The sequence below is a fragment of the Catharus ustulatus genome, chromosome W (genome assembly GCF_009819885.2).
Source record: "Catharus ustulatus isolate bCatUst1 chromosome W, bCatUst1.pri.v2, whole genome shotgun sequence".
NCBI lineage: Eukaryota > Metazoa > Chordata > Aves > Passeriformes > Turdidae > Catharus > Catharus ustulatus.
In genome coordinates this window covers 6,949,260-7,237,617 of record NC_046261.2, presented here as the reverse complement: position 1 = coordinate 7,237,617, position 288,358 = coordinate 6,949,260, and the positions used below count along the sequence as shown (strand labels likewise).

The window sequence follows — 288,358 nt, the reverse complement described above, 5'->3', positions numbered from 1 at the left end:
TTGTCACAAGATGGCAGTCTTGCTCTAAAAATGCACAATGACCAAGGTGAGGAGGGGATCATTTAAACCCGAACACCAAGCGTTACAGGGAATACCATCCCCCGCAACCAGGAAGTCCCCATACACAACTTGAATCCCAAAGTTAAAATCACTGAGGGGAAGGGTATCTCTTTATTAAGGGATGAAGTATTCACTTCTTTTCAACACAGCACACAGTATGCAGCAATTTTAAACTATCACCCCAATCGCTTTGCCTTTCTCTGGCCGTAGTTCTGGTCATAGTTCAAGCTCCCAACCTGGTTCTGGCTGGTTTCAGGGCCCAGGTGCAGTTACAGTTTTTTCACTTTTGCAATATCCCAACCGCCCATCTCAATACAACAAAACCAAGTAAGTGATTTATTGTCTTAGCTCTACTGGCTTAATTACTTTCTACATTGCTTCAACTATAACCATTATATGTATAGCTTCTATTCCTCAGCTAAGCTCTTAACCCTTTGATTTTTGCTTCAGAGATACTTCAGGACTCATTCCAATAGGTCTACAACCTTCTTATGTTGTGGACCTGTCTTGGCTTGCAATGCAGGATGTAACCAAAAGTATGTATTCTATCACCATCTGTTAAAACCAGGTGGAGCAGTGATCTTTATCTTTTCCACAACCTATCCTTCCTCCAGGAAGATATCTTCCATTGATGGGCCATTGAGTCCCACTGCATGTCTGATAAAATTACATCATCCCATTGTGAGATACTCCACTCAGGGGGAGGAGCCAAGCATTTCCTACTTACATAAAAACTGAGATTTGGAACATCAGAGCAGCCTTTTTCCACCGGATTCCCAGAGGACAACCAGACAATTCTACATCATCACTGGACCTTTGGAGGAAAACTGCACCCTTCTACATGATCATTGCTTCAACAAAACCACATCTGTCACTCCAGGAGGGCTGCAGCCACCATTTAATGGGACTGCTACCAATACCCTGACTGACGGGGTGTCAGGTTGTATTCTGACTTTGTCAGTGTTTTGGTTTTCTGCATTACTGTATTTTTATTTTAATTTTCCTAGTAAATAACTGTTATTCCTATTCCCATATCTTTGCCTGGGAGCTCCTTAATTTCAAAATTATAATAATTTGGAGGCAGGGGGTTTACATTTTCCATTTCAAGAGAGGGTCCTGCCATCCTTAGTAGACACCTGTCCTTCAAACCAAGACAGGACCTCAGAGGTGGATGCAGCACTCCAGGTGGGATCTCACCAGACAAGAGTAGAGGGGGAGTATCATCTCCCTCATCCTGCTGGTCACACTTCTTTTGCTACAGCCCAGGATGCAGTTGGCTTTCTGGACCTCAAACACACATTGCCAGGTCATGTTGAGCTTCTTGTCCACAAACACACACAAGTCCTTGTCCTTGGGGCTTCTCTCAACCTATTCTCTGCCCACCCTGTACTTGTGCTTGGGATTGCCTGGACCCAGGTGCAGGACCTTGCACTTGACCTTATTGAACTTCATGAATTTTGCACAGACCTGTCCAAGTCCCTCTGGATGGCATACCATCCTCCAGTGTGTCAACTGCATGACATGGTGTAGTGGGAAAACTTGCTAAGGGCTCCCGCAATCCCACTATCCAAGTTGCTGACAAAGATGTTAAATAACACCAGACCCAATAATGATCCCTGAGAAATGCCACTCATCACTGTTCTCCAGTGGTGGAGTATAAGGATTTGGGTTTTTTTTTATTAGTTTCCTTTAGGACTTTCTGGTTCATCTCTTCAAAGCCCTTTTCAAACATTTTCTAGAAGTGGGTTTTTTTTTGTTTTACCATAATTTCATTTTCTTGTACTGAAGACTGTCTTCCTTATTGTGAAAGGGTTTCTGAAAATGATTACTATTTATCCTAAGTATGTGGGATGAACCAGGTTTTGTCCAATGGTTAAAAGCCATCCTGTGTGGTGGTCTCCCTAACATGCAGTGCCTAACAGAAGTGTTATAGGTGGGTGATGTGATGGTTGGCCACCACAATTAAGAGATGAATATTATGTGTATCTTAAGAGAAGATTTTTTTAGATTTATAGTTATGTTATTATAATATGTCTTTCCATAGTCCTCTTTCCCCTACCCCTTGTATATCCTTAGTAATCGGGGCATTTGGGGAAGGGCTGGTTTGTTACTAGGAGGTGCGGTATAATGACTCCTGACCTCCAATCAAGATATAAGAAAGTAATATCCACCAATGGACGGCAGAGAAAGAGTTGTCTGACAGAACTTTGGGAGGAGCTAAGAGTATAAAAGGCAGAGCATGCATTTTGCAAATGAGCGCATGACTGCCAGTCATGGGGGATCCCAACGCTGCCCTTTTTCCTTATTCTGTCTTTTACTGTATTTTTTGTTAAGGTTTAATAAACCTTTGAAATTCTAAAAGTTAGGGTCGTTTGTGACAGAAGTTGAATTGTATCTAGGGGTTAAAACCTAAGTATGAACTCTATGAGAGTTTTATCTTCTCATGAAAGTTTTATTAGTCATTTCACATTGTCTAGCTAATCTTGAATTAATACTTGAAATCCTAGGAGTAGACAATATTTTCCCAAATGCAAAAAGAGAATAAATCTTTCTGAAAACAAATAAAAGGATTTTTAGTCAGTGAGATGCTTTCTTTTACTATCATTTTTGCCTATGGTGATTTCATAGAAACATAGAATATGCTGAATTGGAAGGGACACATCAGGATTATCGAGTCAAACTCTTGGCCATGCACAGGACATGCCAACAATCCCATCCTCTGCCAAATGCTCCTTGAACTCAGGCAGGCTCAGTGATGTGACCACTTCCCTGAGGAGCCTGTTGCAGTGTTAACCACCCTCTGGGTGAAAATCCTTTTCTTGATATCCAACCTAAACCTCCTCCGACTGAAGCTTCATGCCATTTTCTCAAGTCCTGTCACTGGTCATGAGAGTGAAAAGGTCGGTACCTACCCCTTCTGCTTTCTCCCATGAAGATGTTGAAGATCGGAATTAGGTCTCCCCTCAGTGTCCTCCTCTTAAGACTGAACAAACGAAGTGAGCTTAGCTGCTCCTGTGAGGACTTAAGAGAATGCAGTGAGATGTCTCAAAACACTGTCAAAGAAACAAGTCCCCATAAGATAAGCCACCACAACAGGAACTTTAGATAAGCACAGATGGCAAAAAAGAAGGCACTAATTCCAGGCCTAAACAGAGATGAAAGTTTGGAATTAGCACACAAAATTCCACTGTGCAGACTGTGGGAAAGGAAACCACTGCTTACACCCATGCTAGCCCAAATTGTGAGAAAATCTGTGACCATCCCTTGGATACTCAGAACTTGGACTTTATAGAGGTGGTACCTCCAAAAGAATGACTCTGGGACCCCCATCAGAAAGGAGACAAGGGTGAAGAAGGACTAGCAGGATGCCGCAGGAATCCACATGGTGATATCTTCTCCTTAATCTGTCTCTCTCATTCTCTTTCTCTTCCCATCCCTTCTCTCTTCCTTTCTATCTATCTCATATTGTCAGCAAACTTACAGTAATTTCACGATTATAAACCGCACCTGATTATAAGCCACACTTCCGAGTGTCGGCAACTTTTGGTTCTTTGACCATATATAAACCGCACTGGATTATAAACCACACTTTCATTTGCAGCAAGGACCCGCGTGCAACAAAGTAACGAATTGGTAACAATTGCGCGATCACGGAGTTTACTGGCAGGTGCTCAATTTGCCAACATTTTTCATGGATCGGGGTAGCTTTTAAACGCAGCCTAAAAACTAAAAAAAATACAGAGAAAAATCACTCAATTTTATTAAACCTGACAGCTCCACTCTCGCCCAGGTGAGGGGAGGGTGCAACCGAGGGGGGCGAAGGCAGCGGGGCTGTGCGGGCTGGGGACCTACTGCCCTGGGCTGTCAGAGGTGGCGGGGGCCACAGGCGGGAAAGTGCCAGGGTGGCTCCGGCGCCGGGTGGACCCTGCTGCTCACCGGTCAGGCTGGTGCCCTGCCCTGGGCACTGCGTGGCAGCGGGTGGGAGCGCGGAGCCCAAACCCGCCGGTGTCGGGGGCTGCGAGCCTGGCGGAGCCACTTGGAGGGGGTCTGCGGGGGAAGGTGCCACTGCCCAACCACTGCCCCACACGCTGCTCAACCGTGTCCAGGCCCACCAATGTCCGCAGCTGTGCCGTGTACATGGGGTGAGCACGGCACCACACCAGGGGCTGCGAGCCTGGCGGAGCTGCAGCAGGCAGAGCCGCAGGGCCTCTGCGTACCTCCAGCGCCACACAACCCCAGGCACAGACCGGGTGGGAATGCGGTGGGTGGTGTGAGGGATGACGGCGTCAGTGGGGTTCCGCAGCTGCCAGGGCTCTGCAACTCTTGCGGCTCACACTTCCGGGTTGGGAAATTTCCGAACTTTGTTCATATATTGTCCGCTCCTGAGTGTAAGCCACATTTCCGGATTCGGACCAAAATTTTAGTCAAAAGATTGCGGCTTATATTCATGAAATTACTGTACTTAGGACCAGTACTCTTCAGCATCTTCATTAATGACTGGGACACAGAACTCAAGGGGTTACTATGATGGAACCCTGAGGAACCCCACTATTGACTAGTCACCAGCCTGATGTCACCCCATTCACCATAACCCTTTGTGCCTGACCCATGAACCAGTTGCTCACCCATAGTATGATGTGTTTATCTAGCTAGGGGCTGAACAGATTGTCCAGAAGAATCCTGGGAAAGACAGTATCGAAAGCTTTGCTCAAATCAAAAAGATTATATCAACTGGCTGCCCTTGATCAACCAGGTGGGTTATCTTGTGATAGAAGGAAATCAGGTTTGATAAGCAGAACTTTCCCCTCATGAAGCCATGTTATCTGTGCCCGATGATTGCATTGTCTTTCAGGTGTTTTTCAATACCTCCCAGAATAATCTTTTCCATTATTTTACCTGCCACTGAAGTGAGACTGACAGGTCTATTTCCAGGGTCCTCCTTCTTGAAAATTGGGACAATGTCCACCAACTTCCAGTCAGTTGGGACCTCTCCAGATTCCCAAGTGTGTGAATCAACACATACAAGTAACCCAGGGCAACAACCCAACCACAGCTGACATGCAAAGAGCAGATTTCATTACCATGCTAAAAACGCTGGGTGGCAGAGACACATGGGGGCACAGGTTTCATTAGTCTCAGTTCATCCTAGCAGACAGAGGGTTCTACTGCCAGTCCCAAAATACCAAAGGGTTTCACTCAGACACAGTTTATCACAAGGCTATGCTTTTATGATCTCTGTCTCCCAGCAGGAAGCTCAAGAATGTCTGTGAGAGTGTTATCTCTCCATAGGAATTTTGCTTCTCAAAACAGGCAGAGGATAAACAACACTAGGCATAATAAATGGACATTTCCCACAGACATTCTTAGCATTGCCAGCTGCAAGGTCACTTTGCTATTCCCTTCTCACCATCATTTACCAAAATATGAGTATTGGTCTAATACCTATACTCAACTATGACTGACAAAAAGACTAACAATTTAAAGTTAGAAAGGGTATGTTTATTCAGCGCTGGGCAGCAGTGTGAGGTAACTCTCCAATATGCACTGCGAAATTACAAGTGATCACAGAGTCTATATATTGACAAAAGCTTCAAACAGTTACATATTCATAATGCCAGCCCCTCCCATCCCTGCTTCCTATGATAATTACAGTAAATTCACAAATACAAGCCGCACTGAGTATAAACCGCATCTCTGGGTGTTGGCAAATATTTCGTTCTTTGTCCATAAATAAACCGCACCTGAATATAAACCGCTCTGTCGTTCGCAGCGAGGACCCGCTTGCAACAAAGTTGCCAAATAGTAACAGAACCGCGGCATGGCGGGGGGATTTACTGGCTCAACTAAGGCTGTGTAGGCTCGGCCCGCTAGGGGCTGCTGACGTGGCCAGGTGGCCCAGCTCGACGTTGCCACTCGGGGCTGGTCGCGTCCTCTGGGCTCACTCGCCCCGGCCCCGCTCCCGCCGCGGCGCCGGCCGGGCACGGAGAGCGCGCCCCGCTCACTCTGCGACGCGGACCGAGCGCAGAGCACCCCCTGCTCCCGCCACGGCGGAGGAGGGCGGGGACGGAGCCCCCCCCCTCCTCCCTGAGCCGCAGCAATGGCGGCGCGGGGCCCCCGCCGGCTCCTCGAGCCGCGGCAATGGCGGCGCGGGCCCCCCCCCTCCTCCCCGAGCCGCAGTGGTGGTGGTGCAGGGCTCCCCCCCGTCTCTCCCCTAGGTTGCGGCAGAGGAGAGAAGGAGAGAGCTCTCCTGCCTCTCTTCCCGCCCCCCGTGCTGCCTGCAGGGAGCCAGGCTCCACCCGCGGTGCAAGAGAGTAACAATTTGTAACAATCACCAAATGTCAGCTTTTACTGGCAGGTGCTTGGCTCAGCACCCTGGCTGGCACGTCTGGGGTTGTAAATGTCAGAAAATTATTCACATATTAGCCACCCCCGAGTATTAGCCGCACTTCCGGGTTTCCACCAAAATTTTTGTCAAATTGCTGCGGCTTGTATTCGTGAAATTACTGTAGCTTGAATGGCTATTAAGCACCTGTGGTTGGTTTCTTGAATTAAGACTGGGGTCATTTTTGTGGGAATGGGTCTTAAAAAGAGGAAGTAAGGTGAGTCTTCCTGGCCCTGAATTCTTGACCTTTTCTATTGATGACAATACAAATGGCTTCTGGGACAAATCCTTTTTTTTTTTTTTTACTTTTTTTGTGACTTTGAATTAGTTTCTGGTTGCAATTGTTCGTTTTTCTTTGGATCTACTTACTAATTTCATCTTTTCCCATTGCAACCACAAGTGAGTAAACATTAAATGACGGGCAATTAATTATTTAAGTTTCAGATAATTATTTCAAGCCTAGTTTCTTCTAACTACTGACTTAACTAGAAACCTAATTTCTCTAAGATTAGTGTATCAACCAAATCTTCTGGTATTAACTCTTTCCTCTCAACACCAAGTCGGCTCAAAAATCGAAAGACATTTTGTGATGGCATCAGTAGCTCTTTGAGGATTCTTGGATTAATCCCATCAAGCCCCATCAATTTGTAGGGCTCCAGGTGAAACAGCAGATCCTGCACAAGTTCAGGGTAAATTGGGTGTTTATCTTTGTTGCAGTCATGGTCCTCCAGCTCAGGGCATTGGGACCCCCTTGGTCAGGCATCACTGATTTGAACACAACTATAACAAATTTCTTCAAACAGAGATTTGAAATAGGATATTGCCTACAAATCCCATTTTAATAAACTTCTGTTTTGAGGATAGTTAATGGGAGTAATGAACCTTAAGTATTCTTTCCTCTACGTTCTGAGCAGTTAATATTCCATATTAAAATGATGGGTTTGGTAGGTGTCAGTGGCGTCTCAGGAGCTCGAGAAGACCACCTGGTATGTTCAAAAGTCTCTGTTACCCAGCCCGAGAATTGAAGAAAAAGTCTGGAGTCTTCGCTTGTAGTTTCTGAGGTTGTTTATTTTATCTTGTATAAGAAGTTCTGTCCCTGACCAGCTGAGGTCCGTTCAGCAGGTCAGTCCAAGGCACACTGCCCACCTTCACGACAGTATTATCTTTATATACTACAAACTACGTGAACATTATTTACAGTTCTTTTCCAATACCTATCACCTATGTTGTATAGTCCAGTTCAACTCTAAACCAATCCAAAGGTGCCAACATCACCCAGAAGATGGATGCCAAGAAGAAGGAGAAAGAAGAACACACCCAAATTCCTCCATCTTGACCCCAAAACCCCATTCTAAAAAATCTTAAAAATCTTACTTTTTCACCCTGTGATAAACTAACTTATATACTACTTATATTTTGTGACTTGTACCTCTTCATACAAAGGTGGTAATTTTTCCCATGGGTTAAAATCAAAGGCACAGAGGTCCTGGACTCTGTGCCAAGGTATCTGAGCCCCCTGCCAGGGTCTTAAGCCATCCAGGGCAGTGCCCTAGTTTGGAGGACAGGTGTCTGCCAAGAAAGGCAGAAGCCACTCTTTGAAATGGAGAATGTAAAACTCCTCCCTCCAAATTATTATAATTTTGAAATCAAGCGGCTCTCAGGCAAAGATAAGGGAATTAGGAACAACAGTTCTTTACTAGGGAAATTAAAAGAGAAATACAGTACTACAAAGAAACAAAACCCAAGCCCTGACAAAGAGTACAACCTGACACCCTGTCAGGCAGGGTGTTGGTAGCAGTATGACTAAATGGTGGCTGTAGTCCTCTTGCAGTGACAGATGTGATTCAGTTGAAGCAGTGCTCCTGTAGAAGGTGCAGTTTCCCTCCAGAGGTCCAGCAGTGATGTGGAGGAGACTCATTTCCCTCTGGTGTCCAGTAGAAAAAAAAAGGGCTACCTTAGTGTCCCAAAACCTCTGCTTTATCTTGGTAAGAAATGTTGGGCTCTTCCCCCTGGTTGGAGCAATTTCCAATGGGATGAAGTAATTTTATCAGTCACACAGTGGGACTCAATGGGCCATTGGCAAAAAATGACTACCTGGAGGAAGGATGGGTTGTGAAAAGATAAAGAACAATGCCCCACCTGGTTTCAATGGATGGCCCATTATCAGAATATCTCCCACGGAGATAAGGATCACTGCCCCCACCCTCAACAGATGGTGATAGAATAGATACCTTTTATCACATCCTGTATTGTAACCCCAGACATTATCTACCCCTTATTCCATTGCCATCTGCATAATGACACCTTACACACCGTTCTCACTTAAGATTAGGTTTCCCTGCGGTACACAATGGGTTTCTCCCTCTTTCTGCATTACCTACCAAGTGTAACCATGTCCTTGAGCAAAAACAATTCCACGGATGGGTTTGTCCTTTCCCATGCTGGGACTAATCCAAACAGTCTTTCCTAAAATACCTTTTATTCATACTACAGGGACTTTATCTCCATCCACTATATGCAAGGGTTCAGACTGGGCAGGACCAGCTCGATTGATAGACTCTCGGGTGTTGACTATCCAGGTGGCCTTTGCTAAGTTCGTTTCCCAATTCTTGAAGATTTCCAAGCCAAGTGCTTACAGCGAGGTCTTAAGTAGCCCAATGCACCATTCAGCTTACCCGGCAGCTGCTGGATGGTAAGGGATATGATATATCTATTCAATGCCATGTTCTCTGGCCCAGGTGTTGATAAGGCCATTTTTAAAATGAGTCCCATTGTCTGACTCAATTCTCTCAGGGGTACCATGCTTCTAAAGGATCTGTTTCTCAAGGCCCAGGATGGTGTTTTGGGCAGTGGCGAGAGGCACAGGGTAGGTCTCCAACCATCCAGTGGTGGTTTCTACCGTGGTTACCACACAGCGCTTGGCTTGATGGGTTTGAGGCAGTGTGATGTAGTCAATCTGCCAGGCCTCTCCGTACTTATATTTAGACCAAGGTCCACCATACCAGAGGGGCTTTACCCACTTGGCTTGCTTGATGGCAACACACGTTTCAGAGTCATGGATAACTTGAGAAATACTGTCCATGGTTAGATCCACCCCCTGGTCTCGTGTCCACTTATAGGTGGCGTCTCTGCCCTGATGACGTGAGGTATCATGGGCCCATCGAGACAGGAACAATTCTCCCTTGTGTTGCCAATCTAAGTCTATTTTTGACACCTCTATCTCTGAGGCCTGATCTACCTGCTCGTTGTGTCGGTGCTCCTCATTAGCCCGACTCTTGGGGACATGGGCATTCACATGACAAACTTTCACAGGGAGCTTCCCTACCCAGGTGGCAATGTCTTTCCACTGATCAGAAGCCCAGATTGGTTTTCCTGTACATTGCCAGGTTGTCGTTTTCCACCTTTCCAGCCAACCCCACAGATCATTGGCTACCATCCACGAGTCAGTATAAAGGTACAGCTTTGGCCCCTTCTCTCTTTCAGCAATGTCCAGGGCCAGTTGTGCAGGTTTGAGTTCAGCAAGTTGACTTGATCCACCTTCTCATTCGGTAGCTTGTGCAACCTGTCGTGTGGGGCTCCATTCAACTGCTTTCCACTTCCGATTCATCCCCACGATGCGGCAGGAACCGTCAGTGAAAAGAGCATAGCGTGTTTCATATGCTGGCAGTTGGTTATACGGTGGGGCTTCCTCAGCCCGGGTCACTTGTTCCTGCTCCTCTTCATCAGTGAGACCAAAATTTTTACCTTCTGGCCAGTTTGTAACTATCTCCAAAATGTCAGAGCGATTCGGGTTTCCAAAAAGGGCACGTTGTGTGATGAGGGCAATCCACTTACTCTGTGTGGCATCGATGGCGTGGTGGGTAGAGGGAAACTTTCCTTTGAACATTCACCTCAGCACTGGTAGTTGGGGTGCAAGGAGGAGTTGTGCTTCCATGCCAATCACTTCTGAGGCAGCTTGGACTCCTTCATAGGCAGCCAAGATCTCCTTCTCTGTGGGACTGTAGTTGGTTTTGGACCCTCTATAGCTTCGGTTCCAGAATCCCAGAGGTCGGCCTCGAGTCTCCCCAGGCACCTTCTGCCAAAGGCTCTAGGACAGACCATGGTTGCCGGCTGCAGTGTAAAGCACATTCTTCACCTCTGGTCCCGTCCTGAATGGGCCAAGGGCTACCGCATGAGCGATCTCCTGCTTGATCTGGGCAAAGGCTTGCTGCTGCTCAGCACCCCAGTGGAAATCATTCTTTTTGCAGGTGACCCGGTAGAGAGGGCTCACAATCTGACTGTACTCAGGAATGTGCATTCTCCAAAAGCCTATGGCACCTAGGAAAGCTTGTGTTTCCTTCTTGTTGTTGGTGGAGAAACCACCTGGTTTCAATAGATGGCCCATTAGCAGAATATCTCCCACAGAGATAAGGATCACTGCCCCCACCCTCAACAGATAGTGATAAAATAGATGCCTTTTATCACATCCTGTTTTGTAACCCAAGACAGGCAGCCAAAGGGATGTCCTGGGTTCCCACATCTCCCCTCCTGTTTGAACCAAAAACACCTCCTTTGCGGCCCTGTTCATGGCCTGCTGCATGCATTGAAAAATGCATGGCAGAATGAGTAGAATTACAAGCCCTACTAATACATAAAACCCTATATTCAAAAGTTCCTTCCACAATGGTGAAAGGTTTAAAAAGTCATACACACCATCCATCCACAGGAATCGACATGACCTGCGAAACCTTTGGAGGGATGTCCTTTGGAATTGGCCAATCTTTCACTGGCAAGCCCACCAAACATGTTGAGAATAGTTTTTTCGGTCTTGAGTGTGTCAGACTATAGGTGTGCAAACCTGCTGCATTGGCTAAGCTTTCCCAAAGGTTCTCCTTTGGTTGAATCATTGGTAAATCTGCCCCATTGCCTAAGACAATTGATAAAAGAATGGAACACAAAACCATCTGAGTGAATCCCAGATGGAACCTTGGGCTCATGATTTCCCCCATGTAAGAATCTTTTGCAATGCAATGACACCCAAGTCCTGAAAGAAACCCCAAGTCCTTGAATTCCTTATGTGTTGATCGAGGAGGTTTTCACGATCTCGGCTTCTGGTTCCGTCTGTGTGCTCGCCTCTTCGCTTCCAGGGTCTGTGTCTGCTTGCGTCTGGGTCCGATATGGCTTCATCTGTCTCCCTGACACCCACTTCAGTCCTCGTTCTGTGGAGACACAAGCAAAACCCTTCCCCCAAGTAATTAATTTAAAAGGTCCTTCAATCCATCCTGTCTCTGGATTTTGGATCAAAACTAAAGGATCCTCCCTTAACTTTGCCCGTGTGCTGTTCGAAAAGTGTCTTATGATCGGTGGAGTGGGCTCTGAAAAAGAACCGTTCAAAAAATTCAATACATCCAAAGCTTTGTTCAACCGCATGTGAGGCGTTGCCTCTGCCTCCCCCCTTTTTTGTTTATCCGAGAGGGTTTTCAGGGTATGATGTGTTCTCTCAGTGATTGCCTGACCTGTGGGAGAGTGGGGAATGTCAAAGGTATGTTTGACACCCCACTTTTTCAGAAATTTGTCAAGCACCTTGCAGATATATGTTGGACCATTGTCTGTTTTAATTTCTTGAGGCACTCCTAATGATGCAAATGCTTGCAAAAAATGTCAACAGGCATGCTGTGCGGTTTCCCCTATATGTCATGATGCAAAGATTGCTCCTGAGAAAGTGTCTACTGAAACATGAATGTTCTTGAGCTTTCCAAAAGATGGATATTTTGTGATGTCAGTTTGCCACAGCTGAAGACTCTGCAATCCTCTCGGGTTAACTGCTCGTGTGGATGCAGGTGGTTGCACAAGCTGATAGTCTGGACAAGCCTGGATAATTTCCTTTGCTTAACTTTTTGAAATGTGAAAAGATTCCATCAATGCCTGTGCATTTTGATGGAAAAAATGCATGGCTCAGTTTTGCCTGTTCCAAGATGTCTGGCAAGGTTTGCAAAATGGACATAGTTAATTCGTCTGCCTGAGCATTCCCTTCTGCTAGAAGGCCTGGGAGAGATGAATGTGCCCTGATGTGAGTGATAAAATATTTATGTGTTCTCTTTTCCAGCAGTGTTTTCATACATAATAAGTATGAATATAGAGGCTCATTGTTTGTCTCTCTCAGAAGTGATCCTTCCAATCTTTTGACCACATTAGCAACATATGCTGAATCTGTGATCAAATTGAGAGGCTGCTGGAATAATTCAAAAACTCTGACCACTACTGCTAATTCCACAATTTGTGGTGAACCTTGTACTATTTTTATGTCTTATTCTCATTCTCCCATAACTAAATTTTGCCATGTGATTACTGATTTATGGGTCTTTCTTGAACCATTGGTGGATACTGTGATCCCATCCAATGGTTCCTCACTTATTTTTGGTTTTTCCCTAAAACTTAATTTTGCTTTCAACAACCTGTGACTTGGATAGTGAATTGTACAAACACCTGGATAGTCTAACAATGTGATTGCTAAGTCTTGTGATTTCTGATTTGCCCAATCAAAATATTGTTTTTTTAAGAGTAGATAAATTATTGAAAAATCTTTGCCTGCCATTGTCAGCAACCTTGTCCTTGTTTTCATTATGATCTGAGCTGTCATCTCCAGGTTTGTGAGGATTGTTTTCAGGGACCTGTAAGATAAAAAAATCCACTCTATGATTAAAAAAGGGTCTCTTTGAGACTCATCCCACTGAAAAATCAGACCATACAACTGTGTCTTTTCTCCCAACACTGCTAAACAAAAGGGCAGGGAAGCCACATAACAATGTGCCTGTCTCTGCTGGATGATCTCTGCAATCCTTCCTAGCATTTTTTGTGCTTCTGGTGTGAGAGTTCTGGGAGATTTGATGTTGTTGTCTCCTCTCAAAAGATTGAATAGAGATGAGAGATCATCATTTGTGACTCCCAAGATTGGTCTCATCCAGTTGATTTCTCATAGAAGTTGTTGTAGATCTTGCAGATTGTTAATTCTCAAGCTGATCTCTATTTTTTGAGGTTTTATTGTTTGCTCTGTGATTTTCCATCCCAGATATTTCCATGGTGCCATCTCTTGAATCTTCGAAGTGCACTGATTTCCAGTCCTGCCTTTTGCACTTCTGAAATCACACAGTCACGATCTTTTTGTAGCTCCTGTTGTGTTGATGCTGCAATGAGCAAATCATCCATGTAATGAATGATTTCTGCTTCCGGATATTTTTCCCTTGCTGGAGCCAAAGCTCGAGCCATGTACCATTGGCAAATAGTCGGCGAGTTTTTGAGGCCTTGTGGTAAAACCACCCAATGGTACCTTTCCAGAGGTTCTTCCCTGTAGAGAGTTGCAACAGAGAACGCCAGTTGATGAGCATCATCTGGATGAAGTGAAATGCTATAAAAACAGTCCTTGAGATCGATGATCACAAGTGGTCAATCTCTCGGAATCATTGTGAGAGAAGGAAGTCCCAGTTGAAGTGATCCCATGTCCTCGATGACCTCGTTGAGTCTTCTGAGATCATGAAGCAATCTCCATGAACCTGAAGCCTTCTTTTGAATGACAAACACTGGAGAATTCCAGGGACTATTTGTTGGTTTAATGTGTCCCTTTTGCAGTTGTTCCTTGACCAAACTCTTTAGAGCACTCAATTTCTTTCGCTCCAGGGGCCACTGATCCACCCAAAGAGGTTTGTCCGTCTTCCAGGTTAGTTTCGGAGTGGTGAGTGCCACAGTGATCCCCACTAAAAATCCAGTTCCAGTCTCAGGCCCCGTTGTGCCAAAAGGTCCCTCCCCCATACTGTGATGGACTGTTGCACAATGAAAGGATGAATGACCGCTGCTTTTTCCCCTGGTCCTGAGAAAACAATTGCATTTTCACTTTGCAGACATACAGAGTTTCCTCCTATGCCTGTGATTGAACCCAAGGGTGCTGCTAAAATCCATTCCCGTGGCCAAAAGATGTATGAAATAACTGTGACGTCTGCCCCCGTGTCGAACATCCCTTTGATGGTGATTGTCTTGTCACCACATGTCAGTTGACAGGAAATGATGGGTCAATCCCGACCTATATGTTTCACCCAAGAGACGTGAATGTCCAAATGGTCGTTGAATGAAGGATCCTGTTGATCAAACACCAGCATGACTTGTTCCATTGGATGAGGTGGTAAGGCAATAGCTTTGGTTATTGGAGTGTTTTCTGGAACAGTTAATGGTGGCCAAAGAGCTCTGGCTAAAACTGTCAGCTCTTCATTGCGATCTGCTGAGATGATTGAAGGATAAATGATCAGTCCAAAGATGTTGCTTCTATCTTTGCCTAGTATTAAAAAATCCTGCCTTTTCCAGGAGGCTCCAGTGCCACCTGTGGGTATCACTGCGTGATTTTCATTCAGGAAGCATATCAATTTGGAAGCTGCCAGGATGCACTGTGCTCCAGGCAGCAGTAATTCTGAGTCACTGGGGATGCCAGTGATTGTCCTGCTGAGGGAGTCTGATTGACGTTCCCTGATAAGTGCCCTGTCTGCGATGTTTCTCCCTGCGCCATCACCATCACTTGTGTCGTCGCGCGTTAACGATTTGTGCTCTTTTTTGAGTTTCCCAGAAGAGGTAGAGGTCTTCCGTCTACATCTGTCTGAGAATGGCACTCACTTGCAAGGTGCATCTTTCATCTTGGACAAACATCCGGTGGCTTTCCAGTCTTTGTGAGTTGAGGACATTTCCTCTTGAAATGCCCAAACCCCCTACATTTGTAACATTGTCTTCCAGGGGAGTTGTTATGTTTTTGAAAGTTTGCGAAAACCCTGTCAAGGTTTTCACTCTGTGCCTGGAGCATTTTCTCCACTCATTCCTTCACGATGGATGCAACATGTTGAGGTGTCTCCACCTTACTGCATACTTCCACCATCTCCGCCAGAGAGGGTTGACCTGGGATTGTGCTGATGACTCGTTTGCATTCCTGGTTGGCATTGGCAAATGCGAGGCTTTTGAGTAGATGTGGTTTTGCTGCCTCATCAGTCACCTGCCTGTCCACCACTTGTGTGAGCCAGTCTGTGAATGAAGAAAAAGGTTCAGAGGCACCTTGTCTGATATCTGTGTAGATGGTTTCTTGAATGCCTGTTGGTGCAACTTGTAGAATTGCCTTCTGTGCGGTTTCTTTGATGTCGCTCAACACCTCTCTTGGAAGTCTCGCTTGTTGCACTGGATTGTCCTCAGGAGGATCACCTGCTAATTGTGCCATGGTGAGAGCTGCATTGGGCACACCTTGATATCTGGTCCTCAGCTCTCCAAGGACTCTTCTCCATCTGCTGTCCCACATGAGCGCTTGCGTGTCTGTGAGAATCAGCGACACAAGAGATCTGAGATCATAATGAGTTAAATCATATATATTGAAAGTACCTTTTAGAAGTTGTTTGAAATATGAAGATCCCAGTCCATTGTCTCTGATGGCCTTGATTAAATCTTTAACTACCTCATGATCTAATCATTCCCATCTTGGATTTTGGCCCTGATTATCATAATTGACAGGCATTGCAATGTCTCCTGTACCAATCACAGGATACCTTTTATCTTTTGCTAAATTCATCCTGATGCTTGGCCAATCTATCAATGTCTGCGTTTCCATGGGCATTGGCCTGTTGAGGGGAGTTATCTGTTGTGCCTGTTGCCATGCTGTAGCTTCCCCTATTTTGGAACTCACCGGCATCAGTGGCACCGACACACTTTGTTGAGCTGTTCCTGGTTCTGGTTGGGGAGCAGGGATCTGCGACTCTTGAGTTGTTTGAAAAATCTGTGGAAGTTGAGCCCACAACTCTAGAAAAGATTCCAAAGTTGTTCCAATACAATGTAAGAAAATTTTGACAATACCTTTTGGTATCATGACTGATTGTCCTTGGTTGGATGAGCCGGCATCAGTTTAAACCGCCAAGGCTGGAACACCCTGTGAAGCTGTAATGCATACTGTATCATCCTGTTGTTCCGCTTCAGCAGGAATGTCCTGCGCCCTTTTCTTTAAACTGGATTTCTTTTTGTAAGAAATTGGAAAAAAATCTTGCAATGTTACTGTTCCGCCACTAGGTGGCGTTGTCATCCGCCCTGCCGGGGTCGACTTAACTTTTTATTTTGCCTTTGATATATTTTTGCTACCAATTCTTACTTGTGACTCTGAGAGGGTTTTGAGCGTTTCACACAACTCTTGCAACTTTTGTGAGAAAACCTCAGCGTCAGATTTCTATTGAAACTGTACTGCCTGCCGTGGATGGTCGCGCGCCTGTTGCCATGAGAACTGCGATGCGATTGACGCGGTGGTGTCTAGAGAAACGCCTCCACCCTGACCACGCCCCGTCTCAGCTTGCGTCACCCCAGGGGCGCGGCCGCCTTTGCCCTGACCACGCCTCCTCTCTACCTGGTCCAGCGCAGCCGCGCTCTCGGAAACGCCCCCTTTCTCATCGCGACCACCCTCATCCCCGCTGTTTCCATCCCCCTCCGAGCCCGATGTCCCCGCCTCGCTCCCATCGGAGCCGGCCTCTTGTGGCTCTGTGCCAGCACTCGCCCCCGGTGTCGGTCGGTCCCGCCCCGCTCGCGCTTCAGGGTTTTGCGTCCCCCGTGCACGCCTGCTGCGTCCCGCCGCCACCGCGCATGTGCCCATCGCCGCCGCGACCACTGCCACCGGCGCCGCCGACACACGCCCCGTTCCGCCTGGCCCGCTCACTCCTATCGCTGCCGCTGCCAAGCGTGTCGCAGAAGGCTGCTGCTCGCCCGCTCTCACGATCGCACACGCCGTTCCCGCAGCATCTCCCGTGGTCCCCGCAGCGCCTCCCACTGTCCCCGCACCCCCCCGTCTACCTCCGGAACCTCGCCAACCGCCTGTGCCGCTCCCCCACGCCACAGTATCATGGTATCGTCTTCCGTGGGGATTTGTGCCGATTTTGCCGCATCTGGGAGACAAGCCTTAAAAAAGCAGAAATCTAAGTCCTCTAATTCACTTGGGAAGATTTCTAGCTTAAGTTTTCCCGGAATTGGATGGGATGGATCTGGTGACCCAGGGGAAACAGGGGTTCCAGGGGATTCCGGAGATTCTGGGGTCTCTGGGGATTCGCTCCGAGCCGTTTCAGGCTCTCCCTGATTAGCAATTGTCGTCTGCTGCTGGCAAGACGTAAACTCTCCCGTTTGCTGCTGGGAGGACGGGAACTCTCCCCCAGCCTCTGGGGGACTTTGTGCTGCCCGCTGGTAGCTGGCAGGACTCGCGCTTCCGCGAGAGATGACTTCAAGCATTATCCTTGCTGGGGATAAGAGCTTCAAGGCTTCTTTATCTTTTTCAGTTGCCAAATCATAAAGACGTCTGTTTATCTCTTGCCAAAAACCTGGCTCAAACAACAGATTTGTCTCTGCATGGGGAAACTGTAACCGAACCCACAACAATAAATTTTTGAGTTCTTTTTCTGGAATTGCCACTGGATGAGTGGCAGCCACCCCTTTTAAGGTGGACAGAAGACTTAGCTGATCCTGGGAGTATGTCCCCCCCATATTCTGAATTCTGACCTGTCTTACCAAAAGTACATTGTCTTCAAAGTCGATTTAGATAGTTTTTTCCTGGTCACTGGCCGGCAGGTCACAGGTGAGGATTCCCGGGCTTCCTCCCGTCCGAGTCGAGCTTGGAGCAACCTGTCTCTCAGCAGAGGTCAAAATTTCTTCCCTGGACTTTTCTCCGATGGTGTGCCTCTTCTCGGGCTGTAATTTAGGCTGGTAGCCCACCCTGGTGCCCACTCTGGAGCCCACCCAGGGACGCGAATATGTCGGTGGTGTCTCAGGAGCTCGAGACGACCAACTGTGTAGTTTAAAAGTCTCTGTTGCCCAGCCCAAGAACCGAAGAAGGAGTCAGGAGTTGTCTTCTGTAGTTCCCAGAGTTATTTATTTTATCTTATCTAAGAAGTTCTTTCCCTGACCAGCTGAGGTCCGTTCAGCAGGTCAGTCCAAGGCACACTGCCCACCTTCAGGACGGTATTATCTTTTTATACTACAAACTACGTGAACATTATTTACAGTTCTTTTCCAATACCTATCACCTATGTTGTACAGTCCAGTTCTACTCTAAACCAATCGAAACGTGCCAACATCACCCAGAAGATGGATGCAAAGAAGAAGGAGAAAGAAGGACAGAACACACCCAAATTCCTCCATCTTGACCCCAAACCCCTATTCTAAAAAAATCTTAAAAATCTTACTTTTTCACCCTGTGATTAACTTATACTCTACTTATTTTTTGTGACTTGCAACTCTTCATACAAAAGTGGTAATTTTTCCCATGGGTTAAAATCAAAGGCACAAAGGTCCTGGGCTCTGTGCCAAGGCTTCTGAGCCCCCTGCCAGGGTCTCAAGCCATCCAGGGCAGCCAGAGGGATGTCCTGGGTTCCAATAGGTAGGGGTTTTTTTTAGCTTTTTTAGTTAAAAAAGTATCATTTTTTAGATTTGTGAGTTTTTAAAAATTTTGATTTTTAATAAACTTTATAATTTTCTCTTTTTTTTTTTTAGAAGGCAAATGTAACCAAAGAGCTTATATATGCACACGAGAATAAACAAGCACACATTTTAAACAGATGGATATTAAATATCATTTCAGTATCTTGATAGAAATATTATTTGTACTTTTAAGAAAAGTCAAGAATAGAATTTTTTTGTAGAAATGACACATATCCAAATTCTGGAATGAGATGTTTAGAGAGCAAACACTCTAAACTTGCTTTTCTCTGCTGTCTTCAGTAGTTTATTCAGCATGTGTAATCTACATTTCCATTCCTCTTCCAAGATACTCAGACACTGCACAAGATAGTGAAAATTCAAAAACAAAGTATAGCTGATGCATTATAGGAAAAAACTAATTTATTTTTTTTTTAACTTCAGTAGTATTTTATATTGTCGTGACAGCTCAAAAACTGGTGGATATAATTATGATGTTAATTTGGGGGATTTGGTTGGAATGGATGCCTCCCTAGAAGCTTTTCAAAAGATCCAGCCTTGTGTATGATAGGCATTAAAAATTCTTTTTTTTCATTTAACGTAAGACAGTACCTGTTCTAGACTCCAAATAGAATGCACAAAACCCTTGTAAAATAGTGTGCTAGTTTGGAGGACAGGTGTCGGCTAAGAAAGGCAGGAGCCTTTCTTTGAAATGGAGAATGTAAACTCCCTCTCTCCAAATTATTATAATTTTGAAATCAAGCGGCTCTCAGGCAAAGATATGGGAATTAGGAACAACAGTTCTTTACTAGGGAAATTAAAATAGAAATACAGTACTACAAAGAAACAAAACCCAAACCCTGACAAAGTCAGGGTACAACTTGACACCGCGTCAGGCAGGGTGTTGGTAGCAGCCCGATTAAATGATGGCTGCAGTCCTCTTGCAGTGACCGATGTGGTTCAGTTGAAGTAGTGGTCCTGCAGAAGGTGCAGTTTCCCTCCGGAGGTCAAGTGGTGATGTGGAGGAGTCTCATTTCCCTCTGGAGTCCAGTAGAAAAAAAAAAAGATACCTTAGAGTCCCAAAACCTCTGTTTTATCTTGGTAAGAAATGTTGGGCTCTTCCCCCTGGCTGGAGCAATTTCCAATGGGATGAAGTAATTTTATCAGTCACACAGTGGGACTCAATGGGCCATTGGCAGAAGATACCTCCCTGGAGGAAGGATGAGTTGTGAAAAGATAAAGAACAATGCCCCACCTGGTTTCAATGGATGGCCCATTATCAGAACATCTCCCACGGAGATAAGGATCACTGCCCCCACCCTCAACAGATGGTGATATAACAGATACCTTTTATCACATCCTGTATTGTAACCTCAGATATTATCCACCCCTTATTCTATTACCATCTACATAATGACACCTTACACACTGTTCTCACTTAAGATTAGGTTTCCCTGCGATACACAATGGGTTTCTACATCTTTCTGCATTACCTACCAAGTGTAACCATGTCCTTGAGCAAAAACAATTCCACGGATGGGTTTGTCCTTTCCCATGCTGGGACTAATCCAAACAGTATTTCCTAAAATACCTTTCATGCGTACTACAGGGACTTTACATCTATCCACTGTGTGCAAGAGTTCAGACTGGGCAGGACCAGCTCTATTGATGGACCCTCAAGTGTTGACCATCCAGGTGGCTTTTGCTACGTTCCTTTCCCAGTTCTTGAAGGTTCCCCTGCCAAGTGCATTTAGTGTGGTCTAAAGCAGCCTGTTGCACCATTCAACTTACCCAACAGCTGGTGAATGGTAAGGGATATGACATATTTATTCAATGCCGTGTTCTCTGGCCTAGGTGTTGATAAGGCCGTTTTTGAAATGAGTCCCGTTATCTGACTCAATTCTCTCAGGGGTACCATGCTTCTAAAGGATCTGTTTCTCAAGGCCTAGGATGGTGTTTTGGGCAGTGGCGAGAGGCACAGGGTAGGTTTTCAGTCATCCGGTGGTGGCTTCTACCGTGGTCAGCACATAGCGCTTGGCTTGGCGGGTTTGAGGCAGTGTGATGTAGTCAATCTGCCAGGCCTCCCCGTACTTATATTTAGACCAAGACCCACCATACCAGAGGGGCTTTACCCGCTTGGCATGCTTGATGGCAGCGCACGTCTCACAGTCATAGATAACTTGAGAAATACTGTCCATGGTTAGATCCACCCCCTGGTCTCGTGCCAACTTATACTTGGCGTGTCTGCCCTGATGACTTGAGGCATCATGGGCCCATCGAGTCAGGAGCAATTCTCCGTTCTCTTGCCAATCTATGACAATCTGCGACACCTCTATCTTTGAGGCCTGATCTACTTGCTCGTTGTGTCGGTGGTCCTCATTAGCCCGACTCTTGGGGACATGGGCATTCACATGACAAACTTTCACATGTAGCTTCTCTACCCGGGTGGCAATGTCTTTCTACTCATCAGCAGCCCAGATTGGTTTTCCCGTACATTGCCAGGTTGTCGTTTTCCACCTTTCCAGCCAACCCCACAGATCATTGGCTACCATCCACGAGTCAGTATAAAGGTACAGCTTTGGCCCCTTCTCTCTTTCAGCAATGTCCAGGGCCAGTTGTGCAGGTTTGAGTTCAGCAAGTTGACTTGATCCACCTTCTCATTCGGTAGCTTGTGCAACCTGTCGTGTGGGGCTCCATTCAACTGCTTTCCACTTCCGATTCATCCCCACGATGCGGCAGGAACCGTCAGTGAAAAGAGCATAGCGTGTTTCATATGCTGGCAGTTGGTTATACGGTGGGGCTTCCTCAGCCCGGGTCACTTGTTCCTGCTCCTCTTCATCAGTGAGACCAAAATTTTTACCTTCTGGCCAGTTTGTAACTATCTCCAAAATGTCAGAGCGATTCGGGTTTCCAAAAAGGGCACGTTGTGTGATGAGGGCAATCCACTTACTCTGTGTGGCATCGATGGCGTGGTGGGTAGAGGGAAACTTTCCTTTGAACATCCACCCCAGCACTTGTATTCGGGGTGGCAGGAGGAGTTGTGCTTCCATGCCAATTACCTCTGAGGTAGCTTGGACTCCTTCACAGTTAACCAAGATCTCCTTCTCTGTGGGAGTGTAATTGGCTTCAGACCCTCTGTAGCTTCGGCTCCAGAATCCCAGAGGTCGGCCTTGAGTCTCCCCAGGGACCTTCTGCCAAAGGCTCCAGGACAGGCCATGGTTGCAGGCTGCAGTGTAAAGCACATTTTTCACCTCTGGTCCTGTCCTGACTGGGCCAAGGGCTACCTCATGAGCGATCTGCTTGATCTGGGCAAAGGCTTGCTGCTGCTCAGCACCCTAGTGGAATTCGTTCTTTTTGCGGATGACCAGGTAGAGAGGGCTCACAATCTGACTGTACTCAGGAATGTGCATTCTCCAAAAGCCTATGGCACCTAGGAAAGCTTGTGTTTCCTTCTTGTTGTTTGGTGGAGACATTGAGGTGATCTTATTGATGACCTCAGTGGGGATCTGGTGCTGTCCATTTTGCCACTTTACTCCCAGGAACTGGATCTCTTGGGCAGGTCCTTTGACTTTGCTCTTTTTAATGGCAAAGCCGGCTCTCAGCAGAATCTGGATGATTTTCTCTCCTTTCTCAAATACCTCCACTGCCGTGTTCCCCCACAAAGTGATTTCATCAATGTATTGGAGATGTTTTGGAGCTTCACCCTTTTCCAGTGCAACCTGGATCAGTCCATGGGAGATGGTGGGGCTGTGTTTCCACCCCTGGGGCAGATGATTCCAGGTGTAGTGCACGCTCCTCCAGGTGAAAGCAAACTTAGACCTGCACTCTGCTGCTAGAGGAATGGAGAAAAATTCGTTGGCAATGTCAGTGGTGGCGTATCACCTTGCTACCTTGGACTCCAACTCATACTGGAGTTCCAGCATGTCCAGCATGGCAACTCTCAGCGGTGGAGTCACTTCATACAGTGTATGATAGTCCACAGTCAATCTCCATTCTCCATCAGACTTGCGCATGGGCTGGATGGGGCTGTTGAAGGGTGAGTGGGTTTTGCTGACCACCTCTTGGCTCTCCAGCTCACGGATCATCTTGTGGATGGGGATCACAGCATCTCGATTCGTCCGTGTCCTAGTTTAGGGCAAATTAAAAAAAAAAACAAACAAACCAACCCCCCAAGACTCCTCCCCCAGCACCAGGGTTCGGGAAGAACTTCCTCAGAGGAATAAAAGTGGAAAAAACTGTTTATTAATTAAACAAAACTCTCCCAACACAAGAGAGGAAAATTAACAACCCCTGATGACAAAAAAACTTTTTCACCGGTGTAGGAGGGTGACAAACTCAGGAAAGTCTCTTCTGTAGGTAGCGTTAGTCTCCAGGCAGGATGACTGCTGCAGTTCTCAGCTTTACAGGGTTCTCGGTGTCCCTCGGTGATCCAAGTCCGGTTCAAACAGGTTTAAAGAGTATACAGAAAAGGAAAGGGGAAGAGAACAAAGAACAGTCCACAGAAAGAGATTGGACTGCCTAACTAATAAGCAAAAACAAACTAAAGCTAGCAGAAGCAAGCAGAAGCGGCTGGCATGCGACAGCAGCAAAGCAGCAAAGCAGCAAGCAGCAAGCAGCAAAGCCTGAGCCAGCAGAGCTAGCCTCCCAAGCACAGACACGGGGGAGGGGAACCAACTGATAAGTAGACTAAACAAACTTTCGCTTAAACAGGACACACGATTGGGGATACAGACCACCATAATGTCACCCCAGGACATTCCACCCCTTATCTCCATATCGTGAGTCCACTACTAAACACCATGTAAAACTTCATCAATTAAATACTTCCATCTCATGCCTGTGTGATCTAGTATTTGTCTCACCTCACAACCAGATCTCCCTGAGGTACACACCGTGTTATTCCATCTCTCTGCATTACCCACCACGTACAACCTGGTCCTTGAGCAAAAACAATCCCACGAATGGGTTTGTCTGTACTCGAGGCAGAATTTATCCATGCTGTCTTTCCTAACAAACCTCTGACATGGGCCACTGGGACTTTATCTCCCTCTATTATATGAAGGGACTCAGACTGGGCAGGACCTGCTCGGTTAGTGGAGCCTCGAGTGTTAACTAACCAGGTGGCCTTTGCTAAATGTTGCTCCCAGTTTTTAAAAGAGCCCCCACACAATGCTTTTAAAGTAGTTTTTAACAATCCATTGTACCTTTCCACTTTACCTGCAGCTGGTGCATGGTAGGGGATGTGGTACACCCACTCAATGCCGTGTTCCCTAGCCCAGCTGTTTATGAGGCTGTTCTTGAAATGAGTCCCATTGTCTGATTCAATCCTCCCAGGGGTACCATGCCTCCAAAGGACCTGTTTCTCAAGGCCCAAGATGGTGTTACGGGCTGTAGCATGAGACACAGGGTAGGTTTCTAACCATCCCGTGGTGGCTTCCACAATGGTCAGTACATAGCGCTTGCCTTGGCGGGTTTGAGGCAGTGTGATGTAGTCAATTTACCAGGCCTCCCCATACTTGTACTTGGACCAACGCCCCCCATACCAGAGGGACTTCACCCGCTTGGCCTGTTTGATGGCAGCGCACGTCTCACAGTCATGGATAACCTGAGAGATACTGTCCATGGTTAGATCCACCCCTCGGTCTCGTGCCCACTTATAGGTGGTATCTCTACCCTGGTGGCCTGAGGCATCATGAGCCCATTGTGCCAGAAACAATTCTCCCTTGTGGTCCCAATTGAGGTCTATCTTCGACACCCCTATCTTTGCAGCCTGATCTACCTTCTGATTGTTTTACTGCTCTTCATTAGCTCTACTTCTGGGGACATGGGCATCTACATGGCAAACCTTCACAGGTAGTTTCTCTAACCGGGTAGTGATGTCTTTCCATTCTTCAGCAGCTCAAATTGGTTTTCCTCTATGCTGCCAGTTCGCCTCTTTCCATCTCTCCAGCCATCCCCACAAAGCATTGGCTACCATCCAGGAATCAGTGTACAGATAAAGATTTGGCCACTTCTCTCTTTCTGCAATGTCTAGGGCAAGCTGAATGGCTTTGAGTTCAGCAAATTGGCTTGATCCACCCTCTCCTTCAGTGGCCTCTGCAACCCGTCGTGTGGGGCTCCATACAGCTGCTTTCCACCTCCGATTCATCCCTACGATGCGACAGGAACCGTCGGTGAATAAAGCGTAACGGGTTTCCTCTGCTGGCAGTTGGTTGTATGGCAGAGCTTCTTCAGCCCGTGTCACTGGTTCTTGTTCCTCATCTGTGACACCAAAACTTTCACCTTCGGGCCAATTTGTAATTACTTCCAAAATCCCAGGGCGATTCAGTTTTCCAATCCAGGCGCGCTGTGTGATAAGGGCAATCCACTTGCTCCATGTAGCACTGGTGGCATGGTGGGTGGAGGGAACCTTTCCTCTGAACATCCACCCCAGCACTGGTAGTCGGGGTGCCAGGAGGAGTTGTGTTTCTGTGCCGATCACCTCTGAGGCAGCTTGGACTCCTTCATAGGCGGCCAAGATTTCCTTCTCTGTTGGGATGTAGTTACCTTCCGACCCCCTGTAGCTCCGACTCCAGAATCCCAGAGGTCGACCTCGAGTCTCATCAGGCGCCTTCTGCCACAGACTCCAGGACAAACCACGGCTCCCAGCTGCAGAGTAGAGCACATTCTTTACATCTGATCCTGTCCTGACTGGGCCAAGGGCTACGGCATGAGCAATTTCTTGCTTTATCTGGACAGAAACTTGTTGCTGTTCAGGGCCCCAATGGAAATCATTCTTCTTGCGGGTAACCATGTAAAGAGGGCGCACAATCTGACTGTACTCAGGAATGTGCATCCTCCAAAAACCTATAGCACCTAGGAAGGTTTGTATCTCCTTCTTGTTGGTTGGTGGGGACATAGCTGTGATTTTGTCGATGACATCAGTAGGAATCTGACGCCGCCCATCTTGCCACTTCACTCCCAGGAACTGGATCTCCCGAGCAGGTCCCTTAACTTTACTCTTCTTGATGGCAAAGCCGGCTTCCAGGAGGATTCGGATGATTTTCTCTCCTTTCTCAAACACTTCTGCTGCTGTGCTCCCCCACACAATGATGTCATCAATATATTGTAGATGTTCTGGAACCTCACCCTTCTCTAGTGCAGCCTGGATCAGTCCATGGCAGATGGTAGGACTGTGCTTCCACCCCTGGGGCAGTCGGTTCCAGGTGTACTGCACACCCCTCCATGTAAAGGCAAACTGACACCTGCATTCTGCTGCCAGGGGAATGGAGAAAAATGCATTTGCGATATCAATAGTGGCGTACCACTTTGCTGCCTTGGATTCCAGCTCGTACTGCAGTTCCAGCATGTCCGGCACAGCAGCACTAAATGGTGGACTCACTTCATTCAACGCTCGATAATCTACTGTCAATCTCCATTCCCCTTCAGATTTACGCACAGGCCAGATGGGGCTATTGAAGGGTGAGTGGGATCTGCTAACCACCCCTTGGCTCTCCAGCTCTCGGATCATCTTATGGATGGGAACTACAGCATCTCGAGTTGTTCTATATTGTCGGCGATGCACTGTTGAAGTGGCAATTGGTACCTTTTGCTCTTCTCCCTTCAGAAGTCCTACTGTAGTTGGGTTCTCAGACAGTCCAGGTAAGGTGTTCAATTGCTGGATGCCCTCTGTCACCACAGTTGCTATCCCAAATGCCCACCTGAATCCTTTTGGGTCTTTAAAATACCCCCTTCGGAGGTAATCTATGCCTAAAATGCATGGGGTCTCTGGGCCAGTCACAATAGGGTGTTTTTTCCATTCCTTTCCAGTCAGACTCACTTCAACTTCAACCAAGGTAAAGTCCTGTGATCCACCTGTCACGCTAGCAATAGAAACAGATTCTGCCCCCACATATCTTGATGGGACTAATGTACATTGTGCACCAGTATCAACCAAAGCTTTATACTTTTGTTGTTCCGATGTGCCAGGCCAACGAATCCACACAGTCCAGAAAACACGATTTTCCCTCGCCTCACCCTGGCTAGAGGCAGGACCCCTCTAAGCCTGTTTATCCTTCTTCCCTTGGGCACATGTTTTGGAGGTTCCTTCAAGGGGATCGGACATGTCATCATCATCATTATACTTGGCAATTTGGCTACGGGCAACCGGAGCTGCTCTCCTTTTGGTGGAATTTCCTCTTTGAGTCTTGCCTTCCTTCAATTCACGCACCTGTTGTGCCAGAGCAGCAGTAGATTTTCCATCCCATCTCCTCATGTTTTCTCCACAATCACACAGGAAGAACCACAGCTCAGCTCGTGGGGTGTACCTTCTCTCCCCATCAGGGGAACGTCTGTGTTGGATACCAGGACCTCTAATTGGTGCAGCCGAGATTTGGAGAAGGTCCTCCTTAATCTCATCCCTGAGTCTCTTATGATTCTCCTCTATCTTGTGTTCTAATTTCTGCAGACATGTTTCCACTGTTGCGATTCTGGAATGTGTTGGACCATGTACAGCATCTGCATATGCTCGGAGCTTCTTTGCCATATCGAGCACGGTCACATCCCTCTCATCTTGCTTCATTATTGCCAAAGCAGAAGCATATTCATGTGGCCCAAGTCGCACAAGTTTTCGCCACATCACCGATGTACACGGTACCAAATCTGGATTCCCAGTTGTTATGTCATCTGAGAAGATAATCTCTGCCACTGCCATTTCTCTCAGGCGTTGGATCCCTTGTTCTATAGTCTTCCACTGTGTCTACTGCATATAGAGATCGTCTGCACACAGGTATCTTTGTGCTACACTGTCCAGGACCCGTGCCCAGAGGCTGTGAGGGTTAGTCCCTCTCATCATTCCTTGGTCGATGACAGGATCATGTGACAGGGATCCCAAATGCCTCGCTTCAGTGCCGTCCAGAATTGTAACCTCACCTGCAGCATCCCAAAGACGGACCAACCAACTAATTATAGACTCATCAGGTCGTCGAGTGTAATCCTTTCTTAGACCACGGAGGTCCTTTAGGGAAAAGGACTCAATATTGGCCTCTGATCTTGTACCAGTTGCTTTGACTCCTGGTTTTATGTCAGGGGCCACTGAGGGTCCTCCTCCTGCATCCTCATCATCATCATCATCATCTACTGGTCGATTGGTCTTGTCTGTGGATATACCACTTCTCGTGCTAGTAGCAACAGCCATTGGTTGAGGCTTACTGTCTGGTTTGGCTGCTGGCCTCGAGCCTGGGGTGTTGGCTGCAGCCTGAGTGACTGGGATAGTGGCTGATTTATCTCCCTGTCCCCTTTCCTCTGCCTGCTGCCCTACAGTATCTAGCAGAGTGCGATAAGCATATGCCAGGGACCAGCTCACTGCAATGATCTTTTCCTCCTTGGAGTTAGCATGGCATTTCTCTTTAAGGTATTTTGCCACCTCATCTGGGTTCTGAATTTGTTCAGGGAGAAAGTCCCAGACTATAGGATCAGAAAATTCCTTTAAGATTTGGCCTGTATGTTCCCATTTCCCACACCACTCAGGATTCCTCACACTTTGCTCTAGTCCTAAATCAGGAGTCCCATCAGCCCCTCTAGAAATCTCAGCTCTTATCCTATAGAAGCTGCAGACTGTATCAAGCAAGGTTACTAGATTGAACAGCAGAAAGATGGTCTCTTTAGCAGTCAGGGGAAACTGAACATACTCTAATAGGGATGTAAAAAATTCAGGGGAGAGGAAGGAAAACAAAGGCTGAAAAGCCTCATCCCCTGCTTCTCCTCTAACAAACTGGGCACATAACCATAACCATGAACCATACATTCCTGGAACAGACTCCAGCATCTTTATAAACCTCCTACAAGCCATTACAACTAAGCCCAGCCCGATGGATATTCTGGTCATTGCCCCCCTGCTGCAGAAACTGCGTATTAGAGAAAACACCGCAGCTATTTCTGGGTGAGAAAATAAACCCAAGGGCCATAGAGGTATTAAGACCTCAAAAAACCCTAAAGAGCAAAAATACATGCAGGCCTCCACCCTCAGAGACATTATAAATTCAAACAACATTATTAGAACGAAGTTTTTTCCACTTTCTCTTGCCCCACGGTGGACACCAAAAATTTGTCCTAGTTTAGGGCAAATTTAAAAAAAAACAAACAAACCAACCCCCCAAGACTCCTCCCCCAGAACCAGGGTTCGGGAAGAATTTCCTCAGAGGAATAAAAGTGGAAAAAACCTGTTTATTAATTAAACAAAACACTCCCAACACAAGAGAGGAAAATTAACAACCCCTGATGACAAAAAACTTTTTCACCGGTGTAGGAGAGTGACAAACTCAGGAAAGTCTCTTCTGTAGGTAGCGTTAGTCTCCGGGCAGGATGACTGCTGCAGTTCTCAGCTTTACAGGGTTCTCGGTGTCCCTCGGTGATCCAAGTCCGGTTCAAACAGGTTTAAAGAGTATACAGAAAAGGAAAGGGGAAGAGAACAAAGAACAGTCCACAGAAAGAGATTGGACTGCCTAACTAATAAGCAAAAACAAACTAAAGCTAGCAGAAGCAAGCAGAAGTGGCTGGCATGCGACAGCAGCAAAGCAGCAAAGCAGCAAGCAGCAAGCAGCAAAGCCTGAGCCAGCAGAGCTAGCCTCCCAAGCACAGACACAGGGGAGGGGAACCAACTGATAAGTAGACTAAACAAACTTTCGCTTAAACAGGACACACGATTGGGGATACAGGCCACCATAACGTCACCCCAGGACAGTCCGGTACTGCCGGCATGCATTGTCAAGGTGGCAATTGGCACTTGTTGCTCTTCCACCTTCAGGAGTCCCACTGCAGATGGGTTTTCTGACAGTCCAGGCAAGGTGTTCAACTGATTAATGGCCTCTACCGCTATAGCAGCTATTCCAAAAGCCCACCTGAATTCCTTTGTGTCTTTGTAATACCCACTCTGGGGAAAGTCTATGCCTAGAATAGACAGAGCCTCTGGGCCAGTTACAATCGGATGTTTCTGCCACCCCTTTCCAGCCAGGCTCACCTCAGACTCCAGCAAAGTCAATTGCTGTGATCCCCCCGTCACCCCAACAATGGAAACAGGTTCTTTCCCTACATGTCCTGATAGTATCAGGCTACACTGTGACTTGCACTGGTGCTGCACTGATTTTCCTTATCTTCTCTCTTATCCCTCTCATCTCCTCCTTAAACTCCTCTTTGAGTTTTTTAACCACCACAGAGACATGAGCCTGCACTGGGTCACTGATCATGTTCTCAAAATTTCTGAGTTTGTTAGCAACAGAACCCACAGTTTCTTGGTTATCGTTGGCATTAATCCTTGCAATGAAGGCGGTGTATTGAGATGGCCCCAGGTTTGCCAGATTCCACAGCATCTGCCCTGTGCACCTGACCTTGTCAGGGTCATTGTCGTGCTGTCCACCCCTCCCAAAAAGTACCTCCAGTACTGCCACTTCCCTCAGCTGTTGGATCCCTTCCTCAAGGGTCTTCCAGCGTATTCTATGGTGGTGGTCCTGCATTCTTTCCCTGTGGATGAACCTCTCTCTCACACTCATTAAAAACTGCTCCCAGAGGGAAAGGGGGCCTGTCTCTCTTACGAATACCTGATCTACACCTGAGTCCTGGGTCAAAGGTCCCAAATTCCTTGCCTCGGTACCTTCCAGTTGCACACCTGTGCCCATAAGGTCCCAGACCCAAAGTAACCAAGTTGTAAAAGCCTCCCGGCCCCGCTGTACAATGTCTTTTTGCAGATTACAGAGACTTTCATACGACAGGGACTCAGTGACAATCTCAACCTCTGGTTCCCCTCCTGGTTGTGAGGGCCCTCCTTTATTATCCTTATTGTCTAGGTGCTTGTTTTTGTCTTAGACTTTCTAGTTTCCACAGGGGCGACTGCTGCTGGCTGTGAGTGCCCCTGTAGTTTAGTTGGAAGCTGGACAGACGTAACGTTAGTAGGTTCCACTGCAGCATCATTGGATTCTCCCTTTTTAGATCAGGGGGAGGGCCTCTCACCAGCTGGGGAAAGGTACTCCTTTAGCATCTGGCCCATTTCACGTATCTCCTTCACTAGAACCCCCACCCACTCCGGGTGGTTCCTTTCTGAAGTGGACTGTGGGACAGGGTCAGGCTCTGGGGCAGCATCTCTAGTTTCTGGGGCAGGGTCAATGTCTGCAGCACCATCCCCATTTCCTGGAGTAGGTATCAGGGTTGCTATCCAGTTCAATCCCCCCTTATCTCTAAATGTTAAATAGGACATACCTATCAGTAACACCAACCACTGTATAATATCATTAGCATTTAGAGGAGATTTGAACCCTTCCAGAACTGGTGGGATAGACCCAAAAATCTGGGTGAAGGGTTGGGAGAAAATTTCCCCTGGTGTCATTCCCTCACAGTAGGTACCATTATTAACGTAACCCCAAAAACAGTTAGTGTGTAATAGCCCTGAATCCATGTACCCGCCTTCCAAAGAAGTTAAAAATCCATGAATTCCTCACCTTGTTAACCCATAAAGCAAACTGGATAACAGCAACAGTAACCTTAGTTATAGGGTCCATGTTGAGATAAGGGCCTGCAAATGGGAGAAATACAGCCACAACCACGTGCCACCCAAAGCAGGGTAAACTAGACAACATATTGCCACCTAACGAGGTTTCTGTATCAGCACAAAAAATTAGGTGACACAAGAACTGTTATTCCTTTTATCTCTCGATGCCCTCAAGCCCCACGTTGGGCGCCAAAATCTGTCCTAGTTTGGAGGACAGGTGTCTGTTGAGAAAGGCAGGAACCTCTCTTTTAAATGGAGAATGTAAACTCCCTCCCTCCAAATTATTATAATTTTGAAATCAAGCGGCTCTCAAGCAAAGATATGGGAATTAGGAATAACAGTTCTTTACTAGGTAAATTAAAATAGAAAACAGTACTACAAAGAAACAAACCCCAAGCCCTGACAAAGCCAGAGTACAACCTGACACCGTGTCAGGCAGGATGTTGTTAGCAGTCCGATTAAATGGTGGTTGCAGCCCTCTTGCAGTGACAGATGTGATTCAGTTAAAGTAGTTTTCCTGTAGAAGGTGCAGTTTCCTTCCAAAGGTCCAGTGGTGATGTGGAGAAATCCGGTTTCCCTCTGGAACCCAGTGGAGAAAAGGCTACCTTAGTGTCCCAAAACCTCTGCTTTATCTTGTTAAGAAATGTTGGGCTCTTCCCTCTGGCTGGAGCAACTTTTAATGGGATGCAGTAATTTTATCAGTCACACAGTGGGACTCAATGGGCCATTGGCAGAAGATACCTCCCTGGAGGAAGGATGAGTTGTGAAAAGATAAAGAACAAAGTCCTGCCTGGTTTCAATGGATGGTCCATTAGCAGAACATCTCCCAAAGAGATAAGGATCACTGCCCCCACCCTCAACAGATGGTGATAGAATAGATACCTTTTATCACATCCTGTGTTGTAACCCCAGGCACTAATCAAAACTGGTGGATGTTGAGACAACTTGAACTGTTTACCACTGTTAAAATGACGAACCACAGGAGGATTCATGCTTTCAAATGAACAGATCAGAAAATTGATAGTGAACAGGACTTTACAGAGCTTCTGCTGTGGAGACATCCACACAGTTGAACTGCTCTGTCTAGCCAGAACCTGCTTGAGCATCTGGTGGGCACGCTCAATCACAGCTTGGCCTGTGGGGGGGTGGGGGATGCTGTGACAGGCGGCGACCTCTTTTATGGTCAGAGATCACTCACCTGCACATTAAAGGGTGGTTTGAGAGTTCTTATTTTGCAGTCAGGGCGCAGCAGGGCACAAAAGAAGACTTGAGAGCTGATGTTCTGAGGTTTCCAAGGTTGTTTATTCTTTCTTATCTAAGGAATTTTCTGTCTACCTTACAGTGGTCCACTCTGCAACTCATCCACGGCTGTTCTCCTGCCCTCCAGGGCAGGACTTATCTTTTATACCCTAATTTACGTCTACTTTATTTACAATTAATCACCAATACTTTATACCCACTTTACACCGAGCAGTTTTCCCTTCACCAATCCCGAGTTGGCATCCTGACCCAGAAGATGGATGCCATGAAGAAGAAGAAGAATTTCTTACTAGGCCACAAATCCTCCATCTTGTGTCCAAAACCCCCTAATATAAACAATCTTTAAAACCTTACTTTTCTACCTTTTAACACACCAATTTACACTCTACTTATTTCTGTGACTCTGTAATTCTGTATATAAAGATGGTAATTTCTCCCAGGGACTTAGATCGAACTCACAGGGACTTTTGGCACCTTGCCAAGGCTTCTGAGCCCCCCTGTACAGGCTCCAGGGAAGCCAGGGGAATATCCTGGGTTCCCACAGGATGCCAGTCTTATGTTCCACTCCCCACTGCTGGAAAAATTCCAGGAACTCCTTGGATACGTATGCTGGGCCATTATCTGTTTTGATTTCCTTAGGGATCCCCAATACTGAAAAGGCTTGCACTAAGTGTTTTTTGGCATGCACAGCTCTTTCTCCTGCATGGGCAGAGGCATAAACTGCACCTGAATATGTGTCAATGCTTACATGAACATATTTGAGGCGACTGAAACTGGGAATGTGTGTGATGTCTGTCTGCCATTCCTCACAGCTGCCAAGGCCTCGGGGGTTAACCCCTGCACCTAGTGATGGCATGGCCTGGTGCTGGCAGCTGGGACACGTGACCACAATGGCTCGAGCCTGACTCCATGTTAGTGAGAACTGATGGATCAGATCTGGCACATTCTGATGGTATTGCTGGTGGCTCAGCTTTGCCTGTTGGAAGATGTCTGGGAGGCATGCTTGTTCAGCTGGGGTGGCAAGGGATTCTGCCTGATGATTCCCTTCTGCGATGTCACCTGGCAAATCGGTGTGTGACCTCACATGTATCACATAGAATGGATGTTCTCTATGAGAAATTAGATAGATTAGTTTTGACAGCAACCTGAAAAACTGCTCATTGTTGACCTCTTTGAGCACTGCCTGCTCTGCCCTGGACACTACCTGCGCTACATAAGCTGAATCGGTTACCAAGTTGATTGGCTCTGAGAACTTCTCAAAAGCTCTTACCACTGCAGCCAGTTCAGCTACCTGAGGCAATCCCTCCACAAACTCAACATCAGTTTCCCAATGCTGAGTCTGAGGATTTCTCCAAGTCATCACTGACTTGTGGGAAGCCCCAGAAGCATCTGTGAACACTGAGAACTTTGAATGGCACCCGACTCCTCACAGGGAATGAGGTGGAATTCCTCATTGAACAGCTTGTGAGACGGGGCATGGACTGATATTTGTCCACTGTAGCCATTCAGAGACAATTGGAGACTGGCATTGCTCTGGAGCAAGCGCTCGAACATCTCCTTTGTCAGTCTCTCAGGAGAGTTCCTTCCCTCCTCAGAGAGTTTGACTGGAAGGTGAATACATGTAAAGTCACAACCAACCAACTCATACAGTCTCATCCTTGCCTTCTAAATCAACTGAGCTAAGAGTTCTCATGGCTTTGTGATGGTCTTGGATCTTTGGTGGGAGAGGAAGACCCACTCTATGATTAAGAGTGAATCTCTCTGCCCCCTGATCCATTGGAATATCAAACCCTGTAAGCGTGGTAGTTTTCCCAGAATTATGAATTTGAAAGGCAATTCAGGCTTGTAGCAATGAGCCTGCCTCTCTGCTAGAGCTTTCTGTACCTTTTCGATTGTAGCTTTTGCCTCTGGGGTCAGTTCCCTGGGAGAAACAAGCTCTCTCTCCCCCTTCAATAAATTGAAAAGAGTTTCTATGTTCTCATTAGTGCGGCCTAGCCAGGGCCTAACTCAATTCAAAGACCCACACAACGAATGGAGATCTACTAAGGTCTTTGGATTACAATTAATGTCCAATTTCTGAGGCACAATAGTCCTTGCAGTGATTTCCAAGCCCAGGTACTTCCAAGGTGGCATCCTTTGGACTTTATCCTCCTGCAATTGAAATCCAGCAGAGGTTAAAACCTTAACCACTAGGTCAAGTGTGTGTTGGAGTATAGAGTCATCGGGGGCACACACAAGCAAATCATCCATATAATGCAAGATGATAGCTTCCTTTCTCTGAGCACGCACTGGGGACAGCAATGAGGCCACATACCACTAGCATATGAAAGGACTACACTTCATCCCTTGCGGGAGTACCTTCCAGTGGTAGCGCTTCATTGGGGTTTCTCTGTTGATAGTAGGAACAGAGAAGGAAAACCGTGGAGCATCTGCTGGGCGTAAAGGCATTTGAAAGAAACAGTCCTTAATATCTAAAACAGCCAATTTCCAATTTTGAGGAAGCATCGTTGGGGAGGGCATCCCTGGTTGAAGTGATCCCATGTCTGCTATGATTTTGTCTATTTCCCGGAGATCATGTAACAACATCCATTTATCCTTCCCTGGTTTCTTAATTACAAACACCGGGGAATTCCAAGGGCTTGTAGTTTCTTCTATGTGACCTTTTGCCAATTGTTTTACTACAAGCTCCTCCAGTGCCTTGAGTTTTTCTTTACTCATCGACCACTGAGCTGTCCATCTTGGAGAATCATCCAGTCATGTCAATTTGTGGGCAGGGCGCTCGTCAGTGGCCTCCTTTAAAAATCCTGGGGAGTTTTGGGGATTACTATTCTCATTCCCCACTGGGACATGGTATCTCTTCCCCACAGGGGGCACTTATAGTCTGTAACAAATGGACGGACACTAGCCAATTTTCCTTCCGGCCCCTCAATTTGCAGGATGCTTTTTGATATCTTTGCCAATTTGACTCCTCCTAAACCTTGGATTTTGCCTACCACGGGTTGCAATTCCCAATGTGACGGCCATATCCTCTCGGGTATGATCGTCACATCTGTCCCTGTGTCCAGCACCCCCTCCACATGGAGATGGTCTGAACCATGGGTCAGATTGCATGCCAGAGAGGGTTTGTTCTCACCCACCGCTTTGTCCCAATAGACTTCAGGTGATTTTCCATCTGCTGTTATTTCCTTTGGAATGGGAATGGCCTGGGCGAGGATTTGCCCCTTGACCAGGGCGAGGATTTGCCCCTTGACCAGGGAAAATGGTGGTTGAGAGCAGCGTGCTGAGAATGAGGCAGGAGATGCTTCCCTTCAAGGATATGGGAAGTAACTCCATCTCCAAGGGTGTGTGTGCTGTGTGCCCAGTAACAAAATACTCACAGTGCAGTTCCAAATGCAGCAACATCAGATCCAGTGAAGTGTTAGACAGGTCCACTGTAATAATTGTCCACTCTGTTGACCTAAAATAAAAACCTTTTGTAGTCATAAGGTTGAAACGACCAAGAGGCTTCCTAGCCTTGTTAATTGAACATTTGACATTTATGTTATCTTGAATCCCCACACCATTTGTCCCATCCTCCCCCTTTGTTTTGAAGAGAGAGGCTTTCACCAGTGTGGAACCCGCTATATTTATATCTTTGCGCGTTATTGTATTTATGGCGGGCATGCGCTGTACACCTAGTTTTTTTGTTTGTTGGTCTTCTTCTCTTTCTGTTTGTTTGGACAATCTCTAACATAGTGTCCTGTCTTCGTGCACTGGAAGCAGGTGGTATGCTGCAGCTACTGTGGTGGCACCGGTTACTTCCTTGGTCCTGGTGTTACAGCTACTGTAGACTTTGGTTGTGTTGGTCCTGGGTTCCTCTCTGGTGCAGGCTTCTATCATCTGTGCTAGACTAGGTGCTGGCTCAAGGGGAAGGCTAAGTATGACCCTGTGACAGGCTTCATTAGCATTCCTCTGAGCCATTTCCTTGATTAACTCAGCTTGCACCACTGGGCCTAGTACCTGTCTTTTCACCTGCACTCGAAGACAGTCCAGAAACTGCAAGAAATTTTCTGAAGGAAACTGTTTAATATTAACATAACTACCTTTAACTTCAACAGTAAGTAATTGATTGAAGGCTTTTTCTGCTACCAGGCAGATCTTATCCAAAACAAACTTGGTTAATACCCGTGTTTGTTTTTCAGCACAATGCCATTCCCCTTCCCCACACAGATGTTCTTGTGTAATATCATTATTATCCTCATCTTTTGCACTATTTGGGTTTTGTTGAAGTTCCTGCAAAAGCACTCTTAAAGATCTTTTCCACATGCTTTCCCACAGATCGTACTCTCAGGGAGTTAACAGACACCTGAACAAATCCTTAATATCATTGGATACCATCTCATTTGAACTAAATGTAGCTTTTAAAAACCCTTTAAATATTTCACTGTTTCTGCCAAACTCTCTTTGAAGCTTACAGATTTCTTTTTTATCTTGATAGGATAATGGTTGATAGGTTCTCTTTCCATTTCTCCTACCAAGATAAACCACCGGAGTCACAGATGGTATATCAGTTCTCTCCAGGTTTAGAGTTTCACAGCTGGGTATTACCCCCCCTTTGGGCTCTGTGATTTGTTTATCTTTTCCCTCTGCAGAGGCATTGTCCCGAAGGGGCTGTGAGCTCAGTCCTGGTCCACAGGAAGGTTCTGCAGGGAGCCCTCCCTTCCCCCCCCCGCCATCCTGATAACCTGGGGGAAAGGAATGAGTAACCTGAGCCGGGGAGGGATAACCATGGAAACCAAGCGTACATGATGTAGGCAGGAATGGATTTAGGGGTGGACCCAGAGGGAAAAAGGGATTATGGGATGAAGGAATGAGGGCCATGTGACTGCTATTATCTGCAGAACCTCGGGCACTAGCCTTGTGGACAGAGACATCTTGGATCTTGCCCCCAGACCTCTCACAATCAGCCATGTGGCAGGTGCCCTGAGGAGGAGGGGGGTCGGAACTCGGCTCTGAAGGAAACACAGTAGGGAGAGAGGGGTATAGGGAAGAACTGTTGACCATTTTTGAAATATCATCACATCCTGGATACTGGGGAGGACTCTGGGACCCCCTGAGTTTCCTCCAGCCCCAGGTCAGTGGATTTTAAAGAAAAGGAAAAAGAATCTGAGGTGCTTTGCTGTTACTGTCTGTTGTTTTCTGTTTGAAGTAAAAGTTTCCTAATTTGCAAAAATATTGGGAGGAATACAGAGGTTTTTTCATCTCCTTTTTCCACTTTTAATGTTAATAAATCTCCAATTTCATTTCAAAATAGAACCGAATTCATATCTTCCAAATTAAGATCTGATTTTTCCACAGACAGCCAATTTGCAAAATGTACTAATCTTTTGTTAGAGATTATACTATCTCCAGAATTCAGGATTTCCCTAATCTGTGAAGCCACATTTTTTTTTTAAGCTAGATTGCTGCGTACCCATTTTTATTTTATCCCAAAGCAATCTACTCTAATATCTACCCCTAATCCACAGTTAGAACACAGAAAAATGCAGTTGCTCTTTGTATTTCCTGCACGTTGCAAGGAGGAGGAAGAGAGCTGCCGGCATGGTTTTCCTCCCCCACCTCATGGAGACCCCGCTGACTGCAGGGCAGTGCCGCCGCTTCTGAGACCGATGCTGAACCTCCCGCAAGGCAGATCGGCCCCGGGTCTTCCACACGCATCCCCCCTTCCCCCCCTGCCCCCCGTGTGTCTCCCGAGTTCTGCACAGGTCCGTGTCCCGGGCTGACCACTGTGTAATTCGAGCTCCACCTCGGCACCCCGCTGTTACACAAACATCCGTACCCTCCCCCACAGACAGAGCTGCTTGGAGGTACTTAGGGTTTTCGAGTGAGTGCCGGGGCTATGGAACTGTGAATTACGATCCCTGTTCTGAAACCGTTCCCCCTGGGCTAAGGTGAATTCCCGGTTTCGTCCCTGTAAGCTGAAACTACTGTAAAAGCATTTTTTTGCCTTCAGGGTAATTGACTTGTTTGTGGACTTACTGAATCTTTGTAGGACTCCAGTCACTCCTGTGGGCTCTCTAATAAAAAGCCACACGTTGGGTGCCAACTGAGAATTCACCCGATGCTACTTCTGCACCCTCATAACTTTGCAGAGCCAGCCTGAGATGATATCATGTAGAACAGTATAAGATATATATAGAGGTTCTTTTTCCCAGGGTTTTCCTCAGTTTATTTCTTCATGGCTTCCAGGGGACAAAGAGGAAGTTCCTCAAAGTCTGAGGTCTTTTTTAGGGTCAGGAAAATGGGAGGGGAAACTTTGACTTCTTGCCAATAGGCTAGCAGAGGATCAGTCCATAGGTTTTACAGGGGTTACAGGGACATACCATTCTTAAAGCATCTTGGGTACTGGGTTAAAACAAAATCCTATGTCCACCTGCCTGGTAGGAGTTCCTTTGAAGGCTGGAGAATATTCAGCCAGTTTTAAAATACAGATGCAGAATGAACTTCCCCAGTCACACACAATGTCATTATACAAACCTCGTTGGTAGCAAGCAGCAATGAGTAAAAATCCTATAGAGGAACTGCTGCCACGTTTGCCCAAAGCAGCTCAGGAACCCCACGAATTAGAGTTCTTGGGTTCATATCCAACACAATACTGTATTCATTTTATAATCTTTCCAAAACCTTCTGACACCAAAGAATTCCACAATATAAGGCAATACAGGCAGGAATTCATGACCAAAAGGTGGTATAATATTCTGAGTCATATTGCAGCAGACACCCCATCTCTAACAAGTCCCAAGAGCCTCCCTAAGGGATTGTTCTTGATTTGTGGAGATCAGGCATGGGCAGGAATTCCTTCTCGGCTTTTAGGAGGGCCATGCACCTTCGAGCGGTTGTCCCTGTTGGCACCCAACGAAACCTTAATTAGTGATTGGACTAATAAAAATAAATCTGTTGATAAAATGAAGAAAAGAAGTGCAGACAATTTGGATAGAGATTGTGACTCTGAAATTTTTCATTGGGTCAAGTCAAAAAGAATTGCTCTATCCCTGTTCCTTCCATGGGTTGCAGCAGCCAAATATCTGGGTGAATTAGGCTACCTAGAGTGTTGAGTAGTCAAACAGGAAAATTTGACATCCACTGCCATCAACTCCCTCCTAGAAGATGAGGAAGTTACCAGGCAGTCCATACTCCAAAACCGTGCTGCCATAGATTTTCTCCTGCTGCTGCATGGACATGAGTGCCAGGAATTTGAAGGACTTTGCTGCATGAACCTGGCTTCAAAAGCTCCTAACGTCCACGCTGCCCTCCGAAATATGAACAGCTTGATCGGACAAGTGAAGCAGGAATCTGAAGATTGGTTCAATGAACACTTCAAAGGCTGGGGACTCACAGGGTTTTGGACTTGTATAGTTAAAACAATTTTGTTATTTTTTGTTATTCTTTTCCTTGTAATAATAGCATTCGGGATCCTTCGTCACTTACAGTAAATTCACGAATACAAGCCGCACTGAGTATAAACCGCATCTCTCGGTGTTGGCAAATATTTCGTTCTTTGTCTATAAATAAGCCGCACCTGAATATAAGCCGCTCTGTCGTTCGCAACGAGGACCCGCGTGCAACAAAGTTGCCAAATACTAACAGAACCGCGGCATGGCAGGGGGTTTACTGGCTCAACTAACGCTGTGCAGGCTGGGCCCGCTAGGGGCTGCTGACGGGGCCAGGTGGCCCAGCTCGGTGGTGCCGCTCGGGGCTGGCCGCCGCCTCTGGGTTCGCTCGCCCCGGCCTCGCTCCTGCCACGGCACCGGTCGTGCTCGGAGAGCACGCCCCGCTCAAGCCGCGGCGCCGGTCGGGCACGGAGTACCCCCTGTTCCCGCCACGGCGGCGGAGGGCAGGGGCAGAGCCCCCCCCTCCTCCCCGAGCCACGGCAATGGCAGCGTGGGCCCCCGCCGCCTCCCTGAGTCGTGGCAATGATGGTGCGGGCCCCCCCCTTCCTCTCCGAACTGTGGCAATGGCGGCGCGGGGTCCCCCCGTCTGTCCCCTGGGCTGCGGCAGAGGAGGGAAGAAGAGAGTTCTCCTGCCTCTCTCCCCGCCCCCCGTGCTGCCTGCAGGGAGCCAGGGCAACAGAGTAACAATTTGTAACAATCGCAAAATGCCGGCTTTTACTGGCAGGTGCTTGGCTCGGCGCCCTGGCTGGCACGTCTGGGGTTGTAAATGTCAGAAAATTATTCACATATTAACCGCCCCCGAGTATTAACCGCACTTCCGGGTTTCCACCAAAATTTTTGTCAAATTGCTGCGGCTTGTATTCGTGAAATTACTGTAGTTTTCGAGGCCATTAATGGTCTCATTCCTTCCACCTCAGTAGTCAATCACATAGAGATGAAACACCTAAAACAATCTAACTCTCCCGCTAACTGTAAGTTGTGGGAAAGATCATAATTTGAATCAAGAGGAACCTAATATCTTTCCTTCTACTTTATTAAACAAAAAAATGGGGCGATGTTGTAATTCACTGTCCTAGATGTATTGAAAATGGTAGATTCCTTGACCCCTGTAAATGTCCCTTGGTCTGACCCCTTTCCCTTCTGGCCATACTTAGCTGGCAGGGAACCAATTTTCCCCCGCCCCCTCCTTGACACTAGAAAAGACTCCTGTCCTCTGACCTTGCTCTCTTTCCCCCTGGAATCTCTCCAGAAATAAACCTTGGAATTTCTTCAGGAGAAGAGAGCCTCTTTTATATCTTTTACCCTTGTTCATGCTTGGATCTCAGGCTTTCCCTTGCTACTGAGCTAGCTGGGGAGCGGGGGAAGCCTCAGATAGACGTGGCACTCAAAGACATCGAGAACGAGCATCTCTTCAGGTTGCTTTCAAACTTAATTTATTTAGTTTCATATTGAGAGCATCCGTTCTATGTTATGCACGTGTGGTCACATACCGATTTGCTAGGTAAAATCGCAGAAGGGAATCACCAACCAGAGTCCCTTGCTGCCCCAGTTGAAAAAGCATGCCTCCCAGACATCTTCCAACAGGCAAAGTTGAGCCACCAGCAATACCATCAGAATGTGCCAGGTCTGATCCATCAGTTCCGGCTAACATGGAGTCAGACTGGAGTCATTCTGGCCACCTCTCCTAGCTGCCAGCTCCAGGTCATTCCATCACTAGGTATGGGGGTTAACCCTCGAGGCCTTGGCAGTTGTGAGGTGTGGCAGACAGACATCACACACATTCCCAGTTTTCGTCGCCTCAAATATGTTCATGTAAACATTGACACATATTCAGGTGCGATTTATGCCTCTGCCCACACAGGAGAAAGAGCTGTGCATGCCAAACAACACCTAGTGCAAGGTTTTTCAGTGCTGGGGATCCCTAGGGAAATTAAGACCAACAACGGCCCAGAGTATGCATTGAAGGAGTTCCTAGACTTTGTCCAGCAGTGAGGAGTGGAACATAAAACTGGCATTCCCCACTCCCCCACAGGCCAAGTTGTGATTCAGCGTGCCCACCAGACGCTCAAGTAGATCCTGGCTAGACAGAGCAGTTCAACTGTGTCGATGTCTCTACAGCAGAAGCTCTGTAAAGCCATGTTTACTATCAATTTTCTGAATTTTTCATTTGAAAATAGGAGTCCTCCTGTGGTACGTCACTTTAACAGTGGTAATCAATTCAAATTGTCCCAGTGTCCACCAGTCTTGATTAGGAACCCAGAAACCTTGGATACCAAAGGCCCGTATGAGCTCGTTACCTGGGGGCATGGCTATACATGAGTATCCACTCCCTCAGGCCCTCAGTGGATTCCCCAGAAGGGGGTGAAACCGTTTGTCCCCAAACATCCAGCTCCAGCAGAAGGGGACGAGAAGTAAGTGGCTATTGCTTCAAAAAGAAGACACCTCCGGAAAGAGGAGAAAAAAATCTTCCTAAGATGTAGCTACATTCCAGCAGACACAGAGACTTTTAACATGCTTTAAAAAATGTTTGTTTTTCCTTTTAGAGAAAACCTGCCTCCCACTCAACCTTGAGAACCCAACGCCTTTCTTTTAGTTTTGTTAAACAAATAATGGGGAGATGTGTCAATTCACTGTTTTGGTTTGTATTTTGCACTGAAATGGTTTCTCCTGTGGTTCCTCCATGGTCTGTTATACGATTAAACCCTCCCCCCTCCCCTTTTCCAACTGGCCGGACCTGATTGGTTGTTACCCGGAGTTCCTCTGCCCCTTACCAAGGTTTGAAATGTCCCTGCTTTTCCCATGCTCCCTCTCTCTTTCCCTGGAACCCTTCAGGAATAAAGCTTGGATTATCCTGGGAAGAAGAACCTCTTTTGGTCTTTTGTCTTGTTTCTGCTGGATTCTAAGCCTCCTCCTGGTACTGAGCTAGCCTAGAAGCCAGAGAGGAGGCTCAGGTATTCTCAGCATGTATTAGGATAAAGCAGTCAGTAGCCATGTGATTTGAATTCCTAATGTCTGTCAGGGTTAAGGCCTTCATATGTCTCTGGTTCCTATGCTTTTTTGAGGTTGTAATAACTTTATGGTTCCTAGGTTTATTTTCTTATTCAGAAATAGCTCCAATATAATCCCTAATACGTAGTTTTTACAGTAGAAGGGCACAGATTAGAATAGCTATTGTGCTGGACTTGGTAATAATGATTTATAGAAAGTTTATAAAGGTACTAGAGTCTGTTCCAGGTATGCATGGTTCATGGTTATGGTTATTCACCCAGTTTGTTAGAGGAGGAGCAGGGTATGAGGCTTTTCAGCCTTTCCTTTCCTTCTTCTCCTTTGAATCTGTTAAATCACTTTTGAAGAATGTTCAGTTTCCCCTGTATGTTGAATAGACCACCTTCCTGGTATTTAATCTGGTAAGCTTCCTCTATACAGTCTTCAGCTTCTCTAGAATGAGGGGTGAAATTTCTAGAGGGGCTGATGAAACCCCTGACCCAGGAGTAAACCCAGGCATGAGAAATCCTGAGTCGTGTGGAGAATGGGAAGATATGGGCCAAATCCTAAAGTCTGGGACTTTCCATGTAATAAAATTCAGAACCCAGCTAAAGTAGGAAAATACCTGAAAGAGAAGTGTCATGATAACTCTAAAAAGAAAATGTCATTGTAGTAAACTGGGCCCTGGCATATGCTTATCACAGGCTGCTAAATACTATAAGGCAGCAGAGAGAGGCAGGGGGGCAAAGAGATAAATCAGCAACTACCCCAGTCACTCAGGCTGCAGCCAACATCCCACATACTCAGGTTGTAACTAAATCAGACAGTAAGCCTAAACCACTGGTAGTTGCTGCGAGAAGTAAGCACACCAGCAAAACCAATAAACCAATAAAATGATAATAATCCAGGGAAAGGACCCTAAAAACAAGCTCCTAATACAAAATCAAAAGTCAAAGTAACTAACACAAAATCAAAAGTCCTTTCCCCTGAAAGGACTATTAAATCCTTATCCCTGAAAGACCTTTGTGGCCTAAAAAAGATTACACCCAATGACCTGATAAATTTATAATTAGTTAGTTAGTCCATCTTTAAGACACTGCAAGCGAAGCTACATTTCTGAATAGTACTGAAACGAGGCATTTAGAATCCTTGTCATATAATCCCATTATTGATCAAAGAATGATGAAGAGGGCTAACCCTCACAGTCTCTGGGCACGGGTCCTGGGAAGTGTGACAGAAAGATATCTATATGCAAATAATCTCTATATACAGCAAACCCAATGGAAGACCATAGAACAAGGGATTCAAACTTGAAAAAAATTGCAGTGAAAGAGATCATCTTCTCAAATTACAGTAATTTCACTATTAAAAGCTGCACCATTTTGACTAAAATTTTGGTCCGAACCTGGAAGTGCAGCTTATAATCAGGTGCGGCTTAGATATGGACAAACAATGAAAAGTTGCTGTTTTAGTTTGGAGGACAGGTCTCTGTTGAGAAAGGCAGGAGCTTCTCTTTGAAATGGAGAATGTAAACTCCCTCCCTCCAAATTATTATAATTTTGAAATCAAGCGGCTCTCAGGCGAAGATATGGGAATTAGGAATAACAGTTCTTTACTAGGTAAATTAAAATAGAAATACAGTACTACAAAGAAACAAACTCCAAACCCTGACAAAGTCAGAGTACAACCTGACACCCTGTCAGGCAGGGTGTTGGTAGCAGTTCCATTAAATGGTGGTTGCAGCCCTCTTGCAGTGACAGATGTGATTCAGTTGAAGCAGTGCTCCTGTAGAAGGTGCAGTTTCCCTCTAGAGGTCCTGTGGTGATGTGAAGAAATTCATTTTTCCTCTGGAGTCCAGTGGAGAAAGGGGCTACCTTAGTGTCCCAAAACTTCTGTTTTAATCTTGGTAAGGAATGTTGGGCTCTTCCCCCTGGCTGGAGCAATTTCCAATGGGATGAAGTACAGTAATTTCACGAATACAAGCCGCACCAATTTGACCAAAATTTTGGTGGAAACCCGGAAGTGCGGCTAATATTCCGGGGCGGCTAATCTATTAACAAAATTCTAAAAGCTGCCAACACGGAAGTGAGAGCCCGCGGCAGCCCCAAGCCAAGCTGGAGCCCGGCCGGCCTCGGCAGAGGTGGGAAAGCCTGGCAGAGGCGGGGCCAGCAGTGTCGGGGGCGGGCGGCAGAGCCTGAGCCAGCAGGGCGGGGGAGCCCGGGAGAACTGGGGCTAGCAGCGCAGGGGAGCATGGCAGAAGCAGGAAGGCCGGCGGGTGGGGCTGCCTGGCAGCGGGGGAAGCCCAGCATAATCGGGGCCAGCAGCGTGGGGGAGCCCGGCGGTGCGGGGGCCTGCAGTGCCGGCCAGGGCGAGGAAACGCGGCGGCGGTGCAGACGGGAGGGGGCGGCCGGCGAGCCTGGTGGCGGCGGCGGCAGCCCTGCCGGCGGGGCGAGCGAAAGCGGCGCTCGCGAAAGCGCCGCCGCGAGCCGCGAGCCGCGAGCCGCGAGCCGCGAGCCGCGAGCCGCGAGCCGCGAACGCGCCGCCGCGAGCCGCGAGCCGCGAGCCGCGAGCCGCGAGCCGCGAGCCGCGAACCGCGAGCCGCGAGCCGCGAACCGCGAGCCGCGAGCCGCGAACCGCGAGCCGCGAAAGCGCCGCCGCGAGCCGCGAAAGCGCCGCGGGGCGGGCGCGGCGCTCGCGAGGCGCGGCGCGGGGCGAGCGAAAGCGGCAGTGGGGCGAGCGAAAGCGGCAGCGGGGCGAGCGAAAGCGGCAGCGGGGCGAGCGAAAGCGGCAGCGGGGCGGACGGCGAGCCCGGCGGCGGCAGCCCTGCCAGCCGGGCGAGCGAACGCGGCAGCGGGGCGGTGCTGACGGGAGAGGGGGGCCAGCGAGCCCGGCGGCGGCGGCAGCACCACCCGGCCAGCCCCGCCGAGCCGTGGCGCTGAGCTGGGCCACCCGGCCCCGTCGGCAACCATGAGCGGGCCGAGCCTGCCTGGCCCCGCCCCGAGCCAGTAAAGCCCGCTATGCCGCGATCCTGTTACTAATTGGCCAATTTGTGAAAGCTGCGCACGGATTCTCGCGACGAACGAAAGTGCGGCTAATATTCGGGGTGCGGCTTATCTATTGACAAAGACAGCAACATTGTCGAGGCACCGGGGGTGCGGCTTATAATCCGTGCGGCTTGTATTCGTGAAACTACTGTAATTTTATCAGTCACACAGTGGGACTCAATGGACCATTAGAAGAAGATACCTCCCTGGAGGAAGGATGGGTTGTGAAAAGATAAAGAACAATGCCCCATCTGATTTCAATGGATGGCCCATTAGCAGAACATCTCCTGCGGAGATAAGGATCACTGCCCCCACCCTCAACAGATGGTGATGGAGTAGATACCTTTTATCACACTCTGTATTGTAACACAAGACAGTTGCTGACACCCGGAAGTGCGGTTTATAATCATGAAATTACTGTACCTAACAACAAAGAATTCAGACTTCGCACCATGTACATCCATGATGTGGTGTAAATTTGTATGACTTAAGCCACAAGAATGCACTTCTGCCTTAGCAATAGTAAAGCGGAATAACAGGGAGGAGACCGTGCTTGATATAGTGAAGAAGCTCCAACCATATGCAGATGCTGTGCATGGCCCAACACATGCCAAAATTGCAGCTGTGAAAACATGTCTACAAAAATTAGAAGATAAGATAGAGGAGAATCCCAAAAAAACTCAAGAAAGAAATTGAAGAAAACCTTGTCCAAATCACAGCAGTACAAATCAAAGCTTCTGATACCCAATGCAAATGTTCCCCAGATAAGGAGAGAAAATACACCCCATGAGCTGAGCTGTGTTTTTTCCTGTGTGATTGCAGAGAAAACATGAGGAGATGGGATGGAAAATCTACTGCTGCTGTGGCACAACGGGTCTGTGAATTGAAGGAAGGCAAGACTCAGAGAGGAAGTTCCACCAAAAGGGAAGCAGTTCCAGTTGCCCATAGCTAAACTGCCAGGTATGATGGTGATGATGACATGTCCGATTCCCTGGAAGGAACCTCCAAAACATATGCTCAAGGAAAGAAGAATAGCCAGGCCTAGAGGGGCCCTGCATCTAGCCAGGTAAAGGCTAAGGAAAACCATGTTTTCTGGACTGGGTGGATTCATTGGCCTGGCACATCTAAATCACAAAAATATGAGGCCTTAGTCGACAATGGTGTGCACTGCACATTAATCCCTTTGAAATATGTGGGGGCAGAATCTTTTTCTATCACTAACGTGACAAATAGATCACAAGATTTTACTTTAGTGGAAGTTGAGATAAGCCTAACTAGAAATGAATAAAAAAAACCACCCTATTGCAACTGGCCCTGAGGCCCCACGCATTTTAGGCATAAACTTCCTCCAAAGTAGGTATTTCAAAAAACCCAAAAGATCTCAAGTAGGCATTTAAGATAGCAGCTGCAGAAACAAAAGGCGTCAAACAATTGAACACATTGCCTAAACTGTCAAAAAACTCATCTACAGTAGGACTTCTGAAGGGGAAAGGACAACAAGTACCAATTGCCACTTCAACAATACACCGCCGACAATACACCGCTGACAATACAAAACAACTCGAAATTCCCATCCATAAAATATTCCATGAGCTGGAGACCCAAGGAGTGGTCAACAAAACCTACATTAATTTCACGATTATAAGCCGCACCATTTTGACTAAAGTTTTGGTCTGAACCCAGAGTGCGGCTTGTAATCCGGAACGGCTAATATGTGATTAAAAATTCTGAAATTTGCCAATCGGAAATGCGAACCGGCAGTAACCCTGAGCCGAGTCGAGCCCACCTGGCCCCGGCAGGGCAGCACCGGGCCAGGGGGAGCGAACACAGCAGGGGCCGGGCGGAGCGAACGCGGTGGTGGCGGGACCGGCAGCGCCAGGCCCCGGGTTGGGGGAAACAAACGCAGCGGGTGCCAGGTGGGCAGCCCCGGGCTGGGGGGAGCGAACATGCCGGGCCCCGGGTCGAGGGGAGAGAACACAGAGCAGCAGCCGGCCCGGCAGCGCCAGACCAGGGCCAGCCCAGGACCGGCCCGCCCGATGCCGGCAGTGCAGGCGGGGGCATGTGAGCCCGGCAGTGGTGGCCAGCCCTGAGCGGCCCCGCCGAGCGGCAGCACTGAGTTGGCTCACTCGGCCCCATCAGCAGCCCCAAGCAGGCCGAGCCCGCATGGTCCCGAGCTGAGCCAGTAAACCCCGCGATCCTGCGATTCTGCTACTAATTGGCAACTTTGGGAAAGTTGTACACGGATCCTCTCTGCAAATGAAACTGCGGCTAATAATCCAGTGCGGCTTATTTATGGACAAAAAACGAAATGTTGCTGACACCCGGACATGCGGTTTATAATCAGTGTGGCTTGTAATCGTGAAATTACTGTACTCACCCTTCAACAGCCCCATTTGGCCTGTGTGTAAATCCAAAGGAGAATAAAGATTGACTGTAAACTACCATGCATTAAATGAAGTGACTCCACCACTAAGTGCTGCCATGCCGGACATGTTGGAGCTCCAATACAAGCTAAAATCCAAGGCAGCAAAGCAGTATGTCACTATTGACATTGCCAATGCATTTTTCTCCATTCCTCTGGCAGTAGAATGCAGGCCTCAGTTTGCCTTCATGTAGAGGGGAATGCAGTATACCTGGAACTAACTGCCCCAGGGGTGGAAGCACAGTCCTACCATCTGCCATGGACTGATCCAAGCTACACTAAAAAAATAATAAGGCTCAAAAACATCTGCAATACATCAATGAGCTCATTGTGAAAAGAAACACAGCAGCAGCAATGTTTAAAAAAAGAGAGAAAATAATCCAAATTCTCCTAGAAGCTCGTTTTCCATCAAGAAGAATAAAGTTAAGAAACCAACTGGTGAAATCCATTTCCTGAGAGTAAAGTAGCAAAATAGACGACGTCAAATTCCCACCGATGTCATCAACAAAATCACAACGTCTCCACCAACCAACAAAAAGAAAACACAAACTTTCCTAAGTACCACAGGTTTTTTGAAAATGCATATTCCTAAGTACAGTCAAATCATAAGCCCTCTTTACCAGGTCACTGGCAAGAAAAACGATTTCCACTGAGACCCTAAGCAGTAACAACCCTTCGCCCAAATCAAGCAGGAGATCCCTCATGTGGTAACCTTTAGCCCAGTCAGGACAGGACCAGATGTAAAGAATGTGCTCTACTCTGCATCTGGGAGCCATGATCTGTCCTGAAGTCTTTGGCAAAAGTACCTAGTGAAACTAAAGGCCAAACACTAAGATTTTGAAATCAAAGCTACAAAAGGTCTGAATCCAACTACATGCCAACAGAAAATTTTAACATCCTACAAAAAAATCCAAGATGCCTTGAAAGTGATTAGAATGAAAACACAACTCCTCCTAGCACCCCAACTACTAATACTAAAGTGAATATTCAAAGCAAAGATTCCCTCTATCCACCATGCCACCAATGCCACATGAAGCAAGTAGATTGCTCTTATCACACAAGTCCATATTAATAAACTTAATCACACTGATATTTTAGACGTAATTACAAATTAGCCCAAAAGTAAAAATTTTGGTCTCACAAATGAAGAAAAACAAGAGCAAGTGGCACATGCTAAAAAAGCCCCACCATGCAACCAACTGCCAATAGAAGAAACACACTATGCTCTTATAACTGATGATTCTTGCCACATTATAGAAATAAACTGGAAATGGAAAGCAACCATATAGAATCCAACACGTCAAGTCTCAGAGGCCACTAAAGAAGAAAGTAAATCAAACCAACTTATGAAACTCAAAGCCATTCAACTAGCCCTGAACATTGCCAAAAGCAAAAAGTAACCTGAAACACTAATCTTAAAGAAATTAGGATTTTAGTTAGAAGAAACTGGGCTTGAGATAGTTACCTGAAACTTAAATGATTGATTGCCTGTCAATTTATGTTTGCTTAGCTGTGCTTGCAATGGAAAAGGATAAAACTAGTAGTTAGGTCCAAGAATACAAACAATTGCAACCAGAAACTCATTCTTTGCAAAACTGGAGTTGCCCCAAAAGCCATTTGTATTGTCAATAATAGAAAAGGTCAGGGCAAGGAAGACTTGCCTTACTTCCTCCTTTTAAGACCCCTCCCCACGAAAACGACCCCAGACTTAATTCAAGAAACCAACCACGCATGCTTAATAGCTATTCAAGCTAATTACCATAAGAAGCAGGAGATGAAAAGGGTTGGTATTATGAATATGTATTTGTTTAAACCTTTTGTCAATTAATAGACTCTGTGACCACCTGTAATTTTGCAGTGTGTATTAGGGGGCGACCCCAAGCTGCTGCCCAGTGCTGAATAAACATACCCTTTCTAACTTTAAATTGTTAGAGAGTCTTTTGTCTGTCACAGTTGAGTATCAGTCTTAGACCAATACTCATATTTTGATAAATCATAACCAAAACTCTACACTGATTCATGAATGGTAACCAATGCTCTGTAAGAATGGCTAAAAAATTTAAAAAAAAAAAGCTAGTTGGTAGCGTAAAAGAAAAGCAATTTATACTGCTGAAGAGTGGAAAAACATCACTACCAGGGTAGGGAGACTACCTCCAAAAGTCTGCCATGTAAATGCTCATATCCTCAAAATTAAAGCTAATAAAAAACACCAAAATAATAAACAAGTAAATCAGACGGCAAAAATAGAGGTGTGAAAAATAGATTTAAATTGGCAACACAAAGGAAAATTTTTCCTAGCTCAATAGGCCCATAATACCTCAGGTCATCAAGGTAGAGATGGCACCTATAAGAAGGCACAAAACCAAAGAGTAAATTTAACCATAGACAGTATTTCTCAAGTTATCCATCACTGTGAGACGTGTGCTGCAATCAAGCAGGCCAAGCAGGTGAAACCCTTATGGTATAGTAGGCAGTAGTCCAAATATAAGTATGGGGAAACCTGGCAAATTAAATACATCACACTACCACAAATATGCCAAAGGAAGCGCTATATACTCATAGCAGTAAAAACCACCAGTGGATAGTTAAAAACCTACCCTGTGCCTCACAACACTGCCTGAAACACCATCCTAAACATGAAAAAACAAATATTTTAGAAGCATTATACCCCTGAAAAGATTAAGTCTGTGATATATGTTGTAAAGTAATTTGTGTTAATGCATGATTTATGTAAGATAAATCGTGTTCGTATAAATAAATTAATAAAGAAACTTTAGAGCATTAACCACAGTGAGGAGGAAGGATTTCCTCACAGAATTCCAACGCTGCAACTGCTGACAAAACTGGGATTAGCAAGTTAATAGAATTGGCTCCAAATGGAGGTGGTTTGTTACTGAGGCAGTCCAGGAAACACTCAAGCGATGAGCACTCGATAAGTATCGTGAAACAAGATAACCAGGGTCTTCAAGAAAACTACATCTCAATATCTAGTTCCCGTAAACCAAAATCGGCACGCATCAAAATTCATCGCTGCCCAGAAATGGATTTGTCCAGTCCACTGCAGAGAAAGGAAGCTACATGAATATGTGAAACCACAACAGGAAAGGAGAACCTTTGCTCCAAGATAGAAAAACTGTATAAAACCAGGACTGACCAAGACAGCATTCATGAACACAAGGGGATCTGAAGCGATAGAGCTCGGATCAGTGTGTGTGTTTACCCAGCGCCGACCCCGGGCTCGGTGCTGTCCTTTTTGATTGTGGTTATCAAGGACCGTATTTCGGTCACGAAATAAAAATTGTTTCTTTAATCATTCTTAATTCGGCTTGATTCGTTTCTTACCTATAACAATCTTGGTGAGCCCGATGTGATCCTGATTTGGGGATCCAGGAAGGCCCCTCCCTCCTCTCAGGAGGCACCTCGCTGATTTCAGTGGCCTGACAAAATTGGGGAATTTCTGGGAACCAATCAGGATCTCGAGCTGAAAGCCGGAGCCACAATCAAAAAGGGGATAAGACAGGCCCAGAGCTCTCAGATAATTGCAGCGAAAATTTTTTCGCTCATAAAACTCTACGTGCATGGAGAACCCACCCAGGAAAAGGAACTATAAGTATCGCGTAGTTGAGTGAGGGGTGATCGAGTGCGTGTGTGAGACGTGATCTGATCACGGAGCGAGTGTGGACCCCAAGAATCACAGTTCCACTATCCCACGAGGGATGTGGTCGGTCACAGGGGAACTGAACGTAATGTGGTAGAACTCTTTCTCGCATGTAAAGCCTAAAACTCGGGAAGTTTTGGGGGTCGGTCACAGGGAGGATCAAAAGGGAGGGTACGTTCCCTGGCAATTGGGAACTGGTAAACCTTTTGGATCCAGGACTGGGTAAGTCCAGGGAAGGGAAAAGAGAGCTCATTACCTTTCAAAAAACCCACGGACTGGTTCACTGTGAGGTGAGTAGACTGGTAAATTCGAAGAAAAATTAGACTCAAGTACGGTATCGCTCAGACTTAGAAAAGATCTGTTGGAGGATCCCGGCCTAAAATCATGGTAAGGAAATATACAAGAGTGGCTTGTTGTACTTTAAAAAGATAAATAATAAAAAGATGGGACAGAGGAAGAGTAAAATTTGGGGGAAAGCCCCGGAGAAGCCCGTAAAGGCACGAGGGGGCAATTTGCCTGAAATCCCAAGAAACAGCCCGTTGGGATGGGTGTTAGAACATTGGGAGGAATGTCCTGACAAGAGAAGGTGGTCCAAGGAGAAAATAATTCACTATCGCATAGAAGTATGGGGACATAAGGAAATAAGGGAACATCTAGTTTGGGCCATCTTTGGTACAGAAGGATAGCAGGAGAAAAAGTTACAGGACTTGCTTAGAGAAGCACAGCAAGTTTATATGAGGAGAGAAGAGCAGCAGAAAGCACAGGCAAAAGTGTTGGTAGCAGCTGTGAGGGAAGCACAAAGGCAGGAGCAGGTCCAAGATAATGTGAAACCCATGCCAAACCATCAACCTCAGATTCACCCAGAGGTAACTATGGAAATGATGGTAAAATACTCTTATTTTGTGTGGCCAAAGTATAAGTTGGCAAAGGGGCTTATATGGTCATGTTATGGAACAGATAAAATTTGTTTGTGCCGAATTCTGTGGAGGTATTTAGAGAAGAATTGGAAAGGATGGATTGAGAGGAAGGTGGATTAATATGAGTTAGACATGCAACAGGAGAAATCTATGTGAGGAAGAGGAAAATGGTAAAGACTGGGATGTTTTTCAGCACCTTCCCCCACCTTGTCCTCCAGTGTTGCCAGCTGACCCAGGGCCAGCTGCAGGTCCCCTGTATCCTCCACTTCCAGGGCAAAGGGAGCAATAAGGACAGTCGAGAAGGGGTCTCGACAACAGAAGGTGGACCGATAGTGTTTGTGTGTTGAAACAGAATTGGTTAAAAGGGAGTGTGCAGAGATATGAGTGAGGCAGTGAGCAGCAGGACTGGGCACAGAGGTGCGGGTCCAGGAGCATGGTCTGGGGGTCTGTGGGGGCTGCGGGGACTCAGCACCGGGCAGTGCCTGACCCTGCCACCCCCAAGCAGGGGCGGCAGTGGCCACTGGTCCCTGTGAGGCTGCGGGATGCCCTGGTTGGCTGCCTGTGATGCTGCCGGCCGTGCCCGCTGAGAGCACCAGTGGGGGAGAAGCTACATTTAGACTGTGACAAGACAGGGACTGGCTCTGGTATACAGTATGTGATAAAGAGAGGGAGAACAAGGATAAAGGAATATCCGGGAAATGCAGATTGTACTTGAAAAGATTAGGATTCTGTTTTAAAAATTTTGTGAGTTTTGCTAGAAAATAAAAGTAATATGAGGAAGGCCATGAGAGTTTGCTGAATGTGTGAGATGGGGTGAAAAGCATGGGTTTCTGATTTCTCATTGTGATTGTAATTTACTGGGAAAATATTTGATGGCTACTATGAGAATGCAAATTAATATAGTAACAAAAGAAATAATAACACGGAGTCCAAAACTGTGATATCTTTGTGTAAAATGTCTGAGAAGGCTTAAGCTGAAATAAATCCGGAAGTGTTGACAGTACTCCCTCAGGGATATACTGAGTCACTGGTTTTGTTTAGGCAAGCTTTGCAGAAAATACTAAGAGAGTTTACTCCACCCTCAGGAGTCAAGTTGTTCCAATATGTGGATGATCTACTGGCAGCAGTTCAAAAGGAAGAGGACGTAAGAGCCAGTTCCATAGAATTACTGAATTTCTTGGGAGACAAAAGATTAAAGGTTTCCAAATCAGAACTACAGTTTACTGAACCTGAGGTTAAATATTTGGGACATTGGTTAATAAAGGGGAAAAAGAAATTAGACCCTGAAAGGGTAGCAGGGATTGTTACTCTACTCTCCCCACGAACAAAAAGGGAAATAAGGCAGCTACTAGGACTTTTGGGTTATTGCAGACAGTGAATTGAAGGGTATGGTGAAAAGGTAAAGTTCCTATATAAAAAACTCACTACTGATAGATTAAAATGGACAGAACAAGATGAGAAAGGATTCAAAGAAATAAAGGAAACACTTGTGACCGCTCCTGTATTGAATCTTCCAGATGTAAAAAGGTCATTCCAGTTATTCGTAGATGTTAGTAGCCACAGTGCCCATGGAGTTTTAACACAAGATTGGGCCAGAACTAATAAACTAGTGGGGTACATACCAAATTTTTTGGACCCCGTAAGCAGGGGATGGTCAACTTGCCTACAAGCAATTGTAGCAGTAGCATTATTGGTAGAAGAAGCAAAGAAAATAAGGTTTGGGGCATCACTGGTAGTATATACCCCTCATAACGTGAGGAGCATATTACAACAAAAAGCAGACAAATAGCTCACAGATGCAAGGCTTTTGAAGTACGAGGCCATACTAATACACTCACATGATTTGGAACTGCGAACAACCACTGCACTAAATCCAGCTCAATTTCTGTATGGGAAAGCATCAGAGGGACCTACTCATGAGTGTACTGAGGTAATGGAATTGCAAACAAAAATAAGAACGAACTTGGAAGAAGAGGAATTAGAGAGAGGAGAAAAATGGTTTGCAGATGGGTCAGCGAGAGTGATAAAAGAAAAAAGGAAGTCAGGATATGCAATTGTAGATGGCAAGACGGGGGAAGTAGTGGAATCAGGACCCCTAAGTGCGAGTTGGTCAGCTCAGGCATGTGAATTGTATGCAGTATTGCGAGCATTAAAGAGATTAAAAGGAAAAAAAAGAACGATCTTTACAGATTCAAAGTATGCATTTAGGGTAGTCCATATTGTTGGGAAAATTTGGGAAGAGAGAGGATTAGTTAATACGCAAGGACAAGGACTAGTTCATGGAGAAATAATAAAGCAAATCTTAGAAGCTATCAAGGAGCCGGAAGCGATTTCAATCGTACATGTGAAAGGACACTAAGAAAGAATACAGTTCCGGACTCGAAGAAACAATTTAGGAGACAAAGAAGCTAAAAGTGCAGCACTGTTAAAGGTAAGTACCCTGGAATTCGAAGAAGGCAAGACTCAGGGATATCCCCCGTGTCCTTCCCAAAAAGAAATTAAAGAATACAAAAAGATAGGGGGAAGACTGAAAGAAAGTACAGTAAATTCACGAATACAAGCCGCACGGAGTATAAGCCGCATATCTGGTGTGTTGGCAACATTGATGTCTTTGTCAATAAATAAGCCGCACTCGGAATATTAGCCGCACTTTAGTTCGCCGCGAACTTTCACAAAGTCGTCATTTAGTAACACAATCGCGGGATCGCTGGGGCTTACTGGCTTACTGCCGACCTCGGAAACATTGTTTCCAAGTGAAAAAAGACACACCCTTTATTTACAAGCCGAAAAAGACAGGAACAATAGTGTGGTCATTTTGCGAGCATTCCCAATGGATCCGCGTTGCCTTTAAACAGTCGCTCAGCCGCGCGGGCAGGCAGCTGAGCTCCGAGCGGAGCCACATCTCCGTGCTGGCACAGGAGCGGCCGCTGTAGCCCTCGCGGCCCCGCGGGGCGAGCGGTCGATGTAGCCCTCTCCCTGCGGGCTGAGCGGCTCCCCCAGCCCTCTCCCTGCGAGCTGATCACCCGCTTCATCCCTCTCCCTGCGGGGCAAGAGGCTCCCCCAGCCCTCTCCCTGCGAGCCCAGCCAGCCCCGCAGCCGCACAAGACTGAAAACACTTTAAAAAGTACAGAGAAATATCACACACTTTTATCAAACTGCCGAGGTAACTCGCCGAGGTAACTCACCCCGATAACAACCCCCGCCCCTCAGTAACGCCGCCATCCACAGGCAGGTAATAAGCTGTTCTCTGATTGGTTCATCGTCGGAACAACGGGAAGTCATGGATTTCAAACTGTTTCGGCTCGGGACTGGACTGGTATGATACTAGGTAAGGGCAGATATCACATTTTTGTTCATAAATTAGCCGCACCCAAATATTAGCCGCACTTCTGGGTTTCCACCAAAATTTTTGTCTAATTACTGCGGCTTGTATTCGTGAAATTACTGTAAGTAGAAATTACCAGACGGGAGGGAGCTAATATCTAAGGACTATACAAAAAAAATTCTAAGGAGACTACACCTGCAAACTCACTGGGGAGCCCAAGCCCTGGTAGAACTATTTCTGAAATTTTTTGGGTGTAAAGGGATTTATGAACTGGTTAAACAAAAGGTACAAGGATGCCTGGTCTGCAAAAAGGTTAATATGGCCAGAACATGACAGACAGTCTGGGAAAGTCGCCCTATAGCATACCTTCCATTTGAAAGGATCCAAGTGGACTTTACCGAATTACCAAAGGTTAGAAGATATAAATTTTTGTTGGTACTGGTAGACAAATTGACCCATTGGGTAGAGGCTTTTCTGAGCTCTAGGACTACAGTCCAGACAGTATCAAAATTTCTTCTGGAAGAAATTATTCCCTGATATGGAATAATCAATTATGTAGACTCAGATCAAGGAACGCACTTCACCTCAAAAATTATTAAACAATTAACAGAAGCCTTAGGAATTCGATGGGAATATCATATCCCGCGCCATCCCCAAAGGTCAGAACAAGTTGAAAGAATGAATCAGACATTAAAGGTTCAATTATCAAAGTTAATGATAAAAACAAAAATGTCCTGGTCAAAATGCCTCCCCTTAACGTTATTAGACATCAGAACCATGCCTCACTCTGAGACGGGGTTATCACCTTTTGAGATGCTATATGAAATGCTTGTGTGCCAACGAATTAGTGTGTACCCAAGGAATTCCACAAACCCTGTGAAACAGAACCTCAGTGATGAGTGCAAGGAATGCTCACGAATTGTCCCGGGGAAAACGAATGTCCCAGCATATCCTGCCCCAGTTGACTGCACCAATGGGGAAGAAAACGGGTATTGTACTTTTAATGGCACTCAGTATGCAAGGTGTAAATTAAATGGGAAAATAATATGCTATGACCTCAAGGTGAGATATGGGAACAGGCAGTCAGAGATACTCGTTCACAATATACAAAAGAGAGATGCAAACCAAGTGCCGATTCCCACATGCAAGCAATGTAACCACACGGTGTGGGTAGGGGGGAAAAAGAAATCAGTGTTTGTGGCTTACTTTCAAGTAAATCGACTGTGTTATGACCACACTCAGTTAAAAATGTGTGTCATGGGGGGAAGACGTACTGGGTAAGCGAGAATCTACCTTTAAGGCTGAATTTGAGAGTGAAGGGGGAGGGGGGGGAAAGGACAAGCGGTAGAATGTCTGAGGAAGTTGTTTTCAAAACATAGATAGGAGTTTCATCACTTCGTCTCCTGAACTGTGTCACTGTGGTGGACAGCGGGAGAAAGTGCTCCTTTGCTTTTAGTTTTTGACTAACTGAAGCAGAAAAGTTCCCTGGACAGTTTCTTTTTCTTTTTTTCCTAAAATTATTTAAACCTGCTCTAGACTGGGGACCCAGGGGAGCACCAGGAGCTTGCACATGCGGCCCACCGGGGCCTGGCCTGGGCAGCGGCATTTTCCAGCGCCAGAGGGGCTGATAACAGACTGAACCGAGTTGCCACCCACAAGAAAAACTTTCTAAATTTGTCATCTCTTCAGAGCGGCGAGTTTTGTTGTTTGGCATTGTTCATTTTTTTTGTGCTGGGCAGTGCTTTGCCTGTTAAATAAACAGGTTTTTTCCACTTCTCTCTGAGGAGATTTCTTCCCAAACTGATTAGGAGAGGGGCTGCTTGGGTTTGCTTCTGGGGGAGGGCCCTTTGGAAGTTTTCTCGCAAATTTGCCCTAAACCAACACCAGTATTTTTCCTTTTGCCAGGACAAGATGGGGATGAACTAGGACTACCAATTTATGAAGACTTCAACAGAAATAAAAGGGAATTGATCAGAGGATTTCAAAAATGGGGAGAAGAAGAATGGTCCCCTGAATGCATACTGGAAGTATATGGGTCAACCATATGGGCACAAGATGGGAGTTAGGGATACTGAACCCAAATTTACACGCTAAATCATAAGACTGCAAGCAGTTGTAGAAATAATAACTAACAAAATTACCATGGCACTGGAATTAATAGCAAATCAACAAGGACAAACAGGAGCTGCAGTGTGTCAAAATAGGTTGGCTTTAGACTACTTATTAGCCAAAGAAGGAGGTGTCTGTGGTGTCGCCTTCTCAAGGCGTGGCGACCTGGTTCAGGCCCGGCACGGTGACCCTAACCCCGGACCACTCGGTCCATAAGCTCCTGACACCAACGTGGTGGACAGCAAATGGCGTTTATTGAGGGGTCACAAGGGTTTTTATAGCTTGGGCAGTCAGTGTCACTTCCTTCTGCTTACGTCTGGCTAGGTGCAGCCAGGTACGGGGCAAAGGTCTGACTGCAGGGGGAGGGTGTCCTGACTGACCGTACAGCCCGATATCTTCTGCACGTATATCCCTAACTCTCCACATTTCTCCCCTCCCTCATGATTAGTAAAAATTGTATAAAATTATAAAATGTAGACGTTACAAAATTTCATAGGTTAGTAAAATTAGTATATAAAATTGTAAGTGTGTTAGTAACAGGAACGCCTCAAAGTAGTTGTCGGCGTTCGACAAACATAATGTTAACCGCTTCTAAACGCTTTTTAATGAATAGCACCAATTTGTTTAATATGCAAGGCCCGAAGGTTAGTGTTAGTAAGATTATGGTGAGTGGGCCTATTAGGGAAGAAATTAGGGTGGTGAGCCATGGGGACCAGTTGAACCCTGACTCAAACCGTCCCGGTTGAGCTTCTTTTCTCTTCGGGTTCACTGGCATCTTGGGCGGTGCCAGGCTGCTTGATGGTTTCTCCCTCTCTTCAGGTAGTGGGGTGCGTGGGTTGCAGGGGCATCTGATGATCTGGTCCTGCAAATAGAATCTCACAACTCTCGTTAGTTTTACTTTGAGGGTCTGGTTTGATGGATTTGAGTGACCACTGCATACCCTCGCCCCGTGAGCACTAGTCTCTGACCTTGTTCTCATTCTCTTAGTTCATTTTTGCTTTGAATTACCTTAGCTTGGCGAAAATTATAATTGTTGATATTTTACAATTCAATTTTAGTGTTTAATATTGTTCAAGAATTTTCCTTTTACATGATAACTTAGGAGAATCTTTTCCGGATAAGATTCTTCATGTTTATCTCAAAGGAAAAGGTTTTAGCTTTTGCAAGGCTAAATCAACCAGTCCAAATTACTTGATTTCAATTTTAACTCAGAAATATTTGAATGTTACAATTTTCTCCCTTTGTCAGTCAATTCCAACCTGGTCACAATTGAAATAGACTGAGAGGGTTTTGATAGTAAACATTCTTTTGCTTAGCTAATATTCCAACCTGGCCAGGGCTGAAACATTAGACTAGGCAAAATATTTTTCTATTATATTTTTAGATTAAACTTTTACTCAATTTTAATAAGTGGTAGAAAACTATGCAAGTTTAATTTGACCGTGAAATATTTTTCACTAAACCAATTTGCATAATTTCTATTCACTAAACTTATAATGTTAAAGAAAGTAATATCTTAAAGTTTTTCTGGATGGTTAATAACATATAATGCTAGTGCAATGTATACAAACAACAGTAACAAACATTGTGGTGCCAACTTCAACATACACTTGAAAGACATTAACATGTATTTGCTGCATTGCTAAAACATGTTTTTTGCAACTGCAAGAGAACGAGTTAACAAGACAAATATTAACTTAGTAAGGTTTGCAAAATATATAGGCTTTGACAAATTTAGTTTTGAGATGGGTAAAGTAGCTGTCGAACTTTCTTGAGGGCAAACATCGCTTGGATTAATGTCTTTAATTTTTCTGGTTTTTATTTTAACTGGGTGGATGTTTATTAAGGGTTTTTTCTGCATTCTAATTTGTGTAGGTGTTTGAGTCTCACATCTTGCTTGAGATGGTGGTTTTTCGTGTGATTGGGTTTATTCCCCGGGGAGAAATTTTCCTGTCTCCGTGGACGCTGAGTCAGATAGAGCTGGAGTTACTTTTGGCTACGTAGTATTGAAATAGAGAAATTCAGATTTAAGAATTAAATATTTAGAAAGATTTTGATTGAAAAGGGGACTGACGAAACTATAGCGTCAGCTATAATTTATGGTGCTTGCAAAACAGGAAGAGTAGCCAAGCTGCAGGATGAAGTTGGCAGATTAAAATAGAAGAACAAAGACCCACAGGATGAGGGGGTCCCTGGGAAGAGAAAACTGATACTGAAGTCCGGAAATTGACCAAAGGACTAAGAAGAGAGCATGCGCAGGAATACAAGGTGAAAAGTTCAAACTGGGAGGAAGACTCCTTACTTCATCTAAGACCCTCGAAGACCACCAGAGCGACCCAAAAAGGAACAATGCGCAGTCGCAAAGAGGCGTGAAACTAATTTCCATATGAAGCGGGGATAGGCAATGAATATGTATTAGGCGAATTGTATATTCCTAGTTTGTAGAGAATAAAAGGCGAGGCGCAGGTCGCCAAAGGTGTGCATGCTTTTGGAGGAGCGATCCCCCATGCACCTAGCGCTGAATAAATACATACCTACTCTTATAACTTATTTCTGTGAGTTATAGAGTGCTTTCCGCGCATCAGTATCAGCAGCTTAGTTTGTGTTCTTGGATGCTTTGAACGTCCTTCTGTGCTGTTGCCTTCTGAAATCGGACGTTTGGCTTTTGACACAAAGAAACAATTGCCGTAGAGTCGTAGCTAGGAGTTCTCGGAGCTCCGAGATTCTCACTTCCTGGTTCCGGTGGCTTCCCAAGGTGCTTCTGGGCGCTTTCACAGCGGCGTCTTCGTGGCTGTCCCTCTCCAGGCGGCTGTGGGCGGCTGTGGGCAGCCGTGGGCAGAGGCTTCCATGGCGGTCTGGGGCAGAAAGACGCCTTCTTTCTCTGCCGACAGTACGCTCGGCAGAGGCTGTGCTGAGGTCGGGAGCGCCGTCCGGCTGGAGCTCGACTCGGAGCCGGAAGTTGACTGGCTGGGTGTTTCCGGGCTTCAGAGCCTTTTCCTCGGCCCCCCCCCCCCGCCCCTCTTCCTCTTAGGATTGTACCACTCCTTCCCCCTGGGCACGCCCCGCCTGCTGCCGGGGGAGGTTCTTGTCTTATAAGGACATGATTTAAACTGAGCACTTTGAATGGTTTTAAGTCTCTTTCCGGGAGTTTCCCCGCCTCCCTGCTTGCCCGCGCCTGCATTGTTTGGCGAGCCTCCTGCATTTCCGCCCTCTACATCACAGCCATGCGGTCCGGCGCCATTTTCGAACATGTGCGGCCGCCGCAGTTTTGCAGCCGCTTCGGGCTGTGATATTATAGCAGCATTCCGCGCTTCTTTCGCGAGCCCCTGCCAAAATGTCCGCGCGTGTTCCCCCCCCTCCGATAGTGGTGAGTCCTGTCCCGGGGGTGGCGAAGGGGGTCCTGGAGTCCGCGCGTCCCCGCGCCCGACCGGGTCTAAGTCCTCCGCGGTTTGCGTCGCGGCCCCGATCCCCAACTGCAGCGTGGCTAATAAACAAGTCCGCGCGGCTTTCCAGGTCTCCTGCTCCTGCCGAGTTTTTTGCAGAGCCTGGATAACTCTGCCCCACGATTTCAGGGCCTTCCCTGAGCCTGAGGACATGGTTTCCTCAGCCAGAGCCCTCGTGCATTTATCCCATATCTCCGGATGGAGAATGTCTACCGGGCTTTCTATAGCTCCCAGCTTAATCAATCTCGGCACTGCGAGAATAAAATCTTTAAGCTGACACCGAATACCATACTGTGTATGAATTTGACTTACGACCTTTGCGATAGCGTCCATGCTCTTCGTTGGTGCAGGGACGTCTCCCCCGCCGCAGTAGGACCAGCTGTGCGGCCGCCGGCTCCTCGTCCAGGCGAACCCTGAATCCCGGGCGTAATTTCTCCCGGGTTTCGGCACCAGATGTCGCCTTCTCAAGGCGTGGCGACCTGGTTCAGGCCCGGCATGGTGACCCTAACCCCGGGCCACTCGGTCCATAAGCTCCTGACACCAACGTGGTGGACAGTAAATGGCGTTTATTGAGGGGTCACAAGGGTTTTTATAGCTTGGGCAGTCAGTGTCACTTCTGCGGCCAGGTACGGGGCAAAGGTCTGACTGCAGGGGGGGAGTGTCCTGACTGACCGTACAGCCCGATATCTTCCGCACGCATATCCCTAACTCTCCACACTGTGGAAACTTTAATACAGCTGATTGTTGTTTGAAAATAGGTGATAATGGGGATATAGTCAAGGATATCAGAAAAATAGCCCATGTACCAATCCAAAAATGAGAATCAATGCTAAAAACTAACTGGTGGGATAATTTATTGGGAATAAAATGGTGGGAAAAGCTAGGTTTCTTCCTTTTATGTGCAAAAGTTAGTTTACTATTTGTTTCTTGCCTGATTCCCTGTTGTATTTGGCTAATCACTAGTGTAGTCCAAGGTATGCAAGTAATAGTGATGCCTATGGACACAAAATTGGCTAGATCTGGAACTGCACAAAAGATAATGGTGTTAAAGAAACTAAACAATATGGAAGACTTCTTTGAAAAGGCAAAATTGATTTATGAAAAAAATGAGCAAATAGTGAAAATAAATAACCAAGAATTATTGCTCAAACCATATGGTTTATGAAAAAGGAGGGATTGTGATAAACATAGTTTTGCTTCCGCAAATATTAAAATGGATGCTATGTGTTGTACATTATAATATAATGCTAACTTTTTCAGAAGTAGCTATAACTGTGAAATAATAACTACAGTAATTTCACGACCATAAGGCGCACCAGACTATAAGGCGCACCCCCCGGGAGCCGGCACATTTCGCAATTTTGTAGATCAGATAAGGCGCACCAGACTATAAGGCGCACCTTTTTTTTTGCCGCGAAGATCCGTGCTGCACGCAACAAAGTAACGGAAACCTGCAATCGTGGAGTTTAATGGCAGGGGCTCAATTTGGAAACATTTTTCACAGATCGGCGTAGGCTTTCAAAGGCAGCCCCAGGCGCCCTCCCTGTGCAGTGGGCCCTGGCACTCCCGCCCCCCCCCGGTGCCGGTTGGCGTGGTTTGGCGCAGCCGAGGGGCCGCCTCCCCCTTGCGGCTCCATGCTGCTGCGGTGGAGTTCCCCCTCGCGGCTCCGCGGAGCTGCCGTGCCGTTCCCTCGCTCGGTTCGGTGCTCCTGCCATGTCGCCTGTCCCTCACTGGGCTCGGTGCCACCGCCATGCTGCCTGTCCCTCGCTCGGCTCAGCGCTCCTGCCGTGTCGCCCATCCCTTGCTCGACTCGGCAGCGCGGCTGCCCTGCCGCCCTGCCGCCCGTCCCTCGCTCGGATCAGGGGTCCTGCCGTGCCGTTCCACCTCGCGGCTCCATTGTGGCACCATGCTGTTCCCCCTTGCGGCTCCGCGGAGCAGCCCTGCCTCCAACCCCTCGCTCGGCTCGGCGGAGCACCCGCCCTGCCGCCCTTCCCTCGCTCGGCTCGGCGGCACCACTGCCCTGCCTCCCGTCCCTCGCTCGGCTCGGCAGCCCAGTCACCCTGCCTCCCGTCCCTCGCTCGGCTCGGCGCACCGCTGCCCCGCCTGCCCCTATCAGGTGTGACCCTGCTGCCCTCAGCACTGTGGCCTTGCCAGTCCCTATCGGGCTGTGGCGCCGCTGCCCCCAGCACTGCGGCCCCGCCAGCCTCTATCAGCTGTGGCCCCGCTGGCCATGGCACCGCGGCGCCGCCGGCCCCTATCAGCTGTGGTCCCTCGGCTCAGGTCGCCGCGCACAACAAAGTAACGAAGTAGTAACGCCTCCCTGCCCGCGCTGCTCCCGGTGCCTGGGGTTGCCTGGGGTTCCCCCCTGTCTTCCTGCCCACGCTGCTCCCGGTGCCTGGGGCTGCCTGGGGCCGCTCCCTGCCTTCCTGCCCGCGCTGCTCCCTGTGCCTGGGGCTGCCCGCGGCTGCCCCCCCATCGCTACTCGGTGCTCCCGCGGCACCGCCCCCCCTCGCGGCTATCACTTCCAGAGTGGCAAATGTCTCAACTTTGTAGATCATATAAGGCGCACCGGACTATAAGGCGCACTTCCGGGTTTGGGGAAAAATTTTAGTCAAAAGGGTGCGACTTATAGTCGTGAAATTACTGTAATGTTTTTATTTTTGTAGTTAACTGGCAATAATTTAAATAACTCAGACATATTTGTAAAGTAGCTGATGTTGATTTAGAGTACTTGTGGTTAACTTACAACGACTGAAATACCTTTACCATCTGCATGGTCGGATAACATTTGAGGAATGGGTGTGATGAGGACTCCTGCTACTGACACTTTGACTATCAACAACTGTCACCTGCAGAAACCACGGAACAGGGGGTTGTTGTGAGGAGGTGACACATGACCCTGAAAACCACATCCAACATTACTGCACATGCTCTAAAAAGGTGGGTCAGAGGAAGGGCCATTCTAAAAAGTTCCTGGAACATGCAAATTAGTTTGAAGAAATGTTTGAATATGTATTATCATTTATGAATTGTGGGAACCCAGGACATTCCCCTGGCTTCCCTGGAGTCTGTACAGGGGCTCAGAAGCCTTGGCAAGGTGCCCAGAATCCCTGTGAGTTCGATCTAAGTCCCTGGGAGAAATTACCATCTTTATATACAGAATTACAGAGTCACAAAAATAAGTAGAGTGTAAATTGGTGTATTAAAAGGTAGGAAAGTAAGGTTTTAAAGATTGTTTATATTAGGGGGTCTGAACACAAGATGGAGGATTTGTGGCGTAGTAAGAAATTCTTTCTTCTTCTTCATGGCATCCATCTTCTGGGTCAGGATGTCAACTTGGGATTGGTGAAGGGAAAACTGCCCAGTGTAAAGTGGGTATAAACTATTGGTGAATAATTGTAAATAAAGTATACGTAATTTAAGGTATAAAAGATAAGTCCTGCCCAGGAGGGCAGGAGAAGAGCCTTGAACGAGTTGCAGAGTGGACCGCTGTAAGGTCAAAAGAAAATTCCTTAGATAAGAAAGAATAAACAACCTTGGAAACCTCAGAACATCAGCTTTCGAGTCTTCTTTCATGCCCTGCTGCACCCTGACTGCAAGACAAGAACTCTCAGACCACCTTTAATGTGCTGGTGAGTGATCTCTGACCATAAAAGAGGTCGCCGCCCGTCACAATGAATATGCATTTGATTGATGCAATAGAAAAGGTATATAAGAAGAGTTGCTATGGTTAGCCAGTGTACCTCTGGCTACAGCTATGCACCCAGTGTTGTTACTTTCGCTTTATTGATTTTTGTCCCCTATTGTCATTTATTAAATTTTTAAAAATTCAGCTGAGGAGTGGGCTTCATTCTCACATCAAATAATCACAAATGGTGATGATTCTAAATTTTTTTTTTGTTAAAATTTTTAGTTTTCTCATCTACTTCCAAGTTGGTTGGATCTAAGAATTTTATAAAATGTGTAACTATCCCTATGTGCATTTTTATTTCCAAACAGTACCTTTGGACAGTGTGGCAGGATCTTTCACCCCCTGATACAGCAAGACCTTATCTCCCCACCACATATGGCTAAAATCAGACTGGAATGGTTTGTCATGTGATGAATTATCTTGGCTGAGAACCTCCTTATCCAGCAATACACATCCTGACTTGAATGGTGAGAAAGAAAAAACTAAAATTAGTGACTGCAGAACACAAGCACTTTTACAACTATAAAAGATCACTGTGATTTTCATGAAATCAGAAATCTCATACACTCTCTGAGTGTGTAGAGAGTTCTCGTTGATGATGAACATGTTCACATCAAGTTACTTCCCCAGGGGATTGAGAGAAATTAAGGAGATTCTCTGCACACCTCTATCATTCAGTGACATTGACTTCTAATCTATACTATTTCTTCACTAGCTGTAACATAACGTACCTCTGTTGGGGGTTGGGGGAGTTTTTTACTCTTTCCCTCAGTAGAGAAAATTTTTCCCATTAGCATGTCAAAGTAACCTGACCGGGCTTCTAATTGCTCAAGACAAAAGAGGAGGTAGGGATGAATAGCTGTAAGTTGCTTTGTCCTTTCGAAGAGCCACTCATGCTCAATGGCTGAACGAAGAGGAGAGAACTTCTTTTTTTCTCCGTAGTGGGAGCAGGCCCTGCACTCCGACACTACTACAGCTTCCTGCTTCTGAGAACAGCACTGAGAACCAGGACGCAAATGGTGAGCGGAGGTTTCTTTTCCTTCACCCTTCTCCCACCTGGGACCCCCCTGCTGCTGCCGCCTGCCTGCTCCTGCAGTTCCCGCAACTGAGAAAAAAAGCCACTCCGCCCCTGCTCCACCAAGATCGTGTAGAAGAAAAGAGCGCCTGACTGGACAAAAGAACTGAGACTAAGTTTCATTCTGTTTTGTCACGAATCTTTTCATAGTTGATGTTGTTCTTGTTCATCTTGTAGATATGTCAGTAAAGAACTGTTATTCCTAAACCCATACCTTTTGCCTAAAAGTTCCTTAATTTCCAAATTATAGTAAACTGGGAAGGAAGGAATTTTTCACACTCCATTTTGAGAAAAAAAAAACTCTCGCCTTTTTCTTTTCTGGCAATACTGTCCCCTAAACCAGGACAACCTCTAAAATCGTGCACTGTATCTACTAGTAGTTCTTTTTGTGTTATCCTGTGTAGTAAGTCTCTCTAAGTCTTATGTCTGTTTCCCTTGGTCTATTCAATAAATAATTCATGTTGTAATAGGTCTGATGGGTCATTATTAAGAACTTGTGAGTGAGAGTGGTTTTGGGGTGCTGGCCACCTCAATAAAGCTGCTGTCTACTGCCAGAGGCATGGGCAGAGGCAGGGACTTCTCCAGGTTCTCTCCTCTCCCTTTGTAACAGACAGCAAATAAAAAAACCAGATGAGTCATCCAAAACATGGAGAATTTAGTATTACATGAATCTGACCTGTTGTTTTCTGTGTAGATGAAGTGGTTACTGTTCAGAACTGCAGGGATGCATCAGATGGGAGATGTTCAAGGCTGATGTTGAATTTGAAAATCCATCTCCACATAGAACTCTTCAGAATAAAAAAAATTCTCATGAATATGAAACAAATGGATTTTCTCAAGGAATTGCACTTTCTTTGCCTGTGCTCAAAGAGCACATTTAATCTAAGCAGGAAGAACAAATCCATTGAATTTCTTCTCTACATGTGTATTTCTGGTTTTTAGCCATTTAAGTGCAATTCAGGTTCTGTATTATTTCTGTACTAGCAGAAATCCTTACAAGAGAAATAAACATGTAAAAGAGAGAGAAGGCTGTTGTCGAAATAGTGGATAATTCTTCAGTCTGTACTTCTGTACTTATGAAGTCAAAATAAGAAACAGATGATTCCCTGTATGGTTTCTCAAAACTATCTGTAGTCACAGACTTGGGTTATTTCCAACAATTTTTGTAGTCCTCTAAAATTGGGTAGAATACTGTAAATAAGGGAAAGGTAAAAAAAATGCAGAAGATATTTTGGGGGAAGGATAAAAAGCAAGTGCTTTGAAAATGAACTGACAAAAAAAAAAAAAGCGGGGGAGGGGGTTTACATCCAAACCTGGAAGTCAAAGCCATGTGAAATGGTTTGGTGCTCATAACTACAGCTTCCAAGAGACAGGTTACCTTAATAACACAGAAGTAGGATTCTGTTTAATAGTCAGTTCCATGAGGAGGTGGAAATCAGTTAAATCCCTGTTCTAGCTTTTAGGAACTAGGATATTTTTTTTTCAAAACAAAAGTATGAGACCCAACACAGCTTCACTAAGTATAGTTATGGAGAAAAACTTTTGAAGTCAAAACAATTTTTTAAGATAGTCACTGAAATAAAAACTTACCATTCTGTTTTTGGATTTGTGATGTTGATAATTCAGACATGTTTTCATTATTGCTAAACAGCACTTACACAGACCCAAGGCCTTTTCTGCTCCTTGTACAGCCACACTGGGGAAGAGACTAGGAGTGCAAGGGAGGTTGGGAGGGGAAATAGCTGGGACAGGTGACCCCAACTAACCAAAGGAATATTGCAGACTGTGACATCATGCTTAGTGTATAAAGTAGGGGGAAGAAGGAGAAAGGGGGAGACATTTGGAGTGATGGTGTTTGAGAGTGAGTGAGGATCCATTTGGTGCTTACAGTAGTTTCACGAATACAAGCCGCACGGATTATAAGCCGCACTTCCGGTGCCTCGACAATGTTGCTGTCTTTGTCAATAGATAAGCCGCACCCCGAATATTAGCCGCACTTTCGTTCGTCGCGAGAATCCGTGCGCAGCTTTCACAAATTGACCAATTAGTAACAGGATCGCGGCATAGCGGGGTTTACTGGCTCGGGGTGGGGCCAGGAAGGCTCGGCCCGCTCATGGTTGCCGACGGGGCCGGGTAGCCCAGCTCAGCGCCACGGCTCGGCGGGGCTGGCCAGGTGGTGCTGCCGCCGCCGGGCTCGCTGGCCCCCCTCTCCCGTCAGCACCGCCCCGCTGCCGCGTTCCCTAGCCCTGCCGGCGGGCTGCCGCCGCCGCCGCCCGGCTCGCCAGCCGCGCCGCGCCGCGTTCCCTAGCCCTGCCCGCCGCCGCCCGGCTCGCCGGCCGCGCCGCGTCGCGTTCCCTAGCCCTGCCGGCGGGCTGCCGCCGCCCGGCTCGCCGGCCGCGCCGCACCGTGTTCCCTAGCCCTGCCCGCCGCTGCCCGGCTCGCCGGCCGCGCCGCGCCACGTTCCCTAGCCCTGCCGGTTGGCTGCCGCCGCCGCCGCCGGGCTCGCCGGCCGCCCCCTCCCGTCTGCACCGCCGCCGCGTTTCCTCGCCCAGGTCGGCACTGCAGGCCCCCGCACCGCCGGGCTCCCCCATGCTGCTGGCCCCGATTCTGCTGGGCTTCCCCTGCTGCCAGGCAGCCCCACCCGCCGGCCTTCCTGCTTCTGCCATGCTCCCCTGCACTGCTAGCCCCAGTTCTCCCAGGTTCCCCCGCCCTACTGACCCGGCTCTGCCGCCCCCCTGCCCCGCCCTGCTGGCTCAGGCTCTGCCGCCCGCCCCCCACACTGCTGGCCCCGCCTCTGCCAGGCTTTCCCACCTCTGCCGGGGCCGGCCGGGCTCCAGCTTGGCTTGGGGCTGCCGCGGGCTCTCACTTCCGTGTTGGCAGCTTTTAGAATTTTGTTAATGTATTAGCCGCCCCGGAATATTAGCCGCACTTCCGGGTTTCCACCAAAATTTTGGTCAAATTGGTGCGGCTTGTATTCGTGAAATTACTGTAGTTAAACCATGACAGTGTGGCTCTTCACTGAGTGGAAGACAATTTCTGCCTTGGGTTCTTGCTATTTCTATCTATCACATGAGACTTCGGAGTGCTGGGCACATAACAAGAGCATTAGGCGTTTGAGTTCATTAATATCTGTCTGTGGTTCAGAGTTAAAATGTTTTATCTTTACAGTAAGGATCTATTGAACGGATCCATTCATTACAGTAGAGCTTTAACACCTGCATTTAGGCAGAACATCCTTCTGTTTAGCACCAGATGAGTCAGACCCAATCACAATTTCTTTTTTGCCATGAGCCACAAATACATTTAAGAACTATTTCAGTCTTAAAAGGTACTTTGTGTTAGAGCTAATGTTTAGCCCAATCCAATTATTTCAGTGACAATATTCTCACTGGTGACACACCAGCAAAACAAAGGCTCCAGTTTGATTTAAATTTTAAATATCTTTTTAATGGCCACACCTCACAAAAATATTTATGCGAAATATTGTCCATGTCTACCTTTATACATGTTGGGAGCTGTTAATATAAGCAATAGAGAACTTAAAAAAAATACAGAAGGGCATAATGAATCATTTAGAAAAATACTTATTTGTAATTAAAGTTTTGTCATTTAAAAATGTGATTTTTTTATAGCTGCAGATAATGAAAATAATAATTATTCTGAAATTTTACAGAACTGAAGTGGAAGATTTAAGGTAATTGTTATTTATTTAGATTGTGGAATTTTCTGTCTTTTCTTAAAGAGTACAATATGGTTAGCATTAATTCTAAAAGCTTGAAAATATCCCTTTGTTAAGTAAACTATTGCAACAAGTTTCCATGTGCAGAACTTGTACTCAAAGACAAAAAACCCAATAATCATTATAGTTATGTATGTAAAAATCTATAGCCATACAGTGATAAAAATATTATAAGGTTAGGTAACACAAAGGGGTAAAATGTTGTTGTGTCATTTACTGCAATGCAGTACTTTTTTAAAAAACTTTTTTTTAACGTTAAAAAACCCCTAATCTTGGTATGTGCTGTTGTCAATAGAGGGTTCATGTTGGTAAAACCCATGACTGCTACTCAGAGACTCAGCACTGCATAAATTACAGCTGCAGCCTTGGGCTATTTCAAATCTCTGAAAATAATCAGCTCATGTTATTCATAGTTAACAGGAATTTGTTTCTCAAAAATGAACTCTGCTACTTTTTTTTTTTCCCCAGCAAGTAATCTGAATGCTTGTGATAGGCAAAACAAAGCTAGATATTACTCTGGGTAGTAGAGAAGGGGAAAATTCAACTCTTAACTAGTGAAAATCTTATTAAATAGTCTATAATTAATTTTATAAGTTTATGTTATTTAGTATAGCTAACAGATACTATCAAGGAGCATGTATGCCCTTTGACATGTTACACAATATAGTAATGGTCCAAATCCTCTCAACTGACAGCTTTAGGCTTCAGGTTTCTATTGTTTATATTATAATTTATTTCTGATAATTTTATCCTAATAATACCAAAATATTTGAAATAAAAAGCCACTCTTTGCTATTGGGAAAGTCACATGACCAGGAAACAAATTGTTTATGAACAAGGAAACATTTGTATTATCTTTTAAAAATAAGATTCTGTAATATAAATAGCATCAGAAATGTCTAACATACTAGTGACAACTTCATTTTAGACTGCATCTGTTTGAAATTCTTTTTCTTAATAATTCAGTAGTTTCCTTGTGAAGTATTTTGAACTCTTTCTACTAGTAATGTGACATATCAGACAACATATTCTCAAAGTATGAAACTCTCACTATAAAAGCTGCTCCTGGCCCTGAGAAATACAGTATTTCATCATTTGATACAAAAATGTCCTTCTGCTTTTTCTGCTTCTCCCTACTTTAACAACACCCATCTTAGCATAAGATGTGGTTTTTTGCACGGTGAAGAAAACACCATTAACTGTGAAAACAAAAAGGTGAGAAAATATTTCTGTTCAGAAAAATTGCAGTGGTGAAACAGTAAAAAGGCATTTCCCATGGGAACAATTACTAACTAGATTCTGAGGAGTTATTAATCAATTCTGTTTAATGCTTTTTTTTGTACATGAGAATATTTTGGAATACTGATACTATTCCTCACAAATTGAATAGTGTATTAGAATTCCACAAGCTAGTTTCATAAAAACAGCCTCCTACTGCAAATTAAATTCATAACAGAAAATAAACATGAGAGATTTACTTAATAAGGAACAACTGTTTTAGATAAACATGTTTGAAAACACAGCAGGATTTATATGTCCCTAAAAAGTCCAGTAGTTTTAGACTTTTTTCTGTTTGCAAATCTGCTGGTTTTGCTACTCTCTGGAAAGGCAAACTGCTTTTGAAAGGCTTGTGGCAACATAGTCAAAACAAATGCTTCTGAAAGCTTTCAATAGTACTTTTTCAATTTACAAAATGTGAAAACATCTTTCAATTAGTAAAAAAAATAAGCTAATATACAAACACGTTTAAAAAAAATTAATTTGTGAAGGAATGTAGCATAATTGCCCAGACTCATACACCCATTCACTCCTCAGATACTGGTAGCGAGCTCCTCTTGACACAAGCCTCTCTATAGTAACCTAGAGAAATGCGTACATGGCCAGTTAGCCCAAGGAAAATAGTCATTCAGCTTTCCCCAAATTTAAACTATCATAAATTACCATTTGGACAGCATTAGAAAGAAATTGAAGCATACAAAGAATAAACTGTATTTTCTTTTTATATCAAAATGTAGACTTGAAAATGTGTTTGGCACAGTGCTAAATCATATAGTCGATACTAAATACTGCAGGATACAATAAACCCCTGGAGTTGTGTTTACACCCTTTAAGGGATAAAAATAAAAAGATATCAGTTATTCGGAAAGCCTATAAAACTGTATAAACAATATTTTATGTCTTGTTTTGAAAACCGCTAATATAGTAAATTTTACAAAAAAGAATGCAAAAGAATATAAATGGATTTAAACAGATCTTTACAATAAGAAATTCAAATGGAAACAGACAAGTAACAAAGAGAAGTAAAAAAATTTATTGCAGTATTCATTCCACCAGATTTGCTGGGGATCCCTTTTCTTGTATTATTTCAGGGTGACCTAATACATCAAAATCTACATTTACAAAAACTCCTCCTGCAGATAGGTCATAGATACTGCATGTGTTTTTGGGTTTTTTTTTTTTTTCCAACAGAAAAAATTATATAGCCGGGAGATTCTGCCACTTTACAGCCTGTAAAAAAAATGCTTCCCTGGAAACTGGGCTACGCTAAAGAAAGCCATCCGCTGCTAGGTTAAACTCCAAGAACACTTTATTAAGAACATTAACATACTAATTTCCAACATTCACTTGTTTATTTTTTTTAACAGAAAGATTTTTTTCAAGGTATAAACAATTTTTTTAACTATAATACAGTGGGAGTAAAAATGAACTGAGAAGTTTCTGCTGCACAACAGCGAAGGAAGCTCCCACATAAATGTTTACCAAATATTTCCTTCTTTTTCCTGCGTCCCAGGTTCCATTCTTACTCTTCATTTAACTGTTTTTTTTGTTTTTTTTGTTTTTTTGCCAGAAAGTTGATATCTCAAGTTTTTCTATTATTTCACTTCCTGTAAATTTGGCTGTGTGTACAAATTCATTAGCTGGAAGTTCCATCCTTGGCAGCATACAGCGATCGTAAATTTTGAACAACTTTATTAGTCAGCTTATTAGCACTCGTTAGAGCAATTTTTTTGTAAATAATGTCTGACTCTTTAATAGTGTCTACCCAAGGCACCAGTTTGCGACCATCACGGCGCTTAGCCTCAGTCCAGGAGCCACTGTAGGAGCCTGCCATCCACTGAACACTGAAGCCATTGCTGGTTTTCTGTACTACTCTTGCAATTTGTGGTCGGTCTTTGTACTTTGGACAGCAAATAGCGATGACATCCATGACATCAACACTTTCATTCATCTGTGCTGCCAACTCTGTAGAGTCTGAATTTCGTTTTGACCTTCTCAATGACTAAAACATTGGGGGGAAAAAAGACCAAGTGTTACACAAAAGAACTTTAGTGAAATTATTGCTTTTATTGTTTTTAATCCCTTGACGCCGGGAGTTGGGATTCCCCGGCACACATTCCATTGCCGGCAATGAGACGCACCGCGACCGCCAGCGCCAAGGGGTTAACATATCCTTGTAAAACCACATACTCTTAATTTGTACCCGTGTCTTTATCTCTTATTGATATATAAAATTATATATACACACGAATCATAAAGCTACATAAAAACTTGGCAACAATAAAAAGGATAACACACAGTACATTCCAAAGGAAAATTAATAAATTTTTATATGGGATAAATCTCATTTTCTAGTTTGTGTTTTTTTATTGTCTTTTCTGTTAAACTTTCTACAAAAGTTGTATAAATGGTTAAGTAGAGAATCTCTATCTACAAAATGCTTTCTTTCATGTTGATTACATTACTTGGTGTACATTTAATATAATAGACTAACATTTATAATCACATAAAAATAATTTTACGTAATACGCTGTGAAATACGTTGACTCCTCCTCCGCCTCACCCCTGAAGTGCCTCCTCCTCTATCCTCCCCATCACTTTCATCGTCCTCTGTCTCAGCTGCATTGTTTTTAGGGCTGCCTCCTCCAAGAAGTGAGGTAATTGCTTTGTTCCGAGCATTTGTGCTAGCTGACACCTCTCCATCTTCTTCCTCTTCATCAGGATCCAAATGTTCCATAAGGAGCTTGAACTAATAAATAAACCCCCCAAAAACCAGATCAGTTTACATTCAAACTTTAACAACAGACATTCATATCATTCTACTTAAAATAAAAAAAACAAATGAAAAGGTAAGGAAACAGTATAAAACAAATGGCAGAAAACTTCAAACTTCAACAGTTTGTGTTTTATTCTACAAACATTTAACTTTTATTTTCTAGTAGATATGTAAAAGCTTTCTTCCTGTGTTTCCAAAATTGCAAGTTTACTCTAGTTAATATTTTAAAGAATTGGAAAAGAATAAAAGAAAAAAAAGGGTAAATACATGAGACCTAGTCTCTGTTCCTATGACAGAAATATTCAGGGATAAAGCGAACAAGTTATATAGTAGAGTTATACAAGATGGATACCAGAAATTAGAAAATACTCTGCAAAGATGAATATCCTTCAGTTGAAAATAATTTTTATTGTGTTTAAATTTATTAGAATACTTTGAAAGTTAATACTCCTAAACATCCTGAAAGGAAATTGAATTATAATATATCAATCACAAAAGATTACCAGAAACAACATTCTGAAATGTTCATCCGATACATCAGTATCTACTTTAAAGTTTACACTGTTACCTAGTTTGAAAGGATTTCAGATTTTCTGCAAAGCAACGTTACTTACATCTAAGTACTGTTTTACTATACTCCTCTTCACTTCTTCAGTGATCTTAGAATTAGCCATATCACTCCGCAGAAAATCCAGAGTTTGTTTTGGATGGAAATGCACTCCTGTCTTCCTGTTTATAGCTTTATCATACACTTTTGCAGATTCAGATGGAGAATATTTCTGAATTTTACTGTTTAAAGAGAACAAAAGGGAAGAAAGAGCTTTTAAGGAAAGTCCAAAACAATTTCAAGGAAAAGCTTTCAAAAATATTCAATATAAGTAGTTATATTTTAACCATTCTGTATATAATAGACATCCTGGTAAGAAATGAAATCATTACTTTTTCTAAGCCAGTTTCATTACATTCAACCTATTCTATTTATGTTTTTCTCTTATACAAATCTATTGAAATTATTAACAATCAACTAAACACCCCCCTCCAACTTCTTCGAAACTTACAGTAATTTCACGAATACAAGCCGCAGCAATTTGACAAAAATTTTGGTGGAAACCCGGAAGTGCGGCTAATACTCGGGGGCGGTTAATATGTGAATAATTTTCTGACATTTACAACCTCAGAAGTGCCAGTCAGGGCGCCGAGTCAAGCACCTGCCAGTAAAAGCCGGCACTCCGCGATTGTTACAGTGTTACTCTGTTGCCCTGGCTCCCTGCAGGCAGCACGGGGGGCGGGGAGAGAGGCGGGAGAGCTCTCTTTCCTCCTCTGCCGCAGCCCAGGGGAGAGACAGGGGGGCCCCGCGCCGCCATTGGCGCGGCCCGGGGAGGGGGGGGGAAGCCCACGCCGCCATTGCCGTGGCCCGGGGAGGGGGGGGGAGCCCGTGCAGCCATTGCCGCAGCCCGGGGAGGGGGGGGGAAGCCCGCGCCGCCATTGCTGTGGCCCGGGTAGGGGGGGGGAAGCGCGCGCCGCCATTGCCGCGGCTCGGAGAGGAGGTGGGGTGCTTTGTCCCCGCCCGCCGCCGCCACAGCAGGAGCGGGGAAACTCTGTCCCTGCCCGCCGCCGGCGCCACGGGCGCGGGAAAGCTGCGTCCCCGCCCGCCGCCGCTGCCGTAGGAGCGGGGGAAGCTCCGTCCCTGCCTGCCACCGTGGGGCAGCGTCAACCCGGGGTGACCGAGCCCAGTGGCAGCGGCGGCCGGCGTCGAGCAGCAGCGTCGGGCTGGGCCACCTGGTCCCGTCAGCAGCCCCTAGCGGGCCGAGCCTGCACAGCCTTAGCTCAGCCAGTAAACCCCGCCCTCCCGCGGTTCTGTTACTAATTGCACGCGGGTCCTCGCTGCGAATGACAGAGCGGCTTATATTTGGGTGCGGTTTATTTATGGACAAAAACCGAAATGTTTGCCAACACCCAGAGATGCGGTTTTTACTCAGTGCGGTTTGTATTTGTGAATTTACTGTAATCCTTACAAAGAACTCACTAGATAACAAGATGGTCTATTGTCTAAATATCCTTACCTATCAGAGAATCCACAGAGGTTCTTTAAATGCTGTTTCAGCATCAAAAGTAGTAATATGCCTTGGGAGACATTTGCAAATTCAATTAAAGGAGCTGAATTTTCTGGTAAACATTTCATCACGGCATTTATATCATTTTCTTCATCAGAATCTGAATCAGAGTTTACTCGTTTCCGTAACCTCCGAGGCTTAGAAGCTTCCTCCTCACTTTTGCTCTCACTACCACTGTTACTGTCATTCTCAGTCTCCTCGTCTGATGAAGGCTTTCTTCCCTTTTTTTTGTCTTTCACCATAGACTGTGAGACAGAGAAGTTAACACACATTCCAAAATTAGGGTAAGTAGCATCATGTACATTTCTAAATCTTTAAAAAAATCATTATTGACTTAAATCAGGAAAAATTCCCTGAACAATATTATTAATTCATAACTTGATATTCATAACTTTATATTCAAAGATTAAAATTATTTATGACAAAAGAGATGCTGAATTATAACTCTAGGTCCCTGAAAAATTGATCCAAAGTCCACTTTTTTTGCAAGGTGGTTACAGAAAGAACTGAAGCAAGAAGTACTCCACTGGCATGTTATTCTTAGAAAGACTGCTCAAGTTTGTTGTTGGAGACAGTAAAATGAAGTAAAAGCCAAAGACAATAAATCAGGAAGAAAATTTCATTTTTCTTTCACCTGAGTATAATTTTTGCATGTTACATATATTTCCATATGGACCTTGGTACAAACTAGTCCAAGCTGGTTTTAATTCTTGCCTCTGTTAAAATCCTATGACACTAATTACACTGCTGACCAGAGAGTCCCTCAAATCAGCATATACAGTGTTAATAATCAGTTCCACTACTTGTAGAGCTAGAAAATTTTATACCTGCATTATTACTGCACATAGTATGCTTTTTCATTACACAGAACTTAAGATGTTCCAAGCAGGATCTCATCCTCTACATTCTGGTCCCCCACCTAAAGAATGTGCTGTCTCTTTCTAGCAGATTTAAAATTGACTTTGGTAGGGTGAGAATTCAAAGCAGTGTAATTTCCAGGTATCAACTCTGACTTGTACTTACTAGTTAGATTAGAAATTCTAGAAATGGGTTTGTTTTCTGACAGTTTGGACCTTCTACTGTTAAAGTTGTCCATGAAATGAAGACACTGAAGTCTTTAGGAATCACAGAATGGGTCAGGTTGGAAAGGACCACAGTGGGTCATCTGGTCCCACCTCCCTGTTCCAGCAGAGTCATCCCAGAGCACATGGCACAGGGTTGTGTCCAGATGGGTCTGGAATATCTCCAGCGAGGAAGACTCCACACCCTCTCTGGGCAATCTGTTCTAGTGCTCGGTCACTGCACAGAAAATAAGTTCTTCCTCATGTCCAGGTGGAACCTCCTGGCCATCAATTCCTGCCCATTCCTCTTGTCCCATTGCTGGGCCCCACTGAGCTGAGCCTGGTCCATTCTCTGACCCCTCCCTGCAGACACTGACAGACATGGATGAGGTCCCCTCTAAGCTGTCTCCTCTCGAGGCTGAACAGCCCCAGCTCCCTCAGCCTTTCCTCATAAGAGAGGTGCTCCAGTCCCTTAATCATCCTCAGCCTCTGCTGGACCCGCTCCAGGAGCTCCATGTCTCTCCTGTCCTAAGCAGCCCAAAACTGGACATAGCACAAGAAACAAAGACCTTTTTCTCACAGGACTGTGTATTGCCATAGCAACAGATACTATACCATTATTTGGGTTCTTATATGCTACCTTAAGAAAAGACATATTACACACTCTTTTCTTGCAATAAATAATGTATTTAAAATCTCCTAGGCAATACACATGGAACTGCCATCAGCTACCTGACAACAAATGAAAAAGTAAATGGGATTTTGTTATTAAAATTATGCATGAAATTAATATTAATTCAAATTAATTCAGTAATATTAGGGAATTATATTGATTTAATATTAATATCTGAAAAATTGTCATTCTTTTTTAATAACATAAGCAGCAATATAAGGAAAGTTTTTAACTAGTGTCTACCAGATACAGGTCAGAAAAGGAAGGGTTGTTTGTTTTTTAACTACCAGTTACAAACTAACAATACTGGTCCATATCATAATAATGGTACTATATTCACTGAAAAATTGACCAAATTATATAGATGCTTATGCTGTCATCATAATAAATATACTAAAATATAAATGCACATACCTCTTTAAATGACTGTAGTAGGTTGCTACCAGAAACTGATAGTGTAATGTCTATATGATGCATTATAAATAGTGGCTCTTCCTGTGTTTGATAAGGAAAACAGGCTAGATTGTCTGCTATGTACAAGAGCATATTCACCTCTGTTTTCTGGAAGTTTAAAAAAAGTACATATAAATATACATACAAATATCTTATTATACACTTATCCTGTGTTCCTAACAGTTTAAAACAAAAAATTATCACAAATTTTATTCTACATTTCCCCCAAACACACTCCAAACAACATATATATATATGTGCAAAATTTAGTCATACCTAAAGACACATTATTCCTAAACAACCCAAACTGAGTACAGAAAGGTACTGAATGATGTAAAAGTGACTAATGCATTCTATTAGGTAAATACCTTATATTATAAAGCAAAGCAAAGTACCTTAGGGAAATAAAGCTATCAATAATTATGCCATAAAAATATATTGCAAAAGGAAAATTTAAGCCTGTAATGGTATATTTTATTTTCTTTATAAGTGAAGGAAATGTGGTGCTTACTGCAGTATCATCAAAGAGGTTGAGTAAGGAAATTAGAAATGCTCGTCTGTGTTGACGGTTCCCTCGAATCATGGAGTATAGGTGTGAACACAATGCATTGGATGATTCATCATGTCTAAAACCTCTCACAGGATCCTGTGGGCAGGTATTGATTGCCTGTTGTACCTGGTAAGACATCTTCATACCAGCCACTGCTTTCATCTGAAATGGAAAAGTACTTATTTTTATTTAAATCATTGCTTTCAAGCCGTAACACTGAAAGTGGAAATTAAACAAATGCCTGTCAACAGCAACTTCTAGTTATTTTTTCATCTTTTTTCCCTTCAAGTGCTTCCTCATCTGAAGTTTAAATTTTAAAGACACACTGCGCTGCACTACTGTCTTTTGAGTAAGCATACAGATTAAAACTGAATTTGTGGTAGAGATCAAAATGTACTGTCAACTGCTTTCAAAATAACTTCTATGTTAGAAATATATAGATGATCTGTTTACCGACTACAGCTGGGTACCCAAATTTAAATAATTTTCAAGAATCATAGATTCATAGAATATCCTGAATTGGAAGAAACTCACAAGGATCATCAAGTCCACCTCCTGGCCCTGCACAGGACACCCCAACAATCCTACACTGTGCCTGAGAGATTGTCCAAACAGTTCTTACGCTCTGGTAGCATTGGGGTCATGACCACTGCTCTGGGGAGCCTGTTCAGTTCCTGACCACCCTCTGGGTAAAGAACCTTTTCCTACTATCCAACCCAACCCTCCCCTGACACAGTTCCAGCTGAGGAGTCCTGTCACTGGTTACCACAGGGAAGAGATCCAGTGTTTGCCTCTCCTCTTCCCTTCATGTGGAATTTGTAGACTGCAATGAGGTTTCCCCTCAGTCTCCTCGAGATGAACAGACCAAGTGCATCAGCTGCTCCTCATATGGCTTCCCCTCAAGGCCCTTCACCATCCTTGTGCCCTCCTTTGGATGGTCTCTAATAGCTTTATAACCTTATATTGTGGTGACCAAAACTGCCCCCAGGACTTAAGGCTGCCTCAAGTGCAGAGTAGAGTGGGACAATCCCCTCCCTTGACCAGTTGGTGATGTTGTGCCTGATGCACCCCAAGGACATGGTTGGCCCTCCTGGCTGCCAGGGCACCGCTGACTCATATTCAACTGGCCATCAACCAGGACCCTCAGGTCCCTTCCCACAGCTGCTCTCCAGCATCTCATTCCCCAGTCTGTCTGTACATCCACGGTTGGCCTGTCCCAGGAAAAGAATCTGGCACTTGCTCTTGTTAAACTTCATATGGTTGGTGATTGCCCAGTCGTCTAATTGGTCGAGGTCTCTCTGCAGGGCCTCCCTGCCTTTGAGGGAGTCAACAGCTCCTCCCAGTTTTGTACTGTCTGCAATCTTGCTCAGTATCCCTTCCAGTCCTGTGTCCAGGTCGTTAATGAAGATGTTGAAGAACACAGGGCCAAAGATAGAGCCCTGTGGAACCCCAATAGTGACTGGACACCAGCCTGGTGTCACCCCATTCACTATAATCCTTTGTGCCTGACCCATGAGTCAGTTGCTCACCCATAGCACGATGTGTTTATCCAGTTGGGGATTGGACAGTTTGTCCAGAAGGATCCTGGGAGAGACAGTATTGAAAGTTTTGCTGAAATCCAAAAAGATTGTATCAACTGGCTGCCTTTGATCAACCAGGTGGGTTACCTTGTCATAAAAGGAAATCAGGTTTGATAAGCAGGACTTTCCCCTTATGAAGCTGTATTGGTTGTGACCGATGACTGCATTGTCTTTCAGGTACTTTTCAATACCTCCCAGAATAATCTGCTCCATAACTCTACCGGGCACTGAAGCGAGACTGACAGGTGAGACTGGAGGCCTCCTTCTTGCCCTTCTTGAATATCGGGACAACATTCCTCAGCTTCCAGTCAGCTGAGACCTCTCCAGATTCCTAAGACCACTCAAAAATCATTGAGAGAGGTTTTGTGATCACATCAGCAACACTGAGTAGCCTGGGATGAATCCCATCAGGTCCCACAGACTTATAGGGATATAGTTGGAACAGCAGAACCCACACATTTTCAGTGTTGACTGGGAGTTGATCATTCTCACAGTCATGGTCCTCCAGCTCAGGGCACTGGGACCCCCTTGGTCTGTCATTGGTGTTAAAAACGGAGGAAAAGAAAGCATTAAACATCTCTGTCTCATCCACGTCCCTGATTGTGAGGTGGCAATTCTCATCCTAGAATGGTCCAATGTAATTTTTGCACTGCCATTTACTACTGACATATTTTAAAAGGTTCTTTTTATTGTCCCCCACAATCGTGGATTAAGCCCAGCTGGAAACTAAGCGCCATGCAGCTGCTTGCTCAACCCCTCACCCTGGTGGAATGGAAAGGACAATCAGAAGGGTAAAAGCCAGAAAACTCCTGGGTTGAGAGAAAGACAGTTTAACAAGGAAAGCAAAAGCCACACACACAAACAAAGCAAAACAAAGAATTCTTTGAGCCCTTCCCAAGGACAGGCAGGTGTTCAGCCACCTCCAGGAGAACAGGGCCCCATCCTATGGAACAGTGACTTGGGAAGATGAACACCATCACTACAAATGTCCCCCCTTCCTCCTTCTTCCCCTCCCTTTACATACTGAGCATGATGCCATATAGTCTGGAATATTCCTTGGGTCAGTTGGGGTCACGTGTCCGGGCTGTGTCTCCTCCCAACCTGCCACACACCCCCTGCCCAGTGTACAAGGAGCAGAAAGGCCTTGGCTCTGTGCAAGCTCAGCAATAGCAAAAACATCTCTGTATTATCAACTCTGTGTGCAGCACAAACCCCAACGCAGCCCACTACCAGCTTCTTGGAAGAAAATTAACTCTACCTCAGCTAGAAGCAGCACAACTGTCCAGTTGAACTTTGGCCACACAGATTTTCTCCCTACAGTGGCAGCAGCATCTCTGTATTCTTCCCATACCACCTGACCTTGCTTCCACTGGGCACACACCTTCCTTTATTGCCTTTTCTCCAAGAGAAGATCCCTGTTCAGCCAAGCTGGCCTTCTGCCTTGCCTGGCTGACTTCTGACATCTGGGAATTGCTGGCTCCTGTGCTCTTAGGAGGAGATGTTTAAAAAGTGACCAGCACTGATGGACCCAGCACCTGCAAAAGTATTTTCCCAGGGGACCTTACTTGCTAATTCCCTGAGCAGCGTGAAGTCTGCTTTCCACATGACTAGAGGTGAGGTTTTGCTGGCACTTTTTCCCCTGGCAACAGAGATTTTAAACTCGATTGCTCAGTGGTCGCTGTGGCCAAGACAGCCGTCAATCACCACTTCATTCACAGAATCACAGAATATGGTGAGTTGGAAGGGACTCACAAGGATCATTGAGTCCAACTCCTGGCCATGCACAGCATCATCCCCAAGAATCACACCATGTGCCAAGAATATTGTCCAAATGCTTCTTGAACTCTGTCAGGATTGGTGCTGTGACCAGTTACCAGTGGAGTTTGTTCCAGTGCCTGACCAGCCTCTGGGTAAAGAATCTTTTCTTGATATCCAACCTAAACCTCCCCTGACACAGTTCCAGCTGTTCTCTTGAGTCTTGTCACTGGTCACAAAGAGATCAGTGTCTGCCCCTCTTCTTCCCCTCACGAGAGAGTTGTAGACTGTGATGAGGTCTGACTTCAGTTAGATATCTCTTTGGATGCCATGAACAGTGCAATGCTCAAATTTCAGTGGAATACAATTAAATTTATAAAGTCCCACAATGTAGTACACACACTGAACTAAGACTGAGGCCTTCTGAAATAAGGAAGGGGTGCTGCAACTCAGTTTCAGATCTTTAGCAGAACTATTGTCACTATGCCACAACTCCACAAGTTTTCACTTAGCCCTCAGATTTTCCTTTCAGCAAGATCCCTCAGTTCTTAAAAACTTCCTATGTTCCTTCTGCTTAGATTACAATTTATAAAGTATTGGTGTCTTAATGTTCTAATACATATATACTGACCTCTACTTTTAAAAGTACTCTCTGTTAAACAGGTAAATCATTGCTAAACATTATGAAACAGCTGTCCTTACCTCTTATCAAAAAAATGCTCTTAACATACTATTCAGTGAGGAAAACACTACTGTGGATTAGAAATTAAAGGAATTTTTAGACTGGAAGAGGTGCTTCAAATTATTAAATCCTTTCTATTTCTACAAACAGAAATCTCCAAACAGGGGAAAGAGTTGGGATCTTCTTTACAACTGCTTATAGTTATTGTTTATTTGTTATTTATATTATTTTTCTGCAGCTGAGGTTTATTCAAGTGTTGAGTCACCAGAGAATGTAACAGTATTTTGCAAAATGATAAATTAGAATTACTTACGTGAATGAACCCAGCATATTTTTTGTCTATTTCCACCAATTGCTGGTCAGCTTTGTTTCGCATAGAGGGCTCTGGATCTGTGCCCATAGCAATTAAGTACGGCACACACTTGAAAAAAAACAAATGAAATTATTATTTAGAGTTATTGTATCTCTTCTTTCTCACACTTTGCTTTTATTACAGTATTGTTTATGTTATATTCTGACTACTGCAGAAACTAGAATAGGAAGCTTTATGCAACTTACTACCTAACTACGTTTTTCAAGCAAATAGTACAAAATACACAAAACACCAGTGTTATCATAGAATGGTCTGGGTTGGAAAGGACCTTAAAGGTCATCTCATTCCAACCCCCTGCCATAGGCAGGGACACTTTCCACTAGACCAGGTTGTTCCAAGCCCTGTCCAACCTGGCCTTGAGCACTTCTAGGGATGGGGCAGCCACAGCTTCTCTGGGCAACCAGGGACTCACCATCCTCATAGGGAAGAATTTCTTCGTAATATCTAATCCAATCCTACTCCCTGTCAGTTTGAAGCCATTGCCCCTCATCCTTTCACTGCATGCTCTTGTAAAAAGTCCCTCTCCATCTTTCTTGTTGGCTCCCTTCAGGTCCTGGAAGTTCACAATTAGGTCAACCCAAAGCTTCTCTTCTCCAGGCTGAACAATCCCAAATCTCTCAGCCTTTCCTCATAGCAGAGGTGCTCAATCCCCTCTGATAATCTTGGTGCCTCCTCTGGACTTGCTCCAACAAGTTGATGTCCTTTCTCTGCTGGGGACTCCAGAGCTGGAGGCAGCACTGCAGGTGGGGTCTCACTAGAGCAGAGGGGTAGAATCCCCTCCTCCTCTGCTCCCCACACTGTGGGATCCGCCCAGCCCACAGAGGTTTCTGGGTGCCAGCGCACATGGACAGAGCATGTCCAGCCTCTCATCAACCAGCACCCCTAAGTCTCTCTCTCCAGGGTTGCTCTTGATCTGTTCATCCCTCAGCCTGGATTGATCCCAGGGATTGCCTGACCAAGATGCAGCACCAGCACTTGGTCTTGTTAAACTTCATGAGATTCCAATGGGCCACTTCTTGAGTTTGTCCAGGTCCCTCTGGTTGGCTCTGTCCTTCAGGTGAGTCACCTGCACCATTCAGCTTCATGTCATCTGCAAACCTGCTGAAGGTACTATCAATGCCTTTGTATGTGTCATTAATGAAGATATTAAATAACACTGGTCCCAATACAGACCCCTGAGGGACACCACTGTTCACTGATATCCATTGAGACTGGAAGGTATTATAAATGATAGAAGTTGTGTGAGGTTTCAGGTAGTATTTCCAGTTTTCTCAAACTCCAAAGTCAATTTACACTACAAAAAATACCATTTAAAAAAATCCAAATCACACACCACCAGTTATGACTGAACATGCACAATGGTTGTGTTATAAACAAATAATTACAAAAATATTATGTAAGCAAAGAATAATGGAGATAACTGAAGTTCTGACACTGACTCTGGAATTCCACAATGTTTGGAGGACATGGGAATTGAGGTGGAGGCAAGCTGTCACAGTTTTCAGGATAAAGAATTAAAGAAAAGAGTTTGGCATACACCTGAAATTCATAACAGAAATATGCTCCAGTGTACATTTCTACATGCACTTTAGGCACTGGTTGGGCTTTTGGATCTTGATCCAAAGACAAGAAAATACAGCACTTGGAATCTAAATTTCAAAATATGCTTTCTGTAAAGGCCCCTTGCTACAATAAGAGATTACTGTAACATAGCTTCAAGAGAAAAATTAAAAATGTATCTAGCAAGTGTAAAAAGTTCTGAAACCTGGGGACAAATAAACAACACACCATAAAAGGTTACCATACCTGAACAGGATGGATGAGACCCTGGTTTAATGTCAGTGCAATGACATTTAGAGCAAAGTGGCGTACACTGGACTGGGTATGAAAGAAAGCCTCAAGGACCTGTTTGAGATATAGTTGCATGATGGAACTACTCATCCCTGAGGAAATATCACCCATTTCTTTCAGGTCTTCCTGCTTTGCTACTTTTTTCCCTGTAAAAAGGATAAAAGCAATAGCACACTCAACACAGTATAATCATTTACTTTGCTGTTATTTGATGCATACTTACTTTCAGCTTTATAATACAAAGACATTTCAGTCATCTTAGAATGGGTTTATGATCTCATGAAACATAGAACAGTCTGATAGTAAATATACTTAAAAAATTTAAAGTCACACAAATTTAAAGTCTCATTCCTTGATAAAGGTTTTATTTTTTACAACTTCTTATTTTGTGTCTCCTAATTTACCTTAGAGAGTATTTTGATAAAAAGTATTACTACCATAATTACAGCAATTATGCATTCTGGATTGCTTTCAGGATTTATACATCCTGAAAGTAAATAATAAGCTACATGTCTCAATATACCTATGCACATAATGAATTTTTGAAAATTATTCTAAGATATCTTGTGTACAATATTACTAATTAGATAACAATCTTAAATTACTCAGTTCATGTATATAGTAATTGTATGCAAGAAAGGTAGATTTTGCCTGTCTCAGCACAGAAGAACTCAGCACTTACAGTCTCTGTCTGCCTGCTGCATACGTGTGTCTTCCTCCTGCAAGTAGGTCTGGAGGTTTTTTAACACCTGGATTTTTAAGTTTACCGAACAGTTCTTGTCTGAAAGAATGCTGTTGTACAGGGTCTTCACGTCCTGTTCAAACATTAAACTTGGGTGTTGTATAAATGCAAATCCTAAGGGTGGAAGAAAAGAGGAAATATTCCATGTTATTAACTAGAAATTGTATTTCTGCTTCTTAAGTCTTTCTTCAAAATAGAGGTATGAAATTTATCTCCTCCCAAGTGTAGTATTAACAAACAGTATTGCTTTTTCATATGGACACCATTCTAAGTTTATAAGGAGTTCTATTATATGTCTGATAGATAAAGATGAGGTCCCAACTCAGGGCAGTTGAACTAAGAGTTATATAGGTCTGGAAGCATGTCCAGTGTACCGATCTACATCTCAAAAACTAGGAGGTCTCCCAAGAGCAAGGGAGGAACATTGCTAAAAAATTACTCATTGTTTTTCTCATACATTTTGAGAAAAATATTGTGCTGAAGCTATGAAGAGTTATTCATATGGAGACAGAGAAAATGTGGAAAATTGCTAAATATCCCGAGTATTTAAACAATAAAATCTTAAAAGAAAAAATATAGTGAACACAATAAAATAAAATTTAGACCTCTCACTGTAATTATTCATATACCTATTAAGGTCGTGTCTTGAAAATTATTTGAAGCAGTCCTAAGACTACATCTGTTAGAAGATACACACTATAGAACTGCTTTTAGCTGTAGCCTTACCCTTGACAAAGAACTCAATGACAGTTCATGCATTACTGCAAGTCACTGAGATACTATACTAATGCCTTCAGACAAAGAATCTATTTAAAATTGAAATACTGCCAAAGACCCAAAATAAACTGCAATATTTAGACTATGGCATCATCTCAGTGCCTCGTGAAATTTCACAGAGTATCCCCCAGTTGGTATAAATTGCCAGAGTTCCCTCAATTCCAGTGGAATTTCTGCCCCTACACTTAAAATTCTCAAAGTTTTTCCATCATTTTTTCTAGTTATTCTCTAACCATACCTTGAAGACTGAAAAACAATATTTGGAGTTACAACATATGTGCACATGGGGAAAAAAAAACAACATCTCCATTTACTTTGGAAACTTGATGCTTTTTAAGACTTGGTCATACATCAAAAAGGCATTCACTGTCAAAAGCATCCATTCTGCTGCAGAAATATGCAACTTCCAAGTATCCCTTTGACTTCTATAGCCAGGTCTCAAATAAAACATGCAGTGAACTTTGATTTTAAACAAACTTCCCTGCCACTACACAAATAAATGCATGGATTTCTATTATAGCAGAATAATAAAAAATATTAATATTTCTTACCAAGGCCAATAATGGCTTTCGTCTGCACTTCTTCATCTGAATGCTTTGTAAAATACATCAGCAGTTCAAGCACTTTATCCTTAATGTTAACCTGAGGAAATGAAAGCACAAATAATAGCTATTTGAAGATGAAACAGATATCTTTAATCTCTTATAAAAAGCATATATATCAAAATGGAGAAACCCAATCTTACTGCATTGTCTTTGCAAAACCGTGTATTTACAACCCAAAAAACTATATCATATGCATTATGAAGAAATGCATAGCTTTGAGGGCCTAGGAATACTGTGTTCTCAAACTGGAGCATTCAATATACACAAGACGTGGAGAGTAAATACAAGTTATTTTACCTTACTGTTGCCCTTAAAATCTTCCTGATCAAAATCAAAATGCCGACACAGTGCTCCAACAGTGAAAAGCGATCTAAGAAGTGCTGGTTTATTGGCAGTAAGTACTGTACTGTTGGGGTCTTCTTGGTGTTGACTTTTTAATTTTGAAAGTGCACCTACAGTAAGATAAAAGTTTTGATCACAGTATTTAATTATGGTGTGTCCCTAAGATAAGACTTGTAGGTGAAACAAGAGTGAAAATTACATGTTGTGATTTTACTTACCATAGTATCTATTAAAACAGGCCCACACAAATTTATAGTTCTGAGTGACCTTGTTCACAACAGCCCCAAGACAGCTCACACAATGCTGAACAACCTAGGTGCAAGAAAGAACAAATGAGTTGTATATTTAGAATTTAAAACTGAGACTTTTCTGATGTTATGCAGGTAAAAGCTATGTAGAACTAAAAGTAAGGATGTAACAAATGTAACGTCCATATCCTAGACTGCTCTGAAAACATACTCAAAATTATAATTGTTAAAATATAGCAACAACACGTACAAACACAAGTAAACCGAGAACATTGATTTTTCATGGCTCAAAAGTTATCTTCATAATGAAGACAGACATTCTTTAAAACAAAACTATGTATTTCACAATGTGGAATGGAATTTACCAAATAGTAGCAATTAAAAGCTTACTGTCATGCCATATTTGATGATGAGTTTCATGAGGTCTTCCTCAATAGTGGCAAGAAATGTCTCACTTGGGTGTTCCATTAGTGGCACTACAAGTTCTAAGATTTTTGCAACATTGCAGATCACCATGAAATCATTCTGGGTCTGAAACAACAGCATTTAAAGCATTTAACATTTCTGGCTGTGTTACCCATAAGCTAAGTATTATTAATATGTATTCTGCTGTTACAGTACAAGCTGTCTTGTACTGGGCAATTAATTCGGCTATAAATAAGAGACCCAGCCCGGTTCCATGGGCTGGTCCCTGGGTGGACAATGATAGGTTATAGTCAAACCCAAATAGGGATTTCACCCAATGATGTTCCACTCTGGGTTGCACATCTTACAGGTCAGGGAGCTGGGTGGTGTTAAAGCCAGACCAATCAGCTGTCTAGACGAGGGAGTTTTGAATCTCCCATTTAAGTAGGATCTGAACACTAAAACATGTTGTCGCATGGATCTCTGAAAGCGTATGTTGTCTCTGTCTCCAACCCACGAATCCCATAACATTATGCAATACATATACAATACATATTAATATAATACAATTACATAATTGTATGATACAATTATGTATCTTATGCAAGTTATTTGGTAAAGATTTAAAAGAATATATAGTTCACATTTGTTTTTAAGTTACAGTAATTTCACGACTATAATGTGCATCCTCTTGACTAAAATTTTGGCCCGAACCCGGAAGTGCACCTTATAGTCCGGTGAGCCTTATATATGGACAAAGTTTGGAAATTTGCCAACCCGGAAGTGTGAGCCGTGAGCCTCGAGTCACGGGGGAAAGCCAGCAGGGCCGTGGTCGGTGGGTGCAGGTGGGGCCGCGGTGCCGCGGCAGCTGGGTGGAGGTGGGGTCACGGGGTCGTGGTAGCCTGGTAGAGGCGGGGCCGCGGCGTCGTGGCTGTTGGGTGGAGGCGGGCCCATGGGGCCGCGGTGCCGCGGCAGCCGGGTGAAGGTAGGGCTGCGGGGTCGCAACTGCTGGGTGGAGGCAGGGCCGCATCCAGCAACCACGTGAGTGGAGCCAGCAGCGGATCCTCGCTGCAAAAAAAAAGTGCGCCTTATAGTCCGGTGTGTCTTATATATGGGCAAGAGTTCGGAAATTTGCCGACACCCAGAAGTGCACCTTATAATCCGGTGCGCCTTGTAGTCGTGAAATTACTGTACATATTATTTTGAAAGCAAGTTCTTGTATTCTACAGAACTTTTGTAAAATAAAAAGTAAATCTGTAGAAGTAAAATTCACCTGTCATCAAGGTTGTGACAGATCTGAAAACTTTTGGTCATGAAAATTTTTTGGAGTCCTAAAACAAATTTAGGAACTCTTTCTGACACATGCAGAGTAGTGAATGCAAAACACCTGGCAACAGGTATTGGCATCAAGTAAATAATCAGATAACCTTTTCCTATACTGTTTGATCAGAAGCAGCTCTATGTCTGTTGTAGATGCCCCCCTCAGTCAAGCTCTTCCTTGAGCCATGACTGCATGATCCTGCTCTGCTCCGCTCCTGCCAGATGAGGGGTTCATCACAACCTTCACTGAGACAACTGTGCTAATCAAAGTGGCAGAAAACAATGCAATGTTTCAGAGGAGGGGGCCATTTTCCCGGACTGTGGGGATTCAGCACTGTAGCTCTATAATTTATGTGAGCTAAACTGCCTTACAGAGAAATACAAAAACACCAGAGTTAGGGTAGAGAGAGGTGAACTGCTGAAGAGGATAGAGTAGGACATTGTCCTTCTAATATTTATGCTATATGTTAAATCACTCTATCTTATGGAACCATACCTTTAGTCTTAAGAGACATATGTTAAATCTTAACTACTTTTAAGACTGTGACTATAAAAGAAAACAATTTTAAGACATTATTTCATAACAGGTGGAAAACTGTGTTTTAGTCTTTAAGGGAAAGGAGCAGCACAGGTTTCAGTTTCATCTGAGTGTAAAATGTGAAGGCAGAGGGCGAGGAACAGCATCTTGGAAGCTATAAAGATCATAAAAGGACCTAATAAATTTAGAAGATATGATCATGAATCATAGAAACATAATTTTTACTTCTCTTTTCCTACCTTTAATTTCATCAAGCATACAAGACAGCCATCAATTTCCATGCTTAATTATCGGGGAAAAAGAAAAGACTGATTTTCTAATTTTCTCTACTTACACTACATTTAGTGGTCAAGTATGGCTGCATGGTCATGGCATGTTTGACCATTAGCTGGGGCCTGATTTTGCTGAATAAGAACAAAGTGGTTATGCAAGCAACCAAGCGACCAGAATTCACACCTTTGTTGTCAGAATCTGCAAAAAAATTAGAAAATACACAAAGTAAGGGTTGAGCAATTAAAAACATATGGCCAAAACATCATATGAATATCTCTTTCATAACATATCTTTCAAGAGCAATACAGAATATTCTTATTAGAGATGAGAACATAATGTGCTAACATTTGTATGCAATCACAACATATGTAAAATAAGAAGCAAAGATGCTTCAAAAATATCACTAGTTTTTAACCTAATTACTGTACACAGAACACTGGCCTAGCCAATGATTCCTATTACAACTGTAGAATGTATTAATACAAATAGAGCTTGACACATTTGATATTAGTGATCTAAAAGTTTGAACAAGTTATTTTAAAAGTAGCTCTGTTGTGATTAACTAGAGAAAATTAGGGAAGTTTTATTATTACACAGTGCTCAAAGGTTCATAATCAAAATAAATGCAATAACTCATTACCATCAGTTTTGTAATCGGAATTCTGGAATAGTAACTTTTCACAGTAGTCATTTGAACCACCACTGTGTCAGTATCATAAAATTGAAAGAAGCTACTGGGTTCTAAACACTATTACCTGACAAGGATTCCTCATATTTAAGAATGTGCTCAACCAAATTGTCAACAAGTTGAGTACAGGCTTTCTTCACAGGTTTATATGAAGTATCCTCTTCTGACTTCAATAGCTATAGCAGATGAAACAGAAAATATTTATTATTCAGGGTGCATTCATTTACATTGGATGTGTACTGGTTTTATAACAATTACTACAGATACACAAGGATTTTTCACTACAAAAACATTTAACTTCTCCATAAAAATTACATGGTGAAGAAAAAATTAAGGGAAGTAAAAAAAAAAATCAAACCAAATTGCAAAGGAAAAAAAAATTATCTGTGACAAAAATACAGAGTTCTACTGATTTTTGCATTGGGATGAAAACTAACTTTATGCTTAATGAAATAATACAGAAAACAATAATGTAGCCATAATTGCCAGTAGTAATTAACAGGAGTTAAAAGGTTTTTAAAAACACTTAGAAAAAAAAATACAAAAGTAATGTTGTTTTTTGACACTAAAAATATCAAACTAAGGTGAAACATAGTTCTATGAACATTTTAATCAGTTAATTTGAGCCTGTACTATAGCTTTTAATTCAGTGCAGGCATTAAGAGGCACTTTGATTTACTTTGTTACCTATTTTCATGGCACTTGAGGTTACAGTAAAATCTTCAGAGACCTCTAATTCTCCCATGCATGCTGTTGTTAATTTTACAAGCTCATATGAGTTGTAGAGGAGAAATATAACACAGGCTAAGACATAAACAAATCAAGCTAATTTCTTAGAAAAATCAGAGTAAAATATAATGTGGAAGTAAGCTATGGTCTGAAGGTTCACTGCTTCTATAAACTGTGCAACAAATACATTGGATGTGAAAATACACTTATCTACCATTTAAAAAAATCTACATTACACTAGAAGTCTCATTTCACAAGTATGTATCATAGCTATGCACTTCATGTTATGTCACTCATTATTTAAGAGACTATGAAATTAAAAACAAAACAAACAAAAACCCTCCCCAAAATGAAAAGGGAAGTATTTTTAAAACTAGTATATGGAAAGAGAAAATAATGTTGGAGACAAAGAAAGTTACACCAATGTAGAATTAAAGAAAGGTCAGATGTTTAAAGGGCATGGATTGAATTTGTTTCCTATAAAGGACTGGTCCTGCAGTCTCCCTTCAATATGTTTTAGTACCAAAAGAAATTTTAAAATTCTTACAATGATTGTCCCATACATTCAGAATTCATTACTTACATTTTGAAGAAGCTGTTCAAACCAATCATAGCCTGTATCTCTACAAGCTGCAACCTAAAAGTAGTTTTGAAAATGAACTGGTTAAAAAAGGCATCTGAAGAAAAGTTACTTCAATACTTGTATTTGATATTTACATCTTGGTATAATTGATATTAAAATACCTTTTCAGTACAGCGGCTTTACAAAATACATTTTCACTACAAATATAAAAGCATTTTATTTGAATCAGATTTTTGAGATATACAATTTAATTTGCTGCTCCTAAAAAGTAGATAACATTATGCAGATACTAGTTTACCTTAGGTGAGAACATGACCTTGCATTTGTTGAAACAGCTTGATAACCTTTCAAAATAAATGTTATCAATTGAGAAAATTTTTAAGAGACAACTTCTTAGTTAGGCCTAATTATATGCTGCTAACTAGTATTTCCTGGAAAATGCTAAATATAACAAAAACTTGCGGTGTTTTAACTGACCAGGTATTTTCCACAACCTGAATATAATGTGGTCTCACTTATTACTGCCAGTAGATTAGTGAGCATTTAAAGTTTCCTATAGCCTGTTCCATCAGATTAATAATTCTAGCATCTATTCAATGTCAGGAGACATATAAAGAAAAGAATCCGATATTAAATTATTTGTGTATTTTTAAAAGACTACAGACAATATTCCAAAGATACTAAAAACATAATGAAATTTTACATGCAACTTAATTAACATTTGTTTAACATACCACATCAGTGATGTTTAGTATTTTCCTAGTCATTGCTTCTTTGTCATGATGTAGAGTTGGAGTGAACCAGAGCTTCTGGAATGTCTCATTTACTAATTTCTGAAGGCAAAAAAATAGCAGAAGTAAGTAATTTTATCTTGGCACGTAGGTACTATTACTAATACATCCATACAATAAATTTTTTGAAAATATGTGCACTTCCATAAGGAATTATTCAACCTACGTGATACTTTTGTAATGAATGTTATCTGAAATAGACCCAGATTACTATTACAGCAGTTATACTGGGTCTCTAAGCAAGCTTCACTAAAATGATAACTGGGAAGTGATGCTACAGGAAACGAAGCTACCATTTTCCTGCACTAATTTGCATTCCTCATGAAAGCATAGTACCCCTGAGAAGCTGACAACTGAACACAAGACTACAATTTCTACAGTAGAATAAGCAGCAATCATAGATTGCTTTTGCATTTTCAGAACAGTTGTGACAAGGCAAGGAAGAGAGAGAAATCATCTCTCTACCCAAACATAGGAAGTTGGTTGCCTTACAATATTTTTGTATAGAGGAAAAGATGGAACAGAATGAAAGTGAACTATGCCCAAATTACAGTAATTTCACAAATATAAGCCGCACCATTTGACTAAAATTTTGGACCCAACCCGGAAGTGCGGCTTATATTTCAGAGTGGTCAATATATGAACAAAGTTCGGAAATTTCCCAACCTGGAAGTGCAAGCCACAGGCCGAGTCGAGCTCGTGAATTGAGCACTTGCTAGTAAAACCCGTGATCGTGCGATTGTTACAAATTGGTTACTCTGTTGCGCGGCGGGGGGAGTGGGCTCCCGCCGGAACCACGGGGCAGTGCCGGGCTGGGGCAAGCCCGGCAGCGGCGGTGCAGGCAGCGGGCTGGGGTGAGCGAGTCCGGCGGCGGCAGCGGTGGCCGGTCGGGTGGCTCTGTTGAGCGGCAGCGGCGGCGCCAGGTGGCCCTGCCGAGCCACGGCAACAGCACCGCCCAGCCGGCCCCGAGCAACCCCGCCGAGCGGCAGCACCTAGTTGGGCCACCTGGGCCCATCGGCAGCCGCGAGCGGGGCTGAGCCCACCCGGTCCCAAGCCGAGCCACTAAACCCCGGGATCACGTGATTCCTTTACTATTTCGTTACTTTGTTGCGCGCAGATCCTCACTGCGAACGAAAGTGCGGCTTATAATCCGGTGCAGTTTATATATGGACGAAGAACAAAAAGTTGCCAACACCCAGAAATGTGGCTTATAATCAGGTGCGGCTTATAATCGTGAAATTACTGTACTTATAAAGCATATGCTTGTAGGAAGCATTCGTCATCCACAGAGACTTAAAAAAATACATTGCAGATGCTGCCTAATTTTTATGATGTTGTTGGAAAGGCTACTACTTCTTAATTAACAGTCTTCTCTGAAAGCCACTTGGCATTAACATATCTCAAGTGGTAAAATGATATATTGCACCTTTAAAGTTCCAGACTTCAAATCCCACTGAAAGTGCGATACAAAGTTATTACAGGTGTATTATTTACCCAACAATTTTAAAGTTATTTTTGCCAAATCAAACAAAAAACATCAGTGCCAGGTTTATGATTCAACACATAATCTTAGATTTTTGCCCTTCTGCATATATGTCACACAAAGATTAGAATATGATCACATAACTAACATTTTAGGGGGAATAACTGAGTCATTAAACATTCAGAATTAATACAAAATTTTCACAGATTAATACTTTATATATATTTTTATATGCAGAACTTATAAATCTGGCATACACTAACATCAAGTACTTAATTTTGACCTAAAGTTTATTATGCTTTCAGAAAGGAATTTTATATACTAATTTTACTTGTTAGAAAAGAGAAGTATCAGAGACAATACTTGAAAAGAGAAAAATCTCCAAAACTCTAGATAACTTTTTAAAATCCTTTGTCAGCAAGAACTTGAAGAAAGAAAACAAAGTTAGACAGCAATATAGAAAGCTATTTGCTCTTAAAAATTAAAAATTAATAAAAATAATAAAAATTACAAAGGAGCAATGAAATACTTTTTTGATCATTTTTGTGTCAAAATATAGAAACCAATGATGATAATTTAAATCCAGAAGGATATGTTTCATTCTACCTTAATGCCTTCTTCATCATTGACTCTCCGAATCATTTTTACACACATCTCAGTAATTTTAGGAAATGTTGGTTGTTCAATGCAGATATCTCTAAGTATCTTTATGACTCTTTTTCTGACACTGATACCAGTATCCTGTGAGGAGAAAAACATTATGGTCTTGAAAAGAAATCAAACATATTAATTAATGTATTATATAAATTATATTTGAAGATCACACAATCTGACCTGAAAAATGCATTCAGAAAACGCAGCTAAAATATTCTGGAGTATATTTATACCAAAGATTGGCATAACTTTATTTGCCACAATTCTAAAGGCTTAGGCTGAGTCCTCAAAACATTGAAACACTTCCTCTATTTATATCGTCTCAATTAGGAACTTATGATGTTGCAAATGTATAATGCCACTTCTTAATTCAAGATCTTACAAGCTAGATGTGATGATGCTTTAGCTACGCTTTATGAACATCCAAGACACTTTGTAAGTCTGGACTGTAATACTTTAAAAGCCTTTGAATAAAGTTTATGGATGATATGTGCAGAAAATATTTTCCATTTTCCTAGGCTTCATCTAAGGAGAAGGATGAGGAGCGTAATTTCATATTACTTAATTCAAAATATGTTTAATCTAAATGCCAGGATGAGTGCCTTTATGCATGTTCATATGAACATCTCCAAAACACTTTAAAAACATGCTTTATCATGTAACTGTAGCAAATGAGTAGTATTTGACTAAAAACCTAACACGAATGCTAAAAGGTAGTGTTATCTTACAGTTAAATTAACACTGCATTTTATCTGAACATCCAGCCAAAATCCACTTTTTATACAAAAACTCTAATAAAAAGCCTTTTAAAGCACTAAAACATACCATAAAAAACAAAATAGTTGTTTTTATTTTTCTTTTAGATTACAAATGGCAACTTTAAATTACTGTGTTGTAGACTTTTTCATCACTCAGACTACTGAATGGCCCTCAATAACCCATATACGAGACTTCAGAGATTTGGCAAAATTCCTCATTTCATCTAATCTGTGCCTCAATAAAGGAACCAAAAGGAATATAATCCTGGTTCTGTTGCAGTACAACTTTCTATGCATATTTACTTATTGATGTATATACTGGTTCTGGCTGGGGTAGATTTAATTTCCTTCCCAGTAGCTGGCCCTGGGCTGTCTTGGGGTTTGTGTTGAACACAGAGTTGCTAATAGAGATGTTTTTGCTATTGCTGAGCTTGCACAGAGCCAAGGCCTTTTCTACTCCTTGTACGCTGGGCAGGGGGTTGGGGGTGTGTGGCAGGTTGGGAGGAGACACAGCCCGGACACGTGACCCCAACTGACCCAAGGAATATTCCAAACTATATGGCATCATGCTCAGTATGTAAAGGAGGGGGAAGAAGGAGGAAGGGGGGGACATTTGGAGTGATGATGTTTGTCTTCCCATGTCACCGTTCCATAGGATGGGGCCCTGTTCTCCTGGAGGTGGCTGAACACCTGCCTGTCCTTGGAAAGGGCTCAAAGAATTCTTTGTTTTGCTTTGTTTGTGTGTGTGGTTTTTGCTTTCCTTGTTAAACTGTCTTTCTCTCAACCCAGGAGTTTTCTGGCTTTTACTCTTCCGATTCTCTCCCCAGTCCTGATGGTGGGGGTGTGAGTGAGCGGTTGTGTGGGGCTTGGCTGCTGGCTGGGGTGAAACCACGATAATGTAACAAAGCTTCACTGAAAACAAGCAATGCATTTTAGAAGGTTGGTCTTAAAAGCATGATGTTCCCCATTAAAATAATAACGTATCATTTACTCTTGGAATCATCATTCCATATTATTAAACATCTAAACTCAGTTGAAAACAAATTTTCCAATGACACATCATAAATAAGTCACCGTACCAATATTCTTTCAATCAGCATATCATAATACTGTTCAGCAAGTTGAGGACGACAGAGCACAAATCGGCCAAGAAGCTCCACAGCTGCCTCTCTTACACTAGTGGAGTTATCCATTAGCCGCCCATGAACTCCTCGTTGCATATCCAGCTAAAAAGGAACAAATAAAACACAAATCCAAAATAAGAATTAAAGATTTCTTTTAAGTGTGACAGAAGAATGCATATACATGATGGATATTTCAGATTTTTTTACCCTGGCTAGAATACTGGGGTCTACAGCAACAACCTCAGACAGACACTTCATGGCTTTTGTTCGAACAGCAATCGCATTTTCACCAAGTACACGCAGAATCTAATAACAGAACAAAAACAAAGATTCATTTGCTTTGGGAAAGTAGAAAACTGTTTAACAGGCAACAATGCAGCAGAATAACATTAAAATGAAGTAACTAAAATAAGAAGTCTTTTCATTTTAAACTACTTTTGCCATTCAGTTGTGGCATTCATCATGGTTCTTTCAATGTAAGAGGTGGATTTGGGCACTGTCATTTTAAGAATGGCTCTGTATGCAGATCACTATAAGTAACAGAACCTAAACTAAGCTAAACCAGATCAGTACCGGAGTCCAAACATGTTGCCATGACAACATGTTAGTGCTCTTCTCCCAGAAAAAGGAAAGAAAACACACTGGTTAAACAACAGCTTCCAAAGTCACAGTAACATGCACTGCAAGGAAGTAGTTAAGCTGGCTTGTATTTTCAAATTAAGATCAATTTAATGAGTTAATATCACCAGATGAGCATGCATCTGGTAGAAATGGTAAAAGAGATTTCAATATTTTGCAATAATTTTTTTGCTGTGTACATGTAAGATATTGATTTTGCCTTCTACATCCATTAACAAATAAAATAATGTATGTACAATATGACATATAAAATGTATGCAAGAAAAAGAAATATAAGCACTTATGTCAATAATACAGAAAGTACATGGTGTTATCATGGACTGTTAAATACCCATGCTCAACAATGAACAGATATGGCACACTACCACAAAAGTATTTGGAATCAGAAACCAACTGCATTTCACTGTACTGAGACTTCCAGCACAGTTTACCTGTGTCAAATAAATGTCGAAGCTCTGGGCAAATGGCCTCATAGAGGCCAAGTAGCGAACAATCAAACATGCATCTTCATAGTCCACAGTATCAGAATTCATCCTGCAACAAATTCAATGTTTTAATTTGTTTAAATTAAACATGTTTATCAAAGATGATTAAAAATGTCAAATGCATGGTTAATAAAGCAGTGGTGCTCAAACATACTTTAATGTACTGAACTGAGATGGAGCAGTTTTAATGATGCTGCGAAGAAATGTTTTGCGACTTTCCGCTCTGTGCATGATCTGCCCTGTGGTCTCAACATCTTTTGCGTGATGAGTTCCTTCAGATGAATCCTCATCCTTCTGAGATTTAATTGCTTTCTCTGTCTCCATAGTTGTATCACGGAACCACTGAGCTATATAAAACTTCCGAGAAAACTGGAGAAATACAGCAGGATACATAGAAAACAAAAACAACAGATGTAGAAGAGTGAAATTAACAGATATATGAGATTGAGTTTAATGCATCAACCATGTTTCAGAAAATACAATCCACATCATAGGTTACGGTGACAATTTACAGTAATTTCACGAATACAAGCCGCACCATTTTGACTTAGATTTTGCTCTCAAACCGGAAATGCGGCCAATATTCAGGAGCGGTTAATATGTGAATAATTTTCTGACATTTACAACCCCAGAAGTGCCAGCCAGGGTGCCGAGCCGAGTGCCTGCCAGTAAAACCCAGGATTTCACGATTGTTACAAATTGGATACTGTGTTGCGCGGCGGGTGGGGTCAGCTCAGCGCCGGCAGCGTTGGGGGAGAGAGGGAGGGAGGCAGGGGAGTTCCCTAATTCAGGCGGGGGAGAGGCAGGGGGCTCTGTGCTGACATCCCCACAGCTCGGGGAGGAGGCGGGGGGCTCCGCCCCCGCTCTCCACCGCGGCGTCGGGAGCAGGGGGCACTCCGTGTTCGCCCCCCGCCGTCGCGCCGGGACCAGGGGGCACTCCGTGCTCGCCCCCCACCGCCGCGCCGGGACCAGGCGCCCGCCGCGGGTGCGGGGCGCGCTGCCCGTGCCCGGCCGACGCCACGGCGGGTGCGGGGCGCTCTCTCCGTGCCCGGACGGGGCCGCGGCGGGAGCGGGTCACTCTCTCCGCGCCCGGCCAGGACCGCGGCGGGAGCGGGCCGCTCTCTCCGCGCCCGGACGGGGCCGCGGCGGGAGCGGGCCGCTCTCTCCGCGCCCGGGCGGGGCCGCGGCGGGAGTGGGGCTGGGGCGAGCGAACCCAGAGGCGGCGGCCATCCCCGAGCGGCACCACCGAGCTGAGCCACCTGGCCCCGTCAGCAGCCCCTAGCGGGCCGAGCCTGCACAGCCTTAGTTGAGCCAGTAAACCCCCCGCCATGCTGCGGTTCGGTTACTATTTGGTAACTTTGTTGCACACGGATCCTCGCTGCGAACGACAGAGCGGCTTATATTCAGGTGCGGCTTATTTATGGACAAAAACCGAAACATTTGCCAACACCCATAGATGCGGCTTATACTCAGTGTGGCTTGTATTCGTGCATTTACTGTAATTGAATCTCTAATATGCATGACCAAAAATCATTTTATTCACTGCATGTTACTAAAAGTATTTTTATATAAATTTGACATCAGAAAGCTGAAATTTACCACTAATGATGCATCAGTTTCTGTGTTCTCATCCAGATAATCTAGCAAAGCCTTTTGCAGTTGTTGAATTTCATCTTCTCCTCCCGAAACCTATCAGAAATAGAAAGATAGTTTTAAAATAGAATATTGCAGTGGTGATTATCATCTGAAAATCTGTATGTCCACATATAAAATAGACTGAAGTTACTGCTCTGCAATTATCAATATAGCTAACAATTTTTTAATCACTTACTTCTAAACTTTATAGTGTAAACCAAATTAGACTGTAGCTCCAAAGTCAAAAAAAGATTAACAGCAGAATAAGACTTGTTTTAAAACAGACTGACTGATTTGATTAATTTTTCATTCTATGATCTTGTATGAAGACTCTGTTTCCAAGGAAAAACAAAGTGCTGAAATCACACATAGACTGAAAAAAGATTTAAACTATAAAAGGCATCATTAGTTCTCTCAACAATATTAAACACTGAAACAATGACTTCATAGGTGAACAAGGGATAAAAGGCAAAAAAGTCAAATGAACATAAATATGAAACATAGACAACAGTAAAAACATATGGGAAATGTCAAAGAAATAAAAATAACTTATCTCTCTGCAAAATATTTGGTATAACTGTTTTCAGGTTTAAAGCATTGCTACAGAGAAAGTGCAGCAAGTATGCTCAATTCATTTAGCAAAGAATTGACAGAGGTTATTCCCAAACACCCCTGAGCTCTAGCAGTAAAGAATCATACTCTCTGAGACTCAATTAAGTTTCTATCAGGTCAAAAACCTCGAGAACAAACATACATTTTATAAAAATTCCACTTAGTGCATAAAGTCTATCTACAGAATAGGGTAATATTAATTTTCCTGTGAAGTACTTTTAAGATGCACAAAAAGGATTACATATGAAATACTATTCTGAGAACTATGCATCAGATTTGTAAATATCTAAAATGTATTAATGTTAAACCAGGATATTTTTTACAAGAGGTTATTTTATAGGAAATATGTATATCCTGATCTCTTAAATAATTTTAGCCTATGTAAATTGAACAATGATTTTGTATATGACCATCAGACAATGTACTTTTCTCCATATAGGGGTTAGAGATCCAATCAGTATCAATTAACTTGTTAATGAATCAGAAACTAACTTTCTCAACATCTACAAAACAGCATAAACCCAAAACCATAAAACACTCTTTTTCCTTAGTATTATACTGAAATGTGCAGGTCCTTGCAATTGCTGATGCTACAGCAGAAAACAGGGTTTTTCCCCCCTCAAATTAATGAGTTCAAGAATTGAAAACACATCTACAGTAGACATAATACTAATGTAGATTTATTAATTTATATTTGGCACCCTATGACATGCAAATTGTGATTTGAAAGTCTGTCCTCCAACCAATGTTAAATTCTGTGGATAAAAAGGCTGAAAAAGTTGCTTAATGAACCTTAACTGCCTGATTATTTTAAAAAGTAAAAAACCCAGAACAAACAAAAAGAAACTGTGAAACCCACAAGTCATATTCAATATTGATAATAAAAGTAGAATAATAATTTCTGGCTTAAACTTCTTCAGCTACAAAACATTTTTCTTCTTCAGCAATAAAACCTGTAACTTATAACCATCAACTTCTGTATGAACGGCATAGATTGAGAATCTTGTCAGAAATGCAGCACATAATATAGCTTGCAAACAACAGCAAGTGAAAAAAGGTACAATTACAAATCCAGAAGATCAGCATATCAAGAGATAAATTAATGAAAAGCATGCATAAGTGTTCAAGTCAACTTGACAATGTATGACAAATTTCTATGAAAAAAATCTGTTTAAAAATGTCAAAACAGAATAGATTTTCTCCTAAATCTAATTATACAGTTCATGAGTCCAAACTACAACAGAGTTATAAGCATTTATCTCTCATTGGGGATCATCCTGGTAATGATATCAGAGGGTAGAAGGAAATATCAAGTAGAGTCTAAGTATTCAATTCAGCAGGAAAGAAAAATCTGTAGAGATATAAGTTCATTTCTGAATGAAAAGAATGAGATATTTCTAATGACTAAAGCTGAATGTCTGCCAATGGATCTCATTTTCTTGCCATTTGAGTAACAAAGTGAAGCTTAGGCGTCATGTACACATTTTCAAGTAGTTATTTGTTCTTATGTTACAAATCATTTATAAACAACAGTCTGCTCTGAGTGATTGTACTGTATAGTATACACTTTTCACAATGCCATCATTTAAGTTTCCTGAATAACTGAAAAAAGCTTTTAGCGCTCAATTGCCCACAGCTATTTTATTTTCTGCGGATGCCAATGCCTAGTTACTGCCTGATCCTGTAAAAAACTCAAAACAAATAGAAAAATTCAGGTCACCACTAAGGTATGTATCTTTTTAGAATATCTGTCAATAATATATAACTTCTGGAGAAAAGGAAAAAGAAAAGGATTCTTCTAAAATATTTCCCTATGAAGTCCAATGTAGAATTGTCAAAATCACTGCAAACAGACAATTACAACCCCTTAGCACATAGAAGTATCAATTATAATAAGCCATGAACATAAAGATTTGACACTATACATAGTAAAATATTCCAGTTGACAAAAGTTATGGGAAGTATCAGCCTCATGAAGGAGTAGATGAATTTTGATTCTTTATCTGAATGCCTGTAAATTGTACGAGTTTTACCTTCAAAATAAGTCTGCAACAGTCATCATAAAATACATATAGTAGATCTGGAGCCTTTTCAGGAAAACCAACTTGATATGACTACTCAACTTTAGATCTCATCATGCTGAGAACAATTAGTAGTTCAGAAAGAAAAGTATTGCATCCATAAGAAATGTAAAAGTTCACATTTTTAAAAAGACCCATATGTAGTAATGTGTCTGAACAAGTCTGGGCCATGGTCTTTATCGTATGCACCAGCCAAACTATATTTAGCTGTTTTTCTTCATATTTTGCTGTTTCTCTACATGCCTAGTTGTTTTTCTACATATTTCTTAGTTTAAACCAATATTTATAACAGGTGCACTGGATGAGCCATTTTTAAGTTTTTCTACTGCCTATCTAACTTCTTAGAACTCTTCAAGGCTACTGAAACATAAATTGTGCTAAATTAAGAAAAAAAAAGCTAAAAAACAGAATACCAAGATTAGAAGACCCAAAATAAAGGTAAGCAGTAAAGTTCTAGACAGCGACCAATCATCACACCTAAAGAGCTCGTGCAGTGAGCGTGAACGGCATAAAAGCATCAGTCAAGAAATGGGTGATTGCATGAACAATAGTCTTAGAATATATAACTAAGGCTAAAAGTGAACAATAAATCGAATTCTGCATAATCACATTAATTTGTTGTCCAGAAGTCCTGCCTCCTGCACCCATAAGACTCTGCTTTGTTAATTGCTGCCAAACTTGCAGATTTGGAGACATTTTGATAAGGAGCATTAGCAGAAATGCAAATATGTATTCTCCAATGAAAGATATATGTAATTCCAGCAAAAAAAACCCCACAAAAATAACAACCCCCCCACAACCAATACTAGTTCCATCACATAAAAACCAATCAACCTTATAGGCCTAACAGTTTAGCTCTCAAAAGTCTCTGTATGAGTGCCATAAGTTCAATTACCATTTTGCAATAGCAAATGCACATACATGCATACACACATATATATTTTAAGGTCTCTTAAGATATAATCCAACTGATGTTCCATTATTTCATCTATATCCTCACCAGAAAATTTGTTTTACTATTTTAATTAACCACTTAAAATGATCACTAGGAAGATGGTGTGAGAAAAACACGAATTAACAAATGTGATACTTATAAATTGAGTATGTTTGATTCAGAAATCTGAACAACAATGAAAACTCATTCCCCATAATGCCAGTTTTTTATACATCTTTAAAATGTTTAGGCTTTTAAATAGATACATCTCAATGCAGCTGGCATGGGATCTTTCACACACCTGTTTGAGTATTCTGGCTATAGAACCTTGATCCATTTTGCTAGTGACTGCATCTTTCCTGAGTCTTGCAGCTACAGTTCCAAGATAGTCAAGTGATGCAACTCTTAATGCCATTTCTGTAGATTTGTTACTGAACTGGTGAACCTAAGAAAAGCAGAATAAGCTGTTATAAAAATTATTTATTTCTGCAACTGAGATTCTTCTTACAAGAGAGTTTGACCTTATTAAAAAGTCCACCTAATTTCCACGCTGCTTAGTTATGTAATTTACTATTACATCACAGATACAGTCCTTACTTTACAATAATGTTTTTTTCTTTATTGATTCTTTTCCTTTACAAATATACCTGTTATAAAAATATATATATTTTAAAAACTAAAATAAACCAGACATCTAGTAGAGCAGATATCCTTTGCAATAGCATAGGACCATAATACATCTTCCGCATTATTCACACAAGTATAAAGAAAGCTACATTTTACCAGGAACACGACCATAAAATATTTTCCAAATAAAAAGCTCAAATTACTGTATTAATTGCATTGTAATACTGCAGAAAAACTCTCAAAAAAACATTACTATGAAAATATTCGCATTCTGCAAAATGTCACAGTCCATAAGTAAATGTACTACTTACTTTAAGACCAAACTTGTAAAAGACCAAACTACTTAATTGTTTGCAAGTTCTGTGCTAAAGGAATATTCCAGAGAAGTATGGGACTGGGAGACCAAAGTCCCTCCCACTCTAAGTGAAGATCAGGCTCAAGACCACCTGAGGAACCTGAACGTCCATAAGACCTTAAAGAACCTTCCAATGCCTGAAGGGGGCCTATAAGAAAGCTGGAGAGGGACTATTTGAAAGGGCATGGAGTGATAGGACAAGGGGGAATGGCTTCCCACTGCCAGAAGGCAGGATTAGATGAGATACTGGGAAGAAATTTTTCCCTGGGAGGGTGGTGAGGCACTGGAACAGGTTGCCCAGAGAAACTGTGGCTGCCCCATCCCTGGAAGTGTTCAAGGCCAGGTTGGACAGGGCTTGGAGCAACTTGGTCTGGTGAAAGGTATCCCTGCCTGTCCACTGTAGGGGTGTGGAATGAGATGAGCTTTAAAGTCCCTTCCAACCCAAACCATTCTATGATTCTATAAATAATTATAGCTATTAGGCTGACTTTATTCCCAAAGAATATGAATGAAACTATTGGATAGCATCCAAAGGAGGGTGATGAAGATGGTGAAGGGTTTAGCGGGGAAGCTGTACAAGAAGTGGCTGAGGGCATTTGGTCTGTTCAGCCTGGAGGAGACTGAGGTCAGACCTCATTGTAGTCTACAACTTCCTTCTGAGGCACAGTGGAGGGGCAGACACCGATCTCTTCTCTGGTGACCAGTGACAGGACCTAAGGGAACGGCTGGAGCTGTGTCAGGGAGGTATAGGTTGGATATCAGGAAAAGGTTCTTCACCCAGAGGGTGATCAGGCACTGAACAGGCTCCCCAGGGAACTGGTCACAGCCCCAAGGCTGCCAGAGCTCAAGGAGCGTTTGGACAACACTCTCAGGCACAGAGTGAGATTGTTGGGGTGTCCTGTGCAGGGCCAGGAGTTGGACTCAATAATCCTTGTGGGTCCCTTTTAGCTCAGCATATTCTATGGTTCTATGAATATCTAAACTTATTAGATGCTATAGAATGGTATTTTTAATGTGGAAAATGTCATGGAGTATTAGAAGACAACATTCATGAGAAATTGTATACGTATGACCTTTACTAAGTTCCATATCAATGATCTTCTGACCTAATTTTTATTTTCTATGCATTACGTAATAGCGATACATGTAAGAATATCCTTACATGCTGCATGCGTCAACAATCAGAAAATACTCCTGCAATAGTTTGAGCTGAAATAAACAAGTTTAATTGCAATAAGAAATAATATAATAGTTAATAACAAGTATCCCTTACCAATAGCCTTCCTAATAAGCTAAGTAGCAACTCTGCAGCTGGCCATTCTGGTTTATTGACTGTGGAAAGAAGATCTTGAATAAAGTTCTCAAACAGTGGTCTGTAATCTTCTTCCCCTTGTTTACTGCCACATCTGTTTAAATCAAAATGCATGTTTGTAAGTGAATTTAAGAGCCATTTAAGTTTTTTTTCTGATGCAAAGAGAACTAATCCTATTTTTATCCAGGAAACCAGTTTTATGCATTTCGAAAAAAGAAATCCAAAATATTAGCAGAAAATTTGTTTTTCTTCCATTTACAAGCAGAATTTTTTTTTACATTTACAGACAAATAGTTTAAACAGTTATCACTCCAAGTTGTACTGCAAGTAAAGCAGTTAATCCAGGGTAGTAGAATTTTGTTCCTAAGGTTTTTTATTTATTGTTTTGAGGTAAAGTCTGCATTAACTTGGATAAACAAAGTAAGTAAAATTCTAAAGCTCAAGTTAGAGTGGGGTATTTAGAAGGTGTTGTGCCCTTAAACCTGGTCTGACTTATCTCATAGTGATAAGGCATCTCAGTATTATGTTCCAGAAAGGTTAAAATCAGAATGTAAAAAAATCAAAAGATAACATACGTGATAGTGTTTCACCTATATGTGGCATCCCTAACTTTAATTATACCAGAAGTATGCAGAGAAATGGCTAGATAGCTCATAAACTGCATTTTGGCTTAACAACAGAAATTAACATGATAAAAACCTCAGGACTTTTTCTTACAAATCCTTTGGTAATTCAGGTATGGGTTTTTTTTTCCCTGTTGAGTTATTGACATTCCCAACTTTATCTAAATGAAAGTAATTTTAGGGTTTTTATATTTTGGTCATTTTGGTGACTGAAATAATCTGGTTTCATCATTTAAATATTTACTCAGCCTTCTCTTCCATGTTTCAGATGAGTAAAAGATCTCTGATAAAAGGATCCTATATAAATTATCAGACAGATTCTTAAATGTGTTATTAAACTCTCTGCAGACTGTCTGTTCCATAATTTTTTTTTTCCAGACAGGTAGTAGCTCTCAGCGATCTATAAAATATATTGTTATAAGTAACTTAATTACTAGTCATTTAGGATTGCAAAGTGGTTTGGTTTGTCTTAAGGTGTGACATTTTATTTGGAGTTTGTTTCATCAATACACTAAAGAATACAACAGTACTTACTTCTTAAGGAAAATAGAAAGGAAGTTTTGTGCTGTTCTCATGGCTGTTTCATACGAGTTAGTCATAAGTACATCTTGATCCACCTAAAAATAACAAGATGCATTTTTCTAATATTTTAGCATGCACAGAAATCTAATTTCCAGTCCAGCATTTCTCATTCATCAAATAATTACAGCTGACATAAAATTAAATTGTTTGATTACTAGAGCACCATCATAAAATATTATACCTACAAAGTCATTCCTGTAGCAAAAAAAAAAAAAATATGGCTCTTTAAAAAAAAAACTTACTTTTTTGTTTGCTTCCTCCTCTGAATTAGAATCTTTTTCTGTTGATGGCAAATGCACCACACACTGAATAAGCTGCAGAACTAATGCTGTTACCATTTGAATATACATAGGCTCTCCATCAGTGTCACTGCTGTTCAATCTGTTAATAAGACAGCATTAGCACTAAAACTAAACAAAACAAAACAAAAAAACCAAGTTTTTTTTGTCCTAAATAACATCTTTCTAAAATAATAATCAAAGCTAGGAATCTGTGCCATACACATTTATCTTGCCATTTGCTTCTCTCTTATGCAGTGAAAGACTTTGTCTAACAAAAATGGTAAGCATTATTCTCAGGTCAAAGAGATAAACTAAAACAGGTCACAGATGAGACATCAGAGTGTCTATGAAGTTCAACAGCAGAAAAATCTTCAGAAATATTTAATAAATCAAACACATTCATGCAAAGGCACTTACTAATAGGCTTATTCTGTATAATGCCATATCCAGTTCCAACACAACATTAAAAAAATAGATCAAGCTTGCAATAAGTTATTATTTATATTTTATTTAATGTATCTGAAATGTGCAGGAATTTTAAATGAGAAATTAGTGACCATGACCTGGACTGACTTCTAGAAGAGTTACACCTATGGTAATCTGAGGTAATGCAACAGACTATAAACTTCAGCATGCTAGTGTCCTTTAAGTTGGTATGACCAGCATGAAGACACTCCACCTCACATTTCTCCCCTTCCAAGTGATTTAACCTGATAAATAGTGTGGTGTTTACTACCCATATGTACATCAACACCACTTAATGCTGTCTTTAACAATATGAAAAGGTGATAATCTCTGACATAATTCTCCCTAAATTATCAAAATAACTGGACACAAAACAGATTACACTTATTATCTTTATGAAGTTATCTCTAACTATTTGTACAGAGAGAATATTTTCCTATAAAATTTTAGGTAAACTGCACCCTTCATGACTATAGTCACAGACAGGAAATGTCCTTCAACAAGTTAGAGCTAGGACTCTAGAGATAAGCAGTGCAGTCATTATGGCCTTGAGACAGTAACTTCCTTAAAGGTCCCAATTCAAGGAAGGTATCTACTGTTTATGCTCTTATGCCTAACACCTTCCTATTTACTAGATCTCTCTGATGTCCATAAACAAAACAATAGGAAATACTATGAATAAGCACTCATGTTAACATTAGAATTGCTGAATTCAACTTCAAATTTTCAATTAATTTCTTTTCCAGGATATTTCCTGTTCATCCACCCTGGATGAGACAACCTATTTCATTTACAACTTGTCTGTCTCCAGGGAAAAGATGTATGGAAGCAAGGAACAAAATCAATACTAAAACCAAATGTTTTAGAATAATTTGCAGTGTCCAACCTCAATTTTAACTAAAATCCAGTCCAGGTCAGATTCTTTCTCTAATTTAACCTGAAACTATACTATTATTCAGAAGATGCACTGAAATCCAGCTGAAGCACTTAAAAGACAGTTAAAGCAAACTGAGTAGTTTCTAGATGACACTCATTCGAAGGAGTATTAGATTGATTTCATGGAAAGAGTGGTCTGAGCATGTCCTCAAAGACATTAATCCAGAATTTTCCTATTAAGCTTTAGCAATGACATTATATGAAATCCATATAAACAGAACCAAAGAATTTTCCAAGGAAAAAACATCTGAATTCATAACATTACAGTCATTTACATACTTAGTGAGACAGATAAGATATTGCAAATATTTTATGTTGGGGTTTAGGAGTCTTTCTTTTGTTTCTTTCTCAAAGAATTTCCCCCCATACGTGTTGCTAGGAGACAATAACAATCGTGTACTTAAGAGACAAAAAAAGTGGCTACAGATCAAGGGAGGGGGGCAGCTGGCTACTCTTTTTACCTGGGGGTTTCTCGCGGATGGGCAGAGATACCGCTAGAATTGGGCTGGGGAAAAGGGCTTAGGTGTAGGCCCTAGCTCTCTTGTGCTCTCGGCATTTGGAGGGGAGAGAGGCTACAGTCGTAGTGAGGGGAGTCCGTCACCACTGCTGAGTTCAGTCTCCTGCTGCCTTCCTTCTACCGTGAGGGGAGCTCTGCTCGTTGCACTAGGACCTCATTAACACCCTACGCTCCAAACAAAGGACCACTGACCATCTGCTCGGGCGCCTCAGGGGAAAACCCCGAGGCCCTTTCCCCTCCCAGGGAGCCTGCTGTGTTCAGAAACCGGGCTGTTGCTGCCCAGCCCCTCGCCGTTTCTTTGGCACTGCTCCGGGTTTTTTGCTATACTGTAGCTCCCGCATCCTCTGCTTGCCGAGATGTACTGCAGTTCCGGCTACAACTGCGGAGTTTCTGATACATCTTATCTACCACCCTGGGATTTTTCTCATTCCTGCCGTTCCAACTTTCTACTTCCGAGAATCCTGCTGGGGCACCGGGATGGGCTGCCTCTGGGGGGTTTGTAAAGCGAGCCTTTCTTCCATCGCTTCCCATCTCGGTCAAGCCGCCATTGACCACGTGATCTCCCAGCTCGCGCCGGAGCGCCCTCTACAGCCGCGGGAGAGTCATCGCACCTGCCCTGCCCACCTGGAGCCACTAGCGCCCCTGCCGGCTGTGACCGGAACTACACCAAAGGGGAAAAATGGCTTAAAGAGCAGGAAGAGACTGTTTATTGGGTTTTTCTGTTTTCGTTGTTGTTTGCCTTGTTATATATATATATACATATACTAGTAAAGAACTTTTATCCCTTTTCCCATATCTTTGCCTGAAAGCCCCTTAATTTCAAAGTTATAATACAGTAATTTCACGAATACAAGCCGCACCAATTTGACTAAGATTTTGCTCCTAAACCGGAAATGCGGCTAATAATCAGGAGCGGCTAATACAACCTCAGAAGTGCCTGCCAGAGTGCTGAGCCGAGCAGCTGCAAAGTCGGCATTTTGCGATTGTTACACATCGCTACTTTGTTGCACCGCAGGTGGAGCCTGGCTCCCTGTAGGCAGCACGGGGGGCGGGGAGAGAGGCGGGGAGAGCTCTCTTTCCTCCTCTGCCACAGCCCAGGGCAGAGACGGGGGGGGCCCGGCGCCGCCATTGCTGCGGCCCGGGGAGGAGAGGGGGGACCCGGGCCGCCCCTACCGCGGCCCGGGGAGGAGAGGGGGGACCCGGGCCGTCCCTACCGCGGCCCGGGGAGGGGGGGGGGAAGCCCGCGCCGCCATTGCTGCGGCCCGGGGAGGGGGGGGGAAGCCGGCGCCGCCATTGCTGCGGCCCAGGGAGGGAGGGGGAAGCTGGCGCCGCCATTGCTGCGGCCCGGGGAGGGGGGGGAAGCGCCCGCCGCCATTGCTGCGGCTCGGGGAGCCGACAGGAGCCCCGCGCAAGCCATTGCTGCGGCCCGGGGAGCCGACGGGAGCCCCGCGCAGCCATTGCCGCGGCTCGGGGAGCCGACGGGGTGCTTTGTCCCCGCCCGCCGCCGCCCCGGCAGGAGCGGGGAAACTCCGTCCCTGCCCGCCGCCGGCGCCACGGGCGCGGGAAAGCTCCCTCCCCGCCCGCCGCCGCTGCCGTAGGAGCAGGGGAAGCTCCGTCCCTGCCTGCCACCGCAGGGCAGCGCCGACCCGGGGTGACCGAGCCCAGTGGCAGCGGCGGCCGGCCCCGAGCGGCAGCACCGTGCTGGGCCACCTGGCCCCGTCAGCGGCCCCTAGCGGGCCGAGCCTGCACAGCCTTAGCTCAGCCAGTAAACCCCGCCCTCCCGCGGTTCTGTTACTAATTGCATGCGGGTCCTCGCTGCGAACGACAGAGCGGCTTATATTCGTGTGCGGCTTATCTATGGACAAAAACCAAAATATTTGCCAACACCCAGAGATGCGGCTTATAGTCAGTGCGGCTTGTATTCGTGAATTTACTGTAATTCAGAGGGAAGGGGGTCATATTCTCCATTCCAAGGGAGGTTCCCACCTTCCTTGGCAGACACCTGTCCTTCAAACCAAGACATTTTGGAAGTGAGCATAAATATGATGGCATAAGAAAGTGATTATTACAAAATACATTTGTCAGACAATTCTGCTCTCACTGTAGAGGTTTTGAAATACCAACCTCTAACAAAACATAGCTCATGGAGTCACAGATTTTTAAAGAACAAGTTAATACTGAAGCCTAAAATCCTACATCTAAAAAACAGTAAATGTTACTATCTACAAATTATCAATCTATGTCAGAATTTACCTGAAATTTCTCAAACTCCTCTTGCTGGTTGGTAGTCTCGCAAGGGAAGTGAAAATTTCTTCTAGTATTAACTGTCGATGTTTTTCATATCTGGAGAACACCTATTTAACAGTAACAGAATTGTTAAAAAACTATTTATTGCTACATAAAATATCACTTGTTAAATAATTTTTTAAAATTATATATAGAAACATACTCTTTACATGACATTTAAATAAATTATATTTAATGTATACCTTGTTTTAAATGCATTGCTTTGTTTATTCAAAGCAAGCATTTATTTATAAAATACATTAAACCTTTTTCAAATACAGTTTTTTTTAAATCTTCAAATAGCATAAGTGTGTGATAGCTCTTAAAAATACCATGTGTTTTAAATTTTTCTGCCAGTAGTATAATACACTGAAAGTCAAACAATGTAAGGCTAAGCTATCAGACTTCAGTATAGAGCAAAAGTCTATGGTAACATACATTAAACTTGAACACATATATAGTTTTAAAGCACATTTGAGAAACCTAAGCTTTGATGTTTGCCTGACATAAAGTATTAATTCAGTTTATGGGGTCAGGATTGTAGAATTTGCCTCTCCTTTTGTTCAGGCAGAATTACTTTTATAAATACTGGAGTATATAATCCTTACAAAGATGAAAAGCTTTCACTTCAACAAACACGTGTGTTGCACCGCAGTTTTCCTGAAAAAATATTTGATCTGCCCCATAAATTTTTTACATAGCCACCTCTTCTGAGGAAGAGGACTTGTTCTATTATATAGTTCTACTATATATTATATAGAGCTATCCTAATACTTCCATGGCTTATACCATTACATAAACTCTAATCTTAACAAAGGAAGTAAGAAAAACCACATTGTTAAGATTGTAGGTGTAGAAGAAATTACAGGTGACCTTGCCCCTGATAAGTCACGGTTGTATTAATTACCAAAGAATAGCCTTACCCTTAATGGGTCACAGCTGTGACTAATAAAAATAAGTGTAATAAAAGGGGTAGGTTGGTTGCTCAAGGGAACTTAGAGGTAGAGAAGCCCTAAAGAAATAGGAGCAGGACGGACGGACGGACGGACGGACGGACGGACTGACTGACTGACTGACTGAGGAATCTGCTGTGAGGTCATTCTGGGTTTTCAGTTAGACCCTGCAGTGGGTGCTTGCAGTCAGAGTTGAGCTAGGTGAAAGCTTGTGGTCAGAGGCGGCAAGGAAAATACTTGCAATCATATTCCAGTGAAAAATAACCTGCTGTCAGAGTCTGTAAAGGAAACCTACAGTGGGAATTTGCTGTAGTCAAAGTCTATGATTAGTTGGGGTCAGGAGGACTAGTCTGGAAAAAGAATAAACTGGGACCCTTTTCATGTTAGTAAATGAGAGTCTGTGTCTTGGCTCATTTCTACCCCTAATGAGAGATCTGCTGCAACAAACATTTCTTAAGAAAGAACAGGTAAGAGGAAGGAGTTTGTGTTTATACTTTAAACAGCATAACCAAAACTAAGTAAATTCCTTGGGTTAAGTAGGCTATGTCTTCCTATAGAGTACTCTGCAAATGGGAGGAGCTCAAGTAGCTTTAATATTGTTCCTAGATTATGATACCAAACTGTAAGAACATGCAAGAATAAAATTAGTTCTAAGCTCCAGTTCTCTACCAGCAAAAATACAGCCTATGTAAATGCCCTAATAACTTTCAGAAGAACATGAAACTACTGCAAATTAAAAATTACTTACTGCAGTCACTAATTTGATGGCACATAGCTGTAGTTCACTGACATTTTCTACAAAGAAAGGTGTTATTCCCATAGATGATATCTATCAACAGAAAAAAGTTATTGTAAGTATATTTGACTATTAAACTGATATTTATGCATTTTCACAAGTAGAGTATTCATTTATCAGGTAAGGTATTCAACAACATGTATTCATATGATTTACCAATAAAGTTATTAAAGGATATTTTAATACAATCATTCAACTTTTCTGAAGTGTACAATAAAAGCCATTTAAGATGTGAACATAACTGTAGAATAAACTAGTCACTGCTGTTAATAATTCAAGAGTTTGCACTGGTTTCATATTTCATGCTATTGAGACAATAACACTTTACAGTCTCTCTGGAAAAAAATCTCAGACAAAAATTTTTCTGATAAAACTTACTTGAAGAATAGTTGTATCAGTGAGAAGCTGTATCTCTAGCAACTCTGACAAACTGCTGACAATGTCACAAACTTTGTTATATAACATCACTATAACTCTTTGCTTGTGGGTGGAACATTTGGCACGTTTTGCTTTTGAACTTAAAACACCACCTAGAAAATAAAAAAAATCTTTAACTTTTTCAGTATTTCACATCAGATATTAGAAATATGATCATATTTCTCAAAAAATGTCTCCAAAACAAGTCTGCGACCGCAGCTTTGTAAACAAAATTTCTTAACAAAAAAAACCCAAAACCTATTTAGTAAAATCAGCTGGAAGGCAAGAATTTCATATTTTCATAATTGCTTTGAATTCTGGAACCAGTATTCTTAAAACTGTTCTTGAATACCCAGACCTTAAGATATGCAGATGACAACAAAATGCAAAACATTTAAGCATACTAACCACCATGAGGATCCACTCTATACACAGGATCATACTGAGGATAGAGAGTGTTTTGCAAATGAAATTTTGTGTATTGAATAACTCTTTCTATTACGTCTTCAATATATACAGCTTTAGGCATATTTGGTGATGTCATAATATTGATAGCAGTAAGACAAGCATCAGCAGATTTTGTTACTCTCTCCATAATAAGATCTCTCCATAATCTCTCCTCGTCTTCAGTGTCATTGTTCTGTAATGGGTGATAGAAAACAAGGTAGTGTGAACAAGAAGTTAATTTTTTTTTCCTTATCAAGTAAAAGATAACATATATATTTATATATATTTATATATTTACATACACACACATACAAAATGCAGTATTACCTTTATGATACAAAAAAAACTTGGTTTAGAAATCAACAAATGATTGTTTTACTAGCAAAAGGTTTGTAACCCTAAGTTACAGGTCTTTAATATCTCACTCCGTTCTTCTGGTAAAACATAAAGAAGTTTTCTGTGTATCATTGGGAAGCACTATGAAGGAAGACTGTCATTCTCTACTTAAGAATGGTATTTATTAATCAAAATCTAAACTCATTCATCTAGTGTTTTCTTCAGTGGCCTATACATACCAGTTGCTGCTTTGATCAGTCTAATTTTTGCCACGAGAGAGAATTCTTGCACAAAAAGACTGTTAAATCACACAAAACTCATGAGAATACAACTTTTTCCAGAGACCAAGTCATCTATATCACTGGGTTTAAAACACGTCTTATCAAATATGACCATATAAGGACTCAACAATCCTTGGGGGTCTCTTCCAACTCAGCATATTCTGTGATTTAGATTTAGCACAGGGTATGGAATCTCTGTATGTCTGTGTTTGCACAAGTTATAAAACATACATGAGGTTAAGTATGACCACACAGCACTACTGAAATATTGTAATAATGTTATTAGTAGCAAAACCAGGTGAAATTTTTAGTAACTTCTCTGGTGCAGAGAAAAATAATCTTTCTTCCCTGTATAAAAGTATAGGCTGTTATATTTCTTCCACTGTGGAAGGAATGTTTTATGGACCTGTAGAAAAGTAGAAAAAAAATGCCCAGTAGTGCAAGTTACACCAGTTACTGTGAATATTTCAGGATAAAACTATAATATTTAAAATTAGGTCCAAAGAAAACCTAATTGCTCTGAATACATGTTTGCTATAGTAAAACATACTAAATAATATAAACAAAAGAATTTTACTTCAAATCTTAAAATTTGGCAATCTTTTAAGCATGTACATATTAAATCAGGAATTCCTTTCACAAACAAACAGTATTTGAAACTATCGCTATATGGGACTCAAGTGAAGAAAACCCTGTTCTATACAGTGGTGTGAAATTATGTAATTTGAAAACTCACATGGTTAAGTAATGTGGAAAGCTTTGATCCATCTTGAATATTCTTCTCCAAAATATTCAAGACTTTTACTGTTTTATCTGTTGAGAGCTAAAACAAGAAACAAAACACATCAAACAACTGTAGGAACATAAAGGCTTCCAAATTGCGGAAAAAATGTCCAATCTTAGTATTGGATCTTGATTTGTCAGGTTTCTGACACAGCATGATTTAGAATGCTGATAATAGAATTAAACTAGTGAAAATATGTTCTAAGACTGCAATCAAACTTCATTTTCAACCAGAAAAATACATAGAAATGTATTTAAAATTGCATAATTCTAATGTTGTATAGTTATTGTGCTTTTACTTCTAGAAACAGAAATTTACCAAATATTAGTATCAATCCCAAATTCTAGCTGACTATATAGATCTTTATTAAGACAAAATCCATGTTCTATGGACAAGCAGAAATAAAATTCCCTGATACTTGAATTCTAATAAAAAGGAAACGTATTCTCAATAACTGTGTTAATTAAAACACTAGCACATTGAAAAAAAGTAACTCAAATTTACTTGCTGATGTTCTACAGAATTGTGATTAAATAATCCATAGAATATGCTAAACTCCAGGAGAATCAGTTTCATTCATCCAGATATTATTGGTGCTCACCTTTAGAAGCAACAAAATTCTGATTTTATGCATACATGTAAGTATGTATGCGAAAAAAACAGGTAACAGAGGTTAAGGGTGAGAACTACCAGGAAACACACTCAGTCTAATATGCTACAAAGGAAGGTAGAGAGAACAAAGAAAGAGCCATGAAGAACATCTAAATCTCAGACTGAAGAAAACCCTTCAGAGTGACTTGTATAAGTGGCTTCACAGACACTTCCTAAACATAATAAATGGTCATGAGGAGGTAGAGTAAGAATTTAATGCAAGACTTCCCAAAGCCAATAGTTCTAGGAAGATAAGGAAAGCAAGAATACTGCTTCTAAAGGTGTTATACCAACAGTTTGTGCCAACACAAAATTCCCTTGAACAAAAGTTGGGAAGAGTATGGCAAAGAAATCACAATATGCAGTCTACAAAAAATAATCTTATTATCAGCTTGAGCATTAAATCTTTTAAGTTTGAAAGGACTCTTAGGAGAGAGGAAGGTAGTGGACAACTCAGTGTGACGCTGGATGGACATCAGATATTTACATTGCACTAATGGCATATATCAGCAAGGGTGGAATTTTTGACTTTGCCAGCAGGTTCTGTTTTACTGTGGTTGCTCAACAGTAGCTGTAAGGAGAAAATTATGTGCTTTTGTGAAAGTAGATTAATTATTAGATTTTACTGCTCAGGCATGTGTTACCTATTGACATACAGTGCTTGGAGTCAGCCCTAACACAGACGACCATTTAAGAAAAATGTCTTGGCTTCAGAGACAGTAACAGTTAAGAAGTGGTAACTTTTTAAGCACTTCAGCAGAAGCACAACTGTTCACACTGTTTGTCACAGATACACCTGAAGAGGGTGGAATATTAGAGGGGGCACAAGTTTTTTGTATGTTTAACAAAATTAAATGTTAAAAAAAATTTAAATACTATGAAGATTGAAGATGTACCTTGTCCATAATGCCCATTGCCTTGATTTTTGCAGATTCACTACCCAACTCACTAAGCTGATGCTTTCCCAGTAGCAGTTCTTGTGGAATCTCATCATCATCACCTTAAAAGAAATTAATTAAAAATTAAGTCACATTTCTAATAAGACTTCAAGTCTTTTACAGTATTTTACAGTCAATATGAAAAAGCCAACTGAAGAAAAAGAACTCATTTTCCAAATAGCTAGCATATCATAGTTCCATCTAATGAAGACTGATGATGACAACTTGTGGTAGTGTTAAAATGACTACTTGTTAAATATGACTGAAAGTCATAGATTAAAAATATTTTTAATCCAAGGTTGCAGACACCATAGCTGTAGTGATTTGCTTATTATATTGCTCCCTTTGTTCTAGTTCTAAAAAATTAACGAATGATCTGTTATCCATTTCAAAATAGTCATGTTGGTCAACCTGAACTACTTCATCAGACACTTATGCTAAACTGGCTTAGTTTCTACTGAAATGGAGAAGGAGCATATAGTGATTCAGTGCTCCATCCATAAGAGAATAAGCACTCTGTGAATAATCAATCTCTGTTGGGCCAAAGGCCCCAACAGATGCAAAGTTATGTGCCTCAGAAATTACTGGTGTATTTGGTGTGTATGTCCAGGTTTTGGTAGCAGGGGGACTACAGGGGTGGCTTCTGTGAGAAGCTGCTGGAAACTTCCCCCATGTCTAACAGAAGCAACGCCAGCCAGCTCCAGGATGGACTTGCCACTGGCCAAGGCTGGATCAATCAGAGATGACAGTGATGCCTTGGGGATAATGGAGTCAAGAACAAAAAAAAGTTATTGTGCAGATGTAATTGGGGCCAGAGGAGAGTGGGGTGAGAATATGTGAGAGGAACAACTCTGCAGACACCAATGTCAGTGCAGAAGGAGGGACAGGAAGTGCTCCAGGTGCCAGAGCTGAGATTCCCCTGCAGCCTGTGTAGGAGCCCATGCTGGAGCAGGGGGATGCCTGAGAGGAGGCTGTGACTCCATGAGATGTCTGTGCTAGAGCAGGGTCCTGGCAGGGACCTGTGAACCCATGGGGAGAGGAGCCCACACTGGAGCAGGTTTCCTGGTAGGACTTGTGAATCTGAGGGACCCACACTGGAGCAGGCTGTGCCTGAAACTGACCCTGTGTAAGAGTGATATATATTGCAGCAGTTTGTGGAGAACTGTAGCCTTTGGGAAGGACCCATGTTGGAGAAGTTCATGGAGAACTGTCTCCCATGGGAGGGACTCCATGCTGGAGCAGGGGATTGACTCCAACTCCTCTCCCTGAGCAGTGGCAGGAACAATGGGCAATGAAATTGACCATAAAGCCCATTCCTGTTTCCCTGTGCCACTGGGAGGGAGGAAGCAGAGCTGAGAAAGTGGGGGGAAGGTGTTTTAAAGGTCTTGTTTTACTTCTCATTATTCTGCTCTGAGTTTGTTAGTAATAAATTCAATTAATACCTCTAATTCAAGCCTGTTTTTTCCATTATGGTATTTGATGAGTGATCTCTCCCGGTCCCTATCTCAACCCATGAACCTTTTGTTAAATTTTCTCTCCCCTGTCCAGCTGTGGAAGGGAGTGAGAGAGAGGCTTTGGTGGGTGCCTGGCATCCAGCCATCTTATGTTAGCATTCTTTGCAAAGATACATTTGACAGAAGATACCCTAATGATGTCCCAAAGAGGTATCCTTTCCACTCCAAGGGACTATTATTTGTCTCATTGTGATTTATGTCCCTTTTGGATTCTGCAGGGAGGAAGGATATTCTTCCTGTAGTAGCAAATGAAATTGGAAAGGTAAAGGCCTCCACTAAAAGTAGAAGCCATATAAATGCAGTATGCCACAGTGTGTTTCACAGGCTATTAAATCACAAAGAAGGAAGTTTGAAAATACAGAGATGCAAATTCCTTTCTTGTGTTTTTAATTGGGGGAAGCATTTTGAAAATTTTTGCCATATTACCAAAAGCTGTAAAATCCATGTCTTCTAAATTTTCCAAAATATTCTCTATTGAAGCAGCAAATCTTTTGAAAGTAGAAGAATCCATCATTTCTGGTGAAAAAGAAATGTATATATAATTATTTTATATACAAATCAGAAAGTACAAACTATACAAAATAAATATCCTAAAATTACCTTCAGGTGTTAGTTTAGGTTCATAAGCTTTCCTCTTCTTTTGTTTTTCTTTTTTCTTCATTTTTCTAGCTACTAATTAAGAGAATAAAGGATTGTTTACACTTTTTATGCTTATATTCAGTATTGCATGTAAAGATGTTTATTTTAAAATGTTTAACTTATCCTTTAAAAATGCACTAGTATTATGGAAGAAATTATTTTTTTAAAACAATCAGTTACCCTCACTGAGGCTAGGAAGAGGAGAATAATCATCCATCTCAGAGTCATTTGGACTGCGATTACGATATCGGCCACTACCAGAAGTCCTCCTTCCTTCATGACAATAACCACTTCTCTTGTGGTCACCAGAACTTCTTCTATCATGTTCTTCATACTCCCAAGCTTCATCTCTATCCTTTTTATGTCTTTTACGAGAAGCTAGAGGACAAAAATTCTACTTTTAATAGCTTAAAATTACACATTTGCAAGTTAAACACTATTTTATAGATGTTCTGTAAAACAAGCAAACACTCTAAAACTATAATATAAAAATCTGTTATAGCATTATTCCTAAAATTTCTTTTGAATTACATGAAAAAAGTACCTAAAACTGGGAAAGATGAGCAAACAGTTAAAAATGTACAGGGCATTTGTAATTTTATACAAAGTCAGGTAAGTAGAACAAATCAAAATAAGTTGCATCCTTTCATAAGAGAACACTGAGGTCGAAATTCTGACTATTATTGGGTGTCCATGTTCCAGTTCAGTGACTGCTTTGCCCATCTAACACAGTGAGTTCCAATGAGACTTGGTAACCTAGTTACTTAAAGATATTCTGTTTTTCCAAGACAATTAAAATTTTGTCTTGATATATATTGCAGGAGACTCAGTGTAAAGGAGAAAGCTGGAGTCACAATCATGGGCCAGGCAGCAATGATATACCACAGAAGGTTATTAAAATCAGTTTTCAGTCAGGACCAAAAAGCCTCGCACAGCTGAATGTTGAAAAACTGGGATAAATGTTCTATACAAAACCAGAAACTTGGTGGAAATAAAGTGTGTGTAGAGAATAGAGATTTCTTTGTTTTCAAATATAGTCCTGAAGGGCAAAGAGTGCTAAGATGTAATAGAAAAAGGATATGGAGAAAGGAGGTAATTTCATCCATGAAATCAGCCAACTCTCTCCATTATCTAACAGGAAAGCAAAGATGTCTAATGCAGACTTTGCTATGAAGATCAAAATGGCTCCAAAACATTACATTCTAGACTAGAAGAGTTTATTATTCATGTGAACTTGTATATAACAGCCCTGACATCTCTGTGTCTCTACCAAAGCCTCCTGAAGTTTAGAGAGGTATGACTGTATAGAGGGTTGTTTCTGAGCAAAATGGCTCCAAGCATTCAGACAGAACTGGAACAGAATTGACAAGTTCTTTCCACAACCCCAGTTTATTGAGAAGAATAGGAAACATACCAGGATATAGTCAATAGTCAGTCCAGGCTCAGAACTAATGAAACCAATATTGAGTGAGAGGTGATACTAATGCTCTGCACTGCATCCTAGAGGGCTTCCACTTTTGAAAACTTCTGCACAGAGGTGGTTCAAGTGTTAAAGGTAATAACTTAGTTCATGTTTTTCAGCTGTTCTGGTTATGGATCAGACTTACTTCTGGAGGCAGTACAATCATGTTCACGAGGCCTGAGCTACTAACACTCAATTTTAAAACAGTTGAGAGTTAACTGCAACTGAAGAAACAAAAACCTGTCTAGGATAACTGAAGTGAGCATATTGGAGAAGAAAAGTAGGGGGTTTATGGGAAAAGACTTTACACATTTCAACTGATTCTTTTTCCCCATGAGGCAGTATTTTGTGGAGGTAGATTAAATCTGTCTCCACAGTTTACAAAAAATCAGTATCAATTTATGCTATGTAGGACAAATTCTGACCCCAGCTATATCTCCATGAGAAAAGTAACTTCCAATATTGCTTTCCAGCAGAAATATAAACTGATCAGTTTATCAATGCTGTGCAACAAAATAGAATGCGTTCGAGTTGTGCTGGCTCTGCAAGGCAAATAACAAGAACATAGGAACAGCTATTCACAATCAGTTATTGCTCTACAAAGGTTATTTTCAAGCACATAAAAATGAATAAAATGTAAGTACTAATAATATTTCAGGAGTTACTATTAATTTTATTCATAAAGACTACTCAGAACATAAACATCCAATTTCCTTCTAAATTCTGCCAAACATTTATGCAATAACAGTTATCGCTCATTGAATGAGATTTAATAAATTTTTAATTCTCATAATTTAATTTAATGAAATGACCTTTCTCCATGAGATACTCAAAGAAATTTATCTTCTATAACTATTTCATATTTTTAAAGTTCAGTTTTAGACAACCAAAAGAATTCTGAAATACATATCTGTAACACTACAAATCGATTCAATGTACTTGTCACAGATCTTTCATTCTCTTGATCATTGTCTTGTTTTACCTGAATTCAGTTTTACAGTATCTTTTGAGAAATATTATAATTTAGTTTTAACCCAGATGTCCTCAATGAATTGTTTAGAAAGATGACCAGATCTCTTGAGTGGATGTAATGAACCTAGAATCCCTTAAAGCATATAATTACTGTGAAAGTTTTCCATAATTTATTTTACTCCACATATAAGAATTTCAACAGCCACTGGGGCTTATATGTACTACTTACATTCAAAAGCTTCTTCACTGTCATTGTCTTCATCAGAACTGATTTCAGTATATTTTGGTTTCTCATTAACTGTGCTACGTTTGCGCTTGTTCATTTTCACACGTTCACAAAGTGGCATGGTGGATTCAATTTCTGCCAGGAGATCAGGAGGTAATTCCTTTAACACTGACTGATCTATGCTACCTATTAGTGAAGAGTAAGAAGAACAAATGTGAACCTGAAGATAATAATAAAGGCTCAACACTACAGTCTTTTCTCAGGAACTGCCAAAGTATGTCCACTAATAAATATTAGCGCAATGAGATATACTTGGATGTATTTGACAGCCCTTTCTAAAGTTGCATTTACTGTTCACACTGTAACTAGAAATTAACATAATACATTGCATACACATCTCCTTCAATAAAATATTTTGTTAGGCATATAAACAAATTCAAATTGGTGAATTTCCTTTGTAAAAAGACATTCTTGCTCTATTTCCATAAAATTTAGTCTTATTTTGTTTCATTCTTGGAATTCAGCAGGTTTTCTAACAGCGTATGCAATTTAAGAATTCATTATGCCTAATTAACAGTTCAGTTTATTCTCATTCAAATTATTTAGTGCACTCAAGACAGTAATCTTCCTATTTCCAGCAGTTAGAGACAAACTGTGGCAGAATCTCTGGGGTCTTATCCCTAAATACAGACAAAATCATTGACATTTCAATCTCTGCTTCAGATTTTTTTTCTTACCTCTTATTAGTAGTTTTATAATGCAACCCAAATTTTTGTTTGATTTTGTTATAAAGCATAGATGAAATATTTTCATTTAATATAGAAAAACAGCAAGCTGAAACACATCGAGTTTCTTTTCCAGAGAGGTAAATACTTAGATATCATCACATGATTCTCAGCACATTTTGAAATTATGATTAGGCCCATATAGTCAGTATAAAGGAATTTACAGTCATAATATTTTACAAGTGACACAAGGAAACCAAATTAATTCAAAAGTATTTATTGGGGGTTTGTTTCATGTATTTATTTATCAAAGAACTTATTGCACAGATTTCAAGATTATTGGACTAAACTGTTAACCTTTTTCCAACAACAGAACAAATGCCTTTGTTATAAGTGCCTCTCTCTCCAAGAAATAGAGAGAAAATCAGAAATAGAGAGAAAATCACCTGCCAATTGCTATACACACACATCCACACAAATTCTCCAAGAAATCATCTTCTGGATGATAATTCACTTTCTTAATTACATTAACTATATCACTAACATAATTTTCTAAAATTTATTTTCATTTTTAGACAAATATTCCATCTTCTAATCCAAGTTTAGTTCCTCCCCCACTTTAAACAACTTTAAAGGGAATTAGAAGAGCCTGAATAACAGAAAATCGTTTCCAACAATAAAATGTTCACAATATTGCTTTTAAAAATGCTAGAAAACATTTCACAATGTGGTTTACCATGGTGCTTTGAAATGATTAGTCTTTGTGGACTGGGCACTAGATTGAAGGTAGGCAGAAACAAGTCAGCATGGACACATCAGTTCCTCTGTGGCCATCAGCAGCCGACTGGATGCCAGCCAGGTCTGATCTGGATGCTGCGTAGCCATGTCTGAGCAGTGGTATCCCTACATTAATACTCTTTGAATGCCTATGTGATGTCCGAAGAGAGTTAGCATACATTCAGCTTCAGACTAGAGGAAAATTTGCACATACATGTTCAAGACAATTTCTACAGGTGAAATTGCTAGTGGGCCTCAGATCCTGGGTTATTTTAGCATGGATTCTCCATGTACTGTTGGTAATTTCATTGAAATCAGAGGGACAATACACAAGAGCATAAAGCCTATAGGAAATCTGGCCAAATATACTGCAAAAACCAGCTGCAAGTAAAGGAACAAAAATTGCATTATGATTCATACAGATGCTTAAAAGCTAGATGGGCTAGATGTACTTACACTAGCAGGAGTATTTTTCTACAAATATATCTTTAAGCCTCTCCTAGTCTACAATGAAAAGTAAATTTAAAAACAGAATAATTAGTAAGACAGATTTCTTGGAAAGGAAATAAGAAAAGGAAACAAATCAGTAATGGATTGTATACCGATCTTGGCAAGAGTTCCATAACCAAATTCTAATTCAATTCAATTTCAAATTCAGTTTTAAATGTTTCATGATTTAATTTTAAGACTGTAAACATTTTGAGGAGCTGTTAGAACAGAATTAATTCTTAATTTCCTTATACTGTGCACAAAGAACATATCAGTAAGATAAAAAGTGATATATTTTAAGTAAGAAAACACAAAAAAACCACTCACCAAAACAAGTAAAAAATCACAAGCTACTACTTTAATACCTCCTAGGAATATCTATTCTTGCTTTCCTTATTGATTTTGTTCTGGACGTAGAACACTACTCAGTCTTTAAAAAGAAGTCAATTACCACAGTGTTAGCTATACATAAATGAAAAATAAAAAATGAAAGTACTGTAAATAGTTGGAAAAATAACTATTTCCTTTTCAAAAGTTCTAACTATTCTATGTTCTCCAATATAATTTCAACTAATGCTTGAACTGTACTCTCTCCCGTTACAGATATTTTAGATGACAGTATAAGCTTCCCTCTTTTTCTTTCATTAGGGAATATGAAAAGCTTTCTTGAATAAAGAAGGGAATAGCAGAAAAGAGAACAATAAATTATTGCAAAGAGGTCCATAATCTGTCTATATAGTGTTTTGTCACATTGCTCCCTGGAATGAGTCTGCTGCATGCCCAGTTTCCTTAGCTGCTGAGTATTGTAAATAACCAAATCTAAAACGTGTTTTACTTGTGCAGTACACAGGAGTTGAGCATGACTGCACATGTATGAACAATTCTGAAATACATGGAAAAGGACTCCCCATCCTTTCTGGAGAATTTCAGGGATATTATAGACTGTGAAACTTCAGTCAAGGTTTTTAAAATATTTTACTTTATTACTTATGTTATTTTGAGTCAGGGCAACCCAATCTTCACTAGAAACATCTTACTAAATTCCATTTTCATAGCTCCATATTTTATGATAAATGTACTATTTGTACAGAGTAACAGAGAAATACTTAAGATATCCAGTTCCCCATAAGAATCCAGTCACATGGCAACAAACATTAGGTTATAAACCCCATACTAATGTCTTTTCAGTTTACAGAATATTTTTCAAAAACATTTAAAAGGCAATAGAACACAAAATTATTTGAAAGCATCTACAAAAACATGTATGATCAACTTAGGTTTTTCAATTTGTTTGATAAGTTTGAGAAGAACTGGTACCTACTTTCCCATTATTCTACTTTCTGAAAAATTTTCCTTGTCAACAGAATAATGTTTTTGTAATGTGCGTGATCAGCATATATGGTATGCCTGAAATGGACTATAGGCACCAGTGTTCTTCAGACATGACTTCAGTATACTCTCAAAGCTGTTGCTACTATTAAAATAAACAAACAAACCCCACAAAGAATGCCATCGCAACCAAATATTTGTTGCACTGTAAGGAATCAAAATGCTGATAAACTCCACATTAGTGAAACTGAAGGATGAATCACAGAGTAGCTGTAGGAACAGTTCATATTAAAGAACCACATACATGAGCAACCACTTCTTCAGTGCTTTTCCAAACCTATGCAATGCTGTTCATGACTTACTAGTTGCTTGCTGAAGGAAGAACATATGCTTGGTTTTATTTGATTGCTATTATAAAAAGATTTCTTAGAGAAGATATTCTAGAATCTTCAGCTGTTAGTGAATATCCACTGACCATCAAGATGCATGTTGATCACCAAGCAATCCTTGAGAAATTATAATACAGCTAAAAACCAGACAGAGAAACTCAGCTAAAAATGAGGTCTGTAAACTTTCTCCCATATTCTGTTTTAATCTGGGAAGTTTTTCAAAGGGTTTTGCAATGTACAGTAAAATGAGTTCTGTACATGTCTAGTGGATATAGTATTTCCCTTCTTCATGTATGGCTTAAAAAAAGAATGGCAAGGCACAGATATAATTGAAAGTTCAGCATTGCTTTTTGTTCATAACTTGATGGATGGTTTCAAGTTTGTACAGTTTTTAGCTAATATTTATGTAAATCTAATCTTTAGAATGATCCAAAATCACTTTGCCTTGAAGTCAAATAGATCTTCCTGATTCAGGCAGATGTACCCATCACCAGAATGCCTTCAAGAGAGGTTGAACATTAAAAAAACCCACCAAAAAACATAACATTATTTTGGACATTTATTAGATCCATTCAATATGGAAAGCACAACTATACTTTGACACAACAATTAGTGCGTTCATATTAGATTCACCTGGCTTGTTATGGTAACTTCAAACAAGTAGCTATGGAAAAGGGGATGATGCTTAGGTCAGCTTTCCAGGATCAGAGAGGCTGTTCCTGCCATAAAATCAAAACCAAATCTTCTCAGTAATGATTCATTTTGCTTTTCAAACTATGGAAAGCAGACGTATGGTTTACATTTTGCTGTAATTTCCTATTAACTGACAAGTCCACAAGATTTGAAAATATTTATAAACCTAAACTCTGATTTGCTACTTCCATAAGAGATAGTTAGTAGAGTGGAAACAATCCATATAAGTTTGCTTATATGATTACAGTAATTTCATGATTATAAGCCACACCATTTTGACTGAAATTTTGGTCCGACCTGGAAGTGCGGCTTATAATCAGGTGCGGCTTATATATGGACAAAGAACGAAAAGATGCTGTTTTAGTTTGGAGGACAAGTGCCTGCTGAGAAAGGCAGGAGCTTCTCTTTGAAATGGAGAATGTAAACTCCCTCCCTCTAAATTACTATAATTTCAAAATCAAGGGGCTCTCAGGCAAAGATATAGGAATTAGGAATAACAGTTCTTTACTAGAGAAATTAAAATAGAAATACAGTACTGCAAAGAAACAAACCCCAAACCCTGACAAAGTCAGAGTACAACCTGACACCCCATCAGGCAGGATGTTGGTAGCAGTTCCATTAAATGGTGGTTGCAGTCCTCTTGCAGTGACAGATGTGATTCAGTTAAAGCAGTGGTCCTGCAGAAGGTGCAGTTTCCCTCCGGAGGTCCAGTGGTGATGTGGAGAAATCTGGTTTTCCTCTGGAGTCCAGTGGAGAAAGGGGCTACCTTAGTGTCCCAAAACCTCTGTTTTTATCTTGGTAAGAAATGTTGGGCTCTTCCCCCTGGCTGGAGCAATTTCCAATGGGATGAAGTAATTTTATCAGTCACACAGTGGGACTCAATGGGCCATTGGCAGAAAATGACTCGCTGGAGGAAGGATGGGTTGTGAAAAGATAAAGAACAATGCCCCGCCTGGTTTCAATGGATGGCCCGTTAGCAGAATATCTCCCGCAGAGATAAGGATCACTGCCCCCACCCTCAACAGATGGTGATAGAATAGATACCTTTTATCACACTCTGTATTGTAACCCAAGACAGTTGCCGACACCTGGACATGCGGCTTATATTCAGGTGTGGCTTATGTATGGACAAAGAACTAAAAGTTGCCGACACCTGGAAGTGTGGCTTATAATCAGGTGCGGCTTATAATCATGACATTACTGTACTTTGAAATAACCATGAGATCAAAATTTCCTGTTTGCACATACATCTATTGCAACAAATGAACACGTGCTTTAAGAAAAACTGCCCCTGAAGTTCATTTAAAAACTATTATGTTAATGAAGTATTTTGCATAAATTAACTTTCCATAAATGCTCTTTTCTATTTCTGTGTGCTAATCCTTTGTAATAAGCAAAGCTGCAGTTAATACAATTTCATATTTGTAATCTATTTATACCTCCTATTTTAAAGTGCAAATTTTTCCACATATCAAGACATTATAGAAAAGAACACACAAGGGTTTAAGAAGGAACAATGACACTTGTTTGGAGTGTGGATATGAATCTTAACTTCGTATTGTCTCAGTGTTTAGAAGTTTAAGTGTAGCCACTCCCCACATTCTGGAACTTCAACACTAATGAATTGCCACACATCTTCATTTTGGCATTAAAAACACACACACACATACACATATACAACTTACATATTTCAGCTCAATTTTGCCCTCCCCTCACTCCTTTTTAGTCACAGAAGACATTAAATATGCTTACTGGACTCTTATTATTTTGCCAATGCTTAGTATATCCAGTCTTGCTGTTCTTCTCTAGATACCAAGCTCACCTTACACGCCCTTTCTGAGCATTTGATAGAGGATGCTCCAGTGGTTTTAGGTCTACCTCCCTTATGGATGACTAGGTTACTAACTCTTTCAAGTCATTTTGGGTCATCACTATAACCACACTGATAAAACGTCCCGTGTCAGACATATATACAGGAAGGAAAGCAGTTTCTTTCTGGATTAGTTCAACCAACCTTCAAATTCTGCTAAATCAAATAAAATATACTCTTACTCCATAACAAGAATACCACCTTCTTGTTGTTGGATGGCCCTATAATTGTAACTACAACAGCACAGACTCACAGCTTAATTTTATTACAACCACTTGTGCAGATAAGGTTCTATTTTAGATTAAAAACTAAAGGAAAAAAGAGGGGATAAAAGCACTTCCCTGCTTTATAAAGATGTTTGGAAAATAAACACCCTTTAAAAATGGTAAAGTATTGTTACAGTATAGCACTCAGGCAGTACAGTGCAAAGGGCCACATGACTACACGTGATTGATGAATAGCTTACTGGTTAAAGCTGAAAATTTTCAGCTATCCCTTAGTGGGCAAATTTAATTACAGTAATTTCACAAGTATAAGCCGCACTTGATTATAAGCCGCACTTTCGTTCACAGCGAGGATGCTCGCGCAACAAAATAACCAATTTGTAACAATCACATGATCGCGGGTTTTACTGGAAGGTGCTCAATTTGCGAGCTCCGCTCCCCCTGCAGGGCCGGCGGAAGCCCCCGCCTTCCCCCGCACCGCGGCGCCAGCGGGACGAAGCCCCCACCTTCCCCCGCTGTGCAACAGAGTGACCAATTTGTAACAATCGCGCGATCGCGGGTTTTACTGGCAGGTGCTCAATTCGCGAGCTCGACTCGGCCCGTGGCTTGCACTTACGGGTTGGCAAATTTCAGAACTTGGTCAATATATTGGACGCTCCGGAGTATAAGACGCACTTCCAGGTCGGGACCAAAATTTTGGTCAAAAGGGTGCGGCTTATACTCATGAAATTACTGTACATCCTTTCCATCATGCTCTCCCTTAAAATGCTCCATTACATCTTTACATCTCAGTCCGTGGTGATCAGAGTTCCCTGCTCACTAGCATCACAATACTCCAAATAATTCTGTGCCCCAGAGAGTTTGAAGAACAGAAGGGGAAACACAGGGAAAACACTATCCTTTTATCAAAATGGAATTTAAGGCATGAGGAAAGTACATCTGCTCATAAAACAGAAGTTACACTTTTATCTCAATACCATATCATCAGCTGAAACACACCATCAAGATGAATACTGATGAAAATAATCTGAGTAGTCATGCATTTACTTTTTCCCATTCTCTGCCTTAAGGTCTGTGGAAGGTGTGGAAGGTGTGGAAGGTATGGCAGGTGCATCCCCTGGCAGGCGGGAGAGAAGTACTGTTCAGAAGTATATCCTATATCATTTCATAGAACCTGCTTGAACACATCTTTCAAAATAATTTTTCCTCATCTATCCTAATACTGGCACAAAGGAAAAGCTCTAAGGCTTGAGATAAGCAAAAGGAGAGGTTTGAGCTCTCTGGTTATATTACAGTCCTTAGCTCTGACTTTAAGAAATGGGACACAGGCAGGTTGGTGGGTCAGAGAAGAATCTGGACACAGAAATTGAATGTGTCTAAAAAAAGACTGGATGGGGCACTCAGTGCCATGGTTTAGTTGCAGTGTTAGCACATGGGTTGAACTCTATGATCTCGAAGGTCTCTTCTAACCTAGTGATTCTGTGATTCTGTAATTCCATGATGTAGATGTCATCATTATCCATAGCTAAGCAGCACAGATTCAGAAAGGATTTTTCAATTGCACAAAGTACTCTTAGAAGAAAGAAATTTTTGACAGAGGGAAGATATTTCCAAAGAGCACCCTGAAGGATCCAAAGATCAAGGAATATACCCAATACATATTCTCCAAAGATGCCAAGAAGCATAAACTCACTTTACATTGATATCAATGATTTCCTCAAGCTATCTGATTTCTGCAGCAACTATAGTCACGAGTTATTTTATTCCTTATTGCTATCCCTTTACTTCTCATCTTTATAAAAATTGATAAAAGGCTAGAGTAGTTTTGCAAGATACTTCACAAAAAATATAGCAGTACTCAGAGTAAAATGGAGCAAGATAAACAATTTAAATAAATGCAGTGCTGCACAAAGAACTTCACTTTTATGAATCTACTATTAATGCTTGTAATCTGAAATTTATGACTGATGCATTTTCCCAACCGTGTATTCTGACTAATTTAAAAACTGAGCCATGGGGCCTCACCTAAGGAAAGAGATCTTCATTAAATATAATCAAATCAAACCTCAGTTTTTCTTCTCATCAAACTCCTATATAATCAATATAATACAACCAAGGTCTTTAAAGAGAACAAGCAAAACAAATTCCATTATTTATATCTGTTTTGTGACTATAGGCACATCATCTGCTTTTACCGTGCTCTATCATGGAAAGATTCTCACACTTTATCACTGAAAATATCACATGAAGGTACTCTTGTTTTACTTCTTCAAAGTACAGTAATTTCACGATTATAAGCCGCACCATTTTGACTAAAATTTTGCTCCTAACCCAAAGTGCAGCTTACACTCAGGAGCGGCCAATATATGAACAAATTTTGGAAATTTCCCAACCCGGAAGTCCGAGTTCGCAGCAGCCCTGAGCCGGAGCCCACCCGGCCCCGGGCGGCAGGGCCAGCCGTGGCGCAGCAGCAGCGCTGCCCAGCCCTGGAGGGTGCAGCGGCACTGCCCGGCCCTGGGGAGCACCGCAGCAGTGCTCCGCGGCCCTGGGAGGTGTGGCGGTGGCGGCGCTCCCCGGCCCCAGGAAACAGGGTAGCAGCGGCGCTGCCCGGCCCCGGGAGGTGCAGCAGTGGCGGCGCTCCACGGCCCTGAAAAGCGCGGCGGCAGCAGTGGCCGGGCACGCCACACCCCTGCTTCCTGGGGGCAGTGGTCGGAGACGCCGCTCCCCCGCTTCCCGGCAGCAGCGGCCGGGTGCGCCACTCTCCTACTTCCCGGCAGCACCGGCCAGGCACACCGCTCTCCCGGTTCCTAGCGGCAGCGGCAAGCGGGGCCAGGGCTGCTCCCTGGCGGCCGGCCTGAGCGGGGCCGAGCCAGTAAACCCCGTGATCACGCAATTCTGTTACTAATTGGCAACTTTGTGAAAGTTGCACGTGGATCCTCGCTGCAAACGAAAGTGCGGCTTATAATCCTGTGCGGCTTATATATGGACAAAGACCTAAATGTTGCTGACAACCGGAGCTGCGGCTTATAATCAGGTGCAGCTTGTAATCGTGAAATTACTGTAACTTAATTACATTAACAACAAGAACAAAAAAATGCTGATATTTGAGCTTTTAATATAAAATACTACAGGAAATACTCAAAAGGTAATTAAACAATATGCATATTTAAGTAACCTTTATTTGATGCAAACAACAATTTGGTAATTTGAAGAACAAAAAAGGTCTCATCTTTTTCTTTTCCATTCATTGGTAATATTACCATGAAGCAAAAATAAATCGCAAATTTCAATTAAATAGTTTAAATATTCCTACACCGAAACAGCCACTTAAAATGGTTGAAAATGTCGAGTAACAGAAAAGTTCATTTACCAGAAGTAAATGTGAGGGTTTCCCTTATTTGTATTTTGCCAAATTTACCCTTTGTCTAGAAGAAAATCAAAAACAAAAATTTTGATCACATATCCCTGCACATATGCCAAGAAATAACATCCATATTTAGATAAACATGACATAAACAAGTCAACACTGCATATTGTAATATCAAACAAATTCCTGGCCCACATTTTTACATATTGCAATTCATTGTTGCAAAAATAAATTATGCAAAATAGCTTCAGCTTTTCCCAAAAATAAGAGGAACCTGATCAATCATTTATACCCATGAACCAAAGGCAGTTTCAGACTTTCAATAAATTGCTCTGACAAATTAGGTAATAAATTTCTATCACTTACATGCACCAAAATAATTTTTCAAAAGTGAACTAGTTAAACAATGCACTCCTAAATCTGCAAACAAATAACATTTCAGATGAACCAAAGAACAGTGAAATTATCAGATTTGGTCAAGTTTACTGTTGCTGCTAAGAAGTAGATGTGCAAGAAGTAAATTTCACTCTTAGTATCAAGAGATGACTTAAGAACAACTGTGAGCGCAAGAATCAAAACATTTACCTTAGTGGCAAAGACAAAAATAGGAAATAACTCAAGCAACTTCCAGGCAAAGCAGTGTGCCGAAAATGTCTCCTATTGTACTGGTAACAGATCAACACAAGAAAGGACTCCAGTGTGCAACTGCTGAATTCCTTCTGTCCTGTCTACCTGATATCAGTTTATCTAACATCTACTTCTGGAAAATTAACATCAAAGCCAAAGGCCCTAGAGAGAATGTACAATGCCCACACATCCTAGCACACTTTTTGGAATAGAAGAGATGCACCATACTGAAAAAAATCCCTCCAAGTAGGAACAATCCATGCTAGAAAACCAAGATCTTCCCAGACTATTGGAGTTAACTGATGTTATTTACATATATATATATATATATATATATATATATATATATTTATGCCTCAGATATTTTTCAAACCATGAACCTATTCATTCCAGAAAGGAGAAAAAAAATAGAGCTAAGTGAACAAACAGTATATTAAAATGGATCCTTTGAAAACCCAACATATCTTTAAATAGTTCTAGTGTCACGAGGAACAGCCAGTTTCTCTTCTAGCCTAGTTAAGTTGAAAAGAGGTAGTCACCAATATCTCAGAAAAGAGGAAAATCAGGAAAATTGTATAATTCTCATGAAAGTGTTTATTCTACAAATTCAGTTAAATTTTTAGTTTAAGGGAAGCTTTAAAGACTTCAGCTGTAAAACATTAAATATATCCTTTACTTTTCTGAAATGTGGCATAATTTACTAGAGAACTTCAGAGAATGTTTTAACATGCTTGATGCATGTGGTAATTTATGCACTTTCAAGATGCCTAGTGACTTATTACTCTGGCCCTCCCAAATGCAAATGCAGTTGTTACCAGGAACTCTAAGAGTGATTCCAATTTTCAGATTTGTGGAATTAGGACTTTCCCAATGGTTATCTTTACAAAAGGACAATCTGTAGTAAGCAATCTGACTTCCAGGAAATATGCTTTTATTCCAGTTATTTCCTAGTAGCACAGCTGCTTGCCCCACTGATTTCAGTAAGTACAACAGTATGCCTCTTTCAGCATCAATAGATTGTTATTTTGCAAATAAATTTGAGTTGAACTCTAAAGTTTTCTTGATGAGTTAATATCCATAGGATATTTTTCTCAAAGTTTTGTCAATTTTGTCTTTGTAAAGTCCTACACATGAAGGATTTAAGTAAATGTTTAAAATTTATTTACATGCCTTTTTTGTCTAGTTTTCAGCTGCACCAAAAGGTGTTGGTGAGTAGCTAAGCTGTGCTGTCCAGAGGACTGTGAGAAGCATCAGAAGTTTGCTCACTGAACCTTTCTTGTCACTCCTATCTAAAAGATGAGTCCTAACTGGTTACTCTGCTTCACAAGTGAGACTTTTCAGCAGTACTAGAACTCAAAGATGGACCATCACATTACACAAATACCATGGAACTTTGCAGTGCTACAGCCTGCCACTGACTACAAATTATAGGTATTATAGGCTCTGAAAAAGTAATCTAGAATTTAAAAAAAACCCAAACACACAAGTACAAAACAAAGAAATATCTTAAAGCACTGTTTCAACCCTGTGATGTAAAGATGATTAAGCAGCAGTAAATTTTTTAGCTGCACTTGAAAAAATATGAAGAGGACCTTTGAAGAAATGGTAAATCTTCACTCATATTTCAGATTCCAGCAGCAGAGAACAGAGAGACTTGTAGTGCTAAACAAATACCTGTGTTTAAAGTTCTGCTCTGTACAGAAAATTAAATCCTAGAATAACAATCAACACAAAGAAGAAGTAGCATTCAGCATTATATTCTGCAGTGAAACTATCACTTTATTATTTTTTTAACAATGAAGACTTTTTAGGTAATATTTGAAAATTCAAAAGGTGTTTCTTCTCAAGTCTTAAAAAACACACACTCATTTGTCCTAGAACTAAAATTTGCAATTGCATATGTGGTACTTATTTTAGAAAGCTAATCCTTTAAATATATTATAAGCCAACTCACACATCTCCTTACCACAGTAAAATTTTTCTCTCATTCTCTTCTTTCTCTCATTCTCTGTGGCTGTGTCTACCTGGACTTCAGTAAAGCCTTTGATGCTGTCTCCCACAGCACTGTCCTGGAAAAGCTGGCAGCCCATGGGTTGGACAGGTGCTGTCTTCACTGGGCTAGGAACTGTCTGGATGGCCAGGCCCAAAGAGTGGTGGGGAATGGAGCTGCATCCAATTGGCAGCCAGTCATCCATGGAGTTCCCCAAAGCTCAGTATTGGGGCCAGCCCTTTTTAATATCTTTATTGATGACCTGGAGAAAGGGATCAAGTGCCCCCTCAGTAAGTTTGCAGAGGGCACCAAGTTGGGTTGGAAGTGTTGATGTACTGGAGGGCAGGAAGGCTCTGCAGAGGGATCTGGATGGGTTGGAGCAATGGAACAAGGCCAACTGTATGAGGTTCAACAAGGACAAGGGCCAGGTCCTGCCCTTGGGTCACAACAACCCCATGCAGCTCCAGGCTGGGGCAGAGTGGCTGGAAAGCTGCCCACAAGGAAAAGGACCTGGGGGTGCTGAACGACAGCAGCTGAACATGAGCCAGTGTGTGTGCCTAGGTGGGCAGAAAGGCCAATGGCATCCTGGCTTGGATCAGAAATGGTGTGACCAGCAGGACCAGAGAAGTGCTTGTCCCTCTGTACTCGGCACTGGTGAGGCCACACCTCGAGTGCTGTGTCCAGTTTGGGCTCCTCACTACAAGAAAGACATTGAGGTGCTGGAGCAAATCCAGAGAAGGGCAATGGAGCTGGGTCTGGAGCACAAGAAGTGGCTGATAGAGCTGGGGGTGTTTAGCCTGGAGAAAAGGAGGCTCAGGGAGGACCTTCTCACTCTGTACAACTCCCTGAAAGAAGGGTGGAGCAAGGTGGGGGTTGGGCTCTTCTCCCAGGGAACAAGCAATAGGACAAGAAGAAATGGCCTCACGTTGTACCAGGGGAGGTTTAGATTGGATATTTGGAAAAATTTCTTCACAGAAAGTGTTATCAAACACTGGAAAAGGATGCCCAGGGCAGTGGTATAGTCATCATCCCTGGAGGGATTTGCAAGATGTGTAGATGTGGATCTTGAGGACATGGTTTAGTGGTGGACCTGGCAGTGATGGGTTAACAGTTGGACTTGATGATCTTAGAGACCTTTTCTAACCTAAATTATCTTATGAACTGTAAAGCTGGTAACATGTTTAATCTCAAGAAAGTTGATCAGTATAGCTATAAGAAGCAGAGAAGGTATTCGTTGAAGCTCTCAAACAAAAGCATAGCAAATATGACCTCTTCATTGTAGGCACAAACTCGATGGGAGAGTTTTAATGCAATCCTCAACAACTTACATTTACATTAAAACCAGGATAAATGGCATTCACAGATGTTAAAACTGGAAGCAAAAAAAAGTGCTATAATTCATTCTCACCTGCAAAAAACAGGCCGTAAAAATTCAGCATAAGACCCCTTAACAAAAATACTGTGAAAAAAACTTCTATAACTTTCCTCTGATCTAGAGTGCATCTTTCAGAAAAATGCTCAAAGATCAGGAGAGAGTAAAAAATGTTGCTTGTTTCTTGCAAATGCCAAAAGGGGTTGTTGGGATGGTTCAGTCTTAATGATCGCATACAACAGCTATTCCAGTCATATAATAGCCTAACAAACTTTCAAACTGTATATAAAATTTGCTTAAAATGCTACTTGTTTTTTTTACAGTATAATGCAAGGCTTATTCATGTGCACAATAACAGGATGACTTTAAAATTTAAATTTTACTGAAACAATGTAACAAGTTATATCGACTTTTGGTATATGTAGCATTAATTTTAGCTTTAAATAAGTCAATTTTACTGAGTTTTGTAATCAGTGGGCATTAGTCCCTTAAGACAGAATAACTATTTAAATGGCTTTTGAACTACCTGAACTAATCTTAGTTTAAACTGGATTTCAGATAAATCACAGCAATTATGTTGTATGGGACAAAGCCAGAACATATTTTCTTGGGGAAGGATGAGGAAGGAGAAACAAAGGACAAGAAATACATGGAGTTGAAAGAAGGAAAGATAAAGCAAAATATACTAAGCTACATGGAATAGGAGGGATGCAAGAAGAAAGGGAATAATGATGCAAAAAAGAATCCCTAGAAAAGATTTCCTACAAACTATTAAGAAATATATGATGACCTAAATAATGTTTATGAAAATTTCATCTTCTAGTGTAGTAAAACAGTTATAAGTAAAAATGGCATGGAGTAAAACTGGATGCCATTTCTCTCAATTGGAGTGAGGATGTTGAGGAAATGACATGAATATTTTCTATATCAGTTATTGACAAATAGACCTTGGCTTATTAAGAGATATCTTTAGGAATTATGAACCCTAAATTATGAACACTGGAATTCACCTAATTATATCCTAGAAAGTAGGTTACCAGGAAGTTGGGCAAAAAAATATAAAACTAAAAATACACATGAAAAATCTGAAGTTCAGACACTTTCTACAAAATCTGCATAGATGAACACTCAAAACTTGATTTGTAAGAGAATCATAGTTATTCTTTCCATGAAACTTATTTCTAGTATAATTGTAAGAATCTTATTCTAGATACAATAGCCAAGAGACTGATATCAGATTCAAACTTTTATTTCCCTTGGAAACTATGTCCCAAGTTATTTCAAAATATTTAAGAAATAAATGACTTCATAAAACACAAAATACACAAAAGCACTGCAGAAAAGCTATAAACCTGAATTTAAAATTAATGCATTGCTCATGTGTGACACTGCTAGTAGAGTCATGCCAACTGGATTAGAGTCAATAAAACCTTTACGCATTACTAAAATATACTGTATAAATAACCACATATAATATAGACTACAAAAAAGCTTACTTCAGAAACATTTTAGAAAGCATACATACAATGTATATAGCTCTAAGGGCTCTAAATTCACCAGTTTTCTGCACATAGAATTGTGTGATTTCAAAGTCTATCCTTAGGAACTGAATTCCGTCAGAAAGTTTTCCATATGCCTTATAATAAACATAAAACTTTCATCCAAAATCTTTAGACTAAGCTGACAGCAAAGATGTCAAAATTTTCTGTCTGACTCTAGATTCCTGTTATTGTTAGAACTGGAAACTTTGCCTGTTCTGAATATCAAAAAGGAAGCAGGGAAATGTTCATATTTTCAGAATAAAAACATTTAACAAGAAGGCTAAGATTTTACAAATAAGCAATACTCATGCTGAATTGTTAAGTCTTTAAGGGTCAATACAATCAAGTTAGTAGAGAACAGACATAGCAAAATAAATTCATCATACAGATATCAACTCAGTACACATGCACATAAACATAGCTATACATTCACAAAGATTTCTAAATCAGTTCTTATCAGATAAATTTTTTAAGAAAACATTTTATTCTCAAATTAATGAGCAATGATATACCCAGAACTGCATTCATAAATAATCCTAAATACAGTTAAAATCCTCTCCTCTGGCACTTTATCTGCCTACTTTTGAGATATGACAGCTCTATAAACATAACTACATAAGAAATCTAAATGCTAAAAAATAAAAAAGAACCCTGACCAGGTAGTAATATTGATTTCACAATGTGAAATTATCTACTTCAGTCTGAAACCAAAGAAACTAAAATTATAGCACCAAGAGGAAAAAAGCGTCAAAATTGCAGAAGAGACAATCAAATATCAAACCTATGATCTGTTATGAATGAATTCCTGTTTATATGACTAATTTGATAATGCCAGTCAACTGTTTACGTTCCCTCTTTCCACATACACTGAACCACAAAGACAACACTATCTGAATTCTCCTAAAGATAGAACTTTTTAATAATCTTATTGTCACACAGCCTAAAGTATGGAGGCTTCCCAATAGAGTTGTGTTTATAGTGTAAGAGGCAGATGAGGCTTTGTAACTGCCTTCTTATCTCATAATGTAAAAATATCCCTTAGAAAAAGCACATTTCATTTCCAAATAAAAACATAAAAGAACCTTAGGGCTTCTATACGTAGTATTTCACAACATCTCAGCTACAACAACTTAGTTACAGTAGTACCATTCCCTTATACAGACACACCTAATCATTCATATAGTTATGTTTAACTAAATAAATTACAAGATTAAACTCATGTAACTGAAGTACATTTTAAGACTATTTAAGTGTTCCCACATTAGGAACTTGCATTGGAATAAACAAATCTTTTTAGTTATCCTGTAGCAAGATTTCCAATAACCACAATCCCATAGACAAATTTCCCTTTGTTCCCCAAAATCACCATATAAGCTAGAGTATAAACTATCAAACATTTGTGTTTAATTTCTAACCATAGGAGTAGCAAATCTAAAAGAACAGGAGTATACAAATATAATGCAATTAGCAATAAAAAAAATCAACTTACCTTTATTAGATTTGGATGACTTGTTCTTGCTAGGTTTAAAACAAGAGCCCCTTGATTTATCTTCTCTATCCTTAATAAATTTCTGCACGTCATCCAGTGAAAGTTTTTGAAGGACAACTACAGGCTTGGCTCCTTTATTTAGATCTTCAACTAGCCCAATCTTCTCTACTTTGTCCTGTTCACCTTTAAATTCAGTTTTCCTTGATTCCTGAGTGACATTGACATCTTTATCACGCTTGATTTTTGGAATGACAAAATGTTTCAATGCACCAGATCTTGCCCCCAACAAATAACTGGGAAACTCTGCTTTATTGTCAGCATGTGCTTTATTACTATTTACCTTACTCTTATTACCATCTGTCCTTTGTTCATCCTTGCTGTTTTGTGATTTAAAGCCAGGTTTATCAGGTCTTGATTTACTAGAATCTCCTCTACCTTCCTGTTTAATGCGAGGGCTGTCAGGTCTTGATTTCTGATCCCCAGAAGAAAACCTTTCCCTTGATTCACTAGATTCATGTCTATGTTTCCTTGCAAATTTCTCGGGTTTTGAACCATCAGATTTAATACCATGTTTAGAATCATGTTCATTTTTGTTTGAGGATCTCAAATATTCAGGTCTTCTGATCTTGGATGGATCTCCTCTGTATCTCTCCGACTCCTCCCTGTCCTCTGATCTTTGTTTGAGGCTATCATGGTCACGCCTTGGTGTATCAGAAACTGAGCGCCCATCAGGCCTCTGTTTTGTTGGATCAGGTCTACTTTCAGATTTTATCCTTGAAGGATCAGATTTCACATCTTGTTTATGCCTAGATACTTCTATTTTCTTATCTGGTAATGGTTTACTTGAGTCCCTCCTGTTATCATGTCTATGTTTTGGCATTTCAGGCCTGCCTTCATTCTTCTGTTTCGGTATTTCAGGCCTCTGCCTTATTTCCTGTTTGCCATTATTTTGTTTTCCCTCATTTTGTTTCATCTCCATTTGCCTGCTCTGGTTTTGTTTTGATTCTGTTTGTCTGTTCTCATTTTGTTTAACTTCCATTTGTCTGCTTTCATGCTTGCTTTCACATTTAGCTTCTACCTGTTTCTTCTCATTCTGTTTACTTTCCAACTGCCTGCTCACATTTTGCTGAAATTCCATTTGTCTGTTTTCATTTTGCTGGATATCTGTGTTTTGACCCCCAAAGTTTGACATTTTCCTAAAAATCTCAGGATGGTTTTCAGGTTTAAATTTAAGAACTCCAACAGTGTCTTCTTGGGGAACACACACAAACATGTCATTATACTGCTTAATTTCTTCAGGTTTTTTAATAATGTCCAAATCCTGAGTTACTGTTGCCTGAGAGTCTGCTCTTCCTGCTTGCTGCAGATCAATACTAACCATCAGCGCTGGCCTTGCCCCATTTCCTGCAGAACTTGTCTCCTGAGAAGCTGCTTTATTTCCTCCAGTAGCACCTCCAACCTCCTGTGGTTTGTTTTCTTGTTTTCGCTTCTTCAGAGGCTTATCTACAAATTAAAAGAGAAAAATCACAAATGCTATATATTAGAAATAGGCAAATGACCAAGCAAAAATGTCCATTCCCCTCTACCCCCACCAATTAATCCTCCTCCACATGTATATGCATACAAACAACAAAACCTATTGAATTTAAAAGCAAGAATAGAATTTCTCTAATACTTTTTTAATGTGTTCATTATTAATCTACCACATGTGCCAATTAATCATTAAAAACATCTTCGAGACATATGAAATCAGTTCCTGTACAATTCCCAAGAGAACCATCTAATAAAGAAACTGCAATAATGGCCAAAAATATCATTTACAGTTGAAGCAAGTTTTGAGGAATACTACTATAAAAGATTCTCTTTTGCAGATTAAGCCTGGTTCATTATACACGAACTATGCAAGGATCTGCAATGATTAAGACAGAACTTCTCCCTACTTGATTCAGTTGGGCTTTGCATATATTGTAGCCAGGGAACACATGAACAATGAACAAAAAATTAATAAAATAAGTCCAACACTTAATTCTTCTCTTTGAAACAAGGACTATATCAAGAGTTGGAGTCTACCATATCACATATGAATAAGTGGGGGTGCCACTACACACTTAAAAGCTTCAGTATTTTCCCCTTGCAACCATAATGCTTTTCATGGATGAAATAAAAAATTCAGTGATAATTTTATGTAGTGTCAAGAGCTTGACTCTACAATAATCCTTTCAGTTTACATTTAAAAAAAATAATTAAAAGTAGAATACAGAAAAATAGAACGCAAGTCAACCACCCCCTCCTGTAATTTGGTAGAATTCATAGAAATGAGAAGCACATGAAAATATCAATTTAAAATACAACCTATTTATATTACCAACACAATACTCTAAACTAAAATTAATTTCTACCATTAAACGCAAAAGCCCTACCTGCACTAAGGCTTATATTCTCATTTTGTAGTTTGTCAATAAAAATATATATTTGCTCTGTAATCAGGGAATATGATTATAAGTCTAAGTAATGACCAAACACAGGTTGAAAATTCTATCAAAATACAATATAAGAAAAATAACTTATTTTGTGCTTAGATTTGTGGTGCCTTTTCACCTGATGCAATGAGCCAGCTCTCCTTTTGGGAGCAGGGGAAAATTAAGGAGGATACAATCAAGGAAGAAGGACTTAAACTCTTAACAAAAACACCCCAAACCTCTCAAATTGTAAACCAGAATTATAACTGACTTCTAATTTCCTCTATACTTGTAGAAGATTCGGATTCAGAAAAATTAAAATTTTTAAGGATCATCTCCAAAATTAACATTAGAACACAGTAACAAGTAGTAAGATAGTCACCTCCAGTGATGTGAACAGGTTTGTGGATTTTTTCCATCAATTCTCAAAACTATTTGTATATCTCTAACTTCCTAAAACTCCAAAATTATGTGTAACATTTAATGTCTGGAAGACAATAAAGACAAATACAATAAACTCCATGCAGAATCTAGTCAACTGCAAATAAGGAACTATTCAAAGTAGGAACACTTGCCAACTTTATGATAGATACGTAAACCAAAATAAATTTGATGAATTGAAAGTGCAGCTTTTTAGCATGGCGGTTTTTCTTTTTTCTGTCCAACAACAACAAAAACTGTTGGATTCATATGAGAGCTTATCTAGATCAACTTCTTTACACTACTTATTGAAACAAATGTGGGTTTTTTTGAAACCTTCATACAATGACAAAAAATATTTTTCTCCCTGTGACTAAGAGGGCTTTGACCTCACTGAGTTTCATATCAGGTCTTAGGAATGACCATGAAGTAGAAGCTTCCAAACGGAGAGATTTCAAATTTGATTATTTTTAAAAAACATATATACATTAATATACATACATACACACACACACACATATCACTACCTTATTTCTCAATTAAAACTGCTGAAGTTTTGAAACACAAATTGATAAACTTGTGTTCTTATGAAAAAGTCAGTCAATTTTTTCATTTTAATTTAGAAATGTCAGTCACACTGAAAAAGTCCTGTAAAGCTCTGATGGTGGATCTAGCTTTTAAGACATTACTGTTACCAGTTATCTGCCCTGTCCCTTTAACTGAGGTTATCACCTGTAGCAGAGGGGAACACACATTCACATTTCTACAAGTGCGTTTCATTGTCTAGTGCATCAGATTACAGCACTAGTGAAGACAGTTTGCATTAACCTAACCAGACTGAACAAGCTAGCTAAGAACCAAGCAAAGGTTTCCTTCTCCCACCCCTACCATAGGAGCAAGGCAAATGGTAAGATGTGATGCCTTAAAGTGGTGTAGCTAGATCAACGAAAACTCACCTTTCAGAGCCCTCATGCTCAGGACTCTAAGATTAAACAACCAAAACAATTCAAATATGACCAATTTTCTCTCTTGAACTTCCATGGGCTCAAAATGCTGCTGTTCATCAGCATCCAAAATGTCAAATTGTAAGTTGAGAACATATAAATAGATGATTGCATCATAATTTGTCACATACACCCTAAATACAGAGCTCATTTGATGCACCTTCTTTGCTTCTCTTGACAGCTCAGTACTGATGTTTAGTAAGTTATAACCACAACCTGTTGATATATCTTATCTGAGAAGAAAGGAGTGCCTTCAAAGTTTTCTTTTCCTAAATGTCAAGGTGATTGCAGATGGAGTTACAGAATATTCACAGATTTCTTGATATTTCCAGTGCATCTTGAGGGTGGTCTTCAGAACTAGACTTAATAATGACAGTTTTGCCTCTATGAGAGTTCTGGACCTAGGACAAAAAAGCTGACCCAAATATATGAAAAGAAGCAAGTTTGCCAACAATGCAAAACTAGGAGGACTTGTTGACTCCCTCAAAGGCAGAGACGCCCTGCAGAGAGACCCAGACAAATGAAGGTGCTGGGCAATCATCAACCATATGAAGTTCAACAAGGGCAACTGCTGGATTCTACACCTGGGATGGGGCAACCCTGGATGTATGGACAGACTGGGGAATGAGATGCTGGAGAGCAGCTGTGGGAAGGGACCTGAGGGTCCTGGTTGATGGCCAGTTGAATATGAGTCAGCGGTGCCCTGGCAGCCAGGAGGGCCAACCATGTCCTTGGGGTGCATCAGCTGGTCGAGGGAGGGGATTGTCCCACCCTGCTCTGCACTAGTGTGACCTCACCTTGACTACTGGGAGAAGTTTTGGGCACCACAGTATAAGGAAGACATTATGCTATTGGAGAGCATCCAAAGGAGGGCATGAGGGTGGTGAAGGGCTTGAGGGGAAGCTGTATGAGGAGCATCTGAGGTCACTTGGCTCATTCAGCCTGAAGAAGACCTTACCAGGGTCTTCAGCTTCCTCCTGAGGGGCAGCAGAGGGACAGGCATTGAGCTCTGTTCTCTGGTGACCAATGACAGGACTCGAGGGAACAGCTGGAACTGTGTCAGGGGAGGTTTAGGTTGGATATTAGGAAAAGGTTCTTCACATGGAGGGTGGTTGGGCACTGGAACAGGCTCCCCAAAGCAGTGGTCATAGCCCCAAGGCTGCCAGAGCTCAAGGTGCATTTGGACAACACTCTTAGGAACAGGGTTGGATTGCTGGAGTGTCCTGTGCAGGGCCAGAAGTTGGACTTGATTCTTGTGGGTCCCTTCCAGCTCAGGATATTCTATGAAAATATCAGGTTGAACTAGTGCATTAAAGGTAGGATGAGTACATAGTACCACTATCTTCATTGTGCATAATGGAAAAACTCCACTGAATGGGTGCAAATACTTTTTTGGTTGCCATCATATCTGCAGAAATATGAAAGGTGAAAAACACCATTGGGCTTTATCAAATTCTGAACTCACTTTGAACTATATGAGAATAATCAATAGAGTATCAGAGAAGTGAGGAGAGTAACCTCTGAAAACAGATGTCTTCAAGTCTTCGATTTTACAATCAAATATATGCAAGTTTACATAAATCTGTCTTGTTAAGGCATGAGTCTCAAGACCCCATAGGGTCTCAATGAGCAGATGAACTTAGGAACTTTACAATATCCATTCAAATATTCTTCATACTCTTCAAGACATCAGTATCCAAGCTTCTTCCACTTAATTCCGTAGACAACAGAATTTATTATCAGGATCTAGGAGTTTGAAAAAATATCAGACTAACATTTTTCTTTCAAATCCTGCAGACATAGGTTCAGAGCTTGCCACAGTTCTGAACAGGTAGGCTCACATGCTGTTGAGAGCGATTAAATGTGATCGGGATCTTTTTGCTTCACTCTTTACAGCAATTTTTGTAATAGAAGGAATATGTAGTGAGCCACAGAAGAGCTTTCTGACTATATTATAGATCAGGTATCCAAGTTTGTTGTTCTCAGATTCTTTTCTTTTCAGAAATATTATTCACTCCTCCCATTTCCCTGCCTCCCAAGAACACAGATACATCAAAAATGTATCTACATTTTGTTCAACTACTTGAACAAATTTATGACTGTTCAGAGTACAGCCTGATCTCAGTTGTTCTCCTATGTGTGCACTGATTTGTCTTGGCAAATTTGCATGGACATTCTCTTTATATTGCAATATGCTCACCAAAAGGCAGTACCTTGGTACTCAGAGCAAGATGATAAATGATCTTATTCCAAAAAATAGCAGAGATATTCTGTGAAATTAAATGGGTCACTGTGGTGCAAGAAACAAAGTATTACAGGAACCACAAGTTTGAAATGGATTTCCAAGCAGTTGTGTCTCACCTGTCCTGTTATGAACAGTATTCCTGGAGACAGGTTGTGGCCTTCATCTTTGGAAATATCTGCATGTCAAAACAATGAGTACTTTCAGATTTAGATATTAATTACTGTAGAACCTCTGTGCAAAAACACATTGCACTGGAATAACCACAGATACCTTTGAATATATTTCTGATGAAACTACAAATCAATTGTGATCTGCAGCATATCCATGCTGAAAATGGATATACTTGGAAGCTGGGCAAGTATTAGGGACAGTAGCTGGATGAGGGGAGCTGTATTAAAGAAGCATCTGCATTCTTCCATTTAATCTGAAATCTTTCCAAAGCAGCAGCCAGAACACCACTAGTGCCGAAGTCTCCAATGTTGCTGCTTTCTTGCAAACTCAATGATTGCCTTAAGTCTCAGATTAAACTTTTTCAACAAATTAGTATAATAGGATGATAGCCTAAAAACCTCTAGAACTGCATGTCCTAGAAGATGGAAATGGGTGTTTTGTAAATACTTGTGAAAAGGTAACAAGCCTAAATAAGAACCACATGCATGATTGCTGAGCTTTGTTTTAGCAGAATGGTAACAGTCTGTTCTATTGGTATTGTTTGGTAAACTTTAAAATCCATAGATTTCTGATTTATCTTGACACAACATATAAATTACCACTTCCCCATTTACACCTTGTAAAGAATTCAGTTGGAGATTTCATATCCAAGATGGATAAATGTGAATGTACTCCTCTTCAGAACCATAAAGATTGATCCTCTAATGCTGAATTCTATGTGAACCATTTTGATGACTCCCAGTATAAATTTTTGGGTAACAACTGAGTGTATTATTTTAAAGCTCTAGCACTCTTCAGAGATTATTGGGATATTCTTCCACTAATTTAAAATACCACTTATTTGCATTATTTAAATCAGCAGTGAATAAATTTATCCCAAATATACCAGGCCTAAGCAGTTCTTACTTATTGTCAAACGTTCAATTTTTGAACATCAAAGAAAAGTCAGCCAGAGGCCATTATGAGCTTACCTTATTTAAGCTAACAGTCAAGACTAGGAATTTTCAACAAATAACACATAACTATATGCCTAAATAAAAAAAACTATGTTTACTGGGGCCCACACTCTGCTGCCAGAGGAATGGAGAAAAATGCATTGGCAATGTCAGTGGTGGCATACCACTTAGCTGCCTTGGACTCCAGCTTGTACTGGAGTTCCAGCATGTCCGGCACGGCAGCGCTCAGCGGTGGAGTCACTTCACTCAATGCACAATAGTCCACAGTCAATCTCCATTCTCCCTCAGATTTGCGCACAGGCCAGATGGGGCTGTTGAAGGGTGAGTGGGTTTTGCTCACCATCCCTTGCCTCTCCAACTCACGGATCATCTTCCACCCAGGGGGAGGAACCAAGCATTCCTACCTGGATATAATCTGAGATTTGGAACACCATCAGCAACCTTATCCACTGAATTCCCGGAGGACAAGAGCTACAGAACCACCACTGGACCTTCAGAGGAAGACCAGAACCTTCTACAGGATCACCACTTCAACAGACCCCCATCTATCACTTCAACAGGACTGCAGCCACCATTTAATTGGACTGCTACCATCACCCTGACCAACAGGGTGTCAGGTTGTATCCTGACTGTCAGTTTAAGCCAGTATTTTCTGCCTTTATTTTAATTTTCCTATTAAATTAGAGTTCTGACTTAGAGTCTCCCACTGGTTTGTTTTCAGACGAACACACTCCCCTTAAAGGAGAGACTCAGCAAACATAAGTCAAAAATTTTAGTCTCACTGCTTGCTCCCTTACAGAAGAAACTAAGAAAATAAAGTCATGAACCTGGTATAGGAAGCTTTATAGAACAAACATAATTACAAAGGCTCCAAAGTAGAGACCAGAGGGCTGCTAGCCTCTGCAGTTCAGAGGAAGGGATTTCCAAGAATCTGAACAGAAACAGCTGATAATTTTTAGCAATCTGTCAAGGGATTTTGTCAAACTTCTGGTCACTAGGCAAAAAAGAAAGTCCATCAAGACGGATGTCCAAATTCATTCAGGAAATAAAACAACCACAAACCAAACCAAAAACAAAACCCCTAAAAGGACTACAGGAATCTTTGACATGCTTTCAGGTGCAGCACAATTCATAATCTTAATTTTGGTAAAGTTCTGTTTGCTTTCTTAAATATGACAATAATGTCATAACTGGAGGATGAAATATGATCTTACAATTTTTTCTGCTTAAGAATGTTTTGTAAATCATTATTCCCTGACAACTATATTAATACAAAAGAAATATTACACTAGATAATAACAAGAATTGAACTACAGCAAATTATAATCAAGCATCTCCACTTGTTTAAAGACTAAAGCTGTCATACAAACTCCCTGAAATGTTTTTATAAACAATATGATATCAATTTATCTATGAGATATTTTCCTGAAAGAAATTCAGGGTTTTATCCATGTGATTGCTTTGTGAAGAATTATAGTTTTGTAAACTGAATTTTTAAAAAATCTGAGAAAAACCTGAAGTGTGAATACTTTTCAAATACATAGTGCAGCACCTAACTTCACAAGAAAAAGGCAACACACTAACAGTAGACTTAATGAAGACTAATTATTTCATGTATCACATACAGATTAACATTTCCAACAAGTTTCAAATTCATTTGTAGGAACAATAAACTTTTAAAAAAAGGAAATTACAGTAATTTCATGCATATAAGGTGCACTCTTTTGACTAAAATTTTGGTCTGAACCCGGAAGTGTGCCTTATACCCTGGAGCGCCTTATATATGGACAAAGTTTGGAAATTTGCCAACCCGGAAGTGCGAGCCCGCAGCAGCCCCAAGTCGGGCCAGTAAACCTCGTGATCACGTGATTCTGTTACTAATTTGTTACTTTGTTGTGCGCGTATCCTCGCTGCAAAAAAAAAAAAAAAGTGCGCCTTATACACCGGTGTGCCTTATACTCGTAAAATTACCGTACTTTTAAATTTATTGGTGAACACTTTTAATCTCCCTTCCAGATGTTGATTTTATTCTGACATCATACCTTTCATTCAAAAGTATTTTCAATTAACTAGATCCAGTAACATTTACAGTAATTTCACGACTATAAGGCGCACCCTTTTGACTAAAATTTTCCCTCGAACCCGGAAGTGCGCCTTATAGTCCGGAGTGCCTTATCTGATGTACAAAGCGGCGAAATTTGACAAACCAGAAGTGTGAGCTGAGAGCCATGGGGAAAGCCGGAAGTGCCACAGCAGCCGGCTGGGGGCGAGCCCGGAGGCCTGCGGTACCGCCCCTCTCCAGTCCAGGCAGTCCCGGGGCCCCATGGCTGCCGGGTCAATGTGGGCTAGGGGGGCCGCGGCACCCCCCTTCCCGGGTGGAAGCAGTCCCGGGAGCCCATGGCTGCCGGGTGAATGTGGGCTAGGGGGGCCGCGGCACCCCCCTTCCCGGGTGGAAGCAGTCCCGGGGAGCCATGGCTGCCGGGTCAATGTGGGCTAGGGGGGCCGCGGCACCCCCCTTCCTGGGTGGAAGCAGTCCCGGGAGTCCATGGCTACCGGATGAAGGCGGGCTAGGGGGCCGGCGGCACCCCCGCTCCTGGGTCCAGGCAGCCCCGGGGAGCCATGGCTGCCGGGTGAATGTGGGCTAGGGGGGCCACGTCACCCCCCTTCCCGGGTGGAAGCAGTCCCGGGAGCCCATGGCTGCCGGGTCAATGTGGGCTAGAGGGGCCGCGGCATCCCCCTTCCCGGGTGGAAACAGTCCCAGGAGCCCATGGCTGCCGGGTGAATGTGGCTAGGGGGGCCACGGCACCCCCCTTCCCGGGTGGAAGCAGTCCCGGGAGCCCACGGCTGCCAGGTGAATGTGGGCTAGGGAGCCCGTAGCATCCCCGCTCCTGGGTCCAGGCAGTCCCGGGGAGCCATGGCTGCCGGGTGAAGGTGGGCTAGGGGCCCCGCGGCACCCCCGCTCCTGGGTCCAGGCAGCCCCGGGGAGCTATGGCTGCCGGATGAAGGCGGGCTAGGGAGCCCGCAGCACCCCCGCTCCTGGGTCCAGGCAGTCCCGGGGGCCCATGGCTGCCGCGTGAATGCGGGCTAAGGAGCCCGCGGTACCCCCGCTCCTGGGTCCAGGCAGTCCCGGGGGCCCACGGCTGCCGCGTGAATGCGGGCTAGGGGGCCGGCGGCACCCCACTCCTGGATCCAGGCAGTCCCAGGGGCCCATGGTCGCCGGGTCCAGGGTGGCTCGGTGGCTCGCGGCACCGCCCCTACTGGGTGGAGGCGGGCCCGGGGGCCAATGGCTGCTGGGTTGAGGCGGTGCCTCGGCCAGCAACCGCACGGGGTGAGCTGGGGGCGGGGCCTCGCTGCAAAAAAAAAGTGCGCCTTATAGTCTGGTGCGCCTTATATGATCTACAAAGTTGCGAATTTTGCCGAATCCGGGGGGTGCGCCTTATAGTCCGGTGCGCCTTATGGTCATGAAATTACTGTATATAGGATGATAATGGAAAAAAAGTCTGTCATCATCTTAGGTTGATGTTGGAGTGAACATAATGACTATGAGCTACAGAAATGCTGGGCTTAAACTGTTAATAAGCTTTGTTAATTATACATGCTCTTCTTTATCAAAATTTAAATCCATTATAGAGAAGTGACTGTCCTAGAACAAAATAAAGTCATTACTGGGTAAGTAATATTATAAATCCTCCCATCCATTTAACAGGTACAATCTAGGGGATACGCTACATGTATATTATGCTTAATTCTTATCTTAGTTCATGCTATAAATAAAAATAAAATACACATCTTACTAAACTGAGTTCTAGTTATTTTCTACACCTCATTACAAGAGCAGGTTTTTGCACTACCCTATGTAAAGTACAACCTGGATAAATGTGGGAATTCACTTTCATGTTACACAAGAGCACCAAAGGAAAGTAAACACTATTAAAAAATATGCCTTTTAAAAAAACCCATGCTTTTCAGTATTATATTCTTAAAAAAATATAAAAGAAAGCAACTTTCCCTAGATAGTTGGAAACATCGCAACACTTAATTTCAATTTCTCTAGACAGAAATGTCTTCCCCTTACTTTTCTTAAAACACGTTGGACCATAAAACAAAAGTCTTTCATCTATAGGAACTGGATTTTGCAAATCTGCTTTTTCTTGGGAAAACTACATTGGGTGCCAGTTTCATCTAATACATAACACTACAAAATGGAGACCTAATGAAAGTTTGTATACCCAAAATACATGGTACCCAATTCTCACACCATCCTACTACATAATCATTTGTATTTTACAGTCTCATTTCATGTTCTGGTATTAACTGTAAGCTTCAGCAAGATTACTATACAAATTGCTACACTTTTATCTCTATTTTAAAGTAAATAACCCCCCTATTGTCACAGTATAAGCTGGTTTATACTCTACCAAATATGGAAAAGCACACTGGTGGGACACAGGCCACCAGGAGAAAAGTCGAGAAAAGTTAGGGGGTTGGTCCAATGGTCCCTGTCTGGCTGCAAGAAGCCAAAATTGGTCAAAAGGAGGCTGGACAGCCAGACTTTGGGCCAATCACAGGAGCTTAAAGAGATACATTTAGGAGGTTATAAAAGGAACTTTTAGTGGAATAAAGAGGCTTTTGGTCGAAAGAATCACAGCGTGCCTGTCATCTCTCTCGGGGGGGGGTCAGGAACAAAGCAACAAATGGTGGCCTGTACGGGGACCCAAAGAAACAACTGGTGACCAGCCGACGTGACTTCGACAAAAGCCAGTCCTGCAAAAAGCAGGGGTGCTAGCCTTTGAGCTAGGGAATCTGCCCAAAATAAGAGGCAGGGAAAATTAGCTGGCCCTCAAGCCAGGGAGGTTGCCCTAAGAGGCAGGAGAAAAAAACTGGCAAAAATCCAGGTCGCCCCAGAGACGAGGGAAGCTGGAAAAAAGAGAGCCAGGGAAGTCCAGAGACTTTAGAAAAAAGGTCCAGAAGCTTGAAGAAAATTTTGGCCGGAGCCAGGGAAAACAGCAAGTCCAGAGATTCTAGAAAAAGGGTCCAGAGACTTGAAGAAAATTTTGGCCAGAGCCAGGGAAAACAACTGAAGAATGGGAGGAGTACTTTCTACACGTCCCAGCCCAATTCTCCAGGTATGGAAGTTGTTTCTAGAAGAATGGGAATTTGAGTACTCGGAGGAATCATTGCATGATTTAATATTATGGGCAAAAGAAAAGGGAGAGGAATTGACAGAAGAGACAACATTAGATATGGACTATTGGAATAATCTAGGGGAAAATATAATAGAAGCAGCTATGAAAAATGATCCAGAGGCAGTTAAAGTGGTAAAACCGTGGAGGACAATTATAAAATTGATAAAACAGATAAAATCGGAAATGCAGAGTAAAAAAGGAGGCATAGAAAAACGTGGTAAGCCTCTTAATAGCACAGAGAAAAAATACCTTCTCAGTGCAAAACAACTCTGGGGAATAGCAGAACAATGGAGACGATCCCAGTAGCTTTAGCCTAGCCTGCCGCCCTAGAAGGGACTCTGCAAACCAGTAAAACCATAGCAGCAGATAAAAGGGAGGCAGGAGGGCGTCTTGCACTATCCCAAAAAGAAAAGGAAAGGAAAAGGGGGATCCAAGAAAGGTGTCAAGATGGCGTCGGCCACATGGCGACCAGGGACAAAGAACAAAGCATGCCTGACTCGTGGGGCATGGCGCTGCCCCCGGGCCACCCCTGGTGGGGCGCGGTTTCGCCCCAAGCCCAGCCCTGGTGGGAGTTGTCGCCAGCTTCGACCCAACCGGTGTGGGTGGTACCTCCTGTCATGGCCCAGCCTCAGAGGGGCGGGGCCCCAGCCCCGGTCCAGCCCCAAGTCATGCCTCCGGGGGGAGGGGTCCCGACCCCAGCACAGCATCTGGAGGGCGTGTCGTTGGCAGAGAAAGAAGGCGTGGTCCTGCCCCGAGTCACCATGGAAACCCCTGCCCACAACTGCCCGGAAGAAGAACGCCCACGTGACGTCACTCTAGGAATACCGACAAGCACCTTAAGAAGCCCACCGGAACCAGGAAGGGAAAACATTGGAGCTCCGAAAAACTCTCCAGCTCCAAAAACTTCTAGCTCCGATTCTACTGCAATTGTTTCTTTGTATCAAAAGTCGATCAATTCCAAGAGATCGCAGCACAAGAAAACACTCAGGACATCCAGGAAAATAATACAAAACAACTTAATGTTACCAAAGAGCCGGAAACAGCTCCAGCTCTATCTGATCCTGCTGTGATCTCCGAAGCCAAGGTAGTCACCACACTTTCAAATTCATTTACGTCTCCAACTGAAAACTGTAAGTTGTTAAGGGAAGAGGGAGGATATTTCCAAGTCCCTGGTTTAATTAACACCCAGCGTCCATGGGGACAGGGAAATTTCTCCCCGGGAAATAAACATTTACACACTAACCTTTCATTAAGCTATAGAGGGGAGAAACACATAGATATAAAAGGGGAATGTAGCATTTCTAAACAGCCCCAATCACATGAAAAGCCATCATCTCAAGTAGGGAGTGGGATTCAAACACCTACACAAATTAGAATGTGGGAAAAACCCTTAAAAAATACCCACCAAGTGAAAATCAGCAAGAAAAGAATTACCAAAATAAAGCTCCAGAAAAACAATAACAAGCAAGTCAATCTAAAAAGATACCACCAGACACATAGAAAAGCTAAAACACAGCGACAGAGAATAAACTATCTTCTCAATATATATAGCAAGATGTTACTTGCCTCATGTCTTGAGACAGTGAAAATAAAAATTGGAAAATCTAAAAACACCAACCCAAGCGATGAAAACAGCAGCGTTTACCCTCAGGAGGGTTCGGCAGCTGCTTTGCCCATCTCTAATCTAAATTTGTCAAAGCCTGTATATTTGGCAAACTTTGCTAAGTTAATATTTGCCTTGTTAACTTGTTCTCTTACAGTTGCTAAAAACGTGTCTTATCAATGCAGCAAATACATGTTAATATTTTTAAGTGTATGTTGAAGTTTGCACTACAATGTTTGTTAATGTTGCTTGTATATATTGCGCTAGCATTATATATTATTAGCCATGCAGAAAAACTTTAGGATGTTACTTCCTTTAACATTATAAGTTTAATTAGTCAAAATTATGTGAGTTAGTTTGGTGGGGGGTATTTCATTGTCAAATTAAAATTGCATGGTTTTCTAAAATACAGTAATTTCATGAATACAAGCCGCACCATTTTGACTAAAATTTTGCTCCCACACCGGAAATGCGGCTTATACTCAGGAGCGGCTAATATGTGAATAATTTTCTGACATTTACAACCTCAGAAGTGCCAGCCAGGGTGCCGAGCCGAGCACCTGCTAGTAAAAGCCGGCATTTCGTGATTGTTACAAATTGTTACTCTGTTGCACCGTGGGTGAAGCCTGGCTCCCTGCAGGCAACACGGGGGACAGGGAGAGAGGCGGGAGAGCTCTCTCCTTCCCTCCTCTGCCGCAGCCCGGGGGAGGGACGGGGGGGCCCCGTGCCGCCATTGCCGCGGCTCGGGGGAGAGATGGGGGGGCCCCGTGCCGCCATGGCCGCGGCTCGGGGAGGCGGCGGGGGCCCCGTGCCGCCATGGCCGCGGCTCGGGGAGGAGGTGGGGGGCTCTGTCCCCGCCCGCCTCTGCCGCCGCGGGAGCTGGGGGGGCTCCGTCCCTGCCTGCCACCACGGGGCAGCGCCGGGCCAGGGCGAGCAAGCCCAGAGGCGGCAGCCGGCCCCGAGCGGCCCCGCCGAGCAGCAGCGCCGGGCTGGGCCACCTGGCTCCGTCAGCAGCCCCGAGCAGGCCGAGCCTGCACAGCCCGAGCCGAGCCAGTAAACCCCGCCATGCCGCGGTTCTGTTACTATTTGGCAACTTTGTTGCACGTGGGTCCTCGCTGCGAACGACAGAGCGGCTTATACTCAGGTGCGGCTTATTTATGGACAAAAACCAAAATGTTTGCCAACACCCGGCAATGTGGCTTATACTCAGTGCTGCTTGTATTCGTGAATTTACTGTACTTACCTCTTACCACTTTTCAAAATTTAGTAAAGGTTTGGTTTTAAAATAGAATAGAAAAAATATTTTGCCTAGTCTAATATTTCAGCCCTGGCCAGGTTGGAATATTAGCTAAGCAAAAGAATGTTTACCATCAAAACCTTCTCAGTCTATTTCAATTGTGGCCAAATTGGAATTTGACTGACAAAGGGAAAAAATTATAAAATTCAGATATTTCTGAGTTAAAATTGAAAACAAGTAATTTGATCTAGTTGATTTAGCCTTGCAAAAGTTAAAACCTTTTCCTTTGAGATAAACATGAAGAATCTTATCCAGAGAAGATTCTCCTAAGTTATCATTTAAAAGGAAAATTCTTGAACAATATTAAACACTAAAATTGAATTGTAAAATATCAACAATTATAATTTTCACCAAACTAAGGTAATTCAAAATGCATGTTTTCCTCTGTTCTAATTTCAAAAACAAAGAAAGGGGGAGAAAGGAGAATTTGAAACATTTGTGTTCTTAATTGAAATAGTCTTAAGTTAAAAGGTTTATTGGTTAAATAAAACAAAGGAGAGTAAGGAATAAAAGAAAGATGTATGTTCTTATTAGAAATGGTTTTAAGTTAAAGGGTATTTTGCTTATAAAATGTATATGGTTTTGAACTGAATGGTTCGTGTTTAATGTTGAATTGGAACGTTATAATTACTAAGTAATTGAGCCTGTAATATGAGTAACAGAGATAGTACATATCTCAGAAATTGCTGACTACTGGCATTTTAGATTTCAGTCACTTAGCACATGTCGGTGATTAAAAGGAGGATATATCTTCCACACTTGCTTGTGAAGTTAACAAGAAGAGACATTGGAACTTAGGACCCTCTGGTTTCACAAAGCAAGAAAAGCTGGGATGTATAAAATCTACAAAGAGCAAAACAGCAGATCCCAATTCACCTGTCACATCTCCTACTGCAGAGTTAAAGGACATTAAAATAACAGAGTTGTTTGTTTACAAAATATTTTCCTGTTTATAAATTGTTTTGCTAAGTTTAAATTTTGTACAGTTCTAAAGTTAAATGTTTATAAGTTATAATTTTGTTGTTAAAAAGACCAAATAGTTCCTGAACATAAGTACTGCAGCCTCAGGTATGTGGAATCCATCACGAACTAAGAAAAACAAATTTAGTTAAAATTGAATTTATGCTGTCAATGTCCTTTTACATGCAAAAGGATCCTTGCAGGTAAGATAACAAAGAACAAGCTGCATATTTGCATTTTCAAAATTTTTTTTTAATTAATAAAAAAGAAACCGGGAATTTTCACAGTATAAACTGGCTTATACTCTACCAAATATGGAAAAGTACACTGGTGGGACACAGCCCACCAGGAGAAAAGTCGAGAAAAGTTAGGGGGTTGGTCCGATGGTCCCTGCCTGGCTGCAAGAAGCCAAAATTGGTCAAAAGGAGGCTGGACAGCCAGACTTTGGGCCAATCACAGGAGCTTAAAGAGATACATTTAGGAGGTGATAAAAAGAACTGTTTGGAAGAATAAAAGAGCTTTTGGTCGAAAGAATCATGGCGTGCCTGTCATCTCTCTCGGGGGGCTCAGGCATGAAGCAACACCCTATAACATATTTTTGAAAATGAATGGTAATATACTGGCTATAATTACATGTTCTGTCATTTCATTCATTGGCTACATAAAATTAAACGTAAACAAAATATTAATTCTTGATAGTGTTCTTCTATCTCTTTTTTGTGTGACTTTTGGGGGGAGATCGGTCATGGGGAGAAAGGGAAGGTAGATGAATAAGAACTTTAAAGGTAAGAGAAAAAGTTTACTTACCTATAAATGCAGTTTTGAGTTTTGCTCTGGCAGATTCACACTCTTGGGATGGGTGTGTCTGCTGCTATGGGCTTGGAATGAACTAAAAAAAGAAGGGCCCACAGCAGGCATCCAAATGCCCCCTAACTGATCCAATTATTGGAAATAAATTTATTACAGTTTCACTTCTCCCTAATTCAAAGTATCTACAGTAAGATTCCAAAGTAGCTAAAATGGATCCTCAGAGGTAAAATATACAGGGGAAAAAACCCAAAGAAATGAGTAAGTTCATCTCATTTAAAAAATTATTCTAATCCTTTAAGTTTAAAAAACATATATTAGTCTCATAATTAAATGGTAATTAATGAATGATTTAATGATTTTTCTTGCAAACACCAGAAAACAGTGCCTTTTACAAGTAAAGAACTCCTTAATCTGCTAAGACAGCTGCATCATATAAAAGTGTCTTAGAAGTAGCATAAAATCTAACAATGAACACACAATACTATGTATGGAAGAACTCAAAATTTAGCAAATCTGAATAAAAAACTAAAACAATTTGAAAAAGAGTTTCTGAAAGAGAGATGGGTTGCTTTCTGTTTTTTCAAGTAATTTTCAAGATTATCTTCCCTTTTCCTCTTTCAAGAAGACTCAGAGCTCCTTTTAACATCAATATCTTAAATATTTTTGATTCACAGTATTTGGGAGCTTTAGAAAAGCATGAAAGATTGTGAGGTAGAAACCTTGAACCTGGAAATTAATTAAGCAATAGATCTAAATCTTAACAAGAAGAACTTAATGTAATGTTCTGGGAAAGGTTTAGACTGAAAGTGACTGACTAGTTTTGAATTACTTGACTATAAACAAAAATGTGACTACTGACAGTGTTTAGAAAAAAGTGTGCATGAAGCTGCATTATTTGTAATTTCTTTAGAAAGGTATTGTTAAGATAACTTTCCTGTCTGACCATTCAGGAACCACTCTGGGAGTCACACTCACACCACTAGAGACTGTCACTGCTGGGACTGAAGTCCCTTCATAGCAGGCAACTCCAGTTAACCAACAGGTGCCCGGTTTGACTCCCTACCACAACACACTCAGAGTCAGACAAGTTTCCCTCACTGGCCCAGCCCCAGGCTTCCTGCGGCAGAGTCCCAGACACCTGGTTCCTCTGAGCAATTGAATCATATTGCAGTGACATCATAACAGCTCGAGCTGGAGCCTCCAGGAAAGGACCCCAACAAAAGAATCCCTGGATTTTTGTACCCTCACAGTCTGTGCTCCCGATAGTCTGGGGTCTTCCTGCTGAGTAATTTGCTCCTGCTGAGTCTCTGAGTGGCTGGTCACCTGGCTGGCTCTGCAAGTCCTCGTGCCCTTTGTTAGGCAAAGGGTCGGCACCAGTTCACACCAGCCATTTCCCACCACCCAGAGCACAATCTGCATCTCCCACTGCAGCTGCAGACCGAGGTATCAGCAGTAGTGGTGTTCCTGAACAGTATCCTTATGTACCTAGGCAGAAGATGGTTTACTTGTCGACTTGTGGAAAAAGATAATCCCCTTCTGTATTAATCCTTCTGAACTGCTTTTTCTAAACTCAATCTGAGTCTTGATAAACAATAGAAGGGTCTATCTGTGATATTACACATCCTTTCAAAAAAGAAGACCTATCATGGATTAACAACTTGTATCTGATCAGGGTATAGAGGCCACTGTGAGGGGAGGTAATGGGAATTGAAAACCTGAGTCTTATCATGTTTCACAGACTCATTTGTTCTGAAGCTATTAAACATAATAGATGCATTAGACTGTAACTTTCAGTGCCTTGATCTCCAAACTTTTAAATCATTCCTTTAATTAACAGACACAAATTACTTGCAAGATTAATCAATACAGAGAGACTTCCTTGATGGAAAAAGCAGGAAGAGATGGATTATTGTCCTTCCACACAGAGGACAAGGACAAAACCAAATTTTCAAATTTTACACCCCTCTATAAAGATGAAAAGACCATGTAATCCACTTAATCCAAAAACAGAGCTCTGAAAAGCACTCAGATATGGAGGCAAAAGGTCTATATTCTAAAATCTCTCCCTATGCATATCTGATAGACATTAGATCAAATCTGAGAGATTTTGCATTAGTAATTTTTGCACTAAGAATTCCTTTTTCAGAAACCAAAGGCATAACAATAAGGTTCCAGAAAAATATGCTGCTTTTCAAATAAGTCAGCACTTTTCAAAAGCCCTGTATTAGTTTCACCTCTGGAATGGAGACTGCCTCCCTACTTTGAGAGACTTTGGTGGGAGCTAAATATTTTAACAGTTTTGTTAGAATTAGGAATTTATTACAGAAAGTACTATAATTTCCAAAGGACTGCAATCTCCATTTCCCACCTCTACCAAACATTATAAAGGCATCTCAGCATTAAAAACACCCCAAAACCTTAGCATTGACTTATGCAAGTGCAATAGTTGTATAAATTTTAGCAAGAACCTCCCAAAAAAAAATCTCTGCCTCTCTTCTGGAATAAACAGTTCCACCACACTAATGGTTCCCAACCTCAGAAAGAACATGTCATATCCATGCAAAGTCTTACTGTTAAAAAAGAAGCATCTGAAAACCTCTGATGAAGCATAGTACTGCAGAGATTTCATGTCAGCCATACGAGGAGCGGCTACGATCACGGCTTGTTCAGCCTGGAGAGGAGGAGACTGAGGTCAGACCTCATCACTGTCTACAACTTCCTCACGAAGGGAAGAGGAGGGGCAGGCAGTGATCTCTGGTGACCAGTGACAGGACCTCAGGGAACAGCTGGAGGTGTATCAGGGAAAGTTTAGGTTGGATATCAGGAAAAGGTTCTTCACACAGAGGATGGTTGGGCACTGGAACAGGTTCCCCAGGGAAATGGTGATGGCACCAAGCCTGACAGATTTCGAGAAGCCCTTGGACAATGCTTTCAGGCACATGGTGGGATCGTTGGGGTGTCATGTGCAGGGCCAGGAGTTGGACTCAGTGATCCTTGTGGGTCCCTGCCAACTCAGGATATTCTATGGTTCTACAGTTCTACGATTCTAAGAAAAACATGACACAAGAGATCACTAATATTCTATCAAAACTTGTGAGTACAATTCTACTCAAAGTAATTTATGGAAGAAAACAACACATGCCTACACAGAAAGTGTAGTGTGACTGTAATATGTATTCCCATGCCTCAATTACAAAAGCAGCAATGCTTTCAAAAGCATTTCAAAAGCATATGCTTTCATGCACATTTTACCATGTACTAGCACCTAGAGTAAGGTCTTTAGAGGGACACTTGCTATGTACATCATCAGCTAGCACTATACATTCCTGTTCTAATTAGAATGAGTGCATGCTACAAGCACGCTCTTTTCTTGACATAATGTGATTTGAAGTTAAAGTAGATGTACTAAAATGCACAAATTCCAGGCTTTTGCATAAATACAGTAAGCAACTTGACAAAAATGAATGGCATATTTAGGAGTTACTGGATATTTTTCTAACATGTTCCCATAGGAACAATAGAGGAAGCTTCTTCCTGCAGTCACAACAAACCAAATTACTATAACTAGAACAATCCCTGAGCGTATGAACTTGTAGACGTAGTACAAACTTACAAGCAATGGCAAAAGTGTTACCAAAAAAAAAGAATCATATTTCTCCAAGGCAAGAATTTTTCAGGAAATCTGCCCCAAGACTGCTAAAAATCCTTTTACTCAATATTATTAATTCATCACTGAAACTTCAGCAGCTAAAGTGAAAAGAACTGCTGTCTGGCATAGGGGCAACTTATTATCAGTGAATAAATAGTGGTCATTTGTCCCAGTATAAGGCAACAACTCTTGCACCTGACCCACAGCAATTGAAGGAACTCAAGAAGAACTGAGACTTGCCAGAGGATACAGGTAGAAGGAAAGCATGAGGTTGGAATCCTTAATTGGTAAGATGGATATTGAAGAGTGGTGAAAGGGTGAGATCACATTGTATAAAAACCACTTCTTTCCCCAAAATAAACAAATCAGAGTCTGCCCATGGCTATGTAATTACAGTTAACAAACTTCAAAACTCATGTTTAATATCTCCTGAAAGTCAGAACAAAACAGAAAGTGTGTTTTAGTCTCACTCTGTTTGAAGATTGCTGTGGATTATCAAAAATACAGTGCATTTTTTGAGATGCTTCTTAGCTAAAATGTGCTGGAGAATCTATTCAAAGTATGGGGATATAAAAGTAGCTTTTTAAGTAGTAGAGGACAAACTAAAAGCTCTCCATAAATAAACTTAAAATTAGTCGAAATATAAGCAACGTAACCAAATTCATAATTTCATTAAATCAAAATTAAAGGCAGTAGAGATTTCTTTTAAGGTGAGCACCCATTTTCTTTGTATAGTCACAATGTTTTGTAACAAGACTTGATGTAGTTATCAAATGAGAAATACCTAAAAACTTAATCCTTTTAGGTAACTGCAACAAGAACATTTACATACACACAAACACAATACTCTTTCACTCTATCTTCAGGCATATTTAAAAACAGAAAAAAAAATCTTTGAATAGGGAGAAAACTTGTTCACTCTCTGCTGGTTAAACATACAAACTGTATGTAAATTCAGTTGCCTCCATGCAAGTACATCCAAAATAGACCATTTTTACCTATGAACTTCTAGAATCAAAATTTATGCTGTTTTCCACTCTGCAAATTTTTATTGTATCTAACAAATTAGCATTATACTATAAAAGTTTTTTTAGAAGTAGTTAAACAGAATGCAGAGAAAACATCTGAAAAATACTTATGCTAACCTATCACTATCTACTTTAAAAAACACATCATCAAGATTTACATGTGAGTTTGCATCCACTTTTGATATTTCTGAAGGCTAAGACCTTCAAACCAGTTAACAATAAAAAAAAGAGAAGTAGGAAAAAAGAGAAAAAATTTTTAAAAAAGGAAAAAAAATAAAAGAGGATCGATTGATAGATCAAATGGAATCAGTTAAGACAACCAGTACAGCCACTAAAGTGAAGAGCAAACATTTCACAGTCTTATCTGATTCTGTGCTAGAGACCATATAGATATATGGTAGATCTCTAAAACTTGGAAAGCCTACATAATAATGAATATCCAATTGAACAAACATTGGAGAGAATATGGTATATTACCCAATCATTACAGTGCCTTTAAAAGAATAGATATGATTTTAGTCTAACACCTCCTTCGCATAAGGTTCAAATTAGGATATGAATAGAAATGGCATAAAAGAGCTTCCCTGTATTTTCTTAAATTAGTTGATTTTCTTAAACAGTTAATTAATACTTTAACTATCAAAACTTATAAATTTTTACTTATGGTACTGATAAGATTTTAGAAACTATAAACAACATCAATTGTATTTCACTCAGTCTCATGGTTCAAAATAAGGGTAACTTAAAAAGAATTTTGAAACACAAGACCTTCACTTTCCATCCATTAAGATCCCAAATAAAGAATGCTAGATATTTAAAAAATGTATATATGAGAGATTACAGTTCATTGTTTTAAGGGGAATGGTGATGAATGTCGTAGAACCACCTACACTGAGTAAACAGAATTGTACTATGCGACAATGACAGGAAAGTTTATATAGGGGGTCTATATGCATATATATATACTTTTATAATATATATAGTGTATACACACACACAATCCTTTTACCTTTATCTTGCACTTCTTTTGAAAATCGCTCCCTTTCAATAGCTGATTCACGTTCTATCCGCTCAATTTCAGCCAATGCATCCAATTCTACTTCATCATATGACGTTATAGCTCCTTGTTGCGAAACCTGTTGCTGTGTCTGTACCACAGGAGTTTGAGGCTGTTTTGCAGCAACTGAAGCGTTCTGTTGTAAAACAGGCACTTGTTGTGCCTGAAGGAAAGCTGTCTGTTCATGCTGCAGCAAACACTGAGCAGTGTTTAATGGGCGGTTAACATCCTGTGGAGTAACGGGTGTTTTAGAAGTCTGTCCTGGGTACTGCACCTTAAAAGGAATATCACCCTCTGACACACTGCTGTTTTCCAAACCAGAAAGCATATCATCCTGCTGGTCCATATCCGAAGATCTTACACGAGACAGTCTTAATGTAAGCTTAGTGGAGTCCTTGGAAGGAGAGCTAATGATATCATACATTGCAGCTTTTTCAGTCTGGTCTTTTTCATCCTTGCCTAACTTCATTTTCTTTTGTTTCTTTTGCTTTCTTTCTGGAGAATCTAACAATATGTCTGGGGGAACATCTCTAGGTGATGAATAAGGTGGAGGTTGAGATTGTTGGATTAAAGGTTGTCTTGATCCTAGAATAATAATTCAGAAAAACTGAACAGTTATGTTGTTCCATGTTTATATAAAAACACACTAAATATAGCCTACATAATTTTAATATGTATTTGTACATATATCTGTGTTCACAAAAAGTCTAAGTGAGATTGGCAGGAAGCACATAATTCCTAGATCAAGATGTAATTCAGATAGTTGCAGTGCATTTCCTAGGAATTTTAGCAGTCTGCTGCAGGTAGATAAGGGATCATTTCAGAGAAGATGAAACAAAAAACACACCACCAAAAAAGACTACATATATATTGTACCTGCAGGTTTAGAATATCAACTATTAGAAAACAGTCAATGAAAGCACACTGACTACAGAAAAAGAAATATCAAAAAGATTCTTAATAAGATCCAGTGATGAAGACTTAATGTTCAGTGCATAGGCATTAGCCATTTGAGCCACACATTTTTAAGTAACCATATATATATATAATCAAAACATACACAGCCTCCTTAACTTTCATTCTGACAGTTCATTTCCAACTTTTGGTTTTTTAGGGTTCTTTTTAAATTTCAGTTAAACTCATTCCAACCTCCCCCACTCACTGCTATCTAAAAACCACTAATTGTCTTAGAATATTTTTATAATTCCCTGCCTTATCTCCACTCTTTTTTTTTCTTTTTTTTCACATATGAATTTCTATTTCTACATGCACCCATTTCAGGCTTTGAGTACATCTAGGGAAATTTATAAAAGAGAACATTTTTTGTTAAAAATAGTCTTCAATTAATCACATGACATTTTTTGTTCCTCAAATTAAACCAGCTCCCCACAACTGTTAGCCCAGAAAAAGCTTTGAAAAACAGAGAAGTTTTTAAACATATCTCAGTTATAACTGAGATATAATTTTTTGCTTAAAAAGGAGTACTGGTATGGAAAAAAAAAAAAGACCCTATTGCCTGTACCAATAGGGCTAGCCTCCTCTTGTTAAATAAAGCAATCATTTCTCCAATCCCATTCATTCACTGAGGAATACTGATCTTCAGAAAGCAGTGACTGAGATTATTATGTCATTCTGTTTTAGGTCATCATAGGTCAATACTTCTAACAACACTCGAAAACTAACTGAAATACAAGTCCCCATGTGCTTTATTCAAGATATACCACTAAACAAGAAAGTAGTTGTATTCTGAAGCCAAAATTTCTATCATACATTTTAAGAAATATTAAGAATCATTAAGCAATGTACTGACCTGTAAATGAAAAGGAGAATGGATACTTCTAGCAAAGCTTCAATTCATATAAAAGGTGTGCCTTTACTGATGACTTCTTTGCATAGACTACTATGCTTATTTTCTCTCCCTAGTACGTTCTGTCAAAGTCCTATAACTTCTGTATATAGAGAGCAGGGTATGAAACGGATTTATCTTACCCTTTTTCTTGACCATCAGCAACAACTCCATATTATGCCAATTAAATCCACAATTTTGGGAAACCCTGTTTTGACTCATCCTGATTCCCAAGATCTTTTCACTACTCAATTTCCCCTCTTCAGATTAGATACCACACTCAGTCACTAGTACTGAAGACCTGGCTACACTCTATGAAGATCTCTCACTTGCCTTCAACCAGATTCCTATTCTTGTGATATCCCCTCCACACACATCCACACGCACACTTCAAATTGCTGTCTCTTTAGACAATAATTTAAATCATCTCACTATACTGTACAGAAGAAACTGTTTGCTATAATTTTTTTTAAGGCAATGACTACCACTCACTGGAAATGCAGGCTGCATTTTTGTTTCTACAAATATTAGAGGCAACTCAAAACTTTTCAGAGATCTTACTGACATCTTACTCTTGATTTATCTCCTAAATAAATACTTTAAAAGTTGCAACAATGGAACATTTACTGTTTTTCACAGTTGCACTTCAAATAAAGGAGACATTTGATTCTCCCTTGTCAAAAACATTTAAGCAAATTTGACAAGATTATTATTAATTGTATTCGTTTGGTATTTCTCATGCTGAAAAATAACACTGCATCAACAGATAAGGTGGTTCTTTTTATCTTTGGGTAGACTTGAGGAAGTCAGAAGGCACGGTAAGTGGTAACAGCAGGAGCCGCAACTTCAGCATATTCAAACGGCTCCAGGGAGTGCTGCGAACAGGATGGGCAAAAAGGGCGAGGCACAGCAGTTTGCACGGCAGGGCGCGCAGGAAGGGCTCAGTCCCCCTACTGGCTCCAGAGGTCAAGTTGTGGTCAAACGCCCTCTCAGGAGGAACCTGGGTATGGTAACCACTCAGTGGGGACTCATGCCCTCTTCAGTCGCCAGAAAGGGTGTCGCAACACAGACAAAAACATACAACTGTCCAGGTCTCAGGCTGCAGGGAGAGCCAGAACCTGGCACTGTCATTGGACAGAAGTAGACAACAGCTGAGTGAAGTGTAACAAGGTGAGCAATCTGTTCAGCCTGGTGGTGGAGCTGAGAGAGGAGGTAGAAAGGTTAAGAAGTATCAGACACTCTGAGAAGGAGTTTGAGTGGTAGAACCATGTTCTGGCCTCCCTGAGACAGGAGCAGCCACCAGAAAATAAACCAGATCAAGAGGGTCCTGTATCCTCCCCTTGCCAGGCTGAAGGCAGTAGATCAAAAGAAAGGGGTTAATAGAGGCAAGTCCTTCCTTGGGGAAACAAGTGAAAGCCCTTCCTGCCCACCTCACCCTCCCAGGTGCCTCTGGACAACAGGTGTGAGGCTCTGGATGTTGAAGGATGTCACCAGGAAAGTTACTAGCCTGGTTTGGCCCAGAGATTACTACCCATTACTGGTTCTTCACGTGGGTGGCAATAAAGTAGCAACACATAGTCTGAGGGTGATCAAAAGAGACTTTAAGACCCTGGGATGGTTGGTGAGGGATTGTGGAACATAGGTAATTTTCTCCTATATCCTTCCAGTTGCAGACAAAGACACTAGAAGAAACAGAGAGACCCTGTCTATTAATACATGACTCCATGGCTGGTGTCAGCACCAAAATTTTGGTTTCTTTGACAGTAGGGTGGCCTACATGGCACTGGGCTTGCTGGAATAAGGTGGGATTCACTTCTCAAAGGGGGAAGAGGATTGTCGGCCAGGAGCTAACAGGGCTTATTGATAGGACTTTAAACTAGATGTGATGGGGGAAGGGGATATCATCAGGTTTAACAGTGATAAAGTGTGGGACAACATGCCATCCCACTCATACCAGTTTAATGCCAGCAAGAGATGCCCAGAGGCTTAAGACAGATCTCAGGTCAGCAGGAGAGCAACTGAAGGACAACACCAAGGAATTCCAGGCTCTCCAGCCAGTAAGCCAGCTTCATCAGGGGCCCAACTTAAACGCCTCTATGCAAACACATGCAGCATGGGGAATAAACAGGAGGAATGAGAGACGTGCACACACCTACGGTCTTACTGGCATCATGAAAACATGGTGGGATGACTCCTATGACTGGAGTGCTGGAATGGAAGGATACAGGCTCCTTAGCCTGTATCAGGAAGGATGGACAACGAAGACAAGAGGCAGTGTTGCCCTCTATGTCAATGACCACCTAGAATGCATGGAACTCTGCCTGAAGATGGATGAGGAGCTGACCGAGGGCTTATGGGTCAGGACTGAAGGGAGGACAGGGACAGGTGATTTTATAGTGGGGGTCTGCTACCGGAAAGACTGAGCCAATGAGGCCCTCTACAGACAGGAGTAGCTTCACATTCACAAGTACAGGTGCTCATGGGAGACTTCAACTACCCCAACATCTGCTGGAGGGACAACACAGCAGGGCACAGGCAATCCAGGAGGTTCCAGGAATGTGTTCATGACAACTTCCTCCTCCAAGTGACAGAGGAGCCAACAAGGAGATGTGCTATGCTGGACCTTGTTCTTGAAAACAAAGAGGGGCTGGTGGGGAATGTGAAGCTAAATGGTAGGGTTCAACACCCTTAGGGCAGCAAGGAAGGCACACAAGCTCACTGCCCTGGATTTCAGGAAAGCAGACTTTGGCCTCTTCAGGGATCTCCTTGGTAGAGGCCCATGGGACAGAGCCCCAGAGGGAAGAGGGGCCCAAGAAAGCTGGTTGTTATTCAAGGATCACCTCTTCTAAGCTCTGGAGTGATGCATGGCTATGAAGAGGAAATCAGGCAAAAATGCCAGGAGACACCTGCATGGATGAACAAGGGGCTCCTGGACAAACTAACACAAAAAGGAAGCCAATAGAGGGCTTAAACAGGGACAAGTAGACTGGGAGGAAGACATTTTGTCTGAGCATCCAGGGATCAGGTTAGGAGAGCCAAAGCCCTGAGAGAATTAAACCTGGCCAGGGACATCAAGGGCAACAAGAAAAACTTCTAAGGGTACATTGTTGATAAAAGGAAGACTACAGAAATATGGGCCCTTTCCAGAAGGAAACAGGAGACCTGCTTACCCAGAATATGTAAAAGGTTGAGGTACTCAATGACTTTTTTGCCTCAAATTTCACCAGCAAGTGCTCCAGCCACACTGCCCGAGTTGCAAAAGGTAAAGGCAGGGACTGGGAGAATGAAGAACCACCCACTGTAGAAGATCAGGTTCAAGACCACCTAAGGATCCTGAAGATGCACAAGTCTGTGGGACCTGATGAGATACATCCAAGGGTCCTGAGGGAACTGGCAGAGAAAGTGGCTAAGTCACTATCCATCCTATTTGAGAAGTAATCTCCGTCCGGTGAAGCTCCCACTGCCAGGAAAAGGGGAAACATAACCCTCATTTTTAAAATGGAAAAGTAGAAGACCCAGGAAACTACAGGCCAGACAGTCTCATCTCAGTGTTTGGCAAGATCATGGAGCAAATCCTCCTGGAAACTATGCTAAGGCAAATGGAAAATAAGGAGGTGACTGGTAACAGCCAACATGGCTTCACTAAGGGCAAATCATGCCTGACAAATTTAGTGACATTCTATGACAGGGCTACAGCAGTGGTGGATGAGGAAGGGTGACTGATGCCATCTACCTAGAATTCTGCAAAGCATTTGACACTGTCCCACACAACATCCTTGTCTCTAAACTGCAGACATAGATTTGACAGATGGACTCAGTGCATAAAGAACTGGCTGGATGGTCACACAAAAAGAGTTGTGGTCAATGGCTCAATGTCTAAGTGGAGACTGGTGACAAGTGACCTTCCTCAGGGGTCGGTATTAGGACTGGCACTGTTTAACATCTTTTCTGGTGACATGGACAGTGGGATCAAGGGCAATTTCAGCAAGTTCACTGATGACATGGAGCTGTGTGGTGCAGTTGACACGCTGGGGGGAAGGAATGTCATCCAGAGAGACCAGAAGAGGTTTGAGAGGTGGGCTTGTAGGAACCTTATGAAGGTCAATAAGGCTAAGTGCAAGGAGCAGCACCTGGGTCTGGGCAATCCCATGCACAAGTACAGGCTGGGCAGAGAATGGGTTGTAAGTGGCCCTAGGGAGAGAGACTTGGGGGTGTTGGTTGACAAGAAACTCAACATAAGCTGGTAATGTGCACTTGCAGCCCAGAAAACCAACTGCAGCCTGGGCTGCATCCAAAGAGGAGTGGCCAGTAGGTTGAGGGAGGTGATTCTGTCCCTCTACTCTGCTCTGGTGAGACCCCACCTGCAGTGCTGCCTCCAGCTCTGGAGTCCCCAGCACAGGAAGGACATGGACCTGCTGAAGCAAGTCCAGAAGAGGCCACCAAGATGATTAGAGGGCAGGAGCACCTCTGCTATGAGGAAACGCTGAGAGAATTAGGGCTCTTCAGCCTGGAGAAGAGAAAGCTCCAGGAAGACCTTAAGAGTAGCTTTCCAATATCTGAAGGGAGCCTGCAAACAAAGCCAGAGAGGGACTCTTTATCAGGGAGTAGAGCAATAGGACAAGGAACAAGGGCTTAAAGCTGAAAGAGGGTACATCTAGATTAGAAGTTAGGAAGGAAGTCTTCCCTGTGGGTGGTAGTGAGGCCCTGGCATGAGTTGTCCAGAGAAACTGTGGCTGCCCCATCCCTGGAAGTGTTCAAGGCCAGGTTGGATGGGGCTTGGAGCAACCTGGTCTAGTGCAAGGTGTCCCTGCCCATAGCAGGGGGCTAGAACTGGATGGCGTTTAAGGTCCCTTCCAACCCAAACCATTCTATGATTCTATGAAACATTTTTTTTAGAGTCAGAAGCTGGAAAAGACTAGAATATCCATATTGCACTCATGGATGGTTGGTGTGTTGGATAAAATTGAGTTGATGACAGATCCTAAGAAACATACACACTCTACTGCTAAATATTTTAAGAGACTTCAATCTACAATGTGTACATTTAAAAAAAATTAATACAATCCACTTTACCACCTTCACATAAACTGTTTTCATGAAAATTAGATCAGACATTCACCCTAGAATCCTGGCTAAATCAGTCTCAGAATTGATAATAAAACATTCAGAATTTGTGACTCCACAGCAGATTCAAAAAGTATAATACAGTTCCTTCAAAAGGATGGTAAAGGGCTGCCCATAGTATTACATATTGTCTGTATGATTTCAGTACATGCTAGATAAACAATTTCTCTATAAGGATTGAGATAATAAAGAGGCAGTATTCCAAAGTGAATTTGTTAAGAATAAGTACCACCAAATCAAAACAATTTTATTCCATAAAGCCACGTCTTGTGAATTAAGAACTGTGTGCTATGTCTCAACTTTTTAATGACTTTCTATATAGCTTCTCATAACAATTTCACTAATCAGTTGTAGAAGTATGGTCTAGATAAAAATACTGCAAGACTGCAGTATACCCTATTATAAAACTGTTCAGAATATCAGTTGTTCTTGATAAAAATGGATGTACAGAACAGAGGTGAACAAAAGCAGCTTTCCAGAGCACTGCCTTAAGAATAGTACCATAAAGAATTTGTCATTAACTTTTCATGTAACATAATTATTTTATTAATCTAAAAATCATAATGAGCTTTTGGTGCTGAGTGTTTGAGCCCCACAACTGCTTTTAAAAACAGAAGCAAAATTTACACTTTTCTTGATTGTCATAATCTTTTTAAACAAAAGAAATTCTGTAAGAAGCAGCACAAACTTTTTATTTGAGAAAGAGCAATTGTAACAACATGAGAAGAGAGGTGAGCTCTACAGAAAGACAGCAATATGTTTATAACAGCTTGCAACACTAATCTAAATTATCACCAAAGAAGCAGCTATATTCATGACAGTAGTATACAACGTCACCTACGGTACTTTTCTGACTACTCATCCTTTTAAGTCTTTAAATAGAGTTGTATCTATGACTTCTGGTAGTACAATATCAAGACAAATGCAGACCAATTGGAATTCAGATAAAAAACATCAAAAACAAAAGCTCAGAAATTATTACTTATACAAAGATGACAGAAATGGTGCTGTTCAGTCTGTAGAAAATTAGATAGGTGTAAGGCACAATAACATCATTTGATATGTAAATGATTGCTAAAAATAAAAATAATAAAATCTATGAGAATTGTTTGTCCTTGCCTATTGGAAAGATGTCAAGAAGTGTCATGCCTAACTACAACAAAAATTATTCAGGCTAAGCATTAGAGGAAAACCTTTGTAGTACTAAGAATTTGAACAGGTTGCATGGCAAGAGTAAGGAAACTCCATTACTGACATTTTAACAAAAAAAAATTATATGGAAATTATTCAGAGTGATACTGGTACATCTCATCCAACATGAGGTTAAGAAGATGGGAAGCCCCCAAGCCCTTTACTGCTGTATTTTGTAAAATTACAGAATCTTTCTCTGAAAATCTTCCCAACTTTTGTACTAGATATAAAGAAATTATTACTTATTTTGATTAACAGACTATATTGACATTCATTTTCAAAGAGCATAACTTGAAATTCAGACTTGAAGGGATAGCATATGAGACAAAGAACAACATACATTTGTGAAGTTTTTCAGGACAGATTATATTTACTTTCCACACATTCTTTCAATATTTTCCAGGGAAGGGTCCCACCACTTTCTCTGGTGTTTCAAATGCCTCATAAAAAACCTCAGCTTTGGTTGTTCCAGCTTAAAACTGCTGCATTCAGAAGCATCCTTGCATAAAAAAGTTAAGACTTGAAGAAAGAAACAAGAATGAATGCTTATTTTAGCCCTGTCAGAAAATATGTTTGAATAAATTTCTTCCACCTTTGTTCTGAATGACAAAGAGTGAGATGATAATTTTTCTCAATGAGTACATCTGAGAGCACTGAAGTCTGTACTACAGATATGAGAAGATTGCTAATTCTTCTTGCCAACCACTATCCAAGCAAGGACCAAGTGTAGTGAAATCTCCATGGAGAGGTCTTATAAATACCTAAGAGAATAAAAGCAATCTTTCCAAATTGTTCAAAAAAACAATCAAGTACCCATTAATAATTTCTGGAAGAAATACAACTTATTTCTGGAAAAGAGTACAAAATCATATAGTTTCATAAGGGTTATTACTATTTCTTATAGCTGTTTTCCTAGAAGAACTACAAGCAAACAGGATGGTAAATATATGAATCCTTCTCTTTGGAAAGCAATAGACTAAAAATATTGTGGAAGATTTTTCTCTATATAGATCTTTAGAAGTTGTCTTAGGTTAAAAAAAATAATACAATAATCCAGAGTATTGGGAAAGTAGAGCAAATGAATAAAGGATTTTGATAAGTAAGTGATCTAGGGTAATGGAGACCACAGAATATTTTATGAGCTCAACAGAAGTAAAATACTTCATGTTAACTTCTCATAGAGGAATTTCTATAACTAATTTTTATTTTATGAAAGGAGATGATAGCAAGAAAAGAGAGCAACTATTGTATTTGCATAGCTAAAAATATAACAATTACATAACAAAGAAAGGATAAAGTCTAGTTGAGAACTTTTAGATAAAACTTCAGCTTCTCTGGTAAAAATTTCTGTAGCAGGGAAATTTTACTCCATTGAGTAAGTAAATAACCAACCAAAAGAAAAAATATACCTATTGTCATTTCTCAAATAATTGCCTGAGTTGCAAACAAAACTTCTTCCTCATTCAGATTCTGTTAATCAGACAGGTCTCATTCATAAAATGTCCTGAGCTGGAAGAGACCCACAAGGATCACTGAGTACAACTCCTGGCCCTGCACAGGACACCCCAACAATCCCACCCTGTTCCTGAGAGCATTGTCCAAACACTCCTTGAGCTCTGGCAGCCTTGGGGCTGTGACCACTGCCCTTTGGAGCCTGTTCCAGTGCCCAACCACTCTCCATGTGAAGAACTTTTTCCTAATATCCAACCTAACCCTCCTAACACAGCAACAGCCGTTCCTTCATGTCCTGTCACTGGTCACCAGAGAAGAGATCAGAGCTGCCCCTCCTCTTCTTCTCAGAAGGAAGTTGTAGACTGCAATGAGGTCTCCCCTGAGTCTCCTCAACGCTGAACAAACCAAGTGACCTCAGCTACCCCTCATCAGTCTTGCCCCCAGGGCATTTCACAGAATCACAGCATCATTAGGGTTAGGAGGGACCTCTGGAGATCATCCAGTCCAACGCCCCTGCCAAGGCAGGGTCACCTGGAACAGGTGACAGAGGAATGCATCCAGGTGGGTTTGGAATGTCTCCAGAGAGGGAGACTCCATGCCCTCCCTGGGCAGCCTGTTCCAGTGCTCTGCCACTCTCAATGGAAAGTTCTTCCACGTATTGAGATGGAACTTCCTGTGGTTTAGTTTATGGCCATTGCTCCTCATCCTGTCACCGGGCATCACTGAAAAGAGTCAGGCACCATTCTCTTGGCACTCGCCTTTGAGATATTTATATGCATTAATGAGATCCCTTCTCAGTCTTGTCTTCTCCAGACTCAACAGGCCCAGCTCCTGAAGTCTCTTGTCATAAGAGATGCTCCAGATCCCTCACCATCTTTGCAGCCCTCCATTGGACTCTCTCCAGGAGTTCCTCGTCTTTGTTGTATGAGGAGCCCAGAACTGGACACAAGCACTCCAGATATGGCCTCACTAGGGCCAAGTAGAAGGGAAGGATCACCTCCCAGACCTGCTAGCCACACTCTTCTCGATGCACCCCAAGATACCATTGGCCCTCCTGGCCCCAGGTTGCACTGCCAGCTCATATTCAACTTGTCATCCACCAAGACTCCCAGGTCCTTCTCTGCAGAGCTGCTCTCTGGTAGATCAGCCCCCAACCTTTGCTAGTACTTAGGGTTATTCCTCCCCAGGTGCAGGACCTTACACTTGCCCTTGTTGAACCTCATTAGGCTTCTCTCTGCCCAACTCTCCAGCCTATCAAGGTCCCACTGAATAGCAGTACAGCCTACAGGTATATCAGCCACTCTCCTCAGTTTTGTATCAGCAGCAAACTTGCTGAGAGTATGTTTTACCCCATTGCCCTGGTCGCTGATAAACAAGTTGGATAAGATTGGACCCAGTATTGATCCCTGGGGAACGCCGTTGACTACAGGCCTCCAACTGGATTCTGCTCCAATGATTATGACCCTCTGAGCTCAGCCAATCAGCCAGTTCTTGATCCACCTCACTGTCTGTATTGGGTCTGACTGAGATAGTTACAGTAATTTCACGACCATAAGGCGCACCGGACTATAAGGCGCACCCCCTGGGAGTCGGCAAACTTCGCAACTTTGTAGATCATATAAGGCACACTGGACTATAAGGCGCACCTTTTTTTTGCCGCGAAGATCCGTGCTGCGCGCAACAAAGTAACGAATTAGTAACGGAAACCTGCGATCGTGGAGTTTACTGGCAGGGGCTCAATTTGGAAACATTTTTCACAGATCGACATAGGCTTTCAAAGGTAGCCCCAGGCGCCCTCCCCGTGCAGTGGGCCCTGGCACTCCCGCCTGCTCCCGGGGCCGGCAGGTGCGGCTCAGCGCAGCCACGGGGCCGCCTCCCCCTTGCGGTTCCATGCTGCCGCGGTGCTGCTCCCCCTCGTGGCTCTGCGGAGTCACCGTGCTGTTCCCTCGCTCGGCTCGGCGTTCCTGCCGTGCTGCCTGTCCCTCACTGGGCTTGGCACCGCCATCGTGCTGCCCGTCCCTCGCTCGGCTCGGCGCTCCTGCCGTGCCGTTCCCCCTCGCGGTTCCGCGGAGCAGCCCTGCCGCCCGCCCCTCGCTCGGTTCGGTAGCCCGGCCTCCCTGCCGCCCGCCCCTCGCTCGGCTCGGCAGCCCGGCTGCCCTGCCGCCCGTCCCTCACTCGGCTCGGCGCACCACGGCCCTGCCTGTCCCTATCAGCTGTGGCCCCGCTGGCCCATGCTGGCCGCAGTCTCGCTGGCCGCGCCTGCCCCTATCAGCTGTGGCCCCGCCGGCTCCTATCAGCTGTGGCCCCGCTGCCCCCAGCACCGCGGCCCCGCTGGCCCCAATTGGCTGCAGCCCCGCCGGCCCCATCGGCTGTGGCCCCGCTGGTCCATGCTGGCCGCAGCCCCGCGGGCCGCGCCTGCCCCTATCAGCTGTGGCCCCGCTGGCCCCTATCGGCTGTGGCCCCGCTGGCCCGTGCTGGCCGCAGCCCCGCTGGCCGCACCTGCCCCTATCAGCTGTGGCCCCGCTGCCCCCAGCACTGCGGCCCCACCAGCCCCTATCGGCTGTGGTCCCTCGGCTCAGGCCACTGCGCACAACAAAGTAACGAAGTAGTAACGCCTCCCTGTCCACGCTGCTCCCAGTGCCTGGGGCCACCTGGGGCCGCCCCTCACCTCCCTGCTCACGCTGCTCCCTGTGCCTGGGGCCACCCGGGGCCGCCCCCTGCCTTCCTGCCCGCGCTGCTCCCTGTGCCTGGGGCTGCCCGCAGCTGCCCCCCCATCGCTACTCGGCGCTCCCGCGGCGCCGCCCCCCCTCGCGGCTCTCACTTCTGGGGTGGCAAATGTCACAACTTTGTACATCATATAAGGCACGCTTCCGGGTTCGGGGAAAAATTTTAGTCAAAAGGGTGCGCCTTATAGTCGTGAAATTACTGTAATTTTCCCTTAGCAGGCCTCACAGTGCTGAGCTTTGCATTGGAAGCTGGAAAGGTGTTGAGAACACACCAGTGTTTTGGTTGCTGCTCAGCAGCACTGGCAGAGCATCAGCACTATCTCTCAAGATTTCCCCCCCATCAAGGGGCTGGGAGTGGGCAAGATCCTGGGAGGGGACACAAACAGGCCAGTTAACCCAAATTAACCAAAGGGATATTCCATACCATGTGATGTCAGCTCAGATATAAAGGCTAAGGGAGGGAAGAAGAATGGGGGGACATTCTTTATTCTACAATGTTTGCCTTCCAGAGCAACCAATATGCATGCTGAAGCCCTGCTTCCTGGGAAGTGTCTGAACATTGCTCACTGATGGGAAGTAGAGATTAACTTTTCCACTCTGCTTATGCACACACAAACTTTTGCTTTTCCTTTTTTTTGCTTTAGTAAACTGCCTTATCTCAACCTACGAATTGTTCTTCATCTTATTTCCTTGCCCCTGTCCCACTGGGGAGTGATAGAACAGCTTGATGGGTAGCAGATTCCCAGTCAAGGTCAAACCACTACACTATCCATTCATCCAAACCCATATTTCCTGAGCTCACCTACAAGGATGTTATGGGAGATGGTGTCAAAAGCCTTGATGAAGTCGAGGTAGACAACATCCACTGATCTCCCCTCATCAACCCATCCTGTCATGCCATCCCAGAAGGATATCAGATTGGTCAAGCATGATTTCCTCTTGGTGAATCCATGTTGATTACTCATGATGACCTTCTTCTACAGGCTTGTTGATGACCTTCAGAATGACCTGTTCCATCACCTTTCCAGGGATGGGGGGAAGGCTGACTGGCTGGTAGTTTATTGGGTCCTCCTTCTTGCCCTTTTTGAAGATGGGAGTAACATTGGCCTTCCTCCAATCATCAGGCACCTCTCTCATTCTCCATGACTTTTTCAAAGATGATGGAGCACCACAGATTAACAACAGTAACATCTTCTAGCTCCATCATCACCCATAGGTGCATCATGGGTTCATGGATTTATGGGTGTTGCGTCCGTTTAGACAATCTCTAATGCAACCCTCTATGACCAGGGCAAGTTTCCTTTCTCTGGTCTTCCTCTCTTACCTCTGAGGTCTGCAACTCCTGAGAGCCATCCTCAGAAGTGAAGACTGAGGCAAAGAAGGTATTCAGTAATTCCACCTTCTATGTATCTTCCATTTCCAGGACACCCACTGGATTCAGCAGAGGCCCCACATTTTCCATAATTTTCCTTTTGCTGCTGATATACTTGTAGAAGCTCTTCTTTTTATCCTTGATGTCCTTTGCCACACTCAATTCCAAGTGGGCCTTGTCTTTCCTTGTCACATCCCTGCATACCCTGACAACATTCCTATAGTCTTCCCACATGGCCTGTCCCTTTTTCCACATCCCATAAATTTCTTTCTTGCGTTTGAGATTTGCTAGAAGCTCCCTGCTCATCCATGCACATCTCCTTCCCCCTTTCCCTGATTTCTTGCTCATGGGGATACATTGGTCTTCAGCTTGGAGGAAGTAGTGCTCAAATACCGACCAGCTCTCTTGGACTCCCTTCTCTTCTAGAGTTGCATCCCATGGGATTCCTCTAAGCAGGTCCCTGAAGAGGTTAACATTGGCTCTTCTAAAGTTTAAGGTTCTAGTTCTGCTATTTTGCTTCCTTCACGCAGGATCCCAAGTTCCACCATCTCATGGTCGCTAAAGACAAGGTTGCCCACAACCTTCATGTCTTCAACAAGTCCCTCCTGGTTTGTTAGTACAAGGTCCAGCAACACACCTTTCCTTGTTGGCTCCTCCACCACTTGCATCAAAAAGTTATCATCAATGATCTGCAGGAACTTCCTGGACTGTGTGTGCCGGGCCATGTTGACTCTCCAACAAATATCAGGGTGGTTAAAGTTCCCCAGGAGAACCAGGGCCTGTGACCATGAGGCTATTTCCAGTTGCCCATAAAAAGCCTCATCAACTTCCTCCTCCTGATCAGGTGGCCTGTAGTAAACACCTGCAACAATGTCACCTATACCAGCCTGTCCCTTAATTCTCACCCATAAACTCTCATCTCGTTTGTCTGTCTCTGGGTAGAACTCAATACATTCCAGTTGCTATCTCACATAAAGATCAACTCCACCATCTTGCTTCTCCAACCTGTCCTTTCTAAAAAGTACAGTAATTTCACGATTATAAGCCGCACCTGATCATAAGCCGCACTTCCGGGTGTCGGCAACGTTTCGTTCTTCGTCCATATATAAGCCACACAGGATTATAAGCCGCACTTTCATTCGCAGCGAGGATGTTCACGCAACAAAGTAACCAATTTGTAACAATCACGCGATCGCGGGTTTTACTGGCAGGTGCTCAGTTCGCAAACTCCACTCCCCCTGCGGTGCCAGCGGGAGCCCCCGCCTTCCCCCGTGCTGCAGTGCCAGAGGGACGGAGCCCCCGCTTTCCCCCATGCCATGGTGCCAGCAGGACGGAGCCCCTGCCTTCCCCCGCACTGCCGGCGGGAGCCCGCCTCCCCCCTCCGCGCAACAGAGTAACAAATTTGTAACAATCACACGATTGCGGGTTTTACCGGCAGGTGCTCAATTCGCGAGCTTGGCTCGGCCCACGGTTCGCACTTCCGGGTTGGGAAATTTCCGAACTTTGTTCGTATATTGGCCACTCCTGAGTGTAAGCTGCACTTTCAGGTTGGGACCAAAATTTTAGTCAAAATGGTGTGGCTTATAATCGTGAAATTACTGTACATACTCGTCCATGACAACATTCCAGTCATGTGAGTTGTCCCGGCATGCCTCTGTCATTGCAATGGGATCATAGCCCTGCAACCGCACATAGATTTCCAGTTCTTCCTGTTTATTCCCCATGCTGCATGTGTTTGTATACAGATACTTCAGAGAGGCAACTAGGCATTCAGGTTCCCTAGAAGCGGTATAAGAGGATTCACCATAACCATAACCATCCTCAATGTGTTTTTTACTTTGTTCCTTACCTTGAGGGGCAGTCAAGGAACATCATTCACTGCAATGCCTGGTATGACCTACTCCCCAAGAGGAAGCAATGGCATAAGTGTTGCCACTTTGGACCCCATCCCCGAGTCTTTTGGTTTAAATCCCATCTCATCAAACTGGCCAACCTGCTGCCAAAACTTCTCTTGCTCTTTTAAGACAGGTGTATCTCATCCCTCCCTAACAGGTTGCAATCATTAAAGTACAACCCACTGTCATAAAAGCCAAAACCTTGATGGCACCAGCCACAGAACCAGACTGATCTGCACTATGAATCTGGTTCTGGTGATCCCCATTTCTCTGAACAGTAGGATAGATGAGAAGATGACTTGGGCACAGATGTTTTTCTCCTGCCTCACCAGGGCTTTATACTCTTCCTTGATCCCACCTACTTTTTGGCTTGCAGCATCATTTGAATCCACATGAAAAAGTAATAGCGGGTAGTAGTCTGTACTCTTGACAAGTTGGGGCATTCTCAGCAACATCACGGATATCAGCCCCCAGTAGGCAGCATACCTCTCCCAGCTCTATCAGGCTGGCAGATGGGGACCTCAGTGCCCTGTAACAGAGTCACCCACTACAATCACTCAACATTTCCTTTCACAGTAACTACCATGTGCTGCTGGTACAGGTTCCCTTTGTTGGCCTTGCTCATGGACATCTAGTCTTTACAGCATCATATCTTTCTGGGACACCTTCCACTAGATCTGGTTACTCAGGGCCTCATCCAACAGCCCTAATTCTCTCAGTGTTTCCTCATAGCAGAGGTGCTCCTGCCCTCTAATCATCTTGGTGGCCTCCTCTGGACTCGCTCCAACACATCCATGCCCTTCCTATGCTGGGGACCCCAGAGCTGGAGGCAGCACTGCAGGTGGAGTCTCACCAGAGCAGAGTAGAGGGACAGAATCACCTCCCTTTGGGTGCAGCCCAGCACACAGGGGGTTTCTGGTTGCTAGCGCACACGGACGGGGCATGTCCAGCCTCTCACCAACCAGCATCCTCAAGTCTCTCTCCCCAGGGCTGCTCTTCACTCTCTACAAGTTCCTGAAAGGTGGTTGTAGTCAGGTGGGGGTTGGTCTCTTTCTCCAGGCAGCAACTGACAGAACAAGAGGAGACAGTCTTAAGCTGCACCAAGGGAAATATAAGTTGCATATTAGGAAAAAGTTTTTTACAGAAAGAGTGATAAAGTACTGGAATTCTCTGCCCAGGGAGCTGGTGGAGTCACCATCCCTGGATGTGTTTAAAAAAAGATTGGATGTGGCACTCAGTGCCATGGTTTATTTGAGGTGTTAGGGCATGGGTTGGACTCGATGATCTTAAAGGTCTCTTTCAACCTAGTGATTCTGTGATTCTTGATCTGTTCATCCCCCAGCCTGGATTGATCCCAGGGATTCCCCTGACTCAGGTAAAGCACCAGCACTTGGTCTTGTTAAACCTCATTATTCCAATGAGCCACTTCTCGAGCTTGTCCAGGTCCCTCTAGATGGCCCTGTCCTTCAGGTGATTCACCTACACCACTCAGCTTGGTGTCATCTGCAAACCTGCTGAGGGTGCCCTTGATCCCTTAGTGTCATTAATGAAGATATTAAATAACACTGGTCCTGAGGGACACCACCGGTCACTGATGTCTACTGAGACTCAGAGTTGTTGACTACAACCCACTGGATGCGACCATCAAACCAATTCCTTCTCCCTTGAAGAGTCCACTCATCAAATCCATCTGTCGCCAATTTAGAGAGAAAGATGTTGTGGGGCTCTGTATCAAAGGCTTTACAGAAGTCCACAGAAAGGACATCTGTAGCCCTTTCCTTGTCCACTGATGGAGTAGCTCCATCAGAGAAGGCCACTGGGTTGGTCAGGCAGGACTTGCCCTTGCTGAAGCTGTGTTGGCTGTCCCAAATCACCTCCCTGTCCTCCATGTGCCTTAGAAGAGCTTCCCAGAAGATCTGTTTCATGATCTTCCCAGGCACAGGGGTGAGGCTGACAGAGAGGTGGTTCCCAGGGTCCTCCTTTCTACCCTTTTTAAAGATAGGTACAATGTTTTCCTTTTTCCAGTCACCTGGGACTTCACCTGACTACTGTGCCTTTTCAAATATCATGGAGAGTGGCCTGGCAACTACATCAGCCAATTCCCTCAAGACTGGGATGCATCTCATTGGGTGACATGGACTGATGTACATTCAGGTTCCTCAGGTGGTCATGAGCCTGATCTTAGAGTGGGAGGCACTTTGCTCCCCCATTCCCCATCCTGCTGTCCATCCATTCGACAGGTGTGGGAAGAGAGGTTGCCATTGAAGACTGAAGTAAAAAAAATGTAGCCTTCTCCTTGTCCATTCTTAACATTTTTCCAGCACTATCAGGGTGGTAACACCTTCTTTGACAACTGACAGACCAGTAGAAGTCCTTCCTGTTTATTCTTTTCATCCCTTGTCAGGTTCAGTTCCAGCTCTGCCTTGGCCTTCTTGACCTCATCCCTGCACAACTGGACTGCATCCCTATACTCTTCCCAGGATACCTATCCTTGTTTCTATTGCCTGTGCATTTCCTTCTTACCCTTTAGTTTGACCAGCAGGTCCCCACTCAGACATGCCCGTCTCTTGCCTTGCCCAATTTCTCGTTCCTGGAGATCACTGGCTCTTATGCTCTATGGAAGGCTTCCTTCAACATGTGCCATCTCTAATCTGCTTCCTTGTCTTTGAGGGCAATTTCCCAGGGGTTCCTACTGACTGACTCCTAGAAGAGCTGGAAGTTTGCTTTCCTAAAGTTCATCATCCCAACTTTACTCTTCCTCCCCATAATTCTACCAGGCACTCAAGTGAGCCTGACAGGCCTGTAGTTTCCAGGATCATCCTTCTTGCCCTTATTTAAAATTGGGATGTTTGCCAGCTTCCAGTCAGCTGAGGCCTTTTCAGATTCCCAACACCATTCAAAAATTATTGAGAGAGGTCTCGTGGTGACATCAGCAGCTCTTTGAGGAGCCGAAGATGGAGGCAAAGAATGCATTAAACATCTCTGTTTTATCCATGTCCCTATTTGTGAGGTGGCCATCCTCATCCTGTAATGGGCCAATGTTATTTCTTCACTGCCTTTTGCTATTAATGTATTAAAAAAACTCTTTTTTATTGTCCCCCACAGTTTTGGTAGCTCCAACTCCAGTTGAGTTTTGGCCACAAATATTCTCCCTCCAGTGGCGAGCAACATCTCCGTATTCTTCCTATACCACCTGACCTTGCTTCCACTGGGCACACACCTTCCTTTTTAGCCTTATTTCCAAGAGATCACTGTTCAGCCACATCCAGCCTTCTGCCTCGACTGCTTGACTTCCAACATTGGGCAATTTCCTGCTCCTGTACCCTTAGGATGTGATGTTTAAATAGGGACCAGCATTGATGGATCCAGCACCTTCAGAAGTTTTTTCCCGGGGGACCTTACTCACTAGTTCCCTGAGCAGCCTGAAGTCTGCTCTCCTCATGTCCAGAGCTGAGGTTTTGCTGGCACTTTTCCTTCTGTCAACAGATTTTAAACTCGATCCCTTAATAATCACTGTGGCCAAGATGGCTGCCAATCACCACTTTGCTCATGAGATCCTGTGTTGACCAGTAGCAGATCAAGGAGGGCATCTTTCCAAGTTGGCTCCCTTAGGACCTGTTCCATGAAGTTATCATCCACATGTTTTAGCAATCTTCTGGACCTGTTTGTACCAGCTGTGTTATATTCCCAGTTAACAACTGGCAAGTCCCCCATAAGGACAAGGGTGGCTGATTTAGAGGTGTTCCTCAAAGAATAATTCATCGGTGTCATGGTCCTGGCTAGAAGGTCTATAGAAGATTTTCACTATGACATCCTCATTATTTGTTTGCCCCTTGATTCTTACCCAGAGGATCTCAACCATGCTATGGCCAACTGTAAGTTCAACACATTCCAGTCCCTCCATTACATACAGTGCCACACCCCCTCAACCTTACCTGCCCTTCCTATCCCTCCTAAAGAGACTGCAATCATCCATCATGACACACCAGTCTTGAAGTAATTCAGAGCTGTACAATCACAGTCTCCAAGTCTCCAGAAGCCCTTGCTACTTCCACCTCAGAAGTACAGAAATGCAGTCTGTACACATACCTTCAGTAATTGTCTCACATTTCCATGTTATATAAGAAAGATTAGATATATAACATCCTTCCTGTGTTTTTTCTCTGGATTGGTGTCTAGTGCCATTCCTTTTGTCCTCCCAAGCAAACAATTAATTATTTTGCTAACTTTCTTTATCAAAGTTTGCAATTTGTCAACCAAACTTTCAAGGACAAATGACAGTAGCAACAAAAAGCTCAGTATAGGCACTTGCTATTTGTCACTGGAAAATTTATCAGCATAACAAATCGCTTTCACTCCAAATTACAGGCCAAAACCTCACTGTCAGGGATCACCTATTCTAAATAGCACAAATTATCCACACCTCTTCAAAACATTTCTAAAATGCAAGATTAGAGGAAGTAAACATCTGGGAAGATTCTTGCAGCATCAAGAACTGGTTCTCTCAATCAGCGTTTATTAATTTCTTTAAGAAGTCAAAATGGTAGCACCATTAGTAACAGTATTTCAGTTGTGTGCTTTGTCAATGAGAATTGGAAAACTAACGTACAGGTAAATCAAAAAACTCCTCTTCCACTTTTTCAGCCTCTCGAATGCTGAAAACTTACTATCTGAATTGTACAGTTGTTTTCAGAAATATTCATGAAAGGTATATATTCAAAACGAGTTCCAAGACAACCAATTGAAACACCAGTAACTTTAACCAGAAAAATAATTCAAATATTCTTCTGCCTGAATGGTTACCGAGCAAGTTATATTTCTTTAAGAAGTCTATGCAGCAGTGGGGGAAGGTGTTGGAAAATTCTTTTAAATTTAGCACAATAGTATATGATCCCTATGTTAGTGGTTAATGCTTAGTTTTGTAGCATATAGTGCTTAGTACAAATGCCAGAGATTACTGTGGCCTTGTGTTAACTCCCTACATCTGTGACTAATAAGTCTTATGCCAGCTAATGCTTCCTTGTTTACTTACAGCAGTAATTAATATGCACTACCAGATGTCTTAGTTTTGAGAACAGAGAGCGCTGGAGTAAAGAATGATAAGGGAAGTGCATTGTGACCTGACCACATATTTGAGATACTCTTAAGGAGGAAAGATTGATCAGATGATCCAGGAACATAAAAGGGAATTTTGAGGAATGGGATGTTCCCAAACGACTACCAAAGACCCTCAAAAGAACCCTACTCATATACAAATGTTTGTGGAAATAACACGCATATATGCATTGTATTCGGGAAATGTGATGAAAATGTAATAGACATATGATGAATATGTATTAGCTTCAGGAATATAACCTGGTCTGTTAGGTTACTGGGCATGCATACTTTGAGGAGAATTCCCCATGCATCCAGTGATGCTAATAAAGCAATGTTTGTTTCCTAACATAAAAAAAAACTGTTTGGAGTGTTTATTTCCCAGTTTTAGGTGACAATGGTAATCATATTTGAGTGGAAGTAGCTTAGATTCACAATGTTGTTAAATTAATAAGCTCAAACATCAATTTTGCGTACAGAGTTTAAAAAAATACATTTAGTCTCTGCCATTTACACAAGTCTCACAACAAGTCCTTTAGCACAAAACCTCCTAAAATACTGATGATGCTGGCATGCTATACAATTACTTTTCACTTGCATTTGAGCCACATTTCTTCTATCACAATTTACCACAGTATATGCCTGCAGAAGATGAACCACAGTGATCATTTAGCAGTCACAGGATCATAGGATAATTCAGTTAAGAAGGAACCTCAGGAGGCCTTTAGTTGATCCTTGTGCTCAAAGCAGGGTGAGCAAGACCATGTGTCCTGGTTCCAACCAGGTCAGGGTTAATTTTTGCAGTAGTTGTGAGGGGGCATGGTCAGGACCCAGAGGTTATTCTATACTACCTCACATCATTGCTGGGTGCAAAGGGAAAGAGAGTGCCTTCTGGGGAGAAGGGGCTTCTTCCAGTGGAGTAATTGGGGCAGAGGAAATCATCTGCTATTGTAGAGGGGTTTCCATGTGAATAATTTCCTTTCTTGTACCCTTTGTCATTAGTATTGCTGCTGTCACTGTTCCTTTTCTTATCTCATTGCTGTTTCCAGCAAATTGTTCTTATCTCAACCTGGGATCTTTATCTTTTGTGCCTCCAATTCTCCTCTCCAGCCCACCACAGCAGGAGGGGGAGGGGAAAATGGGAGAGAGTGGCACTTGGTTTTGGATAGCCTTGGTGGGGGCACTGAATTGGGAAGTGTAGGGGCACTGAATTGGGAAGTATCACTTCTAAACCATGACACTATGTTATGCAAGGCTTATCCAGCCAGGTCTTAAAAAAATCCTAGAATGAAAAATGCACAGATTTTGTGGGCTTTTCTAATGCTCGACTGTCCTGATATTGAAAAAAGTTTTCCTTATATTTAGTCAGAACCTCCCATTTCAATCTAAGTCCATTGTCTCTCATCCTTGCTCCACAACACTGTGGAAAGTCTGACTCAAGTCTTCCTGATAATCTCATAGGTGTGAGGAAACTGCTCTAAGGTCTGTCTGTCCATTGTGTGTCATCCCATCTGTGTGTCCCTGCCCTCATCATCATCTATATCCACGCTCAAAGACTTGTTTTATCCAGGCTGCACAACCACAATGACCCTCACCTTCTCTGAAATCTCCCCTATCTCTTCCCTCTCCACCTAATCCAACCACCCATAAAGATTTAATTTTGTTTCAGGATTAAAGAGAAGAAAACACTATTGCATCTTTTTACTACTGCCATGTAAATACATAAGCACTGAAAACTTACAGTAATTTCATGACTATAAGGCGCACCCTTTTGAATAAATTTTTCCCCCGAACCCAGAAGTGCGCCTTATAGTCCGGTGCGCCTTATATAATGGACAAAGTTGCAAAATTTGCCAAACCGGAAGTGCGAGTCGCAATGGGGGGGTTGTGCCGCGGGAGTGCCGAGTCGCGAGGGGGGGGCGGGAGCAGGCGGCCACGGTCGGCAGGAGCCGCGTGGGGAGGGAGGGAGCTGCCGCCGGCCCCGGCCCGGGCGGAACAAGAAGCTGGGCAGCGTCACCCTGGGCGCAGGGGCGGGGGGAACGAGAAGCCGGGCGGTGCCGGCCCCCGTCCGGGTGTGGGGGAAATGAGAAGTTGGGTGGCCCCGGCCCGGACACGGGGGGAACGAGAAGTGCGAGCCCGCAACAGTCCTGAGCAGAGCCCGCCCGGCGGCGGCATCAGAACAGCGGCAGCGCAGCCCAGGCGGCCATGGCAAAGCAGCGACAAGCAGCGCGGTCGCGGGGAAGTGGGGAGAAGCAGTGGCGCCGCTGCCGGCCATGGGGAAGCGGCGACAAGCGGCGCAGTCGTGGGGAAGCGGGGAGAAGCGGCACAGCTGCCGCCACGGGAAAGCAGCGAGAAGCGGCGAGAAGCGCTGCCGCCGCCGCAGGAAAGCGGTGAGAAGCGCTGCTGCCGCCGGTCGGGGGGAAGCCGGGACGCAGCGTGGCCGCACGGTGGGACCCGGGAGCCGTGAGCCGTACCAGCCAGCGCCGGGGGCGGGCGGGAGTGCCGGTGCCCGCTGCACGGGGAGGGCGCCTGGGGCTGCGTTTAAAGGTTACACCGATCTTTGAAAAATGTTTGCAAATTGAGCACCTGCCAGTAATTCGTTACTTTGTTGCGCGCCGCGCGGCTCCTCACTGCAAAAAAAAAGTGCGCCTTATAGTCCGGTGCGCCTTATGGTCATGAAATTACTGTAAATTAGCAAGAATATGCCCAAATGCTTACCCCTACCTTATTAAATCACATCTATCTCAGTCATTGCTTTTTAGAGAGAATATTACATACAGCAGTATGCATTACATATTTTAGCATAAATAATTATTTTCTCAGCTGACTGACAGATTATCCTATTCCTTCTGCACAGCTACGGTTTTCAGGCTTCATTTATGCTATATATATTGTGTTAATTGATCTACCTTTAATTTCATGTTCATAAAATTTGATGATTGCAATCAAGACAAGCATTTCATGTTAAAACACTTTTGAGCTGGTTGAGTTCAATACTTGTAATGCTGCCTTTAAATAATTTCTTATGTAGAGCAACTGAAACCATTCCTTTAAAGAATTTAATCTTCATATTTGAAAGTATTTAAAATTATTGTGTCCTTTATGAATTTGAGATTTGTTTTGAAGTATAATTAGTCAATTTTTGAACCTTCAGAAATTTCTTCTGAATCAATGGCTCAAAATAATTTTATATCCAAAACTTAATGACATACTCTAGTACTATTGGAATACAGAAGTTGGGAGAACTAACTACCTATTTAAACTCTGTGTTTTGAAACTAGGAAAAAAATACATTGATATATATGACTGCTAGATTACCTTTAAGGGTTCCATCACTTCCAGATGGAGAGCAGACTGACTGTGGTGACCTCAAGGAAAAAGATGCAGCATTCCTTACTGAAGGATCGCCATCCTAAAGTGACCATGATAAAAAAAAAAATCATGAACACTTGACAAAATAAAGACTGAAATTAGTACATATACTGATAAAATGGACTGAATGAAAAAGCATACAAAAATATTAGAAAAATATTTATTTATTAAAAAAACTTTGTCATTTGGACTGCTATTAGACTACTATATAGGCAAAATTCAAAAAAACAATCAGCCTTAAGAATTTAGAACCAGAACATGCACACAAAAATATATCCATGTATGTCCTCCAGCCATATAAGCACTTTAGGTTGACATTAAGATTTCATTTAGAAGTTTTTTCTTACATATAGTAAAGAGTTGAAAAATAGAAAGATGAACTCTACAATATCAACTGAAAGAAATTAAGTATAAGTAGATTTTTCTCTTTTTTAAACAAATTCAACCTTTTTAAAATTAGCCTATCCTTAAAGTATATTAGAATACCATCTTACTTTTAAAGTTAAGCAAACCAAAACTTTATATTCAAACCCTCCAACAAAAACACATCAGGACTGAACAAAATCTGTAGCACACCCATTGTGGCAACTGAGATAGATGGATGACAACTACACACTCCCTCTGACAATGGCCAAACAGCCAATTTCCACATGCATAGCAGTAGATCAGCCACTGTACATTATGCCTTGTGAAGGCATAGTTCACACTGCTTAAGGATAAAGAAAATAGTTTGATATTTATGAACTGAAAGTGCTTACAAGGCAATGAAAAATTCATAAGAAACCAGATTTCATCAATATCATCAAACGTAGGCATTTACAAAACAATTCTATTCAATTTTTCCCCTCCCACAGCAAAATGAATCTAAAACTCATGATGTGCTATTAATTACACTTATTTTTCTAACTGCAAAAAGACTCGTTGCCAGGTGAGAAAGCCTCATGTGCAAAGAAATCTAATATTCCGATTAAATGCAATAAAAATAACTATGCCTTAAACTTACATGTTTTTTATTGCAAGTCAAAATGAATTAATTTGCTGATGTAACAGTTACTTGTTTATTTAATACACTGAAAGTAAGGAGTTGATTTTTTCAAACAAGAATTATCTTTGAATTATAATAAATCTCAAACCCACCGAAATACTGGGGGGAAAAAAAGCTTAGTAACTTTTATAGATATATTTTTTATTAGAACAGGAGAGGTCTTCTAGCCACAGACTGCAAAGGACAAAGGCAAAGATGCCTTTTATTAAATTAATTAAACTAAATAACTAGGTAGATGACCTTTCAGGTACACACATGCCATTATTCAAAATTTGTCAGCTACTGTAGAAGTCCTCATTGACTGTTTTCTAGATCAGAACTTCATCAAATGGTGAAATGTAAGCACAAACATATATTCTGAGCACATCCTCACATGTACTTACAGCCCAGAAAGACAACTGCAGCCTGGGCTTCATCAAAAGCAGTGTAACCCAGAAGGCCAAGGCAAGCGATTCTGTCCCTCTACTCTGCTCTGGTGAGACCCCACCTGCAGTGCTGCCTCCAGCTCTGGAGTCCCCAGCACAGGAAGGACATGGACCTGCTGAAGCAAGTCCAGAAGAGGCCACCAAGATGATTAGAGGGCAGGAGCACCTCTGCTATGAGGAAACGCTGAGAGAATTAGGGCTCTTCAGCCTGGAGAAGAGAAAGCTCCAGGAAGACCTTAGAGCAGCCTTCCAATATCTGAAGGGAGCCTGCAAACAAAGCCAGAGAGGGACTCTTTATCAGGGAGTAGAGCAATAGGACAAGGAACAAGGGCTTAAAGCTGAAAGAGGGTAGATCTAGATTAGATGTTAGGAAGGAAGTCTTCCCTGTGGGTGGTAGTGAGGCCCTGGCATGAGTTGTCCAGAGAAGCTGTGGCTGCCCCATCCCTGGAAGTGTTCAAGGCCAGGTTGGATAGGGCTTGGAGCAACCTGGTCTAGTGCAAGGTGTCCCTGTCCATGGTAGGGGGCTAGAACTAGATGGTATTTAAGGTCCCTTCTAACCCAAGCCATTCTGCGTTTCTCAGGTTTCTCAAAAAACGGTCCTTTAAGTGAGTATATGCACAGTGATCCTTCAATTATATGCTTATTGATTTAATAGAATCAAATATTGCAAATACACGTTATCCTGCAGACATTCATAACTTTTAAAGAACAAATCCTAAAGTTAAGAAAAAAGATAAACAAAGTTTTATATTTTATGATTTAATCATCCTTGATCATAACTATATCTGCCAATGGCAACACTGCTTTTAAAAAAGGTGCAACATTATGATTAACTTGATTGTTCATATATAAACGCAAAACTTGAATTACTTCAACTTCTTCAAACTGTTTTCTGGAGGATGGTTACTAAAATCAGTTTTTAAAGATATACTGATTTACCAAAATATGAGTATTGGTCTAGTACTGATACTCAACTGTGACGGACAAAAGACTCTCTAACAATTTAAAGTTAGAAAGGGTATGTTTATTCAGCGCTGGGCAGCAGCATGGGGTAGCCCCCTAATACGCACTGCAAAATTACAGGTGGTCACAGAGTCTATTTATTGACAAAAGGTTTAAACAAATACATATTCATAATACCAGCCCCTCCCATCCCCTGCTTCTTATGGTAATTAGCTTGAATGGCTATTAAGCATGCGTGGTTGACTTCTTGAATTAAGTCTGGGGTCGTTTTTGTGGGGAGGGGTTTTAAAAGGAGGAAGTAAGGCGAGTCTTCCTCGCCCTGAACTTTCGACCCTTTTCTATTAATGACAATACAAATGATTTCTGGGGATATTCCAATTTTTCAAAGAATGGGTTTCTGGTTGTGATTGTTTGTGCTTCTTCAGGCTTGCTTACCAGTTTTGACTTTTCCCATTGTAAGCACAGCAGAGTAAACATGAGATGACAGACGAACAATCAATTATTTAACTAAAATCTTAATTTTTCTAAGATTAGTGTTTCAATACCTACTTTTTACCCTTGGTCTTTTTCCCATTAAACTGAAAAATGATGGTAGGGTTTATGTTTTCATATTCGGTCAAGTTTTTTTCATAATTTTTTTAAGGTTGGAAAACATCTTTAAGATCATCAAGTCCAACCAATAAGAAAGCACCACCATTATGCTGACCATTAAACCATGTCCCCAAGTGCCACATCCACACATTATTTGAACACTTCCAAAGATGGTGACTCAACCATTGCCCGGAGCAGCCTGTTCCAATGCTTGACTACCGTTTCCATTAAGAAATTTTCCCAAATATCAGTCTAAACCTCCCCTAGCAAACCTTGAGGCCATTTCCTCTTGCCCTGTCTCCTGTTCCCCAGAGGAACCCAACCCCCACCTGGCTCCACCCTTCTTTCAGGGAGTTGTACAGAGTGAGAAGGTCCTCCCTGAGCCTGCTTTTCTCCAGGTTGAGCCCCCTGACAGCACTAAGCCACTCCTGGTGCTCCAGACCCCTCCCCAGCTCCATTGCCCTCCTCTGGACTTGCTCAAGCACCTCAATGTCTTTCCTGCAGTGAGGGGCCCAAACGGGACACAGCACTCGAGGTGTGGCCTCACCAGTGCCGAGTACAGAGGGACAATCACTTCCCTGGTCCTGCTGGTCACACCATTTCTGATCCAAGCCACGATGCCATTGGCCTTTTTGCCCACCTAGGCACACACACTGGCTCATGTTCAGCTGCTGTCGTTCAGCACCCCCAGGTCCTTTTCCTTGTGGGTAGCTTTCCAGCCACTCTGCCCCAGCCTGGAGCTGCATGGGGTTGTTGTGACCCAAGGGCAGGACCTGGCCCTTGTCCTTGTTGAACCTCATACAGTTGGCCTTGTTCCATTGCTCCAGTCCATCCAGATCCCTCTGCAGAGCCTTCCTGCCCTCCAGTAGATCAACACTTCCAACCCAACTTGGTGCCCTCTGCAAACTTACTGAGGGGGCACTTGATCCCTTTCTCCAGGTCATCAATAAAGATATTAAAAAGGGCTGGCCCCAATACTGAGCTTTGGGGAACTCCATGGATGACTGGTTGCCAATTGGATGCAGCTCCATTCCCCACCACTCTTTGGGCCTGGCCATCCAGACAGTTCCTAGCCCAGTGAAGACAGCACCTGTCCAACCCATGGGCTGCCAGCTTTTCCAGGACAGTGCTGTGGGAGACAGCATCAAAGGCTTTACTGAAGTCCAGGTAGTCACACACACAGTCTTTCCCTCACACACTAGGTGGGTCACCATGTCATGAAAGGAGACCAGGTTGACAAGCAGGACCTGCCTTTCCTAAACCCCTGCTGGCTGGGCCTGATGCCCTGGTTGTCCTGCACATGCCATGTGATTGCACCCAAAATGATCCATAACCTTCCCAGGTACTGAGGTCAGGCTGACAGGCCTGTAGATCCCCAGATCCTCCTTCCGGCCCTTCTTGTTTATGGCTGTCACATTGGCACCTCCAGTCACCTGGGACCTCCTCAGTTGGCCAGGACTGCTGGTAAATGATGGACGATGGCTTGGTGACCTCTTCTTCCAGCTCCCTCAGTACGCTTGGCTGAATCCCATCCAACCCCATAGACATGAGTGGGTCTAAGTAGCGTAGAAAGCCTTTTCCTCATCCTTTGTCACTATGTTTACTTCCACTTCATGTACAGGTGGAGACTCTCCTCGTCCCTCCTTTTGTTGCTGATGTATTTGTGGAACCACTTTTTGTTGTCTTTTACAGCAGTAGCCAGATGAAGTCCTAGCTGGGCTTTGGCCCTTCGAATTTTCTCCCTGCATGACCTCACAACATCCTTGTCCTCCTGAGCTGTCTGCCTCTTTTTCCAGAGGTGATGCACTCTCTTGTTCTCCCTGAGTTCCATTCAAAGTTCTCTGTTCAGCCAGGTCCGTCTTACCTGCCGGCTTGTCTTTCAACACATGGGGACAGCCTGCTCCTGCTCCTTTCAGGTTTTTTCTTAAAGCACATCCAAGTTTCCTGTAGCCCTTTGTCCTTCAGGACTGCCTGACATCTGATAAGTTGATGTCCCCCACGAGAACAAGGGTCAGCGATCGCGAGACTTCTCACAGTTACTCATAGAACATTTTGTCTGCTTCTTCATCCTGGCTGGGTGGTCTATAAGAGACTCCCATCAGGAGATCTGCCCTGTTGGTCTTCCCCTTGATTCTTACCCATAAACACTCAACCCTATTGGTACCATCATCAAGCTCCAGTCAATCAAAACACTCCCTAACATACGAGAGGTATCTAAAGTCTCTCCTTCCTTGCCAATCCCTTATAAAGAGTTTTTTGCCATCCATTGCAGCATTTCAGTCATACAAGTCATCCCACCATGTCTCCATGATTGCAACTATGTCATAGTTTCCCTGCTGCACCATGGCTTCCAGTTCTTCCTGTTTGTTGCCCATGCTGCACGCATTGGTGTAGATGCACTTCAGTTGCATTTGCTGATGATACAAAACTGGGGGGAGTGGTTGATAAACCTGAAGGCCGTGCTGCCATTTAGGGGTACCTTGATAGGCTGGAGAACTGGGTGGAGAGAAGCCTAATGAGGTTCAACAAGGGCAAGTGTAGGGTCCTGCACCTGGGGAGGAATAACCCCATGTACCAGCACAGGTTGGGGGTGACCTACTAGAGACGTAGTAGTTGGGGGATATATATTCATTTAATGCCAAGAACAGCTTCTTATTTTGAAGAATTTGCATTGCTGAAGTAAAGACTGAGAAAAATACCTGATGAGATTGTGTATTATAACAGATTCCTTCATTACAAAACTCTCTTAAGATATTACTTCTTAGCTAATATTTTTCATCAGCATAATTCTTTCATCTAAAAAGAGAAGACTAATAAAACTAATAGCTCTCTTAGAGTTCCAGTGTACTAATCCCTGTAAGGAATGTAGGTAGCCTGGTTTTATCAATACACTTGTTGAATACAAGTTTTTTGCTTCCACAAGCTAATTTTGGACGACAAGAGTTGCCCCTAGTTTTCATAAGGTAAATTAAATACATCTTTAAAAAAAAAGTCAAAAAAAGGCCTGCTTGTCACCAGGCTTTGATCAAGTTTTGTAACTGTTGTAGGCATCACTAAGACCACACAGTTCAAAGAACTAAAATCAAAAAATAAAAATGAAACTTCATGTGCTGTCTTCTTAGGAGGGGTTAAGAGACTGCGTGCCAAACTTGTAAAGAAGAGTCACAACATGCTTCATCCACAGGATGAGATGCTCATTAAGAAAGTGAAGAAGTTGAAAATACCATGGACGAAAGTTGCTGATTTTTTTCATTTATATTCAATACTTTAGCAATAATTTCTCCCACATGAACTAAAGTCACTGGGAAAACATATAAACAAACCAGGCCATAAAAGCACATAACAGGCCTGTAAGAAAAAATATTAAAAGGAATTTTTGCCTTTGACAACACTACTATATTACTGAATAGGTTATGCAATTGTCTCATCTAACTGACAGGGGAATCTTCAGAAAGATACGTTAACTATAAACCTATTTAGAATCTAGTATTGTTTACATCAATATATTGATACGATAATTGCAGAGAGACTCTACCATCTCTTTATAATACTCACGAGTAAGATTTTTTACTTTTCATACTTTCATCAATGTTACAAACTGTTCCAAAGGAGAGATCTAGAAAAAGCTTAAAACTTGCACATTAAAGTTGCACAGTTGAGTGCACACATCTGAAATCAAAATAAATTTTCCGTGATTTTATTAATCAACAGCATCCTCATAAAATATCTGACTTTTAAGGCAGCTAAACACATACTTGTTTTATCATAGCAAATATTTGTTTTATCATTATAAACTGATCTAGGTAACATACATCACTACTTATCCTGTGCACCATCTGTAGATAGTCTTCATTTGAGCCATGTCTAGAATTATCAGCATGATGATTAGCTGAATTTCCAGACAACTGACTTGAAACTTTATTTTCATGGAGATTCCTCATCCCAACTGTGACAATGGAACTGGATACTGAAGCTGAAATACAGAAAAATAAAAATAACTATACCAATATATTCACACAATTATTAACTCTCAAAAATCTCATAGAAAAGGCCATAATATTAATGAGTTGTATGCAAGAGGTCTAGGATTGGAACAAGAATCCAAACTTTCTTCACTGAATCCTTTTTCCACAAATACCTTGAATAAAATTAGTATCTAAGTTTTGAATTTTCAAGAGACTTAAACCTAAATTCCATGTACAGATTAGCCAAGCTTCACTCCACATCTATCCTAATTACAGTCAACATCATACTCATAGGTTATAGAAAATTTTATTTTCTTCTATATAATATGCATTCACTACCTTTATTAACTTCCAAGGTATTCATGAGACATATAACATTACATACAGAACAGCTATATAAGTTCTAAGCACACTGCTAAACTTTAGGAACAGATGATTTAAAAGAATGTAACAAATTCTACTTCCAAGAAAGGATAATGCCTAGATACTTAACAGTGTTCATGTTGTTCAAGATTGTTTTTAGAAAAGGGAAGAACAAAGAAATCCATTAATTCTAAAGGTCATCGTTGCCAGTTACTGCATACCTTGAGTATAATTCCAGTCAACTTAGCCTAGCCTACACTGGAAAGGTTTGGTAAGGTTAAATAAGCTGACAGAAAAATTTACATTACACTGGCAAAAATTATGTTTTCAGCAATACAGACAAACAATTGCCATAGCTAACAAATAAAAAGTTTTAGAGTTTTTTTTTATTTTTCTATTGTCATGTATATGTGACAACTATGCAAAATCAGTGTACATAGAGGAGAAGCATTAACGCCAAGGTCACTGGTTCAATCCCTACATGGGCCCTTCACTTAAGAGTTGGAATCAATGATCCTTCTGGGATTTTTTGAAATAAAATAAATACTACCACTGTACAGTCAGGAAAGTAAAGTTTAAGCATACCCCAAAAATTCCCTACCAACTCCAAGATTTGTATTAAGCATGTGACTCCTTCAAAGAAATTAGAGAGCTGTGAAACACACACATGAAGATAAAACTGACATGAGATAGGAGAATAAAATAAATGTTTTATAAAAGAATTACCTTGCTGCATCTGAGGATGTGGTGTATAACTTGGAGGATGTGAATATGGCATGTATCCTGCAGGACTTTGAGGAGCATATGGACTAGGCACTGGACTGTTCTGTTGTGCCAAAAATCTGTTACCAGAGCTTGTTTGTGATGGTACAAACCGGCTAAAAAATAAAATTAAAAAGTTTGAAAAAGGTTGAAGAGTAAATTTATACAAATTTCTTATTTCTTTTAGAAGACTGAGAGAGTTGGGGGTGTTTAGTCTGGAGAAAAGGAGGCTCAGGGGCCACTTTATTGTTGAAAGGCGGTAACAAACAACAGGACAAGAGGAAATGGTCACAAGTTATTCCAGGGGAGGTTTAGATTATGTATCAGGAAAAATTTCTTTACCAAAAGGTTTGTCAAGCACTGGTACAGGCTGCCCAGGGAAGTGATTAAGTCACCAACCTGGAGGTATTTAAAATGTGTGTACATGTGTCACTTAGGGACACGGTTTAGTAGTGGACCTGACAGTGTTAGGTTAACAGTTGGACTTGATGATCCTAGAGGTCTTTTCCACCTAAATGATTCTATAGATACATGCTATTTGCTGACACTCAAGTTTGAAAAATAACCAGAAAGTTTATGAGAAAGCTGATGGAAGACTGGTCAAATTACTGGGCCTATCCTCCTCTGAACAGCCTTTTGTATAACTGTTACAGCAGTATTCCATGTTTTTACAAGCCTTCTTTCCCACCCTTCTGTCACATTGGTAATGTTATACATGCTGGAACACATAGCCTCTTCTCTCTTGTCCTCCTGCCACAGGTAGAGAATAGCTGCAGGGGTGTCAGGAGGCAGGGGTATTATTTTAGCAGGAAAGAAAGTTTGCCAAAATTATGTGAGGGAGGGACAGCAGGGAATCCTGACTAATCAGAATACAAAGATTACTCATTAGCAAAAAGATGTTGCTTTGTCAGCTGAAGAAACTCACCCTGCTGTCAGACAAATGCAAAATATATCCTGACACTGATCACCTTCCATTCACATACTTGGAACAAGAATTGACTGTCACTGTAGACAGAATTTGCAGTTTCCTGCCCATCCCACCCCATTTAAAAGAGAATGTTACCTGGAAGGGCTATGTGAGATAGTGGTTTGTTGATAATTAGAAGATGCAGGACTACCTCTCATGGAATTCTGAGAAATATTAAACTGCGACATCATCATCCCTATTAAGAAGATAGCAGCATTACTTTACATGCATTTCCTTTTTAATCAATTAAGAAATTAATATATACAAAGAGATTATAAACTTTACAAACATTGACATCTTATACCTACAACTGTTAGAAAACATTTTTAAAATATTGATTTCATGTAAGATGTCCATTTTACACCATGACATAAAAAGAATGTTCCCTAAAGGAGTATTAATTCAATAATAAATATCAACAGCACTTCCCTCCTCTGTTCCCTAGCCAAAAACCTGCTAGCAATAGTAACATTTTATAACAGGTCATATACTCCACACCCCAGACTTGTGTGTGGAGTACTCAATGTGCCAATAAAATTTGGAAACTTCACAAGTCAGAAGAACACAGAAAACTTATCTCCCATTTTTAGATCAAGTACAACAAACAATCATCTCAGGTTGAGTGGTGCAAGATATTCTCCCTGCTCCCCCAATGCCATAGTGGTTCCTTTCTACCCAGGGACAACAGCTTTCTATTCCACCTCCACCACACTTAAAAGGAATGTTATCAAAGAAGGTGCTGAAATATTTTCAGTTGCAAAGAACCATCAGTATCCCATCTGTAGTTGCCAACAGCCTGTAGATTCCCACAGTCATGCTTTGAAAATTCAGTTGTACTAGGTGGCAAGCCACAACTACCAATGGGCCTGGAATTAACTTGCATCTTTATTAGGGAGAATTTAAATGAATCTTTTTTGTTTTCTCTCTTCCATACAGATATAAAGAATTTCTAACCACCACATAACACTGGAAGTTGAAATGGTACAGGTACACAAGAACTTATATGACTTTAAACCAGGTGATTTTAATGATAGAATTGAATGTCTTGCAGCTAAAACAGCATCAGAATTCACATACACACAGCAGCTTGGGAAGCCACAGGAAGTGATCCAAAGCCACGGGTAAAAGCACATCAGCAATGCAAATATTTAAACCTAGGTTTAGACAGATGGCTGACTAATCCAGAGTGTTTGGGTGTCATCAATCTTTGCATTACTATCACTGATTTCAATTACTGCAATATTCACACAAGCAAAGCTAGTTTCAGAAATCCTCCCTGTCATCCTCTTTTCTCTTCCCCTCTCCCCAACAAAGAAGTGATGGAATAATCCCCCAGGAATTAAGCCATTACTACCTCCTGGTAGGTATGAAGTGCTGCATTCCAAGTATATTAGCCCAGACAAACTAGCCCAGAGCAGGAGTGAAATTCTCATATTGTGCTGAAAAATAAATAAATAAAAAAAATAAGAGACCTCCATACTTTAGTACAGAGGACATTTCATTGCCCAGAGTAACAGAAGTGGACTCCTCAACTCCTGCAAAATTTGATTAAATGAACACTGGTTGCCTTGCACGGAGGCAAGTGAGGAGGAAACTCCAGAGGTGTTGGAGGTATGCTCACTGCCCACACACCTCTCACAGCCACTTTCACCACAGCTAGGTAGTAGTTAGTCAAACTACTAACCTTTAACATTCGTGTACAGAAAGTTGACAGAATGTGTCAGTATGAGTATGAACTATGCAGAAGTTTCATTTTATGCTTAAAACAGACTGCGCTTTTAAAATACTTGAAAAATATATCTCTTTTATCCTCCGTAAATTTAAAATATGCTTTTGGTTTAAAAAAGTATGACAGAAAATATAAAAAGTAATACATTTTAATGCCATTTTAAAAACCCTAAAACTTATTTTGTGACAGGCAGTTCTCATCTCTTTATTTCTGTTAGGGGAGACAATCTAGATAACTTCAAAAAAACCAACCAAACAAAACACCCAAATTCCCCAGTGCCCATCCCTCACCCCTTGCCCCACTAAAACCCCTCAAACAACAACAACAAACAACCAAACAAAAAAAACCCCACCACAGCAGTGCCTCTAAAGTTTTCAGACAGGTAACAAGTCTGTCTAGTAATGATGTAATGAGAAATGAGTAAAAATAAGTCCAAACATTTAGTCTAAAAAGGAGTTGAAATTAGTCTGTGGTCATTAACACTAAAATAACTTCTTGTATATTTTTTACATTGTTGTTCATATCACTAAGTATCAGATTTATGGCTTCACTGTGCATTTCCATACCTTAAGATACTTAAGAATTTATTTTAAATGCAACTTTAATTTTGATTGTTGGTAATGCTCAGTTTTGAGAAAACATCATCCTAGTAATAACATTCACACAATCACGGGATATGGGTCAGGTTGGAAAGGACCACAGTGGGTCATCTGGTCCCACCTCCCTGTTCCAGCAGAGTCATCCCAGAGCACATGGCACAGGGTTGTGTCCAGATGGGTCTGGAATATCTCCAGCGAGGAAGACTCCACACCCTCTCTGGGCAATCTGTTCCAGTGCTCAGTCACTGCACGGAAAATAAGTTCTTCCTCATGTCCAGGTGGAACCTCCTGGTCATCAATTCCTGCCCATTCCTCTTGTCCCATTGGTGGGCCCCACTGAGCTGAGCCTAGTCCATTATCTGACCCCTCCCTGCAGACACTGACAGACATGGATGAGGTCCCCTCTAAGCTGTCTCCTCTCAAGGTTGAACAGCCCCAGCTCCCTCAGCCTTTCCTCATAAGAGAGGTGCTCCAGTCCCTTAATCATCCTCACAGCCTCTGCTGGACCCACTCCAGGAGCTCCACGTCTCTCCTGCCCTGAGGAGCTCAGAACTGGACACAGCATTGCAGATGAGGAGAGGGGCAGGATCACCTCTCTGACCTGCTGCCATTGATCTTCCTTAATGCATCCCAGGATTCTGTTGGCCTTCTTCATCACAAGGGCACACACTTGTCCACCAGGAGCCCCAGGTCACCCCAGCCTGTACTGGTGCCTGGGGTTGTTCTTCCCCAGGTGCAGGACCCTGCATTTGCTTTTGTTGAATTTCAGACAGTTCTTCTCTCCCAACTCTCCAAGTTGTTGCAGTCCTTCTGAAGGGTTGCACAGCACTTGGGGGTATTGGCCAGCTTTGTATCCTTAACATATACTCCCAGTGTTGAATGCAAATTTTTTGGCTCAGAAAAAAGGGATATGCTTAAATCCATTTTAGCATTCCTACTGTCAAAGAATATAAAAACACGGTTCAAGATCACAGACAAAGCCTTGTATGATTAAACTGCATTAAAGCATCATGCACGCTTAAGCAAAGATTGCTCACCAACAGGCAATTTTTCAGTTAAATATACAGTCTTACTGAAAGTATATGTCTACAAAGTTTTTCCCTTCTACAGGCACATGTGCATTTTAATTCTATAGATGAAAAAAAAAAAACAAAGCAACTGATTCTTAGAAAAAGATGCATAAGATTTTAATTCTCAAAAATGCACAAGTAATTAAAGTGAGTTTTAAGTCCTTTCTGCATCATAAGCTATGCTATGAAGACCAACCTATTGCAATATGGTATTTTAGATGATCTTCTAACAGATATCTGCTGAAAGACAAAGCCAGTGTTGAGAAGAAAAAAAATATTATGAAAAGTGAAATTAAATAATAGCCTAATTCAAAATAATTATGATAGCACCCAGAACTTTCTCTCTCATGTTGCCCTTGTACTGATGCTGCACAGTGATGTGATGCAGTCTGTGGAACCTAGTAATAGAAAACAGTCTGAAAAAGCTAATTTAAAAATTACTCTGTATGAACCTTGTTTCAACAGTGGGGCTATTATCAAAAGACATGGAACAAAGGTGTGAACACTGCTGCTACTTTACCTGAAACAAAATATGCCAGCAATTTCGGGGGGGGGTGCACCCAGGATACAAAACAAGTATTCAGATAATACATCTTTCTTGCACTACTTGTTAATCATAACTAAAAACAATTCTTGCTCTAAACTTAGTCTTGAGCTACAAATCAATATGACTCTGGAAAAAACATCAGCACAGAATTCTGTTGGTGCTTTTCCTTATATTCACATGCATTCAACACATAATATTTAGGTTTCTGAACCAAGAATTTTATTCCACATTTAATGTACAGTAATTTCACGTTTACAAGCCACACCTGATTATAAGCCGCACGTCCATGTTGAGGTCTTTGTCCATATATAAGCCGCACCAGATTATAAGCCGCATTTTCGTTTGCAGGGAGAACCCGCGTGCAACAAAGTAACGAATTAGTAAGGGAATCACGGCATCGCTCGCCCTGGTCCGGCGCTGCCCCGTCGTGCCGGTGGGAGCCCGCTCGCACCTGCGGCAGCAGCGGGAGGCATGGAGCCTTGCCTTCACCTGCAATGGCAGTGGGAGGGGGAGGTACGGAGCCCGCCCTCACCCGTGGCGGCGGTGGGAGGGAGGCATGGAGCCCACACCTTTCCCCCCGGACTGCAGGGCCAGCAGCACGGAGCCCCCGCCTTCCCGCCGGGCTGCAGGGCCAGAGCATGGAGCCCCCCGCCTCCCTCCCGGGCCACAGGGTCAGCGGGAGTCCGCCTCCCCCCCCGCGTTGCCGGCATGGAGCCCGCCTCCACACGCCGCGCAAGAGAGTAACCAATTTGTAACAATTGCGCAATCCCGGGTTTTACTGGCAGGTGCTCAGCTCGGCACCCTGGTTCGCACTTCCAGGATGGGAAATTTCAGAACTTTGTTCATATATTGGCCACTCCTGAGTGTAAGTCGCATTTCCAGGTTGGGAGCAAAATTTTAGTCAAAATGGTGCGGTTTATAATCGTGAAATTACTGTAGTTCTTTAGCCAGGTGGTCTTTCTGCTCTTGCATTAGAAAAGAAGGCTAGAAGAAATTAATTTGAGTTCAGTTTGTCCATACTAATGCTGGAACTGACACTCAAGGGATCATGGTGCAGAGGGTCCACCCCAGGCAGAGTAAATACACACGGGGTCCCAGTGCCTTCCTCCCTTCTCAGTTCTGGGCATTACAAATAGAATAATTGCACGATTACAAGTCGCACCAATTATAAGCCACACTTCCGGGGTGTCAGCAACGCTTCGTTTTTCCTCCATAAATAAGCCACACCAGATTGTAAGCTGCACTTTCGTTCACAGCGAGGATCCGTGTGCAACTTTCACAAAGTTGCCAAATAGTAACAGAATTGCGGGATCACGGGGTTTACTGGCTCGGCCCTGTCCGGGGCGGCTGCCAGGGAGTGGCCCCAGCCCCGCTCGCCACTGCTGCCAGGAGGCAGGGGAGCGGCGTGCCCAGCCGCTGTTGCCAGGAAGAAGGAGAGAGATATCCCTGGTCAGTGCCCCCGGGAAGAGGGAGAAGAGCGTGCCCAGCCAGCACCGCCGGGTAAAGGGAGAACGGCATGCCCAGCCGGTGCCGCCACCGCGTCCCCCAGGGCCGGGCAGCGCCGCTGCTGCGCCGTTGCTGCCCCGCCGCCCGGGGCCGGGGGGGCTCCGGCTCAGCTCGGGGCTGCTGCTGGCTCGGACTTCCGGGTTGGGAAATTTCCAAAATTTGTTCATATATAAGCTGCTCCTAAATGTAAGCGGCACTTCCGGTTTGGGAGTAAAATTTTAGTCAAAATGGGGCGGCATATAATTGTGAAATTACTGTACTGGATCACATTATCCAGCACTGACTTTATCATATGCTGGACTAAACAGAAGGCAAAAGGACAATATTCAGAAAGAAGACAGTAAGGAAGACAGAAGAGATTAATTTGAAATACTAGAAAAGAACCTAAATTTCATTCTCATGGCTGGCAAAATGCATTACATAAGATCTCTACCAAACTCTCAAGTGATCTACAAATTATGACTTCACAGAGATCACAAAATACGTTCAGGAAGCAGAAGAAAGCTGATCCTTTGCTACCAGAACACATCAGTATACTCTCCTTTGGCCTTGGAGATGTGAATGGGATGTACTAACAGCTAACATGGCAGCCACAATTTGCCAGCATCTAGCTTAAAGATCCTCCTATATCCAGGTAAGAGTATGGCCCTTTTCCATAGAAAATAAAGCCACACTTCACCTAGTTTTTCCAAACATTCATTATAGGGTCTTCTTCCCCTCAAAATACTGCCTCTCCTTTGCACGGGAAAAGAATTACAGTAATTTCACGATTATAAGCCGCACCTGATTATAAGCCGCACGTTACAATACAGAGTGTGATAAAAGGTATCTATTCTATCACTATATGTTGAGAGTGGGGGCAGTGATCCTTATCTCCGTGGGAGATATTCTGCTAATGGGCCATCCATTGAAACTCGGCGGGGCATTGTTCTTTATCTTTTCACAACCCATCCTCCCTCCAGGGAGGTATCTTCTGCTAATGGCCCATTGAGTCCCACTGTGTGACTGATAAAATTACTGCATCCCATTAAAAGTTGCTCCAGCCAGGGGGAAGAGCCCAACATTTGTTACCAAGATAAAACAGAGGTTTTGGGACACTAAGGGAGCCCCTTTCTCCACTGGACTCCAGAGGAAAACCAGATTTCTCCACATCACCACTTGACCTCCAGAGGGAAACTGCACCTTCTACAGGACCACTGCTTCAACTGAATCACATCTGTCACTGCAAGAGGACTGCAACCACCATTTAATCGGACTGCTACCAACACCCTGCCTGACAGGGTGTTCAGGTTGTACTCTGACTTTGTCAGGGTTTGGGGTTTGTTTCTTTGTAGTACTGTATTTCTATTTTAATTTCCCTAGTAAAGAACTGTTATTCCCAATTCCCATATCTTTGCCTGAAAGCCCCTTGATTTCAAAATTATAATAATTTGGAGGGAGGGGGTTTACATTCTCCATTTCAAAGAGAAGCTCCTGCCTTTCTCAGCAGACACCTGTCCTCCAAACTAAAAGAGTAACTTTTTGTTCTTTGTCCATATATAAGCCGCACCTGATTATAAGCCGCACTTCTGGGTTTGGACCAAAATTTTAGTCAAAATGGTGTGGCTTATAATTGTGAAATTACTGTATTTTACTATACAAAACTGGTGGGAAAATGTGTGTTATCAACATTATTCTCATACTAGATCAAAAAATCACACCACTCTACCAGCTATTAAGAAAAAAATGCACTCTATTCAAACCAAAACCACAACAAGTATATGTTCTTTGTGGAACCACTATGCAAAAACTGTCAGGACAGTCACAACTCTGCCAGTAGCTGGAAAAATTACAGTAATTTCACGACTATAAGGCACACCGGATTATACGGCGTATTTTCGGGTGTTGGCAAATTTCCAAACTTTGTATATATATATAAGGTGCACTGGAGTATAAGGTGCACTTTTTTTTTTTGCAGTGAGGATTTGCACGCAACAAAGTAACGAATTAGTAACAGAATCACGCGATCGCGGGGTTTACTGGTAGGTGCTCAATTTGCAAACATTTTTCACAGATTGGCGTAGCCTCTAAACGCAGCCCCAGGCACCCTCCCCGTGCCGCGGGCCCCGGCACTCCTGCCCGCCCCCGGCACTGGTTGGCGCGGCTCTCACGGCTGGCGCGGCTGGCGCAGTTGGCGCGCCTCGCGGCTCAGGGCTCCCATGGCGCTGCTGTGCCTCACGGCTCGGGGTTCCCGTGCCTCGCGGAGACTCTATTCATAGTTTAAATTTCAGGATATATGTATCAATGACCTACTAAATATTTAGCACTGCCTTTCACATTTTCATTCCTGGAAATTTCTGCATTCTTTCAAGGAAAATTATGTGTTCTGTCCTTAGTAAGTTCTTTTCAAATGTTGTATTGTTTTTTATTCACTAGATTAGGTGAATGAACTTAATAATCAAATTTTATTATTTTCCCCCTCCAAAAACACCCTAACACTTTCTATTCCCTGCGGACTCCAGTAACACTTCTATTTAGATCTCTACAATGCTAGTGAAGCTTTATCCTCACATTGTGAAAACTCCGAAAATTCCCCTACTCATTCATAGTTTAGTATTTAAAGTCTCCATATCTACAAGTAGAATCTGTCCGATTAATCCTCTGCTTGGTCTCTCCCCTTCTCCATCTTTGCTATCTAGCAGTATATCTCACTAAACCTCAGAAAAGAATTAGCTATCAAAACACTAAAATCTGTAGGGCATCACAAATTGCTGAGAAGAGGAGATGGTACATATGGTTCATTCAACCTTATTCTTTACCTCAGAACTATTAAAAACTACCACTACAGTGATATACTGTAATTGTATAGATTTTCAATATAGAACAAAGCATCTGTTCCCAACTTCAATTTACTAAGACAAATAAATAAACCTACCTAAAAAGAAATTAAGATAAAATTACTTTTAAATAAAACCCAATCACTCATCCTAGAAATTAAACTTTGTAGAGAAGTTCAACACAATTTTTTACAAAAACACTTAGTAGAGTGTATTTCTGTGCTTATTCTAATACAATCACTCTTAGAAGAGATCACGACACATAGCTTTTTATCATTAGCAAATACAAGATAAGGCATAAATATCATAGTTGTGCTCCCTACATATTTGTGGTTATTATCAGCCCCCTAAACTTACAGAACAACATAAAACTCAATCAATAATCAAAAATCCTTACCGCTTTGCACCCCATATCTGTTTTGCATGCTTTTCTCCCTGAAAACATTAGGATTCCTTGCCAGGACAGCCTGCAGCAAGACTGGTATATCTCCCTCTGGATCATCACTGCCAAGGTTATCTTTCAATTCTCTGGAATTTTGGAAATAAGCAAATAAAGAGGAAAATGCATCTTCAAATTATAAGAAAGCATGAGTCAAGTAAAAAAACCCAAACAACCAAAACCAAACCAAACAACAGCATTTTACTGTTAAAATGCAGGAAAAAAGCCCACCAAATCTGTACTGCACCACTGTTCTCTAAATCTACTTTTTTTCCCCTCATGCTAAAGGAATGGCAGAAAAGGTATTCCTACTAGTCTTCAAATTTATTTTCTGTTCATAAGCACTTACATATACATGGCTATCAGTTTCACGCTATTATAATGTTTCCTATGTCAATTTCTGTATTGTCATCTTCTCCATAAAAGAATGCTTTGACATAACATCCAGAAAGTACTATTGTAGAAGTGAAAATAAGATATGCATAAATGCATAACATTCACATTGCAGCCCAACACTGATTTTTTTTTTTTTATTTTAGAAAGGGAAATTGGCATATCTTAAACATCACAGGATTCCCTTTGAACCTTCAAAAATTTTCTGTAAGTTTATCCATATTTTCACTTTTTCTTTTCATTGATGACTTTGAAGAGCTACTTTCAATTGATCAAAATAATAGATTGGAACATGTAGGAAAAAAGACAGGGCTGTCCACATAAGACAATTCAAAGAACACCAGTGAAAAATGAAAAAAAAAAACTTGTTAGTTCAATTCTAAATATTTTAAGTTCAATATCTAATCAGAACTGACATAGATCTTGCATGGGTGTCTCAAAAAAGTATCTTTTTGTGCAATACTGGGTATAAAATCTTTCAGTGTACATAACTAATCAAAGTGGAACACAAATTAATTTTGCACAATCAATACCACAAAGTTTGCACTCCTAACTAGCAAGAATGGAACAAGTAGCATATCAATTTAAAAAAAAATTAGTTATGCATAACGGCTGTCAATTACTAGCATTCTAATGGAAACGATTCTTATACAGCAGTAATCTGCTAAGATAGCCTAATTAAAAACCAGCACATTCTAATTTTCAGATACTAACACCCTTCTCAATTCAGTTCAGTTTAATTTAAAGTAATAAGGCTGGTGATCCGATATAGTTGAAGTTCAAATACATACATGTGATCTGTTGACACCTGATTGAGACTGTGGATGAGCTGTGAAACCAAGTTTTCATCCCTGCAAGCCAGAAGGCAGTTCACCTCTTCAGCTATCCGTCCATTGAAAAGCAGGCTTTTTGTTGTGGTAGCAGGTAAAGGTGATGGAAGAGGCAGCTGGTTCAAAACTGTTATCAGAAAACAGAAACAAGTTCAGAATCATTTCATGAAACAAGAGCATACAAAGATGGACACCTTTTTACTCCCTCATGTGATTAAGAAAGAAAATCTGACAAGTACATTACTTGCATTAATTACCTTGAACATGCCTTGAAACTTGGAAAAATTAGCAAGATCAGCAAAACATTTATTAAAACAGTATAAATTCAGCTAGTTAATTGAGCCTTCTCTACTGCCTCTACTCAGCAAGTCCTCCATGGTTTCAGGGCAACAGGACTTGTCAATTCCAGTAACTTCTTTTCACACAGAGAGAAATAAGGTGAAGCAGTGACATGCCTTTCTCTTTCATGCACTCCTGACTTACTGAACATCAGAGAAATATGACAGAGGAAGAAGTAAACACACCTAACACAAGGGTTAATCCCACCAAAGGTAATTCAGTGTTTTAAGAAACTCTTGCATCAGGAGTCTGGCCAGTGACTTCTACCAGTTAAGTATTTTGACTTGAGAACCATATCTGCAAATAATAAGTGCTGGAAAACTGTCTACAGCCCAGAAATTTATGATTTGCATCCTGATGGCCAGTTATTATACACACATAATGGTACATATATACACATATAAATACATAAGCAGCATCTTCCAATTTAATAATTCAGAATATCAGAAAGACAGCAAGTGTTTCCCCCCTCATTGAGTACATTTGCTTTTTTTACTATAGGCAATTAAATTCAATTGTTGGGTATATACTTTCAGTGTCACTTGAAAAGTCTTCAAATTTCAACAGGATAATAATAAAACAAGAGATCAGAATAAGCACTTGGATCACTGAGTCCAGTCCAGTTATCCTCAGACAGAAAACCGAGCTTTAACTCTTGCTTACACTTTATAAAAATAGATGCATCTTTGTCCCGATTTCTCTTATTGGAATGATTGGTTTAGGACTTCATTATAGTAATGATAAATCTCCTCTAGGTTTCCCCTATAAATTTATTTTTGGTCAGATTATAACCATTTGGGTTTGTGCCAGCATCAGTTTTTAATGTAAATAGTTCTTTTTCTTTCCTTGCATTTTGCCTTCCTGACATATTTAAAGACTGTACACACACCTCATCTACTCACAGTCAAGAAACAAGCTTCATTGGTTCAGCTGTTTATTTCCATTCTAGTAGCCACTCTTTGCATTTGTTAATTAGAGCAACTTTTTTGTACTCTGTCCAAAACTAAGGAACTAGGTTTCAACTATATTCAGAACATTCCACAACTCTCTGTCTGAACATCAGTCTAATCATCTCTCGCTCTCTCTCTCCAGTGAAGATGATTATATGTATGTTTCAGAGAATTATTTAATGATTTATATGTTTTTCTTTATTTGTTATAAATATATATGTTACCAAATTATATTCAAAACAACGAATTCCTATTTTTTTTTGTTTGGGTTTACTTAAAGGTGTTTTTTTTAACCTACATGTTTCAATTAGCATATTTTGTTTGAATATATTTTTAAAATTCTAGCAAGGACAAGAAATACTTTCATACCAAATCTGATTTTGAACAGATTTACTTTTAAGAACTTTAAAAATAAAACTATTCTTAGTATTTTGAAAATGCAGGTATATTTAGTGAAAAGGTAGAAGGGAACATAGCAAAGACAAAAAAAAAAAAGAGTACTTACGGTCTGTAAGACTAGCAATCCCTGCAAGAGTAGTGATGGGAACATGAGGCATATCCCCATTCATCCTGAAGTTCTGGGATGGTAGCGACTACACAGATATTTTAGTTCAGGTGCCAGCTATCATTACTTCCCATCTCCCAAGCACTAAAAAAACAAAACAAACAAAAAAACAAAACACAAAAAAAACCACACACAAAAAAAATAAAAGAAAAACACAAAACCAAATTAAAACTCTCAGTTTACTTAAAATAATTTCAAATTCAATAACATAAATGAAACATAGACTATAATCTCTGATGCATAGTAAGCAAATTTTGTCAAAATTGGGTAGAACAATGTAGAATTTAAATATCAAATGGCATTAATCAATCAAAAGGCAAGCTTCCAGTTTCAGAAGCATAGTCTGTCACCAAAAAAGATGCAACATAAGGCAATCAAAAGACAATTTTCTCAGGTTATACGATACCAATGCAAAAATTTGCAACAAAACTTTTTTGGCTCATAATGCAGTGGACAGCACTTAATCCATAATCAGTTTAGGCAATTAGCTACTATATTCACCTCCCAGTTTTGGAGGAGATATATTTCATATAAGAAGTTAGCAAAAACAAAAGGAGTAATTTACAAGTGAAAATGTCAAACAGTAAGCAAAGTGACAAATATAACATCTTAGTATATTTTTGTCATGGTTTAATCCCAGCCAGCAGTTAAGTGCCATGCAGCTGCTCGTTCCCACCACCCACCCACCCCAGGTGGGATGGGGAAGAGAATCAGAAAAAGGCAAAAACCCATGGGATAAGAACAATTTAATAATTTAAATAAAGTAAAATATACTACTACTACTGCTAACTGTAATGAAAAGGGAGATAAAAAAGAGAGAGGAATAAAACCCAAGAGAAATAAGTGATGCGCAATACAGTTGCTCACAACCCACTGACCAATGCCCAGCCCATTCCCGAGCAGTAATCAGCCTCTCCCGGGCGAACTCCCCCAGTTTTTATACTGGGCATGACATTCTATGGTGTGGAATATCCCTTTGGCCAGTTCAGGTCAGCTGTCCCAGCCATGCTCCCTCCCAGCTTCACCCCCTCCGCAGAAAAAGGTTTAGTCACCACTGAACTAGTTTATTTCCTGTAAAACAGCATAGTTTATATTCAACTACTGAAAAGGAATTTGCTCATCTAGTTTTTATTCACTATAAAGATCCCAATTGTAAGGAACTCCACACTTTAAAACAAACAAACAAAAGAACAAAAAAATCCAACTACCACAAACCCTCCTCCAAAAAAAGATCATCACATTAATTTGAACTGCATTTCCAAAACAACAAAAATTTACAAATACCACACATTACAATCCACTATTGTTATACTATTGAAATGAAAAAATTCGAGCGTGATTGTGGTGGCTAAACAGCAGGCCTGGAGAAGCCGCACAGACTGAATTCTGACTTGATCGACGTTGATTCCTTGGGTTTTAGCTTTTATATTTTTCAGATTCTCTGCTGCCTGGTATGTAACTGAAACTTCATATTAGTTGTTAGTAAGTTCTCTTCACAGGGTAGTTAGACAAAACAATACCTTCCTAGCCAGAGAATCAAGGACACCCGTTACCCAAAAAGCATAAACAACTGCGAAGGGAAGGGGGCAAGCCAGAGGGTTGAGACTTCATGACCTGGAGCTGTGGTTGGACAATTGACTCCAATATGTAGATGAACCAAAACCTATAAAAGTGTAAAAACTTGTGACCGGGATCCATCTTGGATCCATCCTGGGTGTAGCCTCGGCCAGGCTCTTGAACTGCCCAAGGTGTATCCTTTTAAGGCCTTTCAATTAATACCTATTTTATTCCTTTTGCTCTGTCTAGTCTCTGTTCCAGATCAGCCTTTCTATGCATCAACATAGCCATGAGAAAGCTACTAGCCTCTTTTAAGAACAGAACACTGCAACAGTGAAAAACAGTTTGTTTCCCTGAGAAAGAATCCTAGGACTGAGACAGTTGGTCTGCACCTGTGTCAACTATTTCAAACTGTCGAAGAGAAAAATGCAAACAATATCTCAAACTCTTTCCCGCATGTACACATCTCTGGTGAGCTGGTAAATCAGTACAGGGTAACAGCTTGTTACTAACCAATTGGGGATACACAAGATGTTTGTAAAACTCTATATAAAGGGATGAGTGAAATAAAACTGTAGCTTCTTTCGCTCCATGAAAAGAGTGTGTCTCGTCTCTAAAACAATGTCAACAGAGACATATGATATTTTCTGAAGACAAAGTAAATTAAAGGAACTTGTATATACATTTACCTATAATAGACAGGCTCCTGTGTGTCTTGGGTTACAATACAGCATGTGACCAAAAATATCTATTCTATCACCATCTGTTGAAACCAGGTGGGGCAGTGATCCTTATCTCCGTGGGAGATATTCATCTAATGGGCCATCTGGTAAAACCAGGTGGGGCAGTGTTCTTTATCTTTTCACAACCCATCCTTCCTCCAGGGAGGTATCTTCTGCTGATGGCCCATTGAGTCCCACTGTATGACTGATAAAATTACATCATCCCATTGGGAGATGCTCCAGCCAGGGGGAGGAGCCAAGCCTTTCCTACCTAGATAAAAACTGAGATTTGGAACACCAAGATAGCCCTTTTTTCCACTGGATCCCAGAGGAAAACTGGACCTTTCCACATCATCACTGAACCTTCAGAGGGAAACTGCACCCTTCTACAAGACCACTGCTTCACCAGAACCACATCTGTCACTCCAGGGAGACTGCAACCACCATTTAATTGGACTGCTACCAACACCAAATGACGGGGTGTCAGGTTGTATTCTGACTCTGTCAGTTTTTTGGGTTTGTTCTTTGTAATACTGTATTTCTATTTTAGCTTTCCTAGTAGAGAACTGTTATTCCTAATTCCCATATCTTTGCCTGAGAGCCCCTTAATCTCAAAATTATAATAATTTGGAGGGAGGGGGTTTACATTCTCCATTTCAAAGAGTCTTCTGCCTTTCTTAACAGACACCTGTCCTCCAAACCAGGACACTGTGTTAATTCATGAAATAGTAAGACTTCTGTCAGCATTTATGTTTTTTACTTAAGATTCTGAAATAGTGATTTGTTTATACTTACTTTACACGTCAAGTTTTGCAAATTACATATACAGTACATATAAACCAAAATATCACAGGCATTTCCTTAATAATCTTTATATCATTATTTCTTATGCCACACCAATGACAACATATAATACCACTGCTAATACATATGGAGAGATTCCAAGCAAAACAAAGAAATAATGTTCTAAGTATTTTTCCTGCACAGTTTTCATGAACCAGTGAAGTTAACTTTTCAGTGTTTCCCTACCTACACACAACTAAATTATTTTGGGTGGTAGTGGGGCTGGAAGTGGTGTGGTGTGACAAGGGACAACACAACCAATAAACAAAAAACTGCCATCCAACACTGAGTTAACTTCCTTTGCTGCACTTGCCACAGGCTCATTCCCACCACTAAATTACATTTGTTTGCTAAAAACATAATACATTACAGGTGCAGAAATCTAGTTAAGGAATCTGCTGCAAATAGATATATGCTGTGTAGGTTCCTGTGTTTGGAGTTTTTTTAATGCAGGAAAAAACAGCCTTCAAATACAGAGAGCAGTTTCAAATGCTACTTGATACTAAAGCTTCTTTACCTGAAATGAATACCAATATACAAAGAATTTCAGTTGTTTCTTAGTTCCATAAATAAGCAATTCTTAAAGAAAAAAAAAGGGACCTTTTACCACGAGTCTCCAACAGCAAACCCACAAGAGCTAACAACACTTTTAGAACTTAAGTTTTCATTAAAGTTAAGAAGTTAAAGAACACCTTTTACACATAAGTTGTACATACAAGAAAAAGATCACATCCGATGAGCTCTCCTCTCCTGACTTAAACTACATCAAAACTGAATAAGGTCACATAACTATTCAGTATTATTGGAAATTCCATATGCAACACAAAGACAAGGGGATTTGTTTACTTTCCCTTCCTGTTCACCTTGGAAAGCTGTAAACATCAGAGACAATCACTAATAATGCAAGTTCTTTACTGATATTACTGCTACAGTAATTATACAGATATTAAAATGGAAAAAATAATCCCTCCAAAAGTAGACACCTAAATTAGATACCTTTTCCATAGACAGATAAGAAACATGAGCTGGCAAGATCCAGATCCAAGAGTGTAACAAGTGCAGACAGCTAGCTAGGATGGTCAGGGAAAGAGTAAGTTTTCCAAGAGGAGAGTAGAAGGGGCTGCTTTGTTTAGTTAACAAAACAAAGGTCGAGAGGGGATGTGGTTTCTCTGTCTAGGACAGTCAAAGAAGGTTACAAAGGAAGAATGCTCAAAATATCAAGCAGTTAGGGAAGAAAATTGACAGCTCAAGACATGTTATTTCACACAAAATATCAAAAAATCCATGCAACAATTAGGGCTTGACAAGTCAGACAAGTCAAAAAACCAAGTTTGGTTGTGTTTTGGTTTTTCATTCCCAACTCTCATGAGTCATTTATCAATATTTAGAAACTTTTGTATTATCGACTTTGTGCAGTAGCTACTACCAGTAGTACTGCAGTATTTCTACCTCTAGAAGGAAAAAATAAATCTGTTGCTTTAAGTCTTGGGGATGGTTTTCATCCCATATCCATTTTTTTGTTTGGTTGGTTTTTGTTTTGTGCCTGGAATGATCACTGCCACCCACCCCCCCACCAGCTCCAGGAGTATTGTGATGGGTGAGAGGCAACCCAGAATCCTTCGAGGGTTGGGGACCAGGGGCTGCTGCTTCCTTCCAGTGGGGTGATTGTCTCGGCAGCCACGGGGCATGGTGCCTCTGGATATCCTGTTGCCCTGTCTTTTTTGCATGGGTTTTTTTTTCCCCTTTTCCTTCGGCACTGTGACTGGGGCTTGCCAGCTTGCTTCTCTGCTCCTCTGCTTGCTTGGGAGTGCAGAGCCAGTGCGTGCTACACCTGGAGCCAGAAGCCCTACCTGCTGGGCTGGCCCGACCCCGGGGCCAGCCATCGCCAGTGAGCTATCCAAGGGAGCAATCCCCCGCCAGCCCCACTGTTTTCTGCCCTACTTCAGGGCTTGATACTATACTTTAACCCGACACTCTGCAGCTTCTGGCATGGCTCCTGAGTCTTTGCTACACTTTGTTTGCCACCCCAGGTGTGCTCGCCTCTGCTGTTCCAACCTGCTGCTCCAAGGTTTTCATGGTGCAGTCCATTCAGCTTCCCGAATGGCACTGAGAGAAGCTGCCTCTTGAGATTTCGCAAAGTAAAGCCCCTTCTCTCTCTCTTCCACCGACTGAGCCGCCATTAATCAGGTGGAGAGGCGACTGAGCTTGCCCCACAGCATCCCCTGCAGCCACTGGGGAACTGTTGCACCTTCCATGCCTGCCCGGGAGCCAACAGCGCCCCTGCCTGCTGTGGCCATAACTACACCAATGGCAAAAGTGTTTGACGGCTGAGAGAAAGCTGTTACTGGGACTTCTTTTTGTTTGTTGTTGCTGCCATTGTTGTTGTTGTTTCTCTTGCTATACATATGCATACTAGTAAAGAACTGTTATTCCTTTTTCCATATCTTTGTCTGAAAGCCCCATAATTTCAAAGTTATAATAATTTGGAGAGAAGGGAGTCATATTTTCCATTCCAAGGGAAGTTTCCACCTTCCTTGGCAGACACCTGTCCTTTAAACCAGGACACCTTAATATTACCTGAATTAAGGAAATCAAAGAACTGCTGCATTGAAAAGCTTTTAAACAATTGTGGTGGTTTTAGTTTGAAATTGGGCAGAAATATTAATTTTGTGTAGTGGTTTTGGTTTGCTAATTTGAGATTTTTTTGGTTAATGTATTAATTTATGTGGTGGGTTTGGTGTTGGTAAATTGCTAGTGTATTCTTTAGAATTTTTTTTCTTTGTTGTTGTTGTGAAAGTTAGGAGCAAGGCAAAGTAGGTTTAAATTTTGAAGGGTATAAAGAAAAACTTTACTAACAGAAATTAAAAGAAAAAAATTATAATAATTAGAATAAAATTTTTAGAATACTTTTCTTCACCCTGCACCCTTTTTTCTTTTATATTGACAATGTACAGAAATAAATTAGTCAGTTTACTATTTTTAAAAGTCTTTTTCTAATTTATTTAGGGAGAGGAAGTAGTCTCATTAGTTTATGGAGACTTCTTTATAAGAAAATAGTTTTTTTGTGGCTTTAATGTTATAGCGATCAGCCGCCTGGGAGAATGGAAATTTGATTATCGTGTAAAAGTCTCTCCCCTTGATTTATAGTTTTTCTTATAATTATTTTTGAGGGCTATGTTAACTTATGGGGTATTATTTTTAAGGATGAGTACTTTAGAAGCAAAGGTTTTCTTTATCTAACTTTGAGATTATTTTTATTTTTGGGAATAGAGGTCTTTTTCTGCTTTTTTGGGGGTAAAGAGTTTTTAATTTTTTTAAAAAAAGGTTTTTTTTAAAACTTTTTTATTAAATTATAGTTACATTAACATTTGTTTAGTATGGATGTTTTTGCTTATGTTTATAATGTGAACACTTCTCTCCTTATGCTTTTTTATGACTTATATAGAGATATTTACTATATTATAGTTTATTACTATAGTTTATAAGAGAATTTAGCTTAAGGCTTCTCTTTCTATTCTGTTATTTGGGATCTGATTTTTCGGTTTTGTTTTACGTTGATGTTTTTGTGTTGTTTTTTTGTGTGTCTATTACTTTGTCCCTTTCTTTTATTTGAGAGAGAATTGAAGGTTTATGTCTTATTTGTGTAATTAAAGAGTTAATATCTCGTTTGAGGCTTGTAGATGGTCATGTGATCCCTGCCGGGTGGTGGTTGGAGCTGTTTACGATGGAGAATTTTTTGGCAGCCGCACCGGGGGAAACTAAGATATTAGCAGCTAGATTAGAATATAGTGGCAGCATCCGCAGGTTGATGGCTTCTCTTCCCCCTGCCAGGTGGTTTTTGGTGAAATTTAGCAGTAGTAGTATTTTAGCCGAGCCGTGGACTCAGTTTGGCTGTGTTGGGGGGAGGGGGACTCAGCCCTGTGGAGACAAGGCCCAGCGGGCTTTTTGAGAAGGGGCTCAGCACCACAGCAGAGCCCACTCGACCAGCCTGTTACTTGTACTTAGGCTGGAAGGGAAAGAGAGCTTCTTGGGGTTTGTACATTTTAAAATTATTTCCATAACTGGTTCATTTCCTTCCATACCAAAAAAAAATAAATTAATATAAACTAGCACAACAATGCATCATTGTTGCAGTTCAGAGAAGTAGAAACCCAATTTACATATATTCAAAGATAGACTTGCATATTCAGTATAAACATATACTCTTGCTGCTTTATAAGAAAAAACGGTATTGTAAATGACATTCCAGGAAGGAGGAAACTACAGTGCACAAAGGAAGTGATACAAAGAATCCCTTCAAGAAAGGGAAAGAGTGAAAGGGCAACAGATATTGAGAATAATGTATGAAAAACTATCATCATAACATAATATACAATAAAAAAAAGTGAAACCAAGATAGCAAGGACAGTAATATTGTAAAAGTTTATGCTACAGATAACTACACATTTAAAGCACTACTTCAGAATGTTATCTTCTTTCCTTTTTGTTGTCAATTATATATTCTCATTTACTGCAAATTAACATTCCAAAGAAAATTCCTACTGAAATGTTACATTTTAAATGTTGTTCATCGGTTGAGTTTTTTTAAAGTGTATTGTGGTTTAACCCAGCTAAGCACCATGAAGCCATTCCCTCACTCCCCCTTCCCCAGTGGGATGGGGGAGAGAATCTGAAAAAAAGGTAAAACTCATGGGTTGAGATAAAGTGTATTGGGTCTGACTAAACTGGAGTTCAGCTTTGCATTGGTAATTAGAAAGGTGTTGAAAACACATCAGTGTTTTGGCTTCTGCTGAGCAGCGCTACCACAGCATCAGTGCTGTCTCTCCAACATTCCCCCCAGCTCAGATAGAAAAGTGAAGGGAAGGACAAAGGGAGGGCATTCATTATTCTATGATGTTTGCCTTCTGGAGCAACCACTACATGTGCTGAAGCCCAGCTTCCTGGGAAGTGGCTGAACATCACTCACTGATGGGAAGTAGAGAATAAAATATGGTGTGCTTTTTCCCTTTGCTTGTACACAGGACCTTTGCTGTTGCTTTAGTTAACTGCCTTATCTTGACCTACAAGGGGTTTTTTTCCCATCTTATTTTCTCCCCTTTCTCTTTCCTCTTGGTTGAAATACATTCTTGTCCCGTCAACAAAAATACCAGTTCTTCCATGGCTTAGCTACATACATTCAGAAGAACATTGGAAAACAAAATAAAGGGAAAAATTTGTTAATGTGCAGTAATACACAGGCTCCATAGTAATGGAAAGATAAGTAACACCTCAGGATTCAGAAATTTAGTATTTACATTTCAATGTTTCATTCCCCATACTCCAGACTATTCTTTAACTTATATCTTTAGATTTTAAAAGTAACTTTGTAGTGGGTTGACTGTGGCTACCTTAGATGACTTACCAATTTCTGAGAAAAAAAAAGATATAAAATTAGATGGATTAAAACTAAATTTTAAAGAACTGCAAAAATATCAAATCCCTATAGCCTTTTTCTAAAACATTGTATTAAATAGAACATGTAAAGACAGTTCTGTTTTACATAGTTTATATTATGAAATCTTTAGTTAGAATGAAACTACTTTAAAAAATTGTTTCAATTTCTTATATGTTGAATAGCATTGTACTGTATAACTACAGCACTATGCTCAAAGTTGATTTCTGCAGCTGCACAAAGTAAAGTAGTACAACTCATTTATTAGCTACTTAATAATTTAGGTGAGCAGTGAACTCCTCTTTTAAAACAGTAAACATGCTATTATAAATTTAAGAAGCCTTGCCTCAACCAGTTTTAAGCTTCCACATTTTGCAATAAACTACTACTCTTATTAGTTATTACATGAAGTTCTGCTAGTTATCAGTTCATAAACTGTCCTTAAAAAAAATTTTTAACACCCACACTTAAAGAATGAGAAAGGCAGAAAGAGAATGAATTATTATCCTCTCATTCTCATTCAAATAAGATGCCATGATTGAGTACATCAGACAGATTTAGGTACAAGAGGGCAAATTTCTGGTTTCTATACCAGAGATTCATTGATACAATGACAGTACTTTTGCTACAAGTTTCCTGAATGAAATGCTTTTTAAAATACTTTAAAAAATACTAAGGAAGGAGATAGGGTTGTCAAAACATAGTCTAACACTTGAGTTACATAGAAAGAAGAAGCATACACAATCACAATATAAAGCATTTTAACACTAATTCAACCTCAGAAAAAGTCAGTATTGAAAGTGAGCAGTAATCAATCACTGATGCAGCTGCCTAAGGTTAAAACAGTAATTCAAGAAATCTGATATGAAGCTAACTTGAACAACCAAAAAGGTATAAGAAATCCAGAAGACTCATTATTACTGATAAAATCCCATGAAACACATCAGCATTTATAAAACCAGAAAGTTTATGGCATATACAGAATAGTTTCACCTACAATACTGGCTACAAAAAATTAAGTTTGAAAAGAGTGATACAGAAATCCCAGGAGCACAAAAATTGAAATTCAGTGTACTAGTGAAATTAATATGTTTAGTTCAAGAAGTGATCAGCCAACAGACTAAATAATGCTGACAAAGCCAGTGAAAAATTAAAAAGTTTGAGATAAAAATTATTTCGCATAACTTCTAAACCAGTATTAGCATAATGTTTTTTCCTAAAGATATTCCAATAGTAGCTGCTCAAATCACTAAAACTACTGTAACAAAAGAAATTTTAGTGAAAAGTACTGTATTGGGCCAAGTAAGAGTTGCTTCTGAATATAAAGCAACCTTTAGGAAATAATTTTAGAGCAACCAGTTTCTTCCTCTGTGGCTATTGTCACACTGATTTGGCTTCTGCTGTTCTATTCAATAAAAATGACACTGATGCCCCTGCTGCCTATGTGCTAGTACTGGCAGTGACACCACAGTAAATGGCAAGAGAAACCACAAGAGACGTGGTGGAAGCATACAAAACATGAGGTCTGTGGATTCAAGGAAAGGTGCCCCCTAACACGTGTGAACCTACAGTTTCTACAAGGGTAGACTAACATAAAGCATACAGTAATTTCAAGACTATAAGGCGCACCCTTTTGACTAAAATTTTTCCCCGAACCCAGAAGTGCGCCTTATAGTCCGGTGCACCTTATCTGATCTACAAAGTTGTGAAATTTGCCAAACCGGAAGTGTGAGCCACAATGAGGGGGCGGTGCCACGGGAGCACCGAGTCGCGAGGGGGAACGGGAGTGGGCGGCCGCAGCCAGCAGGAGCCACGCAGAGAGGGAGGGGGCGCTGGCCCCGACCCGGGCAGAACGAGAAGCCGGGCGGCGCCGCCCCGGGCGCAGGGGGAAGGAGAAGCCGGGCAGTGCTGGCCCCGGCCCGGGCGTGGGGGAAATGAGAAGCCGGGCGGTCCTGGCCCGGTTGCGGGGGGAACGAGAAGTGTGAGCCCGCAACAGCCCCAAACTGAGTAGAGCCCGCCCGGCGGCGGCATCGGGGCAGCGGTGGCGCAACTCGGGCGGCCGGGGGAGAGTGGCGGCGGTGCGGCCCCTGTGGCCAGGGGAAATCGGCGGCGGCGCGGCCACTGCAGCCATGGGAGGAACGAGAAGCCGGGCCGCGTCGGGCGGGGGAGGGACGAGAAGCCCAGCGGTGCCGGGCAGCGGAGGGACGAGAAGCCCGGGCGACACCGGGCGAGGGCGGAACGGGAAGCCGGGCAGTGCTGGGCGGGGGAGGGACGAGAAGCCCGGCGGCGCCAGGCAGGGGAGGGACGAGAAGCTCGGTGGTGCCGGGCGGGGGAGGGACAAGAAGCCCGGGCGAGGGGAGAATGGGAAGCCGGGCAGTGCCGGGCGGGGGAGGGACGAGAAGCCGGGCAGCACTGGGCACAGGCGGAACGGGACGCCGGGCAGAATTGCGAAGGCGGCTGGCGCCGGGTGGAACGAGAAGTTGGCCGGCGCCAGTCCCGGCCCGGGCGCAGGAGGAAGAAGAAGTCGAGCTGTGCCAACCAGCGCCGGGCGGGAGTGCCTGGGCCCGCGGCACTGGGAGGGCACCTGGGGCTGCGTTTAAAGGCTACACCAATCTGTGAAAAATGCTTGCAAACTGAGCCCCTGCCAGTACAGTAATTTCACGAATACAAGCCGCAGCAATTTGACAAAAATTTTGGTGGAAACCCGGAAGTGCGGCTAATACTCGGGGGCGACTAATATGTGAATAATTTTCTGACATTTACAACCCCAGACGTGCCAGCCAGGGCGCCGAGCCAAACACCTGTCAGTAAAAACCGGCATTCCGCAATTGTTACAGTGTTACTGTGTTGCCCTGGCTCCCTGCAGGCAGCACGGGGAGCGGGGAGAGAGGCGGGAGAGCTCCTTCTTCCCTCCTCTGCCGCAGCCCAGGGGAGGACGGGGGGGGAGGGGGCGCCGCCATTGCCGCGGCCCGGGGAGCCGAGGGGGGCCCTGCGCCGCCATTGCCGCGGCCCGGGGAGCCGACGGGGGCCCTGCGCCGCCATTGCCGCGGCCCGGGGAGCCGACGGGGGCCCTGCGCCGCCATTGCCGCAGTCCGGGGAGGACGGGGGGGGGGGCACGCCGCCATTGCCGTGGCCCGGGGAGCCGATGGGGGCCCTGCGCCGCCATTGCCGCGGCCCGGGGAGCCGACAGGGGCCCTGCGCCGCCATTGCCGCGGCCCGGGGAGGACGGGGGCCCTGCGCCGCCATTGCCGCGACCCGGAGGGGGGGGGGAAGTGCGCGCCGCCATTGCCGCGGCTCGGGGAGGGGGGGGGGGAAGTGCGCGCCGCCATTGCCGCGGCTCGGGGAGCCGACGGGAGCCCCGCACAGCCATTGCTGTGGCCCGGGGAGGCGGGTGGAAGCGCGCGCCGCCATTGCCGCGTCTCGGGGAGCCGACGGGAGCCCCGCGCAGCCATTGCCGCGGCTCGGGGAGGAGGTGGGGTGCTTTGTCCGCGCCCGTCGCCGGCGCCACGGGCGCGGGAAAGCTCCGTCCCTGCCTGCCACCGCGGGGCAGCGCCGACCCGGGGTGACCGAGCCCAGTGGCAGCGGCGGGTGGCCCCGAGCCCAGTGGCAGCGGCGGCCGGCCCCGAGCGGCAGCACCGGGCTGGGCCACCTGGCCCCGTCAGCAGCCCCTAGCGGGCCGAGCCTGCACAGCCTTAGCTCAGCCAGTAAACCCCGCCCTCCCGCGGTTCTGTTACTAATTGCACGCGGGTCCTCGCTGCGAACGACAGAGCGGCTTATATTCGGGTGCGGCTTATTTATGGACAAAAACCAAAATATTTGCCAACACCCAGAGATGCGGCTTATACTCAGTGCGGCTTGTATTTGTGAATTTACTGTAATTTTTTACTTTGTTGCATGCAGCACAGCTCCTCGCTGCAAAAAAAAAGCGCGAGCTGTGACCCGAATCGCAAGGTGGGGCGGTGCCACGGGAGCGCCGAGCTGCGAGGGGGGGCGGGAGTGGGCAGCCTCCAGCCAGCAGTCGCCGTGCGGGCTGGGCGGCACTGCCCAGCCCCCGGCCAGCAGTAGCCACATAGGAAGAGAGGGAGCGGGCAGTGCCGCGCTGCCCCGAGCCACGGACGGTCCTGAGCCGCCCTGAACCGCAGCAACCCCGAGATGTGAGCCGTGGCCGCCCCGAACCACGGCAGCCGTGAGCCACTGCCGCCCCAAGCCTCACCTCGCCAGCTGGGGGCGGGCAGGAGTGTCGGGCCCTGCGCACGGGGAGGGCGCTTGGGACTGCGTTTAAAGGCTACACCAATCTGTTAAAATGTTTCCAATCTAAGCACATGCCAGTAAAGTCCACCATGGCAGGATTCCATTACTAATTCGCTACTTTGTTGCGCGCGGCACGGATCTTCGCGGCAAAAAAAAAGTGCGCCTTATAGTCCGGTGCGCCTTATCTGATCTACAAAGTTGTGAATTTTGCCGATTTCTGGGGGGTGCGCCTTATAGTCCGGTGCGCCTTATGGTCGTGAAATTACTGTAATTGTGCTTTGTACCTGTAATAACCCTTCCCTGAGGAGGCAAGGAATTGACACAAGCAAACAACAAACAAAATCAAACCAGACTAAAGTCATGTGCAGAGAGCAAATACCTATGGGTAGTATGCAGCTTCCCTGACCTACCTATACTACATGAATGTCTAGCAGGAAATGTTTACTTTTCTTGCTACCTTGGAATCACAAAGGGTAAAAATTCATTAGAACACAGTTTCCCAAAAATAATGAAAAGCCTTAGCATCTTTTTCTGTTAAAACCATTTCCTTCTTGTAAGCATAGGATGCTTTTTGTTTTTAATTTTATTTTCTATAAAAATTTAAAAGCACTTATAAACAATATTCTCCACTTCAAAATAGTCTCAAATATTTAATTCAGGTGCCTTAGCACTAAGAACTCTTTAAAATGAGGCCATAACACATTCTTCATACACAAATAAATCAGTTACGGATCAAGAAAAAGCCTGTTCATTAAGGTAACACAACCTGTCTCAAAAATTTGCAGAAAACTGAATTATATTTACAAAATGTTGCGATGATCAGCAAGTGTACATTATTTCAGGCAAAGAGGAAAATGCAAATCTCAGAATTACTGATTTTCAAGGAAACTGCCCAATGCATCATTGAAGCTATACCAAAAAGAAACAAAAAAAACCCACTGTTCTACAGGAAAGTGTATTTCCTTCTATTCCATTAGAAAACCAATGCAAAACAGAATCTGTTTTAGGAGCCTTACTGTTCAGACAGGTTAGTTGTTGCCTTTAAACATGGGGATTAAATTTAAGTGAATGGAAAGAAATCTTGCACCTGGTTTCAAAATAAGATACTACAGGCTCCTTCTCGTTAAAAAAGGAGTATCAGATCAAGTTCAACTGATAAGGTAGCAAAATCTAAACCAAAAATTGGTATGTTTCAAAAACTTAAGCTATATGAAATACACATTATCTTTGCAGTTATGTTCACCAGTTCTGCAAAAGAAAGCAGCTAAAACTGTCAAGGAGAATCCAGTTATTCAGGGAATTTATTACTGCTCTACATCTTTTTGAACAATAAGTATCTTCTTTATGAGCCTTTCAACATCAAAGATTCTGAAATTACTGAGAGCTACTGAATTATTACTGAATTATTTTTGTTCTGCAGAAGTTAACATAGAATAAATTGTAAAAACTTTGCTTGGAAGCAGTCATGATATTAAGCATAACTGAGAAATTCAAACATAAAGGGAAAACCCCAAGCTACTTCAGCAGTTCATACATTTCCCATCTGTACTACATATTCCTCATGCAACTTCCATTGCAACAAAAAGCATATCTATAATTATGCTCTTTTTTGTGAGCACAGCCTTTTCAATGTTTCAAGCAGCAGCTGATATTAGATAGAGTCCATTGTATTAAAAAATGTATACAAGAGCAAGAGCTATTAAAAGGGTTTGGTAGGTCAGCTCTGTCAAATGGAAAACATTTTAGGTTGCAACAGACATCTTTGTTAACTAAATAGTTGTGACAGAGAGGAAGTAGCAACGAGTTTTTTTCAACTTCTTAACTGTCATTTATGTTAGCTGGTAGTATAGCATTATCCTTTTCTAAAAGCAACTGTGTACAGTAATTTCACGACCATAAGGCACACTGGATTATAAGGCACACCTCTAGGAGCTGGTAAATTTTGCAACTTTGTACATTATATAAGGCGCACCGGACTATAAGGCGCACTTTTTTTTTTTGCAGCGAGGAGCTGTGCCGCGCGCAACAAAGTAATGAAATAGTAACGGAATCATGCAATCGAAGGGTTTACTGGCAGGAGCTCAAATTGCAAACATTTTTCACAGATTTGCGTAGTCTTTAAACACAGCCCCAGGCACCCTCCCCGTGCCGGGGGCCTCGGCACTCTCGCCTGTCCGCGGTGCCGGCTGGCGAGGCGCAGCTCAGGACGGCCGCGGCTTGCGGCGGTCCAGGGCAGCTCGGGGCTGCCCACGGTCCGGGTTGCCTCAGGGTGGCTGCAGCTCGCGCCGGGCCGGCGGCTCCCTCCCTCTCTCCCTCGCACAGCTCGCGCCGGGCCAGCAGCGGTGGCTCTCTCCTCCCCGGCGTGGTCAGCGCCGTCCGGAGCTGGCGGCGGCAGCTCCCTCCCTCCCTCCCCGCCCAATTCGCACTGGGCTGGAGCTGGCAGCTCCCTCCGTCCCCACGCAGTTAGCGCCGGTCTGGAGCCAGCGGCAGCAGCTTCCTCCCTCCTTCCCCGCTTCTACCCGGCCGGTGGCCGCCACACCGCTTCTCCCCGGCTGGCGGCTGCGCAGCCCAACATATTTTACCAAGATAAAAACTGAGGTTTTGGGACACTAAGGGAGCCCCTTTCTCCACTGGACTCCAGAGGAAAACCAGATTTCTCCACATCACCACTGGACCTCCGGAGGGAAACTGCACCTTCTACAGGACCACTGCTTCAACTGAATCACATCTGTCACTGCAAGAGGACTGCAACCACCATTTAATGGAACTGCTACCAACACCCTGCCTGATGGGGTGTCAGGTTGTACTCTGACTTTGTCAGGGTTTGGAGTTTGTTTCTTTGTAGTACTGTATTTCTATTTTAATTTCCCTAGAAAAGAACTGTTATTCCCAATTCCCATATCTTTGCCTGAGAGCTGCTTGATTTCAAAATTGTAATAATTTGGAGGGAGAGGGTTTACATTCTCCATTTCAAAGAGAAGCTCCTGCCTTTCTCAGCAGACACCTGTCCTCCAAACTAAAAGAGCAACTTTTCGTTCTTTGTCCATATATAAGCCGCACCTGATTATAAGCCGCACTTCCGGGTTTGGACCAAAATTTTAGTCAGAATGGTGCGGCTTATAATCATGAAATTACTGTACTTACATATTAAAGACTTTTAATTAGGTTGGATCTTAACAAGGCTGAAAACTTAGTGACTAAATACTGAACCAAAATCTATTCAATTCAGGAGTCTTTTTCAACTTTTAATCTGTCCCTTCTGTCTTTGAACATTCTCAGATGATTCATAACCTTTATAAAACAAAATTTGCAAGAAATATACCTGTTGATTAAGTAGCCTATTTTGCACAAGACTTGACATCACACCATTGTTGCCTCGCTTTTGGATTTGAGAAACAATTAAAACATCTCTAAACTTCTTTAATACACACTATGAAAACCGATCCACAACTATAACATTTCTTTAAAGATCTGCAGTAAATGCCAATGGAAAATTCTGTATTTCTGAATATCTCCAAAGATGGAAATTTGCTGAGAATTTTTTCCCTTTAAATCCAATCAGCATTTCCCTTACCGCACAGGCAACTGTAGTTTCTTTTGTTATGCATTTCAGAGGCGCTTGTCTTCATCCTCTGTATAAACATTCATTAGCTACTTAAAGACAACATTTCAAGCCCTCTTAGCTTTTTTTTCACCAGGGTAAATAAACCCAGCTACCTCAGACTCTTCTTCTACATTTCATGCTCCAGCCCCCTAAGCATCTTGGTGTCCCTCTGTCACAGTCCCTCCAGTTTGTCAGCATGTTTGGTTTTTTTAGACTGATCATGTCATTTACATTCTGGTTTCAGACCATTTTTGTCCTCACAGGCTACAGCATACTTCATTATTACAATCGTCTTCTCGGCATTTTGAGTCCATTTTTTCATCTTTTCCCTTCAACCAGCTTCCATTTCTACACCACTATCTTAACAGCTTTAAGACTTGGCATAGCTTTTTCCCCATTTGATGTTACATATCACTTACACACTCTCACAACATACTACATTCCACCTCCTCCATGCCATCAGTAAGGCCAGTTCCCTCTATGATTAGCCACCTTCACAGGAACAGCCAAAAGCTTTGTTCTGTATTCTGTATACAAAGTACATTTCCAAAATTTACCACAAGTCCTTTGCATCCTTGTGGTTTAGGAATGGCACTCCAAAACTACAAGCCACTCATCCCCCTGTCCCTCCAGTGAGAGAGACAAAAGGCAGAGATTATGGGTTAAGAACAATTTAGTGGAAACAGCAATGAGATAAGAAACAAACTGTAACAGCAACAACATTAATAACAAAAGTATACAAAAAGAGAACGATTTACATCCAAAAAATTCTAAATGCCCAAACCCATGAAGTGGGCCTCCAGACACTAAACAAAATGACAGAGACCCTCTGCATCCATGCTTTTTCTCCCAACCACCAGCCACACACCCTTCTTGGAAGTAAGAATTCCTTACTTCTGCCCCCCAGTGATGATCTGAGTGGTACAGAATAACAAGCTAGACAACCATCTACATGGCTCCAGGCTTTGGCCCCTCACAGCTACTGTGAAAAATTAACTGTGTCCTGGCAGAAAATGAGGACAATCCTCCACCCTGAAATCTCTTGTGAACAATATTCTCTTGGAAAAGCATGGAATACTTGTTGATTGTCATACACAAGGTACAACTTGTATATCCTACTTATATAAACTTGTAAACATAACTATACTTACCTACTTCATGTATCCACAAATTATCCCATCTTTCCTGAGACTGAAAGGTTATTGCAAATTCCGGTTTAAAAGGCAGTTACACAGCTGAAGTAATGAGCTACTCTCTCATCATTTTTGAAAACTGCTAAATTCAGGAATTGATTTTATTATTTTCCTGGTGAATTGCTGAATGGGTTTTAATTTAGTTTGGTACAAGAACTGCGGTCACCAAGATTTTCTCTATCCATATATTGTCAATATTCTAGCTTAGGGCTGCTCTTCAGGCTACTGTGCATCAGGTAAGCTAAGGTAACTGCATGTGACTTCCTGAAGCTTTGCAACTGAAAAACAGTAAAAATAAAAATACACCTCTGTCAGTATTCAAAACTATTATGCTATCACACATTGACAATGGAAGTTTAGCACTAGAAAACATTTGCTTTATACATCAGTATGCTTTCCATTTCGTTTATTTTATGCTGCCACCCTCAAGGAAGCTGTGGACTGAATGAGGTCTCCCCTCAGTCTCCTCCAGGCTAAACAAACCAAGTGACCTCAAGCTGTGACTTCTAAACCTTGCCCTCAAGGCCCTTCACCATCTTGGTCACCCTCCTTTGGATTCTCTCTAATGGCTTTATATCTTTTTTTATATTGTGGCACCCAGAACTGCCCCCAGGACTTGAGGTGATGGCGCTTTAGTGCAGAGCAGAGTAGGACAATCCCGCCCTTGACCTGCTGGTGATGCTGTGCCTGATGCACCCCAGGACAGGTCAGCCATCCTGGCTGCCAGGGCACTGCTGACTCATATTCAACTTGTCATCGACCAGGACTCCCAGGTCCTTTTCCATGGTGCTGCTCTCCAGCCTCTTATTATCCAGTCTGTCCATACATCCAGGGTTGCCCCAGCCCAGGTGCAGAATCCAGCACTTGTCCTTGTTAAGTTTCATATGCTTGGTGGTTGCTCAGCCCTCTAGACTAGCTAGATCGCTATGTAAGGCCTCTCTACCCTCAAGGGAGTCAACAGCTCCTCCTAGTTTAGTATCAATGGAAAGCTTAACATACATTCAACTCCCGCATCCAGATAATTTATAAAAACATTAAAGAGCACTGGCCCTGAAATATGTATTCCATATTGTAAATTTGGATTTAATAAGAGACACGGGAGTCTGAATCATCTCACTGTTATTTTAATTTAGACCATTCACAACATGAAATACAGTAATTTCATGAATACAAGCCGCACCATTTTGACTAAAATTTTGTTCCCACACCGGAAATGCGGCTTACACTCAGGAGCGGCTAATATGTGAATAATTTTCTGACATTTACAACCCTAGAAGTGCCAGTCAGGATGCCAAGCCGAGCACCTGCCAGTAAAACCCAGGATTTCGCGATTGTTACAAATTGGTTACTGTGTTGCGCGGCAGGTGGGGCTAGTTCAGTGCCGGCAGCGTGGGGGGCGGGAGGGAGGGAGGCAGGGGAGCTCCCTCCTTCAGGCGGGGGAGAGGCGGGGGGCTCTGTGCTGACATCCCCACGGCTCGGGGAGGAGGCGGGGGCTCCGTGCTGCCATCCCCGCGGCCCGTGGGGTAAGTGGGGGGCTCCTGCCCCTGCCTGCCGCGGTAGGAGCAGGCAGGCTCCGCCTCCGCCGCGGGAGCGGGGGTGATCCTTCCCTTCCTGCCTTCGCTGCCACGGGAGTGGGGGTGCTCCTTTCGCACCCGCCACCGCGGGAGCGGGGGGGGCTCCGTCCCTGCCCGCCGCCGCCGCCATGGGTGCCGGCGGGCTCCGTTCCTGCCTGCCACCACGGGGCAGCGCCGGGCCGGGGCGAACGAGCCCAGAGGCGGTGGCCAGCTCCGAGTGGCCCCGCCGAGCTGGGCCACCTGGTCCTGTCGGCAGTCCCGAGTAGGCTGAGCCTGCACAGCCCGAGCCGAGCTAGTAAACTCCGCCATGTCGTGGTTCCGTTACTATTTGGCAACTTTGTTGCACGCGGGTCCTCACTGCGAATGACAGAGCGGCTTATACTCAGGTGTGGCTTATTTATGGACAAAGAACGAAACGTTTGCCAACACCCAGAGATGTGGCTTATAGTCTGTGCGGCTTCTATTTGTGAAATTACTGTAATTGAAATTTTCTAATATATTGTGTACATAAACAGAAAAGTGGGAGCAAAAGTGGTATGATCAGTTGACAAAAGTTAGTCCCAAGACTTTCTCTAAATTAATGCATCAGGAAATAGGAAGAGCAAACAGAAAGTAATATAAAAAACAGTAAATGCTATTACATTGACTGGAGCTGGGTTGGAGACAGATGACACAACTTTCTGTAATCCATGAGACAAAAGCCTTCTTTATTGTTCTGAACCCTCCTTAAATAGAGAGTTTGCATTTCCCAGGCATACACATGTGATTGGTTGGGAGTTCAGATTGCTCAGCTCTCTGACCAATGGGTGTCTGCAGCTTAGGATGGAACATCATTGGGTGAAATCCCTGTTTGGGTTTGAATACATCCTATCATTGTTCACCTAGGGGCCTGTTTATCAAACCAGGCTAATCAAACTGAATCTCTTATCTATGGCCGAATTAATTGCCTAGCTACAAGCCAGCTTGTGCTGTGACAAAATGCAGGACAACCTGAGACTCAGAGATGCTGAATGAAAGTTACAGCACTACAGGTGCTAACATAAAGCACAGGAAAAATTCATTGAAACAGCTGAACTGTTTCAGTGGCTTACTGACACTGAAACCTATTGTTTTCACAGCACTCTGTTATTCATTTCAATGAGAAAGGATAATATAGTAAATAAATAGGAGACTTAGAAGGGGATGGCCTAATTTTATTATGAAAGGGGCACTCAAAAAGAAATCTATATATTAAATTTCTCATGCAAGTAAGGGTTGGATTGAGAAACAGGAAAAAGCACTAATCATTTATCTCTCTTTGCTGCTTCCTGTGCATTTGCAACTGCTAAAGCAAGAACAAATATGCCTCCTTTCCTACTACTGTTGCTACTGCCAACTGTTCAAAAATACTATTTTGCAAAAAAACTTTCCTTAAATTCGCATATTCTGTCTTACTTTCTTCCTTTTCTCTCAGTTCTATGCATTGGCCAGGTTTCCTTCCACACTGTCCCCCCTGCTTCATGCAAAGATCAGGAAGAAACTAGGAATAATCCTGCTCCTGCTCTCTCAGGATAAGAGGGCAACAATCTGGTTTACTCAACATAAGTAGAAACAGTGGTGACAATGTGATGAAATCTTTGAGAGCACTGATGTGCTTAATTCTACTGTCCAGCTTGCTAGTATTTCCAAATTCCTAAATATTATACAGTAATAATTTAAACTTGAGAAGTGTACTTGACTTCAGATATACATGGGCAAATAGCTACAAAGAAAAAGAAAAAAAAGGAGAAAAAAAAAGAGACAGGGAAAGGTCACAGGAACTTGATCGTCAATGATGAAAATTATTTGCTAATGAAAGGCATCTCATCTCCAAGTACTATAGAAACTATCTGGTGATCTAAAGTAGATTTTTTTTGTTTCACCTGTTGCTTCCATCTTATCAAGAGTTGGTCTACATGGGAAAATTGGTCACTTCAAACACTCACATCCAAATTTTCAGTCCACTGTTAAAAACCCTACTAGTCCTATGTACCAGACAAAAGCCTTCAGCTATTATAACCCAATCCTAGGAATACCCATACCTCTAGCAGGATAATTTTATAAGGACAAGCATCAATATGCCAAAAATCACATGCAACAACAATGTAAAATAAGCTGAATTTTAAATAAAACCATATACGATATCCACTTTAAAATATACAGTTATTATGATATCTACTATTCAAATTGACTTAAGAATTTCTAACACGTTGTTGTGCAGTCCACAAAACCTTACCTTACACCTTCTGCAATACAGTAGCATAACACTGGCAAGCTCTCACTTTTTTTCCTGGTACTACTGCAGAAAAAAAAACTCTAAGACTTAAACAAGTTACTAAAATTTCTATTTTTATACCATATAGAAATCACTCCCGTTGGTCTCTGGAGAACCAAACTCCAGCTGATGTTTCACTTGCCATCAAACCCATACCATTGAAAGTTGTGGTCTACTGAATACACTGACTGAAAAAAGAAACAAACCCTCACTAGCCAACCGCTAAAATATCTGTATATATGTAGATGGTTAACCCATTATGTAACACTGTGTAGACAGCACTCATGAATACATAGCATACTTCAAACTGAATCCTCACTGTCCAATGAAAATTATTAATTTTATACAGGTTCCTATTCCAGATATTAAGGGCAAGCTCTTCTCTGACTTGAATTCTATTTAGTGGACATCCTGACCACCTAATCCAAATTATGCATAGATGCCTTCAAAGCAGTAAGGGCCTCTGGGTGAAATTTCAGGAATACTTGAGCAATGCCTCCTACACTGTCAGGTAATCCTCTTCAAAAATCCTCTTCAAAAAGCTTAATGATCCAAGATGATTTATGACTCATGAATAACAGCACTAGTAAATACTAGAAAATAAGTAGCACTTCTATGAAGAGGGCCAGGCTTCAGTGGCAGTACTTCTCAGAAATATTTATGGGTCTTGCAGACTTGTTCACTGGCCTGTCAGGGAACAGAGTTGTCTGGGTTTTAGAAGGTAATAGGCAAAGATGCTCAATCAATATAAAATGTGGTAGACAGGGAGAAACACTTGTCCATTAAACTGCAGTAGTTGTTTCCAGCTTTTACCAAAATGCTTCAATTCTGTGAACAAGGAATAAGGTTAATAGAATGACAGCATCCTTAAACTTCTTTCTCCTTTCTATCATTTTTCAAATTACCTTTAAAAATTAAACGTATGATTAAATTTCCTAAGAACAAGCAGTTAAAAACTGTATCATTTTTGATGTGGTTTGGTTGTGCTGCTTTTCTTCCACTTGATTACAAAGGGATAATTTTTGAACACAACATACGCAATCTGAAAGTTGCAATACAGACATATGAAAAAACCTCTAATTCCTATAATTCAAAAAAGCCGTAGAAGACATGACATCACCATGCCAATAAGGATATAAAAAGGGGGGGAATCCAATTTTAACATAACAATGACAGGAAAAGCCAAAGAAATATGCAAAAAAAATATTATAAATTCATAATGGAAAATTTATTGTGACTAGGTTGTCTATTTATGTTCATACCTTTTTTCTTAAAAGGATTTTTACTCGCATTCTGTCTAAAACCATCAAAGCTGTAAGCCACACTAGTGTCAGAAATAAGAAAAAGCTATTTCAAGTAAATAATTTATTCCTACTTTTTTCACTTCACAAAAATAGCTAAGCGATCTCACATTTAACAAATGATAGAGCAAACAAAATTAAATGATCACACCTGGCCTTAAATGACAGTAGCTTATCCACACCACTAAACTAAAAATATAATATTGTGCCCCAATGGACCTGCTCTTTGTGAACAGAGAAGGGCTGGTGTGGGATGTGATAATTGGAGGCCATCTTAGGCACAGTGATCATGAAATGATAGTGTTTTCTGTTCTCAGAGAAGTAAGCAGAGGGGTCAGCAGAACTGCCACCTTGGACTTCCAGAGGGCAGACTGGCCTGTTAGGGAGCCTGGTTGAGACAGTCACTTGGGAGGCAGTCCTGAAGGGCAAAGGGCTCCATGAAGGCTGGATGTATTTTAAGAAGGAAGTCTGAGAGGAGCAGGAGCAGGCTGTCCCCATGTGCTGAAAGATGAGCCAGTAGGGAAGATGACTGGCCTGGCTGAACAGAGAGCTTTGAATGGAACTCGGGGAGAACAAGAGTGCATCACCTCTAGAAAGAGGCAGGCAGCTCAGGAGGACTACAAGGATGTTGTGAGGGCGTGCAGGGAGAAAATTCAAAGGGCCAAAGTCAGCTAGAACTTCATCTGGCTACTTCTGTAAAAGACAACAAAAAGTGGTTCTACAAATACATCAGCAACAAAAGGAGGGCCGAGAAGAATCTCCATTCTGTACTTGATGTGGAGGTAGACATAGTGATAAAGGATGAAGAAAAGGCTGAGGTGTTTAATGCCTTCTTTGCCTCAGTCTTTAATACCAAGACCAGTTGTCATCAAAGTACTCAGCCCTCTGAGCTGGAAGACAGGGATGAAGACCGGAATGAAGACCCCATAATCCAGGAGAGAACAGTCAGTGCCCTGCTACACCACTTAGACTCACACAAGGCCATGGGGTTGAATAGGATTCACCCAAGAGTACTGAGGGATATGGCAGAAGTGCTCACTGAGCCACTGTCCATCCTTTACCAGCAGTCCTGGCCAACTGAGGAGGTCCCAGGTGACTGGAGGTGCCAATGTGACAGCCATAAACAAGAAGGGCCGGAAGGAGGATCTGGGGAGCTACAGGCCTGTCAGCCTGACCTCAGTACCTGGGAAGGTTATGGATCATTTTGGGTGCAATCACATGGCATGTGCAGGACAACCAGGGCATCAGGCCCAGCCAGCAGGGGTTTAGGAAAGGCAGGTCCTGCTTGTCAACCTGGTCTCCTTTCATGACCCGGTGACCCACCTAGTGTGAGGGAAAGGCTGTGTGTGTGACTACCTGGACTTCAGTAAAGCCTTTGATGCTGTCTCCCACAGCACTGTCCTGGAAAAGCTGGCAGCCCATGGGTTGGACAGGTGCTGTCTTCACTGGGCTAGGAACTGTCTGGATGGCCAGGCCTAGAGAGTGGTGGGGAATGGAGCTGCATCCAATTGGCAGTCAGTCATCCATGGAGTTCCCCAAAGCTCAGTATGGGGGCGAGTCCTATGTATCATCTTCACTGATGACCTGGTCAAGGGGATCAAGTGCCCCCTCAGTAAGTTTGCAGAGGGCACCAAGTTGAGTTGGAAGTGTTGATCTGCTGGAGGGCAGGAAGGCTCTGCAGAGGGATCTGGATGGGCTGGAGCAATGGGACAAGGCCAACTGTATGAGGTTCAACAAGGACAAGTGTCAGGTCCTGCCCTTGGGTCACAACAACCCCATGCAGCTCCAGGTTGGGGCAGAGTGGCTGGAAAGCTGCCCACAAGGAAAAGGACCTGGGGGTGCTGAACGACAGCAGCTGAACATGAGCCAGTGTGTGTGCCTAGGTGGGCAGGAAGGCCAATGGCATCGTGGCTTGGATCAGAAATGGTGTGACCAGCAGGACCGGGGAAGTGATTGTCCCTCTGTACTCAGCACTGGTGAGGCCACACCTCGAGTGCTGTGTCCAGTTTGGGCTCCTCACTACAAGAAAGACATTGAGGTGCTGGAGCAAATCCAGAGAAGGGCAATGGAGTTGGGTCTGGAGCACAAGAAGTGGCTGATGGAGCTGGGGGTGTTTAGCCTGGAGAAAAGCAGGCTCAAGGGGGGACCTTCTCACTCTGTACAACTCCCTGAAAGAAGGGTGGAGCCAGGTGGGGGTTGGGCTCTTCTCCCAGGTAGCCAGTGATAGGGCAAGAAGAAACGGCCTCAAGTTGTACCAGGGGAGGTTTAGACTGGATATTTGGGAAAATTTCTTCATAGACAGTTTTGTAAAGCATTGGAACAGGCTGCCCAGGCAAGTGGTGGAAAGGGCACCAGAAGTATTCAAAAACATGTAGATGTGGTGCTTAGAGACATGGTTTAGTGGTGGATCTGGCAGCTTTAGGTTAATGGTTGGACTCCATGATATTTAAGGTCTTTTTCAGTCTTAATGACTCTGATTCTATTAAACATCACTACCAGTCACCACCTAAAATAAGCTTACATTATGAGTAGCAAAAGCACTCCAGTACAAGACTGACAAGCATGGATAGAGCTACAAGAATAAATTTATAGAACGCATAATTCTCACATTCATTGCAGGTCATGTAATAGATGCTTGTGTTTTAGGTCAGCTAAGAAAATATTTCCTTGCCTTTATCATTTTCAGCTTGCATGTTCCAGCACCTGGTGCTTCTGAGAAACTATAAGCAAACGGTAAGTCAGTCTTTGGTTGTAGAAGGTGAGACAATCTTTGAAACTGCCTAGATCAAGTACCACCAACAGTTTTGGAGATCAAGGTATAATTTGTCTAAGGTATGACCTTACACAGTAATTCAGTGAAACCTACTAAGTAAATGACAAATTGAATGTTAAATCCAAAAAATATAGTTGAAGCAAAGCTTAACCAACACACTGTAAGAAAACATTCTTTAAAAATATCATATTGAATGCCATTCCACAAAAAAAACCCCAGTGTATTGCAATTCACTGGGTTTTTTTAATTCATTTTTTAAAGTTGTCTTGGTTAATAGGAAAAAAAAAGTGTTATCCAATTATCAAGATTTCTGCCTCATCATGACTGCTATCTCTGGACCAACAGGTAGGAAAAGGCATTTCTTTACAATTTGATATCATTAATCCAATTTCAAGAGTCGTAAGGCACAAGATGTGTATGATACTGGACTAGATAGATAAAGGGTACAGAATGCTCTCTGCTGGTAGGTGCTGGAAACTTTGAAAGTTGCAGGGTTCTGGGTTGTTTTCTTTTATAATACCACTACCTTTTACACCATCCTACCATGTTTTAACCACTTGTCTTCAAGCTAGGAACTTCAGAAACTAAGAAGATATACTGCACAGGTAACTTGAAGTACAGAGAACAGTTATGTAGATTGCTGTTAATATTAAAGTCTGGTCTTGTACTATCTGCTTCAGTGGTTTAATATAGTCAGTTGGATAGAGGAACTCTCATGAGAAAAGAAAAAAAAGTAATTTCCAGCGCACCAAGATATTTTGTCCAAAGTTTTAGAAAATAGACTGAAAGGCAACTAACATCACACTAAAATAATCAAATATTCTGAAAGACTATTTTTTTAGGAATTAGAAGAGATGTTTTTTGTTTAAGTCACAGCTCACCCCTCAGTGGGGGTTTTTCAAATTATACATTTGTCAGTTCTTTTAGTAATATATACACACACTCAGATAACACAAGCAGGATTAATGCTATGAAGTTGTCCTGGGGTGACTTTGTGATGTTGAATTATATCCCCATTCACCTGTTTAGCCCAGAAATAAGTTTTGTACCTTTAAGGTTGGATTTGAGAGTGAAGGGAGGGAAGGAGAAGCGGTGGAATGTCTGAGGCGGTTGTTTTCAAAACATAGAGATAGGAGTTTCTTCATTTTGTCTCCTGGACCGTGTCGCTGTGGCAGACAGCAGGGGAGAGTGCTCCTTTACTTTTGGTTAGTTTTTGACTAACTGAAGCAGAGAAGTTCCCCGGACGGTTTCTTTTTCTTTTTTTCCCTGGAATTATTTGAACCTGCTCTAGACTGGGGACCCAGGGGAGCACCAGGAGCTTGCACCTGTGGCCCACTGGGGCCTGGTCTGGGCAGCGGCGTTTTCCAGCACTGGAGGGACTGATAACAGACTGAGCCGAGCTACCACCCACCTGAGAGAGACTTTCTGAATTTGTCATCTTTTCAGAGCAGCAAGACGTTTTGTTGTTTGGTATTGTTCATTTTTTGTGCTGGGCAGTGCTTTGCCTGTTGAATAAACAGTTTTTTTCCACTTCTCTCCGAGGAAATTTCTTCCCGAACCGGTTGGGGAAGGGGCCACTTCGGTTTGCTTCCTGGGGGGGGACCCTTTGGAGGTTTTCTCCCAAATTTGCCCTAAACCAGGACAGAAGTCTATCAAGAAAATTTCTGGCCAGTAACACCTCCCCAGTAACAGTACCTAAATTAACAACTATTTTAGTTTAGGCAAATTAAAGCTGTAATTACAGGTGTGACTGGATGAGCAATATCAAAATGAGGTTTAAGAGAAGAAACATTGTAAAACTAGAAAATTATTAGAGGATTTCAGATTCCATCAGTGTTTTTATCAGTTAAACTCTTGCATTTGACAACCTATTTGGTACCATGATTTAAAACAAGCATAAACCTCTACGTTTTCTGCTTCAAACACAAAACAAGGGAAGGGAGAAATATATAACCCAGAATGAGCTCTTCAGTCAATACATCATGATTATGTACAGCAGAATTATCACAGATTTTGAATCTACTTTTTAAAGACTGTCCTTTTCATAGATAAAAATTAAACTGCAGTGTTAAGGAGGGTTCTTACCATAAAAAGTAAATAAAACTTGACAGATAGGTTTTATTAATCAAAGAAAAGCATTTTCCTTACTTTTGTAGTTCTAGAGAGTCAGAAGCTCATGGCATTGTATATCAACTGTTTCTCACTACAATTCAACAGTGTTGAATAAACTATATCTAGACAATTCTAATGAATTTCAAAACTTTTGCTCTACCTGTTGTGGAGAAAACATTAGTGTTTCAGCAAACAAACTGACTAAACAAAGTAAGTATTCAATAAATTAGGATTACTAAGCATGGTCACACCTAATAAGAACCTATACTCTGAAAAGAGAGAATTCATGTTGTATTTGGTTTAGCTGGGATAAACTTCAACTTCTTCGTACTAGCTGCTGTGGGTCTGTGTTTGGGTTTGTGTTAAACACAGGGTTGATAACAGATATTTTTGTTATTGCTGAGCTTGCACAGAGCCAAGACCCATTCTGCTCCTCGTACAGACATGCTAGGGAGAGGGCTGGGGATGTGTAGGAGGTTGGGAAGGGACACAGCCAGGACAGGTGACCCCCCCAACTGACCAAAGGGATATCCCAGATCATGTGATAGCATGCTCAGCAATAAAACTGGGGGGAGGTTGTTGCAGGGCTGCTACTCAGGGACTGGCTGGGCATCAGTCAGTTGGTGGCAAGCGTTTCCATTTGCATCACTTGTTTTCCTTGGGTTTTACTTTCCTCTCTGGTTTTGGGGCTCCCCTCCTTCTCACTTTTACCCTTCCAATCCTGCCCCTTTCACACTGAAGGAGGGAAAAAAGCAGTTGTGGTGCTTAGTTGCCATGACACGGTATCCACAAAAGTTTATATTAATGGGTTTTATGCTCTCCAAGTATTATGTTGACAAAATTTTATAACTAAACTGCCAATTTTACAATACAAGAAATTAGAAAATTCAGCTATAAAGCTATACTTTGTTGACTGCCATAATTTCCTTAGTTGGCCTTAATATAATCATTGTACATATAGTATTTTTTTAAGCTTAAGGAAATGTAGGGGTAGTAGTCTTGAAGACAGGAAGCTGTATAACCACGTGACCGCTGCCATCATACAAACCTAACAAAAGAAGCACAGTAGATAGGGTTATGGATAAGAGGTGACAAACTGAATGATTAGCATCTTAACCCTCTGTCTTGCATTTTCTAAATTCACATCTGGTAAACAGAGAATTTCTCTTTGCTAAAGAAATATCCAAAAAAATCCACATTAGAACCAAGATGACTGAACCTCCTCCACAAAGTCCTAGCCATCTTCTTAGTATACCTGCTTATTTACCAAAATTTAACATAATCCATGAGATCAAAACTGTCTAAGGCTCTCTGAAGTGGACTGTGATAGGAGTTATAAAATAACAGGTAAGACAAGCACATGCAAGATCTGTAAGAGATCTAATGGCTACTATCTATGTACAAAAGAAAAATCATTTGATAGGTAGAAATTTAAGAACATTGTTCAAATTACATTACAGCATTTAAGGCCCTTATAAATAAAGTACAAGGGAAAGATACTGGTGAAAATTCCGCTTCCCTCACCATTAATGGCTAGAGAGAAAGGATTTATGTAGATCCTCACCCTCAGATAGATGTTCATTAAACTGAATGAGACATTTTTTAATTAGAAAGTTTCACTGAAAACTGTCAACTGTCAAAGTGGACATATCTTAGAAAGTGTTTCCATTTAAACAGACTTTATTTCAAAATAACAGAACTAAGGCATTTTGGCTTTACACCATTAAAACATCTGTAAAATTAAATACTAGTTAAAATCAAAGTGTGCTAGACCTTAAATTAGAATGCACTTTCTTCCATCAATATCACTATGTTGTTTTCAAATGTCAATCTAAATATTTTTTTCTGACATAACTTTTCTGGAAATTTCAGAGAGATCATGCGTTGTTTTTATTTTGCTGTGGAGTAGAATATCATTGAAAATCATACAAAATGCCGTACAGAGAGAAGGTTCACACTATTTATTATTATTATTACAATAAGTAAACACAAGTAAGCAAACAAGACAATATATTCATAAATGCTAATGATAGAATTGAAGGAACATCAAGGTTGGAAGAGACCTGTAAGATCATAAAGTCCAACTGTCTACCCAGTACTACTGCTGTCACCACTAAACCACATCACCCAGCACCAGATCCAGACACCTCTAAAATACCTCCAGGGATGATGACTCTACCACCTTCCTGGGCAACCTATTCCAATGCTTAAACACCCAAACAGGGAAAACATCGTTCTGATATCTAATCTGAATCTTCCTTGTCTCAGTGTCTCAGTTTAAGGCCACTTCCTCTGGTCCTCTCACTGTAGGCTTTGCAGAACATACCAGCCCCACCTCACTACAACCTCCTATCAGGGAGTTGTAGAGAGCAACGAGGTGTTCCCCCCCCCGCCGAGCCTCCTTTTCTCCAGACTAAATAAATTCAGCTCCATACTTCCCCAAAATCCAAGGAAATAAGAGATGTAGTGAAACAAAAAGATCCTTGCAGAACTATCCTATCTGTTATATTATACTAAACTTTCATAGCACCATAGAATGGTTTGGGTTGGAAGGGACTTCAGGACCATCTCATTCCAACTCCCTGCCATGAGCAGGGACACCTTCCACTAGACCAGGTTGCTCCAAGCCCCATCTAACCTGGTCTTGAACACTTCTAGGGATGGGGCAGCCACAGCTTCTCTGGGCAACCTGTGCCAGGGCCTCACCACCCTCACAGTCAAGGATTTCTTCCTAATATCTAATCTAAACCTCTACTCTTTTAGTATAAAACCATTCTCCCTCGTCTTGTCACTCCATGCCCTTGTAAAGAGTCCCTTTACAGCTTTCTTATCAGCCCACTTCAGGCACTGGAAGGTTCTCTAAGGTCTCCTTGGAGCCTTCTCCAGGCTGAACAGCCCCAACTCTCACAGCCTGTCTTCATAGAAGGGCTGTATCGCTCTAATCATCCTAATTGTTAATATCTTCCAATCAGCTAAAGCATTTCTCAAGACATATTTTAGTAACAGACTTTGAAAGTCAGTATTCCTAAATAATTTTAAAATATTTTAAATTTTAAAAATGCAATACTGTAAAACAAACTCTAATTATTGTAAATCATCAAACATGCCTCAGAAATCAAGTTTTCACCCACAAACTCGCGCACCTCACCTAAGCTGAAATACGTCTGTTCATATTTTGCAAGGTAAGAAAGGGACTAAAGTCTTTCCTCTTGTTCACATCACACACTTGCAAAGTTCTCATTTGCTAATCTGTTATAATACACAAACCAGAGAAAGACAGCCCGATTTGTACTCCACCCAACCAACCTGTTCTGTCAATGCTCCAAAGTAAAACAGAACAGGAACTTTTTCCCCCCTCCAGAGAGGTCTCTCATGATGTGGTTTCTTCATTGCCTTATGTGAGTTAGTGATTAAACAGCCGATTTCAAAACTGAGGAGGGAGGGGGAAGAGATGAGTAAGACTTCACTAATGAAAAATTATAAAAAACATTTTTATTTAAGTAGAATATTAAAAATAACATCAAAGAAATGCAGAAATAAAAGTCTTATTGTAAGAACATCTTAGTTTAGTTAAACCTGTTTCTAACTTCAATTGCTGAAGTGTTCATGTCTTTTTTGGAAAGCATATCAAAATTATATCAAATATGTAAGGTCTCACAAAAGCAAGGAGATAATGAGGTTGACAAAAAAATATGGCAACAAACTACATAGTAAAAGAAAAAAGTTGTCTTAAAATTACTTCCTTGAATAAGTGACTGGTAAAATCTGAGTGGATAAATGCACTGCTACTACTTTGCTATTCATTAATATATGATAAATATTTTTTCATTATTTATAAAAGTCACACCTTCCAATGTGAGAAAGTTGGTCATCAATTAGTGACTAAAAAATAAAAACTACATTCCCATATTTATGAATTTTCTTTATTTGTATGAGTTGCAGATAGCATTTTATTAATAAAACCCACATGCATCCTATAAATACATCTCAATTCTAAAGTGATAAGTTAAAATAAAAAAGAAGTCTTAGGCCACACAGTTCCAAGTTACTGACTGAACTGCCAAGCTATGTTATAGGCATTTGGAGAAGGCCCAAGAACTGCTCCATAAAGTTAGTCCTCACAGGATCACACAACAATCCACACTGAATCCTTCCATCTCTGCATCCAACCTACAGATGTTCTGGTTACCTTCTACGTACTTTATTCTCCAGACATTTGACTCTAAATGACTACCATCCTCTTTTCTTAAGGCTCTAAAGCTCACTACTGTGAAAGAAGAGGCTAACTATACCTTTCAATTTCTCTGAGTCTTTAATACAAAGCTTACTACTACGACAGTATTCAGACAGCACTATTATCCCAGCTGTTGTTAAGGCAAATGTGAACTGTGGGCTATATGCTACAGATACGTGGACAGTCACAACTGACCATGCAGATAAATTAAATAAATAAACTGAAGACTAGATTACTCAGTAACGCTATTTTTTTTAGTTTTAAGAGAATTTACAGGATTGCATGTTGAATACTTTATTTTCATAATTTGTTCAACTGCAACAATTTGCAATGAAGTATCCATTTTTTTCTAGCAAGGGGATGAACTTTAAAATGTAGATAAGTTACATTTTAAATGTCACAGAGTTTTACATATGTTAAAAAAAATCATAAAAACCCTGCTGAAATGGGATTATCATTGCGATATATTTTAATTACTTAAAAGTTAAACATTTAAAAATATCCCAAAATAAGTGTTATGTATTTCAGGTCATCCTGTTATGAGAAAAATAGAGTTATAGTTGTTTGACTATCATCACTCACTGACAAATGAAAATAAGTGTGTACAAAGTAAGATATAGACCATAGCATTTCTATATATATATGTAGAACATCACCTGCAAGGGAAAACTAAAGTTGATCTTTGCAGTCTTCCCTGGGATGCAAGTGATATACACCCACCTTTTAAAGGTAGCTCAATCTTTCTAGTGTGAAACGTTAACACATTTTCACAAGTCACAGGCTACTTTTGGAAAAGATTCTCAGTTCTATGCAGCTTTGCTATTGTAGAAGCATAGAATCAATTTTCTTTTTTTCCAAACTGGAAATTACAGCAATTTCATTATTATAAGCCGCACGTGATTATAAGTTGCACGTCCGGGTGTCAGCAACTGTCTTGGATTACAATAGAGAGTGTGATAAAAGGTATCTATTCTATCACCATCTGTTGAGGATGGGGGCAGTGATCCTTATCTCCACGGCAGATATTCTGCTAATGGGCCATCCATTGAAACCAGGCGGGGCATTATTCTTTATCTTTTCACAACCCATCCTTCTTCCAGGGAGTCATTTTCTGCTAATGGTCCATTGAGTCCCACTGTGTGACTGATAAAATTACTTCATCCCATTGGAAGTTGCTCCAGCCAGGGGGAAGAGCCCAACATTTTTTACCAAGATAAAAACAGAGGTTTTGGGACACTAACGTAGCCCCTTTCTCCACTGGACTCCAGAGGAAAACCGGATTTCTGCACATCAACACTGGACCTCCGGAGGCAAACTGCACCTTCTACAGGACCACTGCTTCAACTGAATCACATCTGTCACTGCAAGAGGATGCAACCACCATTTAATGGGACTGCTACCAACATCCTGCCTGACGGGGTGTCAGGTTGTACTCTGACTTTGTCAGGGTTTGGAGTTTGTTTCTTTGTTGTACTGTATTTCTATTTTAATTTCCCTAGTAAAGAACTGTTATTCCTAATTCCCATATCTTTGCCTGAAAGCCCCTTGATTTCAAAATTATAATACAGTAATTTCACGATTACAAGCCACACCTGATTATAAGCCGTTCTGTCGTTTGCAGCGGGGACCCGCATGCAACAAAGTTGCCAATTAGTAACAGAATCGCGGGGTTTACTGGCTCGGCTAGGGGCTGTGTGGGCTCGGCCCGCTCGGGGTTGCCAACGGGGCCAGGTGGCCCAGCTCGGCGCTGCTCAGTGGCGGCGGGCGGGCACGGAGACCCCACCCGCTCACATGGTGGCGCCAGGCAGGTACAGAGCCCACCTGCTTGCTCCTGCGGTGCCGGTGGGAGGCGGGCATGGAGCACCCCCACTCGCTCCCACAGCAGGCAGGCACGGAGCCCCGCGCCTCTCCCCTGCACTGCCGGCACGGAACCCACCTCCACCCACCGTGCAACAGAGTAACCAATTTGTAACAATCGCGTAATCCCGGGTTTTACCGGCAGGTGCTTGGCTTGGCACCTCGGTTTCCACATCCAGGTTTGGAAATTTCAGAAATTTTTTCATATATTAGCCGCTCCTGAGTGTAAGCCGCATTTCCGGTGTGGGATCAAAATTTTAGTGGAAATTGTGCGGTTTATAATCGTGAAATTTCTGTAATTTGGATGGAGGGGCTTTACATTCTCCATTTCAAAGAGAAGCTCCTGCCTTTCTCACCAGACACCTGTCCTCCAAACTAAAACAGTAACTTTTCGTTCTTTGTCCATATATAAGCCGCACCTGATTATAAGTTGCACTTCCAGGTTCAGATCAAAATTTTAGTCAAAATGTTGCAGCTTATAATCGTGAAATTACTGTACTTTAGTACAAAGGAGTCCCAGAGACTACACATTTATGGGAAACTTCTGACAATATAGAAACATTAAAAATGAAGCGTGATACTCTTCTAGTTTCATTCACATGCCATTTAAACAGAAACCAGAAATGGCTGAAATTGATCAAGCCTCAACTACCTTAAACTTGCATCAATATTAACATATACACTCAAGCAGAAATAAAGAGTATCTAGTTCTCAGTTCCCCATCTTTCCTTTTTTCATTTGACACTGAGTCACCTACATGGATAGGGATACTATCTTTTGCTAGCTAGTCACCCAGGCTTTCAAACTCTCAAGTTCCTTTCCTGTTCTCCAGTAGTGTAATACCTTACCTTACCACCAACCTCTGTGATAAAACACAACTGAGAACAGAGTATCAAGGGAAAGATCGGTTCTTGGGAGAACAGGCTGTTTATCTTCTCAAAAAAATTTAAACTCTTCCCATTAAACTCACAGGACATGATCCAGGGACAACTCTCAATTCATAACTCTTTATTCTGTCTTTAACAGTTGCCATGGGAAACCATAAATTAAAGCTTGCACAACCACAAGTGGCCTTCACAGACCACGCATTTGACATGACTGCATGCTTTGGGACACATGATAATATCGGATAATGTGAAATAGTAGTTTAGTACTATATAGAGTCCTGCTATTAGTATAAATTTGCCTTGGATATATTCATTTACAGTAATTTCATGACCATAAGGCGCACCGGATTATAAGGCGCATCCCTCAGGAGCCGGCACATTTCGCAACTTTGTAGATCAAATAAGGCGCACAGGACTATAAGGCGCACTTTTTTTTTTTGCAGTGAGGAGCCGCGCGGCGCGCAACAAAGTAACGAATTGCTGGCAGGTGCTCAATTTGCAAACATTTTTCAAAGATCGGTGTAGCCTTTAAATGCAGCCCCAGGCGCCATCCCCGTGCAGCGGGCCCCGGCACTCCCGCCTGCCCCCGGCACCGGCTGGCACGGCTCACGGCACCCGGCTCCCACCACGCGACCGCGCTGCGTCCCGGCTTCCCTGCGGCCAGTGGCGATGGTACTTCCCGTTGCTTCCCCGCGGTCGCATCACTTCTCTCCGCTTCCCTGGGGCTGCGCCACTTGTCGCCGCTTTTCGGCAGCCGCGGCAGCTTCCCCACCACCGCTTCTCGGCGGTCGCAAGGGGTTCCGCTGGCGCCACGATTCGGCGGCCGCAGGGGCTCGGCCGGCGCCGCGATTCCGCGGCCGCAAGGGGTTTCCCTGCCACACCCCTCGGGGAGTCGGCAAAATTCGCAACTTTGTAGATCAGATAAGGCGCACCGGACTATAAGGCTCACTTTTGTTTTGCAGTGAGGCTCCGCCCCCAGCTCCCCCCGTGCGGTTTCTGGCCGAGGTCCCGCCTCAACCCGGCAGCCATTGGCCCCCGGGCCCCCCTGTACCCGGCAGGGGCGGTGCTGCGGGTCCCCAGGCCTGCCTTCACCCGGCAGCCATGGGCCCCCAGGCCCACCTCCACCTGGCAGGGGCGGAGCCGCAGGCCCCCAGGCCCGCCTTCAGCTGGCAGCCATGGGCCGCCTGGACCCGCGGGCCCCCAGGCCTGCATTCACCTGGCAGCCATGGACGCCCGGGACTGCCTGGACCCGGGAGGGAGGGTGCCGAGGGCCCCCAGGCCTGTCTTCACCCGGCAGCCATGGGCCTCCAGGCCCACCTCCACCCGGCAGGGGCGGAGCCGTGGGCCCATGGGCCCGCCTACAGCCGGCTGCTGTGGCACTTCCAGTTCCCCACACGGCTCACAGCTCACACTTCCGGTTTGGCAAATTTCGCAACTTTGTCCATCAGATAAGGCGCACCGGACTATAAGGCGCACTTCCAGGTTCAAGGGAAAATTTTAGTCAAAAAGGTGCGCCTTATAGTCGTGAAATTACTGTATATCAAGTGGGTTATAACAGTGTACCAGTCAGCTATGATTTCCCATGCACTGTATGAAGCACTGAATTGGAACCAGAAGGGTAAGGGGGAAATACAGTAATGTAGTTAAAAACCCAGTGTATGGGGAAGGGAGCTGGATTAAATTTGTTTCTGCAATTTTAGTCTGTTGTTTCCTTATCAGAGCCCCTGACTGCAGCCCAGCATTTTTTAACTGCTCCTGTAAAATGCATTGCCTGTCTACACATACACATGCCTTCAGGAAATAAAGTGCTTCAAATCAAGACAGAGAAATAATCTGAAAAAGAAAATATCTAACCATTTAAAGAATGTTGAAATCTCCAATTGGAAAAGCACTTAGAACCAACTGATACACATACTAAAAGCAATAATTTTTTTTCTATAATTTTCCCCAACTTAGTTTAATATGAAAAAAAAGTTTTACAGTGTTTCCTTTTTTAGTTACTTAGAGGTATAATTTTGCTTCTCTAATGCTGTTCTGTTACTCCAAAATTAAAATGTTAAAAAATTATTTTTAAAAAGGAGTATAAAAACAGCATCAAAAGAAAGTTTTAAAGAAGTAAAGAAATAAAATGTGTACGCAGGAAACATTCAAACTGCACAAGGTAGTCAAAAGCACAAAATAAAAATAACAAGAAGAAGAAAATATTTTCCTCCTTCAATTGAAATAATTGCTACAACAAACACCTCGAGAATAATTAATTTTGTATTTCCATAACATGAATAAAATAACTACATCCTACTTAAGCAGTTAGCTTTTGTGATAAACAGCAGACCAATATAAACTCCTAACACTAGAGCAAAAGCAGTATGAAGGTGATGGCTCTTGCTTTCCATACACACACACACTCTTTAAATGTGCTAAAAAATATAAACAAAAAATAAGTAATCTTAAAAACATTTCTACATTAAGTATTTCTGCATGCTAAATATATTTTTATGACAAAAAAAATTTACAACTACATAAACTGTGATGGTGCAACTAATTCAGGAACAAATAAAACAAAAAAACCCTCATTACAAATAGGCATCATCTTAGATTTCCCTCTATAAATACATCTATTTTTCATACCAGAAAAGTGCATGTTTTCTGATTTAAGGAAAAAAGACCACATCATAAACACAACTCAGGCAATATAAACTTGACAGGAACTACATAACTCCAGTAGCTTATTTCCTGCTCTCATATATATTTAAAGCAAACCTCCTTCAATAAGTCAGAAAAGTTCAAACAATGGCTTAATTTTTATTAAAATGAAGAGTGGACAAAAGAAACAAATGAGCTCATGTCCTTTCTGGATGATGAAACTACCCAAGAACTACAACTACTTTCTTTCCTGTAAAGCAGTTACACTCGGCCTCTGCATATCACAGACCAAAAGAAAACAGCAATGCGGCTACACACAGTTAGAGACGACTAATGACTCCCTCTGCAATTCACAAAGTTTAAAATTAAAAATCTGCTTTTTCAAAGTGTAAATGGTTCCACTCCACACACATAGACCTGAGGCCCTGTTGCAGTGTTCAACAGGATCAGGCAGCACAAAGACAGGAATGGGAGATCAGTGGGAGGGAGGGTGGAAGGGAGGGAGGGATTTAGGCTCAGCAGGAGCTTCAGGCTTTTTAAAATTCAAACTGCTCCCTGACCAAGAGGAATCACGGACATGCTACTGAGTACTACACGAATTTACAGCATTAAAAACACACCTTCTACATGACAGCTATATTCATGTCACCCTTTTAAACAAGTATCAAGGCACTCAAAGACACGATAGCAGAGTTTTATAAAACTCTAAACACAATATACCAGAAATTCATTACCACTTATTACAAGATCTGCCTAAACAACTAAAAAAAACTACTGAAAAATAAACAAATTCTGTAATGTTGATACTTGTTTGCCATTTACAAATTTATTTTCTATATGAAACTTGGTATCTTAAAATTTCCCTCAATTATGTAATTTCTGTATGAGTATTTTTATTAGTTCATAGGATGTTTATTGTAAATCTACCTCAACTTTTAATAACACTCCGAACTCTACTACACAGTAAGTCCAAGATTTACCGTACTCTAAATTAGCTACCATTTATAAATAAAGAGGTGACAATCAATCGTCATTTACAAAACACATTTAACCTGTTAAAATGACAACTAATTACATACTTAAACATCATGGACACAAACAGCCAATAACGATCTCAGGATCTCAAAGGAATATGGCATGATAAGAAATGATTACACTTAAAACGTTCCTCAGTTTTCACTTAATTAAATTTAGTACTGATTCTCAAATACTTAGGCTAAGATCTCATCTTCACCTTGACCCCTGAAACATCATAAATACAGCTCTCTACACATGACCCCTCTCCCATTTTCTGTTTGTTAAGAGTATAAAATAGTATTTCATCTGCATTCAATACATATTCCTGTAATGTATACAGCACATGCACATGGAGACTGTGTGGAGTACCTGACACAATATGCTTGTCTGTCTGTATTTTCTAGGTCCGCGGGCATCCGTGTTGTGTCAACCATGTCACAAGTGCTAGCCTTATACTATAAATAGTCAGTGATTAACACACTAATCAATTGCTATATTATGTAGAAATTAAACCTCTACGTTATAAATCCATGTGCCTCCGAAGTTCTGAATGTTCAGAACAGAGTTGGTTAAAAAGATAAGGTAATAGCGAAGAGAGATGGTATTTTTGTTCCTGGGTATTTACGTTGTCTCGCTTTCCCCACTCTTCCACTTACTTCGCCCCCGACTTCAGAAGTTGTAAATATAGCAAAGGATCAGTGCACATTTGCGGCTAATTATATTGTTTCCTCCTGCTGCTGCTCCTCTCCAGATTGAGGCCTGTTACTGAGAAACCGCTTCGTCTTTCTAATCCCCGAACTGGAGTAAAAGCGCTGGCCGACGGGCCTGCGCCCTCCGCCGGGGCTGGGGCCTCCCGGCAGTCCGGAAAGAACTAATCTCCTCCCCCAGACCCGACCGAGCAGGAAGGGGGGCTGCTAAATAAACACCTCCGGTTACCACTTACTCCCCTCTATCCCAGAGAGCAGGTAATCCCCTTTGGTCCCAGCAGTGCAGGGCCGGGAGGATCGGCCCACTGCTAGAGAGGGCAGAGAGGGGAAGGAGAGATGAAGGGGGATTACCTGAGCAAATCGGCGTCCGAATCCGACGAGAATCCGAGAGAGGGGGAGAGAAATCTGTCCCCTCCCTCCTCAGAAGAGCTGTCGCCGCTCCTAGGCCGCGGCCACCGCCACCGCGAAGCAGGAGGAGGATGGGAGATAATATAACAACAATAATCCGGGCCGGGAGGGGGGCTGGCTCCTCTTCCGTCTCCTCCTCAGTGCAGCGAACATGAAGAGCCAGGGGGTGAGCGGCCAAGACAAATCCCTTTTTCCCCGAGCCTGCTTCACAGCATCAACATGGGCTGAACCAAACCGGTTCCTAGACACATTCCAAGCGGCGGGGTAGGGGTGGGGGGAGGGGAGGGCAGGGCAGCTGCCAAGAGGCCGCTGCTTCCTCTGTGCATGCGAGTGCAGGAGGATAGGGGAGGGAACGGCCTGAGCGGAGTAAGCCGTGAGTCGGTACTGGGGGGGTGGGGGAGGGGGGAGGCGGAAAGAGGAAGAAGAAGAGGAGGAGATGGGGAAAGAAAAGGAAAGGATCCTCTGTGTCTCTCGCTCTCAGAACAAAATGCCGACCGGAAGTGCAGCTGCAGGAATTACTCCCTCCACCGGCGCCAAACACCAACAACTTCCCCTTTCCTATTCACTCAACTAGCGTCGTTTCCGCCGCCGTTACTGCGCTGCTCCCTGCCGCTCTGCCGCTCCCTTCCTAACTCTGCTACACCTGGAGAGGTTCCCTCCGCCTCGTCTCGCCTAGCAGCAGCGGGCATAACTGAGTCTCCGCTGTGTGACTTTCCCCTTCCCCACTCCTTCAACTACTGCCTCTTTTTCTTTCTTCTCTCCCCTTCTGGTGAAGAAGACCGGAGTTTATGCTTAAGCCTGCGCTGAGAGGAAGGCAGCCAGTGATTTGTGATTAATTGACCGTTGAAAAAAAACACGTTTTGGGTTTTATTTTTGCCTTTCTTAAGGATGATAGGAAGCAGGGCTGCAAAATAACACCTCCTAGGAGGCGGACTTAAAAAAGGCGTCTTAGAATGAACTCACAAAGGTGGCAGTCTCGTCCTCCTTTACCTCCCTTCCCCCGCGGATGAGATGTGTCAGACCTGAGACGCTTCCTGGAGTTACTGTTACCGCTAGTGTTCGTCTGTGTGGGTGTAAATAGGCCGCATCGCAGGAACTGAAACACCCGATGCTGAAAGCGTTGCCAGGGTGAGGAATTTACAAGCGGACGTTCCGAAGTGGAGTGGTTTTTACAAACAACGTTTTTGGACGAGCACGGGGGGAAATGCTGATGTTTGTATGAAGGGCCCTTTGCTGGAGGCTGATGCTCTCTGCCATCACCAGACTTACTGGAAATATTTTAATTGAGGATTGTGATGGAGTGTTTGGTGAAAGAGAATGCCCTAGTCTGAAAGTTTTTCTGTTTTTTCTCTGTACAGGGAAAACTGTGAACAATCACAGAACGGCTTAATAGCATTTCTAGCTGATTAATTAATTATGTCTTTTCCTACTCGTTTTGATCATCAGTACTTGGACAAAAATCCTTTGATTTTTAGAGGAAACCTTCCTTGTCTGTGGACTTCAAGATTCAGCCATACAGTTGAACACAGCTAGCTTTAAATATCCTGTGACATATAAACACACTCAGCACTGGATGGATATTATTTGCGCAAAGGGATAATATCTTGCACCAATGCACTTAAATCTTTTAAATTCTTAGGATTTCCTGAATAACACTGTCTTTAATACAGATTTAAAATGCTTCCCTCAAGCTTGAAGAACTATTAAATCTATAATGTTGGATAAATCAAAAGTTGTTTTACAAGTGTATGTGGTTTTGTTTGAAAGTGCAGAAATGAAGATGGTACTGGAGAATACAGTAATTCAGTACTAGAGATATTAATATCTAATGGATACATAATCATGTACACCTAATAAGGACGGAGTAAACTAGGCTCTAAAAGAAATGTATTATATACCTCTGTTCCAAGTTAATACAGAAGGTCCAAATCCTGTAATTGTTTATTTATTCACAACTTCAAACTATGCATTTGAAATAAAGATAATTAATGGAGTAAATTAAGTATGTTTCTAAGTCTTTGTGCTTAATTTAATACAGTGCAACTGTGTAAGTCAAAGGAGAAAATATTAATCATTTTTTGGTAACAAGCTGAAGTTTAATAAACTACCTTTTTAGGGTTCACATACCCATATGTATGTGGACATATACACCTATAAATTCAAAGGAAAATGGGATTCTAAAATGACAAAGTTGGCCTAGAGATGCTACTTAATCTACTTCTAACTGATTGGTACCAATTCATGTTGATGCAGCCTATAGGTGATTGTAGTAACTTATCTATATAACAATTTTTCTTTTCTTAATTGATGATTTAGTGTGTAAATGAAATGTAAATACTGAAATTTTGTTTTTCAAATGCTAGGTGTCTTCTATATCAAATATACTTTATTCAGTACAAACATAATGGTAAAACATAACATATTTGACTACTTTGTTTCTGTTGGAATTTTCCAATTAAAATTTCACTGGACTATTTTATGTTTTTTAAGTCTTGTTCAACTAAAAGAATTTGTAGAAATTACTCTTTTTTCTGAGTACTATATTATTACCTGCACAAGAAAACGACTAAGTCATTAGTTGTTTTAGATGTTGGTGTTATAACACATGAGCAAATTGGGTTTTTGTTTTTTTTTTTTTCATTAAGGGAAATTAAATACTTCATATGTTTTAGTCCATTAGGTATTACTGTAATCCACTTTTAAGAAGCAAAGTGGAAATTCTTCACATGTGACACCATGTTTTCTTAGAGGTCGCTTGTTTCATAAGGACTGGTATAATATACAGGTACCTGTAATTTTTTTAATGGGATGCACAAACACTGTTTTATTTGCCTGTTAGTAATTTATAGGTAGTGTGTACTTCTGCGCAGAATTTTAGAATAAAAGTGATGTGCCAGTAAAATATTTTTTTTAAATTAATGTCATGATGGTATTTTTTTTAAATAATTGAAAGGAAATCAGTTTCTTATCTGAATGTAATATAGTAATGCAACATATAGCTATCATCCTAAATTTAAGTATTCAAATGATTGGGAATCTGGTGTTAAGGCTGAACTACAACAGTGAATAGAAGGAATGTAAAGATGAATGCTGTGTAACAAGATAAAAGTTATGTTCTCTGCATTGACTTTAGTTCAAAGGAACAAACAATAGCACCATGTAATTAATTCACTAGGGAATATTCATCATTAAAAGTAAGCAACTTAAGTATCAGATGAAGCCTTCAGTGGTACAGGTAAAATAAAAATAAAAAGCTGAGGAAGCCTGAAGATTAAGGAGTAAAATATTTATATAGGTACAGTAATTTCACGACTATAAGGCACACCCTTTTGACTAACATTTTCCCCCGAACCCGGAAGTGCACCTTATCTGATGCACAAAGTTCAGAAATCTGCCTACCCGGAAGTTAGAACCGCGAGCCGCGGGGGGAACCGGCAGGGCTGCAGCTGCCAGGTTGAGGCGGAACGGAGCGGTGGCAGGCACGCCCCAGCCCTGTGGAGGCGGGATGGCCCCTCCACAGGCACGCCCCGGCCCCGTGCAGGCGGGACGGCCCCCCCACAGGCACACCCCGGCCCCATGCGGGCGGGGCGGCCCCTCCACGGGCATAGCCCGGCCCCGTGCAGGCAGGACGGCCCCTCCAGAGGCACGCCCCGGCCCCATGGAGGGGGCACGGAGGGGCAGTGACCATAGCCCGGCCCCAGAGAGGCGGCACGGAGGGGCGACGGGCATGCCCCGACCCCGGTGAGGCGACACGGAGCAGCGGCGGGCATGCCCTGGAGAGGTGGCACGGAGCAGCGGCGGGCATGCCCCGGCCCTGCCGGGTACAGGCGGGCCTGGGGGCCCACGGCACCACCCCTGCCGGGTACAGGGGGGCCCGGGGGCCTATGGCTGCCGGGTTGAGGCAGGGCCTCGGCCAGCAACCGCGCAGGGGGAGCTGGGGACGGAGCCTCACTGCAAAAAAAAAGTGTGCCCTATAGTCCAGTGCGCCTTATATGATCTACAAAGTTGCGCATTTTGCCGACTCCCCGAGGGTGCACCTTATAGTCCGGTGCGCCTTATGGTCGTGAAATTACTCTACTTACTCTAAGTTTACAATTTGATGGTGACTATGGATTTTTTATTATTTGTTTTTTCCTGGTAAGCAAGATGGAGATTTGTGGAGTTTTTTTCTTATTCTAATTATTTAGCATATTTTACCAACAGCAATTTATTATGGAATGAAATTATACAATTTAATTTTTTCTAAGTGATAAACTTGTGTTATCTCTGTTAAAAATGTGCTTCTGTTTGTATGAAAAGAGATATGAATTCTATGGCAGATATATCTTTTGAAATGTATATTTGTAAGAAACAGTTCTCTGGAAGAAAAATTGTAAGCTTTCTTTTTGTCTGTGGTAGGTTGTTTTACCAGGACCTGAGAGTGGTGATATCGATCAGCCATCTCTCAGGCGCTTACATTAGCCAGCAGAGAAAGACCGGAGACCTTACTTGACGCTTTCCACAAGAATCTTTATTTCATGCGAAGGGTGGTCAACCAGGGATTCTCTCAGAGACAAAGGGGAGACAGTCATATTTATAAGTTCAAGGGGGATTCAAACTACAGCCAATAAAAAGTTTATACAAAAAAAATCATCCAATCTAAGTCAAAAGTTCTAAAGGTGAACTGACCAATTACACAAACTAATTTCTAACCAATTATCTTCTAAGGTATTAGGAGAGTGAACAAATTCTTAAGGAATTTGGCTCAGCCTTGGTATCTAGGAGACATTATCTATTACAGTAAGTTCCAGGAGCCAGGGGAAGATGGCTTTGGAGGAATTGTATTATCCACAAAAGATGATAGAAGGCAAAGCTCTAGTATTTTCATTTGAATGTTGCAGTCAGTTTTTGATTATGCAAGGTACTAGGGATTCTGAGTAAATTTTAAATAGAGATAATTTGAAGTATTTAATTTAGGCTATAAAATATATATAACAATTACAGTAATTTCACGAATACAAACCGCATGAACTATAAGCCGCATCTCTGGGTGTTGGCAAACATTTCGTTCTTTGTCCATAAATAAGCCGCACCTGAGTATAAACCGCTCTGTCGTTTGCAGCGAGGACCCACGTGCAACAAAGTCGCCAAATAGTAACAGAACCGCAGCATGACGGGGGGTTTACTGGCTCAGCTAAGGCTGTGCAGGCTCGGCCCACTTGGGGCTGCTGACGGGGCCAGGTGGCCCAGCTCGGTGGGGCCGCTCGGTGAGGCCACTCGGGGCTGACCACTGCCTCTGGGCTCGCTCGCCCCGGCCCGGCGCTGCCCTGCGGTGGCAGGCGGGGACGGAGCACCCCCACTCCCGTGGCGGGCAGGCACAGAGCAGCCCCTGCTCCCGCCGCGGCGGACAGGCACGGAGCACCCCCCGCTCCTGCCGTGGTGGCGGTGGGCAGGCACGGAGCACCCCCCGCTCCCGCCACGGTGGCGGTGGGCAGGCACGGAGCACCCCTGCTCCCGCCGCGGCGGGCAGGGACGGAGCACCCCCCGCTCCCGCTGCGGTGGCGGAGGTCGGGGGTGAAGCCTGCCTGCTCCTGCCACGGCAGGCAGGGGCTGGAGCCCCCCGCTTACCCCACGGGCTGCGGGGATGGCAGCACGGAGCCCCCGCCTCCTCCCCGAACTGTGGGGATGTCAACACAAAGCCCCCTGCCTGAAGTAGGGAACTCCCCTGCCTCCCTCCCTCCCCCCGCGCTGCCAGTGCTGAGCTGGCCCCACCTGCTGCGTAACACCGTAACCAATTTGTAACAATCGTGAAATCCTGGGTTTTACTGGCAGGTGCTCGGCTCGGCACCCTGGCTGGCACTTCTGGGATTGTAAATGTCAGAAAGTAATTCACATATTAGCCGCTCTTGAGTATAAGCTGCATTTCCGGTGTGGGAGCAAAATTTTAGTCAAAATGGTGCGGCTTGTATTCGTGAAATTACTGTAAATACATTATATAACAGGAGAAGAAATCAGTGATAGATTACGATTACCCTGCTGGACAAGTAGATTGTCCCAGTATTGTTATATTAGGGCTGTAAGAACAGACCTAATAACAGTTGTTTTTGTAGGGAAGATAAATTATGAGTTATACGTTATCATTGAAAGAAATTTGAAATCTGACTAAAGATGCTCCTTAGGCTCTTTTCTGTAGGTTTGCTATTGTGGAACTCCAGAAAGGAAGCAGGTGCTATTCCTGATATAATTTCCTGAACTTCCCACATTTTTGTATTTAATCTGAGGCTCATATGACTTTAACTTCTCAAAAGTCTTGTTTTGGGCAGGCACTGGGAAAAGGAACTTACTGTCATGTTTTATAATAAAGATATAGAACTGCATGTCAGTTACATAACAAATGCTGTGCAATTTCATACAAGAGCTGGGAGAACCGTTATGGATTAATTTAGGAGATTATTATAAAAGCATTTGGGTATTTTTATTTTTCACTTTTTAAAGTGTAAAGGTAAATTGATACAGCTTCATAGACCAGAAAGTTAATTTGGACATTCTTCTTCTGGCAAAGGACAGAAATTTAAAAATGGCCTAATGGACTGTTGTATTCAGCACAAGCTGATGAAAACCACACTTCTATGGATTAAAGAAATCTGAAAACATCATATGCTTAAAATGCCTTGCCACTCCCTTTTCAATGGACTTGCCAGTAAAAAGAAGATTTAAGACTGAGCGAGATTTATCAAAATCATGTATGTTAAAAGAGCTCCTTGGGCTTAGGCCTTTTGAAACAGCTTCTTTGAATAAAAACTGGATCTTTTCCATTCTTCAGATACTTATATGTTAACCATCTCAGCTAAAAGATTCAATGACCACATATAAACAGTCTATGCCTAGGACTGTCCTCTGGCATTGTGGCTGGTAGTCACACAATGTTTTATGCCATTATTCTTAAAGACATTTATTCTTCAAAACAGGATAGTCACATGCATCTACTGCCTATTGGGAATGGTTCCTGACTCACTCCCAAACTGTGCCCAGAACTTGTTTGAGAAAATGCTACCTGGCATGCTTTTTAGCCTATGTCAAGGTCTGTTTGAACATTTTAATGCACAATTTTTTTAGACAAATTATTTTCATTTGTCTGTGAATGAAACCACCACAACATATTTGCATTGCTTTTTTACAGATACACCTAATACAGACTTCTTGGAGCAATTAGCCAAAAGGAAGGTAAATAAGAGGAAACTGTGGTCCCCTACTGTTGTAATTGGACGCCAGGCACCCATGAAAGCCCACTCGCTCACCCTCCCCTGCCACAGCTAGGCAGAGGAGAGGAAAAAAATTACAGTAATTTCACGACTATAAGGCGCACCAGAGAAGCCGGGTGGTGCCGACCCCGACCTGGGCGCGGGGGAAACGAGAACCCGGGTGGCCCTGGCCTGGACGCGGGGGGAACGAGAAGTGCAAGCCCGCAACAGCCCCGAGCAGAGCCCACCTGGCGGCGGCATCGGAACAGCAGTGGCGCGGCCCGGGCAGCTGGGGGAAAGCACTGCAGCGGCCGCGGTGGCGCAGCCCCTGCGGCTGTGGCAAAGCGGCGGTGGTGGCGGCGCAGCCTCTGCGGCCGCGGCAAAATGTCGACAAGTGGCGCAGCCACGGGGAAACGGCGACAAGCGCCGCCGCCGCCAACCAGGGGGAAACCGGGACGCAGTGCGGCTGCGTGGTGGGAGCCGGCAGCCGTGAACCGTGCCAACTGGCGCCGGGGACGGGCGGGAGTGCTGGGCCCCGCTGCACGGGGAGGGCGCCTGGGACTGCGTTTAAAGGCTACACCGATCTTTGAAAAATGTTTGCAAATTGAGCACCTGCCAGTAATTCGTTACTTTGTTGCACGCTGCGCGGCTCCTCGCTGCAAAAATAAAGTGTACCTTATAGTCCAGTGTGCCTTATATGATCTACAAAGTTGCGAAATTTACCAACTCTTGGGGGGTGCGCCTTATAGTCCGGTGCGGCTTATGGTCGTGAAATTACTGTAAAGGGTTCATGAGCTGAGATAAGGACCAGGAGAAAACACTCCTAGGGCAAAACAGACTCAGCTTAAAGGTACAAAGTGAAATTATTAGTAACAGAATCAGAGGAGGATAATGAGAAGTAAAATAAACCCTTAAAACACCTTTTTTCCCCCAGCCCATCCTTCCCTCCCACCAACAGTGCAGGCAGACAGGGTATGGGGGTTTGGTCAGTTCATCATCCAAGGATCTTCTGCTGTTCAGGGAGTGGAGTCCTTCCCCTGCTACGCCATGAGGTCCCTTCCATGGGAGACAGTTCTCTGTAAACTTCTCCAATGTGGGTCCACTCTCACAAGCAGCAGTCCTCCCAAAACTGCTGTGGCATGGGTCATTCTTCCACAGGATGCAGTCCTCCAAGGACAGGCTGCTCCAGCTTGGAAGCAGGGCCCCTCTCTCTCCACCAGGTATCTCACTGGATCAGCCTCCTCCAGGCATCCACCCACTCTGAAGTGAGCACTTCCCCCACGGGCTGCGGGTGGATCTTTGCATCCCCTGTGGACCCACGGGCTGCAGAGGAACAACCTGCTTCACCATGGTCATCACCACGGCCTGCATAGGCATCTCGGCTCCGGTGCCTGGAGCACCTCCTCCCCGTCCTTCTCCACCGACCTTAGTGTGTCCATGTTGTTTCCCTCACATGTTCTCACCTCCTCCTCTTCTCTGACTAGAAGAAACAAACTGTGCCCACTTCATTTTGATTTTCTTCTTAAATGTGTTATCACAGAGGTGTTACCAACCTCTCTAATTGGCCCAACTTTGGCCAGCAGCATGTCCATCTTCAAAGCCATCATCGATTGGCTCTGCCAGACATGGTAGATGCTTCTAGCAGCTTCTCACAGAAAGCCACCTCTGTGGACCCCCGCTACCAAAAACCAGACCATGCAAAACCAACACATCTACCTAGAGATAAATCACATTCATATTTCAAATTAATTCTTTATGAAGCAATTACAGTAAATTAATGAATACAAGCCGCACTGAGTATAAGCCACATCTCTGGGTGTTGGCAAACATTTCGGTTTTTGTCCATAAATAAGCCGCACCCGAATATAAGCCGCTCTGTCGTTCGCAGCGAGGACTCGCATGCAACAAAGATGCCAATTAGTAACAGAACCGCGGGAGGGCGGAGTTTACTGGCTGAGCTAAGGCTGTGCAGGCTCGGCCCGCTCGGGGCTGCCGACGGGGCCAGGTGGCCCAGCTCGGCGCTGCCGCTCGGGGCCGGCCGCCGCTGCCACTGGGCTCGGGGCCGACTGCTGCCGCTGCCACTGGGCTCGGGGCCGGCTGCCGCTCAGGGCCGGCTGCCGCTCGGGGCCGGCCGCCGCTGCCACTGGGCTCGGTCACCCCGGGCCGACGCTGCCCCGCGGTGGCAGGCAGGGACGGAGCTTTCCCCGCTCCTACGGCAGCGGCGGCGGGCGGGGACGGAGCTTTCCTGCGCCCGTGGCACCGGTGGCGGGCAGGGATGGAGCTTTCCCGCGCCCGTGGCGCCGGCGGCGGGCGGGGACGGAGTTTCCCTGCTCCTGCTGCGGCGGCGGCGGGCCAGGATGGAGCCTGCCTGCTCCTGCCGCGGCGGGCGGGGACAGAGCACCCCTCCTCCTCCCCGAGCCGCGGCAATGGCTGCGCGGGGCTCCTGTCGGCTCCCTGGGCCGTGGCAATGGCAGCGCAGGCTTCCCCCCCTCCTCCCCGGGCCGCGGCAATGGCGGCACGGGGTCCCCCCGTCTCTCCCCTGGACTGTGGCAGAGGAGGGAAGAGAACTCTCCCGCCTCTCTCCCCGCCCCCCGTGCTGCCTGCAGGGAGCCAGGGCAACAGAGTAACACTGTAACAATCGCAGAATGCCGGCTTTTACTGGCAGGTGCTTGGCTCGGCACCCTGACTGGCACGTCTGGGATTGTAAATGTCAGAAAATTATTCACATATTAGCCGCCCCCGAGTATTAGCCGCACTTCCGGGTTTCCACCAAAATTTTTGTCAAATTGCTGCGGCTTGTATTCGTGAAATTACTGTAGTCACTTTTTTTTTTTTTTATATCCAAAAACCTGACAGAAGGTTGATTGGAATTTGGCTATCAAGTTAGATATTTTTTCATATGAAATCATTTTAGAAAGTTCTCCGTGGTGGCTAAACCAGCCTTTTAACCTGCAGCAGATAACCTTCTTTCTTTTAGACATCCTATGGCACTCATGAAAAGACAGTACAGTGAGAACAGAAAATACATGTGCAATGCAATTAAATAAACACAAGTAACTCCTTTAAATTATGACTTTTAATTTATAATGAAATGTAATTTATTGATTATAAAATAAAAATTAAAAAGTAATAAGGATAATTTCAACATCAGTGGATGTTTTCTACATGCTGAGTAATCCTCTTATAACTTCTTTAAAAAAATGTCTATTTTCTACCTGGACACATATTTACAACTTGGTTGTCAGTGTGGTCATAGGGGCAAACATCAGTCTACTTTGTCAGCACTTCAGGAGATGTGTGGATGCTCCATTAGTGACCCAGCAACCAGTATTAACTTGTTGTGATTTAATTTCTTACAGACTTGCAATAGCACGTATTCTGAGGCACAAAGCCTTTTTTTTTGTTTGTTTTTAACTTTTGATGGGGACAATAACTGGTCCATAAAACTGAATTATTGACTCAGAGAAGCTGCCCACGGTTTTACAGTACAATTAAATACAGATAAATGTCTCTGCCTAGGTGATGCAACTCAGTGATAGTGAAGAAAAAAAAAAGATTGAGTCAAGAATGCACTTTTTAGGAATGCTTAGTATGAAATTTTCAAATAGCCATATGTAGGATGTGAGATTTGTTATGGTAACTCAGGATAGTTCACCTCCCCTGCCCGAGTATGTAAGAGTCCCAAGCATATCCTATCTCATCATCATGGTAACCCAAGGTAGTTCACTTCCCACCCCTCCACAATTGCATATATACCTGTATGGGTGCCAACTGCAGATCTCGGAATTTGGACAACAGTACCTGCATTACATCAGAGTTCGCTAATGAGCAAAACAAGACATTGCATATATATGATATGTTAATCAGTGCAAGTTTTATTATCCACCCCTGTGGTGATCTCCTTTGAGCTTCACTTCCTAGGAGGGCTCCACTGTGTCAGGTCCCCATTTGTTTAGCATCAGTGTCCCAGGGCTCCCACCATGGTAATGTTGTGCTTTCATTAAAGCAAATTATTTCAGTTGCTGAGTGTTGTGCCTCATCCCTGGGGAAGCTGCACCTACTTTTTGCTCATAACAACAAAACTTAAAAATCAAGTCAAAATTATGTATTAATGGAAATTAACCTTTTCTGTACTATGATGTATTTAAATTCTAGGTTTTGATGTTTAAATTTCTCTTATTGCCCTCCCACTGTTTTAAAATCCTACGTGACTTCCCTCAGATTCCCTAAACATAATTAACCTTTGAAGAAAAGAACAGCATAGAAAAACTTGACCTAAGAGGTATATATTTTGAGAAATTATGGAATAAACCTGGACAGTTTTCTTAAAGGTTTTGGATATGTAAGTGGAAATTGTTTACAAATCTTGACTATAATAAAAGAACATTGGTGTGCACAGCATTGTTAATTTATGTTAATTTATAGATTACAGTTACTATTGAACATTTTGTAGGTTTACCAACTTCCTTTACTCTATTCCCACTAAATATTTCAATACAGTGCAAGTACTCATGAAAGATCATGTAGTGACTCTTCTAAAAAGGCTGTAATATGTATACCTGTGCTTTTGTTAGTATGTTTTCCATGCAGAGTTCAATGTATTAGGTTGGCCTGTTATCCATAATTTTGTTGTTAGAGAAAACATATTAGAGCTAGTTATCATAGACAGTATTCTTTAAAATCAATATAAATAGTTAAACTTTCTGGAACAAGAACAGTCTTCATGAGAACATGAATATATGTCACCACCCAAAACAAAGGCACATGTATATGGCATGTGTTTTATTGAAAATTTTGAGGATAAGCACGTGTGAGAAAAAAAAAAAAGCCATAGAAACACATGCAGAGAAGATACTGTCCTGGTTTGAAAGACAGGTGCCTGCCAAGGAAGGCAGGAACTTCCCTTGGAATGGAAAATATGACTCCCTTGTCTCCAAATTATTATAACTTTGAAGTTACGGGGCTTTCAGACAAAGATTGGGAAAAAAATACAGTTCTTTACTAAAATATATATATGTATAACAAGACAACCAACAACAATGGCAGCAACAACAAACAAACAAGTTCCAATAACAGCCTTCTCTCAGCCGTCAAGCACTTTCCCCTTTGGTGTAGTTATGGCCAGAGCTGTCAGGGGTGCTGTTGGCTCCCGGCCAGGCATGGCAGGTGTGATGATTCCCCCGTGGCTGCAGGGGGTGCTGTGGTGTGAGCGCAGCCTCCTCTTCACGTGGTAATGGCGGCTCAGCTTGTGGGAAGAGATAGAAAAGGGACTTCCTTTGCAAACTCACAAGCAGCAGCCAGTTTCAGTGCCCCTCGGGAAGCTGAATGGACTGCAGCAGAAACCTCGGAGCAGCAGGTTGGAACAGCAGAGGTGAGCATACCCAGGGTGGCATACAAAGTGTATCAAAGACTCCGAAGCTGTGGCAGAACCCGCAGGGGTCTGGGCGGACATGAGGTGTCAGGAAAATGAATCCACAAACACCAGAGGTTTATGTCCAAAAAGGAGACAGAGGACTCCTGTTACTTTATTCAAATAAAGGGAGAGGCCCTGGGGCATTTCCCCTGGGGTCTCTCAAAGTTTTAGAGGACACAGCCTCCTTTTTATCCTAATTTCCCAGCCACATTTCCCTCTCTCTTTCCCCATTGGCTGAGGTACTTGAGAGGTACAGACTTCCCGAAATGCCTAATACAGACCCCCTTCTAATGTATACCCCCCCTTTTTTTCTTTTTCCCTGTGTCTTTGTTCTTTTTCTCTAAATCCAGATATTTAGCACAGTCTTCAGTGAGCAACAGTCTGTGTCAATTACTGGAATTCCTGTGGAATTTATGGTTCCCCCCATTGCTTCTTTCACCTCTCCATATCTGGCTTTATCTACCATCGAGCCCACAGTTTGTTTGTAAAGACGCCTCCTTCTCATTCCTTTCGCAGGGTGTTGGAGTCAGTAAGCCAGGTCTCTCCCTGAATTCTTCAGGGACAGATCAGAGTGCAGGGATTGAGTTAAAACCTTTGGATGGATTGAAGTATATCAAGCCATTCACACATAAAGTAGAAGTTTTTAAGTTTTAGTGTAAGTTTTAGTGTAAGTTTATGTTTTAGGATAAGTAAGTAAGTCAGTAAGTAAGTTTTAGTATGAGCTCTAATGCTTTTAGTAAGTGAGAGGTTCAAATGCCAGAGCAGAAGTGCGAGTTCTAGTGAAGGTTGAAAAACATACTAATGTTTTCAGTGGAGGCTCCAGGAACATAGTTTTAGACAGTGCTTAGACATATTAGAGCTCTAGTAAGAATATTGCTTACATTTTTCAGATAGAACAAGATAGGTCGTATGCGTAGTTTATACATAACCTAACGTGTTAAGAATCTAGAATTCTAATAGGTTAAGGAGTGGTGGTCCAAGTTTGCATCTTAACTTGTTGGGAAGATCCTATATAAGAGTATGTATTGGGAAGAGCTGGTGCTTTTTGCCATTGCTTTTCTATTTTGCTTTTGCTTTGCTTTGCTCGCTGCCATCATCAACACCCGAGAAGAAGATAGGAGCTGCCGCAGCAACATCGGCCCCACCGGGACGTCTGGGAGTAGAATCTGCTTCTATCTGGGACTTTATACCAAAACTTAGCATGGACTTTAACGTCTGTGTCTGTGCCTTTTTAGACTGATGTGCTCCTGCAATAAACAACCTTTTAGCAACTATTAGCCGCTTTGCTCATTTTAAGGTAACCTGATGAAGTTGGTGCCTCAGCGCACCGGAGGTTTAACCTCACAACAGGGTGTTGAGTTAAAATGCAGTAAAAAACTTGAAGCAGCAGCAGAAAACAGTGGGGCTGGGTGGGGGGTCGGTCCCTTGAGTAGCTCACCAGTGATGGCTGGTCCCAGGGTCGGGCTGCTGTGCAGAGGGAGTGGCCCGCTGGGGAATGCCCTCGGCTCCCAGCACTGGCTCTGGGCTCCCAAGCCACAGAGGAGTAGAGAAGCAAGCCAGCAAGCCCCAGTCACACTGCCAAAGGAAAAAAAGAAAAGAAAGAAACAAGGAAAAAAACACAGGGCAACAGGATATAAATTTAAAATAAACTGTCAGAATTCAAAATATTAATTTTCCTGACAGAAAAATATATACACATGCCCCATAAAACATTTTTATACTTTCATTCAGTAGATATTTTCCTGAAGTTACTCATTACTTTCATACCTTCCATGGTTCCATTGTTTTTTCTCCTCATTTCCAGACTTATGTCAGTCTTGTGTTTACTCCAGGCTATGCTAGTGATCATACTCTTTTGGTCAAACTGCTTGTTTATCCTGCATTTCCTTGGACAATGTTTATCTTTTCTTTGATATTAGACTGTGCCCTGATGTTTTGGATTACTTCCTTGTCACTTGCTCCCAAAAATAGAGGCAGCATATAAAAGCCCTTATTTGCCTTCTTTTCCTATTTTGACTCTTCTTCATTGGTAAAAAGTAATCCAAAATATGAATTTCTACCTGTTTCTCTTAAAGAATCCAATGGCTTAAAGAGTGATCTCTCTATAACCAATGATCTTATCTATAACCAATGATCTTACTGATTTTATTTTTTATTGTAATCATGTTTACAGACTAGTGTAAGAGTCGGTCTGAAGATTGCCTGATTCTGCCTCACAATCATCATCAGTGACTGGGACCCCCACCACTCACTCTGGGCAGGAGCCACAGAGTCTGGCCAAAGCGGATGCTCTAATGGCCTGGGTTTGGTTGTGTGCTGAACTGTCACGGTGTGCTGTGCCCTAGCAAGGTGCAGGCTGAACCGTACTTTCTGCAACTGAACAACAGGCCTCACTCACAATGGTCCATAAATCTCCCCACCTTTTGGCCAGCGGCCCCTCGTCTGGAAAATGACTATAAAATTATTACTCTCCGAAGAGACCTTTGAGACTTCTTTCTCCCCACGGATGGAAGACATCGCCGGATGATCTGAGGACGTCCCATCTGTTGGTAGCTATTCCCCCTATTCTCTCTCTTTCTCTCTCTCTCTGTCTCTCTCTGTGTCTCTCTGTTCCTCTGTCTCTGTCTCTCTGTGTCTCTCTGTCTCTGTCCCTCTGTCTCTTTCTCTGTCTGTCTCTCTCTCCCTCCCTACTTTGTCATCTTTTTATCTCTCTCCTTCTCACCATTACCCCAAAACTGAATTGTTGGCCCTCAATAAATTGCTTTGCTGCTTGTTGCTGAACAAAACCTTAGTCTCTTGCTGTTGTCCTTTGCACCCCACGGTCAAACAAACCATCACGACCCCTGCTCAGGTTGTGCGGACCGTGACAACTAGTCACGTGCCTATAGAGGTAAAATAAGCACTTACTATATCTTTGAGTAGAAGGTGAATGTAAAATTTGCTTTGGTGGATATGCTATTTTAATACTATAGAAAAGTTATCTGTGTTGAATAGTGTTTGGATAAAAAGGTGTCAGCTAAATAAGGGATAATCTGTTGGTAAATAATTATAAAACCTATGCTATAAAATTAGCATTAAAAGTTCTCACATGAAAATATCATTTTGGAAACATTGTTATATATGCGTAGACTTTAAAATATGATCTTTCTATTTTCTTTTTTCCCAGACCTAGTTTCAGAAACTTCATTTAGACTACATAAATGTTCTGTGTTTATGATTGTCTGTGAAGAGCTTAGCATATAACTCATACTGTGAAAACTTGGATGTTTCCATGTAACCTAAAGTACTGAAATTGACTTTCCAGTCTAGGAGCATGTTAAGTAGCGTTGCATACAGGTAAATATCTGTTGTGGGCTGGGGGAGGTTTTAGAAATTTTTCCCATTATTATGTTAAGCTAGCCGGGGTGGCTCCCCTTTTAGCCGTTTAAGTGCTGAAGACAAAAGGATGCCTGGGCGGGCCCCGATTTTCTTGATGGCCGAAAGTGGAGTGCTGCTTTTGTCCTTCGGCGGGTGGGGGGACACTCGGAGCTCGCCGGCAGAACTCGAGGAGAGAGGTTGCTTTCTCCATGGTTGGGATCAGGCTCCTTTGGACTCGGACTGCTAAAGCTTCCTGCTTCCTCTGAACAACTGGGAACTGGGACTCCCACGGTGAGCAGAGTGTTTTCCTCACCCTTCTCCCACCTGGGACGGCCGGTGCCACCTCGCTCTCCCTGCTCCTGCAGCAGTTGCGACTGAGAGGCTGCCTGCCCTGCTCCATCGGAACTGTGCGGACGAGGAGGGGCATCGGTGACTGAAAAAAGGGACTTGGACTGAGTTACGTTCTGTTCTGTCACTTTTTTTCTTTCATATAACTGATGCTGTTTTTGTTTGTCTTATAAATATATCAGTAAAGAACTGTTATTCCAAACCCATACCTTTTTTGCCTGAGAGTTCCTGAATTTCCTTTTCCTGGCAATACTGTCCCTTTAAACCAGGACAATATCTTACAAAAGAAAAGCCTTATAAAATCGTGGCTTAGGCCTGCTACTTCAGCTAAGTGCAGCTGACAGTTAGTCTGTTACATTCCCATGAGAAAGAATTAAAGGAATGAGAATCAGTTAGCATAACGGTCTATTCTTGTAAGAAAACCATTCGCACCTGTAAGAACAAGAAGTCTAACCCATGAGAATCCACAAAGAAAAAATGTAAACACCTGGGTGATAAGACAGTCTTAACACATACACACACAAGCACTTTCTACCAACTAATTGAGTGGCAAGAAAGTTACTAACCAATTGGAGTTAAACACGAGGTCTTTGAAAACTGAATAAAAATGGGCTGTAACATTAAAGTGAGGCTTTTGGCCACTGAAACTTTGAAGTGCTGTGCCTGTCTTTATTTGCCATTATTGTTATAAAGTAGAGTTGTACAGGCTATATATTTTGATGTTAACCTCATCTGAGTTTTCCTTTCCAGTTTCATGAAAAATTACTCATTTAAACAAGTACTAGTAGAAGTTTGGGGGATTTGATTTTAGAATCTAGATAAAGGTTAATGCAGCTTTTTCTACTTCATTTGAATTTTGAATGCAAAGCATCAGGTTTTGTTTTACAGTTAGTCACATGATATTCTTATGGTCCCCTGTATTTGTTTTGGTTTAGGGTAAATTTGGGAGAAAACTTCTAAAGGAGTTCCTCCAGAAAGTAGACTTAAGTGGCCCCTCTCCTAATTGGTTTAGAAAAAGATTTCTTTGGAGTGAAGTGGAAAAAAGTTGTTTATTTAATAGGCAAAGCACTCCCCGGCACAAAAATGAGCAATATTAAACAACGATACTTCTCACCGCTCTGAAGAGATGATGTAATGGTTTGGAAGCAAAACCAGTGAGAGACTCCAAATCAGAAATACAATGTAATAGGAAAAAAGAGGGAAATAAAATGCATGCAATAGTACAAAAGGAAAACCACTGTCAGAGTCAGAATACAACCTGACACCCCGCTAGTTAGGATGGTGGTAGCAGTCCAGATGAAGTGGTCTTGTTGAAGTAGTGATCCTGTAGAAAGGTCTGGTAGCTCTTGTCCTCTGGAAACCAGTGGGTAAGGGCTGTCTTGGTGTTCCAAATCTCAGTTTTTATCTAAGTAGGAAATGTTTGTCTCCTCCCCCTGGGTGGAGCATCTCACAATGGGATGATGTAATTTTATCAGTCATGCAGTGGGACTCAATGGCCCATTAACAGAAGATATCTTCCTGGAGGAAGGATGGGTCCTGGAAAAGATAAAGATGACTGGCCCACCTGGTTTTACCAGATGGCCCATTAGCAGAGGACATTTCCCACAGACATAAGAATCACTGCTCTGTGGATGATACAATTTCTCCAAAGCCATCTTCTCCTGACCCTTGGAATTTGCTGTAATAGATAAGGTATCCCAGATACCAAGGCTGAGCCAGATGCCTTAAGAATTTGGTCACTCTCCTAACACTTCGGAAGATAATTGGTTAGAAATTAGGATGTTCAATTGGTCAGTTTCTGTTCTTTGTATAAACTTCTATTGGTTGTAGTTGGATCCTTCCTGAACCTATAAATATAGGTGTCTGCCCTTTGTTCTGAGAGAATCCTGCCTGACCCCCTTTCGCATGAAATAAACTCGTGTGGAAATTGTCAAGCGTGGCCTCCGGTCTTTCTCAGCTGATGAAATATGGGTTTCTGAGAGATAGCTACATGTTAGCACTCTCCGGTCCTGGCAAATACCAAGAGGGACCGAAAAAGAGAGAAACCTATATTTGTGGCGCCTCGAACAGTGCCTGAAAACTGGGCTTTCGCACTGATGAACGGCAGTTCTCGCAACTCGGCCGTCTTCAAGTCGTCAACGCCCTTCAGACACTGCTTTTTGTTGTAAAAAAAGCAGCATCTCCTGAAGGAACGTTGGACAACCTCAGAAATCCGGAGCTGAGACCCGATGACATTAGCACAAACCAGCAACTCGACCCTGTTAACTGAAGAATTTGTGAGTTTTCTCAGTCTGCCCTTTCTAACACCCGCGTGGGAATCTCTGGGTCACTTTGAGGGATTTTTGTTTTGTTTGATTTTTTTTTCTCCTTTTTTTCTGCTGGTTTGCAAAAAATATGGGAAACAAACTCACAAATCCCAAGCTTTCCCATATTGAGAAAGATCTCTTCCTAAAAATCTCTAATCTGCTTTCTTCTAACAATTTTACTTTCTCAAAAGGGCATCTTTCTAAATCTAACCTACAACACTTCATTAAGTGGCTTTCTACTGAATTTCCTCACTGTAACTTTGAAACTATAACTTCACCCTCCTTCCTAGACGGTGTTGGTACCCAGATCTATTTCTTACAAACTAAAGGCAACTTTCGTGTTTCTTCTTTTATTCCTTTATTTCAACATATAGTACATGCAGTTAAAAATCAAATTCCTCCCACCCAAAATGATCCCACTCTGTCCCACCCCATTTCTCCCTCCCCCATCCCTTCCCCCCCGAGTCCTGACCATAAAAATTCCCTTTTCCCCTCCATTCCCACCCCTGAAATCACCCCTCCCTCAGTACAGCCAACTCCAACAGCCCTCTCAGCCCCCCCGTCTCTTCCCCCCGTCCCCCAGCAGCTGCACAGACATCCTTTACTCCCCCAAATTCCACAGACCTCCCTTCCCCCTCCTGAGTACATGCATCCCCTCTTCCTGCTCTCCCCGCCCCCACCCAGATCTCTGTCCCCTTCTCAGTACCCGCTCCCCCTCCTCCTCCTCCCCCCGCCCTCATCCATCCCTCTGCACCCTCCTCAGTGCCCGCACCCCCACATGCCCCCTCCCCAGCTCCCCCCGTACTCCCTGCACCGTCCCTCTCCGCCCTGAGAGCCCCAGTTCCGTACACCCCTCCCTCCACACCCGCTGCAGCTCCCATCCCTGCCCCCACCCCCTCGGTAATCCCCCCCTCGCCGCCGTCGCGTTGGTTCCTCAACCGCCCCTCCCTGACTCTGCGCCGCCACCCTCGCGTCCCTCCCCAACCGCAACCCAGTTCCCTCCCGTAAACCCCTCCGTTCAACCCGCCGTCGCCATTGCTGAGACACAAGCATACGCAGTTCCACCCGCGCAGCCTGTGACGTCATCTCCCCATAACCACCCCAATCCCTACCCTCTGCAGCCCCCGCAGCCCCCGCAGCCGTTCGCGACACCCCCTTATCCCCCTTCCCAACCTGTGAGTGCCTTTTACCCCCCCCACCAAGCCCCTCTATGCCCCCCGACCCAAACCGCGAACCCCCCTGCTCTCTCCGCGTCTGCATCGCACAGCGTTGTAGCCCCTCCCCCGCACATGAGCAGTGAATCCCTCCAAGCCTGCCCGGGAAATCCTCTGGGTCCTAGTTTCCCTCCCCAGGCAGCACCACCTACAGCTCAAACCCTGTCACATCACCAACCTTACCCACCAACCACACACCACCCCACCGCCCCCGCCTCGACCAAATGATACAATCCTCTATGAGCCATGAACATTGCTGCCAGCAAACCATTTCATATTCAGAATATACCGATTCTGAAACAAATTACTTTAATGCAAATATACTTGACCCATGGACTGCTGTCCAACTCCAAGCTGCAAATTCAGATCAGTGGAAAATGGCCAAAAATATTTCTGCTTTTCCAGTTACTTATAAGAAAAGCAGAAATCATGGAGCTCAAAGAGAAGCAGAGTGGCACAATTTCAACCCAAAATATATTAATGATTTGTCCAAATTGGCTTCAGAACACGGCAGGTCATCCCAAATTTTTAAAAATTCTTTAGATGCCACCTTTTCTGGACATACCCTAATTCCACATGATCTGAAGAACCTATCCAGATGTCTCCTCACATCAGCTGAATTCATGTTGTGGGAAAGACACTGGAAAAAACATTTACTACTATTAGTTGATAAATATGACAAAATTCCAAATGGCAGAAAATACACCATTCATCAGCTTACTGGTGAAGGTGACTTTGCGAAACCTTCAAAACAAATTGACACACTTCCTGAAGAGGTTCTGCAAGAAATAGCTAATGCAGCAAAGACCTCATTCCTTCTAGCCCCTGATGATTCAAAACCTACCTTGCATTTCTCTACTATAAAACAAGGTGTGGATGAGAGTTTCATAAAATTTGTAGACAGACTTAAAGATGCCCTGGAAAAACAGATTGATAGTTCCGAGGCACAAACAGAATTGCTCCGAAAACTTTCCATGTGCAGTGCAAATGAAAAATGCAAATCTATTTTAAGAACTCTGCCCACAGACACAGAGCCAACCATTGAACAAATTGTGGAAAGTTGCACAAGACACACATCCACCGAAAACACAGTAGCCTTGGCAGTTTCTAAAGGGATTTCACAGGGAGTCTCAGATGTTTTTGCAGTGGTGAATTCCAAACAAAATGCTCGCTGTTTTTACTGTGGAGAAATTGGACACTTTATAAAAGACTGTCCAGAAAAATTAACTTCCCCAAACTTTAATAATAATTTCCAAAAACCCCAGAAACAACAAAAAAACCGACAGTACCAAAAAAACTCCTCCAGGAACGCGGCAGCAGCCCCACGCTTCGACAACAAATCAAAAGCTGCTTTCCACCCCAACCCTCCTGTGAAAACCGGGGGACACTTCAACCCACCGACACAGGGGATTCCAGACTACACCAAGCAGATCCAACATACGGAGCGTTACAGATGGGAACCAGGCGCCAGCTGGTAAACAATTTATCTTTGAACTTTACAGATAAGAACTTTTACCGTGTTCCCACAGGAAAGCGAGGACCAGCCGATGGTCCCTGGAACATTTTGATTCTAGGTGACACCTTCCATGGCCCATCACAGATTTTTGTTTTGCCTGAAATTCAGTCTGTTTCACCTGGAGAAGAGATTTTTGTTCAACTTAAATGTGTAGACATTCCCTTCTATCTCCCACAGAAAACTGTAGTTGCACAAGCTTTCCTGCTGCCAAAAAACTACGTAGAGCAGATTCCACTCAACCCCACAATTTTGTGGACGCAAATCATGGGAACAAACAAACCCATGCTCGAATGCAACCTTTTCTGCAAGGGAGAAAGAATCAGCAGACCAGGAATGCTGGACACAGGTGCTGATGTGACCATCATCGCCCACTCGGAGTGGCCAACCAGTTGGCCACTGCAACCAGTGGCAGGTATAATCTCAGGCATTGGTGGTGTTGCTGAGTCCATGCAGAGCAAGCACAATGTCATCATTGAAGGCCCTGAAGGCAGGTTGGCCACCATCCGCCCCTTCGTGGTAAAAACCCCCATCACCATATGGGGCAGGGATGCCCTATCCCAATGGGGTGCCTCTCTCGGAGTTCGTGACCAGGATTTTTAGTTGGGACCATTGTTGAAAGCGCGTGTCCCGAGACTCCACCCCTCACCTGGAAAAGTGATCAACCTGTTTGGACAGAACAATGGTCCCTTTCTAAGGTCAAATTACGCGCGTTGCACACCCTGGTAGAAGAACAATTTGTCAAAGGCCACATCACCGAGACCACAAACCCTTGGAACTCTCCAGTCTTTGTTCTGCGAAAACCTGGGACCAACAGGTGGAGACTTCTGCATGACCTCCGCAAGATAAATAATATCCTCGAAGAAATGGGTCCCCTTCAGCCTGGCCTGCCCTCACCATCGATGCTGCCTCGAGATTGGACTCTTGTTGTCATTGATATCAAGGACTGTTTCTTTAGCATTCCACTGCACCCTCAAGATGCACCCCGTTTCGCCTTCTCTGTTCCCTCTCTTAACAGAGAAGCTCCTCTCAAAAGATACCACTGGCTTTTCCTCCCTCAAGGACTCAAAAACTCTCCCACCATATGCCAATGGTATGTGACTCACGTCCTCTCTCCTGTCCGAAAAGAATTCCCAGACGCAATCATTTACCACTACATGGATGACATCCTGCTTTTTGCATCAGACAAGAAGTACCTGGACAAAGCAGTCACTTCCACCATCGAAACCATCCAAAAAGCAGGATTTGAAACTCAGGAAGACAAAGTACAATACACCAGCCCGTGGAAATACCTTGGACTCCAGATCTGAGAAAGAACCATCGTTCCCCAGCAGCTCTCCATTCAAGATGACCCAAAAACCCTGAGAGACCTACATAGCCTGTGCGGATCCATCAACTGGATACGCCCCCTTCTAGGAATCACAATAGAAGACCTCGCTCCCCTCTTCAACCTCCTCCGTGGTGACGACGACCTGGACTCTCCACGCGCCATTACCCCTGAAGCCAGAGAAGCCATCACCAAGGTCCAAGAAGCCCTGTCCTCACGTCAAGTTCATCGCTACGAACCCAGTCTGCCTTTCCAGTTTGCCATCCTGCGAAAGGCCCCTCGTTTCCATGGACTGATTTTTCAATGGGACTCTCAACTCACAGACCCTCTGTTGATCCTTGAATGGGTTTTCACAAGCAACCAACCCACAAAGACAATCACCACATTTCAAGAAATCATGGCACATCTGATCAGAAAAGCCAGAACTCGCCTTCGCTCCCTTGCGGGGTGTGAGTTCACCTGCATTTATCTGCCACTCACCACTGGAGATCTGGAGCACTTGCTCCAAACCAATGAAAGTCTCCAATTCGCTTTAGATAGTTACACATGTCAAATTTCCATCTATTTACCAAAACATAAACTTTTCAATTGAAATGCAGTTTTTCATTTAATCCCAAAGTTAGTCCAAATCAGAGCACCCCTCAAAGCTTTGACAGTTTTCACAGATGGCTCAGGCTCCTCTCACAAATCAGTGATGACTTGGAAAGACCCCAAAACCCAGAAATGGGAATCTGATGTCCAAATAGTAGACGGGTCCCCACAAATTGCTGAGCTAGCAGCTGTTGTCAGAGCCTTTGAGAAATTCAAAGATGAACCCTTTAATCTGGTCACAGATTCTGCCTATGTTGCTGGTATAGCCATGAGGGCAGAACATGCTTTCATCAAAGAAGTTTCCAATCCCAAATTATACCAATTGATTTCTGAATTAACTCAATTGATTTCTAGCAGGAAACAACCCTACCATATTATGCATGTGAGATCACACACTGATCTCCCCGGTTTCATCACAGAAGGAAACCGGAAAGTGGATGCACTGGCCATGCCAGCTCAATCTGCAAATGTTCCCGACATCTTTGCTCAGGCAAAGCTGTCACATGCATTCTTTCACCAAAATGTACCTGCTCTCATCAGGATGTTCAAAATCTCAAAAGAGCAGGCAAAAGCTATTGTGGCAACATGCCCAAATTGCCAAAATTACCAGATACCTTCTATGGGTACAGGAGTCAACCCCCAAGGATTGAACAGCTGCCAACTGTGGCAGACTGATGTTACCCATTTCCCATCCTTTGGAAAGTCAAAATATGTGCACGTGTCAGTTGACACATTTTCTGGAGCAATTTTTGCATCCGCTCATGCAGGGGAAAAGGCCACTCATGTTATCAAGCATTTCCTCCTTGCATTTACTACTCTAGGGGTTCCAAAAATGACAAAAAGTGATAATGGACCCGCTTACAAATCCCAAGAACTAAAAAAGTTCCTCAATGAATGGGGAATTGAACACACTAGGGGAATTCCAGAAAACCCCACAGGACAATCCATTGTAAAAAGAACCCACCAAACTCTCAAAAGAGTCCTCAACCAGCAGCACAGAGACACAGTAATTTTGTCTCCGGTTGAAAGACTCTGCAAAACTCTCTATGTCATCAACTTCCTCAATTGCTCAGCGTCGGAGCCTGATCCTCCTATCCTCCGACACTTTGCAAACTCAACCCAAGCTAAGCTCACAGAAAAACCACCAGTGTTTGTGAAAGACCCAGAAACACACCAAGTTTCTGGACCTTTTCAATTGATCACCTGGGGACGGGGATATGCATGTGCGTCCCTACCTTCAGGCCCCCAGTGGTTCCCAGGGAAAAATGTAAAACCATACCTAGGTACTGCAAAAATCACATAAAAAAATTCCAACAAAAGTTCTCCTGAGTCAAACAACAAACCTCCTCAAAACCAGACCAACTCAGCCTGGAGAAGGAGATGTCGCAAAGCTCCCACACAACAGAAAATAGACCGTCCTGTCACACGACAGCAAACGAAACAGAAAGCTAAACAGCCTTCTGCTGTTTCAACCAAATCGTAGGCCAGGCTAAACCTGGCAACAGATGTTTAGATGCTGTTAACCCTGCTGAAAAACCCATTGCTCCCTCTTTATTACCCTTAGCAAACCCCTAACCCTATACCTGCTCCCCTTTCCTTAGAGTTAAGTCAAAAAGGGGGGGGAGATAGGGACGATAAAAACCCTATTCCTCCTCTCCCAACTTAAAAAGTTAACAATTTTGCTTGTGTTCCTATCAGAAACCACACCCTTGTCCAAAGATGAAAAGCATCTCCGTTGGTGTTGCCCTCACTGCTGCCTGGATGCTTCTCACTGCACCGCATGCCTGCAGCTGGATCGTCCCACAGCCCAACCAAAATGTCTAGGTGACTTTAGCAAAGACGCTAAAACAAGATAATCTGTGTTTATCCATGGGCAACCTTGATAACCCACTTTCCACCTGTTTAGTAGGAATTCCTTTGGTAGCAGATGATTGGCCAGTTTATAACTCAGAACTCCTTCATACCACAGGTAAGAGACCCAATCCAGTGGACAATTGGGATGTGTGGACAAAAATGCTGCCAAATGCGCAGGAGGAGTCCCAAGAATTGGATTTGCTGGGGTCCTCCAGGGCAACATTTTGTGTCAAATTTTACTTTAGACACCCAAGACAAAAATTTGCCCATTTGGATTTGACAAAAAACACATACCGAAAAGATATCTCCCCCATCAACAAAGCTTACAATTCCCCGGATTGGTGCAATTACACTGCCCACACACTTTCAGAATCTTTCCACCCCAAAACCTTGCCCAGAGGAATGTTTCTTATCTGTGGTGATCGAGTTTGGGCCGGAATTCCCTCCCGCCTTCAGGGAGGACCCTGTAGCCTTGACAGGCTTTCTACCCTCACCCCAAACATCACTTTGTTGCACAATTGGAGAAAAGATAGTGAATCAAAACGCGAAAAAAGATCCTACACTGAATATGAGGAAAGTTGTGACCCTAAATTGTACAATTGGAACAAACCCAAAAGAGTTGCTGTCTCCCTGTTTCTACCCTGGGTAGCAGCAGCAAAAGCCCTTGGCGAAATTGATCATTTGGGGTGCTGGTTTAGTAAGCAGGCTAATGCTACATCTGCTGCCCTGAGTGACCTCTTGAAAGACGAAGAAACCACAAGACATGCCTCTCTGCAAAACCGTGCTGCAATCGACTTCCTGCTGCTCGCCCATGGACATGGCTACCAAGACTTTGAAGGGATGTGCTGTTTCAACCTCTCATCCCGCTCCATATCCATCCATGCCAACATCCAGAAGCTGCACGAACTCGTAAAGGATGTGAAAAAGGAAACCACCCCCGACTGGGTCCATGGCCTTTTTGGTCAATGGGGACTGACGGGATGGGCTGCATCTTTGGTCAAAGGAATTTTGTGGATTTTGATTGTAGTTGTTATTGTGTTAGTTATGTTTGCATGCTTTGCTCAATGCTTCAAGAAAGTTACAAAAAGCGTCTTTTTAGTAAATACAGAGAGAGGAATTGTGGATGATACAATTTCTCCAAAGTCATCTTCTCCTGACCCTTGGAATTTGCTGTAATAGATAAGGTATCCCAGATACCAAGGCTGAGCCAGATGCCTTAAGAATTTGGTCACTCTCCTAACACTTCAGAAGATAATTGGTTAGAAATCAGGATGTTCAATTGGTCAGTTTCTGTTCTTTGTATAAACTTCTATTGGTTCCTGAACCTATAAATATAGGTGTCTGCCCTTTGTTCTGAGAGAATCCTGCCTGACCCCCTTTCACATGAAATAAACTCGTGTGGAAATTGTCAAGTGTGGCCTCCGGTCTTTCTCAGCTGATGAAATATGGGTTTCTGAGAGATAGCTACATGTTAGCACTCTCCGGTCCTGGCAAATACCAAGAGGGACCAAAAAAGAGAGAAACCTATACTGCTCCACCTGGTTTCAGAAGATGGTGATAGAATACATACTTTTGGGCACATCTTTACATTGTAATCTAGGACAGATGAAAAATTCAGAAGAGTCTTTTCTGTGGCTCATTCAGTGTGAGTCCCTCTGGTGCTGGAAACTGCTGTAGCCTAGGCCAGGCCCCGATGGGCCACAGGTGTGAGCTCCCAGTGCTCTTCTGAGGTTTTAGTCCAGAGTAGGTTCAAATAATTCTAAGAAAAAAGAAAAAAACTACACTCTAGGGAACTTTTCTACCTTAGCTAGCAAAAACTAATTAAGTAAAAAGCAAAGGAGAACTGTCTCTTGTTGTCCACTATATACAACAATATTGTCTGTGAGAAGGATGTGGGGGAGCAAGTGCATTCTCTGATAACAAACTCCACACTTTTTGTCTCCCCTGTCACTCTTAGAACCAGTCTCAAAACTGCAGAACTTAACATCCAGTATAAATAGAATAGACAATTGAGGATGCAAGCATCATATAGTCACCCTAGGGCATTCCACCCCTTATTTTCTCAATCTCAATACCAGCTAGAGCTTGAAAAGAGAAAACTTCTTAGTATTCCTATATTTTTTGATGATTAACTGAAAAATATAGCATGGCCTATGGGGGAATGTGGTAACTGTAAATGAGACTGACAGTACTGTAGATTTAATTGGCATATGCAGTTTGATAACCAAGATGCCTTGGCAAGAGCAAACAGAGCCTTGAAGATTACAAGAAGACTGGATCAAATCTGGCTGACAGGAAAGAAGATTTAACTACAGTAATTTCACGATTGCAAGTCGCACCTGATTATAAACCGCAGGTCCAGGTGTCAGCAACATTTAGTTCTTTGTCCATATATAAGCTGCACCGGATTATTAGCTGCACTTTCGTTTGCAGTGAGGATCCATGTGCAACTTTCACAAAGTTGCCAATTAGCAACAGAATCCTGGGATCATGGGGTTTACTGGCTCAGCCCTGCTCAGGGCGGCCGCCAGGGAGCGGCCCCGACCCCGCTCTCCACTGCTGCCGGGAGGCAGGGGAGCGGTGTGCCTGGTCGGTGCCGCCAGGAAGAAGGAAAGGGTCATGCCCAGCCGGTGCCGCCGGGAAGAGGGAGAGGGGCATCCCTGGCTACTGCTGCCGGGAAGAGGGTGAGGGGCATCCCTGGTTGCTGTTGCCGGGAAGAGAGAGAGGGGAGTGCCCGACCAGTGCCGCCGCCACGCTCCCTCAGGACTGGACAGCGCTGCTACTGCTGCGCCGCCACTTCCCCACCGCCCAGGACCGGGCAGGCTCCGGCTCGGCTCAGGGCTGCTGCTGGCTTGGACTTCTGGGTTGGGAAATTTCCAAAATTTGTTCATATATAAGCCGTTCCTGAATGCAAGCCGCACTTCTGGTTTGGGAGCAAAATTTTAGTCAAAATGGTGCGGTTTATAATCGTGAAATTACTGTATATAGAAATTTAAGGTTTGTCTGTGTGATGTTTAACTAAATGAATGCCGTAAAAAATTACTAGCCTTCCTGAAAATGGTATATAAACATATGTAGCTCACAGTAAAATTTGGATTCTGATCACAAATCAGTAGTGCCTGTGTCTCAATTGTCGATAATTGATGCTCCCATGTGAGGAGAATAACCAACCTACTTGACGGCAATCGGTGAACCCCCAGAACTGATTGTGTCGGTGAGAGAACCGTGTCTGGGCCCACAATCACCTGTCCTGCTGCAACGTGACAGGTGAACCCAGGGAACTGAACTGTGGGGCAGGATATGTCCAACAAGAGAGAGACATCTATAAAACCATGCTCGCTGTTTTAGGCAAGCATGGTTCCCCCATCCTCGAGCAGGACCTTAAATCACTTCTACAATGGGTGTCGCGCATGTTTCCCGATACTGCCACTCTCCCTGGCCATGAGCCAGAGTTACAAATGATTCCTGCATGGAGGGTGGTTATGGACGTGATTAAAAAGCGGGGGGCGGGGGGGGGGGGGGGGGGAGGAGGATGAGGCTACCTGTGAAGCTACCTCTGAGACGACTGTAACAAACATGCTGGACCAAGACCTGCCCAGGTGGCACTCCCCATCCCCCATTCTCATGCCCTCCCAGATGAGTTCCAGGGTTAGAGCCTGGTCACCACCTGCAGTCCCACTGCTAGATCACCAGCGACCCCAGAGCTGCCAAATGCCTATCGCTTATATGGTGGACACTGACTCTAGCAGTGAAGGGGAACTCGACCTTTTTGACCCTGGCCCCAAAAAAGATCCAGATTTATTCCCTACGAATACGCATAATAATTGGTTACAGATAGAAAAGAAAGCCTTTAAGGACAGAGACTTTGAGATTGTGGCAGAAATCTTTGTGGCCCCCGTGAGAGTTGGCTCAAGGGGGGGAAATCCACAATGGAAGCCTTTGGGACACTCAGAAATTAAGGAACTGCGCTGTACTGTGGCAGAATATGGTCTGGGGTCTCCTTCAGTAACTTATTGAGAGCAACTTTCTCTACTCACCTCATGATGTTAAGTCTTTGGCAAATCTTTTGCCAACGCAATATGCAATATTCATGGGGCAATGGAAAAAAAGACTGGAAAACTTAATTGTCACATATGCAGGACATGCTAACCAAGGCCTGGCTGCCTTAACCATTGACCACCTAGCGGGGGAGGGGGTGCATACTGATCCTAATGGCCAAACCACCTTACCAAGAGAGGCCCTAGAGGGAATCATGGAGGCAGCCCATCTGGCTTTTCTTAAGGTTCCTGGTCCCAGAACCCCACAACAGTCCTTCATAAATATTAAACAGCCTCCCCAGGAGCCCTATATGCAGATTAAAACAAACACTGGAGAGACAAATTGATAATGATCAAGCAAGGGAGGTTGTACTCCTCAAACTGGCTATAGAAAATTCATATGAAGACTGTAAACTCCTCTTGAAATCCCTGCCCCCTGAACTTGAGCCCACATTGCTTCAAATGATAGAAGCTTGTAACTGCTTGGGAACATTGCAGCACACAACGGCAGTCACCTATCAGGCTGTGGGGCAAGGCATAGCTGATGCTTTTGCTGCCCTCAAATTATTACCCGGAAAGCAGTTGGTTTGTTTTGGTTGCAGGGAATCTGGGCATGTTAAAAGGGACTGCAAAACGTGCGAATACGGAAACCCAAGAGCCCGGATATGTGCCCTCACTGTCGGAAAGGTCCTCATTTCGCTAATCAATGATGCTCTAAGTTTCACCAGAATGACCAGCCTTTGCACGAACAGAAATGCCACAGCCAACACAGCAACCAGGAGCAACTTTCAACTTTCAACTGGCCCTGCCCCCACCCTCTGGACAGTCGTCGCGCGACCTACGTGCAACCGCCCCAGGCAGCGCAGGACTGAGCATATTAACCAATAACACAGTAACATTGTTTGCACAGGTTTTTGTCTCCCTACAGGAATCTATGGACCCTTGTTAACCCAGTTACCACACATTGCTCATAGGTAGATCACCTACCTAGATAACAGGATTGTTTGTGCTGCCAGGAGTCATTGACTGACTTGGCTGAGGAGATAAAGATCATGGCTTGGACCCCCCCAGCCACCCTGTGTGGTCCTGACTGGGACCAATATAGCCCAACTCATACCTTTCCTGGCAGCACCCCTATCTGCCCTCCCTCCCCCCACCCGATAGCTGAGCAGAGGTGAGGTGGGTTTGGTACAACAGGGGTCCCACAGATTCTTTGGACACAATGTATCACATCTCAGTGTCCCAAATGCCAATGCAAAGGGACTCTGAAAGGCAGGGACATAGTCTTAAGAGGTCTTATTGACACTGGTGCAGATGTAACTGCTATCTCTAAAAGCCAATGGCCAGTGATTGGCCATTGACGACTGTGCCTCAGATGCTCTCAGGCGTGGGGGGGAATAGTCAAAGCCTGCAGAGCCAACACTTGGTACAAATTACAGGACCTGAGGGGCAGGTTGCTGCAATTAAACATTTTGTGTTGTCTGTCCCCCTGGTTTTGTGGGGGAGGGATGTGTTAACTCAGTGGGGAATTTTTATGCAGTCAAATTTTGCATAGGGGTCACTGGAACGCGCGGCACCCTCAAACTGACTTGGAAAACTTCTGAGCCTGTGTGGGTGAGTTAGTGGCCCCTATCATCGCATAAGCTGCCTGCATTAACAGAATTGGTTCAACAACAACTCCAGAAAGGGCATATAGTCCCTTCTACCAGACCTTGGAATTCTCCTGTGTTTGTTATTAAAAAACAAACGGGCAAGTGGCGTTTGCTCCAAGACCTCCGCAAAATTAATTCTGTAATGGAGGAAATGGGAGCCCTGCAGCCTGGGTTTCCCTCTCCTACGATGATCGCTCGAAATTGGCATTTGACAGTAATGGATTTAAAGGATTGTTTTTTCGACATTCCTTTGCATCCTGATGATGCTCCAAAATTTGCTTTTTCAGTTCCTAGCACAAATATGCAGGAGCCCTTGCAGCGATATCACTGAATATGTTTACCTCAGGGCATGAAGAATTCTCCTACTATTTGCGAGTGGTATGTTGCTAAGGTTCTCAGTCCTGTTAGTCAACAAATGCCTGATATTCTTTTGTATCATTACATGGATGATATTCTTGTAGCAGCTGAACAACAGGAGGTCAAGAAGAAAACCTTAACCCTTGTCACTGAAACTGTGAATCAGGCAGGGCTTTGCATTGCTTCTGAAAAGGTACAAAAAACACCCTCCATGGAGGTATTTGGGATGGTGCATTGGAGTCCATTCAATTTCTCCCCAAAATCTACAAATTCAGACTAACATTCGCACCTTTCATGATGCACAAAAACTTTTGGGAGCAATTAACTAGGTGCACTCCTTATTAGGAATCTCAATTGCAGAGTCGAGATCTTTTGTTTGAACTGCTTAAAGGAGACTCAGACCCTTTGTCACCTAGATGACTCAATTCACAGGCTCAGCAAGTGCTGCAGGGTGTTTGTGATGCCTTAGCAAACCGGCAAGCTACATGATGTGCACTCGAACTGCCTTTCCTTTTAATAATTTTGCACCCAGCAAAACAACCCCCTGCTTTGATATTTCAGTGGGACTCCAATGAACCAGACCCTTTGCTTATCATTGAATGGATTTTTTTTACCACACCAAGTGACCAAAATCATCAGTACCCAACATGAAATTGTGATATATGTTGTAAAGTAATTTGTGCTAATTTGTGATTTATGTAAGATAAATCATGTTCGTATAAATAAAGAAATTAATAAAGAAACTTTAGAACATTAGCCGCAGCGAGGAGGAAGGATTGCCTCACAGAATTCTAACGCTGCAACTGCTGACAAAACTCGGATTAGCAAGTTAAAAGAATCGGCTCCAAACGGAGGTGACTCCTTACAAAGACAGTCCAGGAAACATCCAAGCAATGAGCACTCGATAAGTGTCGCCAATCAAGATAACCAGGGTCTTCAGGAAAACTACATCTTTATACCTGGTTCCCGTAAACCAAAACCGGCACTCATCAAAATTCATCGCTACCCAGAAATGGTTTTGTCCAGTCTAACGCAGAAGATGACCAGAGTCATCAGGGAAAACTACCTGGTTCCCTTAAGAATTCATCGAAGTCCATCACTTCCCAGAAATGGTTTTGTCCAGCCCAATGCAGAGAAAGGAGGCTACATGAATATGCGAAACTTCAAAAGGAAAAGAGGGTCACTGCTCCAGGCTAGAAAAACTGTGTAGAATCAGGACTGAAAGAGACACATTCGTGAACACAGGGGGATCCGAAGTGATAGAGTTCGGATCAGCGTGTGTGTTCACCCAGCGCCAACCCCGGGCTCGGTGCTGTCCTTTTTGATTGTGACTATCAAGGACCATCTTTTGGTCGCAAAATAAAAATTATTTCTTTAATCATTCTTAATTCGGCTTGATTTGTTTATTACCTATAACAAAATGATGGCACAACTGATTGTTAAAGCCCAGCAGAGACTCACTTCTCTTGCAGGAGTGGATTTTTCCACTATTTTCGTGCCTCTTACCACGTTTTATTTGGATTGGATATTTCAGGAATCTGAGACTATTCAAATGGTCTTTGCTGAATTCAGCGGACAAATCTCAATACACCCTCCAAAACATAGGCTTTTAACCCCTTTATTTCAATTGATAGAACAATCAAAGAGAAGTGAGGTTCCACTTAAAGCCTTAACAGTATTCACAGATGGTTCTGGTGGCTCTCATAAATCAGTGGTGGTATGGAAAGACTCCTCTTCTGATACCTGGAAATCAGATGTGTCCGCAGTTGAGGGATCGCCCCAAATCGTGGAACTAACTGCTGTTGTCAGAGCTTTTCAAAAATGTTCTGATCCCTTTAATTTGGTAACAGATTCAGCTTATGTTGCAGGAATTGTGATGAGAGCTGAAACATCAGTTTTGAAAGAGATTGAAAATTCACAACTCTTTTATTGGTTGCAACTCCTTGTTTTTTCCTTAGAAAATAGAACATCTCCTTACTTTGTTATGCATATTTGATCGCATACAGACCTTCCTGGATTTTTGCCTGAAGGGAACAGGCAGGCTGATCTTTTAACAATGCCTGTACAAAATCCTGTCCTACCTAATAAGATGGAGCAGGCTAAACTGAGTCATTCTTTTTTTCACCCAAATGCTGCTGCTTTGATTCAAAACTTTGGCATTACTAAAGCCCAAGCTTCAGCAATTATGGTTGTTTGTCCTTCCTGCCAAAGGTGCTCTTTTCCCTCTGTTGCAGGAGGTGTTAATCTCAGAGGACTTCAAAACCTTCAAATCTGGCAGACAGATGTTACCTATTTTTCTGAGTTTGGCCATTTAAAATGCATTAATTCCTCTACTGACACCTTTTCTGGTGCTCTTTTTGCATCAGCCCATTCAGGGGAAACAGTTAAAGATATCTGTAGACACTTTACTGTTGCTTTTGCAACTCTTGATATACCTTCAGAGGTGAAGACAGATAACGCCCCAGCTTATACTTTCCATCGAGTTGTTACCTTTTTTGCTCTATGGGGAATTACAGTAATTTCATGATTATAAGTTGCACCTGATAATAAACCGCACTTCTGGGTGTCAGCAACTCTTCGTTCTTTGTCCATATATAAGACACACCAGATTATAAACCGCACTTTCATTCACAGCGAGGATCCGTGTGCAACTTTCACAAAGTTGCCAATTAGTAACAGAATCGCGGGATCGCGGGGTTTACTGGCTCAGTTCGTCACTGCCCTACCACCGGGGTTGGGGAGCACCGTCGCTGCCCTGCCACTGGGGTCAGATGGTCTCTGGCTTGGCTCGAGGCTGCTGTGGGCTCACACTTCCGTGTTGGTAAATTTCTGAACTTCATCCATATATTGGCCCCACGTGATTATAAGCCGCACTTCAGGGTTCGGACCAAAATTTTAGTCAAAATGGTGCAGCTTATAATTGTGAAATTACTGTACTCACAAAACAGGTATTCCTCATTCCCCAACAGGTCAATCTATCATTGAAGGGACTCATGTCTCTCTCAAACATCTTTTAATAAATACAACAGAAAGAGGAAGGGGATGGAAATGGCACCCCTGCTGAGAGACTGCAGAAAGCCCTTTATGTTTTTAACTTTTTGAATTGATCTTTTATGGACCTCAATCCACCAATTGTTCAACATTTAAATTGTAATTCACAATTGCAACAAAAGGAAAAGCCCCCTGTTTTAGTAAAGGATCCAGAATCCTGTAAAATATTTGGGCCTTATCCTTTGATCACCTGAGGAAGAGGCTTTTCATGTGTCTCCACAGAGAATGGTCCCAAGTGGATTCCAGCGAAGAATGTGAAGCCCTTTTGAGAACCCTTGACTGCATCACCTAAGGATCCACCTGTAATACCAACATCAGAGGAGGACCCTGGGGAACAGGACCTCACCACCACATCAGCACCTGTTTAACCTCTGACTTATGCCCTTGGGAAAATAGTTTGGATTACCTAAGGGTATCAGGGTTTACAGGATTAGGTTGTCCCGTCTGGGAGAACCAGTACTCCATTACATCATGCACAAGTTCAACAGCTAATGTGTGGGTATAAGTTTGGTCTACCTGAACAACTGGAAATTACTCCAGAGCAGTGGCTTACTGCCACTGAGAATAAGGAAAAACAATGACTTCCCAAATATTATGGTATTTACTGGGAATTGTTTCTAGTGCTCAGACCTGGCCTGTTAACCAACCAAAAATAAATGTCTGGGTAACCTTATCAAATGTTACAGGACAAGATATATTGTGTTTGACCACTTCATTCCCTGATAATCCCTTTTCAACCTGCCTTGTTGCTCTGCCCCTAGACAATTGACCTTGCCTGCCTCAGGCAAATACAATATTGGAAAATAGCAATCATACTGACACCTGGAACCAGTGGACTCCTTATCTTTCCCTGGTGTCCCTTGAGCCCCAGGAGTTAGAACTTTTGGACTCAGGGAAAATGGATTTTTGTGTAAGGTTGAATCATTCTGGGAAAAACCAGTCTAAGGCATGGGATGTTTCTCCTCACCACCCTGTGTATAAAAATGCAAGTGCTTGGTGTAATCATACATCTGGGATAATTTCTCGCTCCAACAATGTTCCTTTACTTTTACCTCCTGGAGTATTTTTAGTCTGTGGGGATAGGGTCTTTCCTGCCATCCCATTGCTCATTAAAGGAGGACCATGTAGCCTTGGGCGATTATCCCTTTTAACCCCAAATAGGTCCATGATTTTTCAACATAAATATCCCTCTAGAATTAAGAGAACCTTACATACTTTTGACAAAGATTGTGATGACGAGCCTGATTTTTGGTCTAAGGGACAGCGATGGGCAGCATCACTTTTTACCCCTGTTGTAGCAGCAGCAATAGCCTTAGGTTTACTTAACCTATTAGGCTGTTGGCTAGCTAAACAAACTAATGCTACATCCTTAGCATTAACAGGACTTTAAACTGATCTTGATCCTGTTAGACATGCTACTTTGCAAAATAGAGCAGCAAGAGATTTTTTGCTTTTAGCACAGGGACTTGTGTGAGGAATTCCCTGGAATGTGTTGCCTTAACCTTTCTGACCACTCCCAGTCCACCTATGCCAGCATTCAAGTCCTGAAAGAAGGTGTAAACAATCTGCAAGTAGATAATGGGTATGACTGGCTAAATCGACTCCTGGGAGATTGGGGACTCACTGACTGGGTTAGAAACTTGGTTATAGTAGGCTTATATGTATTAGGCATTATATTATGCATTGTAGCAGTTATTCCTTGTATTTTACAGTGTGTGAAAAATTTAATAGGCAAGTCACTTAAGAGTGTATTTTTGGTTGAAAGAAACGGGGGAATGTGGTAATTGTGAGACTGATAGTACTGTAGATATAATTAGCATATGCAGTTTGATAACCAAGATGCCTTGGCAAGAGCAAACAGAGCCTTGAAGATTACAAGAAGACTGGATCAAATCTGGCTGACAGGAAAGAAGATTTAACTATATAGAAATGTAAGGTTTGTCTGTGTGATGTTTAACTAAAATAATGTAGTAAAAAACTACTAGCCTTCCTGAAAATGGTATATAAGCATATGTAGCTCACAGTAAAATTCGGATTCTGATCACGAATCAGTAGTCCCCATCTCTCTCAATCATCAGTAGGGGAAAGAGTGTAATGTACATATTTTATAGACCATAAGGTTTTGTTTCACTGTCATGAACACTGTGTTACAAAACATCCTGATGACCTTCACAGTGTTACATAGTATAAAACCATGTACAGTAATTTCACAATTACAAACTGCACCTGAATATAAGCCGAACGTCTGGGTGTCGGCAACATTTAGGTCTTTGCCCATATATAAGCCGCACCGGATTATAAGCCACACTTTCGTTTGCAGCGAGGACCCGCGTGCAACAAAGTAACGAATTAGTAACGGAATCATGGGATCGTGGGGTTTACTGGTTCAGCTAGGGCTCAGTCCCCTCGGGGCTGCCGACGGGGACAGATGACCCAGCTCAGTGCTGCCACTCAGCAGGGTCGCTTGGGGTTGGCCGCCACTGCGACCGCCACTGCCACCGGGCTCGCTTGCCCCCTCCCGCTGCCTGCACCGCCGCGGCGGGAGGGAGGGACGGAGCCCGCTCGCACCTGCGGCAGGAGGGAGGGATGGAGCCCGCTCACACCCACGGCGGTGGCAGGAAGGAGGCATGGAGCCCACTGCCTCCCCCTGCCGCCATGGGGGCGGTACCACGGAACCCCTTGCCTCCCCCCACAGCTGCGGGGCTGGCGGCGTGGAGTCCCCAGCCTCCCCCCGCCGCCATGGGGCTGGCAGAATGGAGCCCCCTGTCTCCCCCTGCTCGGCACAGAGGCAGTCGACACTGCCCGGGCTGCTCGGCACAGAACGTTTTGTTCTTTGTCCATATATAAGCCGCACGGGATTATAAGCCGCACTTTCGTTCGCAGCAAGGATGCTCGCACAACAAAGTAACCAATTTGTAACAATCACGTGATCATGGCTTTTACTGGCGGATGCTCAATTCGCGAACTCTGCTCCCTCCGTGCTGCCAGCGGGAGAGGAAGTCCAGCCCGCTGCCAGCGGGAGGGGGAGCCCGGTCCACTGCCGGTCCACTGCCAGCGGGAGAAGGAGCCCGGCCTGCTGCCGGTGGAAGAGGGAGCCCGGTCTACTGCGGGCGGGAGTCCGCTCCCCCGCCGCGTAACAGAGTAACCAATTTGTAACAATTGCACGATCACAGCTTTTACTGGCAGGTGCTCAATTCGTGAACTCTGCTTGACCCACGGTTCGCACTTTTGGGTTGGGAAATTTCTGAACTTTGTTCATATATTGGTCACTCCGAAATATAAACTGCACTTCTGTTCATGATCTATCAAACTGATTATCCTTGGCAGATACTTGCATCTTTTTTCTCCTTCTCACTCATTGTGACGTCCCACCCTTAAGACGAAGGAAGAACTCCTTTATTCCTCTTTCCTCCCAACAGTAAAAACAAATGTGTATATTTAAATGAAGTTTTTTCTTACCAGGTCTCATAACAATGGCAATTGAGGGCTACAAGCTTTTCAGAAGAGAGAAGACAGGAAGGAGGGGTGGGGGTGTTGTGTTCTATATTAAGGAAGGGATAGATTGTGAAGAGCTGCCTCTGAGAAACAGTCACAAACAGGTTGAGAGCTTGTGGGTAAAAATCAAGGGTCACGCCAACAAAGGACACCAGGTGGTAGGGGTCTACTGCAGGCTGCCTGATCAGGGGGAGGCTGTTGATGAGGCCTTGTTGCTTCAGGTACAGGAAGAATCACACTCACAAGTGCTCATCCTGATTGGGGATTTCACCCACCTGGACATCTGCTGGGAAAGTAGTACAACTGGCTGGAAGTAATCCAGGTTACTCTGGAGTGTGCAAAGGACAACTGCCTGGTCCAGGTGTTAGAACAACCAATCAGAGGAGAAGCATTACAGGACCTGGTGCTCAACAATGTGGAGGAGATAATTTAAGAGGTTAAGATTGGAGGCAGACTGGGCTGTAGTGACTACACCCCGGTGGATTTCAGATCTCGAGGAGCTTGAATCTGGCGAGGAGCAAAGTCAAGACCCTGAACTTTGGAAGAGCAAACTTCCAGCTGTTTAAGGAGTGGGTAAACGAGATCCCCTGCAAAATTGTCCTTAGGGATAGAGGAGCTGACCAGAGCTGGCAGTTCTTTAAGGCCACTTTTCTTAGAGCACCAGCTGTCCATCCCAGTCTATAGGCAATCAAGCGGAGCAGTCTGGAAAGTGGCATGACTGAGCAAGACCCTGATCCTCAAACTAAGGAGCAAGAAGGAAATGCACAGACAGTGATAGCAGGGACAGGTGACCTGGGAAGAGTATGGGTATATGGTTCAGATGTATAGGGATGGGGTCAGGAAACCCAAGAAAAAGCTGGAACAGGACTTGTCAAGGGATGTGGAGAATAACAAGAAGGGATTCTATAAGTACATAGGTCAGAAGAGAAAGGCCAAGGAGAGTGTGCCCCCCCCCCCCCCGTCCCAATACACAAGAAAGGAGAAATGGAGACAACAGATATGGAGAAGGCTGAGATACTCAAGAGTTCTTTGCCTCAGTCTTCACTGGCAGTCAGGCTTCCCACATCTTTCATATCCCTTAACCTCTGGATGGGTATAGGGAGTGTGAAGTCCCTCCCACTATTGTGTTTTCCCCCATTTTGTTTTCTTCTTAGTAAGTGTTGCAGAGATATGTGCCAATGCTTGAGTATTGATTGGGTAAACTGATTTTTTTTCATTAAGTTTTGCAGGAAATCTTTGTAGACCCTGCAGCATACCTTCTAGCCTAGGTGTAAGGGTTGGTCCGAAGTTTCCCTGATCTGCCTCACGACCATCATCAGAGACTGAGACCCCGGGACCCCACCACTCACTCTGGGCAGGAGTTTCTGACCTGGCCAAGGTGGATGCTTGCCAAGGGACTGTGTACAAGTGTGCTTCCCAGTGCTTGCTGCTTGCCATGGTACACTGCTCTCGAGTAGGGTACTGGCTGTAGTGTTCTGTCCTGCACCTGTTTCTCGGAACTATATGAACTGTACGTTAAAATACATTTGCTATTTTTTTTTCTGGAGGAAAGAGAGGCCTATAGTTTAAAGTAAATGCAGAAGAAAATTGTTACTACAGCCTCACAGATGGCTATGATTCTTTGGGGAGTGGTTAAAATCCACAACTTGTTTCTCTTCCTTCAGAAATAAATGAGATAATATAAAACCTTAGTTTATACTCTGGGTTCAGTATCTCGGAACACCCATGCACCTTTCCTTGTAAAAAGCACCTTGGCCGCCTTTGGCTTGGCTAGATATTTAAGGTTGTCCATATGAATGCTTTTTTGCAGTGCTTTGCACTGAATATTCCTTATGGCATCTGTCAGCTTCAGTCTCATTCTCATATAAAAAAATTCAGTATTAAGATTAAATTTGAAAGAAATTTAGGTCTGGAAATACATAGCTGTCACAGTACAGCTGATCTGAAGCTGTCCCCTAAACTCAACCAGCCTAGAAGTGGGCAGGTCCCTGGGTGAGCAATGATAGGATGGATTTGAATACATGCAGGGACCCTCAGCCAATGCCTTTCAGCTGTGAATGCAGATGAATCACTGGTCACAGAGCTGGGCGGAGAGAGGTCCCGACCAATTGACCGTCTGGGCCCAGCAGATTCAAATGCCCTATAAAAAGAAGTTCTGAACACTAAAACAGGCTGTTGTCACATGGAAGCTCTGGGGTGTTAGTCTTCTCTGTTTCTGACCCACAGATCTTGTAACATATAGCTAGGTCAGAAAAAGAACTCTCAAATCTATACTGACGTGAAGAGAGAAATGACACCCTTTAATAGTCTGAATCTAGTTTGGAAGCATGTACACTAAAATACCCCTAACGCAAGTAAAATTTTCTAAATACCATAATTTCACACGTATAAGGCGCACCCTTTTGACTAAAATTTTGTCCCGAACCCAGAAGTGCGCCTTATACCCCAAAGTGCCTTATATATGGACAAAGTTGGGAAATTTGCCAACCCGGAAGTGTGAGCTGCGAACTGAGCCGCGTCAGTTGGTGCTGGGGGTGGACAGGAGTGCTGGGGCGCGCGGTACGGGGAGGGCACCTGGGGTTGCGTTTAAAGGCTACGCCAATCTGTGAAAAATGTTTGCAAATTGAGCACCTGCCAGTAAACCCTGTGATCGCGCAATTCCGTTACTAATTCATTACTTTGTTGTGCGCGGATCCTCATTGCAAAAAAAAAAAACACCTTATACACCGGTGCACCTTATATATGGACAAAGTTTGGAAATTTGCCGACACCCGGAAGTGCACCTTAGACTCCGGTGCGCCTTATACTTGTGAAATTACTGTAATTATCATGTCCATCTAATGTTTCTGAAAATATCAATAAATCTTTTACATCTTAACCCTATTTGGTATAAATTTTGTCCTGAAATCCATTTTGTGTTTTACCACTTTGTTAGCGTTATAGCTTTAAAGTTACAAAAAGAAAAATAAACATTACAAATCTTCCTCTATTCTTTGAATTTTTACCCCAAACACATGTTTTTTCATAGTGTCTTCCTCTCATCCTTCTTTCCTGGATTAAGCAAATAATGTCCAGTTGTTTTATTTCCCTAAAATTATCATGTTGGTTTTATGACTCATTATTTTACAAGAAACCCATTATTTGTCGTGAATGTGATGCCTTAAGGTTTAGTTTTTATATTTTTCAGATTCTGTACTGCATTGGTGTGTGACTCTGAATTTCATATAAAGTGTTAACAAGTTCTCTTTACAGTGTAGTTAGACAAAACACACTTTTCTAACCTGAGAACCAAGGACACCATTGCAGATTCAGGCCCAAAAAGTATAAACAACAGCGAATTGAAGAGAGCAATCTAGGAGGATGGAGCTTCATAACCTGAAGCTGCAATTGGACAATTAACCCCAATATGTAAATGGACAAAAACATAAAAGTGTGAAAACTCATGACCAGTTGGCCATCTTGCGTCCATCTTGGGTAGAGCCACAACCCGGCTCTTGTACTGTCCAAGGTGAATCCTTTGAAGGTCTTTTAATAAATACCTACTTTATTCCTTTAACAATGTCTAACCTCTGTTCCAGGTAGCCTCTTTAGGCATCAAATGTTTACTCCCCATAACAACTAAGGAACAGTTTCTAATTTTTAACATACATGCATGTAATTTATGGCATTCCAAAATACTCTGATTGCTTCTATCCAAAATGGTGAAAGGTTAAAAAGGTGGTTTAGCCAGAGCTACTGGGTCTTTTTGTTCAGCACAATCTCCTTACTGTGAATTATCTGATGTCAGGATATAAAGATTCCAATAAAGAAGGTAATGTGTAATCCATCAGTTAGAGTATTCAGTCAAGAACCTGTTTTAATACTCATGAAATTTAGATACGTCATGTGCATGTCTGTGGAAAGTGGGCAACTGAGTGTATTCCCAAGCACTGTTCACAGGAGCAGTCAAGAGAAAGCACAGTAATTTCATGAATACAAGTCGCACCATTTTGACTAAGATTTTGCTCCCAAACCGGAAATGCGGCTTATACTCAGGAACGGCTAATATGTGAATAATTTTCTGACA

At 42.8% G+C, this 288,358-nt stretch overlaps 1 protein-coding gene across 4 annotated transcripts; it reads right to left on the bottom strand.

Moving 5' to 3' along the window:
- Positions 1-72,821: 72,821 nt before the first annotated feature.
- On the bottom strand, positions 72,822-247,000 carry LOC117005088 (nipped-B-like protein). 4 transcript variants are annotated; one of them, XM_033076347.1, is made up of 47 exons: positions 246,501-246,999; positions 207,091-207,234; positions 205,258-205,423; positions 204,032-204,162; positions 195,464-195,563; positions 194,365-194,516; positions 193,123-193,283; positions 186,233-186,326; positions 162,167-162,799; positions 139,370-140,872; positions 122,491-122,673; positions 120,008-120,205; positions 119,789-119,860; positions 119,615-119,704; positions 117,633-117,736; positions 116,038-116,124; positions 114,646-114,877; positions 114,199-114,350; positions 113,773-113,853; positions 112,039-112,139; positions 107,829-107,967; positions 107,539-107,621; positions 106,343-106,475; positions 104,389-104,532; positions 100,425-100,514; positions 98,980-99,194; positions 98,772-98,874; positions 97,909-98,007; positions 97,657-97,803; positions 95,772-95,906; positions 93,626-93,724; positions 92,892-92,945; positions 91,647-91,755; positions 90,953-91,089; positions 88,746-88,886; positions 88,326-88,419; positions 88,063-88,217; positions 87,712-87,802; positions 86,324-86,497; positions 85,597-85,787; positions 83,731-83,838; positions 79,362-79,562; positions 78,812-78,958; positions 76,613-76,908; positions 75,164-75,338; positions 74,337-74,522; positions 72,822-73,775 (listed from the first exon to the last, which is right to left on the bottom strand). In XM_033076347.1, the coding sequence occupies exons 2-47, from the start codon at positions 207,152-207,154 to the stop codon at positions 73,410-73,412; spliced, it is 8,316 nt and encodes a 2,771-aa protein (XP_032932238.1). In that variant the 5' UTR covers positions 207,155-207,234; positions 246,501-246,999; the 3' UTR covers positions 72,822-73,409. The 4 variants fall into 4 exon arrangements, with proteins under 4 accessions (XP_032932238.1, XP_032932241.1, XP_032932242.1 ...); XM_033076349.2 differs by having other exon boundaries at positions 73,634-73,775; positions 74,296-74,522; positions 246,501-247,000; XM_033076350.2 differs by lacking the exon at positions 162,167-162,799 and having other exon boundaries at positions 246,501-247,000.
- Between the last annotated feature and the right edge of the window lie 41,358 nt (positions 247,001-288,358).

Coding starts and splice junctions, on each gene's coding strand:
- LOC117005088 (XM_033076347.1), bottom strand. CDS start 207,154: ATGAATGGGGATATGCCTCATGTTCCCATCACTACTCTTGCAGGGATT. Junction 93,725..95,771: donor ATGATGAAGAAGGCATTAAG/GTAGAATGAAAC, acceptor TTTTGCCTTCAG/AAATTAGTAAATGAGACATT. Junction 73,776..74,336: donor GAGGAGGAGGCACTTCAGGG/GTGAGGCGGAGG, acceptor CCAATGTTTTAG/TCATTGAGAAGGTCAAAACG.